This window comes from Syngnathus leptorhynchus, chromosome 3 (assembly GCF_054491065.1).
Source record: "Syngnathus leptorhynchus isolate UIUO chromosome 3, UIUO_Slep, whole genome shotgun sequence".
In the NCBI taxonomy this organism is placed as follows: Eukaryota; Metazoa; Chordata; class Actinopteri; order Syngnathiformes; family Syngnathidae; genus Syngnathus; species Syngnathus leptorhynchus.
The window spans coordinates 5,293,875-5,582,232 of record NC_141197.1 but is presented as its reverse complement, the minus strand read 5'-3'; the positions used below and the strand labels follow the sequence as shown (position 1 = coordinate 5,582,232).

At 44.0% G+C, this 288,358-nt stretch overlaps 6 protein-coding genes, 2 long non-coding RNA genes and 1 pseudogene across 17 annotated transcripts in view; 3 read left to right on the top strand and 6 right to left on the bottom strand.

The window, feature by feature from the left end:
* The window catches only part of shcbp1 (SHC SH2-domain binding protein 1), a 53,170-nt gene extending 44,406 nt beyond the window's left edge, over positions 1-8,764 (bottom strand). Inside the window, exons 1-3 of one of the 4 annotated variants that reach the window (XM_085908282.1) lie at positions 8,616-8,764; positions 8,373-8,542; positions 4,683-4,913 (exon numbers count right to left, since the gene is read on the bottom strand). In XM_085908282.1, the coding sequence (XP_085764408.1) occupies positions 4,683-4,913; positions 8,373-8,535 (394 nt within the window). In that variant the 5' untranslated portion in view covers positions 8,536-8,542; positions 8,616-8,764. Of the gene's footprint in view, positions 1-4,682; positions 4,914-8,372 lie in introns of all 4 variants that reach the window. The other 3 variants (XM_085908281.1, XM_085908280.1, XM_085908283.1) reach the window with 3 other exon arrangements.
* A 15,128-nt stretch (positions 8,765-23,892) lies between these two features.
* LOC147058914 (uncharacterized) lies at positions 23,893-25,596 on the bottom strand (annotated as a pseudogene).
* Positions 25,597-26,486: 890 nt separating this feature from the next.
* On the top strand, positions 26,487-71,859 carry fgf19 (fibroblast growth factor 19). 3 transcript variants are annotated; one of them, XM_085908284.1, is made up of 4 exons: positions 26,487-27,081; positions 58,012-58,121; positions 58,222-58,325; positions 68,667-71,859. In XM_085908284.1, exons 1-4 carry the CDS (start codon positions 26,975-26,977, stop codon positions 69,294-69,296), a joined length of 951 nt encoding a protein of 316 aa, XP_085764410.1. In that variant the 5' UTR covers positions 26,487-26,974; the 3' UTR covers positions 69,297-71,859. The 3 variants fall into 3 exon arrangements, 1 of the variants encoding a protein (XP_085764410.1); XR_015065730.1 differs by lacking the exon at positions 26,487-27,081 and adding an exon at positions 50,800-50,894; XR_015065731.1 differs by lacking the exon at positions 26,487-27,081 and adding an exon at positions 50,817-50,898.
* A 1,261-nt stretch (positions 71,860-73,120) lies between these two features.
* Positions 73,121-101,248, bottom strand: LOC147058911 (apoptosis regulator BAX). 2 transcript variants are annotated; one of them, XR_015065732.1, is made up of 9 exons: positions 100,709-101,248; positions 95,702-95,750; positions 87,842-88,003; positions 86,339-86,471; positions 85,659-85,763; positions 78,474-79,504; positions 75,963-76,277; positions 75,381-75,495; positions 73,121-74,442 (listed from the first exon to the last, which is right to left on the bottom strand). XR_015065732.1 is itself a non-coding variant. In XM_085908285.1 (6 exons), exons 1-6 carry the CDS (start codon positions 100,773-100,775, stop codon positions 79,406-79,408), a joined length of 615 nt encoding a protein of 204 aa, XP_085764411.1. In that variant the 5' UTR covers positions 100,776-101,248; the 3' UTR covers positions 77,917-79,405. The 2 variants fall into 2 exon arrangements, 1 of the variants encoding a protein (XP_085764411.1); XM_085908285.1 differs by lacking the exons at positions 73,121-74,442; positions 75,381-75,495; positions 75,963-76,277 and having other exon boundaries at positions 77,917-79,504.
* LOC147058912 (uncharacterized) lies at positions 90,434-93,509 on the top strand. The gene is made up of 3 exons (XR_015065733.1): positions 90,434-90,691; positions 92,172-92,289; positions 92,449-93,509. It is a non-coding gene; the product is annotated as an uncharacterized LOC147058912 (long non-coding RNA).
* A 3,428-nt stretch (positions 101,249-104,676) lies between the features above and the next one.
* ano1a (anoctamin 1, calcium activated chloride channel a) lies at positions 104,677-244,832 on the top strand. Of its 4 annotated transcripts, XM_085906812.1 has the most exons (28): positions 104,703-104,777; positions 112,011-112,104; positions 112,210-112,281; positions 123,172-123,299; positions 131,352-131,699; positions 133,475-133,573; positions 148,394-148,545; positions 148,770-148,824; positions 155,243-155,294; positions 158,477-158,532; positions 158,697-158,735; positions 159,465-159,529; positions 161,351-161,485; positions 168,665-168,825; positions 187,926-188,011; positions 188,697-188,708; positions 190,947-191,018; positions 193,868-193,942; positions 196,030-196,231; positions 196,391-196,502; positions 196,899-196,956; positions 197,090-197,190; positions 216,127-216,269; positions 216,721-216,873; positions 226,663-226,715; positions 230,698-230,882; positions 231,008-231,113; positions 241,512-244,832. In XM_085906812.1, exons 4-28 carry the CDS (start codon positions 123,213-123,215, stop codon positions 241,752-241,754), a joined length of 2,850 nt encoding a protein of 949 aa, XP_085762938.1. In that variant the 5' UTR covers positions 104,703-104,777; positions 112,011-112,104; positions 112,210-112,281; positions 123,172-123,212; the 3' UTR covers positions 241,755-244,832. The 4 variants fall into 4 exon arrangements, with proteins under 4 accessions (XP_085762937.1, XP_085762938.1, XP_085762939.1 ...); XM_085906813.1 differs by lacking the exon at positions 112,011-112,104; XM_085906811.1 differs by lacking the exons at positions 112,011-112,104; positions 112,210-112,281 and having other exon boundaries at positions 104,677-104,777.
* LOC147058910 (uncharacterized) lies at positions 151,044-151,638 on the bottom strand. The gene is made up of 2 exons (XR_015065593.1): positions 151,514-151,638; positions 151,044-151,324 (listed from the first exon to the last, which is right to left on the bottom strand). It is a non-coding gene; the product is annotated as an uncharacterized LOC147058910 (long non-coding RNA).
* Positions 237,387-238,304, bottom strand: LOC147058909 (uncharacterized). The gene has a single exon (XM_085907129.1). It carries the CDS (start codon positions 238,302-238,304, stop codon positions 237,546-237,548), a length of 759 nt encoding a protein of 252 aa, XP_085763255.1. The 3' UTR covers positions 237,387-237,545.
* Positions 243,617-262,386, bottom strand: LOC147058907 (low choriolytic enzyme-like). Its single transcript, XM_085906814.1, has 9 exons — positions 262,121-262,386; positions 261,964-262,046; positions 261,062-261,092; positions 260,916-260,981; positions 259,730-259,882; positions 258,759-258,876; positions 256,547-256,725; positions 256,324-256,405; positions 243,617-255,556 (listed from the first exon to the last, which is right to left on the bottom strand). Exons 2-9 carry the CDS (start codon positions 262,021-262,023, stop codon positions 255,424-255,426), a joined length of 822 nt encoding a protein of 273 aa, XP_085762940.1. The 5' UTR covers positions 262,024-262,046; positions 262,121-262,386; the 3' UTR covers positions 243,617-255,423.
* Between the last annotated feature and the right edge of the window lie 25,972 nt (positions 262,387-288,358).

Genomic DNA, 288,358 nt, shown 5'->3' with positions numbered 1-288,358 from the left:
CACAATAAAGTACAACAATACAATGCAACATGTTTGGTGCCTTAAAAACACCAATCTCATAAGAGTGTATTCCGTAGTTAATATTTATCTCTCTTTTCACAACACATTCGTGAGAAAATGACTGTGAGGTTAACTTTTTTGTTTGTTGTGCTGAATAAAAAGTAAAATATTGAAACAATGTTTTTCGTCTTAATTTTCTTGCATTTTTTTGTTTCAACGGTCAGTAAGATGAACCTAAAATGCATACCGTATTTTTTGGACTATAAGTCGCTCTGGAGTATAAGTCGCACCAGCCATAAAATGCACAATAAAGTGAAAAAAAACATATATAAGTCACATCGGAGTATAAGTCGCACTTTTGGGGCAAATGTATTTGTCAAAATCCAACACCAAGAACAGACATGAACCAGCAACAGGCTGTACGATACGGTATGTTAACGTGACATATACACAAACGAGGAGCTGAGAACGGGCCTGACGTAACATTCAGAGTTATTCAAATAAGTATTACTTAAATAACACGTTTATCAAACCATCTGTGTGACTCCAATTCATTAAATCAATCGATCGTCCTTTATGTAAATAATGCTGCGTAGGCGCCGCATATGCGCCGCGCCACTGACGTCGGACTCGTTGTAAGTTGCATTTCTAATTATTCCACAGACCCATATAACGATATATAAAGTATATTTCAAATAACTATCATATTACAACAACACTATCAAACCATCTGTGTCACTCCAAATCATTAAATCCATGGATCAAATTCCTCGTTCTTTATGTCAACAACGCCGTGCGTGCGCTGCAGAGATCTAGCATATAACTATATTGTAGCGTTAACAAAGTACCAGGAAAGACGTGGGTTTATATAACAATATTATCAAACCATCTGTGTCACTCCAAATCATTAAATCCATCGATCAAATTCCTAGTCCTTTATGTCAACAATGCCGCACGTGCGCCGCACAGATCTAGTATATAACTATATTGTAGCGTTAAAGTACCAGGAAAGATGTGTGTTTGGTAAATGACTCTTTATTTAACAAAACAAGAGTTCAACGAGCCAACAACTACTGAACTGTAAAGATAAAAACATAGTTGCTACACGAAATAACATATATCAAATAACTATAACATAAATACGTTTTTCAAACCTTGTGTCACTCCAAATCATTAAATCCTTCAAACGTGGGGCCGTCCTTCATCTTCGTCATCCTGTGATCGAATCCTTTGTCCTTTATGTTAACAACCGCCGCGCCACTGACGTCACTTGCAGTTCAAATGACAGTAATCCCTTGCTACATCATGGTTTGTTTATCGCGGTTTCAAACTTCATTTATCCAAATACAATAATTTAGAGCAGATTCTTATTTGCAATGTCAACCTGGTATCTGACAAAACACAGGTTGATTAACTACAAAATCTATTGTGTTTCTTAAGGCAAATTTGATATACTGGTCAGTTACGTTCTTGTTCTGGAATGATGTTAGTTTGGACTTTCAGATTAAAGTCGCGGCTTTTCCCTAAACTTTCCCTGGCTCTACTGTGAGCCCTAGATTCCCAAACTCTTCCTCCCATCTCAAAGAGGAAATGAATGGAGGAAACTCATTTTGGCACGAGGAGTTGGTCTGTGCAAAGGGCTCTTGTAACCATGTCATATCGGTGGAATGCACCATAAATGCACCGGACTATAAATCACATTTTTTTTTTCATGGTTTGGCCTAGGGGTGCGACTTATAATCAGGAGCAACTTATATGTGAAATTATTAACCAGCTCAGTGGCCTAGTAGTAGAGTGTCCGCCCTGAGACTGGAAGGTTGTGGGTTCAAACCCCGGCCGGGTCATACCAAAGACTATAAAAATGGAACCCATTGCCTCCCTGCAAGGGTTGGAATTGGGGGGTTAGATCACCAAAAATGATTCCCGAGCGCGGCGCCGCTGCTGCTCACTGCTCCCCTCTCCCCCAGGGGATGGATCAAAAATCACATGGGGATGGGTTAAATGCAGAGGACAGAGCCCTTTGAGACTGCTTGTGATTTAGGGCTATATAAACTTGACTTGATTGATTGATTAACACATTATTACTCCGTAAGGAGACCAACATTACAAACCAAAACAGTCCAACCAATTGCGATCTTGTGGGTGGTAATTGGATAAGTAGAGGGCGCCTAGACCATCATACATATCCTCCGAGCGTGCTCCTTATCATGCAGCCTGAACAATGCTGACTTGCTGAATGTGAATCAGAACACCCTAGAATGGTTGGCTGTTTGGTGTGACAAGCTATGATGATGATGAACACATTACTTACTTACTAAGTACTTAGTACTACTTACTTACTTACTTACTATCAACAGATAGTTGATCTGTTATTTTCACTTTAAACCGCATGAAGGCGCACTAGGCCTGTGAAATAATTGGAGCTGCCACTGACATTGAGTCTGACCTTCCGGAATCAGCAGCGGCGTTGTTTATAAATGACACGAGGACGAAGATTTCGTTGGATTTAATGATTTGGACTGATGCAAATGGTTCAATAAAATAGTTTTTTATGTTATAATTATTTGACATATAGTTTTTATATAGTTGTATAGGCGTATAGAATAATGGGAACTGCAAGTGACAATGAGTCTGACCTCAGCGCCGCATGTATTTATTGCCAGTTAGCAATGGCGTTGTTTACAGAGGACAAAGATTTCGTTGGATTTAATGATTTGGAGTGACACAGATGGTTTGATAAACGTGTTATTTATGTTATAGTTATTTGAATAACAGTTCATATGTTACGTCAGGCACGTTCTCAGTTCCTCGTTTATGTAACGTTAGCATACCATATCGTTTTCCCCTTTGTTGCCTATTCAGGTCTGTTCTTGGTGTTGGATTTTGTGAAATAAAATCCACCCCAGAAATGAGATTTATACTCCAGTGAGACATGTTTTTTTCTTCTTTATTATGCATTTTATTGCTGGTGCGACTTGTACTCCAGAGCAATTTATAGTCCGGAAAATACAGTAATATGTTTACCTTTTCTGGGTCCGTACTATATGTAATCTGTGTAATCTATGAGATAAAAAATGGAACATTTATTCATTCCACAAACATTGCAAATGTCCCTGTTGTGTTCATGGTGGTGTTGTTTTTTTATGTTTCTTTGGGGTTTTATTTATTTATTTATTTATTTTATGTTGTGTTATGCTAGGACCTCTCGTAGCCCTGTCAGAAATCTGTATAGGCCCAGTTAAGTGTGTCCAATACTTTATTATAAAATATATTTATAATATTTTCTCAGCCACTGAATAAATAATAACATTTATAACTTAATGATTATTGACAGCTGAGGACCCCAAAAAAAATGCAAACAAATGCAGCCCCCTTTTCTCTTAACTAACTGAATACTTACTTGACTTAAAGACAACAAAAACACGCATTATATGCGCCATGAAACACGTTAATGCTCAGTAGTAAACATGGCACCTATTTGCCATGTAGGTAGTAATGGGCAAAATTACGCTATAGATTTGCTTCATTAATCAGATGGGAAAATGACACTATAGATTTGCTTCATTAATCAGTTGTGTTATTTTTTTTTGATAAATGAATTCTAGAATAAATGGATTTAAGAAGCAATGGTGTACTTTCAGCCCAATCAAGATGCGTAACAAAAAAAATGTGATTAAGTTTAATGGGGATATATGGAGCTGAAACAGGAAGACTTTGATGAAACATTTAATAATATACGTTTAACTTGTAGGTCTACGAAATGTGATTAGGTTCAATGGGAATATATGGAGCTGAAACAGGTAGACTTTGATGAACATTTATATTTTAACATTAAAGTCATTATGGCATTGAGTTTAAAAAATGGGGGAAGATGTGCACAATAGGCCCCTATGATGCGGCACAAGCGTTTCAAGATTCAAGAAGTTTATTGGCCAGGTTTGGGGCATGCCAAACAAGGAATTTGACTCCGGTAGATCTCAGCCTCTGTCCAACATTTAGGTGACTAACGACATTCAGGACGTGCAAAAATTGACAATTATTCTCAAACATCCCTCTGATCTTAAACTCCCAGGAGGGCAAGGTAAAACTCAAAACTCCTACTAGGGGAAATGAGAAACCTTGAGAAGAGACCACAGATGGGAGGATCCCTCTTCCAGGATGACCAGGCTGCAATGGATGCAGAGAGGACACAGTACACATAATATAGACAATTCATAGATAAAGCGTCGAGAGCAGGATATTATTGCACAGCAATTTGTACTTATTGTCAAGTCAATAACTTTGGTGTGGGGTAGACTAACTAATGAGTTTAATTAAAAAAAAAAACATGTTTAGACAGCATTTTCCTCCTTTGCAATACCTTTACTTTTATACTTTTAAATAGTTTTAAAACAATTGCGTTTATACATTTACTTAAGTAGAAAGCTGGAATTAATACTTAAACTCCTACTAGAGTATATTTGAATCCCACTATCTATATTTCTATTTGAGTAATGAACATGAAGCTTTTTGACATCGCTACCAATGAGGCAACAGCTTTCTACGTTGTTTTCCACCCAGTTTGAAAACCAGTTTGCTCGTCCCCAAAATTTTACCATAGCACACGCATGCACGACTGCAAGATCTGCTAGTAGCTGACGTCACACTGAGCTTGTAACTAAAATAGCTATTCACATTCTTACCTAGTATGAAGTCCTGGTAGGCTTTGAACCTTTCATAAAACAGGAGATGGTCTGTTTTGAATGTGTCTGGTAAAGTTGAGTTGATTCCTCCATTGTGCTCAGATCTCTGAAGCTGGGTTCCTGTCTTAGCGTTAAAGTTGTCTGTGCCACTGTCGTCGTCATCATCATCATCATCTTCATCCCCATCATCACTTGCATCATCGTGAGCTTTCCCTTCATTTTGGAAAAGAGCTGCCGCATTTAAAATAGAATGGAATATAGTCGCTCTCGGTCTCTCTAACGATCTCTCTATCTATAATGGGGTGACCAGACGTCTTCGTTTTCCCGGACATGACCTACTTTTGAGCCCTACAAAAAATGTCCGTGGGGAATTTCAAAATCGTCTGGGATTTTGTTGTACTGCCTCCGTGAGTCGTCACCTTATCGTGGTGGAGGGGTTTGCGTGCCCCTATGATCCTAGGAGCCATGTTGTCTGGGGCTTCGTGCCCCTGGTAGGGTCACCCATGGCAGAAGGGTCCTAGGTGAGGGGCCAGACAAAGCACGGCTCAGAAGACCCCTTATGACGAGTAAAATATATGGACCTAGTTTTCCCTCGCCCGGACGCGGGTCACCGGTGCCCCTCTCTGGAGCCAGGCCTGGAGGTGGGGCTCGAAGGCGAGCGCCTGGTGGCCGGGCCTTCGCCCATGGGGTCCGGTCGGGCATAGCCCGAAAAGAAAACGTGGGTCCCCCTTCCCATGGGTTCACCACCTGTAGGAGGGGCCAAAGGGGTCAGGTGCAAAGTGAGCTGGGCGGTGGCCAAAGATGGGGACCTTGGCAGTCCGATCCCCGGCTGCAGAGGCTGGCTCTAGGGACATGGAATGTCACGTCTCTGGCTGGAAAGGAGCCCGAGCTGGTGTGTGAAGCAGAAAAGTTCAAGAGTTTGGTCCGCATTTCCGGCAGGAAGTCGGATTCGTTCCCAGTGAGGGTTGGACTCCGCCAAGGCTGCCCTTTGTCACCGATTCTGTTCATAATTTTTCTAGACAGAATTTCTAGGGGCAGCCGAGGCGTTGAGAGTGTCCGGTTTGGGGACCTCAGCATCGCGTCACTGCTTTTTGCAGATGACGTGGTGCTGCTGGCTTCTTCAGGCCGTGATCTCCAGCTCTCACTGGTGCGGTTCGCAGCCGAGTGTGAAGCGGTCGGGATGAGGGTCAGCACCTCCAAATCCGAGTCCATGGTCCTCGGTCGGAAAAGGGTGGAATGCCCTCTCTGGATCGGGGATGAGATCCTGCCCCAAGTGGAGGAGTTCAAGTATCTTGGGGTCTTGGTCACGAGTGAAGGCAGGATGGAGCGCGAGATCGACAGGCGGATCGGTGCAGCGTCGGCAGTAATGCGGACTCTGTTCCGGTCCGTTGTGGTGAAGAGAGAGCTGAGCCAAATGGCAAAGCTCTCGATTTACCGGTCAATCTACGCTCCTACCCTCACCTATGGTCACGAGCTATGGGTCGTGACCGAAAGAATGAGGTCCAGGATACAAGCGGCCGAAATGAGTTTCCTCCGCAGGGTGTCTGGGCTCTCCCTTAGACATAGGGTGAGAAGCTCGGTCATCCGGGAGAGACTCGGAGTAGAGCCGCTGCTCCTCCACGTTGAGAGGAGCCAGATGAGGTGGCTCGGGCATCTCATCAGGATGCCTCCTGGACACCTCCCTGGGGAGGTGTTCTGGGCATGTCCCACCGGGAGGAGACCCCGGGGACGACCCAGGACGCGCTGGAGAGACTATGTCTCTCAGATGGCCTGGGAACGCCTTGGGATCCCCCGGGATAAGCTGGATGAAGTGGCTGGGGAGAGGGAGGTCTGGGAGTCCCTCCTAAAGCTGCTGCCCCCGCGACCCGACCCCGGATAAGCGGAAGAAGATGGATGGATGCCTCAAACAAAATACATGTACAGTCCATTGTCAATAGAATTGCCACTCAGTTCCATTACACTCAATTCCAGGTTTTTCTGTATCGTTGATTTTGTTTTTTTGTCTTTTTTTTTGGGGGGGGGGTCATTTGTGTAATAACATATGATGGTTTCTGTATAGTGAGGGGGGGGGGGGCAAGGTTTTGCAAGGAGGGCCAGATTTGATAAAGTGAAGGGGCACATTTTTTTAACTCCAGAAATTTCATGCAAATACACACTGTTATGAAACAAATTTTGTTGTCCTAATTGTCTTTATTTTTTAAATGACAAAATAACCAAATATAACCCACTCAGACAGAGGTGAACAACTTAAAAACACAAATTCTGCCTTTTCATATCTGAAGAGTCAGATAACATTGAACAAACTGTATGAAATACCTTAAATTTACAAGAGCCTAAAATAATTTTTGCCTCATGAACGTTTTAAATAGAAGTTATGTTATGCAAAGTTGTCTGTTATTATTAAAACTTAAAACAAGTGAATTTTGCTCTTGTCATTTACAATATTTTTCAGAAAGTAATAGTTTGTGCCACGTCTACAGGTTCATAACATCAACAGTATTAACATGGCCACTTCAAAATATTTAATATTAAGTCATATTTACTTTTGATTTACTTTTGACTCATGGCCCCACGTGATGAATTGCTGTTGTGATGCCAGTTCAATTTGGAGCTGCTTCACTAAATCAGCGCGGTCACTCCCTGTTAGCTTGTCGTATGTGTTAGCATGTCTAGTCTGATGGTGCCTCTTTAGGTTGAAATCCTTAAACAATGCAACCATCTCTTTACAAATTAGACAAACACAATTGCCTTGATTTTCAGTGAAGAAGTAACGTAATTCCCATTTCTCTAGAACGCGATGGCCCTCAATGTCAACTTTCCACGTTTCCTTTGCAGTCGCCATGGCAGAAATGAGCGGAGAGGGGTGGTGCTGCCACCTTTACAGTTTCAAGATTCATGATTTTATTTAAATTCAGTTTGACAGTCCAAGGGGGCCATAAATAATACATTATAAGACCGAAGCTGCGGGCCGTATGAAATCTGACCGAGGGTCGAATCTGGCCCGCGGACCGGACATTGGACAAACCTGCTATTTAGCAATTGCATTTATTGGCCCGAATAACACAAAACAACATATATACACTAACAAAAACATATTTATACTAACACTAACTAGTTTGATAGTGGTACACTAAGTAAAAAAAAAGACTAAAGAAATACGGCCATCAGTGCAGCATTTGAAGAAGAAGAGAGGGCTCCTCTTCAGTCCTCCTCTTCCGGGGTGCGTCGGCACCTTATTTGCCACAAACACGTAAGTGCCTGCATTGCACGTCAAGCACTCAGTTTCATAAGGATCACGCCCCTGGCGAAAGCACTGGAATTTTTTTTAATCAACTCCTCCGTGAACGTGCATTTTCGTTTTGGCATTGCTTGTTTACACTCGGTGAACACTGGACAGCCCACCTTTCTTCGTAGCAAAGTGACTAGATTTGAGGATTTATTTGCGAACTATACAGAAAACCTGGAATTGAGTGAAATCGAACGGAGTGGCAATTCTATTGAATATATACTATCCATGTATAATGTTTGAGGTAGTCCAACAAAATCCCGGACGGTTTTGAAATTCCCTCGGACATATTTTTTAGGGCTCGAAAGTAGGACATGTCCTGTAAAATGAGGACGTCTGGTCACCCTAATAATAGCATTATTGCAGGTTGCCAAATAAAATGAAGCTTAAGATGTTGCACAGACCTTGAGTTATATGCTCCATATTGCGTTCAGCTTCAGGACTCGCTGGGTTACTTTCTTCACAGGCTTCATCTCTGACAGTCGAGTGTCCAACGACGGTGTTTTCCTTCTGACTTCCATTCAAAATTCTTCCAGCCGATCGATCGTCATATATTTCTTGCGCCATTGAGATTCTGCAGTACATGAAAGAAATGTTATACAAATAGGATTGTTGCGCTTGTGAAAGCGACCAGCGCCCACACCGACCAACTTTCAAAATTTTCCCGGTTTGTAGTCAACGAGAACTTGTCAATTTGGGTTCACCAGCAGCTGTTCTTTTGTGTCATTACCGCCACCTATTGAACTGGAATGCAAATTACGACTTTGAAATGAACGACTTTCTTGGGTCCGATTTATGTTGAATAAACTCATGAAAGAACATCAGACACAAAGGCATAGGTTTGGTCTAAGCTTTGGTAGAGACATTACAACTTACTTCCCCCAACCGAAAACTAGATCATGATCATGCATCACATGTACACAACCAGACACTCATACTCGGCAGAACAGTTCAAGAACACTTTAATTATTGCTTTTCCAAACTATACGTTATTACGTAATTATATATATATATATATATATATATATATATATATATATATATATATATATATATATATATATATATATATATATTTGAGCACTGCTCAAAAAAATTAAAGGAACAGTTTTCTTATCAGGGTATGGCATGAATTCAATTACACTTTTCTGATAAGGTTTTGGTCAGGCACGTGGCAGAGGGGGTTGTTAATCACTTTCAGCTGCATTAGTGTTGATGGAATTAACAACAGGTACACTAGAGGGGCAATAACGAGATGGTCCCCAAAACAGGAAAACAGGACTGGTTTTGCAGGTGGAGGCCATTTCAAGCTCCTCCCTCTTGATCTTTTTTAACTGTTTTTCCACAAGTGTTGACTTTGGCAAGAGTCATTATCACAACTAGAAGCATGAGGCGATTTCTTAACCCTCCTGAAGTTGCGCAGATTGTCCAACTCCTCCAGGATGACACATCCATGCATGCTGTTGCAAGAAGATTTGATGTGTCTCCCAGTACAATCTCCAGAGCATGGAGGAGATTCCAGGAGACAGGCAGTTACTCTAGGAGAGCTGCACAGGGCCGTAGACAGTCCTCATCCCATCAGCAGGACCGATATCCGCTGCTTTGTGCAAGGAGAAACAGGTTGAGCACTGCCCGAGCCCTACAGAATGACCTTCAGCAGGCTACTGGTGTGAATGATTTTGCCCAAACAGTCAGAAACAGACTTCACGAGGGTGACCTGAGGGCATAACGTCCTGTAGTGTGCCCTATGCTCACTACTCAGCACCGTGGCGCTCGATTGGCATTTGCCATAGAACACCAGAATTGACAAGTCCGCCACTGGCGCCCTGTGCTTTTCACAGATGAGAGCAGGTTTACCCTGAGCACCTGTGATAGACGTGAAAGAGTCTGGAGAAGCCAAAGAGAGCGCTATGCTGCCTGCAACATCATTCAGTATGACCGGTTCGGTGGTGGGTCAGTGATGGTCTGGGGAGGCATTTCCATGGAGGGACGAACAGACCTCTTACTAGAGAACGGCAGTCGTCTCATTAGGAGCATGCCGCGACGTTGTCAAGCATGCATACAAGCATGTGGGGGCAACACGAGATATTAAAAATAGTTTTGAATTGCAGAAATTGATTTTAGGCAAAATGGACAAGCCTGCCACATCATTTTTTCACTTTGATTTTTGGGGTGTCTATATATTGAGCCCTCTGTAGGCTGAAAACCTTTATTTCCATCAAAATATGTGGCATTCTTTTGTTCCTGAGACATTATACTGTTCATATCAGTATAGACCAACTTTTTTTTTTACCACTGAAATCTGACGTGTTTACAAAGTGTTCCTTTAATTGTTTTGAGCAGTATGTATATATATATATATATATATATATATATATATGACCGGTATATATATATATATATGATATATATATCATCATCATCATCTTCCGCTTATCCGGGGTCGGGTCGCGGGGGCAGCAGCTTTAGGAGGGACTCCCAGACCTCCCTCTCCCCAGCCACTTCCTTCAGCTCATCCCGGGGAATCCCAAGGCGTTCCCAGGCCAGCCGAGAGACGTAGTCTCTACAGCACGTCCTGGGTTGTCCCCGGGGCCTCCTACCGGTGGGACATGCCCGGAACACCTCCCCGGGGAGGCGTCTAGGAGGCATCCTGATGAGATGCCCGAGCTACCTCATCTGGCTCCTCTCAACGTGGAGGAGCAGCGGCTCTACTCTGAGTCTCTCCCGGATGACCGAGCTTCTCACCCTATCTCTAAGGGAGAGCCCGGACATCCTGCGGAGGAAACTCATTTCAGCCGCTTGTATCCTGGACCTCGTTCTTTCGGTCACGACCCATAGCTCGTGACCATCGGTGAGGGAAGGAGCGTAGATCGACCGGTAAATCGAGAGCTTTGCCATTTGGCTCAGCTCTCTCTTCACCACGACGGACCGGTACAGAGTCCGCATTACTGCCGACGCTGCACCGATCCGCCTGTCGATCTCACGCTCCATCCTGCCCTCACTCGTGAACAAGACCCCAAGATACTTGAACTCCTCCACTTGGGGCAGGATCTCATCCCCGATCCGGAGAGGGCATTCCACCCTTTTCCGACCGAGGACCATGGACTCGGATTTGGAGGTGCTGACCCTCATCCTGACCGCTTCACACTCGGCTGCGTACCGCTCCAGTGAGAGCTGGAGATCACGGACTGAAGAAGCCAACAGCACCACGTCATCTGCAAAAAGCAGTGACGCGATGCTGAGGTCCCCAAACCGGACCCCCTCAACGCCTCGGCTGCGCCTAGAAATTCTGTCCATAAAAATTATGAACAGAATCGGTGACAAAGGGCAGCCTTGGCGGAGTCCAACCCTCACTGGGAACGAATCCGACTTACTGCTGGAAATGCGGACCAAACTCTGGCATCGGTGATACAGGGACCGAACCGCCCTTATCAGTTGGCTCAGCACACCGTACTCCCGAAGCACCCTCCACAGAACCTCCCGAGGGACACGGTCGAACGCCTTCTCCAAATCCACAAAGCACATGTGGACTGGTTGGGCGAAGTCCCATGCACCCTCAAGGATCCTGCCGAGGGTGTAGAGCTGGTCCACTGTTCCACGGCCAGGACGAAAGCCACACTGCTCCTCCTGAATCCGAGGTTCGACCTCCCGACGGATCCTCCTCTCCAGCACCCCTGAATAGACCTTACCAGGGAGGCTGAGGAGTGTGATTCCCCTGTAATTGGAACACACCCTCCGGTCCCCCTTCTTAAAGAGGGGAACCACCACCCCAGTCTGCCAATCCAGAGGCACCGTCCCCGATGTCCACGTAATGTTGTAGAGGCGTGTCAGCCAAGACAGCCCCACAACATCCAGAGCCTTTAAGAACTCCGGGCGGATCTCATCCACCCCCGGGACCTTGCCACCAAGGAGTTTTTTAACTACCTCAGTGACTTCGACCTCCGAAATTGGAGAGTCCGCCTCAGAGTCCCCAGGCCCTGCTTCCACAAAGGAAGGCGTGTCGGTGGAATTGAGGAGGTCTTCGAAGTATTCCCCCCACCGACTCACGAAATCCCGAGTCGAGGTCAGCAGCACACCATCTCCACTGTAAACAGTGTTGACCGTGCACTGCTTCCCCCTCCTGAGACGCCGGATGGTGGACCAGAATTTCCTCGAAGTCGTCCGGAAGTCATTCTCCATGGCTTCGCCAAACTCCTCCCACGCCCGAGTTTTTGCCTCAGCAACCGCCGAAGCCGCGTTCCGCTTGGCCATCTGGTACCTGTCAGCTGCCTCCGGAGTCCCGCAGGCCAAAAAGGCCCTATAGGACTCCTTCTTCAGCTTGACGGCATCCCTTACCGCCGGTGTCCACCAGCGGGTTCGGGGATTGCCGCCACGACAGGCACCAACAACCTTACGGCCACAGCTCCGGTCGGCTGCCTCAACAATGGAGGCGCGGAACAAGGTTCACTCGGACTCAATGTCCCCCGCCTCTCCCGGGACGTGGGAAAAGCTCTGCCGGAGGTGGGAGTTGAAGCTCTTCCTGACAGGGGATTCTGCCAGACGTTCCCAGCAGACCCTCACAGAGTGTTTGGGTCTGCCCGGTCGGACCGGCATCTTCCCCCACCATCAGAGCCAACCCACCACCAGGTGGTGATCAGTTGACAGTTCCGCCCCTCTCTTTACCCGAGTGTCCAAAACATGCGGCCGCAAATCGATGACACGACTACAAGGTCGATCAACGAACTGCGGCCTAGGGTGTCCTGGTGCCAAGTGCACACATGGACACCCTTATGCTTGAACATGGTGTTCATTATAGAAAAGCCGTGTCGAGCACAGAAGTCCAATATTAGAACACCGCTCGGGTTCAGATCGGGTGGGCCGTTCCTCCCAATCACGCCCTTCCAGGTCTCACTGTCATTGCCCACGTGAGCATTGAAGTCACCCAGTAGAACGATGGAGTCCACAGAAGGAGCGCTCTCCAGCACTTCCTCCAGGGACTCTAAGAAGGGTGGGTACTCTGAGCTGCCGTTCGGTGCATAGACACAAACAACAGTCAGGACCCGTCCCCCCACCCGAAGGCGGAGGGAGGCTACCCTCTCGCTCACCAATGTGCAGGCGCCCAGCCGGGGGGCAATAAATTTGCCAACACCTGCTCAACGCCTCTCACCGTGGGCAACTCCAGAGTGGAAGAGAGTCCAGCCCCTCTCGAGAGGGCTTGTACCAGAGCCCAAACTATGTGTGGAGGCAAGTCCGACTATGTCTAGTCGGAACCTTTCTGCCTCACACACCAGCTCGGGCTCCTTTCCAGCCAGAGAGGTGACATTCCATGTCCCTAGAGCCAGCCTCTGCAGCCGGGGATCGGACCGCCAAGGTCCCCATCTTTGGCCGCCGCCCAGCTCACTTTGCACCCGACCCCTTTGGCCCCTCCTACAGGTGGTGAACCCATGGGAAAGGGGACCCACGTTTTCTTTTCGGGCGATGCCCGACCAGACCCCATGAGCGAAGGCCCGGCCACCAGGCGCTCGCCTTCGAGCCCCACCTCCAGGCATGGCTCCAGAGAGGGGCCCCGGTGACCCGCGTCCGGGCAAGGGAAAACGAAATCCATATATCTTTTTCATCATAAGGGGTCTTCTGAGCCGTGCTTTGTCTGGCCCCTCACCTAGGACCCTTTTGCCATGGGTGACCCTACCAGGGGCATGAAGCCCCAGACAACATGGCTCCTAGGATCATAAGGGCACGCAAACCCCTCCACCACGATAAGGTGACGACTCACGGAGGGGTATAAATATACATAAATATATATATATATATATATATATATATATATATATATATATATATATATATATATATATATATATATATATATCATGTACCGCTGTAATCTTAAAATGCTTTGTCTGCATGTTTAAATCTCTATAAGGCCTAATGCCTTCTACAGATGCGTTGTCACTGTCAGCACCAACATAGACTTCTGTCTCCGCGTGAGGCTACCTGATCGGCACTATTAAATGTAACTAAATAACTCTGTTACAGCCAATGAAATAGCGGCATCTGTCGTCATCGTCATAGCTCCGAATAAATCTCAGAACCTCTCATCAAAACAACTATAAATCCATCCATCTTCTTCTGCTTATCAGGGGTCGGGTCGCGGGGGCAGCAGCTTTAGGAGGGACTCCCAGATGAGATGCCCGAGCCACCTCATCTCACTACTCTCAATGTGAAGGAGCAGCGGCTCTACTCCGAATCTCTCCCGGATGACCGAGCTTCTCACCTTATCTCTAAGGGAGAGCCCGGACACCCTGCGGAGGAAACTCATTTCGGCCGCTTGTATCCTGGATCTCATTCTTTTGGTCACGACCCATAGCTCGTGACCATAGGTGAGGGTAGGAGCATAGATCGACTGGTAAATTGAGAGCTTTGCCTTTGTTGGGAAAATGTTATACATTATCATTAGATTCCATGGGTTTTATGGAAGATGTTCGCTGTATGGCAGTTTGACCTTGTGTCCAGGGAGTTTCCAACCGATATAGAATGTTAAGAGAACAATGGTGTTTTTCATGGTACAGGATGCATATGGCTGGAGCCATGAGTCGTTAAGCAAGAACATCCTGGGTTTGAACAATGACATCATTGAGAGGTCTATACTGCTCGCCTTAAGTAATAACATTCTTGGTTTTCTGCAGTGATGAGCTGAACTGACTGCTGTGAACAATGAGAAGCTATACATTTGTGTAAACTCCACCTATTATATTTACTCAATAAAAAGCAGCCAGCCTGTAGAAGGGTGCGGTTTTCGAGCAACACTTGCTGTGTGTTTGATTCTGGTCCTTTTGCAAAAGCTGGTGGCCATTGAAGACAAGTCTCTGCTTCTGTGAAATTCTTTGTTAATGTTGAAGACCCAACAGCCTTTTGGCTCAGCTCTCTCTTCACCACGATGGACCGGTACAGAGTCCGCATTACTGCCGACGCTGTACCGATCCGCCTGTCGATCTCGCGCTACATCCTGCCCTCACTCATGAACAAGACCCCAAGATACTTGAACTCCTCCACTTGGGGCAGGATCTCATCCCCGATCTGCTCCTTCTGAGGACTCCATCGTACTGCTGAGTGACTTCAATGCTCACGTGAGCAATGACAGTGAGACCTGGAGGAGCATGATTGGGACGAACGCTCCCCCCCAATCAGAATCCGAGTGTTCTATTATTGGACCAAATGGATTGTCCATAATGAACACCATGTTCAAACATAAGGGTGTCCATGGGTGAAATTGGCACTAGGCTGCAGTTTGATGATCGACTTTGTAGTCCTGTCGTCGGATTTGCGGCCACATGTTTTGGACACTCAGGTGCCAAGAGGGGTGGAGCTGTCAACGGATTTCCACCTAATGGTGAGTTGGCTCAGATGATGGGGGAAGATGCCGTAGACACCAGCAGTAAGAGATGCCATCAAGCTAAAGAAGGAGTCCTATCATGCCTTTTTGTTCTGTAGTACTCCATAGGGAGCCGATAGGTACCGGATGGCCAAGTGGAACGCGGCTTCGGCATTTGTTGAGGCAAAAACACAGGTATGGGAGACGTTTGGCCAGTGCATGGAGAATGACTTCCGGACGGCTTTGTGAAAATTCTGGTCCATCTGATGTTTCAGGAGGGAGAAACAGTGCACCATTAACATTGTGTGCAGTGGGGACCGGGTGCTGCTGACTCGGTACATCGTGAGTCGGTCGGGAGATACTTCAAAGACCTCCTCAATTCCCACCACACGCCTTTCATGGTGGAAGCAGAGCCTGGGAACTCTGAGGTGGGCTCTCCAATCTCTGGGGTTGAAGTCACCAAGATAGTTTCACAGCTTGGTGGCAAGGCCCTGCGGATGGATGAGATCCGCACAGAATTTTTAAAGGCTCTGGATGTTGTGGGGCTGTCCTGGCTGACACGCCTCTACAGCATCGCATAGACATCTGGGAGAGTGCCTCTGGATTGGCAGACTGGGGTGGTGGTCTCCCTTTTTAAGAAAGGTCACGTCTTTTTTTTTTTTTTTTTTTTACCCAATTCACGCTTTGAATCGAGGCTTCATTTGGCACACCCACCTTTGATCAATCAAGACTCTGAAGCCTCACTTCATTTGGCCCATCACTGAAAAAGAAAGGCTTTCGTCGACACAATAGATATATTATGGGTTGCGGGTTGACTGGCTGTAATAAAAGAAGCTTTGACTACTCCAGGAGTGTCTAAAATCTTTGGAAGGAGGGCCAGATTTGATATAGTGAAGGGGCCCGGGGGCCAATATTTTTTTTCGGACGTTTTTTTAACTACAGAGATTTCATGCAAATACACACTGTTATGAAACAAATTCCATTGTGCCAATTGTCTTCATGTTTTAAATGACAAAATAATCAAATATAAGCCACTCAGACAGATGTGAACAACTCTAAAAACACAAATTCTACCTTTCATTCATATCTGAAGGGTCAGATAACATTGAACAAACTGTATGAAATACCTTAAATTTACAAGAGTTAAAACTTATTTTTGCCTCATGAACATTTCAAATAGGAGTTATAAGTAATGCAAAGTTGTCTGTTATTATTAAAACTTAAAACAAGTGAATTTTGCTCTTGTCATTGACAATATTTTTCAGAAAGTAATAGTTTGTGTCACGTCGACAGGTTCATAACATCAACAGTATTAACATGGGCACTTCGTAATATTTAATATTAAGTAATATTTACTTTTGATTTACTTTTGACTCACAGCCCCACGTGATGAACCGCTGTTGTGATGCCAGTTCAGCTTGGAGCTGCTTCACTTTATCAGCGCAGTTATTCCCTGTTAGCTTGTCGTATGTGATAGCATGTTTAGTCTGAGGCAACCGTCTCTTAACAAATTAGACAAACACAATTGCCTTGAATTTCAGTGAAGAAGTAATGTACCGTAATTTTCGGACTATAAGTCGCTCCGGAGTATAAGTCGCACCAGCCATAAAATGCACAATAAAGTGAAAAAAAACATATATAAGTTACACCGGAGTATAAATCGCACTTTTGGGGCAGATTCATTTGTCACAATCCAACACCAAGAACAGACATGAACCAGCAACAACAGGCTAAACGATACGGTATGCTAAAGTGACATATACACAAACGAGGAGCTGAGACCGGGCCTAACGTAACTTTCAGAGTTATTCAAATAAGTATTACATAAATAACACGTTTATCAAACCATCTGTGTTATTCCAATTCATTAAATCCATCGATCGTCCTTTATGTGAACAACGCTGCGTATGTGCCGCTGACGTCGGACTCGTTGTAAGTTGCATTTCTAATTATTCCACAGACCCATATAGCGATATATAAAGTATATTTCAAATAACAACAATATTATCAAACCATCTGTGTCACTCCTAAATTAAAATCCATCGATCAAATTCCTTGTCCTTTATGTCAACAACGCCACGCGTGCGCCGCACAGATCTAGTATATAACTATATTGTAGCGTTAACAAAGTACCAGGAAAGACGTGGGTTTGGTAAACGGCTCTTTATTTAACTAGAGTTCAACAAGCCAACAACTACTGAACTGTAACGATAAAAACATATACAAGTTGCTACATGAAATAAAATATATCAAATAACTATCACATAAATACGTTTTTCAAACCTTGTGTCACTCCAAATCATTAAATCCTTCAAACGTGGGGCCCTTCGTCATCTTCGTCATCCCGTGATCGAATCCTTTGTCCTTTAAGTAAACAACCGCCGCGCGGTGCCGGTGACGTCAATTGCAGTTTAAATGACAGTAATCCCTTGATACATTGCGGTTCGTTTATCGCGGTTTCACTACATCGTGGATTTTAGAATTTTGAAAATTTGTGAAAAAAAATCACATATTAGTCGCTGCTGAGTATAAATCCCCCCCGTGTGTGTGTATCGTACACAGGGCATGTGATGCGTCAGTGCAGTAGTGTTGGAGTAGTAGTGCCTGTAGTTTGTGCATGCTGTATGCTGCTTCTGCTTGCCACTTTTCTGCTTTCAGCTACCGCCACCGGCTAGCCCTCTGTTTCCGGGGGTGAAAAGAGGAGCCGAGTGCGTAAGCTTCCTCCGCCGGTACATAGCCTCTCCATTGCCAAGACTTGCACACGCCTCCTCGTGGCCACACACGGTAACTGGCACCTTGCGGTCCCAGGCTAAATTGTGCAGGATCTCGGAGCAGCAGTGGGCCCCAGAGATGTGGCATGTAGGCCCACCGGTATGTGGACACGCCCTACTGCCCATCAGCCACTGTCCCTGCTGTGGGTAAACAGCCCCAGCTTTGGGTAAATAGTGAAGACCTCAACGGCGGACCAGGCGGAGGATGATGGCTGACCTAAGGGGAGGCGTCACAACGGCTGGGAAGGCGGATGAAGGCTACAGCAGAAAAGGGTCACCAGTCGTCTTGGTCTCCTTGCCACTGGACTCTGACCCCAATCTGTCAAAGACAGTGTGGTGACTGTCTGTGCACCAGTCTCCCCACGTTAAACAAAGTCACGCACAGGCGTCTTTTTCAGGGAATCCATTTTACATCCCAGATTAAAGTCCTGTGGCGACCAGTGAGTGGCAACGGGGGCAGGATTGTGAAGTCTGGAAGCCCCTAGTCACAAGCTGGCACATCAGGCGGTGGATGTTAGATGATCGTTGGGCTCTTGGACCGAGGCAGAAAGAGCTCTTGGGTAGCTGCATCCACGACTGAGCAGCCCTTTTTAGGATCCACTCTGCTCACCCCTGGCGGGGAAGGGGCTAGAAAAGGTGCCCTAAACATAGCCTGCCTCAAACCTCCCGACTGGATTACCGCGTTCAGAGGGATCACCAACATGCGGTCAAAAACACAGAAACATGAATTTTGGAGCATGGAATGTGCGCACACTAATGGACAGTGTAACCAGAGACAGGCCGGAGAGGAGAACTGCCATCATTGCCATGGAACTGAGAAGATGCCGGATTGACATAGCTGCTCTTTCAGAAACCCGATGTGCAGAGGAAGGTCATCTGAAGGAAGAAAAGGGTGGATACACTTTCTTCTGGAAAGGAAAGGCCACAGATGAGCCTAGGATCCATGGGGTTGGCTTTGCCATCAAGAACCAACTGATCAGTCATCTCTCTGAACTCCCGGTGGGAATCAGTGAGCGCCTGATGACCCTCCGTCTGGTGCTGGCTAACAACCAGACGGCAACAGTTCTTAGTGCTTATGCACCTACCCTCGTTTCCGATGAGGAAGAAAAAGAGGCCTTCTATGCCTGTCTGGATGAGGTATTGTCAAAAATCCCCAAGGAGGACAAAATTATTATATTGGGAGATTTCAATGCCAGAGTGGGTCGTGACCACCACCTCTGGAAGGGCACCATTGGAAAGGAAGGCATTGGAAACATCAACTCCAACGGGGTTTTGCTTCTTAGCAAATGTGCTCAATACGACCTTACCATCACCAATACCATCTTTCGCCAGAAGAACAAACTCAAGGGCTCATGGAGACACCCTCGCTCTAAACAATGGCATCTTATTGACTATGTCATTGTCAGAGCCAGGGATCAGCGCGACGTGAGCATCACAAAAGCCATGATAGATTCAGAGGCCTGCTGGACAGATCACCGCCTGATACGATCCACAATGTCCATCAGACTCAAGAGGAAGAGGAGACTGCAAAAGAAGTTGAGCCGGCCGAGACTAAATCTTGAGACCCTGAACAAAACTTCCGCCCTGCAGCTGTTTCAGACCTCTCTTGGAGAAAGCCTAAATCAGGAATACCCTGACGACATTGAAGAACACTGGAGCCTGCTCATGTCTTCCATCCTTGATACCTGCAGTGCCACTCTCGGGCACAAGTCCAGAAAGCATCAGGACTGGTTTGATGAGAATGACACAGAGATAGAACAGCTCATCTCCAAGAAAAGGGAAGCCTTTCGTGTCTGGCAAAATGACATCACCTGCAAAGCAAAGAGACAGGCTCACTCCAGAGCTAAGGATGACGTCCAGAGCCGGGTCAGACAGATTAAAAACACCTGGTGGACTGAAAGGGCACTGGAAATCCAGAGTTTGGCAGACTCTGGTGACACCAGAGGCTTTTTCAGCGCTACTAAGGCTGTCTACGGGCCAAGCCATCGCAGCCAAAACCCCCTACGCTCTAAAGACGGGCAGGAGCTGTTGAAGGGCAATGAGTCCATAAACAACCGGTGGAGAGAGCACTTTCAGGAACTCCTCAACCGTGACAGCACAATTCAGTCAGATCTTCTCAGTCATATCCCTCAGAGTCCCATCAGGGAAGACATGGGTGAACCTCCCACATTAGCAGAGGTCCAAGACGCCATCAGGAGCCTGAAGAACAACAAGGCCTCTGGGCCAGATGGGATCCCAGCCGAGGTCCTAAAGGAAGGTGGACCAGAGCTCCAGCGCCACCTCCATTCCCTCTTTTTGAAGGTCTGGGAAAAAGAAGTACTCCCCTCGGAGCACAGGGACACTTTGATAGTGCCCATTTTCAAGAAAGGGGACAAAGCGGATTGTGGGAACTATAGGGGCATCTCGCTCCTTTCAACAGTTGGCAACGTACTTGCTCGTGTTCTTGCCAATCGCCTACTGCCATTGTCTGAGGAAGTTCTCCCAGAATCGCAGCGCGGTTTTCGCCCATCTAGAGGCACTGCAGACATGATCTTTACAGCACGCCAACTCCAGGAGAAATGCCGTGAACATAAACAGCCTTTGTTCATGGCTTTTATAGACCTGACAAAGGCCTTTGACACCATGGATCGCCAGGCCCTCTGGAGCATCCTTCTGAGGTATGGTTGCCCAGATAAATACGTCAGAATACTGCGATTATTACATGACGGAATGACAGCCACAGTGCTCAACAACAGCTCTTTGACCGAGCCTTTCACTGTAGAGACAGGGGTCAAACAGGGATGCATCATTGCACCCACCCTGTTCTCTATCTTCATTGGCACCATACTCCATCTCATTGACAAAGAACTACCACACGGAATCCCAATTTGGTACAGAACTGATGGCAGGCTCTTCAACCTTAACAGGTTCAAAGCCAAAACCAAGATCAGAACCACCACGGTCATGGAGCTCCAGTATGCAGATGATAATGCCATTGTAGCACACTCTGCAGAAGACCTCTAGGGCATCCTGAACTCCTTTGCTAAGGCATACAGAGCCCTGGGTCTGACCGTGCACACCGAGAAGACCCAGGTGCTACATCAACCCCCACCCAACCAGCCATCTACTTTGCCCATCATAAATGTGGACAACACTGCACTTGAATATGTCCACCACTTCCCCTACCTCGGCAGCCTTCTCTCCTCCAAGGCGGACATTGACTCTGAGGTCAACCATCGCCTGAGCTATGCCAGTGGAGCGTATGCCAGACTCCGGAAAAGAGTCTTTGAAGACAGAGACCTCCGGGTTGACACCAAGCTCCTGGTTTACAAAGCTGTGGTTCTCGCCACCTTACTTTATGGGGCAGAATCATGGACAACCTACAGCAGGCACCTAAGAGCTCTTGAGCAACACCACCAGAGAACCTTGAGGAAAATACTCAGGATCAAATGGGAGGACAGACGCACAAACATCAGCATTCTGGAGGAAGCCAGGATACCGAGCATCACCACCTTAATAATGCAGCACCAACTCCGATGGACAGGACATCTCATCCGCATGGCTGACACCCGCCTCCCCAAACAGATGTTATACTCCCAGCTGGAGAAAGGTCCGCGAGCCCCGGGTGGGCAAAAGAAACGTTTCAAGGACAACCTCAAGACCAATCTCAAGAAATTCCAAATAACATCTCAGGACTGGGAGCGCATCGCCTTGAACAGGAACCTCTGGAGGGCAGCGGTGCAAGAAGGTGCAGCACATCACGAAAAGGAACTCCGCCGTGTCGCAGAAACCAAACGACAACTTCGTAAGGAAAGACAAAAACAGGCTCCAGCACACCCACAACCCATCACCACTTTCTCCTGCCCATACTGCACAAAAATATGTGGATCCCGGATCGGGCTCTACGCCCACCTGCGGACCCACAAGTAGACAACCCTGAGAAGAAGACTGTCATACTCGTCTCGAGTGACCGCCGATGATGATGATGATAAGTCCCCCCCACCCAAACTATAAAAAAACGCGACTTATAGTCCAAAAATTACGGTAATTCCCATTTCTCTTGAAAGTGACGGCCCTCAATGTCAACTTTCCTCGTTTGCTTTGCAGTCCCCATGGCAGAAAAGAGCGGGGAGGGGTGGTGCTGCTACCTTTTGGTAATAGGAGTTACAGTTTCATGTTTCATGCTTTTTTTTTTAATTCAGTTTGACAGTGCAGACGGGCCATAAACAATACATTATAAGACCGAAGCTGCAGGCCATATGAAATCTGACCGGGGGCCGAATTTTGGACATGCTGGACTACTCGTACTGGACTACTCGTACTGGAGAAGCCTACTCCTGTTTTTAAAGTTCTTTGCATATTCTGCCATGGATAGAAACCAAAACCGCAGAAGAATTTGTGTGTGTCTGTTCTCCCTAGGTCGCCACTTTTTCGTGGTGGAGAACCTTGTGTGTTTCAATGAACCTGCCGTGTGGTGACTGCAGGCACATCAGTCTCCCCACGTTTAAAGATATCACATACAACCCGTCCTCCTGAAAGGGAATCCATCCTACTCTACATTCTGGATCACATGTCGTGTGGTGACCAGGAAGTGGGGACTGTTAGGGTTTATGAACTATCTTGATCGTATGATTATGTTGGGATGTACACTAGAATGATGAACTTTGTTTTGACCCTCTGAAGTGGTTGGCCGTTTGCTGAGGTGGCCACCACACATGTAAATTGTCACCCCCACCTTGACCACCACACATGTAAATTGTCACCCCCACCTTGGCCACTCTCACCCCCACCCTTCTTCTCTCAATAAATAGCCTCTTGCATGACTCCAACGGCAGACTTTGTTCGGACATTGCTGTATCTACAGTAACGAACAAATTCTCCACTTGCAAGTGTTCAAAGGGCATACTGTCTCCCGTGTGGTTCTTGCAAAATAAGTTAGAGTCGGAACATCCCTAACAGGGACGGTGTACAGGGCAGTGTAGTCTGGGCGCTCCTATCCACAACCTAGCACACAGGCGTTAGGCATTCAGTCGCTAAGGTCTTGGAATGAGGCGGAAAGAGCTTTTCGGCAGCTGCACCCATGACTGAGCAGCCCTTTTCAGGATCCACTCTGCTCACCTCAGTAGGGGAGGGGGTTAGAAAAGGTACCATACAAATAGCCTGCCTCAAAACTCCTGTCTGGAATACTGCATCCAAAGGGATCACCACCACGCGGTTAAGAAAAATAAACTGAAAACGGTATGGTTTAACCTGTACAACTTCAGGATGGCCTGGTTGTCTCCATCTCCAAGAAGGGAGAAAAGGCAGACTGTGGAAACTACCATAGTATTTCTCTCCTGTCCACCACAGGGAAAGCCCTAGCTCTGGCCAACAGACTCACCCCCCCCCCCCCCCTCTAGCAAGTCAAGTCGTCAGGTCAAATTTATTTATATAGCCCTAAATCACAGGCAAGTCTCAAAGGGCTTCACATCTACAAAAAAATTGACAATTATTCTCAAACATCCCCTGATCTTAAACTCCCAGGAGGGCATGGAAAAACTACAAAAAACACTACTGGGGGGAAAATGAGAAACCTTGAGAAAGGACCACAGATGGGAGGAGCCCAAAGAAAAAGTGGACATCCAGTTCAAGAGCTGCAGAAGATGCCCTTGATTGTCTTGGCAGTGTCTTTGAGGGGGGTAATCCACTGCAGATCACTCATCCTGATTGGTCCGCAAGAAATCCAGACAGCCGTTGTCAGTCTGCCTGTCACCTAACCACCTACCCACCTGAAATAATTCTTTAAATAGTTTGGCTGGAAGCTGGTTGAGTAAACATGTTGTTTGTTTAGCCGCACTAACCAATTGTGTAAGCCTTTCAAGGGACACGCTTTTAAAATTTGAGAGGATTATTGGATGATCGTCAGCGCCGGTAATCGGCGGTTTCGACTGAGCGATTGGAACATTGGATCTCTTCCATAATGGAAATTTCATGAACTCGTCGGCCGAGATAATTAGCAAGGTCTGCAGAAGCTGGATAACAATCCTGATCACTTGAATCAGGTGTGTTGCAGCAGGGAGACCTATAAAACATGCAGGACACCGGCCCTCGAGGACCGGAATTGCCTACCCCTGCTGTATAGCTTGCGTAAAACCAAACGTATCAATTAAAGTCTGAAACGCCAAAGTAAGTGGCTCTGACGGTAAATTCATGTGGATATTGAAATCCCCCATAATTATTATATGATCCGCATTTCTCACTAGATCAGCCACAAATTCTGAAAGTTCATCCAGGAAACCGGAGTAAGCCACGGGTGGACGGTAAATAACATCAAGATAATGTGACAGTAGAGCTGTGGATCGGACAATGAGAACTTCAAATGATGTAAATATGTTAATCGAACGAGGCCTAACTCTAAGATCGGAATTAGAGATGAGGGTGACACCCCCACCCATTTTACGAGGATGCGCCACATGCGAGCTCACAAAATTTGGAGGCAAGGCCTTATTAAGCGGCAGCAGTTTATTCGTTTTAACCAGGTCTCGCAAAGACCAAAAATGTTTAGATTATGTTCTGTGATGAGGTCATTAACGAGTTCTGCTTTTGTATGAAGTGACCTAATATTCATAACACCGAGTTTGAGTCTAATCGGTAGATCAGGGTTCGTATCTATTGGAGGATTTTTAAACGAAATATGAGTAAGATTGTGTTGTCTAGGTCTGACATTACCTCTAAAATATTTATTACCGCGGCGGGAAGATACGACCATAGGAATTTAATAGTTAATATTCGGCAAACGTGTAATATTATCTGGAACAGGCACCGTTCCATCACCGAGACCGGTCAGGGTGGAGTGATTGGATTTGTTTATTACCTCAGTAGAAAATGTGTCAATATATACTGTGGCACTATTCAAACTGTGACGCTCTAGTCTACACAAGGAGCTATGTGCATGCTGGGAATCTAGCCTAGCGCTAGTTAACTTTAATTTAACAGACTCCAAACCCATCCTAACAGGTGGCCTAGTCACTTGTGACCCGGCCTGCTCTAAAGTGACCTGTCATGAATGGCTCAAACAGTAATTTATATTCCTTGAAAGAGTGAAGGCGCCTTCACGGTTAGGATGAAGGCCGTCCTTCCTCAGCAGGTCGGGGCAGCCCCAGAAGGAGGACCAGTTATCCATAAAATACAGTCCCTGCTTCTTACAGAAACCATCCATCCACGATTAAGGGAGACTAATCTACTAAACCTCTCATCAGTGCCTCTCCCAGGCAGGGAGCCAGAGACAAATACTCGATGCAGACTCATCTTTCTGGCGAGATCACAAGTACTCGCTACGTTTTTTCTTTGAGGTCTCTGATTGCCTCATCCTAACATCAACGTGTATCACTATATCCGAGTAGCTACTGTTAGTGATGTGAATTTCAGTTCTTTTAGGTGAACTGAATCTTTAGAATCAGTTCACTCAAAAGATTTGTTCAAACGAATCGTTCAACGAATCGTCCCATTGACACCCCCGCCCACACACACACAGACTAATCCGTTTTTTTTTTTTTTTTTTTTACAACATTCCATACACATCAAACGATACAACTACACCCCCCCACCACCGAATAGAAAACACTCTAGCCCCTGCAGACATTTTCTTGGCCCTCGGTGTCACTAAAAGACTAGAGTTTTGCGAACGAAGGTTACGAGACGGAACATAAGGAACAACTAAGTTGACGAGATATGAAGGCGCTAAGCCATGCAATGATTTATAGGTTAATAGAAGAACCTTGAAGTCACATCTTAAATGGACCGGGAGCCAGTGTAAGTTGGCTAATATTGGGGTAATGTGATCAAATTTTCTTGTCCGAGATTGTCCAGCATTTTGTACTAATGATAGCCGTTTTAAAGGCTGTTGCCACTATCCCAGAGGAGACAGACAAATTAATTATATTTAAAACGGACAGTCCTAAGATTTGAAATAATTCTTGAAATAGTTTGGCTGGAAGCAGGTCGAGTAAACATGTTGTTTTTTTAGCTGCACTAACTAATTGTGTAAGCCTTTCGAGGGACACGCTTTTAAAATTTGAGAGGGTTATTGCATGATCGTCAGCACCGTTAATCGGCGGTCCCGACAGCGATCGGAATGGTCATCTTGATCTCATCCCTAATGGATTCAATCTTTCGAGCAAAGTATTTCATGAACTCGTCAGCCTAGTGAAAGGAGCTATCAGGGTCGGCTGGCGTAGTTTTAGCTTTGCCACTGTATCAAATAGGTATTTGGGATTGTTTTTATTGAGATTAATGACCTGCGAAAAATAACGAGTTTTTGCTAAGATAAGCACATCTTTATATTTCAGGAGGCTGTCGCGCCATGCCTGATGGAAAACCTCAAGTTTGGTTAAATGCCATTTGCGCTCATGCTTTCTACTTAATTGCCTAAGCGAACGTTCACTCTCGTTCACTGAAAAGATTCGTTCTTTTGAACGAATCGTTCACTCACGAGCCAACACTAGCCACTGTTGTTGGACTTACGCTGTTGACTAGACCTATTGCGAGGCAGCTCCCTAAGATTAGCTTCCATGTCAGGTGCTCTGCCTCCAGGGATACACATTACCGTGGCTGGATTTTTAACCGTGATGTTTCGGGTAATGGAGTCACCTATGACCTAGACCGAGATGGCTTGGGACGGCTATGCGTTTTACCTATGCTCATACAATGCTCATCGCAGTTAGCAAGCCGCTCGGGGCTAATGCTAACTGGGTTAGCGGGCTGACTACAGCCCGCATCTGTGTCCGCCACATCTACGGTTATCGTACTATTCGGCTCTAGCTGGCGGACACGTCCCTCTAGCAGTGACAACCTCTCTAAGTGAAGGGTGCAGTTGAGGCCCAAAGCTGCACAAACCTCTTGATCCGCAGCCATACTTACGTGTCCAATGATCGACTGTAGACAGAAGACAAACAGCCACGAAGCCTCCGCCGAAAGCCGAACAGTGACGTGGTCGAAATGGCAGGGATTGACGGTCCGCGACTTTCAACAAAGGTAAACTCCCTAAAGTGGAGTAAAAAACGTAAAAAGCGAGGAAAAATTCTCTCAAAAATGAAAGATCAGCACTCGAATCTTCAAAAGTGTCTTTTGTGACGTTAACATTGCAGCGCCGACGGCGCATGCGGTTCCGAAGCTCCGCAGGCTGAAAGCTCACTGGGCTTTTTTAGACGCGGAGCATATCATCATCTCAATTTCAGGCAGAGATCATACTAGTCGTCCAATGAGTACCACACCAAATTCTTGTCAGTGCAAGCGCGGTTTGCCATGTACAGCCCATTCAGGTTCGACCTGTAACAATCTCACCATATTTAAATACTCAAAGTCAGACTGAGAGAATTTTATCAGTCCGTGGTCTCCAGTGTCTTGTTCTTCGCCGGGGCCTGCTGGGGAGGAAACATCTGTCCCAGGGACGGTACCAGGCTTAACAAGCAGTGAAGAAGGCCAGCTCTGTGGTGGGGACCGGGTTGGACAGCCTGGAGATGGTGGTCGAACAGAGGATGGGGAAAAAAACTGGCGGCCATGTTGGCCAATCCCTCCCATCTGCACATCGAGCTGACGGGGATGAGGAGCAAATTCAGCAACAGATTTGTCCTCCCCCGTCAGAGCACAAAGAGATTCGGACAGTCGTTTATTCCAGCTGTACTCCGACTCTACAATCAGCCCCGCAGGCGCGGGGAGACCTGCAGCTAGAGACTTGGGACTTTTTATCTGCACGATGCACTTTAGTAAACTACCAGCTTGCACTGCATGTTATTGGGCCAGCGGTGTGTTGTATTTATTGCATTGTGAACTCTGGTTTTTCTGTTTGTCTTCCTCATTTTTAAATGTCATGAGCTGTTTGACAACTGATTTTCCCCAGAAGGGACAATAAAGGTTTCAATCAATCAATCAGTCTTGGCGGCACCCTTCCTCCACCTCCCGATATATGACGGACGATGAGAAAGCATTCTTCCTGAGTCTCAAAGTGGTTTTCCACCCAAACAGAGGCGCCACAGACATGACTTTAATTGCTCGTCAACTCCAAAAAATGCCGGGAACAAAATCTATCAGATTATATACTATACATGGCCTTTATAGACCTGACCAAAGCCTTTGAATTAGTGAACCGTCAGGTTCTGGCAAAGATTGGCTGCTCGGAGAAATACATCCGGGTACTGAGACTGCTGCATGACAATATGTCCACTACAGTCCTCAGTGGCAGTGGAGATGAAACTGAAACTTTCGGTGTTGACACAGGAGTCAAGCATGGATGATGAACAGTTCTCCATCTTTATTGCCGCTATCCTCCATCTCACGGGCAGACATGTTCCCCAGGGAGCCCAACTTATGCATAGAACTGACGTGTAACTTAACATCAACTGATTTAGGGCCAAAGGTCGAACCACCACCATATCCATCATGGAGCTGCAGTATAGGGATGACAACGCCCTTGTAGCCCTCTTAGAAGAGGACTTACAATGCACTCTGGTTGCCTTTGCGAAAGCATACAAACAGTTTGGTCTAGCCATCAACATAAAATAGACTCAAATCCTCCATCAGCCACCACCAAACAGTACTCCTGTCCCGCCCCCAAACATCTCCATTGACAACACCAGACTGGAAAACTGTGACCACTTCCAAGATCTGGGCAGCCTTCTATCATCAAAATCCAACATTCATGAAGAGATACACCACCGCCTCAGCTGTGCCAGTGGGGCTTTTTCAAGGCTAAGGAAAAGAGTCTTTGATAACCGTGACCCTCTGGCAAAGACCAAAATCCTGGTCTACAAAGCTGTAATGCTACCCGCTTTTCTGTATGGGTCAGTTGCCTGGACCACACACAGCAGGCATTTAAAAACTTTTGAAGCATATCACCAAAGATGCCTAAAAAAAATCCTCAGGATCAGTTGGGAGGATCAACGCACCAACACCAGTGTCTTGGAGGAGGCTGACATCCTCACAATCACTGCCACCATCGCTCAATACCAGCTCAGATAGACTGATGCTGTCTGCATGCCTGATCTTCGACTTCCAAAATAAGTTCTCTACTCCCAGCTTGTTGAAGGAAAACGTGCCCCAGGAGGCCAGAAGATGAGGTCTAAGGACAACATTAAAACAAACATCAAAAGGTTTCACATAGACCTTAAGACCTGGGAAGACATGGCAAAAGATAGGTTGACATGGAGAAACCTTGTCCATGAGGGTGCTGCACTTTATAATGATGACCTCCACCATACTGCAGAAGACAAGCACAGACTCAGAAAGGAGAGAACATCCATCAAATAGGCCCAACCCAAACCCACTACCACCATCACAGTCACCTGTCCACACTGCACAAGAACAATCGGGTCCAGGATCGGCCTTCATGCCTATCTGAAGACCCACAAGGGCCAAGACAGGGGACAGTCATACTCACTCGCGGTGACCGCCGATGATGATGGTGTATGTGTGTGTGTGCGCATCTTCTTCAACGGTAGTGATCAAAACCCCGAAGAATGTGTGTGTGTGCTTGCGTGTGTGTGTGTGCGTGCTTGCGTGTGTGTGTGTGTGTGTGTGCGTGCTTGCGTGTGTGTGTGTGTGTGTGTGTGTGTGTGTGTGTGCGTGCTTGCGCGTGTGTGTTTGTGTGTCTGTTTAGAAGTGAAAACTGTAGCCAAGAGAAAAATATGGATTTGAACCTTGACCATGAGTACCAGTGCTTAGAATATTTGACAGATTAAAAAAAAAAAAGTAGATTGCTTTAGGGACGAATAAAACCATCGCAAGTTCGAATTGAACTTTTTAAATATATTGTATGCAGCCCAAGACAAGTATAAACAGTAACATTAGTCATTTAAAAATCATGGCTCAAGCTGTATTTGGTTTATGCCATTATTTGTTTTTCATTACTGTTTAACTTGTATGTAAATGCTCGGTAGTGCATCGGAAGCACAGGCCAGAATGCGATAACAACAGAAAGAAGTCTGTTGTTTTTGTTAGTGTGGAGTGACCCAGTGTTTTTAAAAGTGTGTGCAATTTTTAGACGTTACCCTATACACAAATAAAACCTGGCAGAACGTATTTAGTGAAAATGTATGTAACCATTATTATTAAAACTGATCAACAATAGAGCACGCACAGTGCTTACCAAATTAATGAAACCACTACCCAATGTAAAGTTTATACTACCGCTGCCTTAAAAAATAATAAGAATAAGAATAATAAAGCATATTTCATGGTTCTGTCATGGTTAATACACCAGTTAATACTGAGTATTTTTAAAAAATCATTTATATTTATTATTCATAAAATCAGGTTATGCATGGTGGGTGTATCAGAATCTTAGACTGGGGAATCGCCACACTTTGAAAATTAATCAAATTGACTTACGCCAATGGGAGAATATGCACTATTGAGAATGGAGAACCTAAAACTGGTCAATGGCGTCACTGCCTTGCTCAGGGACTTTAAGCGTCGTGCTGAAGGACCTTAGCTTCTCTCTAACAACTTGTAAATCAGGGGTCAAGTCAAGTCAAGTCAAGTTTATTTGTATAGCCCTAAATCACAAGCAGTCTCAAAGGGCTTCACATAGACAATCAATTGACAATAATTCTCAAAGCATCCCCTGATCTTAGGCTCCCAAAAGGGCAAGGAAAAACTCAAAAAACCCCTACAAGGGGAAAAATGAGAAACCTTGAGAAGGGACCACAGATGGAAGGATCCCCCTTTCAGGATCACCAGGCTGCAATGGATGCAAAGAGGGCACATAAAATACATCATATGGAAACCAAAAAGTGGATGCCCAGGCCAAAGCCAAGAGCTGTCGGAGGTGCCTTCGATTGTCCTGGCAGTGTCCTCCAGGAGGGTATTCCACTGCAGTTCCCTCATGGTGAATTGGTCCACGAGAATCTAGATAGCCATCGTCAGCATGGGTGTCACCTAACCACCTCCCCAGCCGGGGAGGGGTGGGGGAGTGGGGTCGGGGAGAGGTTAAAGGCCACATCATAGAAATACGTCTTTAAACGTGTCTTAAATGTTTCTACTGAGGTAGCAGTTCTAATATCCATTGGCAGGGCATTCCAGAGCTCTGGAGCCCGAATGGAAAATGCTCTAGCCCCTGCAGACATTTTCTTGGCCCTCTGTGTCACTAAAAAACTAGCGTTTTGCGAACGAAGGTTACGAGACGGAACATAAGGAACAACTAAGTCGACGAGATATGAAGGCGCTAAGCCATGCAATGATTTATAGGTTAACAAAAGAACTTTGAAGTCACATCTTAAATGGACCGGGAGTCAATGTAAATTGGCTAATATTGGGGTAATGTGATCAAATTTTCTTGTCCGTGAGAGCAGCCTCGCAGCAGCATTTTGCACTAACTGTAGACTTTTGATGCTGGACTTGGGAAGACCAGAGAATAATGCATTACAGTAGTCCAGGCGCGACGTGATAAATGCATGTATAATAATTTCGGCATCACTGGTCGAGAGGATTGGGCGAATCTTAGCAATATTACGAAGGTGAAAAAATGCTATTCTGGTTATATTTTTAATATGCTGTTGAAAGGAGAGCGTTTGGTCAAATATTACCCCGAGATTAGTTACAGTATCACTCTGAGTGATAATACGGCTATCCAGAGTTATAGCGGTTTCCTTAAATAAATGTTGATAACGAGCTGGACCAATTATCAACATCTCAGTTTTATCTGGGTTCAGACGAAGGAAGTTGAGAGACATCCATTGCTTGATCTCTGCAAGGCATGCCTCAAGATTACAACAGTCCCGCGGATCTGTCATTGATAATGGCATATATAATTGGGTGTCATCCGCATAACATTGAAAACTAACATTATATTTACGTATTATGTCCCCAAGCGGAGTCATATAAATATTAAATAGAAGTGGTCCTAGCACCGATCCCTGTGGGACACTGTTAGAGATGTTCCGACTCTAACTTACTGTGCAAGAACAACACAGGAGACAGTATGCCCTTTGAACACTTGCACGTGGAGAATCTGTTCGTCATTGTAGTTACAACAATGTCCGAACAAATTCTGCAAGTGGAGAAATTGTTCGATGCTGTTGACACAGCACTGTTCGAATAAAGTCTGCCGCTGCACCCATGCAAGAGAGTATTTATTGAGAAAAGAAGGGTGGGGGTGACAATTTACATGTGTGGTGGCCAAGGTGGGGGTTGAAACACCTGGCCTCTGATCACATCATAGCGGGGGATGTTTTACAATGTTGAGTAGACAAAACAACTTTGATTGCGTCTTCTACAATTGGTCAATCAGTGCAAAGGATCTTAGCACTTTGTTCTGCTCCTTTGTTAAGACAGGACAAGCTTAGGTCAATCACCACTGATTACATTCCAACATAATATGATCACCCTAATCTAGGTCAATCACCACTGATTACATTCCAACATAATATGATCACCCTAATCTATTCAACCCTAACATATCCCTCCTGTTTATCATATGATGTTGTCAGGAAAAACAATTTAAAAAACAAAAAAAAACAAAACAACAAAAACACAGAAACAGCGTATCATTGCAATCTACGTAGATCAATTTTAGTGTGTGAGTGAAAAACCTGCGGCAAGATGTTATAATGCAGGAAAAGTCTCACACGGTCCCTCTGCCTTAGGCGACCAGAATGTTACCAATAACAACAGTCAAGACAAAAATTGCTCGTGATTGTTCAGCCGTCGGGGGCTTGGCACGCCCACTGTTGGAGGGTGAGCACAATTCTCACCCCCTCTGCAGCACTGCTTCGTCGGGGGAGAACCTGGAAGTGTCTGCCGTGTGGTTGTCGTCTTCAGTGGCCAGGGTAGACTACCTGGCCACCAAGGGGGAAGAGGATTATTCTGCCTCTATTTGAATTGGGGGCGGGGACGCTGGTGATGGTGGATATGCTTCCTTGCTGGAACCGTCGTGTTGCAGTCATCAAGTCCAGAACCATCCCCAGACAGGATCATGAGAGTCAAAGGTCACAACAGTCCTGCGTCGACGTGCAGAAGAGTTGGACGTGCAGAAGAGTTGCGTGCTGTCGTCAGCTGGTGATGTTGTATCCTGTAGGTGTGGTCTGTCACCCACACTGGTGCAGACACTTGTCCAGTTGGCGGGCAGCATCGGACAACCACTTGAAATGGCTCTCTCATCCTGACACTTAGCAGTGACATCCAAAGCTCCCATCCAGTGTCCTCCTGGAGAGCAGTCGTCGTTGATGCATTTGTGGGTCTTGTTTCCTTGGATGTAACATGTATAGTTCACTTCAGCTGGTCTCTCTGTGTAGGCCACTTGCGGCAACGTTCGTCCTTTAACAGTTGCGTTGACATTAATCCAAAAGAGTTTGATCACAGGTTCTTTTCTGTGAGTCCAATAAAATCCATGTGCATGATTTGGAATGGGTAAGATGGTTTTGGAAATGAGCCTCTCTTAGGTCTCATGTTTCCTTGTGGATTATGTTTTACACAAACAGGACATGCTTTACAAAAAAAATTAAGTAAGCATCTGAACCAAAGGTAGTGAATTGACCATGAATTGACCTCATCCCTCCTGTCGACGCATGGCAAGGCCCATGTGTTGCAATTGCTGCTGCCTTAAAAAGTGATTTTGGTAAAACAGGTTTGTCATTGATGCGGTGGATATTATCTGTATCCACCAAGTGTTTCCGCACCCTGTTGTCTAATTCAGGTGGGGAACCATTGGGGAGCGCATATTTTAGCTGTTGCTGATAAGCACTCTCAGCTGCATCATTGAATGGGATGCCATTATGCACCCTAAATTCTTTTTCAAATGTTAATGGAATGGCAGCCTCATCACTTTTTATCTTTCCATTTTTTGGTCTTTTGAATTTGTTCACATCGCTCGTGAAGTTTTCAACCACACTCTAGCACATTGCAATTCTCCCTCTTATCTTTCCTTTCTCAGTCCTTTTGTCTTCCCAGCTACACTCTCCTCCAAAACATCAACCACTATTTTCCACATTTCAACTTCCCTTCTACTCCATACTTTTTCTTCCACTTTGGCATGTATCGCATACAATTAAGAAATCTACTCGCCATGTACTTCTCATCACCTTCAAGAGTTAGAGATTTACCGTTTTTTGTTTCCTATCTTAACTTGGTTTTTTTCGATTTTTCCAATTTTTATTCAATTTTTTGTTTTACTTTTTTGAGGATCCTCAATGCAGGATTAAATTGACCGTTCAACAACAATTGCCTCTTAGTCAAATTATCCTACCAGTCACACTCTCAACCACACAACTTTCATGCAAACAGCTCGGAAAAACAGGCAAAAAAAAAGAATCTACGCCCTTCTTCAATTAAGAAAAAGAAGCTCTGTCTTTTTTTTTTTTTTTTTTTTTTTTAACCTGTTCCTTCCACTGGGACTCTAACCCAAGCTGTTCTTTGGCTCGGAAAAACGTACAAAGAAAAATCTACGCTCTTCTTTGAATCACAAAAAAGAAGCTCTGTGTTCCTTAGCACGTTCCTTCCACTGGGACTCTAACCCAAGCCAGATCCCGCAGCTTGGAAGAACAGACAAAGAAGAATCTACGCACCTCTTCAATGAATGAAAAGGAAGCTCTGTTTTTCTTAGTCTGTTCCTTCCACTGGGACTTTAACCCAAGCTGTTCTTTGCCTGGACAAACCAAACCGTAAACTTCATAGCTCGGACAAACCAAAAGCCGTATATCTTGTGCACCATTAATTTTTTACGCGTATCTCATAGCTCGGACAAACCAAAGCCGTATATCTTGTGCACCTTTACGCGTTTACACTTAGGGCTTTAACTTACTTGTTCCCTGGTTCGTTGCACTGTCGGATTCCGTCAATCCACTGCTGTTCGACGAAGGCAGACCTTAGATGCTGGCCCAGCGAAGAATTTACTTGCCAGGTCTTTTCTTTACCAGGTCCTCCTAATGGACGCTGGCTTGTCGACAATGCAGCACGTCGTCCTCCGTCGATCAGCAGTGGGTATGTTGGATCCGGGTCACGGCACCAAAATGTTAGAGATGTTCCGACTCTAACTTACTGTGCAAGAACAACAGAGGAGACAGTATGCCCTTTGAACACTTGCACGTGGAGAATCTGTTCGTCATTGTAGTTACAACAATGTCCGAACAAATTCTGCAAGTGGAGAAATTGTTCGATGCTGTTGACACAGCACTGTTCGAATAAAGTCTGCCGCTGCACCCATGCAAGAGAGTATTTATTGAGAAAAGAAGGGTGGGGGTGACAATTTACATGTGTGGTGGCCAAGGTGGGTGTTAGGGATGTTCTAACTCTAACTTAATCTGCAAGAACCACACGGAGAGACAGTATGCCTTTTGAACACTTGCAAGTGGAGAATCTGTTCGGTACTGTAGATACAGCAATGTCCGAACAAAGTCTGCCGTTGAAGTCATGCAAGAGAGTCTTTATTGAGAGAAGAAGGGTGGGGGTGAGAGTCAGCCAAGGTGGGGGTGACATTTGACATGTGTAGTGGGCACCTCAACAAATGATTAACCACTTGGGAGGGTCCCAGTCTATCTCTCCACGAGGCCGTGGACATAAATTCTAGTGGAGCAAAACAAGGACGCCTCCACACCACCTGGAGAGCTTCAACAACTGAATGGTTCAACTGTTCAGAATCACGGGAAGGTAAAAGGTTCAAACAAAGTTCATCATTCTAGTCTACATCCCAACATAATCATACGATCAAGATAGTTTATAAACCCTAACATATCCCTCCTGTTTATCATATGATTATGTTCACCCCGATCAATAAAACATAAGTAGGAAAATATAATGAAGAAAAATCAATGTCATCACATTTGACATGTCTGATATGTTGTATTTGCACTTGTGCTATGGTAGAAGACAAAAATCTTGATACAACAGACTTCAAACACGGGATAACACAAGTTGTAAATAAGCACATCAACACAAGCACAAAAAGCACAGGAGCCACAAATTTCAACAGCAGTTGCCACCAGTTGCCAGAGAATAGCCACGAAAGGAAATCCCATTGGTGTGGGACTTTGTCTTTTGACATGGCCTGCTGTAAGTTCTTCAGTGAATTCATGGCGTCGTTGATGTGCGTGTCATTTTCCCCTGGTATGTATGTGCAACAGGAGGTCCCAATAATGTGGCACACACCACCTTGCGCTGCAGTCATCAAGTCCAGAACCATCCTGTTTTGTAAGACCATTAGCCTAATAGCCTCAATCTCTCTGTTTTGACCATCATTGACCTGCAGCGAGAGATTCACAAACGATTGGAAACGATAGTTCAGTGTCTCGATGTAGAGTGCTTGTTTTCCAACTCCGATCCAAGGAAAAAGCGCATGAACAACTTTGTCTCCGACGGACCATATTTTATGATCATCTGGCACGTTCGCACCCCAGACAGGGTCATGAGGGTCAAAGGTTGCAACAGCCCTGCGTCGACGTCCAGAAGAGTTGTGTGCTGTCGTCAGCTGATGGTGTTTTATCCTGTAAGTGTGGTCTGTCACCCACACTGGAGCACACACTCCTGTCCAGTTGGCGGGCAGCATCGGATAAACCTTGTGACCACAAAGCCACCAGCCATTCTGTATGAAGTAGGTCCCGTTAGATGGCGCAGCCATATCGGTGGGAGATCCCTCACCACTTGAAATGGCTCTCTTATCCTGACACTCAGCGGTGATGTCCAAAGCTCCCATCCAGTTTCCTCCTGGAGAGCAGTCGTCGTTGATGCATTTGTGGGTCTCATTTCCTTGGATGTAACATGTGTAGTTCACTCCAGCTGGTCTCTCTGTGTAGGCCACTTGCGGCAATGTTCGTCCTTTAACAGTCACATTGAGATTTGTCCAGAAAAGCTGATCACAGGTACCGTCTGCAAGTCCAGGGCGGAAAGGGTCGGCATCCCTGACTGTGACAGCACGGTGTTGATATCCAATTCCTCCTATGGATGCCATACATTTTGCTTCAGTGACATTCATTGCTCTCGCCTCCAAGTGAACTTGCGTGGAGGAAGGAGGGAGTTTGGAACACACATAGCATCCCTCCTGTGTGTGTGCTCTCACACTGAACTTCACATATCGGTACCAAGCGTTGGTTTCGTATGGGTTTCTGGGGTCCCATGACCAGTCCTCGAAATTCTCATCATGTGACCATCTTCTTCCACGAATGACACTGTCCATTGGTCCATTCAGATGAGCCCACAAACCATAGCACACTCCAACCACAGCGCAGCATAGAATCCACCTGGCATATGGAATTCCGTTGCTACTAGGATGGCAGAGACACCGGGACATCTCCTCGCCTAGCGGAGTGGGGATCGCTGAATTCTTCACCGACGTTGAGACGTTCCACCCTAAACGATGAAACTCCTTTGAAGTCGGCCTTCCCCACCACTCCGAATGAGGGGTCCAGCACTCTCTGCAACTTGCAGTGGCTGAGGTGAATCCAGCTGGGCCGTTCAGCAATCTTTACTGCAGTGGGGGTAGTCAGCAAGACTTGGAATGGTCCCTCCCACCGCGGGCTGGCCCAGTTCTTTCTTTTGATGACCTTGATGTAGACCCAGTCTCCTGGCTTAATGAGGTTATCAACCTGTGGGGAGAGAAGACCAGGCGGCAGTAAATTTGCATTTAACACATCTTTCATTTTGAGTGTTCTGATCATGTAATCTGCCAAGGTCTGTTCTTCATCTGCTTTTTGCAAATCTGCAGGGAACACAGGTAGTCTATATGGTCTCCCATGTGTAATTTCAAAAGGCGTTAGCCCTTCTGAATTGGGGGTGATTCTCATATAGAGTTTCACCAAGTCTAGGCACTCTGGCCAGGCTCTGCCTGTTGATTCCATGCATTTTTTTAACCTGCTTTTGATAGTAGCGTTTGCTCGTTCAACCAGGCCTGCACTGGATGGGTGCCAAGCACAGTGGTTTTTTAACGTTATCCCAAGGTGTACAGCCATGTTTTGTACAACTTGGTTCACAAAGTGTGGACCATTGTCACTGTAAATGATCTGTGGGATGCCATGAACCGGTATGACGGTTTTGCAAATGGCTTTTGCCACTGTTAAGGCATCTGCTCGTTTAGATGGAACTATTTCAACCCATTTGGAAAATGCATCAATCATCACTAGGCAGTATTTGTGAGGTCCACTTTGTGTGAGTTCAATAAAATCCATGTGCATGATTTGGAATGGGTAAGACGGTTTTGGAAAGGAGCCTCTCTTAGGTCTCATGTTTCCTTGTGGATTATGTTTCACACAAACAGGACATGCTTTACAAAAATTTTTTAAGTAAGCATCTAAACCAAAGGTAGTGAATTGTTGATGTATGATGGACCTCATCCCTCCTGTCGACACGTGGCAAGGCCCATGTGTCGCAATTGCTGCTGCCTTAAAAAGTGATTTTGGTAAAACAGGTTTGTCATTGATGCGGTGGATATTATCTGTATCCACAACTGCACCTTTTGTCGCCCACATTCGTTTTTCCACCATTGGAGCATTGCCCTGCATGTCTGTCAGTATAGTTTTATCTATGAGTTGGGTGTCCTCTGAATCTATTAAAAAAATTTCATGGCCATGTTTCCCTGCTGCTGCTTCTTTAGCGATTTTGTCTGCAAATCTGTTTCCATTTGAGACTTCATCTGTGCCTGTGGTGTGAGCAACACATTTACACACAGCAAGTTTAGCAGGTAAACGGATGGCCTGCAACAAGTCTTTCAACAAGGAGGCATGGGTAACCGGCTTACCGGTTGATGTTGTCATCCCCCTGCGCTCCCATTGTTTTGCAAAATAGAACAGAGTAGAAAACGCATACTGACTGTCTGTGTATACAGTGACTTCCTTATCTCTTGCTAATTGACAAGCTCTTGTCAGTGCAATCAGCTCAGCAGCTTGCGCTGACCGATTGCATGGAAGCTTCTCTGCTTCAATAATCCGGTTTGGCAACTTCACAATTGCATAACCACTTTGATTGTTCCCTTTAGGATCCTTTGAACATGATCCATCCACAAACCACTTTTCCCCTTTATCAAGTGGAGTGTCACTTAAATCTTGTCTAGGTAGCTGTAGATGTTCTGTAGCATCTAAACAATTATGTGGGGTTCCATCCTCTGGCAACGGGATCAATGTTGCTGGATTTAGGACTGTGCACCTTTTTATCATAATATGCGGTTGTGACAGAAGTGTAGCAGTGTAGGATAGGTGTCTGGCGGGTGACAAAAAGTTCATTTTGCTTTGCAGTAGCAACACATCTACAGCATGTGGAACCAACAAGTCCATTTTGTGGAAAAGGACCACATCTGCGGATAGTGTCACTGCAAGCGCTGCTGCGCATACTGCTTGGACACAGTCTGGTAACGATTGAGCCACTGGATCCAATTTTTTTGAATAAAATGCAATTGGTCTTAGTTTACCGCCATGACTCTGCAGCAACACTGAGGTCATAAAACCATTCCTGCAGTCTACCGTTTGCACAAACGTTTTATTGTAGTCTGGTAAGATAAGGGTTGTAGTTTCCATCAAAGCCTGTTTCAGTACTACAAAAGCATCCTCCGCTACTGGTGTCCATATTATTTTTTCTGTCATTGCCATGGGGACTCCATGCACAATATTCAGCAATGGTTGCGTCTTTTCTGCATAATGTGGGATCCATGCTCTGCAGTAATTGCAGAGCCCCAAAAATGACATCATTTGTTTTTTTGTCTCAGGTTTTGGTGCATCTGCAAGGATTTGTTTTCTGGTTTTTTGTATCTGTCTTCCAGCAGCTGACAACGTGTGACCTAAATAGTTCACCTCCTGTTTGACCCATTGTAGTTTATTTTTGCTTACTTTATTCCCTGCTTTACAGAGATAGTGTAACAAAGCTAAGGAGTCTTCCTTGCAAGCAGCTTCAGTTTCAGAGGCTATCAAGAGATCATCTACATAAACTAGAAGTTGGCTTTTGTTTGAAATTTGAAAATCAGCCAAACATGCCATGATAGCTTGAGTGAAAATAGTTGGACTATCAGCAAATCCCTGCGGCAATCTGGTGTACGTATAACTTTGTCCTTTAAAGGTAAACGCAAACCAAAACTGTGAGTCTGGGTGGATTGGCACTGAGAAAAATGCATTGCTAAGATCAATCACTGTAAAAAACTTCTGGTTAGGTTTCAAAGTGTTCAGAAGTGTGTGCGGGTCAGGCACATTAGGTGCTCTTGTTTGTATTGCCTCATTTACTGCTCGTAAATCTTGTATCATTCGCCAATCAATCTTGTTGGCCTTTCGGACTGGAAAAATAGGAGTGTTGCAAGGAGAATCTGAGCACTTCCTAATAATCCCTCCTGACAAAAGATCATTTATGACAGGGGCAATCCCATTCATTGCCTCCTGTTTTAAAGGATATTGCTTAACTCTTGGACGCCACTCTGATCTTGGTTTGATCTGTACTGGGGGAATGGACTTTAAAAGTCCTACATCAGATGGGCCCTTTGTCCATAGCTCTTCAGGAAGCTCAGCCAATTCCCTCTCCTCCATCTCAGTCAAACAAACATTAACTAGTCAGGGAAGCGCATAAGCGCATGCCCTTCCATGAGCCACTTCACACACTGTTTGCTTCCACATGTCACAACTGGTACTGTAGCTCCACCCATCACCTTTGTCCTCATAATCAGTGATAGATTCGGCAAGTTTAATTCGGCAACCCACATCTGCCCATGTTATACTGTGAGGTTTAAACAATGAAATGTGGGGTACAGCCGACAACTTGTATTTGTCTTTCTGAGGAGCGGGCAGGAGCACAGCAGCAGCTGCAAATGACCTGCGATCAGTGTACAGAGCAGTGATTGTTAAGGTTACTTCTGTGTCACTGAGAAAACTTTCAATATATTCATCTTGTGGATCAGTGAGAATATTCATGGTGACATGTAATTGATTACAAGACATTTCTGATTCAGGTCGTGACAATTGCTTTCGGGCTTCACTCAGTAAACTGTTTGGTAGCTTGGGATTCTGTTCAACAGAGATGTCATACGAACAGCAAATTTGTTCACCTGCTTGTGCAGCGTATAAATCAACATCTCTCACTCTACATGCTCGCATGCCATCCTTTACTGGAATTATTGCAATTCCCAATCTAGTCATCAGATCTCGACCCAGCAGGTTTATGGGGCATTTTGGGGATAGGACAATCGAGACTGAAGCCATGTTTCCAGTTTCATCATCCCTTACTTCAACTGGGTTGGAGATACTCTCCTTGTGTACCTGCCCATCAGCAGATTTCACCCAAATAGTATTTTGGGAGGCCTTTAGATTAGGGACTTTAGTTTTTATTACGGTTTTACAAGCCCCGGTATCACACAAAAACTCTACATCACTTCCTCCAACATTTAAGGTAACATGTGGTTTTTCTTTTAATGTACTCAAAATGTCCCATGCTGTATGGACATCTACTATTTCTTCCTCTGTAGGATCACAAGAGGTCGAAGGGGAGGAATCTAGTCATGCTGAGAATTTGGCTTTACCTCTGCCCCTTCCTCCACCCTTTGATTGGTCTTGTTTTGCATATCGACACACTCTCGCAAAGTGTCCTCGTTTCCCACAGTTCCAACAGTTGTCAGAATCTGATGGGGGTTTTGAATTGTATGGTGGCCTACGACCCTGTTGACCTCTTCCTCTGCCCCGTTGGGAGCCTCGGAAGAAGACTGTTTTATCTTCATCTAGGTCCTCATCATCATCGTCGAGATGAAATACATCAGAACTTTTGCCTTTTTTGATCACTTTTTCAGCATGTCTGGCCCACTGCATGGTTGTTGTAACGCTAGCAGTGTCCACTTCCACCATGTGTTTCCTCACCCAATTGCCAATATCAGGACGGAAACTAGTGAGGAGTGCATTTTTAAACTGTTGCTGATAAGCACTCTCAGCTGCATCATTAAATGGGATGCCACTATGCACCCTAAATTCTTTTTCAAATCTCAAGCGAAAATCATCAGTATCTTCCCCAGGCTTCTGTTTTATTCCTGCTAAATGACCATAATTCGCTCGTCTTTGAAATATATTTTGCACTCTTTGCACAAGATCATTCCATTGTGCTGCATACTCCCCTCTCAATTGATTTCCCTCAACAGGATAGGGGAAAGGTCCTTGGTTATTTCTACCTGTATAATTTCCTCTAACCTTGGCCCAGTCTTTTCCCAAAGAAGACATTGCAGCTTCTCCTGCCTCATGCCCATTCAGTCTATAGGAATGTATGATTCCAGCCATGTCTTCTGCCCATTTATCTGGGTCTTCTGCAACAGGGGTAACCCCTTCAACTGCTTTTCTTGCCTCTTCCAAAGTCCATGGCCGAAAAACATATGTATGTAGAGGGTAGCCTTCCCCTACAATAGGGTTTGGCACCTGTATCATTGGGCACACATCAACATTGTCTAAAGTTTGAGAAAATCTAGCAGCATTGGTCATAGTTCTTGTTTGCACAGGACTTCTAATTACGTGACCCTGACCTTTTTTGCTATTGTATGGGGGAGGGTGCAGGTCTGTTAAACTTGGATACAAGTTTTTCACAGGAGCGGAAAGCTCTTCTTGCTCCTCTGCTTGAGCTGCGGCTGAGACAGCGCGCCTGGGCACTGTAGCCTCATTGTCTTCCGGCCTGACAAACATACTTGCGGCCTCATCACTTTTCACCTTTATATTTTTTGTCTTTTGAATTTGTTCTCTTCTCTCTTGTGAAGCTTTCAACCACACTCTAGCACATTGCAATTCTCCCTCTTTTCTTTCCTTTCTCAGTCCTTTTGTCTTCCTAGCCACACTCTCCTCCAAAGCATCAACCACTATTTTCCACACTTCAACTTTCAACTTCCCTTCTACTCCATACTTTTTCTTCCACTTTGGCATGTATTGCATACAATTAAGAAATCTACTCGCCATGTACTTCTCATCTCCTTCAAGAGCTAGAGATTTACCGTTTTTATTTCCCATCTTAACTTGGTATTTTTAGATTTTTCCAATTTTTATTTATTTATTTATTTATTTATTTATTTTTTAATTTATCCTACCATTCACACTCTCAACCACACAACTTTCATGCAAACAGCTTGGAAAAACAGACCAAAAAAAAAGAATCTACGCCCTTCTTCAATTAAGAAAAAGAAGCTCTGACCTTTCTTAGCCTGTCCCTTCCCCTGGGGCTAAAACCCCAGCTGTTTCTTAGCCTGGACAAACCAAACCGTAAACTTCATAGCTCGGACAAACCAAACCGTAAACTTCATAGCTCGGACGAACCAAAGCCGTATATCTTGTGCACCTTTAATTTTTTACGCGTTTACAATGTTAGGGCTTTAACTTACTTGTCCCCTGGTTCGTTGCACTGCCGGATCCCGTCAATCCGCCGCTGTCAGACGAAGGCAGACCTAAGATGCTGGCCCAGCGAAGAATTCACTCCCCAGGACTTTCTTAACCAGGTCCACCTAATAGACGCTGGCCCGTCGACGGAAAGCAGCACGTCGTCCTCAGTCGGTCAGCAACGGGTATGTGGGATCCGGGTCACGGCACCAAAATGTTAGGGATGTTCTAACTCTAACTTAATCTGCAAGAACCACACGGAGAGACAGTATGCCTTTTGAACACTTGCAAGTGGAGAATCTGTTCGGTACTGTAGATACAGCAATGTCCGAACAAAGTCTGCCGTTGAAGTCATGCAAGAGAGTCTTTATTGAGAGAAGAAGGGTGGGGGTGAGAGTCAGCCAAGGTGGGGGTGACATTTGACATGTGTAGTGGGCACCTCAACAAATGATTAACCACTTGGGAGGGTCCCAGTCTATCTCTCCACGAGGCCGTGGACATAAATTCTAGTGGAGCAAAACAAGGACGCCTCCACACCACCTGGAGAGCTTCAACAACTGAATGGTTCAACTGTTCAGAATCACGGGAAGGTAAAAGGTTCAAACAAAGTTCATCATTCTAGTCTACATCCCAACATAATCATACGATCAAGATAGTTTATAAACCCTAACAGTGGGGGTTGAAACACCTGGCCTCTGATCACATCATAGCGGCGGATGTTTTACAATGTTGAGTAGACAAAACAACTTTGATTGCGTCTTCTACAATTGGTCAATCAGTGCAAAGGATCTTAGCACTTTGTTCTGCTCCTTTGTTAAGACAGGACAAGCTTAGGTCAATCACCACTGATTACATTCCAACATAATATGATCACCCTAATCTAGGTCAATCACCACTGATTACATTCCAACATAATATGATCACCCTAATCTATTCAACCCTAACAGACACCACACGTAACTTTATAGAGCTCAGAGGACGCATTGCCATGGACCACTCGGTGCGTCCTGTCTGATAGATACGAACGAAACCAGTCTAGTGCTGACCCCGAAATACCAACACAACCTTTAAGACGCTCTAACAAAATATTGAAGTCAACAGTGTCAAAGGCAGCACTAAGATCTAGTAGTAACAATACCGACGAAGTATTTGAATCCATAGCTAAGAGGAGATCATTAGTCACTTTAGCAAGTGCTGTCTCAGTGGAATGATTAGCTTTAAACCCAGACTGAAAAGATTCATATCGATTATTAGCGACCATGTAATCAACAAGCTGCTGCGCTACTACTTTTTCAAGCAGTTTTGCTATGAATGGGAGATTTGAAACTGGCCTATAGTTACCGAGACAGTCCGGGTCAAGATTTGGTCGCTTAAGTAGCGGTTTAATGATAGCGGTTTTAAAGGCTGTAGGCACTATCCCAGAGGAGATAGACAGATTAATTATATTTAGAACGGACGGTCCTAAGATTTGAAATAATTCTTTAAGTAGTTTGGTTGGAAGCGGGTCAAGTAAACATGTTGTTTGTTTAGCCGCACTAACTAATTGTGTAAGCCTTTCGAGGGACACGCATTCAAAATTTGAAAAGGTTATCGCATGATCATCGGCGCCGGTAATCGGCGGTCCTGACTGAGTGATCGGAATGGTCATCTTGATCTCATCCCTAATGGAGTCAATCTTCCGAGCAAAAAATTTCATGAACTCGTCAGCCGAGTGAAAGGAGCTATCGGGGGTTGGCTGGCGTAGTGTTAGCTTTGCCACCGTATCAAATAGGTATTTAGGATTGTTCTTATTGAGATTAATGACCTGCGAAAAATAACGAGTTTTAGCTAAGATAAGCGCATCTTTATATTTCAGGAGGCTGTCGCGCCATGCCTGATGGAAAACCTCAAGTCTGGTTAAACGCCATTTGCGCTCATGCTTTCTACTTAATTGTTTAAGCGAACGTGTTTCATCTGTGAACCACGGAGTAGGCAGTCTACGGCGAGTTTTTAGACGTAGCGGCGCCACCGAGTCAATGGCATTTAACAATGTAGCATTGAATTCATTCGTAAGATTATCAATAGAGCCGGCATATGAGGGCAATACGGCAGTTGCTGGTCGCAGTAGCTCAGATAGCGCAGTCGCAGTCATGGAGTTAACATTACGGCTGCTGTAATTCTGATTGCTATCTTGTCTTTGACTAAGAACTAAAATTTCTAATTTTATTAAGTAGTGATCAGACAAAACAGTAGTGTATGGCAGTACTGTTATATTAGAGGTTGCCAGTCCTCGGGATAATACCAAATCTAAGGTATTACCATTCTTATGCGTTGCTACCTGTACGGCTTGCGTGAAACCAAACGTATCAATAAGAGTCTGAAACGCCGAAGTAAGTGGCTCAGACGGTATATTCATGTTAAAATCGCCCATGATTATTATATTATCCGCGTTTGTCACTAGATCAGCCACGAATTCTGAAAATTCATCCAGGAAGCTAGCGTAAGCCCCAGGTGGACGGTAAATAACAGCAAGATAAAATGACGGTAAAGCGGTAGATCGGACAGTGAGAACTTCAAACGTTTTAAATATGATAGTCGAACGAGGCGTAAATCTAAGATCGGAATTCGAGATGAGGGCAACACCCCCACCCTTTTTTCGAGGACGCGCCACATGCGAGCTCACAAAATTTGGAGGCGAGGCCTCATTAAGCGGTAGCAGGTCATTAGGTCTCAACCAGGTCTCGCAAAGACCAAATATATTTAGATTATGTTCCGTGATGAGGTCATTAACGAGAACTGCTTTCGTATGAAGCGATCTAATATTCATAAAACCAAGTTTAAGTGTAATCGGTTGGTCAGGGGACGCAATTGTCAGAGGATTTTTGAACGAAATGAAAGTAAGATTGTGTTCTCTAGGCCTGACATCACCTCTCAATTGTTTATTCGCGCGGCGGGACGACACGACCGTAGGAATTTGATAGTAAACATTTGGTACACACGTAATATTATCTGAAACAGGCACCATATCACCAGCTATACCGGTCGGGGTGGAGCGTTTGGATTCGTCTGCCACCTCAGTAGAAAGTGTGTTCAGGTGTACTGTAGCACTATTCAAACTGTGACGCCCTAGTCTACACAAGGAGCTATGTGCATACTGGAAGTCTAGCCTAGCGCTAGTTAACTTGAACTTAACTGCTGCCGGGCGAGTTGGGTTCGGCGCTAGCCTGGTCCGGACACCTCCGCGCTTTCCCCTCTTCTGCCTCCTCGCACACCGCTTCCGACGCTGCCTGGCCGGGGAAGGAGTAGCAGACGAGTCCGGCGATGATTCAGACCGAAGCAGTCCCAGCGACTTTAACGTCCCTGTATCAAAGCCCGAAACGCCGCAAAACTCGCTTTCGCCGATGTCGAGCAGAACCTGCCTGCTGTACTTGTAGCGCAACATGGTACGATCAGACAAACAAGAAAACATAAAACTGTCAGACAAACACTCATTAAATGAACAAAACACCGATTGGTTGGGACAGAGAGAAGCCGCTGCGTGTGCACGTGCCGCCATCTTGGATTCACTCATAAGGCCATTAGACCTTGAATATATTTTCTTTCCCCCTTTCTTAAATCACAACATTTGTATGTCGTTAAATTATCCTTGGTCGTTACAAAGGCCGCTCAAAATCTATTTAGCAGGCGAGCCGGCAGCAATGAAAGTCCAATGTTGCGGCGCTTGAGTACGACGCTCTGCAGATGATTTGGTTAAAGGTTACCCATTGTACCCTCGCTCCTCAGCTCATTTGGCACGGTGCCCGCAGGCACCAGTTCGCCCGTGAGGACCGCATGAGTCGCCAGCAGGACTGTTCTAGCTCAAATAGCGGCACTTGTCGGTGAGCTACATCTATTTATTTTACAGTCAAACCTCGGTTTCCGAACGTCCCGGTTCTTGAATAAATCGGAATTTGAACAAAAAATTCAAAATTGTTTTGCTTCGGTTGTTGAACAAAATTCGGAGGTCGAACCTCGCGAGATGAGCCGGGAAGACCCGAGAAAACCCGACCGCGCGGCCCGGATGCCGACTGACTCCTTAGTAATTCTTTTTTCGTTACTTTGAGGATTGTATTAACCCCTAATCATGCCTCCAAAGAAAGCAAAGCAGTAAAGCCATTCTAAAACACAAAGACGCTCTTAAAGCAATGCGACAGTGAGCGCCCAGCGCGCTGCGGTTGCACGATCTGACCAAATTAAGCTCCCTGCGCACTGAAGTCCACTTAAATTTTGGAAAGTACATAAGGACTTAAGCTCCAGTTGTGAGCCTACATCGCCAGCTTGGGCGGTACAGAGAATGCATCTCCCAGGGGTTGGGACCGGAGATATGCAGTAGATGGCCGTGCTCTCCTATGTGCTCCTCACTCTAACTTCTTTGCAAGAACCACATGTGAGACAGTTTGGCCATTTTACGCTTGTAAGCGGATATAGCCATGAGCACCCTGTGTAGTACAGAGGTGCTAGAAAGCAGTCTGACATACGCCTCTTGCAACCGGATATTTATTGAGGGAAAACAAGGTGGGGGTGAGAGTGAACAGGTTTCATGAACCCACGGCAGCTAGTCAATCACAGCAGGGGGTCTTAGCACTTTGTTTTACGTTGTTGTGGTAACAGAAGAAGCTTGATTGTTTCCTCTGCAGCTGGGTAATCATTATAGTCTACATTCCAACATAATCATGTGTTCAAAATAATTTGTCAACCTACCATGCCCTATGTGCTCCACGACGCATTGCTGGTAATCGCCTTTCAGCTTGTTGACTTCAGAAGTAGTCCATCCGCGCTCTCTGCCGAATCCAGACTTCACATGCTGGGTGGACAGAGCCCTGTCAGTAAGAGATCCCAGGTCTGCGACTTCCAGAATATCTTGTGGCATGCTTGCAAGATAGTGACTTGTGGTGGTGGAAGCGTCCTACTTCCCTCCATGATAAGCACTAGCTTGTATCATGCCATGATGATGATGCCATCATGTACATCTACCATTTGATGGTACCACAGCGTGAATAATTCCTAATAGTAGTGGGTTTCGGTCGGTCAGTCGGTTTGTTGTAATATTTTTTTATAATTCACAGACTGGCATCAAGCCAGCTGGAAGCCGGAGGAAATTGCCGCTCTGACCGTCCAGTTGACCTTAGGGAGCTATTTTCCGCATTCAAAACACTCCCAACATGTTGTGAATGAGAAATACACACACTTTTATAAATATTTACAGTGTTTTTTTAAAATGTTTTTTGTAAATACATGAAAAAGGGGAGAGGGGAAAAAACTAATTATATTGTTTTATTATAGTCATTTTCCTTTTAATTTCAATAGTTTTGTATCATTTTGAACCAAAATCGCAGAATTTTTATAGTTATTTTAAAACCGAAGACGATTCGCTCGCCAACTTCCTGCCTTGCCTCCTCTGAGGATTGTGTAATCACACGGCTATATGCTGACAGGCTATGCAGTTAGACTGAACTATTGTCTGTCTCTATGTTTCTGTTTAAGTGTTCAAACACTGTGGCTATATTAACTAATTTCCGTAGTTAAGCTGATGTATAAAATATCTAGTGTTTTTTGTCATCTGTCTGTAACGTCGTGTTTCTTTAGATGAACAAAGCGGCTTTGAAAAGAGACCTTACGGAGGAAACAAAAAAAAAAGTTCTCCAGCCTTATGGCAGGGGGTGCTAGTAATCCCGGGATGCTTCATGCGCCCCCCTGTAGAATAAGTGATCTCCAGTTCAAATTTACAGTGAACAACTGAGGCAGTCGTCCATTTATTTCGTTTTACACTCGTTTTTCTTCTTTCATTTTTACATTTCGTTTTACAATGGAGGATTACATATCTAAACGATTTTCAACTATGGATTTTCGGTTGAGGCAGGAGGTCATCAGGAAGGAAGACCAACTCCGAAGTTAAAAGGTTTGATTCGGACATCGAGACTTCGGAGCATGTCTTTTCAAACGGAACTGTATGCACGATCGAAAACAAATTTTGGATTCCATGTGCTTTGTTGAGTGGTTTTATGTGTGAAGACTGATGATATGGGATTTCAATTATAATTAAATAATGAATAAGCTACTCTAGAGCAGCGTTCCCCAACCATTTTTGTAACACAGGTGTCGGACAAATTTTATCGGGGGTGGACGTCAGTGCTTCCCCAGTCATGAACCTCACCGCATGTCACTGGTCATACATGTTGTATGTGCTTTGTGCCACAGGTCGAATGATTCGCCGTCATCTGACGAGTACTGTACTTTCCGGCGCACCTAAAAACCTAAAATTTTCTCAAAAGCCGACAGTGCGCCTTATCGTCCGGTGCGCCTTATATATATGGATCAATTTTTGAATTTGTTGATCCATACTGGTTGTACACAGTGCTCTGCCAAAATTTTCAGTATGTTTTAGTACAACTAGTAAATCACAAGGTCGCATCGCTTACCAGCATTATGGCAACCGTGGTCAGGGGTCGTCACTTAATAGCTGTTGTACCCGTGAGGCTATTTTGTGTAAAAATAGGCTGCTCTCTTAATGTTTCGAGTAAATTTACTGATCGATATGGAAGGGAAACATAGGTAAGCAGTACCAAGGTGTTAGATCGAACTTTAGTCAGTTCTGATCATTTTTTAAGCCCTTGTTTGAGAAACGCAATTGTTTACACTTTGCTGAGGCTCATGGGAGTCTGTCTGCAAGCTGAGGCTCATGGGAGTTTGCGGGTGGCTAATGCTATAGTGATAGCTGCTATACGCACGAGGCTATTTCATGTCAAAATGGGCTGCTCTGTTAATGTTTCGAGTAGATTTACGGATCGATACGGAACGGAATCAAGCAGTACCAAGGTGTTAGATCGAACTTCAGTCACTTCTGATCATTTTTAAGCCCTCGTTTGAGAAACGCGTTTGTTGACAGTTTGCGGGTGGCTAATGCTATAGTGATAGCTGCTATACGCACGAGGCTATTTCATGTCAAAATCGGCTGCTCTGTTAATGTTTCAAGTAAATTTATGGATCGATATGGAAGGGAAACATAGGTAAGCAGGACCAAGGTGTTAGATCAAACTTCAGTCAGTTCTGATCATTTTATAGGATAGTTTGAGAAACACGATTGTTTACAGAGGTTATTGGCTAGTGGATGCATATCGCAACCCTAGTCAACCGCAGTTTGTTGCAGTATAGCTTCTATTTTATGCGCCTTCAAATCCGGTGCGCCTTATATATGGACAAAGTTTTAAAATGGGCCGTTCATTGAAGGTGCACCTTATAATCTGGTGCGCCTTTTGGTCCGGAAAATACGGTATTCTGATGTGGGATACAGTGTAGTGTTGGCTCGTGAGTGAACAATTCGTTCAAAAGAATGATTCTTTTCAGTGAACGAGAGTGAACAAATCACTTCCGAAAGTGATTCGTTCTTTTTTCAGTTCATATGACTTCAACCAGTAGGTGTCGGTAATGCCCATTGAAGCTGGTGCCACCTCGTCGCAAAACGAAACGAAGAAGAAAATGACTTAACTTCCCGTTCACAAAAGAGTCGTGAATTGCATTTCCCGTTCACCAACAAAGGAATCTGTGAGTGAGTGATTTGCATTTATAGTTCATTGTGAGAACGGATCAGTGAGGGAACAAATTCTTACTTTCCTGTTCGCGAACGAATCAATGGCTGAACTGCCTTCCCGTGCATCAACGGATCAGTCAGTGAACGTGTTGCGTCTCCAAGCGTTAACTATGTAAGCAAGAATGTAGATTTACGATTTAATTATAGTAGGTTTTAAAAACCGTGTATGCATATATATGCCTAAATATTGTTATCCAATATAGCGAGTGCAGTTTCACATTAGATTGCTGTTTTGAGTTGTACTTTTATTATTATTATTATTATTATTATTATTATTATATCAAACATTTATGTGATAACTTGTCTGATGTTTTATTCCTTGTTTTTATCTTCGCCAATCAAAACATAAAAATCTGACATTTGGTTAACTGCTTTATATGACAAAGTGTATATGTGTTTTACGTTGTTATACGAGTTGGTGCCCCGCAAAATAACAAATGTCGGCATAACGGGGTTTTTTTTCAACCTTTTATTCAAACACAAACACATTAGGTATATTACCACCATCAACTACAAGCCAACAAATACAAAATTAAAACATCAATGTCGGCATAACGTGTGTCGGCTGGCAATGGCATAGCAGCAATGCTGTCTGTCACTCACTCACTCACTCACTCACTCACTCACTCACTCACTCACTCACTCACTCACTCACTCACTCACTCACTCACTCATGAAGACCAATCAGCAGCGCCAGCGAGCGTTAGATGGAGGAGGGACTTTACAAGTCATTGACGTAACTTCCCGTTCACGAACGAGTCGTGAATTGCATTTCCCGTTCACCAAGGAACGAATCTGTGAGTGAACAAATCAGTGAGAGTGATTCGCATTTGCTGTTCATCGTGAGAACGGATTAGGGAGGGAACGAATCCTGACTTTCCCGTTCACAAAAAAGTCAATGGGTGAACTGCCTTTTTGTTCATCAACGGATCAGTCAGTGAACGTGTTTCGACTCCTATGTCCTCGAACTATGTCAAAAGTCAAAGTCTGCTTTAGTGTCAATTTCTTCACGTTAAGACACACAAAGAGATCAAAATTACGTTTCCCACCGTCCCACGGTGACTAGACACAGTACACAACACATACAAGCAAATATCACAAAGAGTAAAGACGAATAGACAAGAGTAGTAAACCAGAATGTAGATTTACGATTTACTCATAGTAGGTTTTAGATAACGTGTATGCACTTATATGCCTAAATATTGTTATCCAATATATCGACTGCAGTTTCACATTTGATCTGTGCGGCGCACACGCGGTGTTGTTGACGTAAAGGACGAGGAATTTGATCGATGGATTTAATGATTTAATGATTTCTGCTTGTGATTTAGGGCTATACAAATAATCTTGACTTGACTTGACTTGATTTGGAGTGAGACACGGATGGTTTGATAATATTGTTGTAATATGATAGTTATTTGAAATATACTTTATATATTATTATATGGGTCTGTGGAATAATTAGAAATGCAATTTACAACGAATCCGACATCAGGGGCGCGGCGCATATGCGGCGCATACGCGGCATTGTTTACATAAAGGACGATCGATGGGTTTAATGAATTGGAGTGACACAGATGGTTTGATAAACGTGTTATTTATGTCATACTTACTTGAATAATTCTGAATGTTACGTCAGGCCCGTTCTCAGCTCCTCGTTTGTGTATACGTCATGTTAGCATACCGTATTGTTTAGCTTGTTGTTGCTGGTTCATGTCTGTTCTTGGTGTTGGATTTTGACAAATAAATGTGCCCCAAAAGTACGACTTATACTCCGGTGCGCCTTTATATGTTTTTTTACTTTATTGTGCATTTTATGGCTGGTGCGATTTATACTCCGGAGCGATTTATAATCCGAAAATTACGGTATTATTACAAATAATAATTCGGGGGGGGGGGGGGGGGGGTAGTTGTATTGTTTGAGGTGTACGGGATGTTGTTAAAAAAAAAAGATCAGTCTGTGTGTGTGGGGGTCGGAGGGACAATGATTCGTTGAACGATTCGTTTGAACGAATCTTTCGAGTGAACTGAGTCTAAAAATTCAGTTCACCTAAAAGAACTGGAATTCACATCACTAATACTAATACTCTGCCCGGAAGAAGGCCCAGCAGAGGCTGTACTTTCTGAGACAGCTCAGGAAGTTCAACTTGCCACAGGAGCTGCTGGAGACCTTCTATACTGCCATCATCCAGTCGATCCTCTGCACCTCCATTATTGTCTGGTTTGGATCGGCCACCAAACAAGGTTCCCAGCAGCATTCATACCACAGAGTGGGTATATAAAGACAAAGATGACATGAGCGCAACTCAATAGGCTCCTATAAAAGGCTGCCACACGCAACGGCGCCACAAATAAAGCCAATAAGTGCGAAAGGTTAAAGCAAAGCAACAAGACAAGAACAAAGGGCAGCAGGCCAGCTGGTGAGAGGCCTAAATATTGTAAATGGTCCCGCCAACCAGCCCCCCCTCAATACCATAAGAACACCCCAAAAACACAAAAAAAGCCTTCTCGGGGTCCATAAACAGGTGTAAGGGCAGTCAAGTTCAACGGTGCCCAATGGACCGTGGTCGTGAATTGTTAAGACATCACAAAACAGGCAAACGTGTGAGCAGCGTCCTGGGCAGATGGTCACTAAGGGGCAGGCACGGTGAAGGTCATTGATTCGGACGAGCACGAGGGAGCGGACCTCTCACAGGGGTCGCGGCTGCGAGTCGAAGGTGCGGGAGCCGGACCCGGTCAGATGAGCAGGATGGTTGTCATTGAGTCACGCCGGTCCCGACCAATGTGCGCAGCCATCCCGGTTTCCATGGAAATAAATATACGATCCAAACCGATCTGCGCACGCCTAGGTGCGGTAGAAGGCACCGGCATTGCCGAATGGACAAATAGAAAGATAGGAGAAAAGAAGGAAATAAAATGGAAAACAGAGAACACTGCTGAGAGGCTGCCACTCACAACAGCACCATACCTAAATAAATAATGGCGGCGCTTGGAAATGCGCAAGGAATGTTGGTGTTTGTTATATACAAAGTCAAGACCTTTACCATAGCGAGTCTAATTTGAATATATTAGTTTCTCTGCGGTGTTTTGATATTACTTTTCGTCTCTACGGAGAAAAAGGCAATGTGTACAGAAAGTCCATGCATCAAGCATGCAATTTGCTGGAGATACACAAGCAGAACAAAACAATCATGGCGGAGCTAGGAAATTTCCCTGCATCGTTCCAACTTAAGTACGTGTTGCTGAAGTAAAACATGCACCAATAAAGCCACAGTTTTGGAGGGAGGAGAAAAATGTCACTGCTTTATTCCTGTGGTGAGTCATATGAATTTAATGTGTTGTATTGACGTGGAAATTAACAGTGTGAATGACATCAATTTTCGTCACAATGACCATGCCTCAGCAAGTTATTAATTGTCCTGTAAACAGGTTATTCCGAATGTTTCAGAAATTGAAATTTTTATCTTAACCCGACCATTGACTGCATGTGAAGGTATTGTATTGTAAAAACACAGAGTCCAACTTTGTTTAGAGTGTTGCCATACCAGTGTTAGAATTCAAGCCATCTGTGGCTATTTCCAGCACACTTTACCTTGTTCTGCACCGGTGATTCTTTTTTATATTTCAACCATTTTTTTTTTCTATTTTTCAAGTTTTTGTAAAACATCTTGCCAAAAGGTGATGGAATCATGCCACCTGCCATCCTCAACCATTGTTAATACAATAACAAAAGGTTTAGGGGCAGGGGCGTCAAACACTCTAAGTACACAACTCAGTCCAACTTGTCTGACCCCAAGATAAGCTGTACCTTTATTGCAGACAAGCTGTACCTTTTCCAGTCTCTTGTCCAGTGAAGCCAAAAGGCCAGGCTCATCAGGGATGGAGCGCAAACTGGTGGTGTTGTTATTATTGCCAATGTTTTATGTGTTCTGTTGTATTGTTGTATCTTCTCTAAAGTAAATTTGGCAAACATAATTTGAGTAATGCTAAAAGGTGGAACTATTTTATGCATACTAGTTAGTTTTTTAATGCAACCCACGCAGGTTCTTAGACGCAATGAAAAAGTTTGATATATGGCTTTGAATCAATTTCTGACTGGCTTTGTACAATTTCCATGTTGAGCTTTAAATGAAGGCACACTGACAGGTTTGTCACTCACCAAGATCTCACTTCGGGAAAATGACTACCGTAATATTCGGACTATAAGTCGCTCCGGAGTATAAGTCGCAACAGCCATAAAATGCACAATAAAGTAAAAAAATATATAAAAGTCGCACCGGAGTATAAGTCGCAGTTTTGGGGCAAATTTATTTGTCAAAATCCAACAACAAGAACAGACATGAACCAGCAACAACAGGCTAAACGATACGGTATGCTAACGTGACATACACACAAACGAGGAGCTGAGAACGGGCCTGACGTAACATTCAGAGTTATTCAAATAAGTATTACATAAATAACACGTTTATCAAACCAGATGTGTCACTCCAATTCATTAAATCCATCGATCGTTCTTGATGTAAACAATGCCCCATATGCGCCGCATATGCGCCGCGCCCACTGACATCGGACTCGTTGTAAATTGCATTTCTAATTATTCCACAGACCCATATAACGATAAAGTATATTTCAAATAACTATCATATTACAACAATATAATCAAACATCCGTGTCTCACTCCAAATCATTAAATCCATCGATCAAATTCCTAACTATGTTGTAGCCTTAACAAAGTACCAGGAAAGACGTGGGTTTATATAACAACATTATCAAACCATCTGTGTCACTCCAAATCATTAAATCCATCGATCAAATTCCTCGTCCTTTATATCAACAACGCCGCGCGTGCGCCGCAGAGATTTAGTATATAACTATAATGTAGAGTTAACAAAGTACCAGGAAAGACATGGGTTTATATAACAACAATATTATCAAACCATCTGTGTCACTCCAAATCATTAAATCTATCCATCAAATTCCTCGTCCTTTGTCAACAAAGCCGCACAAATCTAGTATATAACTATATTGTAGCGTTAACAAAGTACCAGGAAAGACGTGGGTTTATATAACAACAATATTATCAAACCATCTGTGTCACTCCAAATCATTAAATCCATCGATCAAATTCCTCGTCGTTTTATGTCAACAACGCCGCGTGTGCGCTGCACAGTTCTAGTATATAACTATATTGTAGCGTTAAAAAAGTACCAGGAAAGACGTGGGTTTGGTAAACGGCTCTTTATTTAACAAGAGTTCAAAGAGCCAACAACTACTGAACTGTAACGATAAAAACATATACAAGTTTGCCAACACGAAATAAAATATATCAAATAACTATCACATAAATAGGTTTTTCAAACCTTGTGTCACTCCAAATCATTAAATCCTTCAAACGTGGAGCCCTTCGTCATCTTCATCATCCCGTGATCGAATCCTTTGTCCTTTATGTAAACAACCGCCGCACGGTGCCGGTGACGTCACTTGCAGTTTAAATGACAGTAATCCCTTACTACATCGCGGATTTTTGAATTTTGAAAATTTGTGAAAGAATTCACATACAAGTCGCTCTTGAGTATAAGTCGCCCCCCCCAAACTATGGAAAAAAAACGCAACTTGTAGTCCGAAAATTACGGTACTTTATTGAATATACCACTGAGATATTTTCATGCTTTATTTTTTGTATCGTTTAATTACTGTGACATGAAAAGATCACATTTGACATTTTCTAAAATTCCTTCACACTTGGTCTTTAAGTATAGCTCAGTCATCAGGCTCGGGTAATTAACACATTTCTTTCTATAATACAACACCTACACGCTGAACCGTTGGAAACAGTCTCTCACCTGGTCGTGAACGCAAAGTTGCGTCACTGACTCGTTTGTGAACGGGAAATGACGTCACTGATTCGTAAAGTCCCTCCTCCATCTGTCACTCGCTGTTGATTAGTTGTTCGCAAAGATTCACGAATGAGTGACAGACAGCATTGCCGCTATGCCGACTTTGATGTTTTAATTTTGGATTTGTTTGCTTGTAGTTGATGGTGTTAGTGTATCGAATGTGTTAGTGTTTGAATAAAAGGTTGAAAAAAAACGTTATGCCGACATTTGTTAATTTTGGGGACAGCAACTTATATAACAACATAAAACGCGTATACATATTGTCATACAAAGCATTTAACCAAATGTCTGATTTTTATTTTTTGTTTGGCAAATATAAAAACAAGGAATAAAACACCAGACAAGTTATGACATAAATGTTTATTAAAATAATAATAATAAAAAACAATAATAAATTAAAGTATATCTCAAACCAGCAATCTAATGTGAAACTGCAGTCGATCTATTGGATAACTATATTTAGGCATATATATGCATACACGTTATTTAAAACCTACTATGAGTAAATCATAAATCTACATTCTTGTTTACTACTTATTACTTATTCATCGCTCTTGTCTATTCGTCTTTACTCTTTGTGCTATTTGCTTGTATGTGTTGTGTAATGTGTCTAGTCACCGTGGGACGGTGGGAAACGTAATTTTGATCTCTGTGTGTCTTAACATGTGAAGAAATCGACAATAAAGCAGACCTTGACTTTGATTAATGCTAAACAATTAAACACTCAGTATGTTGTAATCACTTACAGCACTACAGAGCTGAGTTCAGCAACCTGAAATGAATTAATATTTATTTATTTTTCTCTGTGTTTTGATTAATTGAGGAATTCAGTTCATGTCTTATTTCATTATTATAGTAGTTGGGCTTCTCTGAGGCCAATGAAAACAACAATTTAGTTGGACGTTGTGAAGGGGTGTGTTGGAATATTTCCTGGAACTGGATTTGGGGGAGAAGGTTATCAGTAACTGATAAGAACCGCATTTAAAAGGCTAGCTAGGAAATAGAGTGCTTTATACTGTCAAACAAGAATAATAGCAAAAGCGGAATAGGACCAGGGATCTTTAAGAATCATGCTTCTGGTACATAAATTTAATATATTAGTTGTTCATGTATTTGCTGTGGTAGCATTTGTTTATATACCACTTTCAAACCTGGAATCCCACTCACACAACAGCTGGAGCGAGACAGTTCGCTTTAGGCACCTGTATGCTGCCAGGGCAGGAGTACATCTTGTGATTCATGAAGATGGACAAATTCTCGGTTCTGCAGATCAAACTCTGTACAGTAAGTAATGTAATGATGAGTACATGACTTGACAGGGCAAAATGCAGTGTTTGCCAATAATATTGCTGTTTGTGCTGTATTTATCGAATGTGAATAAAAGGCCTGATGGAGATGCGCCCTGTGGGTCCAGGCTGTATTGTCATCAGAGGCATTGAAACGGCTCAGTTTCTTTGCATGGATGTTGATGGAAGGTTGTACTCATCAGTAAGTAATCCTGTGTGTTTCAAAATGCTTCTAGATGAGATCAAAAACTTCCTAAATTGTATCACATGCGAGGTACATGCAGCACTTTGGATAAATATTTTGTATCTATCCTCGGAACACAATTAATGGTATAATTTAAATGACATTCCAATTTTGTTTTGAGTGTTGTTTATAACAATTTGATCCATGCAGGCTATGTGGGTTGAGTTTTTTTTCAAATGGCTTTATGGGGTATTTATTTGCTTTTTATCTTCTCTTTCTATTGATTAACATTCAAGACAAAATCAAGGTAAAACATTCTGAAACTGAGCAAAAATTACAAATGTCCAGCCACAATATTTCACATTATATTACATTATTACGAGTGTCAAAACCAAAAAAGAAAAATAGAGTTTTTAACAGATGTTATGGAAAGTACTCCAGCCTCGTTACATGTTGTGTACTTAATCAAAATGGAGAAAGTGGCTCCCAAATCTGCCTCACAATTGTAATCCTACCTTTGGCTTTTGCATGTATCCTGCATGTTTGCAGGTTCTGCCCCGGCTTGCTTTTTTTCAGATAGTCTGTCTTGCTAGAATGCCTAAACTGTCTATATGTTTGAATGTGAATGGTCGTCTGTCTATATTTACACTACAATCGACTGCTGTCAAGTACAGGTTGTACCGCACCTCTCACTCAAAGTAAGTCAGCTCAGATAAACCTCAGCCAAACCATTAGCCGAACGAGGACAAGTGGTACTGAAAATAGATGGAAGTCAAAGGGGTCCATGTAAACAATCCATCCATCCATCCATCCATCCATCCATCCATCCATCCATCCATCCATCCATCCATCCATCCATCCATCCATCCATCCATCCATCCATCCATCCATCCATCCATCCATCCATCCATCCATCCATTTTCTGAACCGCTTTGTCCCCACGGGGGTCGCGGGCGTGCTGGAGCCTATCCCAGCCGTCATCGGGCAGTAGGCGGGGTACACCCTGATCCGGTTGCCAGCCAATCGCAGGGCACACAGAGACGAACAAGCATCCGCACTCGCACTCATACCTAGGGACAATTTAGAGTCTTCAATCGGCCTACCAAGCATGTTTTTGGGATGTGGGAAGAAACCGGAGTGCCCGGAGAAAACCCACGCGGACACGGGGAGAACATGCAAACTCCACACAGGGAGGGCCGGAGGTCGAATCAAACCCGCACCCTCCTAACTGTGAGGAGGACGTGCTACTCAGTGCGCCACCAAGCCGCCCCATGTAAACAAGTATACTGGAATTCAAGTATATTGGATTATCTACTTTTAAGACAGACAATCAAACGGCAGATGATATTTATCTCGCATTCTAAGGAATGTTTATTGAAGATGGTTAATTTCTCTTAGGTGTGAATGTGAGCGTGAATGGTTGTTTGTTTATATATGCCCTGTGATAAATCAGTCTCAGGTGCAGTCTCATTTGGAGTCAACTGCATCTTTACATTGCTAAGGCGGTACACTAAGCAGCATTGCTCTAAAAATGTCAACATTTAGAGAATCAAACATTCAATGTGATCAAAAAGTACAGGTCGGGATTTACAAATTGGGATTGCAGAGAACAAATGTGCTCTGAGTGACTGCTGCGCACCATTTACCTTTCTTTGCATCTCGCAAAAGTGTCAACTTCTGTATTCAGACAACACAAGATGTCTACTCATTCATTTCAAAAAGGCATTTGGTTCATCAACCTTTGTCCAGTTTGGTAAAGGATAGGATATGTTTACAGAGCAAAAAACATGAATGAAAAGTGCCAGCTAAAACAACCTTGGCCTCTGAATAGAGAGATGCAGCCAAGATAAACAGATGTCGAAGAACTGAAAGAACAGCACTATTTATATGACTATTTATTACTGATTCTTTGTGTTTCTTCTTTGTATCTTTGTTTGTTCAACTTTGTCCATTGACATTTGTCATTTATTGTACTGTATTGTTGCACACACTTTGACACAAACACATATAAATACAAACACTGCCATAGAAACAACAATTTGCATACAACAAGAACCCCTAAAGGTTACATACTATGCAGCTCACACTGGTAGCCTGGAATGTTTGTGGGATTGGCTCCCAGACAAAAAAAAAAATGAAGGTCCTGAACTATATCGATAAACTACAGGCTGATGTTTCTCAATTACAAGACACTCATCTTTCACAGCCAAAGAAGGATAGTTTAAAAACAAATGAATCTACTCTTTCCTTTTCTTCATCTTATAACTAAAGGCAAAGACGTGTATGCATCCTGATTAATAAAAAGGTACAGTTTGTTCTCAATACAACAATTTCAGACTCTGAAGGACGTTATGTAATCATAAATGTTTAAATTGACCACAAACCACTTACAATTGGCAACCTTTGTGGCCTAAACCCCGATGACCCCCTTGTTTTTAAGAACTTTTGCTTCCATATCTAATCTCACTAACTGCCCTGTAATCATTGGAGGGGACTTTAAGACAGTAATCAGCCCGTCATTGGATAGATCAATAAATCAAGAATCACCAGAAAAATAATAAACCCGTTCATGAGTGATTTTGGTCTTGGCGATGGTTGGAGGCAACAACACCTCATCACCAGAGAATATACATTTTACTCACCTTTCCATCGGTCTTACTTTTTTGGTCAGTAATTAAATAATACCAAATATCGTAGACACAAAACCTCCCAATAACCATTAGTGACTGCTTCCCACTAACGCTTATGTATATGGACGCTTCCTAACCTTTAACACATCTCTTTTAAAAGATCCGGAATTCTATAGTTATCTGAAAAAAAGGAGTGGACATCCTTCCTAGAAAGAAATGACTCTGCAGAGTCATCAGCATCATTAGTTTGGGAAACAGAAAAGGCAATAGTAAGAGGTAAGGTTATTTCATTTTCTACCCATAAACACAAGAAGGAAAAATAAATTTAAGATTATTTAGAGAGAAAAAAAATAAATGGAAATAATCTATGCCAACAACACATCAGAAGCCACTCTTAAATAATCTAGACAATATAAACCCCAACTACACCAAATTATGAACAAAAAAACCCAGTTCCTAATCTGTAGACTCATGGTTTTAGCGATTTGTTTGACCCACATGCAGAAACCAACTCGGGAGTCCCAGATCGATGTGGCGTCTTTATTGAAGGAGTGAGGTAGCAATAGCGTTGGAGGGTCCGAGCCAGTGGTATGGAATTGGAACTGTGATGGTGGAGCATGAGCAGTTTGGTCTGAACGGAGTGGAGCCGGTCGGAGGTCCGTGGAGGGGGATCCTAGAGCAGAGACTCAGGAGAAGCAGCGTAGATGAGTAGGATTGACTTGATAATTGCTAGAGGCACAGCCGTAGAGGAGATCACATAAGCCAGGGGTCGGCAACCTGCGGCTCCGGAGCCGCATGTGGCTCTTTAGCACGGCCCTAGTGGGTCCTTGGAGTTCTTGCAAAAATGCGTGAAAATAATAAGGTTCTTTTTGTTGTTGGTGGTTTTTTAAATATGGTTTTTAGATGGTTATCATGACACAATAATTCTAATGCTTTAAAAATGAATGTAGTTGTAAATATACTAAAAATACAGAATTTAAGAATGACGCCAAATAGCAAAATTGCGTCATAGCCTGCGACACAGCACAGATGAGTTGTAAACAAACAGGTGTGTGAGTGATGGGCCATGGATTCAAAAGGCAAAAAGAGAAAGATTGCTGATGAGAACAGAGGCTTTAAGAAAGAATGGACTGAACTTTCTGCTTTCATTGCCAATGCTGAACCATTTCCTGCATGTTTGATTTGCAATGAGAAGTTGTCGACTAACAAGAAGAGGAATTTGGAGCAACATTTTCAGCTAAAGCATGCTAAATTTGCTGCCGATCACCCTGTTGTAACTGAGAGGAAAGGTGTAATTTGAAGAATGAAAAAACAGTTTCAATAAGTGGATTGCATCTCCAAACTCTACTACTGCTGCAGGTTTAGTTGCAGCCTGGGAGATAATAAAGCGCAAAAAACCATTCACCGATGGCGAGTTCATGACGGATTCAATCATTAAAATATCAGACTGCCTATTTTCGGACTTCAAAAACAAAACCGATCATTCAGAAAATTAAAGACATGCCTCTCCGCACAAACAATATCACCGATCAGCAGATCAAGGACATCAATTCAGCTCCAGCTTTCTCAATTGCCTGTGATGGATGAGTCGTGTGACATGACCGATATAGAACAGACAGCTCTGCTATGCAGGTACGTTAACTCTAATGGCCCGCAAGAAGAAATGATCAAATTGATACCACTATTTTCTTGACATTATTTTAATGGTAGGAATACAACTTATGTATTGACAGTCTATGTTGCATTATAAAAGGCTTTTAGATTTTTGCGGCTTCAGACAGGTATGTTTTTTGGTTTTTTTTTTTTTTTGGAGGGGGGGCCAATATAGCTCTTTGAACATTTTGGGTTGTCGAACCCTGACATAGGCAGACACTCAGGCGACAAGCTGCTGGCAGCACGTTCCTTAAAAGCCTTCCCCTAATGAGCCTGATCAGCCACACCTGTGGGTCATCCGCCTCTCTGCTCACGGCTGCTCCCTGTGAATAAGAGAGAAAACCTCCCGGACCCTGACACTTCCATCATGGCAACATCCATCCATCCATCCATCTTCTTCTGCTTATCCGGGGTCGGGTCGCGGGGGCAGCAGCTTTAGGAGGGACTCCCAGACTTCCCTCTCCCCAGCCACCTCATCCAGCTCATCCCGGGGGATCTCAAGGCGTTCCCAGGCCAGCCGAGAGACATAGTCTCTCCAGCGCGTCCTGGGTCGTCCCCGGGGTCTCCTACCGGTGGGACATGCCCGGAACACCTCCCCAGGGAGGCGTCCAGGAGGCATCCTGATGAGATGCCCGAGCCACCTCATCTGGCTCCTCTCAATGTGGAGGAGCAGCGGCTGTACCCCCAGTCTCTCCCGGGTGACCGAACTTCTCACCCTATCTCTATGGGAGAGCCCAGACACCCTGCGGAGGAAACTCATTTCGGCCGCTTGTATCCTGGATCTCGTTCTTTCGGTCACGACCCATAGCTTGTGACCGTAGGTGAGGGTAGGAGCGTAGATTGACCGGTAAATCGAGAGCTTTGCCATTTGGCTCAGCTCTCTCTTCACCACGACAGACTGGTACAGAGTTTGCATTACTGCAGACACTGCACCGATCCGCCTGTCGATTTTGCGCTCCATCCTGCCCTCACTCGTGAACAAGACCCCAAGATACTTGAACTCCTCCACTTGGGGCAGGATCTCATTCCTGATCCGGAGAGGGCATTCCACCCTTTTCCGACCGAGGTCCATGGACTCGGATTTGGAGGTGCTGACCCTCATCCCGTCCACGGGGTCCCCTGCCGGTGGGACATGCCTGGAACACCTCCCCAGGGAGGCGTCCAGGAGGCATCCTGGTGAGATGTCCGAGCCACCTCATCTGGCTCCTCTCAACATGGAGGAGCAGCGACTCTACTCCGAGTGTCTCCCGGATGACCGAGCTTCTCACCCTATCTCTAGGAGAGAGCCCGGAAATCCTGCGGAGGAAACTCATTTCGGCTGCTTGTATCCGGGATCTTGTTCTTTCAGTCACGACCCATAGCTCGTGACCATCGGTGAGGGGAGGAACGTAGATCGACCGGTAAATTGAGAGTTTTGACTTTAACTCAGCTCTTTCTTCACCACGACGGACCGGTATAGAGTGCGCATCAAAGCTGACGCTGCACCGATCCACCTGTCGATCTCACGCTCCATCCTGCCCTCGCTCGTGAACAAGACCCCAAGATACTTGAACTCCTCCACTTGGGGCAGGATATCATCCCCGATCCGGAGAGGGCATTCCACCCTATTCCGACTGAGTACCATGGACTCAGATTTGGAGGTGCTGATCCTCATCCCGACCACCACACTCGGCTGCGAACCGCTCCAGTGAGAACTGGAGATCATGGCCCGAAGAAGCCAACATCACCACGTCATCTGCAAAAAACAGTGACGCGATGCTGAGGTCCCCAAACCGGACCCCCTCAACACCTCGGCTGCGCCTAGAAATTCTGTACATAAAAATTATGAACAGAATTGGTGACAAAGGGCAGCCTTGGCGGAGTCCAACCCTCACTGGGAACGAATCCGGAAATGCGGACCGAAACTCTGGCATCGATGATACAGGGACCGAACCGCCCTTATCAGTTGGCTCGGCACCCCGTACTCCCGAAGCACCCTCCACAGAACCTCCCGAGGGACACGGTCGAACGCCTTCTCCAAGTCCACAAAACACATGTGGACTGGTTGGGCAAACTCCCATGCACCCTTGAGGATCCTGCCGAGGGTATAGATCTGGTCCACTGTTTCACTGCCAGGGCAAAAGCCACACTGCTACTCCTGAATCCGAGGCTCGACCTCCCGACGGATCCACCTCTCCAGCACCCCTGAATAGACCTTACCAGGGAGGCTGAGGAGTGTGATTCTATGTAATTGGAACACACCCTCCGGTCCCCCTTCTTAAAGAGGGGAACCACCACCCCAGTCTGCCAATCCAGAGGCACCATCCCGGATGTCCACGCAATGCTGTGGAGGCGTGTCAGCCATGACAGCCCCACAACATCCAGAGCCTTTAAGAACTCCGGGCGGATCTCATCCAACCCCGGGGCCCTGCCACCGAGGAGTATTTTAACTACTTCAGTGACTTAAGACCTCCGAGATTGGAGAGTCCGCCTCAGAGTCTCCAGGCCCTGCTTCCACAATGGAAGGCATGTCGGTTGAATTGAGGTCTTCAAAGTATTCCCCCCACCGACTCACGACGTCCCGAGTCGAGGTCAGCAGCACACCATCTCCACTGTAAAAGGTGTTGACCGTGCACTGCTTCCCCCTACTGAGACGCCGGATGGTGGACCAAAATTTCCTTGAAGCCGTCCGGAAGTCATTCCCCATGGCCTCGCCAAACTCCTCCCACGCCCGGGTTTTTGCCTCAGCAACCGCCGAAGCCGCGTTCCGCTTGGCCATCCGGTACTCGTCAGCTGCCTCCGGAGTCCCGCAGGCCAAAACAGCCCGATAGGACTCCTTCTTCAGCTTGACAGCATACCTTACCGCCGGTGTCCACCAGCGGGTACGGGGATTGCCGCCACGACAGGCACCAACAACCTTACGGCCACAGCTCCGGTCGGCTGTCTCAACAATAGAGGCGTGGAACATGGTCCACTCGGACTCAATGTCCCCCGCCTCCCCCGGGACGTGGGAAAAGCTCTGCCGGAGGTGGGAATTGAAGCTCTTCCTGACAGGGGATTCTGCCAGACGTTCCCAGCAGACCCTCACAGAGCGTTTGGGTCTGCCAGGTCGGACCGGCATCTTCCCCCACCATTGGAGCCAACCCACCACCAGGTGGTGATCAGTTGACAGCTCCGCCCCTCTCTTCATCCGAGTGTCCAAAACATGCGGCTGCAAATCCGATGACACGACTACAAAGTCAATCAACGAACTGCGGCCTAGGGTGTCCTGGTGCCAAGTGCACACATAGATACCCTTATGCTTGAACATGGTGTTCATTATAAAAAATTTGTGTCGACCACAGAAGTCCAACAATAGAACACTGCTCGGGTTCAGATCGGGGGGGCCGTTCCTCCCAATCACGCCCTTCCAGGTCTCACTGTCATTGCCCACGTGAGCATTGAAGTCACCCAGTAGAACGATGGAGTCCAGAGAAGGAGCGCTCTCCAGCACTTCCTCCAGGGACTTCAAAAAGGGTGGGTACTTTGAGCTGCCGTTCGGTGCATAGACACAAACAACAGTCAAGACCCGTCCCCCCACCCGAAGGCAGAGGGAGGCTACCCTCTTGCTCACCGGGGAAAACCCCAATGTGCAGGCGCCCTAGCCGGGGGGCAATAAGTATGCCAACACCTGCTCGACACCTCTCATCGTGGACAACTCCAGAGTGGAAGAGAGTCCAGCCCCTCTCGAGAGGGCTTGTACCAGAGTCCAAACTATGTGTGGAGGCAAGTCTGACTATGTCTAATCGGAACTTTTCATGGCAACAATTCTGGTAAATATCTGGTCAATCAAATTAAAAGAAATAAAGAGAAATCAACTATTGTCACCAGTAAGGACTCAACAAGGAAGCCAACTAATGTACCAAAATAAATAAACAAAATTTTCCAAAATTATTACAGCAAATTATACTTAATAGATCCTAATCCAGACAACATAATGCAATTCTTAAATAATCATCTCCCTGGTCTTAACAAAGAACAAATTGCCACTCTTGACATGCCAATAATCGAAAAAGAACAACATTCAGCCCTCCACAAAATGCCCAACAATAAAGCACCTGGTAGAGATGGCTTTCCTGTGGAGTTTTATGAACACTTCTGGTCCACACTGTCTGTTATCCGTGCAAGTAATAACAGAAATAAAACAAACATCAAAGTTTCCAATGCATATGAATACAGACCTGAATTCACTTCTCCCTAAACCTAATAAAGATGCAACCCTTTTGTCGAATGATCACCCAATTATCAATGCCGATGTAAATATTTTAAGCAATATTAGCATATAGACTAGAAAACATAATATCCCATATAATACATCAAGACCAGACAGGATTCATCAAAGACATTCATCTGGCAACACCCGCCGTCTATTTAATCATATCCACCTCACATCACTACAAAAAAAAAAAAAAGACTCAAGTGGAGAATGGAGATAGTCTGGTCAATTTCAATGACCCAGTTTAGGAGTTTCATAGCTTATGATACAGTGGGGAACTGCCTGTTCCTGCCACAAGGAGATCTGCTCCTGGTGCGCCGACAAGAATGCAACTCCCTTTAATTTATGTATTATTCAACATTCCACAATATTGTTTATGTATTTCGGTATCAGGATTTGACGACGGTCTTTAAGAATTTCATAACATTTGCACACATCAGCAGTTCAGGCACCACCCTGTATTGTAGACATAATACAAGAGATAGCTGTTAACTGATAGCAAGTGTTCAAATATCAACAGTCCTCTGCCCCCAAGATTATTTTGTCTTCGCTTCAAAATAGAATTTTTGTAGAGTGCATGTGCCATTTGTTTTCATAGTCATAGATGGAGAAAAACCCAACAACAAAAAACTGATTTGGACTGTCTCAAATGTCAAAATACCGTAATTTTCGGACTATAAGTCGCACCAGCCATAAAATGCACAATCAAGTGAAAAAAAACATATATGAGTTGCACCGGAGTATAAGTCGCACTTTTGGGGCAAATTTATTTGTCAAAATCCAACACCAAAAACAGACATGAACCAGCAACAACAGGCTAAACGATACGGTATGCTAACGTGACATATACACAAACGAGGAGCTGAGAACGGGCCTGACGTAACATTCAGAGTTATTCAAGTAAGTATGACATAAATAACACGTTTATCAAACCATCTGTGTCACTCCAATTCATGAAATCCATCAATCGTGCTTTATGTAAACAATGCCGCGTATGCGCCGCATATGCTGACGTCGGACCCGTTGTAAGTTGCATTCCTAATTATTTCACAGAATCAGAGAGTTGTCTTCAATGGCCACCAGCTTTTGCAAAAGGACGGGAATCAAACACACAGCAAGTGTTGCTCGAAAACCGCACCCTTCTACAGGCTGGCTGCTTTTTATTGAGTAAATACAATGGGTGGAGTTTACACAAATGTATAGCTTCTCTATGTTCACAGCAGTCAGTTAAGCTCATGATTGCAGAAAACCAAGGATGTTCTTACTTAAGGCGAGCGGTTTAGACCTCTCAACGATGTCATTGTTCAAACCCAGGATGTTCTTGCTTAACGACTCATGGCTCCAGCCATATGCATCCTGTACCATGAAAAACACCATTGTTCTCTTAACATTCTATATCGGTTGGAAACTCCCTGGACACAAGGTCAAACTGCCATACAGCAAACATCTTCCATTAAACCCGTGGAATCTAATGATAATGTATAACATTTTTCCCACTACCGGTCTTTCTTGGCATTCTCAACTTTGAGAAATCCAATTTCTTCCAACTTGGTTTCTAATCTAATAAATGGAATCTCCATTTCCATCATACTCTTCTTAATGTTTTTAATCTCCCTTCCAGTCTCTTGAAGCGTGTTCAGAGTTTTCTGCTGATTTTTTTCCCCAGAGTTCTAAAATGATTTTTGATTTCTTTCAAAACATCAGACATTCCCTGATCCTTTTTTGGCCCCATTGCTCAAAAATTAATAAAAAAGAAAATCTTTCTTCTGCTCCTCCCATGTACAAGTAAAGCTATTTTATGTTAAGTAATTTGTATTTTGCATGTCTGTGTGTTTGTACCAGATGGCCAAGCGGAACGCGGCTTCGGCGGTTGCTGAGGCAAAAACCCGGGCGTGGGAGGAGTTTGGCGAGGCCATGGAGAATGACTTCCGGACGGCTTCGAGGAAATTCTGGTCCACCATCCGGCGTCTCAGGAGGGGGAAGCAGTGCACAGTAAACACTGTTTACAGTGAAGATGGTATGCTGCTGACCTCGACTCGGGATGTCGTGAGTCGGTGGGAAGAATACTTCGAAGACCTCCTCAATTCCACCAACACGCCTTCCATTGTGGAAGCAGGGCCTGGAGACTCTGAGGCGGACTCTCCAATCTCTGGGGTCGAAGTCACTGAGGTAGTTAAAAAACTCCTCGGTAGCAGGGCCCCAGGGGTGGATGAGATCCGCCCGGAGTTCTTAAAGGCTCTGGATGTTGTGGGGCTGTCATGGCTGACACGCCTCTACAGCATTGCGTGGACATCGGGGACGGTGCCTCTGGATTGGCAGACTGGGGTGGTGGTTCCCCTCTTTAAGAAAGGGGACCGGAGGGTGTGTTCCAATTACAGGGGAATCACACTCCTCACCCTTCCTGGTAAGGTCTATTCAGGGGTGCTGGAGAGGAGGGTCCGTCGGAAGGTCGAACCTCGGATTCAGGACTAGTAGTGTGGCTTTTGTCCTGGCCGTGAAACAGTGGACCAGATCTATACCCTCGGCAGGATCCTCGAGGGTGCATGGGAGTTCGCCCAACCAGTCCACATGTGTTTTGTGGACTTGGAGAAGGCGTTCGACCGTGTCCCTCGGGAGGTTCTGTGGAGGGTGTTTTGGCAGTACGGGGTGCCAACCCAACTGATAAGGGCGGTTCGGTCCCTGTATCACCGATGCCAGAGTTTGGTCCGCATTTCCGGCAGTAAGTCGGATTCGTTCCCAGTGAGGGTTGGACTCCGCCAAGGCTGCCCTTTGTCACCGATTCTGTTAATAATTTTTATGGACAGAATTTGTAGGTGCAGCCGAGGCGTTGAGGGGGTTCGGTTTGGGGACCTCAGCATCGCATCTCTGCTTTTTGCAGATGACGTGCTGCTATTGGCTTCTTCAGGCCGTGATCTCCAGCTCTCACTGGAGCGTTTTGCAGTCGAGTGTGAAGCGGTCGGGATGAGGGTCAGTGCCTCCAAATCCGAGTCCATGGTCCTCGGTCGAAAAAGGATGGAATGCCCTCTCTGGATCGGGGATGAGATCCTGCCCCAAGTGGAGGAGTTCAAGTATCTTGGGGTCTTGTTCACGAGTGAGGGCAGGATGGAGCGCGAGATCGACAGGCGGATCGGTGCAGCGTCTGCAGTTATGCGGACTCTGTACCGGTCCGTTGTGGTGAAGAGAAGCTGAGCCAAAAGGCAAAGCTCTCGATTTACCGGTCGATCTATGCTCCTATCCTCACCTATGGTCACGAGCTATGGGTCGTGACCGAAAAAACGAGATCCAGGATACAAGCGGCCGAAATGAGTTTCCTCCGCAGGGTGTCCGGGTTCTCCCTTAGAGATAGGGTGAGAAGCTCGGTCATCCGGGAGAGACTCGGAGTAGAGCCGCTGCTCCTCCACGTTGAGAGGAGCCAGATGAGGTGGCTCGGGCATCTCATCAGGATGTCTCCTGGACGCCTCCCTGGGGAGGTGTTCCGGGCATGTCCCACCGGTAGGAGACTCCGTGGACGACCCAGGACGCGCTGGAGAGACTATGTCTCTCGGCTGGCCTGGGAACGCCTTGGGATCCCCGGGATGAGCTGGATGAAGTGGCTGGGGAGAGGGGAAGTCTGGGAATCCCTCCTAAAGCTGCTGCCCCCGCAACCTAACCTCGGATAAGCGGAAGAAGATGGATGGATGGATGGATGGATGGATGGATGGATGGATGGATGGATGGATGGATGGATGGATGGATGGATGGATGTTTGTATGCCGCTATGTCTCACTTTTTGACATAACCTTGAGAACAAAAAAATGCGTCTTACCCTCACGGTTGCCTGAACTGAACTTATGACTATATTTAGGATATACCATTCTTACTAGTATCATTAAAAAATATAAATAATGTATGTATTATACATTGTACTCTTATTGCTATTGTTATCATTACCGAGAACGACACCATATTGTAAAGTGTACCGTCCCTCCCCATGCTTTCTTCTCTCCCTCTCTTCATTGTCATTTATTCTGCTATTGTTGGTTATTATTTGTTTAATTTATTTTTATATATTTGTGTACTTACTTATCTTTTACCTTATGCTTGCAATAAAATTCCAACACACGCTCACACCACACCCACACCACACATTCATATCACCCCCCAACCCTTACCCATTCTGTCCCATGACTTCCTGTTTTCTTTTGTCTGTGTTTTTTGTATGTAAGCATGCACGCATGTACGCATGTACGTATGTATGTATGTACGTATGTATGTATGTATGTATGTATGTATGTATGTATGTATGTACGTACGTATGTATTTACAGTGTGTACAGTATGTATGTATTTATGTATGTATGTGTGTGTGTGTGTGTTATACATGTCAACTGATTTGTGATATTTTTATAATTTTTTGCTGTAAAACAAGTTTTATTATTTTGTTTATTTTGTGCAGATGGATCTAGTATTGCGTGATGGCACAGTGAGAATTGGTAGTATGTTATTTTTTGGGCTAAAAGTCCTCTGGATCCTCTGAGATTCTCGCTTATAACACATTAACAAATCCTCGTGAGATGCATGCCATTGATTTGCTTTTTTTGTGATGACATTGTATGATTTGTCGGTTTATTACCTTAATTGGTACTTTAAGACAAATTAAGCTCATAAAAATCTGAACGTAGCTAAAAGTTTTGACCTTACATTGCTAATATAAAGTACAAGATCTAAATACAAGTGACAAGAAGTCATTAATTTATGCGCCGGTCACTTCTTGATTACATTATTTGAAAAACATTGTTGTGGTCAAGGAAGACAAAATCAGAAAAAGCAATCCTGGAGACGAGTTAAATCTGTTTATGGCCGTTTACGTGCATCTGTGGATGTTTTTAAAAAGCGACTTGAGACTTAGCTTTTTGAGTAAACATTCTAGCTTGTATTTGATTGTCTTAATATATTTTATTTTAGAATCATCTATTTTTTTTTTTCATGTGAAGCACTTTGTAAACTTGGTCTGTGAAAAGTGCTATATAAATAAAGTTTACTGATTACTTACGTTACAGCACATCTACAGCAGAGATGACTGCACTTTCAGGGAGCAAATCATGCCAGATGGATACAGCATCTACATCTCTGTCAGACATGGAGAACTTCTTAGCTTGGGGAATCATCGGCGACGTCTACAAGGCAGAGACAGTGGTGTTCCATCTTTGGCTCAGTTCCTGCCGCGAATTAGTACTATTGTTCAGGCATCAACTCCAACACTGCAGTCCTTTTATCACCCAAGTCAGGATGCATCACAAACAGCTAAATCACTTGACACAGTCGAATCATTTGGTATTCTTGCACGGATCATTCATAGCCCGAGCTTTCATAAACGTTGAGAAGGCAGCCGTGACGGCAATAAACAAAGATCACCTGTTCAATCCCTGGTATACCCAGGCTTGTCCATAGGGAGTGGTAGCCATGATATTCAGCTCATAGTCAGATCAGTGAGGTTCAATCTGACCACAGAGCATCACGTTACTAAAACTATTCTGCGATAAGCAAAAGATGAGGACAATGGTCTGTTGCCAGCTGAGTTGAAAAATCATTCCTTGGCAGATTATTTCCAACTGCTGTCTGTCCCATTTGCTCAATTTAGAGTTAAACTCTCAAGATTGTGTTCGCTTCATTTTTTTTTTTAAATCACTAGTAAAATCTCATTGGTCAGTGTGCAACAGCATTGCATCACCCTACTCAAATATTTGCTCGAGATCAGTGATTCCCAACTACTGTACAGTGGAACATTGGTGTGTCATGAAAAGAGATAAACTAAAACCAAAAGTCAAACTCCACTTTGTGGAAATTCACCTATCATGGTGGATAATGGAACATGTCACTCGTGAGGAAACACTGTATACACTGCAAAATTTGGTTAAACCACAAATTGATGTGCGTTACTCCCTGACATAAGTATTTTGGCCTAGTTTACTGTTGCTTCCCCTCCATTTCTTTTCTTAATGCCATGAAATTTTTCAAACTTTTGATAAAATATAAGAATAAACATAGAGAGAGAGCGAGAGTAAAAGAAAAGAGGAAATATAAGGAAACACACTCAAAGAAATAGGAAGCAAGGCAGGGATGTGGGAGAAGCGAACTGGATTCTGACTATTTTTAGAATATGCCATTCTTACTAATATAATAAAAAAATATTATTGATATAAAAGGTGGTATACATTATACTCTTATAGATATTGTTATCATTACAGAGGACGACACCATATTGTAACGTCGTTCCCCATACTTTCTTCTCTCCATCTCTTCATTGTCATTTATGCTGCTATTGTTGAAGGTTATTATCTGTTTAATTAATTTTTATGTGTGTGTACTTACTTATCTTTTACCTTAAGCTTGCAATTAAACTCCAGCACACACTTACACTACACCCACATGGCAGCTATTCGGAATGGTGAGGTGGAAACGGAGAGTGTGTAGGATAAGGAGAGACAGAAAGGAAAGGATCCACTGTCTAAAAAGAATGACATTTTATTGTGAAACTGGGTGGAGAGGCAAATGACGAGGGTGCTACAGAGGTGATGACAGGCCAGTAAAGAAAAACTATAAACGCTCGACATGTGTTAACAATGACAAAACAATAACACAATGTTAAAACAGAAGAAATACACTATGCGGCTCAGACCATACCCAGGCGATCCATTTTATGATAGATGCTCCCTGTGCCCAGTAAAAATTCTCCTCAAATATGAAGGTAGAACCGCATCAGATGATCACGCCAAGTCTAATAAAACATCAAAATCGAACCCAGCCAAGAGCAGCAAGCAGCAGAGGCACAGACAAGCACAAGAAAAGCACACGCCACACTCTAAGGACATTACATTGCTACATTTGGTTAATCTTACGAACTGTGAATAGTTACGTTACATGTTTTTATTCCACATAAGCAAACAGAACATAATTGTTTATTGCACCTCCCCCCAATACTGCCCCAGGTGCCCACAACAAAAAACTGTTGAAAATGAACCAAAATAATAAAGACCTGCTATTACTAAATAAAGCAAATAACTAAATAAATAACTTGTAAGTGTCATTTTTACTAATTAGAGCTAAACACTTGCAGCGTCGAAAAGTGACTTTTATCTTGGGTTGGATGTGCGAAGGGCGCCATTGTTTACAAACAAAAAGGTGGTCAAAAATTGGTCAAAATTTACAGGATTTTTGTCAGACCCAGGTGGCAACCTGAAATACTGGTGACATATACAGATAATCCAAGAGAAAACAAAGAGCTGTATGAACAAATGACAAATTATGATGAGAATCAGAGAATCATGGTAAATAATAATACAAATATTTAATTGAATATTAATCAATAATAATTCAAAAAACGAGTACACAAGAATAATAACAATCATAATCATGTGTCACGACTCGTCCCCGGTTGTATTATTATGTGTAGGTTGTCAGCCGACGCTGCACCGATCCGCCTGTCAATCTCACGCTCCATCCCACCCTTTTCCGACTGAGAACCATGGACTCAGATTTGGAGGTGCTGATCCTCATCCCGGACGCTTCACATTCGGCTGCGAACCGCTCCAGTGAGAGCTGGACATCACGGCTTGAAGAACCCAACAGTATCACGTTGTCTGCAAAAAGCAGACATGCAATGCTGAGGTCCCCAAACCGGACACCCTCAACACCTCGGCTGCGCCTAGAAATTCTGTCCATAAAGATTATGAACGCTATCTCTTTAAAATTGTTAGTCAAGGTTGTTTTAATGCAATGCATTTTACTTGATTAACATATGCAATGTGTTTTACTTTTAGTTTTAGCTTTTCAGATTTCCTCACAGTACGGACTTCTAAGACTCGTTCTTGAATGGAAACCCACCAGATGCTGCTCATCTTACTCTGGTAAGGTTTAACTTATTCATGACCTTGCACCGATTTTATTTCCACAGGTATGAAAGCTCCTTTAAGTTGGTTTTGGTATGACTGACAAGATGTCGTTTGCCAATGTCTGTATTCTAATAAACCATCAACATGGAGAGGAAAGTTTAAAATGGACTCCATTTCACTTTTCAAGCATGGAAATTACTAATTTACAACATATGCGATATTTGTCACCAACTGTCACGTTTTAATGTAAGTCAGTCGTCATACTCACAAAGCACCACATATCCTATTGGTCGATATACATGGGTGTCCGCCGTTTTCCTTATGTTTGTCATAACCAGTGGAGCAAAACCTGATTGGTTGAACGTTGGATGAATAAAGGCGGGGATCAATTGCTTCTCCCTGGATGCTTAGATGTTGCATCTGAATTTTCTGCAGCTGAATTTTTTTTGCAGGCATATTTTTTTTAGACGAATGTTTGCAGCTGAATTGTTTGCAGGTGAATTTTTTTAAGCTGATTTTTTTTTTACATGTTGAATTTCGATGCAAAAAAATTCTGTGTTAGGAATTCCGATGGTAAAAAAAATCAGTCTTACAAATTCAGATTCAAAATCTCATGGCACATTTCTTACACTTGTCCATAAACCTTTTCCCAAGCAGATCACAGTGGAGTGAGCAGTGGCTCTTACCAGGTTATGTTCTTCCTTTAAAGCATGGTGTCGAGCTCCAGGCCTCGGGGAGCGCATTCCTACACGTTTTCCAAGTTTCCCTCATTAAACACACCTGATTCAATTAATCAGGCTCCTGAAGAATGTGAGGATGAATGAGAATGAAAATGCCATTTATTTGTCATTATCCATACTATAATGAGATTGGAGCTGCCCAACAGTGCAAAATAAAACAATAAAGATAGACGTTAAACTATATATATATATATATATATATATATATATATATATATATATATATATATATATATATATATATATATATATGTATATATATATGTATATATATATATACACACACACACACACACACACACACACACACACACATGACAAATGCACAGTTATGGTTATATGATAGATGTTAAATTACTGTGATTTCCGGACTATAAGGCGTACCTAAAAACCTAAAATTTTCTCAAAAGCCGACAGTAATTGATCAATTGATGAACTTGTTGATCCATACTGGTTGTACACAGTGCTCTGCCGAAATCTTTCAGTACGTTTTAGTACAATTAGTAATTTCAAGGTCACATCGCTTACCAGCATCACGGCAACCGTGGTCGGGGGGGGGTCACTGAATAGCTGTTGTACCCCTGAGACTATTTCAGCCGAGAGAGGGCAGCCGACGATCTTCTGTGCTGCCTTGACAATCCTCTGCAGTCTCTTCCTGTCAGCAGCGGTGGAGCTGCCAAACCATACTGTGATGCAGTATGTCAGCAAACTCTCAATGGATGAGCAGTAGAAGGTCAGCAGCAGGTTGGAGTTGATGTTGTGCTTCCTGAGAACTCAGGAAGTGTAGCCGCTGCTGAGCCTTCTTGGTGATGGAGGTGATGTTCTCTGACCAGGAGGTGTTGTCTGAGATGAGGACACAGAGATACTTGAAGGTGTGGACCCTTTCCACACGTACGGCGTTGATGTGTATGTCAGTGTTATACTTCCTGAAGTCCATGATCATTTCTCCGGTTTTGTTGGTGTTCAAGGCAAGGTTTTGATTATTTCAATCAGATGTGTTTAACGAGGGAAACTTGGAAAACATGTAGGAATGCGGCCCCCGAGGACTGGAGTTTGACACCCCTGCGCTTCTGTTTTACTCTAATGCTATGAAAACGAGGGCCTCATAGACACACAATGATATGAAAGTGAAATACATCATCTCAAGTTTACCACTTTACTGTGTCTGTCGTTTCCATAGATCGAAGGAACTGAACTATAAACGTAACTTAAGTGTTTCGGTGAATCCTTCTCTATACTGACAAATGATTTTTGAAACATTTGTCCTTGAGCAAGCGAGACTTTGCCCTCAGATGTGGGAACACTGCTTGAAAAATGAAATTTAACCAGGGACTGCTTTGAGGTTCTGATGCTGGGGTTAGTGCAATGAGTTGTGTGGCTTGATGCATCCAACAACGGAACATTTTGATCTCTCCACTTTGGCATCCTTGAGTTGTTTGGACTACAAAAGTCTCCAAGTAATAAAGATAGCGGATTTGCGAAACCGTTTGTCCACACCCATTACCTTAGTTGGTTATCTCACCTCAAAGGATGTGGATGTAATATGTGTGGCCCGAATATAAGACGACCCCCTCTTTTTCAAGACTCAAGTTCGAAAAAAGACTTTTCGAACACCAAATTCTATTTTTATACAGAAAATAATTCCAGTAAAATGCAATCACATTTGTCAATGAATGGCTTCAAGTCTTTGAAATGTAAATAAACCTATCGACTGTGATAAAACAAAATTGCAATAACTGCATTACCTATCAAAGTGAAGTCTTAACTAACTCTAGTCTTGAAACAAATCTGAATAAGGAAAAGCATTGCAATAAAATAATGCACACTGTGACCGCTATTGTTGAGGAACCTGAGGACTGTATAGGGGGTTGGCTCGGATGGTTATGCTCTTTTCGCCCCCGGGTGTCGGTCAGAACACAGGAGGGAAGACGTGGTTCCGTTTTGATTGCTTTACTGAATTATTGGCAAATAATAATAATAAATAACCATAAATGAAATACTCTCGGCAACACACGATGCATAAGTCATCGATCGAGCGAGACAACAAAATACATTTGCTGGCAACCGTTAGTCGCCGTGTCGCTGCGTAACGGCTACTCGTACGATGCGAGGCACACTTGGAGGAGCGCGCCGGAGCTGTCAATCAAAAGACGCGCACACGAAGCAAACCGCGATCGGACAAACGGCACAACAGTGGACAGTAGTATTGTTTATTTATGTAAATGTATTATTTATATAAAGGCTGGTCCGCAAAAATATTTCTGACGCATAACCGGTCCGTGGCGCAAAAAAGGTTGGGGACCACTGCTCTACAGCATGTCTGGTTGAGTAATATCTGATTTCTTGACCAACACAAGAAATCTAGTCATTCAAGACATGTTGGTGTCAAGTTATTTCTAATGAGTGCCGGTCCAGCTTGATGGACAGAAAAGGTTCAGGACATGAGGCCAACTCAGATTTTCCAAGTTTTATTCAAATTTCAATTTGTGTAATTTGCTTTCAGCTACAGCAGAGCAGCAGTAGCAGGTTGAAAACCTTGAAAAAGTTTCAGGGAAAAAAAATGGGAATTTTTCAACTAACTTTTTAAGTAAGGATGGGTTTAACCCAAGGTGCTCTATCTGAAGTAGAAATTGCCGTATCACGAAAAACTAATTTTCTTTGCTTTTACTTTTTAACTCAGATGTAGAAAGGTTTTGAAACAACCTTGGCATTTCTAAACACTTATTTGAATGTATTGAAAATCAAACATAACTCACCAACAACATCCCTGCACTTCTCCCTCTGTACTGAATGAGTGTGCACACACCTGTTTTTATCTTGCCTGCCACCACGCCTGCTCTAATTGGGCCAATTTTGGCAATTTCATGGGAATATTGTGAACCAACTCTTATGTTGGAGCTCCTTCTTATGCCAAATAAACTTAAGAATGGAAATGACTAAAGTGAAAGAGGTGATGAAAAGATCTTTTTTAGCTTTTCCGCCTTTGGCAAAACAGTTAGGGTGCCCCCATGTTCAACACCAACCAAAAATCATTTTCACCTCTGTTTTTCTGGAAATTGGCTGTTCTTATCACCAAGCTTCGACTCCACCGCAAAAGACATGATGGGGGACCAGGTGATAGGATATCTTTTCCTTCCGCTTGGTCTCACTTCAACTACATTTCGCTGAAAAAAAGTCAGAAGCCAGAGCTATGGTAGACAATTAATGATTGAAACAACAACAGTAATGACAGCGAAAAAACGTGTGGGCCTCATATTGAACTTTGATGTCAATCAAATGGCCTCCAGGCTGCAAGTTGGAGACTACTCCTCTGGAGCAAATACAATATTAAAGTGATGATTTAGGTGTCTGAATGACATTTACTTGTATTAACAAAAACACAAATCCAGTGAATATTTATTTATCTTTAAGGGACAAGGTGGAGAAAAGAAATACGTGTCACACTTAATATGAACAAAGTAATAATAAGTAAAAATACAGAAAAACTGACTTCATTTTGCATATGAAAAACCATTAAAATGCTGAGTCAGTGTCTACCATACCTATTATAGTTAAAACTGTCCAATCTGTAAAAATTAGCAATTATAAACGACATATTGGTAACCAAAAAATAAGACCCACTGAAACATTGACAACACACTTGTGACATAATCAGTAGTCATTAGATTCGTAATCTGTTGAAACCCATTATTGCCATCTGACTGAGAAATTGCAGCAGCAAATCGTAACTCCAGACAATTAAGCAGTTGGTGACGGCTGCGAAGACAAAATGATCATAGGACAGTCTACATCCATTTCTATTGAGAATAACCTGAGAGATACATCTTCAGTGGTTTTAGTCATTGGCCTAACCCTTTCTTTGGATCATCAATGACAGTAATTAATGGCCTAAAAAACATTTCTGATAAACAAATGAAAATGTTGGTTGCAACTAGTGCCTAACTGGAGCATTGAAGATTGTCAGCTGTTTGTCAGCGTGTCCGTTTATAATAAACAATGGTTGCCACTAAAATTACTGATGCCACTAAGGTAACTGTCCTCCAGTGAGACCATCCACGGATTACACCTTCCTAAAATAAAAGACAGAAAAAAAGATTAATTTCTAAATCAGGGCAGCAACATATTCATGAATACTACAGGTGTTAATGTACCGTATTTTCCGGACTATAAGTCGCGTTTTTTTTCATAGTTTAGGGGGGAGGCGACTTATACTTAGGAGCGACTTATATGTGAAATTATTCACAAATGTTTACTTGATCATGAACACATTACTTACTTACTAGTATAGTTGATCACTTCACGTTATTTTCACTTTAAACCATATGAGGGCGCACTGTGGAAACTCCTGGGAGTTTAAGATCAGGGGATGTTTGACAATATTTGTCAATTTTCGCACGTCCTTCGTGTTGTTAGTCACTTAAATGTTGAACAGAGGCTGAGGTGTACCGAAGTTAAATTCCTTGTTTGGCATTGGCAACATGGCCAATAAAATTTCTTGAATCTTGAATAATTGGAGCCTCACTGACAATGAGTTCCATTCACTGACTTCCGGAGTCAGGATATTTAATGATTTGGAGTGACACAGATGGTTCGATAAACTTGTTATTTATGTTGTAGTTATTTGACATATAGTTTATTTAGAGTAGCAATGTGTATGTTGTTAGACTTCAGTAGTTTCCGATTGTCTAGCGAGGCTTTGAAGGCAGCAGGGGGGGGGGGGGAGAGCGATCCAGGGCGCTTGCTTGAAGCACACATATATATGTTGAGCTCTTGTTTTGTGAAATAAAAAGCCGATTACCAAACCCACATCTTGCCTGGTACTTTGGTAACGCTACAATATAGTTATATACGTAGATCTGTGGAATAATTGGACCCGCAACTGACGATGAGGCTGACGTCAGCGGCGCACGTAGGTTCGGCGTCAAAAGCTTTTTTTTTTTTTAAATTGACACAGAGGATGAATATTCTGATGGATTTAATGATTTTGAGTGACACGGATGGTTCGTTAAAATTGCTGTTTGTATTACATTATTTGATATATCTAGTCTGACGTCAGCGGCGCACGTAGTTCCGGCGTCAACAGCTGTGTGATTTTTTTTTTTTTTAAGTGACACAAGACGAAGATTCTACTGGATTTAATGATTTGGAGTGACAGAGATGGTTCGCTAAAATAGTTGTTTATATTAGATTTATGATATATTTGATATATCTAGTCTGACATCAGCGGCCCACCTCGTTCCGGAGTCAACAGCTGTTTTTCTTTTATTTATTTGTGACACGGCGAAGATTCCGATGGATTTAATGATTTGGAGTGACACGGATGGTTCAATAAAATTGTTGTTTATTATTGTTATTTGATATATAGTTTTTATATTTTTATATGGGCCTATGGAATAGTTTGAACTGCAACTGCCGACGGGTCCGACGTCAGCGGCGCGCCACATACAGAAAGGTTGATTACAGAAAGGACGACGAATTAAATCGATGGATTTAATGATTTGGAGTGACACAGATGGTTTGATAAACGTGTTATTTATATTATAGTTATTTGAATAACTGTTAATGTTACGTCAGGCCCGTTCTCACCTCCTCGTTTGTGTTTATGTCACGTTAGCATACCATATCGTTTAGCCCAGGGGTCCCCAACCCACGGTCCGTGGACCGGTACCGGTCCGTCGGTCACTTGGTACCGGGCCGCCAAGCCGCACAGAAAAAAAAAAAAAAAATTATATATATATATATATATATATATATATATATATATATATATATATATATATATATATATATATATAGCTGAACACATTTCTGTCCCTTCTCATTAAACTCGGCAAAGTCCGATGCTGTGCAGGGATGTTCCAGCAGGGGGCATATGACTCCTCATATGTTGCATGGTCTGTGGTTCAGTGCCACAGTCACACTCAGCGTTCTGATCATCCAGAAGTCCCCATTTGGCAAGAGTGACTTTTGCACATCCAACACTAGATCTTAGTCTATTTAGGCATTTCCACGTTGCATAGTTGGTGTCTGCTCCTGGGGGCAGTGCCTCACTTGCTTTAAGCTCCATTGTAGTTTCTGGTGGAAGTTTGTCAAGTCTTTCTTCCCACCGAGTGACTCTTTCAAAGTCAAAAGTCAAAAAGTCAAAGTCCGCTTTATTGTCAATTTCTTCACATGTTAAAACACACAAAGAGATCGAAATTACGTTTCCCACCGTCCCACGGTGACTAGACACAGTACACAACACTTACAATCAAATAGCACAAAGAGTAAAAACGAACAGACAAGAGCAACGAATAAGTAATAAGCAAATAACCCCAAAAAATAAACAATAAATGAATAGACAAATAAGAGCAGCAAAATGGAGCAAGCGTGCTAATAGCAGACAGCCAGATCATAGCGCAAAAGAACAGGACGTAATGCAGCCGAGGTTGGAGGGGGGAGGGAATTCAGGATCCTGACAGCTTGGCGTACAAAGCTGTTTTTGAGTCTGGTGGTGCGGGAGCGCAGGCATCTGTACCTCTTCCCAGGGGGCAGAAGTCCAAACAAAGAGTGAGCGGGGTGACTCACATCACACAAATCGCGGCCGCCTTGCGGGTGAGATGGGAGGCGTAAACGTCCTTCAGAGAGGGGAGTGGAGCCCCGATGATTTGACTTGCAGTGTTCACTATGCGCTGCAGGGCCTTTATGTTGTACTCAGAGCAGCCACCACCCCACACAGCGATACAACTGGAGAGTACGCTCTCAACGGTGCCACGGTAGAATGTGGTCATGATGGCGGGAGGAGCACTTCCTCGCCTGAGTTTCCGCAGAAAGTACAGGCGGCGCTGAGCTTTCTTCACCAGCGACGCAGCGTTGGTGGTCCAGGAGAGGTCCTCACTGATGTGCACCCCCAGGAATCTGGTGCTGCTCACTCTCTCCACCACAGCACCGTCGGCGGTCAGTGGCAGGTGGTGGGTGTGACCCTTCCGGAAGTCAATGATAATATCCTTGGTCTTGTTGACGTTCAGCAGAAGGTTGTTGTCCCTGCACCACGCAGCCGAAAGGTCGACCTCTGATCTGTAGTGAGTCTCGTCGCCACCGGTGATCAGACCCACCACAGTCGTGTCGTCTGCATATTTCAGCACGCGGTTGCTGCTGTAGGTCGCAGTGCAGTCATGCGTCAGCAGGGTGAAGAGCAGCTGACTGAGCACGCAGCCTTGAGGGGCCCCCGTGCTTAGCGTGATGCTGCCGGAGACATTGTCGCCCACACGTACTACACACGTACACACGTAGCCAGTTGCAAGGCCCAGCTTGTCGAGTTTGCAAATGAGACGCTGTGGAACAATGGTGTTGAATGCAGAACTGAAGTCCACAAACAGCAATCTCACATACGAGTCCCTGTTCTCCAGGTGGGTGAGGGCAGAGTGGAGGGCAGAGCAGATGGCATCCTCAGAGGACCGATTGGGTCGGAAGGCAAACTGGAAGGGGTCAACGGTGGGGGGAAGAACAGATCTGACGAGTGCCAAGACAAGCCGCTCAAAGCACTTCATGACTATGGGGGTCAGTGCCACAGGGCGATAGTCATTGAAGCAGGAAGGAGCACGATTTTTCAGCACAGGTATGATGGTGGCAGCCCTGAAGCATGACGGGATGATGGCCTGGTGCAAGGAAATGTTAAAGATGTCCGTGAAGACATTCATCAGCTCCTCAGCGCAGTTTTTCAGCGCCCGTCCCGGGATGTTGTCCGGGCCCGCCGCCTTACGGGTGTTGATAGCAGCAAGCGTCCTCCTCACGCTGCTCGTCCGGAGGGGCAGGGGTCTTCAGCGGCCAAGTGTCGTTCTGAGCGTCGAAGCGAGCAAAGAAGCGGTTCAGTTCGTTGAGCAGAGGGGCGTCGCCCTCACAGCTCTGTGTTGCGGGCTTGTAGTCCGTGATGGTCTATATGCCTCGCCACAGGCCCCGAGCATCCCTGCTATCTTTGAAGTGGGCAGTAACCTTGGAAGAGAACGCCTTTTTCACATCCTTGATGCCCCGGGACAGCTTCGCCCTTGCTGATCTCACGCCCGCTTCATCCCCAGCCCTGTAGGCTTTGTCTCTGGCCCTCAGCAGCCCGAGGACAGCCCCTGTCAGCCCTGGCTTCCAGTTAGCCCGAGTGACGACGTACTTAGTAAGGGTCACATCAACAATGCACTTTGCGATGTACGAGGTCACAGAGTCAGCATACTCCTCAATGTCTGTCCGATTGTTGCAAGTGGCCGCCTGCTTAAACATTTCCCAGTCCGTAGTGCCAAAGCAGTCTTGAAGAGCATCAGAGGCCCCCTCAGGCCACACTCTAACTCGTTTGCGAATCGGCCTGGAAGTTCTCACTCTCTGTCTGTACGCAGGCGTAAGCAGAACGGTGACGTGGTCAGAAAGTCCGATGTGGGGGAGGGTTAGGGTTAGCCTAACCCTGGCCTTGAAACCTCCTTTATGTGCAGTGTAGACCAGGTCCAGGAAGCTGTCACCACGAGTTGGAAAATTAACATGCTGGTGAAGCTTTGGAAAGACAGACTTCAGGTCAGCATGATTAAAATCACCAGCGAAGATGATGAAACCGTCAGGGTGCGCCTATGCTCGGTTTTCCAGAAAACTTTTCCTGGACTTAAGGCGACTTTTGGCTGGTACATGGCCGAAGAGAGGATGTCTTTGGTCAGTGGACTGTTGTTGCCGCTCTTCCTTGCTTGCTGCTTGTCTACGCATATCTGGTGAGGCTATTCCTGCCAGGACGTACAGGCTCTGTAGGCGTTGGTTTTAGACAGCCAGTGATAAGACGGCAGGTAGCATTTAGGACGGGGTCCAGCTTCTTGGCATGGGCAGCTCGCGCCCATACTGGGCAGGCATACTCCGCAGCTGAGAAGCAGAGAGCAAGTGCAGTTGTCTTGAGAGTCTATGGATTAGCACCCCATGTTGTGCCAGTGAGCTTGCGAACAATGTTGTTCCTCGCAGCTACTTTGCACTTAGTCTTCTCAATGTGGGTCTTAAAGGAGAGGCATCTATCCAGGGTTACCCCTAGGTAGACTGGGTGCTCACAGTGTTCAACGGGGGTTCCTGACCAGCTGACCTTCAGTTGGCACTTAGCTTCACGATTTTGCAGGTGGAAGGCACACACTTGTGTCTTAGATGGGTTTGCATGTAGGTGGTTTTCTTCATAGTAGGGTGTTAGCTCTGTCAGAGCTTTGGAGAGTCTGTCTTCCACGATTTCGAAATCAGTGGCTTGTGCACCTATGCCAAGATCGTCTGCATAGATGAAGCGGCGTATGTCTGCACTTTTTGGTTGGTCGTTGGTGTAGATTTTGAAGAGAAGTGGTGCAAGCACACTTCCCTGTGGGAAGCCATTCTTGAATCTTCGCCACCTGCTTTTCTTTTCTCCAAGTTCAACAAAAAAAGCGCCTGTTTTCAAGCATGCTTTCAATCAGCTCTGAGACGGATGTCTCCTGTGGTCTCCAGGATCTTGCTGAGGAGACATCTGTGGTTGACTGTATCATAGGCAGCTGAGAGGTCGACAAACACCACACCAGTTACCATCTCTTCCTCATAATCATCTTTGATGTACTGGGTGAGGTTGAGTACTTGGCTAGTTGTCGACTTGCCAGGATGGAAACTTGCTTGTTCAGGGATGAGGTGTTCGTCAACAAAGGAGCCTATTCTGTTTAGGATTAGATGTTCGAAGAGCTTGTAGGTGTGACTCAGAAGTGAGATTGGTCTAAAGTTCTTGGGAACGGATGGGTCTTTCCCAGGTTTCAGCAGTGCTATAATGTGGGCCTTCTTCCAGATGTTGGGGAGCTTGTGTGTTGGCCATGTCTTGGCCTTGTAACCAAATGCTGTTCCTGTTGCGATGTTATCCAGTCCAATGTTTTTTATGCCAGTCACATCATTTTTTTTCAGCGTATTTATATATTTATTATAAATTTATTATTTATTTATTTACATTTATTCTTTATTCATATAAAGACCGGTCCGCAAAAATATTTCTGACGCGTAACTGGTCTGTGGTGCAAAAAAGGTTGGGGACCACTGGTTTAGCCTGTTGTTGCTGGTTCATGTCTGTTCTTGGTGTTGGATTTTGTCAAATAAATCTCCCCCAAAATGCGACTTGAACTCCGGTGCGACTTATATATGTTTTTTTCCTCTTTATTGTGCATTTTATGGCTGATGCAACTTATACTCCGGAGCGACTTTTAGTCCGAAAAATACGGTAAGTATACTCACCCAGCCTCCCTGCTGAACAAGCCAATAGTAGAGTTTCTCTCTGATAACCTGGAGTACCCAGCTGATTATAAGTCTGATGTTCTCCAGATGATTTGTGGTCAGTGCCTTTGAAATGAAACACATTTAAACATAATTAATATATAATAAATAATTAATAGAATTAATAGAAACACATATGTACACACAAACGTATCATATTTATATTTATATTATTCATACATTATTTTCTGTGTCATTTATACTACATATTAATCTAGTATTTACATACAAATTATTATTTAATGTTCTAATGATAACATATGGTTTCATATACACTTATTGATACGCAACCCATGTGTGTATGTTAAAAAAAGTGTGATACTACTTCGTGGATTTTCACATATCGCGGGTGGTATTGGAACCCATTATCCGCAATAAACGAGGAATTACTGTATACTGTTTCTACTTCGCGGATCTTTGTTTATTGCGGGTGGTTCTGGAACACATCTCTCACAATTAACGAAGAATCAGTGTACTTCAAATATGACAACCGACACAAATTTAAGATTACAAAAAGTAAACCCTTTAATACAGAGTACAAGTACAAGTTAAATATGATGAAAATGCATAGATTTGGCTTTCACTTTTAACACCCACTGTGTGACAAGCAGCATTCATGCAGCATATCACTGGCTTGTTACCTTGTAAATGAGTCTGTATGCTAGATGGAAGAGAGCCACAACTCGACCCCAGTTGATGCCATCAGCAAAGATGTTCCTGGCCACTTTCATGAAAATATCCCGAGCACAGTTTCCTTGAACCTGGTTGATTAGTCTGAAAATGAGACAGAAAAAAAATTAAAGACTTGCAATAAAAGCAACGGTCAACAATTTTGAATATCTTTTATTTTACTTCCAACATCATACTCAAGAGGTCCAGATCCACAAATAAGTTTAAATAAACCCCCACTTCTTGCATTGTTTTTTTAATAATACCGTAAAGTGAATCCCATGAGTACCACTTGTGGTCCATACATTAAGTAAAGTATATTTGCATTTAATTTTTTCATTTATTTTTATTTTTACAAACATGAATTTATTTAATCTATTCATTGAACCTTTGTGCAATGCAGTTTTAATTGAATCACTATTTAAGTGCTATATTTAAACACCAGGTATTGTATGTTAAACTGCATAATGTTACATTAGCTTACAATAATATCAAATACATTTTTAAGGAATAAAAGCTGTGCCTCTCTTTTAATGAAGACTTAGGTCTAATACAGCATGAGTGTTAATGTTGATCATTATGATGGTATTTGGAGAGCCAATTAATTTTGGAGGTGGTACATGGTTCAAAATACAGAAGAACCGTCCGTCCGTCCACCCAAAAGTCCGTCCGCCCGTCCATCATCCATCCATCCATCCATCCATCCATCCATCCATCCATCCATCCATCCATAAAATATTTTTCTTGTACTCTAAATTATTTAGGTACTATTTTCAGAAGGCTATGCTTTATTTCTGTTCTTTGTTTTAAATGTCTTTACTTCTTTTATTTTTAAATGCTTTTAAATGTTGTACTTGTGTTGATGTACTGTATAAATAAAGTTGCCTTGCCTATAATTCCAAATGTATTTAAAAAATAATAATTCAGTAAAATTACAATTTTGAATTTTCAAAACAAATAAAAGATTAACTTAAATTGTTTTAATGTACAAATATCGTTGACAAAGCTAGTTATGGGAAAATGAAGCTTCAAATTTGATTCATGGACCTATTTTTTTCACTCCTCGAGAAGCCACTCTATTCAACTGTGGGCTGAGTTGCGATTTCTTAAACCACTTTATTAAACAATCAGTTCCATCTCGAGGTGTCAAAAAAAATACATGAACTGGTTCTTGAAGAAAATTTGAGCTTTTATTTTCCCTTCATTACACAGGGCTGGGAAAGAGCTAGTGGTGGGGTTGGATGAACATGAAGGGGCAGAAGGCAGGACAGGATGAACATCGCAGCTAGTAGAGATGAAAGAAATGGACAGCTTGTTAGTTGAAGGAACTAGCTTTCTATATATGATTTGCATTTAAGAGACAGAATCAATTACAACTGTGTCTTAACAGAACAATTAAATAAAACCTTTGAGAAACATTGAACATGTGACCACATTAAATGAAGCAGGAACCAGTTATTCTGTTTAAAGCATACCGTTGGAGCTCTGCATTTTGGTTCAATTCATCAGCAATCTTAAGTAGTTGTTCCACAACTTCTTTGATTTGTGGATCCTGTTGTTCATTTGAACGTCCACCCAAATCCTCAGAAGTAACTTGTCGGCAGGGGTCTTCTGTATTTATTCTCTCAATCACATACCTGTCATTAACAAAATATGAATAGTAAAAAGGTTAATCAATTGAATAGACAAATACTTGATCAATAGAACTATTTCACAGTTACAAAAAATCCAGACTTGCATGGGTCTGCTAAAAATCTCCTTTACAAATTCCCCCAAAAACTGTAAAAAAAGAGACATTACATTTTTTATTTTATGATACAATAATTTTTGGGCTTTTCACTGACCTTCCATGTTACAATCACAAAACTTGTATTATACACTGCTCAAAAAAATTAAAGGAACACTTTGAAAACACACCAGATTTCAATGGTGAAAAAAAAAGTTGGATATCTATACTGATATGGACAGTTTAATGTCTCAGGAACAAAAGGATGCCACATCTTTTGATGGAAATAAAAGTTTTCAGCCTACAGAGGGCTCAGTATATAGACACCCCAAAAATCTAAGTGAAAAAATGATGTGGCAGGCTCGTCCATTTTGCCTAAATTCAATTTCTGCAATTCAAAACTCTTTTCAATATCTTGTGTAGCCCCCACATGCTTGTATGCATGCTTGACAATGTCGCGGCATGCTCTTAATGAGACGACGGATGGTGTCTTGTGGAATGTCCTCCCAGATCTGTCTAAGGGCATCAGTGAGCTCCTGCAAAGTCTAACGAGCAACCTGGCGGTGTCTGATGGACCGAAACATTATGTCCCAAAGGTGTTCTATCGGGTTTAGATCAGGTGATCGTGAGGGCCATTCAATTGTGTCAATTCCTTCATCCTCCAGATACTGTCTGCATACTCTTGCCACATGAGGCCGGGAATGTCGTGGATCAGGAGGAACCCAGGATCAAGGAACTACACGGTGCCAGACCCCCCCGGCCTCTTTGACGGCCACGTCTGGCCCATGTACTTGAAACACAAGAACATCATGGATGTTCATGGATGTTCTGTTCAAAAAAAGAGACATGGAACACAATAGGCTGGTTAAACCTTTTTTTTTTTTTTTAAATCTACTGCACCACCGTAGGGTCTGACCATGGGTGCAAGGATTTCATCCCGATATCTAGTGGCAGTCGGACTGCCGTTCTCTAGCCTGTAGAGGTCTGTTCGTCCCTTCATGGAAATGCCTCCCCGGACTGCTCACTGCATCACTGACCCACCACCGAACCGGTCATGCTGAATGATTTTGCAGGCAGCATAGCGCTCTCCTTGGCTTCTCCAGACCCTTTCACGTCTATCACAGATGCTCAGGGTAAACCTGCTCTCATCTGTGAAAAGCACAGGGCGCCAGTGGCGGACTTGCCAATTCTGGTGTTCTATGGCAAATGCCAATCGAGCTCCACGGTGCTGAGTAGTGAGCATAGGGCACACTACAGGACTTCGTGCCCTGAGGCCACCCTCGTGTAGTCTGTTTCTGACTGTTTGGGCAAAAACATTCACACCAGTAGCCTGCTGAAGGTCATTCTGTAGGGCTCGAGCAGTGCTCAACCTGTTCCTCCTTGCACAAAGCAGCGGATATTGGTCCTGCTGATGGGATGAGGACTGTCTATGGCCCTGTGCAGCTCTCCTAGAGTAACTCTCATGGAATCTCCTCCATGCTCTGGAGATTGTACTGGGAGACACATCAAATCTTCTTGGAACAGCACGCATGGATGTGTCCTCCTGGAGGAGTTGGACAATCTGCACAACCTCAGGAGGGTTAAGAAATCGCCTCATGCATTCAGTCGTGATAATGACTCTTGCTAAAGCCAACACTTGTGGAAAAACAGTTAAAAAAGATCAAGAGGGAGCAGCTTGAAATGGCCTCCACCTGCAAAACCAGTCCTGTTTTGGGGACCATCTCGTTGTTGCCCCTCTAGTGTACCTGTTGTTAATTCCATCAACACTAATGCAGCTGAAAGTGATTAACAACCCCCTCTGCCACTTGCCTTACCAAAACCTTATCAGAAAAGTGTAATTGAATTCATGCCATGCCCTGATAAAAAAAAACTGTTCCTTTAATTTTTTTGAGCAGTGTATTAAACATGAATAAACGAAACCTGGCCAGAGGGAAATTGCAGACATATGAAGAACCGTTTTGGCCCAAATATAAGACGATGTTTTTTGCATTGAAATAAGCCTGAAAAGTGGGGGTCGTCTTATATTCGGGGTCTCGACATTATACCCACTTTCACTTGTGCGCAGCAGTAAGCGGTAACTACTGTCCGCTGTTGTGCCGTTTGTCCGATCGCGGTTTACTTCGCGTGCGCGCCGATTGATTGACATCTCCGGCGCGCTCATAATCGACTGAGTATGTTGCTGTGATCGTGTGCGTCTTTGACACAAAGTGAGTATATACATTTCCTTGTTACTACTGTCCACTGTTCTGCCCTTTGTCCGATCGCGGTTTGCTTCATGTGCGCGCCGTTTGATTGACAGCTCCGGCGCGCTCCTCTAAGTGTGCCTCGCATCGTACGAGTAGCCGTTACGCAGCGGCACGGCGATTAACGGTGGCCAGCAAATGTATTTTGTTGTCTCGCTCGATTACTTATGTTTGATGTGTTGCTGAGAATATTTCATTTATGGTTATTTATTATTATTTTTTGCCAATAATTCAGTAAAGCAATCAAAACGGAACCACGTCCACCCTCCTGTGTTCTGACCGACACCCGGGGGCGAAAAGAGCATAACCATCCGAGCCAACCCCCTATACAGTCCTCAGGTTCCCCAACAATAGCGGTAGCAGTTTGCATTACTTTATTGCAATGTTTCTCCTTATTGAGATTTGTTTCAAGACTAGAGTTACAGTTAAGACTTGACTTTGATAGTTAATGCAGTTATTGCAATTTTGTTGTTTTATCATAGTAGATAGGTTTATTTAGATTTGAAAAACCTGAAGCCATTCATTTACAAATGTGATTGCACTTTAGTTTACATATTTAAACGTTCAGATATTAAGATGTGATTAGCAGTTTTTGCATGATTTCAATGAGGTAAAATATCATGCTTTTTCTCTCAAATACATAGTTATAATCATTTATTCCAGATGTACGGTAATTATTGTCTGTATAAAAATTTAATTTGGTGTTCAAAAAGTCTTTTTTCAAACTTGAGTCTTGAAAAAGAGGGGCTCGTCTTATAATCGGGGTCGTCTTATATTTGGGCCAATACGGTAAATAATAGAAAAAAATACGTTTAAAAAAAAGGATCTCTATTGCAAGTCGTGTTCAACAAATAAAAAGGCATAATACCTTGTCACTAGGATCCCAGAGTGCATCATTACATCGTGCAATACATTTTATTTATGAAGTTTTAACCATGTTAATCTGTTTGTTTACTGTCATATTTAACGCCCACGTGTGTCGCTGTTTTTTTTTTTTTTTAGGCAAACCGTGACTTTTTTTTATTCCAATTTAATGCAAATAATTATCAACCTCAGGTCTATGCACAAGCATTTCAAATTTGTCCCATTGAGTGACCTATAGGCTGCAGCAGTACATCGTTTCCTAACTGCACTGCTAATAATGAGCAAATTACTCAACATCTCCCCAATCCTTTCACGTTTCATTTTCTACCGCTCACCTCAAGTATTGACTGTTCCCATCAAGTTGTGCACAGAAACTGAATGACAAGGTGAAATTCCAGGGAAGGGGGCACACAGGGGACAATTCACCTGTGAGGATAAGTGGTGATGATAAGGGGACATCCACTGTATTGTGCAACATTATTAGTGGGCTAAAGACAAACACACCCCAATTTCTTCCCCAAAACATACATGTATTATAATATAAATGGAGGCCTTAAATTCCTGCACATTTTCTGAATTGTGTCAAATGGGCGATACAAAGCTATAACGTTACCCCCAGGTTACATGACATTGGTTTAGTCACTTTTGAGCGAATGACAGTTTTGGGGGATGGGAAAACTATCGACTATTGTTCTTGTCAAGTGCCAAATAAATGAGATGAACAGAAAAGGGTCAAAGCCATCATTCTTAATTTTTCTAAATTATTGCTGTTCTCTGCCAATTTTATGTATTGTCTATACACTGATAACTGTAATGTTCAGAATTGTCCTATTGTCTTTGTGCACTTTAAAAAGTGTTTCCTGTTGCGATTGCAATAGTGCGACTTGTGCAATTGAGAAATGCAATTTTCACTTTCTCACATTCTATTACAAAACATCTGTGTGAAATGAAATTTGATTTTTTTTTCCCTAGGAGCCAAGTAGTCTGGGGCTTCTGTGGGGAGTACTTTGGTATGGGATGCCAAACCCACTGATAAGAGTGGTTCGATCCCTGTATCATCAATGCCAGAGTTTGGTCCGCATTTCCGGCAGTAAGTCTGATTCGTTTCCAGTGAGGGTTGCGCTCCGCCAAGGCTGCCCTTTGTCACAGATTCTGTTCATAACTTTTATGGACAGAATTTCTAGGCATAGCCAAGGCGTTGAGGGTGTCCGGTTTGGTGACCTCAGCATTGGATCTCTGATTTTTGCAGATGATGTTGGCTTCTTCAAGCTGTGATCTCCAGCTCTCACTGGAGAGCTTTGCAGACAAGTGTGGAATGGTCATGATGAAAGTCAGCACCTCCAAATCTGAGACCATGGTCTTCAGTTGGAAAAGGGTGGAATGCCTTCTTCGGGTCAGAGCCCAGGGCGTAATTTAGTGTAGAACCACCACTACTTGCGGCGTCCATACGCAACGCATCTGTTCCACAGTCAGTGTGAATTAGACGTTAGGTCAAACATTATTTCTGTGTTCAATAATGTTTATTTACGTTTAATAGTGTTTAAAAATGTTGGTATTGATTATTGTAAAATGTATTCCAATTCTGAACAGGATAAGTGGTGTTGAGAATGGACGGACAGATATTGTAAAATTTTGGTCTTGTGTATTTTATATGAAAAAAATACAAATTGACATTGGTGTGAAATCTGTTCGCTTTGCAAAGATGAAAAGGGTCCATTTACATGCCTTGTAATTATCTTTTCAAATCACAGATGGCGAGGCTTTTCACCAAATGAAGCCATAACACTCGCAAAGAGCAGTGAACAGGACAATTAACAATGCAGTACAATGGCTGACTAAAGACTGCGCCTAGAAATTGTCATCTCAGATTACCGGAAAGATGACCAGAAATTGTAGAATATAGGCATTATTGTTGTCCGGCGCGTTGCTTTAGATCTAATTAGCAACCAGGGTTGGTTGTGAAATGAAAATATGCGTTAATATATGGATATATGGTTGGTCAAGTTTAGTTCACATTTGAGCTTTAAAGCTGACATATCACATTTATAAATTCTTTCGTTTTATGTGATACTTTCAGTTGTGGTCTATATAAAGTGGAACAGCAATGCTTTTGTCTGAATTTCTCGTTTTGATAGCATCACAGGTCTCTCTTTTATACTAGTCCTGAGGTGAGGCTCAAACCAAGCCATTCTAGGAGCGGTCTCTTTAAATGCAAATGAGATACTTCACACCCCACTCTTTCGAGGCCGCAAGATGTGCGCCTCCCTTTTCGGTCAGACATATTTGTAGATTTTTAGCTGAGGTAGCGTTTACTTGCGGCACAAACTTTTTGATTGCGTAAAAGATGTCAATGGCAGAAAACCTGTCCATACAACCATATATAACACTTAACAAAATAAATCCCCTCACAATATTTAAGAACACGTGTTGTAAACAATCACTGCCGTCAAGGTGACCAGTAAGCTAATGCTAGCGTTAGTGAGACACTAACAAATGCATTCAACACATTATTATGCTGTGGTGGAGAGAGTAAACAGCACCAGATTCCTGGGGGTGCACATCAGTGAGGACCTCTCCTGGACCACCAACACAGCGTCGCTGGCGAAGAAAGCTCAGCGCCGCCTGTACTTTCTGGGGAACCTCAGGCGAGCAAGTGCTCCTCCCGCCATCATGACCACATTCTACCGTGGCACCACTGAGAGCATCCTCTCCAGTTGTATTGCTGTGTGGGGTGGTAGCTGCACTGAATACAACATGAAGGCCCTGCAGCGCATAGTGAACACAACTAGCAAGATCATTGGTGCTTCACTCCCCTCCCTGAAGGACATTTACACCTCCCATCTCACCCGCAAGGCGACCGCGATTGTGTGTGATGTGAGTCACCCCGGTCACTCTTTCTTTGACCTTCTGCCCTCTGGGAAGAGGTACAGAAGCCTGCGCTCCCGCACCACCAGACTCACCAACAGGTTCATACTCCAGGCTGTCAGGATACTGAACTCTCTACCCCCTCCACCCTCGGCTGCATAACGTCCTGTACTTTTGGGCTATATTCTGGCTGTCTGCTGTATGCACGCTCGCTCCATTTTGCTCCTCTTATTTATCTATTTATTTAGGTTATTTGCTTATTACTTATTCATCGCTCTTATCTATTCGTTTCTACTCTTTGTGCTATTTGCTTGTATATATTGTGTAATGTGTTTTGTCACCGTGGGATGGTGGGAAACGTAATTTCGATCTCTTTGTGTGTCTTAACGTGAAGAAATTGACAATAAAGCAGACTTTGACCTTGACTTTTGTGTTCCCTAAGAATAATGCAGCACCTTCGATGCAATCCATTTGATACACTACTTAAAATACACCCACAAGAAGTGAAAACATAGAGCTCACAGCTCTGAAATCAGCAGAAAGACTGACGCTAGTGCTATCAAAACGAGTGCATCAGACACGTAATAATATGAATAATATGAAAGTTTATTACTTTTGTCATCTCAAGCTTACCGCTTTACTGTGTCCGTCGTTTCCATAGATTGAAGGAATTGAACCACCAATTAAACAAAGTCTTTCGGCGAATCCTCTATACTGACAAAGGATTTCTGAAACACTCGTCCTTGAACAAGCAGGATTTTGCCCACAGATGTAGGAACACTGCTTGAAAAATTAAATTCAACCAGGCACTTCTTTGAGGTTCTGATGCTGGGGGATGGTGCAATGAGTTGTGTGGATTTTAAAAAAAATGAATTTTGGACTACAAAAGTCCCTCAGAGGAATAAAGATTGCGGATTTGCGAAACCGTTTGGCAACACACATTACCTTGTTTGGTAGTCCCGCCCCAACGGATGTGATGTAATAGAAAACGAAGAAAACTGAACCAAGTAAAAAAATAGCCCCCAAATAGATCATTTAAGTATCTCTGCAGCACCTGGAGGGATACATAATAAAATATGAAATGAATATAAAAGGGCGGCTCAGTGGCGCACTGGGTAGCACGTCCGCCTCACATTTAGGAGGGTGTGGGTTTGATTCCACCTCCGGCCCTCCCTGTGTGGAGTTTCCATGTTCTCCCCGTGTCCACATGGGTTTTCTCCGGGCACATGCTTGGTAGGCCGATTGGAGACTCTAAATTGTCCCTAGGTATGAGTGCAGATGGTTGTTCGTCTCTGTGTGGCATGTGATTGGCTGGCAACCGGTTCAGCGTGTCCCCCGCCTGCTGCCCAATGACGGCTGGGATAAACCCGCGACCCCCGTGAGTGCTAAGCGGTTCAGAAAATGGATGGATGGATGGATGAAGATAAAAGCAAAAAAGTAGATTTTCCATATGTCGGGCCACTGTGCTCCTAGAAAAAATGAAGCCCTGTACAATGATTATAATTGCTGCTTGATACGAATTCTAAAACCTTTTGCCAGTGCAAAATAAAATTAAACATACAATGTGTGAGAGAAAATCAAATCAACAAGACAAGCATTTATTATAAAGCAATGAAAAGGGTTTTGTTAAAACTTACCCTCTGAGGACAATTGCGCCCTGCTCTAGGATGGGATCATCAATGACATCTGTTAAAGATTACAGACACACCTTCAGTTTAACTACCCACAAAAGATGTGAACATATGGGTCTTACATCAACAAAACCTTCAGTTTAACTACCCCCAAAAGATGTGAACATATGGGTCTTACGTCAACAGTTGTGGGAGTAATGTGTTACTTTTGGAACAATATTTTACATTTCGGCATTAATGATGGAATAAAACAAGTTACTCAACATGTTTCTGTAGTTATTACAGTAAATGAGTCCTGTAATGCAGGGGTCCCCAACCTCCGGGCTGGTACAGGTCTGTGGATCATTTGGTACCGGGCCGCACACAAAAGAGTGAATAACTTGCATTATTTCTGTTTTATTTACCCGAATCTGAACGATCTTTTATTTTGAAAAATGGACTGGATTCTCTCCGACACCTCAGTGATGTGAACATAACATTACTCATGTTATGTTGTGGCTGCGATGTTATGAGGATGCTGCAAGTGAAGTTGCATAGTGGATTCACGTTTATTATTATATTATACTGTGGTGTCCGCATGCAGAATTCCCCCATGGAACTAAGGATTGAGGGGTGAGTTGAGAACGTGGCGTTTATGTAGTAACGCACTTCCGTTGTAATTCTTCCTATTCAACGTTTTAAGAATATGTTCAGTAGTCTTTTGCAACACACCTCCTGCGTCTCCTTTACTTTGACACCATAATACCGTTGTTTCTGCACAGGAAAAAAACCCATTGCTCACATGTAGCATTATTAAAAATGAAATAGAAATATTTAAATACACATTTTAAACATTGTGAATACATTTTAAAGATGACCACTTTGAAGGAACAGGAATGACTGAATTCAACCCTTTGTTTTAACCTATTATATTTATGAATTTAAGTATTTATCAGGGCTACACCTGTAATAGATTTTCTCTACCTTTTCTCTTTTCTCTAAAATCAGCCATGGAGAGGCTAATCCCTTTTGATATGTTCAAGTAGCCATAAGATGAGATATTGTCTTCCTTTCGTGACAACATCAACCAAGACATGGAGGGGAGGGGTGTGTGTGTCCCTTTTTAAAAGTGGGTGTTTTTAAAGGCATTCGTTGGTTCATTATTTGTCCAAAATAAATGGAAAAAATATATATAACTTTTTCATTTTCCTGATAAAAAACAAAAACGGGGCAAGTTCGTGAAAACCATCCTCGGTTTGCTCTCCCTCTAAAATTAACTCGGCACCACCGTTTCTAAGTGTTGAAATTTAAACAGAGTTACCACAGTTATCGCACAAAGGCAGTGTTCTGCGATTGCACTGACCCGCAGCATGCTGATATTGCTTTTTTTGTTTTGTTTATAAAGCTATATATATATATATATATATATATATATATATATACACACACATACACACACACACACACACACACACACACACACACACACACACACACACACACACACACACACACACACACACACTGCTCAAAGAAATGAAAGGAACAGTTTTTTAATCAGGCTATGGCATGAATTCAATTCCACTTTTCTGATAAGGTTTTGGTCAGGCACGTGGCAGAGGGGGTTGTTAATCACTTTCAGCTGCATTGGTGTTGATGGAATTAACGACAGGTACACTAGAGGGGCAACAACGAGATGGTCCCCAAAACAGGACTGGTTTTGCAGGGGGAGGCCATTTCAAGCTCCTCCCTCTTGATCTTTTTTAACTGTTTTTCCACAAGTGTTGGCTTTAGCAAGAGTCATTATCACGACTGGAAGCATGAGGCGATTTCTTAACCCTCCTGAAGTTGCGCAGATTGTCCAACTCCTCCAGGATGACACATCCATGCGTGCTGTTGCAAGAAGATTTGATGTGTCTCCCAGTACAATCTCCAGAGCATGGAGGAGATTCCAGGAGACAGGCGGTTACTCTAGGAGAGCTGCACAGGGCCGTAGACGGTCCTCATCCCATCAGCAGGACCAATATCTGCTGCTTTGTGCAAGGAGGAACAGGTTGAGCACTGCCCGAGCCCTACAGAATGACCTTCAGCAGGCTACTGGTGTGACTGTTTTTGCCCAAACAGTCAGAAACAGACTTCACGAGGGTGGCCTCAGGGCACGACGTCCTGTAGTGTGCCCTATGCTCACTACTCAGCACCGTGGAGCTCGATTGGCATTTGCCATAGAACACCAGAATTGGCAAGTCCGCCACTGGCGCCCTGTGCTTTTCACAGATGAGAGCAGGTTTACCCTGATCACCTGTGATAGACGTGAAAGGGTCTGGAGAAGCCAAGGAGAGCGCTATGCTGCCTGCAAAATCATTCAGCAAGACCGGTTCGGTGGTGGGTCAGTGATGGTCCGGGGAGGCATTTCCATGGAGGGACGAACAGACCTCTACAGGCTAGAAAACGGCAGTCTGACTGCCATTAGATATCGGGATGAAATCCTTGCACCCATGGTCAGACTCTACGCTGGTGCAGTAGGTCCTGGGTTCCTCCTGATCCACGACATTCCCGGCCTCATGTGGCAAGAGTATGCAGACAGTATCTGGAGGATGAAGGAATTGACACAATTGAATGGCCCTCACGATCACCTGATTTAAACCCGATAGAACCTTTGGGACATAATGTTTCGGTCCATCAGACGCTGCCAGGTTGCTCGTTAGACTTTGCAGGAGCTCACTGATGCCCTTAGACAGATTTGGGAGGACATCCCACAAGACACCATCCGTCGTCTCATTAGGAGCATGCCGCGACGTTGTCAAGCAAGCATACCAGCATGTGGGGTCTACACAAGATATTGAAGAGTTTTGAATTGCAGAAATTGAATTTAGGCAAAATGGACGAGCCTGCCACATCATTTTTTCTCTTTGATTTTTGGGGTGTCATTTTACTGAGCCCTCTGTAGGCTGAAAACATCAATTTCCATCAAAAGATGTGGCATCCTTTTGTTCCTGAGACATTAAACTGTCCATATCAGTATAGATATGCAACTTTTTTTTTTTTTTCACCATTGAAATCTAATGTGTTTTCAAAGGTAGTGTAGGTGAGGCGCCAGACAAAGCACGGCTCAGAAGACCCCTTATGATGAAAAAGAAATATGGATGTCGTTTTCCCTCGCCCGGACGCGGGTCACCGGGGCCCATCTCTGGAGCCAGGCCTGGAGGTGGGGCTCGAAGGCGAGCGCCTGGTGGCCGGGCCTTCGCTCACGGGGTCCGGTCGGGCATAGCCCGAAAAGAAGACGTGGGTCCCCCTTCCAATGGGCTCACCACCTATAGGAGGGGCCAAAGGGGTCGGGTGCATAGTGAGCTGGGCGGCGGCCAAAGGCGGGGACCTTGGCGGTCCGATCCCCGGCTGCAGAGGCTGGCTCTAGGGACATGGAATGTCACCTCTCTGGCTGGAAAGGAGCCCGAGCTGGTGTGTGAGGCAGAAAGGTTCCGACTAGACCAGGGGTGTCAAACTCATTTTGGTCTGGGGGCCGCATACAGCTTAATCTGATCTCGAGGGGGCCAGAACAGTAAACCCATTGCAAAATTACATAGATACATACATCTTTGTATTAGTGCAAAGGAGAAGAAGTAAATGATAAAATTGTTATATTAAATGAATTGTCCTTTTACTAAATATATAATGAACAACTTAAGAGTTTTTAGGAAAATTATGTGCAATTTCAACAACACTTTTACTCAGTTTAACATTTATTTAAGTGGATTATGCATGAAAACTGATCACAGTGATTGTACAATGTTGCAAAACGCCCAACCAGTCCACATGTGCTTTGTGGACTTGGAGAAGGCGTTCGACCGTGTTCCTCGGGAGGTTCTCTGGAGGGTGCTTCGGGAGTACGGGGTGCCGAGCCAACTGATAAGGGCGGTTTGGTCCCTGTATCACCGATGCCAGAGTATGGTCCGCATTTCCGGCAGTAAGTCGGATTCGTTCCCAGTGAGGGTTGGACTCAGTCCGTGATCTCCAGCTCTCACTGGAGCGGTTCGCAGCCGAGTCGGGATGAGGGTCAGACCTGCGTGAAGCTGGCCCCCCCACACGCAAAATTTATGGAAAATAGTCTGTTTCGTTTGTGCTTCGTTTGTGCTGGTTTGTGCAGCAAAAAAAAACAAACGAAACAGACTATTTTCCTTACATTTTGCGTGTGTGTGTGTGTGTGTGTGGGGGGGGGGGGGGGGGGGGGGGGGGGGGGGGGGGGGGGGGGGGGGGCAGCTTCACGCAGGTGTTAGATCACCAAATGATTCCCGAGCGCGGCGCCGCTACTGCTCACTGCTCCCCTCTCCCCCAGGGGATGGATCAAAATCACATGGGGATGGGTTAAATGCAGAGGACAAATTTCACAACACCCAGATGTGTGTGTGACGATGATCATTAGGACTTTGGGGGATTTTAACTTTATGTAGGTATTACTCAAAACATCTTCGCATATTCATACAAATGTCAGACGTTTCTCGATCACTCTCTCCCACTCCGAGGCTTTTGGTGACGTCTAGGTCGGTAGTGTGCGGATGAGCGTTTATACTTTAGACACATCGCATACATACATATCCGATTTACCTTCACATACGAAAGAGCCCAGATCGTATTTGAAGAAAAAAATTGGAACCGTACTGTTCACAGTGCATGAAAAAATCCAATACGTATTGCACATGGTCCAAAAAATATTAGCGGTAAAGAATCTATTTTTAACAATCATAAAGCAGCCACATTCCATAAATATATATTGTCCTTTGCTGTTGCGGACGTGATTACTAAAAAAAAATTACTCGGAGCTTCTTTATTTCATGACCCTTGCCCGCAAGTTTGCAGTGTAGCGAACAAAGCTCACCTATGGCCTGTAAAACTTTACAAACTAATTTGGCATTTGTCAAACAAGCTTTAAACAATTTGCACACTGCTTTTCAAACTTGGAAAATGCGACTGTCGGTAAAATATTCTCGTTAAAACTACCATTTCAACTAACCCATCTGTTGAGGTTAACACTACGCATACCTTCCCCACCCGCGGCACCAAGAAGTTGTTCTTCGTCGTTGTTCTCCTTTCCTTGGTTGTCAGACATATTCCAAGATTCTTATTGGCTCGTGGGCACGCAACTCGTGTGTGTGTGTATATATCTATATATATCTCTATCTTGCTCTCTCTCTATGTATATATATATACATATATATATTTGAGAGAATAATTTAAATATCTAACGCAAGGTATACGTTGATAAAACGAACAGAATGTCTCGTCGTGACGTGTCAGTTACGTCAAAGATTTGTAGAACGAGGAAGTGAAAGGACGCAAAGGTAGCCTTCTGCAGTAACCGACAGTCTCTAGTTGACGTACACAGGAGGCAAGTTTTTTTCCCCGACTGAAAAGGCATAAATAGTGCATTACTGCCTCCCCCTGACGTAAGAGTATCATAACAGTTCTATTTTATATCTTCCTACACAGTGCAGTTAAGAACTGTAGCTCCCGTAAACTGAATTATATGAATTATATCATACCATTCAATACAACTTTATTTATATGGACACATTTTACTGAAGATGTAGCGTTAGGTTAAAAAAAACAATTTTACATATAAGAAAATAAAGAAAATAATAACAATGCGACAACAAAGAGAGTGAAAACAATGAATGAAAACACAAATTAATGATACCAATAGTAACACACATAGAGTACAACAAATATTAGAAAACAAGATAACGTCAGTCTCATGTTGGGTTGAAAGCCAAAGAATATAACTTGAAAATATAAAAGAAAACAGAGAGAATGACTAAAAGTTTAAATCCTTGGTCAATCAAGGATCTAACTATATGCTGAAATTTATTCTAAAAATCTGTAAGCATCTCAATACTAGTGGGCTATACCCAAATTATTCACTTTATATCAATTCATTTGGCAAATAACAACAGACTTATATTAGATAATGCGAGTTATAAAAGAATATAATAAACGGAGTTTACAAACAATACACTTTGAATCTCCGATTGAAGTATTTAGTTCTGTGGATAAAAGCTTTTTTAGACAAACCAGATTCTTCATGGTTCGAGGACACCACACTTTTTCAGCTTGCAAGCTAGTTATAAAATGACCAAGTCAAAATGATCTACCTACAATAAATATGCAAAACACATTTATTTCTCTATTATTATTATTTAAGTTATTATTATGACTGTTTAGTATTATGTATTCTTTTACTTTACTTTCCCCCTTTCAGGATAAGTATTTTTTTAATTGAATTTGAACTTCATCTACAATACATATTGTTGTGTCTTGCATAACTGCATGAACTCACATTGCACAATACAACTCATATTGGACATTGTTTGCCCTTACCTTACTCTGATGACTTGCACTGAATGGCATCCAAGGCAGCATAGTCCAGACAGTAGCTACTGATAGCCAACTTCAAGCATGCTTCCAGATAATGTTCAGTCATGATAGAATGGTATTTAGATTTAATAATCTTCATGTAGGAAAAGGCTGATTCGCACAAATAAGTGGAACTGAATAATGCAGTCAGGGAGGTGGCACATTTGTATTCCCCCTCTCAGAATTGTCCATAAGCCCTGAACTTTTTATACCTTTTGTTGTATTCAGTTTAAATTAATTGGAGGCTAGCTATGCAGCAAGGTAAATGAACAAATTAGCGCAGATTAATGAGCATGTGTAAGGTGTCAAACCTCCAAGCTGTCCGGATCCTAAATTCCCTCTCCCCTCCACCCTCTGCAACATGACGTCCTGTTCTTTTGCGCTATGATCTGGCTGTCTGCTATTAGCGCGCTTGATCCATTTTGCTACTCTTATTTGTCTATTTATTTATTTACTGTTTATTTATTTGGGTTATTTGCTTATTACTTATTCGTTGCTCTTGTCTGTTCGTTTTTACTCTTTGTGCTATTTGATGTGAGTGTTGTGTACTGTGTCTAGTCACCGTGGGACGGTGGGAAACGTAATTTTGATCTCTTTGTGTGCCTTGACGTGAAGAAATTGACAATAAAGCGAACTTTGACTTTAACTTTGAAAACCTCAGATGTCAGATTGGCTGCCCTGTATGTTAGTCAAAAGACAAATGTCATAGTGCAGACGGATCCCCTACTTTTTAATGTCATGCGATCTACCCACACTTCCTTCGCGATCGACAAATAGATCTCAGTCGACGTATTGGGCACACCTGCACTATACTGTACCAGGTATCCAACCAAACTGCTTTAACACAGATCTGATGTTGCATTTAAAAAATAAACTCCTCTAGATTCTTCAATTTAAACAATTACGTTTGATTTTAAAAATTCGTAATAAATCCAACTTTTGTTATCCCAAAATCCAGTTTACTTCTAGGGCACAGTAGACCACCACCCTAGACATCTAACCAAAGTACTCTCACACAAACTTGGTGTATTTAAAAAAAAAAATCTTCTCTGAATTGTGTGATTACAACCTTTACATCTGATTTTAAAAATTTAACTTTTGTTATCCCTCAACTAGACCAGGACTTCAGTGCTCTGCTGCTTGCATGCTCATCAACACGGTACTCATTCCTATGACCACATCGCCACAGTTCTCCAGAAGCTCCACTGGCTCCTTGTACCGCAACGCATCCATTTTAAAGCCCTCCTCCTCACCCACAAAGCCCTGTACAACCAGGCTCCTTGATGATTCTCCAACCTGCTCCATCACTAGACTCCTTCGCTAACATCTCTGTCTCCACCTCTCAGAACCGAGCACCGGACCTGGGCTGACAGAGCCTTCTACATATCTGCTACATAATGTATTGCTTAAATATACTACATCTCTTAGTGTTAATATTTAAAAGTATGTAATTCCTCTTTTTGGCTGTAGTTTGTAGAAGTCTAATTGTAAAGTTTCGTCAAGTCTCATGCAAAGCGCTTAAATAAAATTAATTATTTTTATGGTTTCCCTTTTTATTGTGGTATACAAGTGTATTTTTTAAAAAAAGAATAAATGTGCTCTGCACACACAACAGAAACACTTTGCTTCAAACTACCCCTAATAATTCAATAGAAAAACTTCCTTTCTAATTGGCTCATGAATTTTGTTGAAGTTTTGGGTGTGGTTGGTAAAATGACACTGAGGGCTTAGCTTTTTTCAGAAGAACAATGGACAGGATTGGTTAAACTCATTCAAATGCAGGACTCATTCCCGTCATACCAAAGCCAGGTGTTACTTTCAGAAATGGAAAACCTTGGATTCACCAACATGACACCCAAGAGAGAAATATTTTGCAAACAGTACGCCCTGTTTTTGCCCCTGCATGAGAAGGCACACATACCAAACATTGGTGCTGTGCTCTGAGTCACTGGTGATGAAGGCTAGCTGGCGGTATCATTCAGGTTGGTTGACTTTGCCTCCACTCACTTACCCTGTACTCGTCATGTTACTGTCACTATAATGTCATACACATTATGAAAATTGATATTATAAAATGGATATAAAATGCGTATACACTCTAGTATGCTTTAAAAATGAATAAAACATGGTCAATGTCCTCCTCTGCTCTATTGATTGATTATTATTATATCCATCCAGAGAGAGAGAGAGAGAGAGAGAGAGAGAGAGAGAGAGAGAGAGAGAGAGAGAGAGAGAGAGAGAGAGAAAGATACCTGATTTTTGAATTTCAGTGGGTCAGTGGGGTTTATGTTGCTTGGAAAAGGACAATACTTGCAACAGGTTCCAACACGCCTGTCAAGGAATGTCTACCTCACTCGGGATGCTAGATTTCTGTAAAGTTGGAACAATCTTTTTATAATATAAACTTGTATACTTTTGCCAAAGAACAACAACTTTTACTTAAATGCCTCTCATATTTTTATAATGTAGGCACTTGTGTAGTTTAGAATGGGTTTCAGTGTAGTTCTATACTTCTGGCCAATCAGCTACTCCCAGACAATGTGATGTACATATGTGGGAGGAGAAACTTTACCTGGGGAGATGACAAACACTTCCTCCTCCACCCTGTCTATTTCAGGTGAGAGGGGACTGTGACAGACAATAACTGCAAATATTCTGTTAAACTTTCCATCGAGGAATCTCTTTTGGTGGTGAGAAGGTAAAGTCTGCGTGTACTGTTGTTTTCTGTGGAAGCCAAATTTCTGTTTTCTTCACGTGTAAGCCTTGGATCATAGATCATAAGTTAATTTCCTGTATGTTTTTACAAAATGTGATAATTTCATTTACAAATGAATGAATAAATAATATTTAAAATCAAATCTAACAGGAAAAGCGTAGGCCATATCTCGACTAGATGTCTCTGCTGAGGATTAAAATTTAATGTAGCCACAACAGAAGGGAGAATTCACACATGCGCTCTCTCTATACCATCGCATTTCTTAGTCCTAAAACTATAGTGTTGTTACATTTACTATAATGTTACATTTTGGGTGTTGAAGTTGATTCCATTTAACCACAAGCGTTGTCAATTGCCCATTGCTTGGTTATGATACCTTCACATTGTCCACTCGCCCTGCTACTTATTCACTCACAACGTTAAGATGCTTTTTCTGGATGTGTAGTCGACGTGAAAGCTTTTACATTTGGATGTCGGAAACACCCCCGCACTTGCTGGTGCGGTGTGGTGAGGGTTTCTTCGCTCCTTTATTTCTTTTTGCAAGTGGGCGGTACCGGCTGGACTGTTGAAGCGTCAGCAAATAGGCACTTCAGCATTCCATCAAATACGAAATAATATTGTTCATAAAACAGGATTCTTAATTGATGTTTCCAACGACAAAATAGGTGGATTTCAGACACCCCAAATCATATCTTCTGGAGGGTTTGGTTTTGTATTTGACAGTATTCCTGTATTTATTTACTTAAAAATAATATTCATGCTCCCCCCCCCCCCCAACACATGAATGAATTAATGAATTAATTACAAAGCTTCAAGTAGTGTTACTATTCTACTTTGTGGATGGGCAAATTCTGTCACGATGGGAATTGTTTTTCTCATATTCTTTTCATTGCTACGTTTCCCGATGTTGTTATTATTATTATTATTATTATTATTATTATTATTATTATTATTATTATTATTATTATTATCACCATTATTTTTCAACGTTAGTTGTTTGGCAGTCTTTTATTGTGATTGGTGGACCCCATCATGTGTGTCCAAGCAACAACGCAGCCGGTTACAAACCTGTGGGCACACACAAATTACACACGACAGTTGGGGAATAGATCTAGATAGATAGGTCTTTACAGTAAAGCTAAGAAGCTGATATGCGTAATGGAAGGCCATATGGTTGGGGGTTTAATTTTCCAAGAAACGGAGGATACTGGTAAGAGCGCCTTTTTTTTTTTTTTGCCTCGTTTAAGATTTGTGCGTGTGCCGTCACACGCGTTTGTGTTTATACGCGTGTACATGTGATTTGTTAGCTTTAGGTATCTCATTATAGTTCCATCTATCTTGAGGACTCATCAACATTGAGTTCCTAAATTCCATCTATCTTGAGGACTCATTAACATTGAGTTACTAATACTGAACACATGCTCCTATCAACCGGTGCCCTGCATGCATTATGCCTTACAAATATATACATTTATTTAGGGTAACACTATTGTGTTTGACAAAATCCAGATGCCCTGGAAACGTTTGTGATAAAATATGAAGCCAACCTTTATTCATTTGAGAGTGCGGGTCAATGTTTAATTTGATCTGCAGTGGGATCACGCGCGCACATACGCACTCGCACATTTACAGGAACAATTGTAGGTCTAGTATCAACACTTTCGGTGATTAGTTTCGGTGAGGAAGGTGGATTCTGTTATGGGTGCAGAGCTACCTGATCTAACGTCTGCAGCAGTCCATCAAGGACAACCCCGTCCACCCACTTTACAGCACCGTCAGCGAGCGGAGGAGTAGCTTCAGTGACAGGCTGTTGACACCATCTTGGTCCACGGAAAGGCAGAAGGGATCATTTCTCCCCCATGCTGTGAGACTTTTTAACTCGACGCGGGGGATAGGAGTACGTTCACGGTCATGATCTTGGGTTGGCCAATGAATAATGTCTGTCTAATCCAATATTACTTTGAGTTCTTTGTATTGTATTTAACACACAAAATTCAATCACATGATCCTTCGGTTTATACTCAACGTGTAAATGAAGTGGGCAACAATTACAGGTTTGATGGCAATTTGAATACATAAAGCAATGAGCTCCTCAGCCCCATTTTGCTCCAGTCCACCCACTGCCAGTTCCTCATTTTATACATTGCCCCAGGACCTGTACACATTTTGTGGAAGCTGAAAACATTTCAGTTGTTACCACCATTTCAGCCTATTCAACAAACATGTCAAAAGCAGCCAGATAGATAAACAAAAAAAAGCTGACTTTTCTTCCCCTTATAACACCCTTGTATAATACAAGTTTATTCATACCGCCCTGAGACAGCTTCAAAGACCCACAGTAGACAAAGATTAAAAACATCCTGTGAGCTAAACTCCAGAATAGACAAGACTAATTTAGGAAAAAAAGCATAAACCTTGATAGTTAAAGTCTCAATGATTGTCACACACATCTGGGTGGGGTGAAATTTGTCCTCTGCATTTAACCCATCCCTGTGGGATTTTGATCCATCCCCTGGGGGAGAGGGGAGCAGTGAGCAGCAGTGGTGCCGCGCTCGGGAATCATTTTGTGATCAAACCCACCAATTCCAACCCTTAATGCTGGGAGGCAATGGGTCCCATTTTTATAGTCTTTGGTATGACCCGGCCGGGTTTTGAACCCACAACCTTCCAGTCTCAGGGCGGACACTAGGCCACTGAGTTGGGACCAGAGGTGGAAGAAACCTTCTTCCATGATGACCAAGCTACAATAGATGCTGAGCTGGTGACATTTATTACATGATGCTATACAGTGGTAGCGAACACAGCATAAGAGTCCATTCAATCAGATGAAGTACCAGTATTGATTCTTCATAGCAACTCCTTCGGGAAAGTTGTCCACCCCAGATCTTGTTTTGTTAAGTCGGTGCAGGATTCATACGTCTACAGCCTCAGATTTGGTCATCCCGCTTCGTGTGAGAGAGTGGGGTGGAGAGAAAAAATGCAGCACTAAAATAGCAACCAGCATGTAGTTAACTAAATGCTAAAGTGTAAAAGTAAGTATTAAGTAAATATTTAAATATTTCGAATGTGGTTGCTGCTCTAATTCACTCGACGGATCATTTCAGAGTAGTGGAGTCGGCATAGAAAATGGTTTTCAACCTTATTGTTTTATTTTTTATTTTTGTAGTCTCCAAAAAACCTGTTGCGTGTTGCAAACATAGGTTTTGGATGGATGTTGGCAAGATGGAAATACGCTCAGCTAAGTAATGCAATATTTTATGAGTAAGTAACAAAACCTTTCACTCAGCAAGTGTATGGGGACATGTGCAAGTTGGCCAGTATCAGAACAATACAATAAAACCTTCTTCTCCTTGTCTTGATGCAGCATTTTGTACTAGCTGCTGGATTTTTATCCCAGAGATGGGAAGACCGGGGAGCAGTGCTTACGGTGGCCGTGGTGAGATGTATACAAATGCTGAACGATAATCTCCGCTTCATTAGTGTATAGCATTGGTTGAATTGTAGTGAGATTGCATACATTAAAAAAAAAAAAACAGTCTTAGTAATATTCTTTAGCGAGCTCAGAATTTGTCTGTCTGCGCCTCCATCAAATCAACCAAACCTGCATTACACCAAATGAACTACACCTTGACCTTGCTTTTAGCTAATCGTTAATTTTGCCTACTTTTGATTACCAAATTGCCAGAAGCGCCAGTGTAGGTGCAATATAACAGGCTCAAATGCCTATCAAGGCCTAGTGCAGTCTATCATATTCACAAACATGCCCCAGCACGAACATTAAGCAACACAAGCCGCCAAACACGATAAACTAGACCAGCCCCGCATTTTAACCCCAACTGTCTGTCTACAAAAATAGGCCACATTAACTTAATTAATTGTTAAGTATTATTCAAATGTAAACTGGTTCCATGCAAATTTATAATGTGTACTTAATCACACATCATATTCAAAAACTCATCCATTATTGAACCTCATGACTCTATCAGTCATTCAGATTTGTTTTCTTCATAGAGCATTTGTCAACTACATCTCCTACCCATTGCACACTACTGAGTAAATTCCCTTTGCCATCGACAAATATACAAAATTATTTAGGGCTTTTGACTGTAGGAATGAGACACTGCTACCTTTCTCATTAAGAAAATGTTGGGAAAGGAAAAAGTAAAGCAATACTTTTTGTTTAGCAAATTTCATCTTGAAATGTTTTGGGCGGGCTCAGTGACGCACTGGGTAGCACACCCGCCTCACAGAGGAGGGTGTGTGTTCGATTTCACCGCCGGCCCTTCCTGTGTGGAGTTTTTCAATGTTCTCCCCGTGCCCGGGTGGATTTTCTCCGGGCACTTCCTCCCACATCTGAAAAAACATGCTTGGTAGGCCGATTGAGCACTCCAAATTGCCCCTAGGTGTGAGTGTGGATGGTTGTTCGTCTCTGTGTACTTTGCGATTGGCTGGCAACCGGTTCAGGGTGTCCCTCGCCCACTGCCCGATGACCGCTGGGATAGGTTCCAGCATACCCGCGACCCTCAAGCGGAACAGAAAATGGATGGATTTTAGGTGTTGTATTTTCTGCCTACTCACATAAAATATCAAAATGAATTCAGAAAGCTAGATAAAGTTAAAAAACGTTTACACTGGTGGCTATGCTGCCACTTAGTTCTGTTTTGTTTATCAGAAGGATATGGGTAGGGCTGTGCAGATTGATCCAAGTATCCAAGAATTGATACTACTGTGAGTATTGATATTGCATCAATATCAACCAGCTAGTATCAATCCTTCTATTTCTATGATTTCAGTTATTTTCAAATAATTATTGTATACAGTGACGGATATTGTTGCGTTTTGCTTTGTTTAAACTTTTCTATCCACCAGCAAGCTGTTTATTATTAAAGCACAACATAAAATATATTGTCTGAGTGAAAATAGCTTGACGTTAACTGCAAGTAAAGTACTTGCAAGCAGAGTACACAATTTTTCCTTATTTTCTCTTTCATTACCAGTAGAAAGCCAGCGGAAAGAAAACCATAACAACTGTAAATAAGGTTACACTGTTTCACTTATTTAATGAATCAAATTAAAACAAGCAAGAACAAGGTGTCTGGACTAAAGGAATTTAAGGGTGTATTCAGACCTGACAATTTGGTTCACTTTAAAAGGACTAGGGTTTGATACTAACGCTGGTCCGGACCTTTTATGCAAGTATGAAAACACATAAACGAATTCTGGTGGGGATTGAAGAACCGGACCGAGACCCACTTTTTAAAGTGGTCTTGGTTCGCTTCCAAACAATCTCAGGTGCGGTTCACTTCAGGTATGAATACAAACAGCGTAGATTCGAACCAACAGCACAAATATGCAGAGCAGGACTCGCATGTGTTCCTCCATTTTTGGGTCTGTGCTCTGTGTGGCGCTCTGGTCATTGCTGTCCAATGGGTGCACAGACTCACCAACAGCTTCATACTCCAGACTGTTAGGATCCTGAACTCTCTCCCCCCTCCACCCTCGGCTGCATAATGTCCTGTATTCTTGCCACTAATATTCTGACTGTCTGCTGTCTGCACACTTGCTCCATTTTTGCTCCTCTTATTTATTTATTTGTTTATTTATTATTTATTCATCACTCTTATTATTCATTGTTTGTGCCTTCTTGTTTTTACTTTTTGTGCTGTTTACTTGTATGTGTATTGTGTAATATGTTTTGTCACTGTGGGATAGTGGGAAACATAATTTCAATCTATTTGTGTGTCTTGACATGTGGAGAAATTGACAATAAAGCAGACTTTGACTTTTGACTTTGAGATCGTCACGAGTGTGGATACATTTACAAAATATACTTCACTTACAAAATGTACAGTCTGAATAGGAACCGCACCAAACGAAAAAAAGTGCGCTTTTGGTCCGGACCAAACAAGCGGACTAAAGGACTTTTCTGGTCTAAGAAAAGCAGAGACGAAGAAGATGCAGATTACGTACTACTTGTATTGTAAATTAAAACAAGAATCCAGGTATGCTTCCATTGAAGACAGTATGGGGCAGTTAAGAACTCAACAAGAACGTTTAATTTGAACAAAATGCGTTATTTAGTAAAACAAGCAATTAAAAAAACAAAAACAAACTAAAAGTACTTGGTATCAGTATCAACTATACTGCCAATTTTTACTTGGTATCGATTGATATCAAAATTTCAGGTATATTGCACAGCTCTCGATTTGTGGCCCCTGTGAAGTAAAATCACTTTTTCAGGATTTTAGACTGCGTGATTGGGCTTCGCAGTCCGCGCAGTCCATGCACTGGTTGGCACGTCCGCCTCATAGTTCAGAGGGTACGCGTTCTATTCCACCTCCGGCCCTCCCTGTGTGGAGTTTGCATGGGTGGGCTTTCTCTGGGTACTCCGGTTTCCTCCCACATCCCAAAAAACATGAATGGTAGGCCGATTGAGCACTCCAAATCGCCCGTAAGGTGTGAGTGCGGATAGTTCTTTGTCTCAGTGTGCCCTGTGATTGGCTGGCAACCGGTTCAGGGTGTCCCCCGCCTCCTGCCCGATGACTGCTGGGATAGGCTGGGAAAAGCTATTGGGCTCGCTTGGATGTGTTCATTCCGCACTAACTGAAGACTAGTGGTAAAATTGCCTTGCCTCATACCATTTACAATTTATGGCTACACTAATGTCCGCAATATTGAGAATAGCCAAACCTCCAATAATTTGATTGAGCATATTAATGTTGAACATATCTGTCAAAGAAGCAGGTGTGTGTTCCGTATACAGTGGTACTGACATGAATAATACAACATTTGCAAAATAAAAAAATATATCTATCCTTCTGTCTGTCTTTCCGCCTGAATATATAGTAAAACATGCATACAGGTATTCTTTGTTATATACATCCATCCATCCATTTTCTGAACCGCTTTGTCTCCACGAGGGTCGCGGGCGTGCTGGAGCCTATCCCAGCCGTCATCGGGCAGTAGGCGGGGGACACCCTGAACTGGTTGCCAGCCAATCGCAGGGCACACATAGACGAATGATCATCCGCAATAATAACAATAATAACTATTGGGCCACTAATAGTTTTATGAAGTGACATTGACATGTTGACTATTGACGATTTCTTTGTCACAACATAACAAAGGTTGCTGCTTTAATTTACTCGACAGATCGTTTCAGAGTAATGGAGTTGGAACAGAAAATGGTTTTCAACCTTTGTTTTATTTTTGTAGTCTCCAAAAACCTGTTGCGCGTTGCAAACATAGGTTTTGGATGGATGTCGGCAAGATGGAAACGTGCTCAGCTAAGTAATGCAATATTTTACGAGTAAGTAAAAACCTTTAAGTCACTAAGCAAGTGTATTGGGACGTGTGCAAGTTGGCCAGTATCAGAACAATACAATAAAACTTTCTTTTTCTTGTCTTGATGCAGCATTTTGTACTAGCTGCAGGATTTTTATCCCAGAGATGTGAAGACCGGGGAGCAGTGCTTACGGTAGCTGAGGTGAGGTGTATACAAATGCTGAACGATAATTTCCGCTTCATTTGTGGATAGAATTGGTTGTATTTTAGTGAGATTGCACACATAAAAAAAAAAAAAAAACAGTCTTAATATCTTTAGCGAGCTCAGAATTTGTCTGCCTGCGCCTCCATCAAATCAACTAAAACAGCATTACACCAAATGAACTACTGTTGGCAGAGTAGCCATACAGCAGCAGGTACTTGTGAGAAACCCAATTGCACCAAACTCAGTGGAATCAGATAAAGAATGACGAGGAGGATGATCAACTCTATTTGCACACCACTCACTGCAACTACTGCGGCAACAAGTGGTAGGAACCTACTGCACAGCATACAAGAAGGCTTTTTATTAAACATGCCCACTAATCAACACAGGTGTCTTCACTTAGACAGTCAACAGTTTCTGTCATTATAACAAGAAAGTAATAAATACATTGAATCAACATTTAAACAAAACATAATACACACCATATACTAATTGAGAGCATATCTCAACACCCCCACTTGCTCTCGCATTATGAACCCACATTTTTAGTTAGACCCAAACATAACCTCAGCAAATTCTGACAACTTGAATTTTGTTGCAGGCTTGGTCATTACATCGGCAACCATATGTTCAGTTGGACAGTACTGTAAGGACAGTTTACCATTAATATCAACAAGTTTGCATCGCTGTCTTTTAACAGGATCCTGCCTTGATTGTCTTCAAAAACTACTAATAAAACTATGTACATGCTTATCAATACCATCTAGCAGTTGTGTGAGGTATAAACACTCTTGGATAGTTGCAGCCAGAGCAATATACTCTGCCTTACAAGTAGACAGTGCTACAGTTGGGTGTCTTTTTGTCTTCCATGACACTAAAGTCAAAGTCTGCTTTATTGTCAATTTCTTCACGTCAACACATACAAAGAGATCAAAATTGCGTTTCCGACTATCCCACGGTGACAAGACATATTACATAATTATATGATATAGAGTTACACAATAACCTTTTGTACTACGTTGATGTACATAACTAGCCCAGATTGCATCACTGTAGGCTTGTATACCCAGGTTTTCATTACTCTTTCGGTAGCATAACTTCTTTTCACTGGTACCCCTTAAATATCTTAGCACATCTTTAACTGTACAAAAATGTTCAACAGTAGGTTAAAATACTGCGCCAGTTTACTTACAATAAAAATCATATCAGGTATTGTACATACAGTTAAATAAATAAGAGTACCCACTGCTTCCTTGCCCTCTGGCAAATTGGTCAAGGTATTTTGTTGTTTACTTTAAGTGAATGCATTTCCTCATCCATGGCTTTAACCCACTCTTTGGCTTTATCTGAGGCTATAGTTTCTGCAATTGACACAGGTATGTTACACATGACACGATAACAATAATCAATGTTACTCTGGACTTGATCAGTCTCTTCATCATCAGACACATTTAGACACCCTGCAATCTGTGTATCTGTCTGGCTTCCTTCTCACTCTGGAAGGGTAACGCCTGCCTTCAGGTTCACATTTGATCATCTCTTTCTGGTTGTGGTTGTTGGTGGCTGACTTCAGGTTTTTGTTCTCTTAACACAAGATTTGGACTTCTTACTTTGGTTTCTACAGGGTCATCATCCTCAGATGTGACATTCGTTTGTGTATGTTGTTCTACACCTGATTTTGCCACAAACTTTACCAATCTGTGCTTTTGCCTTTTCTTACTGACAGGAAAATATACAATGTATGCAGGACTGGTTTTATCATACCCAATAAAAACACGTTTTTCGCACCTTGGATCAAGTTTTCTCTTGTCTTGTTTATAGGCATAACACTCTGAACCAAACCTCTGCATTCTAGACAAATTGGTCTTTTTCCTGTCAACATCTGGATGGCTGTCTGCCCTGTTCCTTTGTTAACACACCTGTTCCTAATCACAGCAGCAGTTTGGACTGCATAGGTCCACAGTTGTTTTGGCAAACCACTATCAATAAGCATACAGCCCTGCCATATCAAAAAGTGTTCGCCAATTGCATTCAGCTGTACCATTTTGATGAGGAGAGTATGGTGGTGATGTCTGATGTTTAATCACATTTTTAGTGAGCAAAGTCTGGTAATTTTTTCTTGTAAATTCAGTACCATTGTCAGATCGGATACATTTTACTTTGCCATATGGGGCTACATCTGCCAGAAACCTTTCTGTAGCTTGAACAGTGTCACTGTTCTTTAAGAAATACACAAACACAGTACTGGAAAACTCATCAATAAATGAAACTGCATATCTGTAACCCTCTCTAGACTCTGGCTGGATTGGCCCTGCCAAATCTGTGTGAACTAGCTCTACAGGGATCTTAGCCCTCACATCAGGATCTTTGTTTCTGGTTTGGAAAAACTTCCCTTTAGTACACACTTCACAATGTTGAGGTTTGTTCATCGACCCCTTAATTTTCATGCCATCAACATTTTGTAACTTCTGAATGTCATTATATTTGGAGTGCCCCATATCTCATGCCACGTCTGAATATCATGACACGGTTTACATTGGTCATCACAATCATCGTTATCATCATCATCATTTACTGTGTGTAAATAATATAGTCTATCATGTACGTGAATGGGGAATTTGGTACCGTCTTGGTAGATGAGAACGTTCTTCTCCTCCTTGAAGACCACAGTGGCTCCACTGGCAGTAGCTGTTTTCACAGATAGAATGTCTTGCGGGTAAGATGGGATGTAAAGCGCCTGCCTCAGCGTTGGGTTCAGGTGTCTACCTCTCCTGTCAATCAGGCAGACCTCTGCATCGCTTCGGCGCTCCACGACACCCTTGCACTGCATGCCTTCCGCTAGCTCCACGCAGTGTGTCTTGGCCTGGAACCCGTCATCAAACCGCTTGAACTTTGCCTGGTCTGTGACGATATGCGAGGTAGCCCCACAGTCCGGCCTCTCACGTCAACTCCGGTGTGTGCTGCTTTTGCAATGGCTGCACCACAGTTTACGTCGCAGGCATGTGTCCCTTCAGGCCGCACTTGAAGCACACCACCTCCGCGGCGCCCCTCTTGGCACCCCGGTCACCTGGTCTGTCAGGTCTCACGCTCCTCTGCCGCACGTTCATCACGTTGTCATCTGCTTCAGCCCGCATCTTCTCTGTATCCTCGTAACTGCGCAGCTTTGTCTTGAATTCAGAAAATTGCATCGTCTCATCACATTGTGTGACATAGATTGCAAATGGTTTAAAAGACTCTGGCAGACCTTTCAAAACCATTGCAACCAATTGTCCATCACTTAATGTCTCACCGGCGTTTCTTAGCGCTGTGATTGCGGTCTCTGCCCGGATCACATACTCGGTCACACTTTCACTCTCAAACTTCTGCAGTGATGTCAGTTCTGTGTAGAGACTTATGATGTGTGGCTAGCCTTTGCCTTGATAGTACTTTCTCAGGATCTTTAAGGCCCCTCGTGCGTCATCGCCTGCATCGCGCATTACCAGCGACAAACCTTTACCATCCAAAAACTTAATGAGTTCTGCATACGCTTCCACATTCTGTCTTGCGTCTTCCCGTAGTTCATCTTCTTCCTCTTCTTCCTCGGTTGTGGGCTCAGTTAAGATAACGTCTTTGAAACCCTGCAATCGCAGGTGGCCCAAAAACTTTGCCTCCCATAATTCGTAATTCTTTTCATCCCCGTCAAACAGTAACCGCGACCAGCGACTACCAAGACTGTTCCTCTCTGCAGCCCGTCCGCTCATGGTGCTCACAGCATGCTATCATCACCAGTACATCGGTGGGAACATGCGGCGTTGGGTTTACCTGGGCCCATAACCTGTTGGCAGAGTAGCCATACAGCAGCAGGTACTTGTGAGAAACCCAATTGCACCGAACTCAGTGGAATAAGATAAAGAAAGACAAGGAGAACGATCAACTCTGTTTGCACACCACTCACTGCAACTACTGCGGCGACAGCTGGTAGGAACCTACTGCGCAGCATGCAGAAAGATTTTTTATTAAATACGCCCACGAATCAACAGAATCAACACAGGTGTCTTCACTTAGACCAGTAGTTCCCAAACTTTTGCAGGCTGGCGCTTCCTTGGCTCCCCAGTGAATTCGTAGCGCCCCCCCCCCCAACACACAGACACATATGGAAACAAACACCTCTTTCTTGATATTTGGTATGCTGCAATTTGAAAAGAGAAAGGTTAAACACAAATGTGTATTTCACAAATAAAACCCAATTTAGCAAACCAATTTATTTTTTAGCAGTTTTAACTGTATCAGCAACATAGAATGGTAAAGACCTAAACAATCCACCAGTAATATTTTTGTCTCACACTTAATATTAATGGGATGGATGTGCTTGGTGCAGGGACACAAGCTTCTCAACATCAGGCTGGAACTCACTAAGAAGAAGTTGTAGATCCCGGCGGTCAGTCATTTTCAGTCGGTTTCTTTGCTTGGAAAGAAGCAAGGCGACTGCACTGAAGCCCCGTTCTACTAAATATGATGTTGGGAAGGCAATAAAGTACATCTTGACCTTGTTCTACAGCACTTGATAGCAGTCAGAGATTTTTTTTTGTAACCAAAAATCTTGATATGACTTTTTGAACTTTGGCCTTAGCTCAATGTCTTTTGCTTTTGTAGTCTATGCTGTCGGATCTGACTGGGCCAGAGCAGCGTGCGGTAACCGGACTCTGATGTGTCGTCCACTGACTCGTCCTGCTGCACGTGTTGTGTACAAACCGTCAAACAAACGTTCGAACTTCTGACTTCGACTTCAGACTGCCGCCCCCCTACCGCCCCCTTCTTCCTCACCGCCCCCCCAGATCTTTCCACCGCCCCCAGGGGGGCGGTACCGCCCACTTTGGGAACCAAAGACTTAGACAGTCAACAGTTTCTGTCATTTTAACAAGAAAAATAAATACAATGGATCAACATTTAAACAACTTTGCTTTTAGCTAATCCATAATTTTGCCTACTTTTGATTACCAAATTGCCAGAAGCGCCAGTGTAGGTGCAATACAACATGATCAAATGCCTATCAAGGCCTAGTGCAGTCTACCAAATTCACAAACATGCCCCAGCATGAACATTAAGCAACATAAGCTGCCAAACACGGTAAATTTTTAAATTTAATTAAACATTTACTTAATTAATTATTAAATAATATTAAAATATAAAACTGGTTCCATGCAAATGTATTATGTGTACTTAATCACACAACAAATGAATAAACTCATCCAATATTGATCTAAAAACCTCATGACTCAAGTAGCCCGGTGGCAATGCAAATGCCCTGGTTTGTTGTAAACATAGCAACTGTCCCACACGGGGTACACTGGAACGTTAATGGGTTAAGTGACGAAAAGAAATTGCCGGACACCTGTTTCAAAGCGCAACAACCACACTTAAATGTTTTTGATGGTAACCAGACCCATCCATCCATTTTCTTTGTCCCCACGGGGGTCGCGGGCGTGCTGGAGCTTATCCCAGCCGTCATCGGGCAGTAGGCGGGAGCACATCCTGAACCGGTTGCCAGCCAATCGCAGGGCACACAGAGACGCACAATCATCCTCACTCGCACTCATACCTAGTTTCATTTAGAGTCTTCAATCGGCCTACCAAGCATGTTTTTGGGATGTGGGAGGAAACCGGAGTGCCCGGAGAAAACCCACGTGGACACGGGGAGAACATGCAAACTCCACACAGGGAGGGCCGGAGGTGGAATCTAACCCGCACCCTCCTAACTGTTAGCCGGACGTGCTACCCAGTGCGCCACCGAGCCGCCCTAACCAGAACCATTGTCCGTCTTAAGCTGCCAGTGCTTAATTTTGTACATTCCTGGACGATCTGTGGAGTTTGTGGTGGTTGAAAAGGCAGTTACGAAAAGGGTGAAAGCATCGTTGCATTAAAGGTACAAACCTCTGTATGAGGCAATAATGGCAAGCTTGTGATGTGTTGGAGAAATTTGATCATGATGCAAATATCTCTGGCGTGGGGCAGAATCCTAGCATCGCCAAAACTATCACATTTTTTTCAAGTTAAAAAAGGCATGTTTGTTACAACATTAAAGGAGCTGTATCAAGCTATTTTTAAATTTCAATATTATATGATATTTCAACTGGGATGTCACCCTCCGCAACACTGAACAAATGAGACTTTCACACAATGAAAGACCTATGTGAGGTCTGGCCAGTAGTACAGAAAAATGTCACGATCCGTCTCCGTTCGTTTCCTTGTTTTAATGTTGTCAAAGTTTTGGTTGTGCTCGCCCCTCTCCTCCTGTGCCCTAATCAGTGTGATCACCCTCACCTGCCTCTCGTTAGCGGTCTTGTTAAAAGTTAAAGTCCCAATGATCGTCACACACACATCTGGGTGTGGTGAAATTTGTCCTCTACATTTAACCCATCCCTGTGGGATTTTGACCCATCCCCTGGGTGAGAGGGGAGCAGTGAGCAGCAGTGGTGCCGCGCTCGGGAATCATTTGGTGATCTAACCCCCCAATTCCAACCCTTAATACTGGGAGGCAATGGGTCCCATTTTTATAGTCTTTGGTATGACCCGGCCGGGATTTGAATCCACAACCTTCCTGTCTCAGGGCGGACACTCTACCATTTAGAGTATACTTAGTATTTAAGTCCTGTCTGCCCCCACTCCCCTGTCGGATGGTTGGGTCATGTCTTCTTGTTTCTTGTTTCTCTAGTTGCTTGTCTGTTCTCGTGTTGTTTCGTCTTTCTGTTCAGTTATTCTCCTCCCTAGTCGAGCCTCTAGTCCAGGGGTAGGCAATTCCGGTCCTCGAGGGCGGGTATCCTGCATGTTTTCTGTGTCACCCTGTTGCAACACACCTGATTCAAATGATCAAGATTGTTATCCAGCTTCTGCAGACCTAGCTAATTATCTGACCGTCTCGTCCCCAGCAGTTCCACTATGTGTCGGTTGTTTTGGTTTCTGTCTGTGTGCTCGCCCCTCCCCTCCTATGTGCCCATGATCAGGTTGATTATTCCCACCTGCCTCTTGTTACCTGTTGTGTACCGTAATTTTCGGACTATAAGTCGCTCCGGAGTATATGTCGCACCAGCCATAAAATGCACAATAAAGTGTAAAAAAACATATATAAGTCGCACCAGAGTGTCACACTTTTGGGGCAAATTTATTTGTCAAAATCCAACACCAAAAACAGATATGAACCAGCAACAACAGGCTAAACGATACGGTATGCTAACATGACATATACACAAACAAGGAGCTGAGAACGGGCCTGACGTAACATTCAGCGTTATTCAAGTAAGTATTACATAAATAACATGTTTATCAAACCATCTGTGTCACTCCAATTCAGTAAATCCATCGATCATCCTTTAAGTTAACAATGCCGCGTATGCGCCGCATATACTCACGTCGGACCCGTTGTAAGTTATTCCACCGACCCATATAAGGATATACGTATAAAGTACATATATTTGAAATAACTATCATATTAAAACAATATCATCAAACCATCTGTGTCACTCCAAATCATTAAATCCATCGATCAAATTCCTCGTTCTTTATGTCAACAACGCCGCGCGTGCGCTGCAGAGATCTAGTATATAACTATATTGTAGCATTAACAAAGTACCAAGAAAGACGTGGGTTTGGTAAATGGCTCTTTATTTAACAAAACAAGAGTTCAACGAGCCAACAACTACTGAACTTCCAGCCACGGAGGTGAAGGAAAGCTCCGTAGAGTATGACCGGGCGTGCGTAAAAGCCATGTCCGAGCCCCATCCACTGTCCCCGGACAGCCACCCGGCCGAGCGCCGGCCCCCGACTTCCAGCCACGGAGGTGAAAGAGAGCTCCCGTCGAGAAGGACCAGGCGTGTGTGAAAGCTATAATAGTTTTTCAAACCTTCTGTGTCACTCCAAATCATTAAATCTTTCAAACTCTTCGTCCTCCGTGTCACTTACAAACAAAGCCGCTAATGATGCCGGTAGTACGTGGGGCCCTTCGTCATCTTCGTCATCTCATGATCGAATCCTTTGCCCTTTATGTAAACAACCGCCGCGCGGCACGCGCGACGTCACTTGCAGTTCAAATGACAGTAATCCCTTGCTACATCGCGGTTCGTTTATCGCGGTTTCTCCACATCGCGGATTTTTGAATTTTGAAAATTTGTGAAAAAATCACATAAGTCGCCCCCCCACCCAAACTATGACAAAAACCGCGACTTATAGTCCAAAAATTACAGTATATAAATCCTGTCTGCCCCTCACCCCTCGTCGGATCATTGTTGTCTGTTGTCTTGATGTGTTTTCGGTTCCTGTTTGTCTGTTCCCCCTCATCTTCACTTCCAACTCCCCTTTTCCTCAATAAACCCTGGTCCAAGCTGCATTTGGTCGCCCTGCTCCATTCCGATCCGTGACACCCTGTGGGCCGGATGTGACCCGCAGGCTGTAGTTTGCCCATGTCTAATCTGGCCTCTCTGCTCTCAGCCCGCAGAATGCTTTCGAAGGCTGGAAATCCCTTGTTTCCAAGGGCACCAGACATTGTTCCTTTCGGCTTATTTTACAGGTGTCTGATCGTTTGCACTGAAAAGCCAGTGTGAGATCCATAGCTTATGACACAGTGACTGTTACTGCCACTAGGATATCTGCTCCCAGTGCGCACTCAAGACTGCAACTCCCTCTCATTTATGTAATATATGCTTAACAATTCCACATGGTTGTTTATGTATTTCAGTATCAGCATTTGACAACAGTGTTGAAGAGCTTTATACTAACATTTGAACACATCAGCAGCACAGGCACCCACCTGTATTGTAGACATAATACAAGAGATTTTTGTTCCAATATTTGACACCAGCCACTAGTAGCGAGTAGCTGCTGCTTATTTGTTTGTGTTCAAATATCAACAATTTTCCAAGCTCAAGGTTATTTTGTTTCAGTCTGAATAGATTTTTTGTGTGTGTCCCCAGTTTGGCTTTTGATTTTTCTTCTTTAATACAGAACCTCTGTAGGGCGGTTGTGCCATTTGTTTTCATAGTCACAGATACAAAAAGGCTGATTTCGACTGTCACAAATTCACAAAAATTTTGAATCACCATTGACATACTCAGTAGTGTTTTGAAAACAATGTTTTCAATATAGATTTCGACTCCACCACCTCTTTTGTTGCTTCTGTGTCTGTGATCTTATTTATATCCATCAAGGTGGAAAATCGTTGACTCTGTATTTTCTTTGATCCACGTTTTTGATATTGCAGTGACGTTGAGAGGTTTGTCCAATGTCTAAATATTGTCCTGTATTTTTTAAACTTGGCATTTACCTCCTGTTAAATTGATCTTCCAAGTAGTATCCACATTTGTCTTTATTTGCGTATCCACTGGTTTGGTGTTTTCTGGGGATGATCCATTCGGCTTTATGTACATTTTACAGTGCTTTGCATTTTTCCTTGCTTTTTCAGTTGGTGAGCTCCCCATGCAATTTTGATGTTTTACTTGTTAATATTTTTGTTGATGTAAAAATTTGATCCTCTTAGATTCTTTTCCTGTTTCAGTAGAGCCTTGTCCAGCGCTGTTTATCGTTGTAAGGAAAGCCACCACTTGCTGCTCCGTCCGTCCGTCCGTCCGTCCGTCCGTCCGTCCGTCCGTCCGTCCATCCATCCATCCATCCATCCATCCATCCATCCATCCATCCATCCATCCATTTTCTACTGCTTATACGGGGTCGGGTCACGGGGGTAGCAGCTTTAATAGGGATGCCCAGACTTCTCTCTCCCCAGCCACTTTGTCCAGCTCATCCTGGGGGATCCCAAGGTGTTCCCAGGCCAGCCGAAAGACATAGTCTCTCAAGCGCGTCCTGGGTCGTCCCTGGGTTCTCCTGCCGGTAGGACATGCCCGGAACACCTCCCTGGGGAGGGGTCCAGGAGGCATCCCGATGAGATGCCTGAGCCACTTAACCTGGCTCCTCTCAACGTGGAGGAGCAGCGGCTCGACTCCGAGTCCCTCCTGGATGCCCGAGCTTCTCACCCTATCGCTAAGGGAGACCCTGAACAATCTGCGGAGGAAACTCATTTTGGCCGCTTGTATCCGGGATCTTGTTATTTAGGTCACAACTCATAGCTTGTGACCATAGGTAGGAGCGTAGATCGACCGGTAAATCAAGAGCTTCGCCTTTTGGCTCAGCTCTCTCTTCGCCACGACAGACCCGTACAGAATCTGCAGCACAGCACATGCTGCACCGATGGTCTTGCGCTCCATCCTGCCCTCTCATCCCCAATCCAGAGAGGGCATTCCACCACCTGCCACTAAAAAGGAGTGTAGGAGAACAGAAAGGCAGGCCGGACAGAGGCTCACACACAGTGGGCAGTGAACAGAAGTCCACTCGGACCAGGAACAGATACATGAAATGCGTACTGACTGTGAGCCTACAAATTAGACCAAGGGGAATGCACGACGGGACAGGAACAGCAGGCTCAGAAACAGACGGCCATTAATAGTAGACTGAGAGAAACTCGCGGGCAGGGTTGAAATACAACATTTAAGAAGAAAGAGCAGGTCATTACGGTGATGACAGGGGTGTGGCTGAGGGAAAATTGCCGGCTGAGTGGCATGTGGCACGGGCATGTGACAATTTTATGTTAGATAATTTTTGTTTTGCATGTCTGAGTGTCTGTATGCCGTTAATCTCTCAGTTTACACCAATAACCTTGAAAGCAGAACAAAAGCGTCTTACTCTTTTGGCTGCCTGAACTTGGAATAAACTGAAATGGTTAATTTCACTATTTTTGGAACACAGTGACTTTATATTCTTCTCTCTGTACCTTTCTCTCGGCAGCCTGAACTTGAAAAAAATGAAATGGTTCATTTCACTATTTTTGGAACACATAGTGATTCTCAATTCTTGTCTTTGTGCCCACAGGTTCTCCCACACTGAGGACCAAAGGTGAGGAGCTCTGCAATATGCGAAGGAGTGAGAATTATTCACCAGTTCCTAGGGAGAAGAACCTTGAAATGGACAACACCAAGACATGGAATGACAACTCCATAGTAAGAAACGGCATCTGTCTTTTTATGCAAATAGGAAACTACACAGTGGTGTTTAGAATGGTGACTAATGTACAGTAAGTGGTCGTCAGTTTATGGGAACTATATAAAGTGGATTAAATTAAAAAAAACGTCAGTTGCAAAAAATGTCTTTCTTCCCATTTGATAGTCATCAAAAAGCAACACTAGTAAGTGGTCGTCAGTTTATGGGAACTATATAAAGTGGATTATATTTAAAAAAAACGTCAGTTGCAAAAAAATGTCTTTCTTTCCACTTGATAGTCATCAAAAAGCAACACTAGACTACAATAAAACAGTAGACCAAGGGTGGCGTGCAGAGTTCTGGAAAACTATACAAGGATAAAGTTGATGAGCCACTCAATTAAGAAAGGAATGTGGAGACTAGACTGATGACACAAGTGCGTATTTGTGAGTAACAATGATTAGGTTATAGAGGAGTACTCTGGATTAACTTGAGAATGCAATTTCTAGAGAAATCACGTATGAAGGCTGAGAGGCTGAATGAAAACTTGTAGAATAATTGATTTTGAATAATGTAGAATGATATTGAATGACATAATTACCGTAATTTACTATAAATCGCTCGGAGTATAAGTCGCACCAGTCATAAAATGCACAATAAAGTGAAAAAAAAACCCACAAGTCGCACCGGAGTATAAGTCGCACTTTTGGGGCATATTTATTTGTCAAAATCCAACACCAAGAACAGACATGAACGAGCAACAACAGGCTAAACGATAGGTATGCTAACGTGACATAAAAACAAATGAAGAGCTGAGAACGGGCCTGAGATAACATTCAGTTATTCTCATAACTATTACATAAATAACACGTTTATAAAACCATCTGTGTTGCTCCAATTCATTAAATCAATCAATCGTCCTTTATGTAAACAATGCCGCGTACGCGGGCCGTCAGACTCGTCGTGATTTGCATTTCTAATTATTCCACAGACCCATGTAACGATATATAAAGTATATTTCGAATAACTATCATATTACTACAATATTATCAAACCATCTGTGTCACTCCAAATTATTAAATCCATCGATCAAATTTCTCGTCCTTTGTCAACAAAGCCGCGCGTGCGCCCTGACGTCAGCCTCGTCGTTATTTCACAGATCTAGTATATAACTATATTGTAGCGTTAACAAAGTACAAGCAAAGACGTGGGTTTGGTAAACGGCTCTTTATTTAAAAAAACAAGAGTTCAACGAGGCAACATTCACTGAACTTCCAGCCACGGAGGTGGAAGAGAGCTCCATAAATAGGATCGGGCGTGCGTAAAAGCCATGTCCGAGCCCCATCCATCGTCCCCGGACAGCCACCCGGCCGAGCGCCGGCCCCCAACTTCCATCCACGGAGGTGAAAGAGAGCTCCCGTTGAGAAGGACCGGGCGTGCGTAAAAGCCATAATAGTTTTTCAAAACTTTTGTGTCACTCCAAATCATTAAAACATTCAAACTCTTTGTCTTCCGTGTCACTTACAAACAAAGCCGCTAATGATGCCGGTAGTACGTGGGGCCCTTCGTCATCTTCGTCATCCCGTGATCGAATCTTTGTCCTTTATGTAAACAACTGCCGCGCCACTGACGTCACCTGAAATTCAAATTCCAGCAATTCCTTGCTACATCGCGGTTCGTTTCTCGCGGGTTCCCTTTTTTTTTTTTTTGAATTTTGAAAATTTGTGAAAAAAAATTCACATAAGTCGCTCCTCAGTAAAAGTCGTCCCCCCCACCCAAACTAAGAAAAAAAACACGATTTATAGTCTAAAAATTACGGTATATACCAATACAATTCCGTATTTTCCGGACTATAAGTCACAGTTTTATCATAGTTTGACTGGGGGGTGCAACTTAAAATCAGGAGCAACTTATATGTGAACTTATTAACATATTATTACTTGATCATTAACACATTACTTACTATAGTATAGTTGATCACTCTACATGTTATTTTCACTTAAAACCCCATGAGGGCGCACTAGGCCTGTGGAATAATTGGAGCCGCAACTGACATTAAGCCTGACCTCAGCGCCGCATGTACTTCCGGAGTCAGCAGCAGTGTTTATAAGTGACAGAGGACGACAATTTCGATAGATTTAATGATTTGGAGTGATGCGGATGGTTCGATAAAATTGTTATTTATGTTATAGTTATTTGATATATAGTTTATATATAGTGTGGGCTTGGTGGCGCACTGGTTAGCACGTCCGCCTCACAGTTAGTAGGGTGTGGGTTCGATTCCACCTCCGACCCTCCCTGTGTGGAGTTTGCATGTTCTCCCCGAGCCTGCGTGGGTATCCTCTGGGCACTCCAGGTTTCTTCCCACATCCCAAAAACATGTTTGATAGGCCGATTGAGCACTCCCCTAGGTGTGAGTGCGAGTGCAGATGGTTGTTCGTCTCTGTGTGCCCTGCAATTGGCTGGCAACCGGTTTAGGGTGTACCCCGCCTACTGCCCGATGACCGCTGGGATAGGCTCCAGCACGCCCGTGACTCCCATGAGGACAATGCGGTACAGAAAATGGATGGATATATAGTTATATAGGCCTATCGAATAATTGGAAATGCAACCGATGATGAATCTGACCTCAGCGCCGCATGTGCTTCTGGAGTCAGCAATGGCGTTGTTTACAGAGGACAAAGCTTTTGATAGATTTAATGATTTGGAGTGACATGGATGGTTTGTTATTTATGTTATAATTATTTGAATAACTGTTAATGTCTCAGTTCCTCGTTTGTTTATGTAACATTAGCAAACCATATCGTTTAGCCTGTTGTTGCCTATTTATGTTTGTTTTTGGTGTTGGATTTTGTCAAATAAAGTTCACCCAAAAATGTGACTTGTACTCCGGAGCAATTTATATTCCGGAAAATACGGTAATTGAGCAGAACATATGGAGGTGAAATGTCTTGAATCAGTCAAATATATTTTGAAAAACAGAGAGAAAAACATTAATCTTGATTTCCTGCTTTTCTTTTGGAATCATGAAAAATAAACTAGCGATAAAAAAAGATGAATACTTTGAAGATGGAATAATTTGAATCTGTAAAAAATGTCAAAATATGAGAAAAACGTAATAAATTCTAATATTTGTTTTTCATTTTAAAATGTTGAAAATATGTGCGAAATAAATAAATAAGGAAGCAAGGAAACATACAATCAGAGTTGCAAGCAGCTATAAAGGGCCCTAACAGCCCTGGCAATGTTCGGGTACTTGCACGTTGCGATACTGGTCCATTGGAAGTGAAATTATTTTCAAAATGATGTACATTAAATTAAAGGATACACACTTTCATGAAATCTCTCTTGGCAGTCCATCGATTACAATGATGACATTTCTCCAGGTTAAAAGTGTGGACAGTATTGGGGTGTTTTGTGGCGGTGCATAGCCATGTGGCTGTGCAGGCCGATGCGTGATCCGCAGGTCTTGCCACGTGAGGGACAGGGGTATATGGTACTGGAGGGTGTTGGGCCTGAGGCACGCTGATGCCTCTGTGCACGGCGTTATATCCTCCTCTCTGTGGCCTGCTCCTGAAGGTGAGTAATACACCAGGGTATTACCAGGGGCAGGTGGAACTCCAGGTGTGGCGAACAGCAGCCAGGGACTTGAGTGCTGTAGGTGTAATGTCACACTTCTTCAGGAGCGCTTTTTCTGCAGCTCTCTGACCACCCAAAAGCTGGCCATAGAGGATCTGACTAGGTAGGCGATGGGTAGGCATACGGATCACATGACCTACCCAACTTAGATGTTTCTGCGCAAGGAGTATGGCAATGCTGAGTGTGTCGGTCCGGTCGAAGATCTCAACATAGGGCACCCTGTCTTCCCAAGACACACCCAGGATCCTTTGCAGGCAGTGAATGTGGAAGGCCTCTAGGGTTCGTATGTGCCTCTGGTAGGGTGTCCAGGTTTCCGAGCCATATAGCAGTGTAGACAGACATACTGCCTTATACACAGCTGCTTTGGTGGAGATACTAAGACTCCTATTCTGGAAGACCCTGGAGCTGAGCCTGCCAAAGGCAGCGGAGGCCAGGCTGATGCGGACCTGAATGTCATTGTCAATGTTGCAGGAGGGGGACTGAATACTGCCTAGGTATGTGAAGTGTGGGACGACGGCAAGGGGATGACCATCGAGGGTGACAGTGGATGCGCAGGTTTGGGGGGTGGATTCTTGCACAATTATCTGTGTTTTTTCAATATTAATTTGAAGACCAATGGCGCTGTACAAGGAGGCGACCACATTTAGCGCACGCTGTACGGACTGTGGTGAGTGAATGAGGAGAGCACAGTCGTCTGCATACTGTAGCTCCAGGATGTGTTGGGTGGTGGTTTTGGTGTGGGCTTGGAGGCGCTGTGTCAAAGGCCTTGGACAGATCAATGAAAGCTAGGTACAGGTCTTTGCCGTGTTCTCTGCATTTCTCCTGTACCTGTCTAGCAACAAAAATCATTTCAACAGTGCCTCGCTCACGCCTGAACCCGCACTGGGATTCAGGCAGAATGTTTTCACTGACATGGGATGCGAGGCGGTGTAGCATGATCCGTGCTAGCACCTTCCCAGCCACTGATAAGAGGGAAATGCCTCTGCTGTTCCCACAGTCTGCTTTGTCACCTTTGCGCTTAAAAATTGTTATGATGTTGGCATCCTTCCATTCTTGCGGCATGATTTCAGATGGCCAGATGGTGGTGATCAGCTGGTGTAGTCTGCGCTTGAGGAGGTATCCGCCATGCTTCAGAATTTATGCCGGGATTCCATCAAGGCCCGGGCTCTTGTTACTTTTCAGGCCGGCGATGGCTTTCCGTACCTCAGCGAAGCAGGCGGGAGTCCAGATCAATGACAAGTGGCAGGTAGGGGAGGTCAGCAAGCATGTCCATGCGGGTTGGGTATGAGGTGTTCAGCAGGGTGTTGAAATGCTCAGCCCATCTGTCAAGGATCTGTTGTTTGTCCTTGTACAGGATGGTACCATCTGCTGATCTGACCGGGGCTATGTTCTTTCTCTGTGGGCCATAGATAGACTTGATGGCATCGTAGAAAGCATGGGAGTTGTTAGTATCCGCGTGATGCTGTATCTCGCTGGCTTTCTTGACCCACCAATTGTTCTCCATCGCTCTGAGGGTGCGCTGGGTTTCAGCCCGGATGTCGTTGTAGCTGGCTTTCAGCGAGCTGGATTGGGGGTTGGAAAGGTGAGCTGCAAGGGCCTTGTGTTTTGCCTGAAGTAGGTTGTGGATACCAGGTGCACTGTTGTCAAACCAGTCTTGATGTCTCCGTCTTGTGTACCCTATGGATTTTACTGCCGCCTGGTGAATGGCAGTGCGAAGGGTGCTCCAGGTAAAGCTGATGTTGACATCAGTTGGTGTTTCAGGGCTCTTAGACAGGTGTAGAGCAATCTGTTCCCTGAGCAGGTTGACTGAGTGCGTGGACTTCAGTGCATCACAGTTAAGCCGCCTGCAGGGTGGTGTTTTCCTGAGAGGAGGACGGAGTTACAGGATGAGTTTGGCTCTGATTAGACGGTGATTTGTCCAGCAGTCAGCTCCACGCATGGCTCTGGTGACTCGCATCTCCTTCCTGTCAGTTTGGCGGACAATGATGTAATCCAGGAGATGCCAGTGTTTGGAGCAAGGATGTTGCCAGGAGGTCTTGAACTTGTTCTTCAGCTGGAACAAGGTGTTTGTGATCACCAGTCGATACTCAGAGCAAAATGTGAGGAGGCGGAGACCATTCGCATTGAGCTTACCGACACCGTGCTGCCCAAGCACATCCTTCCATAAAACACCATCAGACCCCACTCTCGCGTTCAAATCGCCGAGTAGAATGAGCTTGTCGGTGGGAGCTGTTTTATTCATGGCGGTGTGCAGGGAGGCGTAGAAGAGTTCCTTGCACTCAGGGTCAGCATACAGTGTTGGATATGCACTGATGAGGGTGGCATAACGGTTGTTTGTGAGTGAAATCCGCCAGGTCATCAGTCTTTCACTGATGCCGACTGGAGATTCAGGGATCCTCTGAAGTAGACTTGATTGCACAGCAAAACCTACACCGTGGAGACGGTGGAAGCCTTCCTGAAGCCCCTTCCAGAAGAAGGTGTAGCCTTCTCCCACCTCTGTTATAGAGTCCTCTCCATGGAACCAGGTTTCGCTGAGAGCTGCAATATCGTTGTATCTCTGCAGCTTATGGGCAACCAGCGCTGTTCTTCGTCGGGGGCGACAAGAGTCATCACGCGCATCCAAAAGTGTGCGGACGTTCCAGGTTGCAATGATGAGATTGACGTGGGTTTTCTTATTCTTATAATTTCGACCGCATAGAGGGATGACCCGGCAACTGCGGCAGGCTGCCCGGGTTAAACAGAACAGACCATTTTTAGGCCACCTTTTTCTAGGCCCTTCCCTATTCAGGGTGAGCATGAAAGAGGTGCTCAGTCGCATGAGAGGCTGGCGGAGAGGAGCGCTGTTCCATCCCGCTCCTCGGTGACCACGTCTCACACCGCCTAACGTGCAGGGTTGGGCTAGATACTTCCAGTCACATCCTGACCTGTACCTACCCCCCTTCCCCATTGCCGCAGGACTTTGGGGGCGCGGGGGGGTTGAAGTGGAGGGTGGGGTATCTGGAGCGAGCCTGCGCAAAGGAATAGATTATAGTGAGGGAAGTGGCGCGCAGTCTCTACCCTCACTGCCTTGGCTCCTCCCTACATATTCCAGTGGCATGCAGTGCACGACGACCTTCTGTAGAGGGGAGTTGCAGAAGACTGCCAGAAACACCTCTATTGGTGACTGCCTAATGCGGGTTTTCTCTACAGTTTTATCGTTAGGGGTTGACTCCCGTAGCCATAGCACATGAGAACACCCATTAGGCATTGGGGTTTTCGGTTTTACATTGGAGTGGCCTTCTCCTAGATGGGTTGCCTTGCATGGCTCTGAGCCCCATCTGCCCGTGCTATTTGCCCATAGCTGGGGCAGTGGTTGAGAAGTGCCAGGGCGTGTCCACACACCAGTGGACTTGCACGCCTTCTCTCTGGGGCCCACTGCTGCTCCGAGATCTCCTGCAGTTTCGCCTGGGACTGCAAGGTACCCAGTAACCGTGTGCGGCCGCGGGGAGGCACTGCAGGAGTCTTGACAGTGGAGAGGCTATGTACCAGCAGGAGGAGGCTTACGCACTCTGCTCCTCTATTCACCCCTGTCAGGGGGCTAGCCGGTGGCAGTAGCTAAAAGCAGAAGGTAACAAGCAGAAAGCAACATGCAACATGCACTAGCTATAGGCACTACTACCCCAGTACTACTGCACTGACGCTTCACACACGCCCTGTGTGCAATACACACACACACACTTTCATTTCATGAAATATGACTTCAATAAAAGGCCAAAAGCAAGGCAAAGTATGTATGTCTCTATTTTTTGATAGATCTTGATAAAATGTTCAACAAGGGCTGTTCAAAATTTGTAGAGGGCGCAACTAATCAATTTTTGGTAAACTCAAAAAGTAATGATTATTTTTACAAGTCTGATGTGTGTGTTTCAAGACAAACTGATAAAACTGCAAGGACTTCTTTAATATTTGACCACTATATAAGTGTAAACATAGGGCCAATTTGAATGAAATTTCAAAATGGTTGACTTCCTGATAATGGCAAATGGCTACAAGAGATGCTTTTGTGGGTCTTGGTCTGATATGCATACCACCAAATGTTTACAGCTCTCGGTAAAACATACATCCAGGGCTGTTTCAGTAAAATTTTTTAAAGGGTCATACTGAGCCTTTTTTTTTTTTTTTTTAATGATACACTAAACTGATAAATAATTGACGATTTTGCCTGCCCTGGTTTGGATGGAAAGTTTCATAAGTTTTCGTGTACCGTTAGACCCTAAAACTTACATTTGTTTTCTTGGGGAGCTCTGCATGCTGATGGCATCAAACGTTTGCGAAAAGGCCTAAACACTCTTTCAAGCAAATATGAAGTAGAGCTAACCCACCAGGAGAAAACATCCAAGAATAAAACATTTATTTCCTGTATAATTAAAGTTCTCTCTCTTTCTTTCCCTTAGCCAATGAAAAATCTTAATGCTGAAGACAGAGCACCATTGTGCCCTCAGTTAGGCCCTTACTTTGCTGATGGCCAACGGCGCGTGGACTATGTGCTTGCTTACCACATCCAGAAACCTGGCAATATTTGTCGAAAATCACCCAAGTTCAGAGACGACAACTTTATTCGCCGGCTTCAACGTAGTTTGAGCATAAGAAGCAGTCGTGCACCTTTACAGCCCAAAGAAGACCCAGAGATTCCTCCTCAAGACCAACAAACTGACTATCATGAAGATGACAAGCGATTCAGACGAGAAGAGTTTGAAGAAAATCTCATAGAGTCTGGGTTGGAATTGGAAAAGACTGATGAGGTAAGGAAATCTTGTTTGAATGAGGTGCCAATTTGCGTATTAAAATAAATTAAAGGGACACTAAACAGGAGTTATATTATAGGTCTGTATTAAAAAAATGTCAATACAGTGGTGCTCTACTTACCAACACCCATACTTATGAATTTTTCGAGATACGAACCAGAGCCTTGCGATTTTTTTTGCATCTTCTTACAAACCAAACTTCAACTTCCAAACGGGTGCCCCAAACCCCCCCCCCCCCCCCCCCCCACACACCTATCTTCCTTGCTCGGCCATTTTGTTCGTCTTGGCGCGTTGGCAGTGTAAAAAAAACAGTAGTGAATTCGAGTATGTCTCCCAAGACTATCGATATAAAACTCAAAATCATAAAGAAGCACAGCAAAGGCATGCGTATCGTCAAGCTCGCGAGGGAGTATGGCCAGTGTGTGTACGTAGGTACCCCGTGAAAATTGGTACGCCCTGCTATGAAGTGCGCATGAATCGATGCATGCAGATTGAGTAAAAGGCGGAAGCTGTTGCCGTGCAGCAGACAGTACCAGCTTGTTTCCAATAAAAACAGGAAGAACACACATTTCTATCTTTAGAAGCTAGGTTCCTTTTGTTTTATTTTTTTAAGTTTCACTCGCGTTCAGTACGAGGTGCGTTTGATTCACACAGTCAGAAAACTCACTAATTACACCAAATAGTAATGACGAGTACGGGAGCACATTGTAGGGAGTACGTGAAAACCAGGGACTGCGGTCAGTCGAGGCAAGGGAGGCCGTGCCTTCTCTGCCATCATGAAAAGGGGAAAAAACAAATTCAATTGTTTTTATTAGAAAGTCATTTTCCTTTTAATTTCAGTAGTTTTGTATCATTTTGAACCAAAATCATTGAAGTTTTGTAGTTATATTAAAAGCGAACATGAGTCGCTCGGAGGAGGCAACTTCCTGCCTTGCCTCCTCTGAGGATTGCGTACACATGGCTGCTTATAGTGACAGGCTATGCAGTTAGACTGAACTGCTGTCTGTCTCTATGTCGCTGTTTAAGTGTTCAAACACTGTGGCCATATTAACTAATTTCCGTAGTTAAGCTGATGTATATAATGTCTAGTGTTTTTTGTCATCTGTCTGTAATGTCGTGTTTCTTTAGATGAACAAAACGACTTTGAAAAGAGACACAACGGAGGCAATGAAAAAAAAGTTCTCCAGCCTTATGGCAGGGAGCGCTAGTGATCCCGGGATGCTTCATGCGCCCACCTGTAGAATAAATAATAAATAAACACCCCAGAAAAACAAGGAAATAGATGTGGGATTTAATATCTACCATATGTGATTTATGAAATAAAAATAGAATTGAAAAATTAAAAGAAGACAGTAATAATGATATAGGACAGGGGTGTCAAATTCATTTTTTTGCTGGCCGCATTGTAGTCATAGCTTCTTTCGGAGGGTCATTATGACTGTCAACCCAAATAAATGTATGAACACCTCATATTATATACAGTAAAAGCTACAAAACAAACTGACAAATAACTCGTTTTCAAATCAGATGAGTAAAAACTGGTCAAATATTAAAAAATAAAGATATTATTAAAAGTGAAGACAATTTGCAATTCTCTTAATGACACACAAATTTGATGCACAATTTGTCTTCGCGAGCCACAAGAAATGATGTGGCGGGCTGTACCTGGCCCCCGGGCCTTGAGTTTGACACTTGTGATATAGCACAATAACATATGTCTGTCATATAACTGTCACTGGTTTATGCCTTTATGTCTTTGAAAATCTAAACAGTGTAAGATACCTGGAATTGGCTTTCTGAAGATCCATGCCCCATGGAATGTCCTATGTCGAGAGGCTGAGTTCATGAAGCTCAAGATGCCAACAAACAAGGTACACAAAGTTCATACTTCAGTGCTAAATGAAATGCTTATTTACATTGTGAGAAAAGCCACTGTTTGGTCTATTTCGAAGTCAAGTCAAATTTACACACACACACACACACACACACACACACACACACACACACACACACACACACACACACACACACACACACACACACACACACACACACACACACACACACACACACACACATATATATATCACGCTTAATCACAAAGGGCTTCACATGCTTACAGTTGACAAATATTAATGACATCCCCCAATCTTAAGGAGGGCAAGGAAAAACAAAAAACACTGGGTAAAAATAAGAAGGGACCGCAGAGGGGAGGATCTCCCTTCTTGGACTTCTGGGTTCAGGAAAAGGGTTACAGCGCTGGACTTCATTCTATCTGCCAAGGCTCACACTGGTGTACGAGCTGAGTGAGAAAAGCAGTGTCTAACTTCTATGGTACTCATGTTTATATGTGCGAGTCAAGGTCACGACTCCAAAAACAGTGTGGTGCCCCTCCCCGTGCCGGCCGTCCGCCGTGCTCCTCCAGTCACCGAGGCAATAGCTTTCTATCAACATGCACCTCTCCTTCAGATATCTGGCAGTTATCTTGGCCGGTCCTTGTAAACATGCAACTAAAGGACCCAATTCTACATTCATGAAACTGATTTGCTTGTGTTCTTTAGCCTTCCAAAGATCATGCTGTCCTGCCCTATTCAACCATTCAGAATGTTTACTGCTAATGTTGCCTAAAGTTCAGAATATATGCACACAAAATATTAGTTCATGCTTATAAATGTCAAAAAATATATTCAAGATTCAAGATTTAAGAAGAATTTATTCGTCATGTTTGAGCGTGCCAAACAAGGAATTTGACTTCGTTACATCACAGTCTCTGTTCAACATTTAGGTGACTAACAACACTCAGGACATGTGAAAATGACAAATGACAATACAATGACAATATTCTCAGCCATCCCCTGGTCTTATGGTGCCCTTAATATACTGCAGGCAGTAGAATTTGACCACCATTAATTAAATAACTAATTAATTTATTAATTTAAGGTTTTTCATCTGATGTAGAAAGAATACAGATACATTATTTCCCTAAAGTATGACGGTAATAAATTCTACTGTTTTACGTTTTACTCATTTAGTTGTGGTCAATATAAAGTGGAACAACGATGCTTTTGTCTGAATTCCTCATTTTGATATCATCACAGGTCCCTCTTTTCTACTTGTTCTGGAGCAAGCCGTTTTGGTGCGGTCTCTTTAAAGTCAAATAAGATACTTCGCCCTATGATCCTAAGAGCCATGTTGTCTGGGGCTTCATGCCCCTGGTAGGGTCACCCATGGCAGAAGGGTCCTAGGTGAGGGGCCAGACAAAGCACGGCTCAGAAGACCCCTTATGACGAATAAAATATATGGACGTAGTTTTCCCTCACCCGGACGCGGGTCACCGGGGCCCATCTCTGGAGCCAGGCCTGGAGGTGGGGCTCGAAGGCGAGCGCCTGGTGGCCAGACCTTCGCCCATGGGGTCCGGTCGGGCATAGCCCGAAAAGAAAACGTGGGTCCCCCTTCCAATGGGCTCACCACCTAGAGGAGGGGCCAAAGGGGTCGGGTGCATAGTGAGCTGGGCGGCGGCCAAAGGCGGGGACCTTGGCGGTCCGATCCCCGGCTGCAGAGGCTGGCTCTGTGGACATGGAATGTCACCTCTCTGGGTGGAAAGGAGCCCGAGCTGGTGTGTGAGGCAAAAATGTTCAGACTAGACATAGTCGGACTTGCCTCCACACATAGTTTGGGCTCTGGTACAAGCCCTCTTGAGAGGGGCTGGACTCTCTTCCACTCTGGAGTTGCCCACGGTGAGAGGCGTCAAGCAGGTGTTGGCATACTTATTGCCCCCCGGCTGGGCGCCTGCACATTGGGGTTCACCCCGGTGAGCAAGAGGGTAGCCTCCCTCCGCCTTCAGGTGGGAGGACGGGTCCTCTGTTGTTTGCGTCTATGCACCGAACGGCAGCTCAGAGTACCCACACTTCTTAGAGTCCCTGGAGGAAGTGCTGGAGAGCGCTCCTTCTGGGGACTCCATCGTTCTACTAGGTGACTTCAATGCTCACGTGGGCAATGACAGTGAGACCTGGAAGGGCGTGATTGGGAGGAGCGCCCCCCCCCCCCGATCTGAACCCGAGCGGTGTTCAGTTATTGGACTTCGGTGCTCGACACGTATTTTCTATAATGAACACCATGTTCAAGCATAAGGGTGTCCGTGTGTGCACTTGGCACCAGGACACCCTAGGCCGCAGTTCGTTGATCGACTTTATAGTCGTGTCATCGGATTTGCGGCCGCATGTTTTGGACACTCGGGTGAAGAGAGGGGCGGAGCTGTCAACTGATCACCACCTGGTGGTGGGTTGGCTCCGATGGTGGGGGAAGATACCGGTCCGACCTGGCAGACCCAAAAGCTCTGTGAGGGTCTGCTGGGAACGTCTGGCAGAATCCCCTGTCAGGAAGAGCTTCAACTCCCACCTCCGGCAGAGCTATTTCCATGTCCCGGGGGAGGCGGGGGACATTGAGTCCAAGTGGACCATGTTCCGCGCCTCCATTGTTGAGGCAGCCGACCGGAGCTGTGGCCGTAAGGTTGTTGGTGCCTGTTGTGGCGGCAATCACCGAACCCGCTGGTGGACACCGGCGGTAAGGGATGCCGTCAAGCTGAAGAAGGAGTCCTATCGGGCCGTTTGGCCTGCGGGACTCCGGAGGCAGCTGACAGGTACCGGATGGGCAAGCAGAACGCGGCTTCAGCGGTTGCTGAGGCAAAAACCCGGGCGTGGGAGGAGTTTGGTGAGGCCATGGAGAATGACTTCCGGACGGCTTCGAGGAAATTCTGGTCCACCATCCGGCGTCTCAGGAGGGGGAAGCAGTGCACGGTCAACACTGTTTACAGTGGAGATGATGTGCTGCTGACCTTGACTCGGGATGTCGTGAGTCGATGGAGGGAATACTTCGAAGACCTCCTCAATTCCACCGACACGCCTTCCATTGTAGAAGCAGGGCCTGAAGACTCTGAGGCGTACTCTCCAATCTCGGAGGTCGAAGTCACTGAGGTAGTTAAAAAACTCCTCGGTGGCAAGGCCCCGGGGGTGGATGAGATCCGCCCGGAGTTCTTAAAGGCTCTGGATGTTGTGGGGCTGTCATGGCTGACACGCCTCTACAGCATTGCGTGGACATCGGGGACGGTGCCTCTGGATTGGCAGACTGGGGTGGTGGTTCCCCTCTTTAAGAAAGGGGACCGGAGGGTGTGTTCCAATTACAAGGGAATCACACTCCTCAGCCTTCCTGGTAAGGTCTATTCAGGGGTGCTGGAGAGGTGGGTCCGTCGGGAGGTCGAACCTCGGATTCAGGACTAGTAGTGTGGCTTTCGTCCTGGCCGTGGAACAGTGGACCAGCTCTACACCCTCGGCAGGATCCTCGAGGGTGCATGGGAGTTTGCCCAACCAGTCCACATGTGTTTTGTGGACTTGGAGAAGGCGTTCGACCGTGTCCCTTGGGAGGTTCTGTGGAGGGTGCTTTGGGAGTACGGGGTGCCGAGCCAACTGATAAGGGCGGTTCGGTCCCTGTATCACCGATGCCAGAGTTTGGTCCGCATTTCCGGCAGTAAGTCGGATTCGTTCCCAGTGAGGGTTGGACTCCGCCAAGGCTGCCCTCTGTCACCGATTCTGTTCATAATTTTTATGGACAGAATTTCTAGGCGCAGCCGAGGCGTTGAGGGGGTCCGGTTTGGGGACCTCAGCATCGTGTCACTGCTTTTTGCAGATGATGTGGTGCTGTTGGCTTCTTCAGGCCGTGATCTCCAGCTCTCACTGAAGCGGTTCGCAGCCGAGTGTGAAGCGGTCGGGATGTCAGCACCTCCAAATCCGAGTCCATGGTCGTCGGTCGGAAAAGGGTGGAATGCCCTCTCCGGATCGGGGATGAGATCCTGCCCCAAGTGGAGGAGTTCAAGTATCTTGGGGTCTTGTTCACGAGTGAGGGTAGGATGGAGCGCGAGATCGTTAGGCGGATCGGTGCAGCGTCGGCAGTAATGCGGACTCTGTATCGGTCCGTCGTGGTGAAGAAAGAGCTGAGCCAAATGGCAAAGCTCTCGATTTACCGGTCGATCTACGCTCCTACCCTCACCTATGGTCACGAGCTATGGGTCGTGACCGAAAGAACGAGATCCAGAATACAAGCGGCCGAAATGAGTTTCCTCCGCAAGGTGTCTGGGCTCTCCCTTAGAGATAGGGTGAGCAGCTCGGTCATCCGGGAGAGACTCGGAGTAGAGCCGCTGCTCCTCCACGTTGAGAGGAGCCAGATGAGGTGGCTCGGACATCTCATCAGGATGCCTCCTGGACGCCTCCCTGGGGAGGTGTTCCGGGCATGTCCCACCGGTAGGAGACCCCGGGGACGACCCAGGACGCGCTGGAGAGACTATGTCTCTCGGCTGGCCTGGGAACGCCTTGGGATCCCCCGGGATGAGCTGGATGAAGTGGCTGGGGAGAGGGAGGTCTGGGAGTCCCTCCTAAAGCAGCTGCCCCCGCGACCCGACCCCGGATAAGCGGAAGAAGATGGTTGGATGGATGGATGGATGGATGGATGGATGGATGGATAAGATACTTCGCACCCCCCAGGCCGCAAGATTTGCGTTTCCCTTTCCGGTCGACATATTTGTAGTTTTTTTTAGCCGAGGTAGCCTTTACTTGCGCTGAAAACTTTTTGATAAATTAAAAGATATCAACGGCAAAAGACTTGTCCATACAACCATTTATAACACGTCATAAAATAAATCCCCTCACAATATTTATGAACGTCTTGTAACCAAGCACTGCCGTCATGCTACGAAGTAAGCTAATGCTAGCACTAGTGTTAGCGAGAAGCTAACGAATACATTTAACACATTGTGTGTTCCCCTTTGTGTTCCCCAAGAATAAAACATCACCTTCAATGCAATTCATCTGATACAACTACTCAAAATACACCCAGAAGAAATGAAAACAGAGAGCACAGCTCTAAAATCAGAAGACTGACACTAATGCTATGAAAATGAGTGCATCATAGATCTGCAATATATGAAAGTGAAATACAGTTTATTTTTGTGTCATCTCAAGTTTACCACTTTACTGTGTCCGTCGTTTCTATAGATTGAAGGATGTGGCAGTAACACAGCAGCAACACGGAAGTAACACAGCACTAATAGGGCTGGATAAAAACACATACCGGTAAAAGTCACTGAGATGCGGCAGCAACACAGTAGCACAGCACTAACAAGGCTGGTTAAAAAAAAATACCAGTAAAAGTCCCTGAGAGTCCTCTTCATCTTCCTCCTGTGCACTGAAACCATCAAAGTCTTCCTCCTCAGTGTCGGATTGGAATAACGTCAGATATACTTCACCACACACTTTCTCAGTCTCTTTCAATGTTGCTTTTATGCATTTCTTCTAGCATTTTCTATGATGAGGGTCTGTTCATGAAAATTTTATTCATGCACAAACTTCTAAGTTACATTAAACTATAGTTCCAGAGTAGATGTGACTGGGCAATAAAGAAAGAAAAGGGTGACACAACAAGATGTCATCAACAATAGCCGTGCCCCCTAGTGACCAGAAGAAAGCTCTAAAGTGCATGTATGAGCAGCTGTAGTTCCTACGTTGAGCCAAACCGACTGCCTTTAACTTAAAAGCGACATCATATACATTTCTTTTGTCCCCCATAATGAGGGTTCGCGTATATAAGCTTCCTTTCTTCAGTAATGTCCGTCTTGATCTCGTTCTGTTTCTTCTTTGTGTCAGTTATATGGCACTATTTGCCTGACAGATAGACATGCGATCAACACACCACTCTTCTCCCCAGTGACCGTGTCCCATATCCCTCCGCCCAGCAAAGCGGTGCCGCACAACAGCGGTCCACAGCCTTTTTCCAAGTGTATGTGTATTAGTCATCACAAAAATCACGAAAAATCCGTAGATATGCCGCACCAGACGGAAAGCTGCAGGGTTCAAAGCTTGTGCAAAAAGTAGCGGCTTATAGTCCAGGAATACTGACTTCGTGCTCCAAGCTGTCCGGATCCTGAATTCCCTCCACCCTCTGCTACATGACGTCCTGTTCTTTTGCGCTATGATCTGGCTGTCTGCTATTAGCGCGCTTGCTCCATTTTGCTGCTCTTATTTGTCTATTTATTTATTTATTGTTTATTTATTTGGGTTATTTGCTTATTACTTATTTGTTGCTCTTGTCTGTTCGTTTTTACTCTTTTTGCTATTTGATGTGAGTGTTGTGTACTGTGTCTTGTCACCGTGGGACGGTGGGAAACGTAATTTCGATATCTTTGTGTGCCTTGACGTGAAGAAATTGACAATAAAGCGGACTTTGACTTTACGGTACTTGATTAGAGAAAACATTTTGAATTTATTTACCAAAATCAGAACAGCCGCATGTCAACTCAAGTTCCAGGAATAGCTGCTGTGACAAACTGGGCATGGTTGTTTAGTTTGCTCGGGCGGTATGGGGAATGCTCCCAGATGAGTGAACGGAAGAAAACATCACTTTGTGGGTGGTTTTTATTTATGAGAACTCAACATTTTAACATGGCTAAAAGCTCCAAAAAGATAATTTAGTATTGTATGGCCTCTTTGATTCCATAAACAATTCTGGGCAAAACATTGAAAGTAACATTGTGTGTGTGTTTGTGTGTGTATGTGAAGCCCTTTGAGACTTGTTCGTGATTTAGGGCTATATAAATTAACTTGAATTGACTTAAACTTGACTTGTGTGTGTATGCATATATATATATATATATATATATATATATATATATATATATATATATATACCGTATTGGCCCGAATACAAGGCGACCCCGATTATGAGACGACCCCCTCTTTTTGAAGACTCAAGTTTGAAAAAAAGACTTTTTGACTCAAGTTTGAAAAAAGACTTTTTGAACACCAAATTTAATTTTTCTTCAGAAAATAATTACAGTACATCTGAAACAAATGATTATAACTATATATTCGAGAGATAAAGCATGGCTGACAGGGTCTGTCCTCGGGGCTGCTGAGGGCCAGAGACAAAGCCTACAGGGCTGGGGATGAAGCGGGCTAGAGCAGGGGTGTCAAACTCATTTTGGTCTGGGGGCCGCATACAGCTTAATCTGATCTCGAGGGGGCCAGAACAGTAAACCCATTGCAAAATTACATAGAAGTAACAATAAGTCCACTTTTTTCTTTGTATTAGTGCAAAGGAGAAGAAGTAAATGATAAAATTGTTATATTAAATGAATTGTCCTTTTACTAAATATATTATGAACAACTTAAGAGTTTTTAGGAAAATTATGTGCAATTTCAACAACACTTTTACTCAGTTTAACATTTATTTAAGTGGATTATGCATGAAAACTGATCACAGTGATTGTACAATGTTGCAAAACATTTAGTCACAGTTTTGTGGAACTTACTCCTCTGTGACAGTCAAAGTCTCGTCAACTCCACGAATGAATATGGCCAGTTGAGCGACGTCTGTAATATCAGTACTCTCATCAATTGCAACAGAAAATGCCAGAAATGACTCCACTTTGCGTTTCAGTTGGCTGTCCAAATCTGTCGATAGTTCCGAAATCCTGTCTGCCACGGTATTTCTCGTCAAGCTAATATTGGCAAAAGCTTGTCTCTTCTCAGGACACACAATTTCGGCAGCCTTCAGCATGCGGTTTTTGACGAACTCCCCCTCGCAGTACGGCTTTGATGCTAATGCTATTTGGCTAGCAATTAGATAGCTGGCTTTCACCGCAGCATCACTGGCCTCTCGGCTCCGGGTGAAAACAGATTGCTGTTTCTTCAGACTCACCAACATTTCATTTACCTTCTGTTTTCTTATTTCTCCGTGCAAGCGGTTGTATTTCTCACCATGCTGAGTTTCATAGTGGCGCCGAATATTGTATTCCTTAAGCACCGAAACTTGCTGCATGCACACCAAGCACACAGGTTTCCCATTCACCTCCGTGAACATATAGGAAGAGGTTCATTTTTCCAGAAAAATCCGACACTCTGTGTCCACTTTTCTCTTTTTTGACAGTGACATTTCGCTGATGAGGGTGCCAGCGTCAACAGAAAAAGCGGGTAAAGGGATAGAACCAATCAGTGCTTCACTCTGCTGTTAGTTCCGCCGCAGCGCCCTAGCGGACAATATAGGAACTACAGATTCGAAAGAAAATGAAGTTCATTCTTTTTTTTCTAATGATGCAGATTTATCCCCCGGGCCAGACTGAACCCCTTGGCGTGCCGGTTCCGGCCCGCGGGCCGTACGTTTGACACCCCTGAGCTAGAGCGAACCTGTCCTGGGGCATCAAGGAAGAAAAAAAGGCATTCTCTTCCAAGATTGCCACCCACTTCAAAGACAGCAGGGATGCTCGGAGCCTGTGGCAAGGCATTCAGACCACCACGGACTACAAGCCCGCGCCGCAGAGCTGTGAGGGTGACGTCCCTCTGCTTAACGAACTGAACCGCTTCTTTGCTCGCTTCGACGCTCAGAACAGCACTTGCCCGCTGAAGACCCCTCCCCCTCCGAATGAGCAGCCCCTGTGCCTCTCTGCCGTTAGCGTGAGGAGGACACTTGCCGCTATCAACGCCCGTAAGGCGGCGGGCCCGGACAACAGCCCGGGTCAAGCGCTGAAGGACTGCCCTGAGAAGCTGATGGATGTCTTCACGGACATCTTTAACATTTCCCTGCAGCAGGCCATCGTCCCGTCATGTTTCAAGGCTGCTACCATCATACCGGTGCCAAAAAATCCTGCTCCTTCCTGCTTCAATGATTACCGCCCTGTGGCACTGACCCCCGTCGTCATGAAGTGCTTTGAGCGGCTTGTCATGTTCTCAGATCTGTTCTTCCTCCCACCATAGACCCCTTTCAGTTTGCGTACCGAGCCAATCGGTCCTCTGAGGATGCCATCTGCTCTCCCCTCCACTCTGCCCTCACCCGCCTGGAGAACAGAGACTCGTATGTGAGATTGCTGTTTGTGGACTTCAGTTCTGCGTTCAACACCATTGTTCCACAGCATCTCATCTGCAAACTCGACAAGCTGGGCCTCAGTACCTACCTTTGCAACTGGCTACTGGACTTCCTCTGTCAGAGGCCTCAGGTAGTACGTGTTGGCGACAATGTCTTCGGCAGCTTCACACTGAGCACGGGGGCCCCTCAAGGCTGCGTGCTCAGTCCGCTGCTCTTCACCCTACTGACACATGACTGCAGTGCAACCTACAGCAGCAACAGCGTGCTGAAATATGCCGACGACACGACTGTGGTGGGTCTCATCACCAGGGGCGACGAGACTCAATACAGGTCGGAGGTCAACCTTCTGGCCACGTGGTGCAGGGACAACAACCTCCTGCTTAACGTCAGCAAGACCGAGGAGATTGTTGTTGACTTCCGGAAGGGTCACACCCAACACCTGCCGCTGACCATTGACGGTGCTGTGGTGGAGAGAGTGAGCAGCACCAGATTCCTGGGGGTGCACATCAGTGAGGACCTCTCCTGGACCACCAACGCTGCGTTGCTGGCGAACAAAGCTCAGCGCCGCCTGTACTTTCTGCGGAAACTCAGGCGAGCAAGTGCTCCTCCTGCCGTCATGACCACATTCTACCGTGGCACCATTGAGAGCGTCCTCTCCAGTTGTATCGCTGTGTGGGGTGGTAGCTGCACTGAATACAACATGAAGGCCCTGCAGCGCATAGTGAACATAACTAGCAAGATCATTGGCGCTTCACTCCCCTCCCTGAAGGACATTTACACCTCCTGTCTCACCCGCAAGGCGACCGCGATTGGGTGTGATGTGAGTCACCCCGCTTACTCTTTGTTTGATCTTCTGCCCTCTGGGAAGAGGTAGAGATGCCTGTGCTCCCGCACCACCAGACTCGCCAAGAGCTTCGTACTCCAAGCTGTCAGGATCCTTAATTCTCCCCCCCCTCCGCCCTCGGCTACATCATGTCCTGTTCTTTTGCGCTTTATTCTGGCTGTCTGCTGTATGCACGCTTGCTCCATTTTGCTCCTCTTATTTATCTATTTATTTATTTATTTATTTATTTATTTATTGTTTATTTATTTGGGTTATTATTACTTATTCATCGCTCTTGTCTATTCGTTTTTACTCTTTGTGCTATTTGCTTGTATGTGTTGTGTAGCGTGTCTAGTCACCGTGGGACGGTGGGAAACGTAATTTCAATCTCTTTGTGTCTTAACGTGAAGAAATTGACAATAAAGCTGACTTTGACTTTGATTTGCTTGTATGTGTTGTGTAATGTCACCGTATATGGAAGACAGCCATATCGAGAATCCAGTTCAACCCAGCGGCGCCTGGAAAGTGGACTTTAAACCGATGATGATGATGATTTGTGTGTCTTAACACGTGAAGAAATTGACAATAAAGCAGACTTATATTTTGCCTCATTCAAATCATGCAAAAACTGTCTATCACATCTTAATATCTAAACATTTACATATGTAAACGAAAGTGCAATCACATTTGTAAATGAATGGCTTCTGGTTTTTGAAATGTAAATAAACCAATCTACTGTGATAAAACAACAAAATTGCAATAACTGCATGAACCATCAAACTGAAGTCTAACTGTAACTGTAGTCTTGAAACGAATCTGAATAAGGAAAAACATCGCAATAAAACAATGCAAACTGCTACCGCTATTGTTGGGGAACCTGAGGACTGTATAGGGGGTTGGCTCGGATGGTTATGCTCCTTTCGCCCCCGGGTGTCGGTCAGAACACAGGAGGGAAGACCTGGTTCAGTTTTGATTGCTTTACTGAAATATTGGCAAAAAATAATAAGAAATAACCACAAATGAAATTCTCTCTGCAACACACCAAACATAAGTTGTTCGAGATGTTCCCACTCTAACTTATTTTGCAAGAACCACACAAGAGACAGTATGCCCTTTAAGCACTTGCAAGTGGAGAATTTGTTCGTTACTGTACGTAGGTACAGCAATGTTCGAACAAAGTCTGCCGTTAGTCTCTTACAAGAGCATATTTGTTGAGAACAAGTAGGGTTGGGGTGACATTGGACATGGTCACCTCAGCAACTGGTTAATCAGTGCGGAGGGTCCCAGCTCATTGTTTTACAAGGTTGTGGAAACAGAAACTAGTGGAGCATTTTAGATGACTAACTAAGCAAGAATGTTTCCACACCATTTGGAAAGTTTCAACAACTAAATGGTTACTAAACTTTTCAGAGTCAAGGAAAGGTAAAGGGTTTAACAAAGTGAATAATTCTAGTCTACATTCCAACATAATCATACGATCAAGATAATTTGTAAACCCTAACGTAAGTTATCGATCGAGACAACAAAATACATTTGCTGGTAACCGTTAGTCGCCGAGCCGCTGCGTAATGGCTACTCGTACGATGTGAGGCAAATCACTTAACTGGTTCTTTTAGCACAAACAAGATATTTTAGGTTGCATTACCTGACCTGCGGAAGTACAAGCCGAAACAGGTCAGGTAATGCAACTGAAGGCGAAAGTACAAGCCGAAACATGTCAGGTAATGCAACCTACAATTTCCTATTTGTGATAAAAGAACCAGTGAAGTGATAGACAAGTGAAAACAAATTGAACTTAGTACAACTAACTGATGTGAGGCAAACCTATAGGAGCGTGCCGGAGGTGTCAATCAAAAGGCGTGCACACGAAGCAAACCGCGATCGGACAAATGGCACAACATTTGACAGTAGTAACAATGAAATGTACACTGCTCAAAAAAATTAAAGGAACAGTTTTTTATCAGGGTATGGCATGAATTCAATTACACTTTTCTGATAAGGTTTTGGTCAGGCACGTGGCAGAGGGGGTTGTTAATCATTTACAGCTGCATTGGTGTTGATGGAATTAACAACAGATACACTAGAGGGGCAACAACGAGATGGTCCCCAAAACAGGACTGGTTTTGCAGGTGGAGGCCATTTCAAGCCCCTCCCTCTTGATCTTTTTTAACTGTTTTTTCACAAGTGTTGGCTTTAGCAAGAGTCATTATCATGACTGGAAGCCTGAGGTGATTTCTTAACCCTCCTGAAGTTGCGCAGACTGTCCAACTCCTCCAGGAGGACACATCCATGCGTGCTGTTGCAAGATTTGATGTGTCTCCCAGTACTATCTCCAGAGCATGGAGGAGATTCCAGGAGACAGGCAGTTACTCTAGGAGAGCTGCACAGGGCCGTAGACGGTCCTCATCCCATCAGCAGGACTGATATCCGCTGCTTTGTGCAAGGAGGAACCGGTTGAGCACTGCCCGAGCCCTACAGAATGACCTTCAGCAGGCTACTGGTGTGAATGTTTTTGCCCAAACCGTCAGAAACAGACCTCACGAGGGTGGCCTCATGGCACAACGTGCTGTAGTGTGCCCTATGCTCACTACTCAGCACCGTGGAGCTTGATTGGCATTTGCCATAGAACACCAGAATTGGCAAGTCCGCCACTGCCGCCCTGTGCTTTTCACAGATGAAAGCAGGTTTACCCTGACCACCTGTGATAGACGTGAAAGGGTCTGGAGAAGCCAAGGAGAGCGCTATGCTGCCTGCAACATCATTCAGCATGACCGGTTTGGTGGTGTGTCAGTGATGGTCTGGGGAGGCATTTCCATGGAGGGACGAACAGACCTCTACAGGCTAGAGAACGGCAGTCTGACTGCCATTAGGTGTCGGGATAAAATCCTTGCACCCATGGTCAGACGCTGGTGCAGTAGGTCCTGGGTTCCTCCTGATCCACGACATTCCCGGCCTCATGTGGCAAGAGTATGCAGCCAGTATCTGGAGGATGAAGGAATTGACACAATTGAATGGCCCAGACGATCACCTGATCTAAACCCGATAGAACACCTTTGGGACATAATGTTTCGGTCCATCAGACGCCGCCAGGTTGCTCGTTAGACTTTGCAGGAGCTCACTAATGCCCTTAGACAGATCTGGGAGGACATCCCACAAGACGCCATCCGTCGTCTCATTAGGAGCATGCCGCGACGTTGTCAAGCATGCATGCAAGCATGTGGGGGCTACACAAGATATTGAAAAGAGTTTTGAATTGCAGAAATTGAATTTAGGCAAAATGGATGAGCCTGTCACATCATTTTTTCACTTTGATTTTTGGGGTGTCTATAGACTGAGCCTTCTGTAGGCTGAAAACTTTTATTTCCATCAAAAGATGTGGCATCCTTTTGTTCCTGAGACATTAAACTGTCCATATCAATAAAGATATCCAACTTTTTTTTCACCATTGAAATCTGATGTGTTTTCACAGTGTTCCTTTAATTTTTATGAGCAGTGTATAACATACTCAGTCGAGCTGTCAAACGCCGCGCACACAAAGCAAACCGCGATTGGACAAACGGCACAACAGTGGACAGTAGTAACAATGAAATGTATATACTCATTTTCTTTCAAAAACGCACACGATCACAGCAACATACTCAGTCAATACCAGCAACCTTTAACTTACCGCTGCGCACAAGTGAAAGTGGGTATAATGTCGAGACCCCGAATGTAAGACGACCCCCACTTTTTCAGTCTTATTTCAATGCAAAAAACATCGTCTTATATTCGTGCCAATATATATATATATATATATATATATATATATATATATATATATATATATATATATATATATATATATATATATATATATATATTGTATTGCACAAAGGTTATTTGTGTTTACCTCACCACCAAAGAAGGGATGCTGAACTTTGTCTTTTTCAAAAAAAAAAAATCCCTCCGCGGGGAAATGAGGGAGCAAAAGTCACAGGTGGACTAAAAGCCGGAGGAAGGGAATGTCGCCCCCTGGAACCCAAAAGGTGCGTTTGGCCACCAAAGGAAAATGACATTCATTTTTATTAGTTGTTCAAATAAACGTTTTAAGTGGTTGCATCAGATGGACAGATCATTTGTATTAAGCATTTAAATAACAAAGGGATAATGTATTGGCACGAATATAAGACGATATATATATATATATATATATATATATATATATATATATATATATATATATATATATGTAGGTAGGTAGGTAGGTAGGTAGGTAGGTAGGTACGTACGTACGTATGTATGTATGTATGGAGGTACGTAGTAGGTAGGTAGGTAGGTAGGTAGGTAGGTAGGTAGATATATGTACATACTGCAAAGGTAAAGGTGCAAAGCCCAAATAAATTACTAAAACAATGACAAAAAAACAATCTCATGAGTTTTTTCATTGAGAGCACTCCAACTTCTAAAATATCTGAATGCTCTCATAGTATGATACCTTATTAGTGCCGTTTGAAAAGAAAAGGCGAGTGGATCTGCTCGTCATGTGACTGAGTTTACATCAACTGAAGTCTCATTGTGGTTTGTTCTCACTCCTCTCAGCACACAGCACATTTTAATGACGCATGCGCTGTGCGACTGATTGTGGCTGGGATTCCTAATATTCTTTCCCCGCGTAGGCCTTGTTTAAAGTGTGTTTAGCTAGGTTTTAGTTTGAAGTCTAAGAGAAAATACCTGGCAACCTTGAACAAACATACTTGAATCTGGCATCTTTCAAAACCGTTTATTGGCCCCACAATGAGCGCGTTCACAGAAACGTTCACAAAGCAAAAATGCGCTACATTCAGTTCACGTTCGTCCAAAATATGAACAGGTTCATGAACTTTCATTCTTTGAAGGCACTGGTCACATTAAATGAAATATAAATAAACACAACCAATTTTCAGTTCAAATTAACACTATTTCACTCGTCTTGTGCCCCTTTTAGGTTTTTGAAGTTAAACAAGGAAGTAATATTGTGGAAAAGATCCGACTGTTCATTCACAAAGTCACATCTCCATTGCACCCAAAAGTGGACACCAACAAGCCAAAAAGTGTGAAATCACTTTTACACCCTTTTTCCAGAGAGAAGGCACACCTGTGAGTAAAATCTTCACCTGACTTAAAACACTGGTCGTTTCCATAATAACTTTGTGTCAAACATCTCTAATACAGCCAACAATAGCTGTGTCATCTGCAAACTTCTACATATATATATATATATATATATATATATATATATATATATATATATATATATATATATTCTATCATGCATATAAAAAGTGTCTAACATAAGTTTTGTTATGGGGTTTCGTCTCTAGATTCGATCTGTCTGACAGAGATAGTTTCTTTGACAGCAAGACAAGGAGTTCAATTGTAAGTATAAATGATGAATGAATGAATCTTTATTTTGTACATGATTTAAAGAATAAAAAACAAACAATATACATCACTGTTCAAAACAGAGTAGGAAGAAGCCTAAGCTTATCATGTCCTACCCCTATCCATCACTTACCGTACTTTCCAGACTTTAAGCCGCACCTAAAAACCTAAAATTTTCTCAAAAGCCGACAGTGCACCTTATTGTCCGGTGCGCCTTATATATGGATCAATTTATGAATTTGTTAATCCATACTGGTTGTACACAGTGTACTGCCAAAATATTTCAGTACGTTTTAGTACGACTAGTAAATTACAAGGTCGCATAACGGCAACTGTGGTCAGGGGCCGTCACTGAATCGCTGTTGTACCCATGAAGCTATTTCATTTCAAAATAGGCTGCTCTGTTAATGTTTTGAGTAAATTTATGGAGTTTGTGTTAGATCGAACTTTAGTCATTTCCGATCATTTTATCGGTGCTCATTTGAGAAACGCGATTGTTTACACTTTGCCGAGGCTCATGAGAGTTTACGGGTGGCTAATGCTATAATGATGGCTTCTATACGCACGAGGCTATTTCATCTCAAATTAGGCTGCTCTGTTCATGTTTCTAATAAATTTACGGATCGATATGGAAGGGAAACACAGGTAAGCAGTACCAATGTGTTCGATCGAACTTTAGTCAGTTCCGATCATTTTATAGGAGCTCGTTTGAGAAATGCGATTGTTTACACTTTGCTGTGGCTCATGGGAGTCTGCAAGTTGAGGCTCATGGGAGTTTGCGGGTGGCTAAGGCTATAGTGATAGCTGCTATACGCACGAGGCTATTTCACGTCAAAATAGGCTGCTCTGTAAATGTTTCGAGTAAATTTACGGATCGATATGGAAGGGAAAGATAGGTAAGCATTACCAATGCGTTAGATCGAACTTTAGTACCTGCGTGAAGCTGGCCCAATAGTCTGTTTTGTTTGTGCTTCGTTTGTGCTGGTTTGTGCCGTAAACATTTTCGTTTGTGCAGCAACGACTTTCGAGTTATAGAAGATTATTTTATAGGTCATCCAGAGTTCACCCAGCCCCCCATCTGCTCAAAATGAACCCAAAATGGCACCGTTCGTTTGTGCTTCGTTTGTGCTGCAAAAGGTTTTGTTTGTGCTGCTCCGGTTTCGTAGATATTAGACATTTATTTTATAGCGTTGATGTCACCTAGCCACCCATTTTCCTCCAAATGGACCCAAAATGGTACAGTTCGTTTGTGCTTCGTTTGTGCTGTAATTTTCGTTTGTGCAGCAACAATTTTCGAGTTATAAAAGACTATTTTATAGGTCATCCAGAGTTCACCCAGCCCACCATCTGCTCAAAATGAACCCAAAATGGTACCGTTTGTTTGTGCTGGTTTGTGCTGCAAAAAGTTTCGTTCGTGCTGCTGTGGTTTCGTAGGTATTAGACATTTATTTTATAGCGATGACGTCACGTAGCCCCGCTCCCCTATTTACTTCCAAATGGACCCAAAATAGTACCGTTCTTGTGCTTCGTTTGTGCTGCAAAAAGTTTCGTTTGTCGTCACTCAGCCCCCATTTAACTCCAAATGGACCCAAAATGGTACCAATTGTTTGTGCCGCATATAAATTTGTTTGCGCTCAGTGAATCATTCAATTAGTCATTTATTTAATATTAATTTATTTTCTGTCTCCATACATCATTAATTAACCATTTGTTTTGTGATTATTATCCAACTAATGACCATGCAAAGTGACCTCTGCAGGCCGGTAAGACATGTGGCAACAGGGTGGCAAAAAATAACGACACGTAACTTTTTCAAGCGACAAATGCACAACTATCTCCGAAGATTTAATAACAGTGAGTGACAGAAAGTGTTTTTTCTGGGAAATGACCATCGACCAATGTAAGTAAATGTGTAAAAAAAATAATAATAATAATAAAAAAACAACAACGAGTTCATACAATATAAAATTACAAACACCACATTTCATTTCAGCTTCATATTCCCTTTGACAAGTGGATGGAATTTATTCCGGAAAAGGCTGAATACAAAGATAAGAACTGTCGAACCCAAAAAAGAGAATATACAATTTGGAAGCCTGGCACCTGGACCCACATCATAAATGAACAAATCTGGAAAACAGTCAAAATTCCTTGCACATTTGTTTTTAAAAGAGCCAAGGTCTATCCATTGGTCTCAAATAAGTGTATCAAAATCAGAGGATACTGCAAGGAGTGTCATGGCCTTCTCAACATTAATTGTGGCGGAGAGCCAGAAATTAACAGGCCAATAATATTGAACTGTTTCATTAAGAACAGTGATGACTCCCTACACACTGGTAGCTCAAAGTGGTTTCTATGTGGACAGTTGCGTGTGCAGGTAGCCAAGGAACTTTGTGAGGGCAGGATGGAACCACATGTATGGCAGGCATCACAGGCAAATAAACTGATTGACTTCGAAGACTCTGAGCCAAGCCACCAGCCAAATTAGGCCACCCTGCGCAAGGTAAAGCAAGAGAAAAATGATTTGGCATTAGGTGACAAAAATCCCATTTTCTCATTGCAGATGTTGAAATACAGTGCACCTCACAGTGACAGCATCAAAGACATTGGACTTGACAAGTTTTTCTGTCACTATTGGAGTCAAACACAAATGCATGTGTACAAGAGCTTAAAGAAATCTCACCCAATATTATGTGTTGATGCAACTGGCTCAATAGTTAAAAAACTGATGAGACCGAATGGCATGTCTAGCTACATCTTCCTGTATCAGGGCATTATGACAGGGCATACCAGCTCCAGTCTCCCAGTCGTGTAGATGCTGTCAGAGAAGCATGCATGATGTTAATGCTATCCTCCTGGTGAAAACCATCACAACACATGGTGTGAACCCACAGGTATACTCACAGAGGGCAGAACTGCTGGGGGAAATATTCAAACCTGTCCTCCTGATCTCTGGTGCTCTCCAAATTGATGCACAATGCCACATCTCCACTGTAATTGAGAGCGCAATGAGGAATATCCCAAGTGTTTATTTTATAAAACAATGCTCCTCACAGTACTCCAGTTTAAGCCAACAAGTAACAAGGCAAGTTTCACTTGTTTGTGCAAACATTGCGGTCCTGCAGACCTGTGGCATGGCTTATCTTTAGACTGCTGCTGAAGAGGGACTCAGCCTTCCTGACTCTCTCTGCCTCAGGCCAATCGAAAATTTCACATACATGTATTAATTGTTGCATTAATTAATGTTTTGGAACAGACATAGACTCACCAGGTATTTAGGTTGTGGTGAACCTTTTTCACGTCAGATGTAATTGAAAAAAATGATCATATAGGCTTATTGATAAGGAAATTAATCAATGAGCACGATAAAAACATAATTACAGAAATATCCTCGTAGTAAAAGCAATTTCCCGCAGTAAAAGTTTTCTGTAAACTAAAAAGAAAAAAAAAAGGCGAAAAACATATTTACCTTGTATTCGTTCTGCATCAGGAGCATTTCTGGAGCTTGAAATTCGCAACGAAATACGGTGACGTCATCGCTATAAATTCAATGTGTAATATTTGAAAAACCGTGGCAGCACAAACAAAACTTTTTAAAGCTAAAGTCCCAATGATCATCGTCACACACACATCTGGGTGTGGTGAAATTTGTCCTCTGCATTTAACCCATCCCCATGTGATTTTGATCCATCCCCTGGGGGAGAGGGGATCAGTGAGCAGCAGCGGTGCCGCGCTCGGGAATCATTTAGTGATCTAACCCCCCAATTCCAACCCTTAATGCTGAGTGCCAAGCAGGGAGGCAATGGGTTCCATTTTTATGGTCTTTGGTATGACCCGGCCGGGGTTTGAACCCGTAACCTTCCAGTCTCAGGGCGGACACTCTACTACTAGGCCACTGAGCTGGTTTTTGCAGCACAAACCAGCACAAATGAAGCACAAAGGAACGGTACCATTTTGGGTCCATTTGGAGGAAAATGGGGGCTGGGTGAACTCTGGATGACGTTTTAAAATAATCTTTTATAACTCAAAAATTGTTAAATTTTCTCAAAAAAACTAAAATAAATGTCTAATATCTACGTAACCGGCGCAGCACAAACGAAAATTTTTGCAGCACAAACCAGCACAAACAAAGCACAAACAAATGGTACCATTTTGGGTTCATTTTGAGCATATGGGTGAACTCTGGATGACGTTTTAAAATAATCTTTTATAACTCAAAAATTGTTGCTACACAAACGAAAATTTTTACAGCACAAACCAGCACATACGAAGCACAAATGAAACAGACTATTTTCCTTAAATTTTGCGTGGGGTGGGGGGGTTCTGATCATTTTATAGGTTCTCGTTTGAGAAACGCGATTGTTTACACTTTGCTGAGGCTCATGGGAGTCTGCGAGCTGAGGCTCATGGGAGTTTGCGGGTGGCTAATGCTATAGTGATAGCTGCTATACGCACGAGGCTATTTCATGTCAAAATAGGCTGCTATGTTAATGTTTCGAGTAAATTTACAGATCGATATGGAAGGGAAGCATAGGTAAGCAGTACTAATGTGTTAGATCGAACTTTAGTCCGTTCCGATCATTTTATAGGAGATAGTTTGAGAAACGCGATTGTTTACAAGGGCTCATTGGTTATTGGCTAGTGGATGCATACCGCAACCCTAGTCAACCTCAGTTTGTTGCAATATAGCTTCTATTTTATGCGCCTTATAATTTGGTGTGCGTTATATATGGACAAAGTTTTAATATGGGCCATTCATTGAAGGTGCGCTTTATAATCCGGTGCACCTCATAGTCTGGAAAATTTGGTAGTTCCAAGTGAGAACATTAAAATACAAAAGAACAAGAGAAAAACAAAAAAAACAATTTATAATCCAGAGGTTTGACACCAACATTTTCCTCTTTTGGGTAATTAGCAAATATCATTCCTTTATACATTTTTTTAAATCGAACTATATTTCTGCTTTCCTTCATTTTATCTTCTAGCCCATTCCATACAGTTACTCCATAGGACAGGGGTGTCCAAACTTTTTGAAAGGAGGGCCAGATTTGATAAAGTGAAGGGGCCCGGGGGCCAGTAGTTTTTTCGGACATTTTTTTAACTACAATTACATCCAAATAAACACTGTTATAAAACAAATTTCATTCTCCCAATTGTCTTTATTTTTTAAATGACAAAATAACCAAATATAAGCCACTCAGGCAGAGGTGAACAACTCTAAAAACACAAATTCTGCCTTTCATTCATATCTGAAGAGTCTGATAACATTGAACAAACTGTATGAAATACCTTAAATTTACATGAGTTTAAAATTATTTTCGCCTCATGAACATTTTAAACAGGAGTTATAAGTAATACATAAAATACGATAACATTGAACAAACTGTATGAAATACCTTAAATTTACATGAGTTTAAAATTATTTTCGCCTCATGAACATTTCACACAGGGTTCACGCAGCCGGTTCGCACGTATCCTTTTTACAACGGGTTTATTTCCGCATTTGACTTGCGCATGCTCCGCATAGCAGGACAGCTGGAGTCATGTTCTCGCTGTGAAATCACGCCGGGTCGCGCGAGATTACATTTCTGCGGCATAAATATAAAATAGCTTTGGTACGTGTGTATTAAACCGCTGGTAAACAATGGCGGCGGGCCACATACTAAAGATTTTATCACAGAGGCTGCGGGCCTGATGAAATTTGACCACGGGCCGAAATTGGCCCGCGGGCCGGACTTTGGACATGCCTGCCATAGGATGATATGCACCTGCTCTTGAGATTGGTGCGAGCATACCCCTTATCAAAATTACCTTTTCCTCTCAAATTATATCCCTTATCTTTTTCAATAAATCATTTTTTAATGTTCCCTGGGAGTTTTTGAGTCTTTGCTCGATACATTATCTGTGTCAGTCTAAATTTGAATAAGTCCGTTAGCTTTAAAGCGTTTGATTTTAAAAACAAATTATTTGTATGATCTCGGAATCCAATCTTGTGTACAATTCTCATAGCTTCTTTCTGAAGTATAATTAATGGTTTTAAAGTGCTTATGTATGCATTTCCCCATATCTCCACACAGTAAGTCAAATATGGTAAGACAAGACAACAATACAGAATATACAACATTCTCTGCTCCAGAATATGCTTTGCATTCCACAGTACTGCAATACTCCTTGCTACTTTGGTTCTAACATATCTTGTATGAGGTTCCAACTGAATTTATTGTCTAATATTACTCCTAAAAATTTGATCTCAGAAACTTGTTCAATATTGACATTATCTATTGTTACTTGAACATGTGTATTTATTTTACGGTTTCCAAATACCTTAAGTAAGTATGATTATGATTAACTTCAAGGAGTGCAATATGAAGAGATGTATAATGTGTAATGTGTTTATTTCCTGTTTTACCAGGTGTATGAATTGCTCAAAAGGACAAGATGTACCAGGGCCTTGTACTCATTGGGTAATAATTTTTCACATTACCGTCATTCTTCAGGACAGTTTTTTTTTCACGTTATTGTGTCATTTTGTATTATTTATGCCATGTAAATATCTGCTGCTCTTATTTGTTCACCTGACAAAAAAGACCCTCAGAAAGTCTTACTGATAAGGTGGTGTGTTGACCAATTATAAAATATAACACAAAAAGAGCATGCAGTCAGTGAAAACAAGGGTATTCCAGCTAGGAGGTTGCCTTAAAACATTAAACAAATTTTGAATTGAGGAATTATGGCACCAAACTTGCCCGCACGCCAGCAGAAGGCAGGAAGTGCCCACATAATTGCAGTACGTACACTTGTACCTTGTTATAAAAAGAAGTTGGTATAATAGAAAGAGTTTTAAAAACATATTTACTGTATTGTACCTTCTTATAAAAAAGGTTGGTATAATAATAGAGTTCTAAAAACATATTTACAGTATCGTACCGTGTTATAATTTTTTTATAATAATAAGAGCTCTAAACACATTTACAGTATATACACTTGTAGATTGTTATAAAAAAGATGATATCTTCATAAAAAATGTTACTTACAGTATGTATACTTTAGCTACATCTACGCATATGTAGATGTCTGTGTGCATGACACGTATCATATTTATACTTATATTATTTATACATTATTTTCTGTATGTCATTCATACTATTAATATAGTATTACATGTTTGAAACTATTCTTAAATGTTCTAATGATAACATATGCACTTATATGGTGTAATATACATTTATTGATACACATAAAATTTACATATGTTAAAAATGAGAGGTTGATACTACTTCGCAGATTTTCACATATCGCGGGTGGTCTTGGAACCAATTATCCGCACAGAGACGTAATATACAGGAGTAATCTGTAGACCCGATAAACTAATCACAGAACATTATGTTTTACGTAGATTGGGGTGATAAACCAATCAGAGGACTGTACATAACACATACCTCTGGCGCCATTGATAAATAAATACTATCGTTTGTGGAAAGAAAACAGCATTAGGACCCTCTAAAATGGCATAGACAACGAGACATGCTTACGAGGCGCAATTAGAGCTTTCTGGAAAGCCAGGATCATTGCAGAAGAGCAACGTGACAACGACGGGAACGAACTTGGCATGTTTAATGGTGAACTTGCCCAACTGTTTAATTTGGATACAGAAGATGAGGACTTGCGTATGAATATCGATTAACAACAATGTGAGTACAGTACATGGTTAAACAGTCGAACAAAGAACTCACTGTCTAGCTCCCGTGACGTTTTTTTGTTTGTTTACCGTAAGTCATGGCATGCATGCGCCCTATGTGTGAATTAAATACAAAATAGACTCCGCAATTGAGTCTGCGCCTTTTAACCCAAAGCGCCTTATGGTGCAGAAAATACGGTACTTTGTCACCATTCATCACAATTTCATTTCATCCACTGAACACATGACTCGCTGATTGGGCAATGGGATGAATCAATTTTGCTTATCTAGTCCCACCCCAATTTCAACCAGCAATTTACATCATGCACCTCCATGATTACACATTCTATATGTTTCTTTTGCTATCACAAAAAGCACAACTGTGACTGAGTTGTATACAGCAACAACATCGTGGTTCATATATTTTTTTGTGTCATAAAATCAATATGTGGCCCGCTCGCATGTCGTGGGGACCTGCGCGCCCCGGAGCGAGCCACAGAAATGAAACGCGAACGAACGGGAACGCACACATGAGCGAGCGCTCATGATCGAGTGCAAGCGAGTTCTTCCCTGTCCCTTCCCAGTTTATGAGCACACAGGTGTCTGTTTGCAAGATAATCAATGATACAGACACTTCCTCATTCAAATGTTGGCACACCAAGGTCTAAAGCGACGCTAAGGTCAGATCAGATCCGACTCTGCGCAGGAAAAGGCAAAATAACCCATGGACTACTGGTGAAACCTCTGTCTACTTGCTACTAACACTACTGCGTGTACGCGCCGCCGACTCACAGTGATCTCAAACAACAAAATGACTGTGGAATATTATTTTGTGATTATGAAGTATTTTTTTTGTCACGAATCGGAATGAGCAGGGCGACCAAATGCAGCTTGGACCAGGGTTTAGTGAAGGGAAAAGGTAGTTGGAAGAGAGACTAACAGAACTGGCAACTAACATAACTTAACGGCTTAACAAATATCAACGGGACTGACCGACAGGGCTGGCAAACAAAATCAGAACTAACAGAGACGTGAGACAAGAAATAATCCGACAAGCGTGTGACACGCAGACAGGACTTAAATATGCGACAGGTAACAAGAGGCAGGTGACTGTGATTAGTACATAGATTGTGAGTAGACACAGTAAGGGAGGGGCGAGTACACAGACAGAAATAATGACAACCTACACATAATAAAACAACCGGGGACGAGTCGTGACAGTACCCCCCACCCCCACAAGGGACGGCCCCCGACGTCCCAAAAAACCAAACCCCAACTCAAGTAGCTTCAAAACGTATTTTGACAAGCTGGTGATCTCTAGGTAAAGCTCAAGCGTGGGATTGCAGTCTTCCACCCACGGTATCACTATCAACCCCTTGTCCTTCCTCAACTCTTAATACCTTCATGTTTAAATGAAACAACAGTGCTATGATGCTGCTCAAGTTGCTACTAACTATACAATATTGCAAAGCAGAATAAAATAAGGTATATTGCATCTTACTCTAACTGTGATTAACATGTCTCATTCTCATTACCTAACGATGAGCATGGGCTTCCCTAGTTAGCAATTTAAAATATTCAAATTGTGTGTTGCTGTGCTTCAGAACAAGTCTTCATCTAATCGCTGACTTTTTAAATTATTAATTTACTATGTTAGGTCAATTTGACTTTGGCACCATCTTCTGGTGAAATTTGGAACGGAAATGGAGGTTTACTGGTTCAACCAACAAATTCCCCTTTACCAATTTAACAATAGTTAATTTTGAAGAACTAATTTTAAGTAACCCCTACTCAGGCCCCCTTCTTCAGGTCTTCCATGTCAAGCTTTGAAATTTGGAATTTCATCTTAGCCAATTCGTCTGGGCCAAATCCAATACACACTCACGCACCATCTTTTACCATCCTATCCACCATGTAACTCGACAATGGGTATCCTGAGTGTTATGTTTATGATATTGATTTTCACAGGGTTCACCAGTCTGCTTGCCAATGGTGTTTATACAGCTGGTTATCCGCCTCATGATGTGAGTATCAACATCAATGCCCAAATAAGGCTTGAGAACATTTAAAGGACAATAATGAAGGCTCCATGAGCTGCATAATTTTGCAACTATTTTATGTGATATTTGCAGCCTCAAACAAAAAAAGTGCTTAAGATATTGAATTTACCAGTGTTTAAATGTTACAGGGGGAGATAGGAGTCAATGCCAAACCCAGTGACAGAAAGGTAACCAAAACTGACTCATGTAAATAATTTTAATCAGTCTAATTACTTGACACATGTTATTAGTTCAAATAAATATTAAAAACAGACAATGTAAGGAATATTTGCAAATTTGAGCTTGTTTCACCACTCAATCTTTTCCGTAGATGTGCATACATACAAAGGACCTTGCTTTGGTAGACTGACACCCGTGCGCTCGGTGTAACTTAATTTTAGTGCCAGCGCATGTTTGGTCTAACGTGTTAACGGGGTTCTGGTTCTCATCGACACAAATGTCTGTCACCTGCTCCCTCTTGTTATCCCATGTATTTAAACCCTGCCCGTGTGTTTCTCCCTGTGGGTGTCTCCTGTTGCTTTCCGTCCGTGTCCGTGCCTAGTGTTCCTGTCCTGCTCGTCCATTTCCCCCGGTCTTGTGTGGAGGCTCACAGTCAGAATCTGTTCCGTGTCCTAGTGGACTTCGGTTTCCTGTCTGCTGTCTGTGGGTCCGTCTGTGTCTTTCCCCTTCCTTCCCTTCAAAAAACCCTGGTCCATATAGTCAGGTGCATCTTATAGTCCAGAAATTATCATATATTTCTCAATAGTCAGTAGGTTTAAAAGACTGAATTTAATAACCATTGGTCAGCAGGTATTGTAAAATTGCTCAAGTGACTGTATCAATTGTCAAGTTAATTTAGTGCATAATTATGTTTATGTTTAATAGTTGGAATGGTCACTGACTGTTTCTCTTCACAGACACTATATGAGGAATGGGCCAGCTATAGTGTCTTCTACAAATACCAGCCGATTGGACTAATTAGGTGAGATTCATTGTGCGGTTAAAATAAGGTAGAAATCATCTGGTAAACAGTTTGCACCTAAAATCTTTACAGGTACATCAGATTAAAGATGCCAGTGTGCATTTGCTTTCTCATTTTTGTATTCTCGTGGTTATTTTTTCCCCAGAATGGAGTAGTGCTAGACACGACTCAAGTAGCATTACAAACCATTGTTCTTTGAATTCAAAACTGCAAAAGATGAGAATAAAGTCTGAATATTTTCCAAAAACAAACAAACAAACAAACAAACAAACAAACAAACAAACAAACAAAAAAGGCCTCATTTTCTAATTTGTTGCACAAATACAAAATCGAGGAAACAAACATTTTACAATGGTCAGTGGAATTCAAAACTTTGTGTTTCGTGTCTATCCTTTGAAAACAGAAATAAGTCTGTCTGAAAATCAATATTAGTTTCTAACTTAAATCAGAGTTTACTATTGCAATGTCAAAGTTTGTACAGTAGAGTGTTGAAAAGCGAAGCTGTCAAGTGCCGTAGCAATTTGTCTAATCTTGTCTAAACTAGACATAAAACCTTGAAAAACACAGACCATACAGTACAGCAAAAGCTTGGAGCACAGCCTTACGCGGTCCATATGCGGTGCTTGACACGTCCGACATTTAAAAGACAAATGCACCTAAATCTCTATTTTACTTGATTTGATCTTACCCGACTTTCTGTCAAAGGCTCTTTGGTCACGGACCCCAATTTTGTTTTGTCATAAATACATTTTCAAGTACTATTTTAAATGCACGACATAAGGACCGTACAAAGCTAAATGAGTGGCGCGCAAATCTTACCACGAATGATTCGATTTCTGTGACAAATTTAAAGGCTTTAGATAATAAGAAGTCAGGCTGTTTGATCTTTATGACTGCTTTAATACAGTGTTACGGATAGCTAGGATTGTTTTTGATTCGGAAAGGAGGAAACTCACGCAAGCACCCATCCACAGAGTCACTCAGAAGTCAAAGACCATGGCCGGACACAGTAGTAGATAAAGTGGCTGCTCTTTTCTCTCTCCCATCCAATTCACATAGTATCAAAATGATGCCTGATAATGTCATTTGCGTATTGCTTCTTTTTTAATACAATGTCAAAAGACTTCGATGTGTGTGGAGCAAACATTATCAGTTCAGCTGCTCAACAACATGTCTGACATAAATTAACGCAACATAGGACCTCTTCGGCTGCCTAACAAAAAAGGCTTTCCAAAAAAAAAACCAAGACTTATACAACACGCTTTTGGTATTAACGCGATTCCCAAATTCTGGACGCCAAAGCGTGTAAAATCGGGATTTTGTTGTAATGAACTCTACATAAATTAAATTTACCACAATAACACTATTTAAGTACGAAACGCACTTACCCATGGTAGAAGAGCCAAATTCCCGGAAATAATGTCCTAAAAGTGAATCAATGTGAACTAAAGGATGGCTATTTTTTACAAACACCGTAGCTCTCTTTTTACACGGTTGTTATTGTGTGAAATCAACTCTTCAGCGCGAACCCCTGTGGTCTTGTGAGTGCATTTTTCAGACCACAGTTGAGCGTGACAATAATTTAGAACCTGCTAAACAACAACTCCAACTAACGTCAGATTCCAAAGCTTTGTTCGAGATCAGAGGCAAAGATTTCCCGAGATTTCGCGTTGAATTTGTCGAGTACCGAGGCGGTTCTACTGTATTATAATACACACCATTAGTAAATTATTATTTTGTCATTTGTTAATTATTATTATACTTAATATTATTATTATTGTTATTATTATTATTATACTGAATATTATTTTTTGCCCTCAGGAAATATTTTGGTGAGAAGGTTGGACTGTACTTTGCCTGGCTTGGAGTCTACACACAGATGTTAATCCCTGCTGCCATTGTTGGAGTAATTGTATTCCTCTATGGCTGTGCCACTATTGATGATAATATACCAAGGTAAAGTGGTGATTCGATTTGTAACAATATTTATGCACAACTAAAATTTTAACCTTACACGGCCCTGATAAAACAGTGTATGATACATTTACTGAACTTGAAAAAAACAACAAATTATCCTCCAATTCTTCCTCCTTCCAACTCTGCTACGTTATAATTTTAGAAATTGCATTTTATTTAAAAAGATATTCATTTATTTAACAATTGGTTTTCTTTTCTTTGTTCAAGACAATAAGAAAATTAAAACAATTTTGCATTTATCTGACTAATCATGGCGTGCTCTGCCACCTTCTATAGAGGTTGTCAGCTCAGCGCCGTGTGATGTGTCTTCTTTCTATCAGCTGATTACTTTATGTACGCAACAAAGACACCCAGAAACTTGAAGTACAAAAAACGTTTTTTGAAAAAAAGCGCCCAAATAGCCTTACCTTTTGAGAAAAAAAAGAGAAACACGTGAAAAAGGTGCCTATGCTTTGATCAGCTGCATGTCCAGATCCTTTTGATTTTTCTTGCTCTCTCCCATTTTCTTCCCTTTTCCTTCTCCTCTGTGAATTCTTGGCTCATTCAGTCAGTGACTCATACACAATTAGTAATTGACACTTATGTGCTGGTTCTATCAAGTGAATGTGAGAACGGCTCCCAATACACATCTTCACTTTTGACGATAGGCTATTAAGTCTCAATTTTTGCTGTTGAGTATTTACTATTGAAGATCAAAACATTGAATTTGACACTAAAATATCAATAAGAAACCACTTATTTTGAAGCCTTTCACACATACATACCTCTGGCTCTCTGAGTCTGAGTCACCCATGTGGACGCTGTAGGTATGTGCGGCTATGTGTCATCGAGCCACATCCAACGGTGTATGACACACATACAGTTTTGTGTGGAACTGCAGTGTTATGGTCATCACAGAGACGTGGCTACACCCACTAATCCGCGGTCGAGCTAGTAGGATGCCCGCTATATCGGCAAGACAGACTCGGGTAAGGGCAGAGGCGAAGGGCTCTATGTTTACGTGAACTGCGAGTGGTGCTGTAGCAGCATGATCGTTGACTCACTATTCTCCTGATTTGGAAATTCTGGCAGTCTCGGGCAGCCCTATTTATTTTCCATTGGAGTTCATGGTAATCATTGTTTATATCATACCTGATGCTAACGTTAGCACAGCCCTGACCATCTTGCTAGCCTGTATTAATAAACAGCTGCTGGCTCACCCGGATAGCATCTGTATTGTTGCTGGGGACTTTAATCAGGCGTGTTTAAACACTGTGGTCCCAAAGTGTTATCATTACTTGAAGTGTGCCACCAGCTGGAGAAAAAACTTTGGACCATGTTTATTCAAACATAAAACGTGCATACAGAGTCACTCCCCTCCCCATCTTGCTGGCTCAGACCATCTTTACCTGGCCCTCGCTCCTACAAAGCTACACCGAAAAGGAATTAATACCTGGCCCTAACCAACCAACCAACCAACCAACCAACCAACCAACCAACCAACCAACCAGCCAGCCAGCCAGCCAGCCAGCCAGCCAGCCAGCCAGCCAGCCAGCCAGCCAATCAATCAATCAATCAATCAATCAATCAATCAATCAATCAATCAATCAATCAATCAATCAATCAATCAATCAATCAATCACAGGCCAGCACTCCACCCTACCTTAAATCTTCCATCATCATCCCAGTACCAAAGGAGCCAGTAGTGGAGAGCATGAATGACTGCAGGTCGGTTGTACTTATACCAGTGGTCATGAAATGCTTTGAAAGCCTGGTTTCTCAGCACATCAGAGTCTGTCTGCCTCCCACTATGGACACTCACCAGTTCACGTACAGGCCAAATTGCTCAACAGAGGATGCCATCAACACAGCACTCCACAATGAATCTAACCCCCGGGCTGGGGACCAGTACCGGTATCAGTACCAAGCTCCTCTGCTTCACTGGCAGAGGAAGAGGGCAAGGGTAGATCTCTCACTGAGGGCGCAGTCTTAAGGTAGAGGGTGCAGCACACAGGCAGACGTCGACCAGGCCATCACATGCATCTAACACATGTAGCAGTGCTGGCCGGAAACCCGACGAGGCACTGCATCCAACACAAAGCTGGCTGGAAAAGCCGAGTCGAGCTGGTCCTGACTAAGGTGTGTAGCTATCCTGACGGCTAGGGCCAGGGTCAGAATGCAATCTTGAGGAGCGGATAGAGCAGAGGACGGGCCGGGGGGCTAGTTCGGATGGTCCTGAATGTAGCATGCAGCCCTGAAGCCTCAGATAGCCTGACTCAGGGGGTGCATGCTGAGGCATGGGTGGAAGGTTCAGGGCAGCGTTGAGTGGATGGGCAGGAACGCATGCTGCATTTTGAGCCTGACTGAATGTCATCCTGTGAGCGGACGCTCATGGCGGAGCAGGCGGCCGTGCCTTGAGCGCATTCAATGGAGAAAATGCACAACCGTTCCTTGCGAAGGTTCGCTACAGCCATCCGTGAATGGCAAAGATTTATCTATGTGCTTCACATCGTGGTGGGCTGACATCAGGTCGGGGTCACCAATGCGGCAGAAGTGAGGAACACATCTTTATTACATGACTGTGCCAACAACTATGGCTAGAGACAAGTCATCAAAGCAACAAAGAGAACATGACATTACAAAGGACATGCATATCACCCTTAACTGCTGACCTGCTGGGTGAGAGGCCTGGTACTGAAGTCTGCCACAATGTGAACATAACATTACTCATGTTATGTTGTTGGCACAATGTTATGAGGAGGCTGCGCATAGTGGATTCACGTTTATCATTTTATTATATTATATTATACTGTGGTGTTTGCATAAAGCATTCACCTATGGAACTAAGGGTTTAAGGGTGTGTTGTGAACGTGGTGTTTATGTGGGAACGCACATCCATTATTCTTTCTATTCTTCATTTTACACGTATGTTCAGTAAAGCCTTTTGTGACACACCTGCTTCTCCTTTACTTCGGCTCCACAATATCATTGCTTTTATGCCGGTCGTATCATTTTATTTTGTCGTACTTATCCACCACATATTAAAAGCTGGCGTAGGTACCACATCTTCTTGGTGTTCAGATCACTTTTGAGGACATGACACTGTATGATCAGCTGGAACGACAATAGGCTGATGTTTAAGATTGTGGTTGGTTGATCTGTTTTGCGGAACTGGGATTGTAGTTCAAACATGGACGATTTTTGCGAAGAAAATTTCTAAAAACAATGTGCAGTCCGTGATTATTTCATTTATTGATACTTTCGACATTTGATTTGATTAGTTTTGATCTTGAATGACTTTAAGAAGTTTCCCTCGCAAAAATCATGACGTCATCTAACACCGGCCCGTGAAAATATTGTCTGAAAATAAAACAATCCGTGGTGCTTAAGATGTTGGGGTCCACTGATCAGGAGCATAGGGGGAGTTATGTAAGGATGCTCTTCCTCAACTTCAGCTCAGCTTCCAACCACATCATCCCAAAGATCCTGGTCCAGAAACTCACTCACCTGATCATCTCCTCCCCCATCTGCCAGTGGATAAACTTTCATACAGACCGTCCACAGTCCATGAAATTAGGACCCCTCCTCTTCGCCACTGTCCCACTTAGTACCGACTCCCCTCAAGGCTGTGTATTGAACCCTCTCTCCTATGCACCCTATATACTCACAACTGCTCGCCGACCCATCCCTCGAACTCCATCGTAAAGTTTGCGGATGATATCACTATGGTTGGGCTCATCTCAGGAGGAAAAGAGTCTGATTACAGGAATTAGGTCAACCGACTGACAGTGTGGTGGACAGCAAACAACCTGCCACTGAACACCACAAAAACAAAAGAAATAATTCTAGACTTCAGAAAGGGCAGTGCTTTCCCAGCCCCGCTTTACATCAATGGGGACTGTGAGGGGTCAGCTTCATAAGGTTCCTGGGAGTACAGATCTACAATAGCCTCTCCTTGTCTGCCAACACTACAGTCGTGGTAAAGAAAGCACAGCAGCGACTCCACTTCCTGAGGGTGCTAAGGAGGAATGATAATAATAATAATAATAATAGATTGGTTTTATATAGCGCTATTCTAGGTACTCAAAGCCGCTTTACATAGAAAGTTTCATGCATAATCGTGCGCGCACACACACACACACACACACACACACACACACACACACACACACACACACACGATGAATTAGGTGTCATATGCAGTTGAAGAGGTGGGTCTTGAGATGACATTTGAAGCAGTGCAGAGAGATATTGTTGAGGGATCGTGTGTTGAAGAGGGCGATTTTCAGGGGCTTTTGTTTTGAAGCCGTTGGGGAGGTGGTTGGGATTGTCAGGAGGTTGAAAAGGTGTACAGAAGACGAGTTCTGATGACGTAGGGAGAAAGTGTGGAAGCCGGTGTGTGAGCTGCAGTCAGCCCATAGTGTTGGAATACAGTCTTTGGTGTTTAAAGTCCAGAAGAATTTTCGGCGAGATCCGCAATGGATGTAGGGTGGTTGGCGTAGAAGGGCCAAAGTGCGTTGACCAGCTCGCCGAAAGGAGGAAGTGTGGGAACGAGCCAGCGAAGCTCGGCCGGCATGTAATGGAGAACCATGACAGAGGCTGAGAAGTGGGAGATCGCAGAGATGAGTGGAGGCATTTGCTGCAGCCGAAAGCCAGATGGTGAAGAAGGGTGAGTGCCGGGTCCAGCCCCGGGAGTATGCAGCCGCAGAAGCGCCGGCAATGCGGGGCCGCCAAGGCGCCCATCCGCGTCCAGGTAGCGTCGATGGCTCCCATGCCGAGCCCCACGACACTGGCAAAGTCCAGCCAGCACACGCAGATCAAACAGGGGTTTCTGAAGCTGTACCCTAGGTGGGTGAAGGTCGGAGCAGCGAGCTGCGGCAGCCAAGGTGCGCCAGCGTCCTCACGCATGCTCCAATCAGGAAGTATAATCTGGAGGAAAATCTGCTGGTGTTGTTCTACAGAGCCACCATCGAGAGCATCCTCGCATACAACATCACATCATGGCACAAAGGGTGCTCAGCAGCAGACATAAAAGGGCTGCAAAGAGTGATAGACATGGCCCAGCGAATGACTGGCTGCTCTGTCTCCAGCCTAAATGACATTGCCAGCTCCTGCTACCTCAGCAGAGCAGCCAGCATCATCAAAGATTAATCCCGCCCCAGGAACCACCTGTTTGACTCACTACCCTTAGGTCGACAGTATAAGTCACACAAACCCCGGACAAATTGGTCCAGGGATAGCTTCTTCCCCAGAGCCATCACGGTACTGAACAGAACTCTGAAATACAAAGTCAAATGACTGTTGTAAGATCAAATGTGCAATATTTTCCAGTACAATACAAACATGTGCAATATTGTTGAGTTAAGTTAAAGTCCCAATGATCGTCACACACACATCTGGGCGTGGTGAAATTTGTCCTCTGCATTTAACCCATCCCGGTGTGATTTTGATCCATCCCCTGAGGGAGAGGGGAGCAGTGAGCGCAGCACAGGAATCATTTTAGTGATCTAACCCCCCAATTCCAACCCTTAATGCTGAGTGTCATGCAGGGAGGGAATGGGTCCCATTTTTATAGTCTTTGGTATGACCCGGCCGGAGTTTGAACCTTCCAGTCTCAGGGCAGACATTCTACCACTAGGCCACTGAGCTGTGTCATATCAATGTGAAACAATCTTCTAGTGCAATAACTAAACGTGCAATTATTTTCCAGATTGTAAAACCCTTGCTCACACAGATATTTTTTTCTTATTTATACTGTTGAGATATTTACTGCACCATACGATTTTACATTACGTCTATTTGTTTGTTTAGAGCTGTCATTTTTATGCATTATGTAAATTATAATGACAATACAGGCGATTCTTAAAAGAAATTTAGTGACCAATATAGCCAACATTCTTTTTAATAACAGTTATATGACTTCCATCCATGGAGTCTGTCAGCTTCTTAAGTTCTGTTAATGATTAACTTTTTGTGATTAAAGTTTGTGCAGCAACAACCAGTATTGTTATCCTTCAGTGTGGTGGGATCGCAACAGTGAACCATCAGTTTTTTTCAGATGGTTGGCATGAGAGGTTTTTGGCTCAGTTTTTACGCTGGTTGCACTTCCTGACGCAACTCTCTGCCCTTGAGCCCCTTTATGGCTGCCCTATGGATACATCCAGTTTCCTGACCGTGAATTGAACCCAGACTGCGGTGGTGAAAGTGGCGCATCCTAACCACTAGACCATCAGGGAATTGTTATCCTTCAGCATAAATCTCCCATTTAGGAAGAGCCCCAAGTTCTCAATAGAGTTTAGTTCAGGTAAAGAAGGGGCCATGTCTTTATTCTTTTGTAGCAGTATTAAACACATGCAGCTGTCTTTTCAAACACGTCTTAATTCCAAAACTTCCAACAGGATACTGAACATGAAACACCACATGAAAGACAAAAGCACTTATATCATGCAATTATAAGTACAGACACACCCCAACCGTATGCCTGCTGGATGAGAGGCCTGCTCCAGTGTCCGGCCACAGTATCATCTTTAAGGGCTTTACTGGTGGGCCACACAGTGGAGTACTTTGATGCATGTGATGGAGTATTGTCCTGCATAAATATCATGGTGTTTTTGAAAGATGCAGACTTTTTGCTTTTAGAGTGTCTTCTAAAAGTAAGTTAATTTTAATTCATTTTTGTTTTAACTTTAGAGTTAAGCTTATCTTTAATAATACCAGCCCATACCAAGCCTGTGTGGTTTTTCTCCAGGTACTCTGGTTTCCTCCCACATTCCAATAAAATGCATTGTAGCTTAATTAAACACTCCTGATTGACCTCAAGTGTGTTTCAGCAGGTTCAAATATACCTTTCAATAGATTTTAAGTTTCTTTCCTATTGGTATTAATGAAAACTTTCCTTATTGTGCCTTTGTCTGAACAAACATAGTTGTTATATAAGTAAAATTACTTATTAAAATAGTAAGGGTAAATTAGTTATTTACCAGTCAAACAATTGTCTTGAAATGTCCAATATTTTGATCATTTTCCAAACATTTGACCATTCCACGCAAAAAAAGAAATTGGTATTGCTCCCTATACTGCAAACAAACTGTATACACAACATGTGAAAGTCCTACATGCATAATTATTTGGAAAACACTGTACCAAAGGACTGGTTTGTTCTCTCTTGTCCCCCTATAGTATGGAGGTTTGTGACCCAAGGAACAACATCACAATGTGCCCACTTTGTGATCGTGCTTGTACCTACTGGAAACTCACGACAGCATGTGGTACTGCCAGAGCCAGCCACCTCTTCGACAACGCAGCAACTGTCTTTTTCGCCATTTTCATGGCTCTGTGGGGTAAATACAATGAATGTTAACTCTATTATTAGTATGCATTGTCAATGTTTTATGACCGCACAGCTTTCTCCACTTGTAAAGTAGGGCTTGGCTCGGGGACGTGGCTTCACTCAATTTATTTCATCAGGTGAAAAACCTTCAAAGCATGAAATTACAAACAATAATAAATGATTAGTCTTAGATCATAAAATCATGCACTTTAACACAAAATAATATTTTTAATACTAATTACTTCATGTAAGATTTTTCCCCAAATTAAATCATTCTTCATTTTATTTTTACTTTAACTTCATCCACACGCAAAACACCAAAATCACAAATAAATCCATAGTCCCATTGTTGATTGCGATCACCATGCGTTGTGCAAGAGTCTTTCTAGAGTCTTGCCTCTCCCTGTGCAGTGTGTCACTGGCAGCATCTGTGCTCAGAATGTCCTTAGTACTCGGCATGTGGAGGTTGGGGCGAGGAGGTGTCCGTCTGATTGTCAAAATGAAATTTGACCCGGCACTTCTTTGAGGTTCTGATGTTGGGGGACGGTGCAATGATTTCTGTGGATTGATGCGTCCAACAACAAACATTTTGATCTCTCCACTTCGGAGTTGTTTGGACTACAAAAGTCGGCGCAAGTGATAAACATGGCGGATTTGTGAAACTGTTTGTCCACACTGCTCTCCTTGTGTGGTTTGTCCCGCCCCAATGGATGTGATATAATAGATAAAAACGCGTAATAGAAAACGGATAAAACTGAACAGAGTAAAAAATAACCCCCCAAACTGATCCTAAAAGTATCTCTGCAGCACCTGGAGGGATGTATTGCACTTTTCTACACCCCTGGAGACTCCAACTACACAAGAAAATTATTTTAAAACCAAAAAAAGTCGATTTTCTACGAAATGTGTCCTTTAAAACAGTGGTCACCAACTTTTTTTGCGCCAGGGACCGGTTACGTGTCAGAAATATTTTCGCGGACCGGCCTTTATATAAATAAACAATACATTTATATAAATAAATAATACATTTATAATAAATATATAAATACAATGAAATAAAATGATACGACTGGCATAAAAACAAGTCTAAACGACATAAAAATAAAACTCACCATTATGTAGAATTAGTGGGAGCCCTGAGCTTGTTTCTCAGAAACGATCCCATCTAGGCGTAATCGGAGACAATGACACCCGAAGTGGTTAAGGCAGGGGACGGCAACCCAAAATGTTCAAAGAGCCATATTGGCCCAAAAAAAAAAAAACCCAACATACCGTATTCGAATAACTATTACATAAATAACATGTTTATCAAACCATCTGTCACGCCAATTCATTAAATTCATCGATCGTCCTTTATGTAAACAATGCCGCGTATGCGCCGCTGACGTCAGACTCGTCGTGAGTTGCAGTTGTAATTATTCCACAGACCCATATAACGAGATATAAAGTATATATCAAATAACTATCATATAAACAACAATGTTATCAAACCATCTGTGTCACTCCAAATCATTAAATCCATCGATCAAATTCCTTGTCCTTTGTCAACAACGCCGCGCGTGCGCCGCTGACGTCAGCCTCTTCGTTATTCCACAGATCTAGTATATAACTATATAGTAGCATTAACAAAGTACCAGGAAAGACGTGGGTTTTGTAAAAGGCTCTTTATTTCACAAAAGACTTCAACGAGCCAACAACTACTGAACTGTAACGATAAAAACGTATACATGTTGCTACACAAAATAAAATATATCAAATAACTATAACATAAACACGTTTTTCAAACATTCTGTGTCACTCCAAATCAATAAATCCTTCAAACTCTTCGTTCTCCGTGTCACTTACAAACAAAGCCTGTCATGGATGCAATGGAGCAGGGCGACCAAATGCAGCTTGGACCAGGGTTTATTGAAGAACTCAAAAGACAAACTATAGATGCTTGACTAGGGACGTGAATAACTGAACAGAAAAACTAGAACAGAACAGACTGCAAACTAGAAACAAGGAGACGAGAGACAAGGACGAGAGACAAGAGACGAGAGACAAGAACAATCCGACAGGCAGTGACACACAGACAGGACTTAATTACAAGACAGTTAACAAGAGGCAGGTGATGGCTATTACACTGATCAGAGCACAGGAGGGGAGCGGCGAACACACAGACACGCGAACCAAAACTATGACATTAAAACAAGGAAACGAACTGTGACAGACCATGACAAAAGCCGCTAATGATGCCGGTAGTACGTGGGGGCCTTCGTTATCTTCGTCATCCCGTGATCGAATCCTTTGTCCTGTATGCGCCGCTGATGTCACTTGCAGTTCAAATTACAGTAATCCCTTGCTACACCGCAATCCGTTTATCGCGGTTTCACTACATCACGGATTTTAGAATTTTGAAAATTTGTGAAAAAAATCACATATAAGTCGCTCCTGGGTTTATACCCCCCCCCCCCAAACTATGAAAAAAAACCGCGACTTATAGTCCGAAAAATACGGTACCTGTCTGAAGCCGCAAAAATTTAAGAGCCTTTTATAAGGCAACAGACTGTTAATACATAAGCTGTATGCATGCCTACTATTAAAATAATTAAGGAGGCTACAAATACAAAATGAACATTCACGATAAAATGTTTATTTTCCCTGCAGCGCATCCTAGAGGGAATTACGCACCCCGTGACCACTGATGTATAATAGACCTATTGCTACCTCAAGTTTAGCCGAGATTCCATTAAAATATTAATGTCTTATGTTTTGTTGCCACCCATTAGAGTTAACGTACCTGCATCGCTGCATAACAGAGCTGTCACACGACTCGTCACGGGCCATTGAGAAAACTGGAGCTGAATTGATGCCCTTGATTTGCTGATATTGTTTGCCGTTTTAATGACCCTTTCCTTCACTATTTTTGCGTCGAGAGGCATGTCTTTAATTTTCTGAATGATCTCGGTTTTGTTTTTGAAGTCTGAAAATAGGCACTCTGGTAGTTTAATGAATGAATCCTTCATGTACTCACCATCGGCGAATGGTTTATTATCTCCCGGGCTGCAACAAAACTTGCAGCAGTAGTCGAGTTTGGAGATGATATTCATCATTACACTACTGATGCACATCATTACATCATTACTGAATCAAAAAGCGCTGTCTCCAAGATGAAGAAATATTGCAACTCTGACATAGTAGATTAAAGAAGGAGAAAAAAGTTTGCTCAAGCCAGTTTGGAGAACTGACTTGAGCAAACTCCACTTCTTGAAACCGTTTTTTCGGTCCTCAAATTTCTCCACCAACACTGCAATTGCACCTTTCCTTTCAGTTCCAACTGGGTGATCGGCACCCTTGCTTGCTTGGTCTCCATGTGCCGAAGCAATTATAAAGGCTTCATTGCCTCATTAGTTAGCCCGTCGCCACATATTAGTGGGCTTGGCGCGTCAGAGTCACCTGTGGCGATAAATCCATATTTTAAGTAGGACACCAGAAATGTTCTTTTAAATGCAGCTTTCCTTTTCTTAGAAGTTGTAGCCTCTTCTCCCGTCTCCTCAATGGGCTTTTTTTCCTTTCTGAAGCAGCTTTCCAAACAGCTCTGTTTCTTGCTCATTTTTGCTTGCTTCGCAGGCTCGACTGAGGTGACATGTCACGTGACCGAGGCGAGCGTCTTGACCTAAACAGACGGATGTAATTGGGAGCGAATCGCCAATCTTTTTAGATTTTTCAAAATAAATTCTTAATAATTTTTGCTAGCTTTGCGGGCTTGACTGGGGAAACATGTCACGTGACCGGGACAAGTGTCTTGACCTGAATTAATTGATCGTCAAAAAAAATCTCTATATATTTTTTTCCTCTGCGGCATGGCGGCCCGGTACCAAGTGACCCACGGACCCGTACCGGTCTGCGGCCCGGTCGTTGGAGACCACTGCTTTAAAGGTTATGTTATTTGTATGTAGAGCTTTACAAAAATAGTCAAGAGTTACAAAAAAGTTTTTATTCGCCATGTTTGAGTGTGCCAAACAAGGAATTTGACTTCGGTACATCAGAGCCTCTGTTCAACATTTAGGTGACTAACAACACTCGGGACATGAAAAGTGACAATTCACAAAAGGTGTGGAGAGCAGGATGTTAATGCACAGCAATGACTCTGAGACTCTAAGAGTGGTGTGAGTTCATCTGAGCAACAGCCTGGGGTAAGAAGCTGTCTCTGTGTCTGCTGGTTTTGGCGTACAGAGTTCTATAACGCTGTCTCCTTCAAACAGACTGCAACCTGGGTGAGAAGGGTCTGTAGAGATGTTACTTGCACGTTTCCTGGTCCTGGACAGGTACAAGTCTTGGATAGATGGGAGGTTGATTCCAATGATCTTTTCTGCAGTCCTGATTGTCCATTGCAATCTGTGCTTGTCTTGTTTGGAGGCTGATCCAAACAGTGATGGAAGTGTAGAAGGTCTTCAGCAGCTCCCGCAGCAGGTTGAACTTCTTGAGCTGTCTCAGGAAGTACAGCCTCTGCTGGGCCTTCTTCCGGACAGAGTCTATGTGGCCGGTCCATTTCAGGTCCCGAGAGATTGTGGTTCCCCAGGAACTTGAAGGTGTCTGTGGAGAAAATAGTGTGGATAGTGAGGGGTGAAATTGGTGAAGGGTCTCGCCTGAAGTCCACTGTCATCTCCACGGTCTTGAGCGGGTTCAGCTCCAGGTGGTTTTGGCTGCACCAGTGGACCAGACGCTCCACCTCCTGTCTGTACACAGTCTCATCACCGTCCCGGATCAGTCCCATGAGAGTGGTGTTGTCTGCATACTTCAGGAGCTTCACAGGAGAGTCACCTGAGGAGAAATCGTTGGTGTAGAGAGAGAAGAGCAGTGGGGAGAGGACGCACCCCTGAGGGGCGCCAGTATTTGTGATCCGGGTGTCAGATGTGATGCTCCTCAGCCTCACACGCTGTCTCCTGTTGGTCAGGAAGCTGGTGATCCACTGACAGGTGGAGGCAGGCACCGCGAGCTGGATGAGCTTCTGTTAAAGGATGTCAGGAGCGATGGTGTTGACCGCCAAGCTGAAGTCCACAAACAGGATCCTGGCGTACGTTCCTGGGGTGTCCAGGTGGTGCAGGATGTATTGCAGTCCCATGTTGACCGCATCATCCACCGACCCGTCAGGCAAACTGTTTGCCCGGTAGGCAAACTGGAGGGGTCAAGCAGGGGGCCCGTGACATCCTTCAGGTGGTTCACCACTAACCTCTCAGATGTCAGAGTGACAGGTCTATAGTCATTCAAACCTGAGATGGCGGGCTTCTTGGCTACTGGAACGATGGTGGAGCTCTTGAAGCACGAGGGCACCTCACACAGCTCCAGGGAATGGTTGAAGATCCGTGCAAAGGTAGGTGCCAGCTGCTCAGCACATACTTTCAAGCAGGAAGGTGACACACCGTCTGGGCCCGGTGCCTTCCTGATCTTTTGTCTCCGGAATATCTGGCGCACTTCCTCCTCGCGGATCTGGAGTGCGGGCCTCTGCAGGAGAGAGAGTAGGTGACAGCGGTGATGGCGGTGTGGACAGAGCGGTTGTGGGGGGGAGGTGAGTGTGAAGATTGGGCTCCAGGAGGTCCTGTTGTTTGGGAGGGCCGATCAAACCTGCAGTAGAACCTGTTTAGCTGGTTAGCAAGCCTTGGGCTCTCCACAGGACGAGGGATTTGTTTCTCGAAGCCTGTGATGCTCTGCAGACCTTTCCACACTGTTGAGGGATCAGGATTGGCAGAGAGGTGTCTCTCCAGGCTCTCTCCGTAACACCTCCTGGCTTTCCTGACTTCTCGGTTCAGTGTGTTTCTGGTCTGCTTGAACAGATCCCGGTCGCCGCTCCTGTAGGCCTCCTCCTTGACTTTGCGCAGCCTCCTGAGGTTCGGTGTAAACCAAGGTTTGTCGTTGTTGTACATGCAGAAGGTCTTAGTCTGCACACACAAGTCCTCACAAAAACTGATGTATGATGTGACAGTGTCAGGGAGATCATGCAGGTCTGAAGTTGCGGCTTAAAAAACTCCCCAATCGGTGCAGTCAAAGCAGGCTCAAGCTTGCCTTGACTCCACTGTCCATTTCCGCACAGTCCTCACCACAGGCTTAGAAGTTTTTAGTTTCTGCCTGTAGGCCAGAATCAGATGAACTAGACAGTGGTCCGAGAGTCCTAAAGCTGCACGAGCCACAGAGTGGTAGGCATCCTTAATTACGGTGTAGCAATGGTCCAGTGTTTGGGCCCTTCTGGTGTGACACGTTATGTGCTGTCTATATCTGGGGAGTTCGTGTGCTAGGTTTGCCCTGTTAAGATCACCCAGAACAATGATGAGTGAATTTGGAAGACGTTTCTCCATGTTTGTCACCTGGTCAGCCAGCATCTGCGTGGCTTCACTTGCACGTGCGTGTGGTAGAATGTAAACAGCCGCCATGACGATCAAGGAGAACTCCCGTGGTGAATAGAACGGCCGGCAGTTTATGAAAAGTGTTTCTCGGAGAGGGCTGCAAGACTCTTTCAACACCGTGACATCAGTACACCAACGTTCATTGATGTAGAAACAGAGACCACCTCCCTTTGATTGTCCGTAGAGCTCCGCGATGCGATCTGCACGCATTAGCCAAAACCCAGCTTACTCCACGGCGAGGTGGGGGGTGCGTCCGCTGAGCCACGTTTCCAGAAATCACAGCGCGGCGGATCTGCTGAAGTCCGTGTTCCTTGCAGCAGTTCGTCCATCTTGTTCTCAAGGGAGTGGACATTCACCAGATGAATTGATGGTAGGGTAGAACGGAACCCTCTCCACGTCGTCGTCGTGCTAGCTTGTATAGCACCGCCGTTCCGGCAAAAATCTCCAACAAACAGTCTGAATCAGAGAGAACAGGAGAGAAAATACCAGAAGAAGACTGTCCGATGTTTAACAGCGCTTTTCTGGTAAAAGGGGACAGCAGAGGACACAGAAAACATAAAATAAGAAAGAAACAGAGAGCGACTCACCGAGGCGGCCATCCGCGGCGCCATCATGACGTCTTTGTCATCATTCTATACATGTTATAATTGCTGATGACAGCTCTATTGATACAGTATCATGTTAATTAAGTAATTACCTGTAGATCAACACTTAAATCCTACAACTCCTGTAAATGGGTTTTAATACTTGAAGATCAAAAAAATTGGACAATTTCTTGATTAGACACTACAAATACAGCAATCCCTCCTTTATCGCAGATAATTGGTTCAAAAAAACACCCGCGATAAGTGAAATCCGCGAAATATGGTCACCCTCTCCTCTGTACGTTTTTTGTCTGTCAATAAATGTATATGAAATCATTTAAGTGCATATTTTATTATTAGAACATTAAAAAATTATTTCAAACATGTAAATAATACATTAATAGTATAAATAACACAGAAGATTTTGTATAAATACCAAAAATATAAACGTGTGTGCGTGTAACATGTTGACATGAAGTACTGGGCAGGCTAACGAGAAAGATGCTAATTCGCGATCGTGCTAACACGCCAAAACGGACCTCTAAAGGAATGTAAACGAACATTTGGAGCAATTCTACATTGTCCTAAAGCAGGGGTGTCAAACTCAATTTTTTTCACGGGCCGCATTGTAGTCATAGCTTCTTTCGGAGGGCCATTATGACTGTCAACCCAAATAAATGTATGAACACCTCATATTATATACAGTAAAACCTACAAAATAAACTGACAAATAACTTGTTTTCAAATCAGACGAGTAAAATCTGGTCAAATATATATATAAAAAAAAGATACCATCATCACCTTCATCTTCTTCCGCTTATCTGGGGTCGGGTCGCGGGGGCAGCAGCTTTAGGAGGGACTCCCAGACCTCCCTCTCTCCAGCCACTTCCTCCAGCTCATCCCGGGGGATCCCAAGGCGTTCCCAGGCCAGCCGAGAGACGTAGTCTCTCCAGCGCGTCCTGGGTCGACCCCGGGGTCTCCTACCGGTGGGACATGCCCGGAACACCTCCCCAGGGAGGCGTCCAGGAGGCATCCTGAGGAGATGCCCGAGCCACCTCATCTGGCTCCTCTCAACGTGGAGGAGCAGCGGCTCTACTCCGAGTCTCTCCCGGATGACCGAGCTTCTCACCCTATCTCTAAGGGAGAGCCCGGACACCCTACGGAGGAAACTCATTTCAGCCGCTTGTGTCCTGGATCTCGTTCTTTCGGTCACGACCCATAGCTCGTGACCATAGGTGAGGGTAGGAGCGTAGATCGACCGGTAAATCGAGAGCTTTGCCTTTTGGCTCAGCTCTCTCTTCACCACGACGGACCGGTACAGAGTCCGCATTACTGCCGACGCTGCACCGATTCGCCTGTCGATCTCGCGCTCCATCCTGCCCTCACTCGTGAACAAGACCCCAAGATACTTGAACTCCTCCACTTGGGGCAGGATCTCATCCCCGATCCGGAGAGGGCATTCCACCCTTTTCCGACCGAGGACCATGGACTCGGATTTGGAGGTGCTGACCCTCATCCCGACCGCTTCACACTCGGCTGCGAACCGCTCCAGTGAGAGCTGGAGATCACGGACTGAAGAAGCCAACAGCAAAAAGCAGAGACGCGATGCTGAGGTCCCCAAACCGGACACCTCAACGCCTCGGCTGCGCCTAGAAATTCTGTCCATAAAAATTATGAACAGAATCGGTGACAAAGGGCAGCCTTGGCGGAGTCCAACCCTCACTGGAAACGAATCCGACTTACTGCCGGAAATGCGGACCAAACTCTGGCATCGGTGATACAGGGACCGAACCGCCCTTATCAGTTGGCTCGGCTCCCCGTACTCCCGAAGCACCCCCCAGAGAACTTCCCGAGGGACACGGTCGAACGCCTTCTCCAAGTCCACAAAACACATGTGGACTGGTTGGGCGAACTCCCATGCACCCTCGAGGATCCTGCCGAGGGTGTAGAGCTGGTCCACTGTTCCACGGCCAGGACGAAAGCCACACTGCTCCTCCTGAATCCGAGGTTCGACCTCCCGACGGATCCTCCTCTCCAGCACCCCTGAATAGACCTTACCAGGGAGGCTGAGGAGTGTGATTCCCCTGTAATTGGAACACACCCTCCGGTCCCCCTTCTTAAAGAGGGGAACCACCACCCCAGTCTGCCAATCCAGAGGCACCGTCCCCGATGTCCACGCAATGCTGTAGAGGCGTGTCAGCCATGACAGCCCCACAACATCCAGAGCCTTTAAGAACTCCGGGCGGATCTCATCCACCCCCGGGGCCTTGCCACCAAGGAGTTTTTTGACTACCTCAGTGACTTCGACCTCCGAGATTGGAGAGTCCGCCTCAGAGTCCCCAGGCCCTGCTTCCACAATGGAAGGCGTGTCGGTGGAATTGAGGAGGTCTTCGAAGTATTCCCCCCACCGACTCACGACATCCCGAGTCGAGGTCAGCAGCACACCATCTCCACTGTAAACAGTGTTGACCGTGCACTGCTTCCCCCTCCTGAAACGCCGGATGGTGGACCAGAATTTCCTCGAAGCCGTCCGGAAGTCATTCTCCATGGCCTCGCCAAACTCCTCCCACGCCCGAATTTTTGCCTCAGCAACCGCCGAAGCCGCGTTCCGCTTGGCCATCCGGTACCAGTCAGCTGCCTCCGGAGTCCCGCAGGCCAAAAAGGCCCTACAGGACTCCTTCTTCAGCTTGATGGCATCCCTTACCGCCGGTGTCCACCACCGGGTTCGGGGATTGCCGCCACGACAGGCACCAACAACCTTACGGCCACAGCTCCGGTCGGCTGCCTCAACAATGGAGGCGCGGAACAAGGTCCACTCGGACTCAATGTCCCCCGCCTCCCCCGGGACGTGGAAAAAGCTCTGCCGGAGGTGGGAGTTGAAGCTCTTCCTGACAGGGGATTCTGACAGACGTTCCCAGCAGACCCTCACAGAGCGTTTGGGCCTGCCAGGTCGGACCGGCATCTTCCCCCACCATCGGAGCCAACCCACCACCAGGTGGTGATCAGTTGACAGCTCCGCCCCTCTCTTCACCCGAGTGTCCAAAACATGCGGCCGCAAATCCGATGACACGACTACAAGGTCGATCAACGAACTGCGGCCTAGGGTGTCCTGGTGCCGTTCCTCCCAATCACGCCCTTCCAGGTCTCACTGTCATTGCCCACGTGAGCATTGAAGTCACCCAGTAGAACGATGGAGTCCCCAGAAGGAGCGCTCTCCAGCACTTCCTCCAGGGACTCTAAGAAGGGTGGGTACTCTGAGCTGCCGTTCGGTGCATAGACACAGACAACAGTCAGGACCCGTCCCCCCACCCGAAGGCGGAGGGAGGCTACCCTCTCGCTCACCGGGGTGAACCCCAATGTGCAGGCGCCCAGCCGGGGGGCAATAAGTATGCCAACACCTGCTCGACGCCTCTCACCGTGGGCAACTCCAGAGTGGAAGAGAGTCCAGCCCCTCTCGAGAGGACTTGTACCAGAGCCCAAACTATGTGTGGAGGCAAGTCCGACTATATCTAGTCGGAACCTTTCTGCCTCACACACCAACTCGGGCTCCTTTCCAGCCAGAGAGGTGACATTCCATGTCCCTAGAGCCAGTTTCTGCAGCCGGGGATCGGACCGCCAAGGTCCCCGCCTTTGGCCGCCGCCCAGCTCACTATGCACCCGACCCCTTTGGCCCCTCCTATAGGTGGTGAGCCCATTGGAAGGGGGACCCACGTTTTCTTTTCGGGCTATGCCCGACCGGACCCCATGAGCGAAGGCCCGGCCACCAGGCGCTCGCCTTCGACCCCCACCTCCAGGCCTGGCTCCAGAGAGGGGCCCCGGTGACCCGCGTCCGGGCAAGGGAAAACGACGTCCATTTATTGTAATCATCATCAGGGGTCTTCTGAGCCGTGCTTTGTCTGGCCCCTCACCTAGGACCCTTCTGCCATGGGTGACCCTACCAGGGGCATGAAGCCCCAGACAACATGGCTCCTAGGATCATAGGGGCACGCAAACCCCTCCACCACGATAAGGTGACGACTCACGGAGGGGTAAAAAAAATATATTATTCAAAATGAACACAATTTGCAATTCTAGTAATGACACGTATTTTATGCACAGTTTGTCTTCGCGGGCCACATAAAATGATGTGGCAGGCCGTAGCTGGCCCCCGGGCCTTGGGTTTGACACCTGTGTCCTAAAGGTTAGACACATGTGATTGTTCATTTCTTTTGTTAGGAGACCCACTTACCTCGTCAATGACTGCTGTACCACTTTAACCGACAAGTACTCGAACGTGAAACAGGAAGTCGAATCGCCTGAAAACGGCCTTCGAAATAAAGCACCCTACCTCAAATCAAAGCACGGCTGAATAAGATAAATAACACGGATAATTCTTAACACATGCTGTAAATATTGTAGCAACTTGTGTGTATAGTTACTGTTCGGTAGTCCGATTCCCTCGGGAGGCCGTGAAGGCAGTAAGGGGAAGGGAGCGAGCGCGTGTGTTAGGGGGACTTGACTCCCGGGTCTCTGGGCGCAAATGTTGAGAACTGTTTTGGTGTCGAATAAAAAGCCAGTTACGAGCCACGACTTGCCTGATACATTGAAACACCACATTGGTGTCAGAAGTGAAAGTGAAATAAAGTGACGGTATGGCATCGCGTAAGGTCTGTGGGGGTGGTCGGCCGCGAGTGAAGGAGGCAGTGGTGGACGGCAGTTACGATGACGCGTTGGGCCATGAGATGGACCCCGAGGTGTTGGAGCACATTGAGCTCTTGAGGAAGACCGCCAGGAAGCCCGGCATTGCGGGCTTGGCTCGTTAAACACTGAGAGGGATGCAGGGACGAAGAACGGCGGCAGCCTCCATGTGACCGCCATCATATCAAGAGACTAAGATACGCCGGTAAGGAGGACTGGAAGGCTTTCCATGCCCAATTTGAACTCTTGGCACGGGCTTCTGGCTAGTCGAAGAAGAATAAAGCACTACAGTTGGCCATGTGTCTCATGGAGGAGGCCCTGTCCTCCTTGTTCCTGCTTAGCCCAGCCGAGAGGGACGACTATGGGGCTTTGGTTGGGCAATGCAGCCAGCCCAATGTCCTGCGCTCAGAGTTGTCAAACAGGCAAAGACAAGCTGGTGAACCCCACCGTGTACTGGCTAATGACATTGAAACATTGTCGAGGCGTGCATACGCCCATGTGCCGGCTGATGTGCAGAGTGAACTGGCCAGGGACCAGTTTATCTGGGCCATTACACCAAGAGAACTGTGGATCAAAACCCAACTGGCACACCCATGCACTCTCCAGGAAGTGCTAGAGCTGGCTGTGGAAAGAGAGGTCATAGGGGACACTGCACGGAGTGACCATGTCAAAGGCAGCCATGTGGTGCATTCTGCTGCACAGGTGAACCTGAGCCCAGAGAAACCGGCATGGGTGGATGAGTTAACCAAACCTATCCGCACAAGCACACTGCAGACACCTCGCAGCAGTACCTGTTCTCGACGGTGCCCTCAAGTGTGCCCGGTGTGTGGCCAATGTGGCCACATTAGCGTTCAGTGCCCCAAAAAGGTTGGTGGTCAGGGAAACGGCCCGGGGTCTGTCTAGAGTGGACGCCACAGACCCGTGAGCCTGTATCCCATATTGGCTTGTTTCCTAGTGGTGGAGTCCAATTGCACAGACGGGGAAGCGTGGCTCCACGTCCCCCAGAAGCAGATATCCCCATTACCCTGGCAGATGCTCTTTGCATAGCCCTTGTTGACACCTGCTCTACTGCAACGCTATTAAGACCTGAGGTGTTACCAGCAGGAGCACAGTTGGAACCTGCTGATGTTCAACCTGCGAACAGTGACTGGCGAACTCACCTCAATGCTTGGAAAAGGGGTGGTGACTTTACATGTGTGGGGAATGTGCATGAGCTTTCGGGTGTGGGTGGCAGCGGTAAGCGATCCCTGCATCATTGGATTGGACTTGCTGCGAGCAGCCCGTTGCGTGTTGGACTTGGGAAGGAACACCTTGACCTTTCCAGGAGGTCCTACTGTTGAAATGGTGCACCCCCCACAGTTCCCAATCCCACATCTGCTGACGTCAAGAGTAGCAGTGACAGAGCCTGACCCCACCTCGCTGCTCCTAGTTCCTTCCACAGCCACATAGGATTTTCTTGGCCACCTCGGTTGCCCGACCTGGGGCCCCGTGGCAGATGATGCAGGCAGAGAGTCGGCGGTGAGGGAGGTGTGGAAGCGCAGCTGTGATGGCTTAAAACTGGAGCAACAGGAGGAGCTGTGGCTTCTACTGCGGGAATTCAAGGACATTTTTGCACTCAGTGAAGGGGAGGTGGGCCTGACACACCTTGTGCAACACAACATTGATACTGGGGATGCACGACCTATCAAAACACGACCCCGCCGTCTTCAGCTGGCACATCAGGAGGACACTGACAGGGCAATCAATGAGATGCTGAAGGCTGGCATCATCGAGACATCTGATAGCCCATGGGCCTCAGGGGTTGTCATGGTTGACAAGAAAAAGTCAGTGAAGAAGACATTCTGCGTGGATTATCGACCCCTGAACAATGTGACAAAGAAAGACTCCTACCCTCTGCCCCGCATTTATGAGACCCTGGACCTGGTATCTGGTTCATCCTGGTTCTCCTCGCTGGACCTGCGCAGTGGATGTTGGCAGGAGCCTCTCGCCTCCGAGGCACGGCCCAAAACAGCTTTCTGTACCGGAAGAGGTTTGTGGCAGTTCCGAGTCCTCTGTTTTGGTCTGTGCAACACACCCGCTACTTTCAAGGGGCTTATGGAAAAGGTGCTGGCTAACATTTCCCGACAGGAATGTTTGGTCTATCTGGATGACATTCTTGTCCATGGAAACTCTTTTAAAGCGGCTTTGGGGGACCTGCGCCAGGTACGACAAAGAATTTCCACTGCTGGCCTGAGGTTGCATCCTGACAAGTGTTGCTTCATGAGGAGAGAGTTGGAGTTCCTGGGGCACAAGGGGGGAGGGGAAGGCATTAGGACTCTGGAGGAGAAGGTGCAGGCCGGCCTGGTCCCAACAACATGTGTAAAATGAAGAGCTTTCATAGATTAGCGTCCTATTACTGGCGGTTTGTACGGGGCTTCTCGTCCATAGCCGCGCCTCTTTTCCACATGCAGCGCAAGGACACTAAGTTTGAGTGGATGGTGGAGTGCGCACAGGCCTTCAGCTCCTTGAAAGAAGCATTGACAGAGTCTTGCATTCTTGTTCCCCCCAATCCTACACTGCCATTCCTCCTGGACACAGACGGCAGCAATGTTGGGATGGGGGCAGTCTTGAGTCAAGTGGGGGCAGAGGGAGAAAAAGTTGTGGCATACTTCAGCCAAACCTTCAACAAGTCAAGCGACGCTATTGTGTCACACGTAGGGAACTGATGGCTATCGTGAGGGCTATAAGCCACTTTCGATATTATCTGGCGGGTTTACCCTTCACGGTACGCACTGACCATGCTGCACTCCAGTGGCTATTGTCTTTTAAGGAACTCAAAGGACAGATTGCACGCTGGCTTGAAGAACTAGCACCGTATACCTTCCGAGTGGAGCACATACCAACGCAAACGCTATGTCTCGACGCCCTTGTGCACTTGCTGGGTGCCGCTTCTGTGAGCGAATAGAAGGCAGAGCAAGAGCTGTGCGGTGAGAAGCAGGATTTTATGCATGGTCGCGGCGAACATGTTTGCAGAGAGATGCAAGTTGTGGATGCACCCGAATGGAGGAAATGGCAGTATATGGATCTGCAACCCCTTATGCAGTGGGTGGAGCGGGGCCAAACGCCAAAGTGGGAAGAGGTCGCTGGGCACTCGCCTGCCACGAAAGGACTATACGCAAAGATGGAGACGCTTCAGGTGAGAGATGCAGTACTCCAGAAAGCTCATTGAATGCTTTAATAGGACCTCCCCACTACTGGGGAAGAAAGGTGGCAGGTGGTTGTCCCCAAGGCTCTGAGAGAGGCTGTGTTGAAAGCCTGTCATGGGTCTCCAGGAGCAGGGCACTTTGGCGTCTCTAAACCCTCCGCCGACTCCGGCAATGTTTTTATTGGGGTCGGCTCAGGAGAGGTGTTGAGGACTTTTGCCGCCGCTGTGACAACTGCACTGCGTACAAGTGACCCCTGGAACAGTCTTGTGCGCGTCTACAACAGTTGACAGTCGGCGCACCAATGGAAAGAGTTGATGTCCCCGCACCGATGAAGGTAATCATTTTGTCCTATCTGCAATGGACTACTTCACAAAATGGCCAGAAGCATATGCCATTGCCGATCAAGAGGCTGAGACTGTTGCAGATGCTCTCGTGGAAGGCATGCCAGGTTTGGGGCAGCCAAGGTCATTCACAGCGACCAGGGAAGAAACTTTGAGTCAGCTGTGTTCGCCACAATGTGTGAAAGAATGGACATGGAAAAAACGTGCACTACACCTCCTCAACCTCAAAATGATGGACTCATTGAATGCTTTAATAGGACCGTGGCAAAGCAACTTGCAATCCTCACAGCGGAGCACCAACGAGATTGGGAAAAGCACCTCCCTCTAGTCTTGTGGGCTTACAGGTCTGCTGTGCAGGATTCTACCTTGTGCACATCAGCCCTGCTCATCCTGGGTCGAGAACTGCAGACGCCGGTAGAAATGGCATTTGGCAGACTTCCAGATACTCCGGCCGTGCCGCCAGAACCGGAATATGCCAGAAGGCTCAAGGACCGGTTGGAGTCAGCCCACACTTTTGCTCGAGATCAACTGTAGAAAGCTGGCCTTAGACAGAAAATGAATTACAATATGCGGGCCAGAGGAAGTGACTTCATGGCTGGAGAGCTGGTGTGGGTGTACAGTCTAAGAAGGAAAAAGAGCAGGTGCCCTAAATTAGACACACCACTGGATGGGACCGTGTGAGGTGCTAGAAAGACTAGGGTAGGTGGTATACAGGCTACAGCTGCCCCCTAGTGGCAGGTGGGTGGCTCTTCATAGGGACCGCCTAGCGATGCTCGTCTGCAGTGGCACACGGGATCCTGGACTCAGGCCCGGCGCGGCACAAATCTCACATCCCCAAGACAGACCACTGTTCCCCTCTTTCCCGCGAACAGGCTGTTGTTCCTGGGGACTCATCGCCTGGTTCCACAGAGGCTGTTCTGAGGCGGCCAACCTCAGACCGCCCTCAGCGACAGAGAAGGCCACCGGGTCACCTCGCTGACTTTGTTTGTGACACCTCGGGACAAGGTTTTTGAGATAGAGGGGAGCAGTGTAACAACTTGAGTGTATAGTTACTGTTCGGTAGTCCAAATAGCTTTGATTATTATATATTTCTTTATAACAAAGTACAGGTGTACATACTGTTAATGTTTTTAGAACTCTTTTGTTATTATAACAATTTTTCTTTCACAAAGTACGACACTGTAAATATATTTTTAGAACTCTTATTATTACAACATTTTTTTTTTATTGCACTGCAATTGTGTGGGCACTCCCTGCCTTCTGTTGGCGCGTGGGGGAACTTTCGTGCCATAAATCCTCAATTTAGAAGTTTCATTTTGAATTTACCGTAATGTTGTGTGATGCCAGTTCAGCTTGGAGCTGCTTCACTTTATCAGCGCAGTTATTCCCTGTTAGCTTGTCGTATGTGTTAGCATGTTTAGTCTGAGGCAACCGTCTCTTTACAAATTAGACAAACACAATTGCCTTGAATTTCAGTGAAGAAGTAATGTACCGTAATTTTCGGACTATAAGTCGCTCCGGAGTATAAGTTGCACCAGCCATAAAATGCACAATAAAGTGAAAAAAAAACATATAAGTCGCACCGAAGTATAAGTCGCACTTTTGGGGCAAATTTATTTGTCAAAATCCAAGACCAAAAACAGTCATGAACCAGCAACAACAGGCTAAACTATACGGTATGCTAACGTGACATATACACAAACGAGGAGCTGAGAATGGCCCTGACGTAACATTCAGAGTTATTCAAGTATGACATAAATAACACGTTTATCAAACCATCTGTGTCACTCCAGTTCATTAAATCCATTGATCATGCTTTATGTAAACAATGCCGCGTATGCGCCACATATGCTCACGTCGGACCCGTTGTTGCATTTCTAATTATTCCACAGACCCATATAACGATATATAAAGTATATTCAAATAACTATCATATTAAAACAATATTATCAAACCATCTGTGTCACTCCAAATCATCAAATCCATCGATCGAATTCCTCATTCTTTATGTCAACAACGCCGCACGTGCGCTGCAGAGATCCATAGAATAGGAGCGTGCGTGCGTAAAAGCCATGTCCGAGCCCCATCCACCGTGCCCGGACAGCCACCCGGCCGAGCGCCGGCCCCCGACTTCCATCCACGGAGGTGAAAGAGAGCTCCCGTCGAGAAGGATCGGGCGTGCGTAAAAGCCATAATAGTTTTTCAAACCTTCTGTGTCACTCCAAATCATTAAATCCTTCAAACTCTTCGTCCTCCGTGTCACTTACAAACAAAGCCGCTAATGATGCCGGTAGTACGTGGTGCCCTTCGCCATCTTCGTCATCCCGTGATCGAATCCTTTGCCCTTTATGTAAACAACCGCCGCGCGGCATGGGTGACGTCACTTGCAGTTCAAATGACAGTAATCCCTTGCTACATCGCGGTTAGTTTATCGCGGTTTCACTACATCGCGGATTTTGGAATTTTGAAAATTTGTGAAAAAAATCACATGTAAGTCGCTCCTGAGTATAAGTCGCCCCCCACCCAAACTATGACAAAAACCGCAACTTATAGTCCGAAAATTATGGTACTTTTATTTATTTTTTTTAGTTTGGGAAAAAAATCTGCGATGTAATGAAACCGTGATAAACAAACCGCGATGTAACGAGGTATTTCTGTACATAATTGTAGCTTGGTCGAGTCATAAGGCGGCCTGACAGTCATGGGCCACTCTGAGGTGAAGATTATAAATTGCACTTATCAGAGACTATGATTTCAAGATGAATTTCTAGCATACCCCATTTACATGGTTCTAACATGTTGCCGTCTGTCTTAAAGTTAGGGGCCTCCAAACATGAATATAAAACCTGAATATAAAAATACAAAAACAAACTGACTTGATCAAGACAAAAAATAAAAGAAGAGTAAACTTGTTTTTGGCAGCTTCAGCGGCATGAGGTTGCCGTAATTCAGTTTAGCCAGCAGAGGACGCCAACGCTTTACCCATTTAGCGCTACTACATGACGTTTCATTTCGTTGTTGTTGTTGTTGTTGTTGTTGTTGTTGTGCTGTTCCTCCTTGGGAATCCCCAGAGCTTCCCAAGATAACCAGAAGTCAGACGCTGAATATCAATTCTTTATTTGCAACCTACTTTGCCCTCAACCCTAGTTCCTATATTTTAATGGTAGCATGACCCACCCACCAGAATTTTTGTTCCAAGACACCAACAAACGACTGGCGGGACAAATGTTTGGAGAAGCAAAACGTTCCCTCTTCTATGTTGTCATTTAATGTCCCCCTATGAGTCTAAAATATTACCACCATCAAACGAGGACAGACTTGATGAATTGACAATTAACACACTGTGTTCAAAATTATTTTGCTCATAAGACTAAAAGTCGTCTGACCAATGTGCGGGCAGCGTGGGATCGATTCCTGGTGTACATGTGGGTGTGACTGTTTGCCTGTATACGCCCTACAACTGGCTGGCCACCAGTTCAGCGTGTCGTTTGCCCTTCGCCCGATGTCAGTTGCAATTCAGCACCACCCCACCCCACAACCCACAAAAGGTTAAGCCGTGTTGAAAAGGGATGGATGAGCACTTTTTCAGTCGTTACAATTACAATGCAAGGTGGTGATTAATGTGATTCAGAATTAATTGAATAAACATGAGGTTTATTGATTCTCTTGTGTTGTGTTGCCGTGCTTGTCTACTTTATTCATGTTTGTCAATACTAACCTATGTGTTTGTAAAATACTTTGTAACTGCATGTTTTTAAAAGTGCTATTGAAATATAACCCTACTACCTATTAATGACATACGTAAGTATGCCATTAAGGTCATCAGTAACAAGTCTACAAGACTTTCAACTTATTAGGTTTGAGTTAAACATCTGCAGTTATGCAACCCTTATACTTTATTGTGAGTTTTACATTTAGCTGTGTATGCTTTATTATATAGCCGTTCTCTTCATGGAGCACTGGAAGAGGCGACAGATGCGACTTAATTATGTCTGGGACCTGACAGGCTATGGAGAGGAAGAGGAGGTGAGCTGTTGCCCAGAATTTTAAAAATCTGTTTGGGTTTAGATTCTTTTTGCACCAATTATGTATCATTTACAGTCATGTGACAAAAAAGGATTCCATAAAATATCGGGATTATTAGTTCATTAACATAATTTTGTGAACAGTAAAAATCTATGAAGAAATTTGTTTTTAATTGGTTCTCATAGCATAATTGTAACAACGAGACAATGTAGCCTTCACATGCCTCGACAACAGTTACAGCAAGGGGTACTTGTTTTGTATGTTGGTTATGAGACACTTAAACAAACATGGTGAAATAGTAAAATGAAATTATAAGATGATGCAAAATTATAAAGGTGTTAAGTAGAATATACATTGTGTATATAATTTGGGAAATGAACAAGTTATATTCATAGCACTCATTGTAAGAAAGCACGAAAAACAGTGTAATGCCTAATTTATTAATTCAAGACTACTTAGTATTCATACTATGAGTAGAAATGTAGCGTTTAAAATCAATGTAGAACACCAAAAAACTTTTTTCAGAGAAAGATAGAATATCACAAAATGTTGCCTACTACAGCAATATTTTTTGCCACATCTGTATTTCTAAAACAGTTGATGAATGTAATGTATGAATTATTGTATAATCATACAAACAATGGCTGACATGTTGTGCCTTTTCTGTTTATGGTGTACTTTACAGGAGGAACATAAGGTTTGACTTGCTTTACCTTTTACCACTATTAACACTTTTTAGTAGTCAGTCATCATTGCAAGTTTAACTACTTTTGTGATCTCTGTTATCTGCTTGCTTTCTGACAATGCTTCCCAACCTTCTTTTAACTTCTTTATTGGAGTATTATTTTCAAATTTTGGATTTCTTATCCCTGCAGTTTTTGCTTTTCACTTTCTGCTTTCCATTTGTTACTGCAGACTGCTACGTGGGTGCATGGCTGCATGTAAACCAGTGGTTCTTAACCTTGTTGGAGGTACCAAACCCCACCAGTTTCATATGCGCATTCACCGAACCCCTCTTTAGTAAAAAAAAAAAAAAAAAAAATTTAAATTCAAGACAGATTTTTTTTACTGGTGCACAAAATGAGCCATGCATGAACATCACTTTGTTCAAAGAACTAAACCAGGGGTCCCCAAACTATGGCCCGCAGGTCGTATACGGCCCCCCTCCACATTAGACCCGGCCCCCTGAACGATACCAGAGAAGGAAAAAAATCCTAAACAATATCAGACACGGAAAAAAAATGCTACTACAACCTCACTTTACCCCAGCACGTTTTTACCCTTATGGCCACCCATACCCCAGTCATAGAACGTGAAAGAACGGAATAATGGCAAAAAAAGTTTGGTAAGAGGAAAAATTGATTTCAAATGCAAGGTATTTAACCCACAGTGGACAGACGATTTTTTTTTTTTATTCAATTCAAAGAAAAGGCTGCTTGTCTCGTCTGTCAAGAGACGGTGGCGGTATTCAAAGAATAGAACCTGCGCCGACATTATGAATCCGTCACAAAGACAAGAACGCTAGCTTGTTAGGTTAAATGGGAGCAGAAAAAATCTCAAAACTAAAAACTGGACTGTTAGTTCAGCCGACTAAATTTGTACGGCAAACAGCCGAACCAAGCATCAGTTCGGGCCAGTTTCCATGTTGCTCAGCTGATATCAAGCTGCGGTAAGCCTTTCACCGAAGGAGAGTTTGTCAAGAAATGTTTAAATGTGTTCGCGGAGGTCTGTCCCGAGAAGAAAGATGTCTTTAATGTTGTGAGTCTGTCGGCAAGTGCGATTACCAGACGCGTTGAAGAAATTGGGGGTAATGTGTATGCCCAGCTGCAGCAGAAGACTTAACGTTTTGAATTTTTTTCATTAGCACTGGATGAGAGCACGAATGTGCAGGACACCGCGGAGCTTCTTGTTTTTTTATTTTTTTTTATTCTCATTTTCTGAGCGAAGTTGATGAGAGAGAGCCTACAGTGGTGTCTACTGGGCTAGCCTATGGAGCCTACAAAACTGGATTATAAGAAAAGAACTTTGAGAAACATTTGAGATTCTGCTCTGACAAATGAAGTTGATCTTTTACCTAGGATTGTGCACGGCATAACTTTCTTTCTGTTAAGAGCCCAGAGAGGGTTATTTGATTCTTTATCGAGTTCATAAATAGTGTTATTGGTATATATATTTTCTTCTTTACTTTATTCTGTGAAGAAACCAGAGAGGGTTTTTTGATCTCAGAAAGGGTTATTAATATTTGGATATGTGTGGTGTGCTGTAGTGTCAGCATGTTTTCTGGAAAACAGTAAATAATTACATTTAGGGACCCCTGCGATTGTCACACTTTTTCTGTTAGAAACTAACCCGGCCCCCCATCAGAGAAGGGAAAGGGTATGTGGCCCTCACTGGAAAAAGTTTGGTGACCCCTGAACTAAACCAACACAATGTCTACCCTCACAACAAATTACAAACTAGGAAATCAGTGTGACTTCTGCGTCATCACAAATTTACACGACATACGGGTGTGTTTGGACCTGCGCAGTGGAGGCTCTGCCAAACCCCTGAGACCGACCCACTGAACCCCTAGGGTTCGATCGAACCCAGGTTACGAACCACTGATGTAGACATTATGTAAACATGGAATATTATGTCAATTTTATTTTGCTTTCAGCGGATACATTTCAGTAAAAGCTGGCATTAGTCCTGTGAAGTATAACTATGTTAGTGATGTTGTAAATGTAGGGAAATCTTGATGAGTAAAGGGTGTGGTTGTGTGTGTGTGTGTGTGTGTGTGTGTGTTTGTGTTTGTGTGTGTATATATATTTATATAATATATTTTATATATATATTATATAAATATATATATAACCGCGCGGCGGTTGTTTACATATATATATATCTCACACAGCCTTCGAAGTTAACGAACATGATTAACTGATTTCTTTTCCAGGACCACAACCGAGCCGAGTATGAGCTCCGTGTCATGCAAAAAGCAAAGAGACAGGAAAATTCAATGGCTAAGGTAGAGTAAATGTGAATAAATGTTCCATTTCCATCAATCTATAACAGCTTAAATGCTATAATATCAAAGATGTCCTGGGACGTCATTTGTAGTCTACTAATGTGTAATGCTTATTCTATTTAGGGTCATAAGCTAGGCCTATCCCAGATAACTTTGAGCGAGAGGCAGGATTCATGCTGCACTGGCCACCAATCAATCGTAGGGCTCATGGAGAGAAACAACTCTCACATAATAGATGCACATCTATGGGCACAGTAAAGACTCAGTAAAGCCTCGGGAGATTCAAACCCAAAACCTTTTGACTGTGAATCAGACTTGATAAACACAACCCCATGAAAACTATATGCGCAAAATCATTGATACTCCCTCTCCTATTGAAAGAAAAACCCACAGTGGTAACAAAAATAACTTGTAAATCACAAAATGTTTAAATATGGCAATTTAAACTCTTGGCTTTTAAAAACTGTGTCGTTTCTTGAATTGTTTTTATGCCTATGTGCGGCGACCTTGAGTGTCATGAAAGGCGCCTTATGAATAAAATGTTTATTATTATTATTATACGGAATTACCCAAAGCAAGTAAAACATGATTGTACCCCTAGAAAAGATGGAAAATAATTTGAGCATAGAGAGATATTCAACTGAGGTGTGCCCTCTAATTAGCATAATGTACTTTACTGTACTGTACTGTAGCAAACTTGTAAAGGGTAACAGGCACCGTGATGTCATTTTCAGTTGACAGCAAAAAAAAAAAGTAAGATGGCTCAATTAATACGCGGGGAATTTTTGGGGACAATTAAATGAATTAGAAAGCCTTGTTGGGATTAGTGGGGATGCATAGTACAGTTGTAAAGTAAATTTATTTATTTATTACTTTGGGGTTTTGTGTCCACTGTGGGTTTGTGGGATAGATACCAACCATTTTCTCCACGGTTATGTATACAATGTGCTTTATCAACTTAAAGAAAGCAGATTTGACTGATAAAGAAAAGTTAATAATAGTTATTTCCACAAATAAAATAAGTGAAGAAAAAAAATAACCTTGAGGATCTTCAGATGAGACATAGATTGCATAGAGAATCAGGAGGTGAGCCAGTATTTTCGGTAGTTTCAAGTACCGTAATTTTTGGACTATAAATCGCATTTTTTTCTTAATTTGGGTGGGGGGGGCGACTTATACTCACTCAGGAGCGACTTTTATGTGATTCTTTTCACAAATTTTCAAAATTCAAAAATCTGCGATGTAGTGATACCGCGATAAACAAACCGGGATGTAGCAAGGGATTACTGTCATTTGAACTGCAAGTGACGTCACCCGTGCCGCGCGGCGGTTGTTTACTTAAAAGAAAAAAGGATTCGATCACGTGATGACGAAGATGACGAAGGGCCCCATGTACTACCGGCATCATTAGCGGCTTTGTTTGTAAGTGACACGGAGGATGAAGAGTTTGAAGGATTTAATGATTTGGAGTGACACAGAAGGTTTGAAAAACTATTATGGCTTTTACGTACGATCCTTCTCGACGGGAGCTCTCTTTCACCTCCGTGGATGGAAGTCGGGGCCCGGCGCTCGGCCGGGTGGCTGTCCGGGCACGGTGGATGGGGCTCGGACATGGCTTTTACGCACGCACGCTCCTATTCTATGGAGCTCTCCTCCACCTCCGTGGATGGAAGTCGGGGGCCGGCGCTCAGCCGGGTAGCTGTCCGGGGACGGTGGATGGGGCTCGGACATGGCTTTTACGCACGCCCGGTCCTATTTATGGAGCTCTCTTCAACCTCCGTGGCTGGAAGTTCAGTAGTTGTTGGCTCGTTGAACTCTTGTTTTGTTAAATAAAGAGCCGTTTACCAAACCTACGTCTTTCCTGGTATTTTGTTAACGCTACAATATCGTTATATACTGGATCTCTACAGCGCACGCGCGGCATTGTTGACATAAAGAACGAGGAATTTGATCGATGGATTTAATGATTTGGAGTGACAGATGGTTTGATAAACGTGTTATTTATGTAATACTTACTTGAATAACTCTGAGTGTTACGTCAGGCCCGTTTTCAGCTCCTCGTTTGTGTAGATGTCACGTTAGCATACCGTATCGTTTAGCCTGTTGTTGCTGGTTCATGTTTGTTTTTGGATTTTGACAAATAAATTTGCCCCAAAAGTGCGACTTATACTCCGGTGCGACTTATATATGGGTTTTTTTCCACTTTATTGTGCATTTTATGGCTGGTGCGACGAGTCCAAAAATTACGGTAATAAAATAATGTCATTATTTTACTACATTATTTTAATTACGATTTTCGTTACAAGTGCAAGTCCATCTGTGTGCATGGGTGGAGTTGTCTTTGTTTTGGTATTTGACTAGACTTTATGCCAAAAGAATAGGGCATAGCGGGTTATTTGTGCCTGTGTGCACTGCTGGGTGGTATTTACATATTCCTAAAATAATAATGATAATTCAATCAGTGGATTGATTTCTTCAATGATTCAGAGGGAGTCCCGCACGATGATGCCACATTTGTTTAAAATTGTAATTAGGTCGTGTGTGCTTGTGCGCGTGTGTAAAAAATATTGGAAATTTAGCATTTACTCTCTGTTTTTGAAGAAAATTGTGCCACAGTCCCCTGACCCATTTCTCAGTTGGCTATACTTTACTTGAGTTGGCTCTACATGGTTGCTTGAGGCTGAGGAGACACATAGTGATGTGTATGTGCATTTTTGTATGTTTGAGAACTGTGTGTATAAAATCATACACAGCATTTATTTTAGACATATTTTCAACATTTCAGTAATCCAGTCAGATCCAGTGTTTTTATGTTTCTGTGTTTTTACGTATGTATGTTTTTATGTTAGGATGAGAAAGTGAAGCTGACATGTACTGACAGACTGCCAGCTTACTTGACTACTATAGCCACGATGGCTTTCATGGTGAGTAACGCATCTCTTTCAATTAGACTCTTTAACAGCCTTATTTAAAGAAAGATTTTAACACTATCCCATACCATTAAGCCGCGCAAAAGGGCAAAAAAACAAACTTTTTAATGTGCAGCTAATTCATAGCAAATATTGCTCTGCTTAAAAGAGTTAGATTACTTGTTTGCAAGCCCCAAATGCCTGCATTAACCTTGACTATCGCTCGTCAAGGAGCACCACAGCAAATTATTTACAAGGTCAGAGACGAAAAACCTGGTCAGCTCTGTCTTTTTGCAACACTGACAATTGTGTCTCGTTGTGGTAGTAGCACATTGGGATACTCGCATTGGCAGGCATATTGAAATTTGATTTTTTTTCACGATAGAATAAACAACAAAGAAATATTTTGCCAGGCCTGATGTTTTTGCAAAGTTTAATGACTTTTTGCACACGTTTACAACCTCAGGTTTTCTCCTTTGTCCCCAAAATGAAATTATAAGGTTTTATTTGCCCGGTGAGGGATTTGGTTCCAGAGATATTGCCAATTTCTATGTCTTTATGATCTGGTTTGACAGGCTAACACAATATGTTTTTGGCAGGCTGATGTGTGTGCAGCTTTCAATTAGGGTTTGCCATGTTTAGACCTTCAAAATCATATGTTTCTAATAAATTACAGCCTTAGGTGTTACCTTTGGGATGAAAATTATATTGACATTTTTTTAGGGAGGTGCAAATGTCCAACCATTGCATAGTGGGCTGTCCTGTTAAATTGTCCATCCAGTGAGTTAGGGCATGGGGGTCGGTAAATATTGTTTCGTCAGTCAGAATAAACTTTTCGAAGTAACATTTACGGCCGTGGAGAGTTTACTTTACTCAAATATTTACTCAATTCTCATGTAAGCATTCTGTTGAAATATGCTTCCTGGCGTTTTCAGACGATTGCGCTCGATGCTTTACTTTACAGGGGTCTATAGACCTCTGGACGTCACCTTACTATTCCTAATTACGCCACATTGGCTGTAAAGTAGCGCTGGCATACCAAAGACTACAAGAGCGTAGCGATAAGCAGTGTTTATCCGTGTACATTCTGTCCAAGTGAATTCACATCTCACTTGGTGGATGAGGTACGCAAGCTGGACAGAATATTGGATATCATTGATCTATCAAGCAGCAAGAGTGCTTTTTTCAACCATGGCGACAGTAGATAGGCAGACAGTTTGTCAGTACACTGCTTTCAACAATTTTCCCTCTCACTATGCAAGTGATGGCTTGCAATCATACAAAGACTTGGCATGTTACAAACTTAAAGGTGTGTGTACTTAAAATTGCATGGTATAATTTTTGAGACAAGTATAATGTTACTGCCAGGATCAGCGAGATACACTCGAAGCTAGCTGTGTTCTAGCTGTCTGGTGGGAAGCATCACATGCAGCCGCTTGTTTAGTTGGCAAAACTCTGGCTGATTAGACACCCCCTTCTCCCCTTGAACGCCACCGTAACTGCAACTATGAGAAGAATCCCACTTAGAGTCCTGTTCTTGGCCCTTTTCATGGCTGCTATCCATTTATGTATGACATATTTGTTGTCGTTTTGGTGGTCTGTAGAGTGGTCATACCTTTTTTCTGCTGTTGCACAGTGATCTTTCTCAAAGTGTGGTATTTGCGTTCACTCAAAGGAGTGACACGTCCTCTATACTGCCAATGCAACTACTACAATTGGCTCCGTGGGCCTCAAAATTCACATTTTTACTTATGTCAACTCCCACATCATCAAGACAACTGGTGAGCCTATTCTATTGGGTATACCTACAGTCTCCAGTATAATTCATACATTTTTGAAGAAAAATGCTTAATTCACTTTTGTTGTTTCACTGCAAGTTGCTGTGAAAAGCGTTTTAGGACTATTTGAAGGAAAGAGGTGAGAATCCTGGGAATTGTTTAAAATTGTGAAACAAATGCATTATCTGTCTCCTTGAAAATGTAAACACTTTATAACTATATATTATGAATCGATCAAGAAAAGCAGTGATATGATACATCAGTCCTTTACTGGTTACTGTTGTGAGATGTGAAACTTCATGTTCTCTTTCTCTTTACTTGTAGATCACAGTGACATTTGTTATTGTCTTTGGGATTGTTCTCTACCGGATTAGCATTAACGCAGCTTTACAAATTAGTAACTACCCTGGAGCACGGTACAATGTCCGAGCCATCGTCAAAACAACGGCTGCCATCATCAGCCTCATCGTCATCATCATCTTAGATGAAATCTATGGTGCTATCGCACGCTGGCTCACTAAACTTGGTAAGAAAAATAATCACTCAAAAAACAGACCAGGGGTGATGAGAGCAAAATATTCGTCTCTAATGGAAATGTGTCTGTGATGCATAATTCTCATAGAGCCATATTTGGTTAATTTTAGTATTCAATAGCATTAAATGCTTTTTTCCCAACCTTTTGCAGAAGTTCCAAAAACAGCTAAGAGCTTTGAAGAACGGCTTATCTTCAAGACGTTTGTCTTGAAGTTTGCAAATGCCTTCACGCCAATTGTTTATTTGGCTTTTTTTAGGGGGAGGTAAGAAAACACCCACAAGATTTTCATGTTTGCATTTATTTATTATTATCAAATCTATTCATTAATTTGTACTGTCACAACTTACACTGTCACTGTATTTGTGGGTTTTCATTAAACCTTATTGAAATGTTTTGTGCAGTTTTGCTATATTTGGCATCTATTGCAGTGAATAAAATTGGATTTCAAATGAGATAAGGGCTCAGACAAGAGGCACCCAAAAGCACATGATGCAAAGTTCCCAAAAGCACATCGGATGCAGTTTCTCAAAATCAAATTGTTGCAAATAAGGTCTTACTATATTTAGTGTTTGTGCGAGGGTTCTTGTGCGTGCGTGCGTATGTGTGTGCACCCATTTATGTTAAGTGTATGTATATAAAATATTTGTTTGCTCCATAGACTTGTTGGGCGGCCAGGAAACTACCTATATGTTGTTGGGTCATACAGAATGGAAGAGGTAACAATTGTGTTTTGAATTAAAATGTATTTCATATATTTTAAGATAACAGATTAGATTTAATATTTTAAAACCGGATGAACCTTGATTATTTGGATCCAAACACGCAGCACTTTGCATCCTCTTTTTCCAGTGTGCTGAGGCAGGCTGCCTAATGGAATTATGCATCCAGTTATGTATCACCATGCTTGGGAAGCAGTTCATCCAAAACAATCTATTTGAGATTGGTGTACCGTAAGTGATAAACATCATAGACCTAGTTGACTTTAGCCTGGCAAGCCAGACCCACAAAGAAAGTACAGATCTGGTGAGGACACCATTCATCGGCGCTCGGCTCAGCTCAAAATGAACCGATAAATCAAATTCGTTTACTCGTTTACCCTATTCTTCATACACGGTCATTCTTTCGGCAGAAGTACATCCTCATAACTTTCAAAATGACACACGAGAGAGATGATTGTTTGTTTAATTCAGCATTAAAATCACTAATTTAAAGTTAATTCTCAATTAATCTTCTGGTTCTTCTATTCCGAACAATGTTTTGTGGTTTCTATTTACCTAGCATGTCCTTTCACCATCACAGTGCCACGAGATAGTGTGTGACATGTCTATCACCTGATCTTCTAAGACATCACCCACCTGGCAATTTGCCAGGCTTGTTACGCCTTATGTGTCACCAGACACATGGGAGACCCACTGTCAGCCATCATGTGCAATTTTTTCATAGAAGATCTGGAACAAAAAGCACTTAAAACACAGGTGTCAAACACAAGGTCCGGGGGCCAGATACAGCCCGCCACATCATTTTATGTGGCCCGCGAAGACAAATTGTGCATCAAATTCGTGTGTCATTACAAGAATTGCAAATTGTTTTCACTTTTAATAATATCTGTTTATGAAATATTTGACCAGTTTTTACTCGTCTGATTTGAAAACGAGTTATTTGTCAGTTTGTTTTGTAGCTTATACTGTATATAATATGGAGTGCTCATACATTTATTTGGGTTGACAGTCATAATGGCCCTCCGAAAGAAGCTATGACTACAATACGGCCCGCGAAAGAAAATGAGTTTGACACCCCTGACTTAGAACAACCCCATCATTATGGAAACATTACGTCGAAGACACTTTGGAAGAGGCCTAAACAAGATGCACACAGAAACTCACAGACGACTTGAAAACCATAGACACCACTGGCAGTATTTAATTTATACATGAAGAGGATACAAAAGATCTATAGCCTTTCTGGTGATTTAGCTCATGGACAACAGGGGCATCAAAATAAAAGTACACAGGAATCAGAATCAGCTTTATTGACCAAGTTCGGCATGCCAAACAGGGAATTTGACTCTGTACGACATTTAAGTGACTGACAACATTGAGGCAACTAACAACATTTAAGTGCCGAGAGCAGGATGTTATTGAACAGTGATCTCTCTGTAAGTGGTGTGAGTGGTGTGAGTTCATCAGAGCGACAGCCTGAGGGAAGAAGCTGTGTCTGTGTCTGCTGATTTTGGCGTACAGTGCTCTGTAACGCCGTCCAAAGGGGAGTAGTTTGAACAGACTGTGACCTGGGTAAGAAGGGTCTGCAGAGATGTTACTCCCACGTTTCCTGGTCCTGGACAGGTACAAGTCTTGGATAGATGGCAAGTTGGTACCGATTATCTTTTCCGCAGACCTGATTGTCCGTTGCAGTCTGTGCTTGTCTTGTTTGGTGGCCAATCCAAACAAAACAGTGATGGAGGTGCAGAGGTTAGACTGGATGATGGCAGTGTAGAAGGTCTTCAGCAACTCCTGAGGGAGAGTACGCACCCCTGTGAGGCGCCAGTGCTGGTGGTCCGGGTGTCGGATGTGATGGTCCCCAGCCTCACATGCTGTCTCCTGTTGGTCAAGTAGCTGGTGATCCACTGACAGGTGGAGCAGACACAGCGAGCTAGATGAGCTTCTGATGGAGGATGTTGGAAGCGATGGTGTTGAACGTCAGGCTGAAGTTCACAAACAGGATCCTGGCGTACGTCCCTGGGTGGCGCAGGATGTAGTGCAAGATGTAGTGCAGCAGTAGGCAAACTGCAAGGGGTCGATCAGGGGGCCCGTGATGTTCTTCAGGTGGCTCAACACTAGCCTCTCAAAGGATCTCATGACCACAGATGTAACGGTGACAGATCTGTAATCATTCAGTCATGTGATGGCGGGCTTCTTGGCCACCAGTATGATGATGGAGCTTTTGAAGCACGAGGGCACCTCACACAGCCCCAGGGAATGGTTGAGGATCCGTGCAAAGGGGGGTGCCAGCTGTTCAGCACAGACTTTCAGGCAGGAGGGGGACACCGTCTAGGCCTGGTGCCTTCCTGACCTTCTATGTCCAGAACAGCTAACACACCGCCTCCTCGCGGAGCTGAAGTGCGGGCACGGCTTCTGAAAGAGAGAGAGTAGATGATAACGGCCATGGAGGTGTGACCAGGGGGGTTGTGGGGGAAGTTGTGGAAGTTGATTGTGATCCAGGAGGTCCCGTTGTGTGGCAGGAGCGTTCAAACCTGCAGTAAAACCTGTTTAGCTGGTTTGCAAGCCTTGGGCTCGCCACAGGACGGGGGGTTTGTCTTTTGAAGCCCGTGATGCTCTGCAGGCCTTTCCATACTGATGGGGGATCAGGATTGGCAGAGACGTGTCTCTCCAAACTCTGCCCATAGCTCCTCTTAGCTTTCCTGATCGCTCGGATCAGTGTGTTCCTGGCCTGCCTGAACAGGTCACGGTCCCCACTCCTGTAGGCACAGCATCCTGAGGTTTGGTGTAAACCACGGTTTGTTTTTGTTGTACATGCAGAAGGTCTTAGTCTGCACACAGAAGTCCTCACAAAAGCTGATGAATGATGTCACAGTATCGGTGAGTTCATGCAGGTCTGAAGTTGCAACTTCAAAACCACCCCAATCGGTGCAGTTAAAGCAGGCTTGGAGGTCCTGCTTTGACTCCGCTGTCCATTTCCGCACAGTCCTCACCACAGGCTTAGAAGTTTTCTGCCTGTAGGTAGGGTCCAAGAGTCCTGAAGCTGCACAGGGCACAGAGCGGTATGCATCCTTTAGTACGGAGTAGCAGGGGTCCAGTGTCTGTGTCCCTCTGGTGGGACACGTTATGTGCTGTCTGTATTTAGGGAGTTCATGTAAGAGGTTATAATCACCCACACACCGACCAATATCTCCTCTGGACTTCTGAACAGCCCAAGATCCATAAACTCAGTCGTCAGAACATTGCATAAGCACAACAATAATCACAGACCCGGAAGACAGACTACAGGAGTAGAAAAACATAAACACTGAAAAATGCCAGTACCCACAATGGCTAATAACCAAAGGAGCATGACAGATCAAATACAAGAAAAACACAACACAAGGGAGGAAGAAAAATCATCAAATAAACAAGAACACTTAAGAATCATAATGCATCCATACATAAGAGGAGTCTCTGATTGTATCCAAAGAACAATGGAAAGATACGTTACACTCGTAAAACCACACGACACTCCATCAAATGCCGTTTCATCCCAAGGATGGGATACACCCATAAAACAAACGCGTACATGAAATACCATGCCAATCTTGTAATAAATTGGATAGACGGGGAGGGCTTTATTCCAAGGAAGGAACACAAACAGGAGTGCGAGGAGACAGCAACAAGATCCATCCATCCATCTTCTTCCGCTTATCCGGGGACGGGTCGCGGGGTCAGCAGCTTTAAGACTTCCAGACTTCCCTCTCCCCAGCCACTTCATCCAGGTCATCCCGGGGGATCACAAGGCATTCCCAAGCCAGCCAAGAGACAAAGTCTCTCCAGCGCATCCTGGGTCGTCCCCGGGGTCTCCTACCGGTGGGACATGCCCGGAACACCTCCCCAGGGAGGCATCCAGGAGGCATCCTGATGAGATGCCCGAGCCACCTCATCTGGCTCCTCTCAAAGTGGAGGAGCAGCGGCTCTACTCCGAGTCTCTCCCGGATGATCGAGCTCCTCACCCTATCTCTAAGCCCGGACACCCTGCGAAAGAAACGCATTTCGGCCGCTTGTATCCTGAATCCCGTTCTTTCGGTCACGACCCATAGCTTGTGACCATAGGTGAGGGTAGGAGCATAGATCGACCGGTAAATCGAGATCTTTGCGTTTTGGCTCAGCTCTCTCTTTACCACGATGAACTGGTACAGAATCCGCATTACTGCCGACGCTGCACCGATCCGCCTGTCGATCTCGTGCTCCATCCTGCCCTCACTCGTGAACAAGACCCCAAGATACTTGAACTCCTCCACTTGGGGCAGGATCTCATCCCCGATCCGCCCGAGGACCATGGACTCAGATTTAGAGGTGCTGACCCTCATCTCGACCGTTTCACACTCGGCTGCAAACCGCTCCAGTGAGAGCTGGAGATCGCGGCCTGAAGCAGCCAACAGCACCACGTCATCTGCAAAAAGCAGAGACACGATACTGAGATCCCCAAACCGGACCCCCTCAATGCCTCGGCTGCGCCTAGAAATTCTGTCCATAAAAATTATGAACAGAATCGGTGACAAAGGGCAGCCTTGGCGGAGTCCAACCCTCACTGGGAACGAATCCGACTTACTGCCGGAAATGCGGACAAAACTCTGGCATCGGTGATACAAGGACCGAACCGCCCTTATCAGTTGGCTCGGCACCCCGTACTCCGGAAGCACCCTCCACAAAATCTCCCGAATCTGTCAACAAGATAAGAGCAATAAGAGAAAAGGTACAAAACAGGAACACTACAGCTATCACCAGCCACTGCAAAAGAGAATACCACATAATAGACGGGGAAAAGGCCAGAGTCATCCGCATTGAGGACCACAAGATTAGGGGGGCCATTTAGATCTGGAAATGGGGCCCGAGAACCATCAACAGGGATGAGGAAGCATACACCTGATTTTAGAGAGACCTGGACCAACATCCTGGAGGGGGTGAACGGACAGCAGAGGGTGAAACCCACCTGTCAAATCTGATTTTATTAGAAGATCAGCTGATGAAGACACGTCACACACATCTCGTGACACTCTGATGGTGAAAGAATTCTGCTGAAACATGTCAGGTAAATAGAAACCACAAAATGTTTGAGATCAAAGAACCAGAAGATAAGATTTAACTAATCTGAATCACATCATTGAAATCCCAGCATTTGACAGCATATTTATTTCCCAAAAAGATTTGCCTTTTTCTATTTGCTGATTAGTTCCTTCAAACTTTGTTTATTCAGGTTTGCCCCACCACAGAAATGCGCTTGATGTAACTACCTACCAGACCAAATCACTGGTGCAGCATTGGGTCTGGCTTGCTAGGCTAAGACGATTGGGTGTATGATTTAGAATTTTGTTTAGTGATTTTGCTGTCCATCTTTCTCCTTGGACTGTTGTGCACATTCGCACTCGTTTTCCTAATCACTCGTGTTACCCAATATGCTCCCTCCAACCCATTGTGTTTTGTCCAGGTGTTCCTTGTTGTCTCGTTCGTTTGTTTTTATTTACAGTAATCCCTCGCTACATAGCGGTTCATTTATCGCGCCTTCAGTACATCGCAGCATCCCCCCCAAAAACATCTAAACAAAAATTCTAAATTGAGGAATTATGGCACGAAAGTTGCCCACACGCCAGCAGAAGGAAAGGACTGCCCACACAATTGCAGTGCGTACACTTGTACCTTGTTATAAAAAAGTTTTTATTAACAATGCGTTCTAAAAACATATTTACAGTGTTATTATTGTACCTTGTTATAAAACAATTTTTATAATAAGAGTTCTAAACACATATTTACAGTATGTAAACTTGTACCTTGTTATAAAAAAGGTGTTATAATAATAAGAGTTCTAGAAACATATTTACAGTAGGTATACCTTAGCTACATCTACATATGTTAAGCGCACACACACACACACACACACACACACACACACACACACACACACACACACACACACACACACACACACACACACACACACACACACACACACACACACATACACCATTATTATTATATTATTTATCATATACATTATTTTCTGTATGTCATTTATACTGTTCATACAGTATTTTCATGTTTGAAACTATCACTTAATGTTCTAATGATAACATGCACTTATATGGTTTAATATGCATTTATTGATACACAAAAAATGTCTGTATGTTAAAAATGAGAGGGTTACACTACGAAGCGGATTTTCACCTATCGCGGGTCGTCTTGTAACCAATTACCCGCGATATACGAGGGATTACTGTAGTTGTACTTTTTAGTCCTTGTTGAGACATTGTGTGTCCCATTGTGTTTTGTTTATCAATGCATGTTCCCACCCATCTAAGCCATTTTCAGAATTTTTATTTTGTAACTCTGGCCCTTCTGCTTTTGGAACTCATGTCAGTATTTTGTTTTGCCTTTTTGTTTCCCTTTTATTCAACTACCCCTTACTGCATTCCTGGTTTGCTGCACTTGGGTCCTCAATCCTGCTGCAAACGTGGCAATAAACTTTCATTCGTTTTCATACTTTCTCATGGCCATCGCATGGCAACCAAAGTGATCTCTGCCTTTTTCAGAAAACATCATCAATCTGCTGACATAATTTATTTCGTACACAGAACCAGACACATTTATTGCAAACTTAACGACGCTATTTTAATCATGTCTTTTAGCATTTATTTCAGTCTAGAACATGACACCAGGCCAATATTACATGTGATGTGGAAGAATGCTTTCTATTATGGGCCTGTATGACAGAAGGGCATATCTATAAAGTTCTTATGAACCAAAAGTGTAATAATGTTACCATTAATAATAGAAAGACTTTGGTCACTGAAGTACCTTGAAAATGCTAAAAGTCCAAATGAATTTTAAAAATATAGAAAGTTTACAGATGCAAATCAGCATTGCTTTATATTTTTTTTATCATGTATAGAAATTATTATAAAAATCAAGCAAAATAAGCTTTTACTACCGTAATTTTCGGACTATAATTCGCTCTGGAGTATAAGTCGCACCATCCATAAAATACACAATAAAGTGAAAAAAAACATATAAGTTGCATCGGAGTATAAGTCGCAGTTTTGGGGCAAATTTATTTGTCAAAATCCAACACCAAAAACAGACAGGAACCAGCAACAACAGGCTAAACGATACAGTATGCTAATGTGACATATACACAAACAAGGAGCTGAGAACGGGCCTGACGTAACATTCAGAGTTATTCAAGTAAGTATTACATAAATAACACGTTTATCAAACCATCTGTGTCACTCCAATTCATTAAATCCATCGATCTTGCTTTATGTAAACAATGCCGCGTATGCGCCGCGCTGCTTACGTCGGACTCGTCGTGAGTTGCATTTCTAATTATATAATATAACGATATATAAAGTATATTTAAAATAACCATCATATTAAAACAATTTTATCAAACCATCTGTGTCATCCATCCATCCATCCATCCATCCATCCATCCATCTTCTTACGCTTATCCGGGGTTGGGTCACGGGGCAGCAGCTTTAGGAGGGACTCCCAGACCTCCCTCTCCCCAGCCACTTCATCCAGCTCATCCCGGTTGATCCCAAGGCGTTCCCAGGCCAGCCGAGAAACATAGTCTCTCCAGCGCGTCCTGGGTCGTCCCCAGGGTCTCCTACCGGTGGGACATGCCCGGAACACCTCCCCAGGGAGGCGTCCTGATGAGATGCTCGAGCCACCTCATCTGGCTCCTCTCAACGTGGAGGAGCAGCGGCTCTACTCCGAGTCTCTCCCGGATGACCGAGCTTCTCACTCTATCTCTGAGGGAGAGCCCGGACACCCTGCGGAGGAAACTCATTTCGGCCGCTTGTATCATGGATCTCGTTCTTTTGGTCACGACCCATAGCTCGTGACCATAGGTGAGGGCAGGAGCGTAGATTGCCCGGTAAATCGAGCGCTTTGCCATTTGGCTCAGCTCTCTCTTCACCACGACGGACTGGTACAGAGTCCGCATTACTGCCGACGCTGCACCGATCCGCCTGTCGATCTCGCGCTCCATCCTGCCCTCACTTGTGAACAAGACCCCAAGATACTTGAACTCCTCCACTTGGGGCAGGATCTCATCCCCGATCCGGAGAGGGCATTCCACCCTTTTCCGACCGAGGACCATGGACTCGGATTTGGAGGTGCTGACCTTCACCTGCGTGAAGCTGGCCCCCCCACACACGCAAAATTTAAGGAAAATAATCTGTTTCGTTTGTGCTTCGTTTGTGCTGGTTTGTGCAGCAAAAATTTTCGAGTTATAAAAGATTATTTTATAGGTCATCCAGAGTTCACCCAGCCCCCCCTTTTCCTCCAAATGGACCCAAAATGGTACCGTTCGTTTGTGCTTCGTTTGTGCTGGTTTGTGGAGCAAAAATTTTCGCTTGTGCTGGTCCGGTTTCGTAGATATTAAACATTTATTTTTATCGCGATGACGTCACCCAGCCCCCCTTTTCCTCCAAATGGACCCAAAATGGGACCGTTCGTTTGTGCTTCGTTTGTGCAGCAAAAATTTTCATTTGTGCTGCTCAGGTTTCGTAGATATTAGACCTTTATTTTTATCGCGATGATGTCACCCAGCCCCCCCTTTTCCTCCAAATGGACCCAAAATGGTACCGTTCGTTTGTCTTGGTTTGTGCAGCAAAAATTTTCGTTTGTGCTGCTTGTTTTTTTTAGTTATTACACATTTAATTTATAGCCATTTCGTCACCGTATGTCGTCGCGAATGTCAATCTCTTGGAATGCTCCTGATGCAAGACGAATACAAGGTAAATATGTTCATAGCCTTTTTTTTTCCTTTTTAGCTTACAGAAAACTTTCACTGCGAGAAATGGCTTTTAGTGCTTTTAGTACTTTTAGTGTTATCGTGCTCATTGATTAATTTCCTTGTTATCAATAAGCCTATATGATAATTTATTAAAATTACATCTGACGTGAAAAAGGTTCACCGCAACCTAAATTACCTGGTGAGTCTATTTCTGTTCCAAAACATTAATTAATGCAACAATTAATACATGTATGTGAATTTGATGACAGCGAGAAAAAGAAACTTGAAAACGTGAAAAAATAACTTTATTTTTCAAAGGGAACCTTATCAACACTTTTTTTTTTTTCAACAAATCCAACAATGCATCACCGCACTGTGTAGAACACAGCATGTGGGAAAATCTTAGTATTTACTGATGCTGCTTTCACTCCACTTCCCAGGTCATTATAGATCTCCCAGGCATATGCAGTCCTCCTGCAGTATGCCACATAATGCCCAAGAGAATCCTGGGTCGGTCCTGGCTTGGCTCAGAGTCTCCGAAGTCCATCAGTTTATTTGCCTGTGATGCTCGCCATACATGTGGTTCCATCCTGCCCTCACAAAGTTCCTTGGCTACCTGCTCACGCAACTGTCCAGATAGAAACCGCTTTGAGCTACCAGTGTGAAGGGAGTCAACACTGTTCTTAATGTTCTTGAAATCTTGAAACAGTTCAACATTATTGGGCTGTTAATTTCTGTCTCTCCGCCCGAATTAATGTTGAGAAGGCCATGGCACTCCTTGCAGTATCCCCTGATTTCAATATAATTATTTGAGACCGATGGATAGACCTTGGCTCTTTTAAAAACATATGTACAAGGAATTTTGACTGTTTCCATTTATGATGTGGGTCCAGGTACCAGGCTTCAAAATGGTATATTCTCTTTTTTGGGTTTGACAGTTCTTATCTTTGTATTCAGCCTTTTTCGGAATAAATTCCATCCACTTGTCAAAAGGAATATGAAGCTGAAATGACAGTTCAGGACCTGATTCCGAGCTTGCTTCACAGCTAGTTTCAGGATCAGGTTCATCATGACTGAATCCCAGAGCTGACCAGATATTGTGTCTGTTTGTTTTTACAAAGGTGTGCAGGGCTGGCCTGCAGATATCACTTTGCATGGTAATTAATTGGATCATACATGTGTAAGAATTGAGGAGTTATCAGGATGTAAAAAACAAGTGAAAAATTGTTAGAATAAAATACATGACAGGGGGTTAACGAAGATGCATGATTTTAATAATGAAAAATTGCAATGGCACAAACAAATGGTTAATCAACGATCTGTGGAGCAAGGATTTGACATCTCTCGAAAATAAATTCATATTTAATAAATGGCAAATTGAATTATTCACTGAGCGCAAACAAACATTTTTGGGGCACAAACAATCTGGGTCCATTCGTCTTGCATCAGAAGCATTCCAGAGATTGACATTGTTGACATTCGCGACGAAATACGGTGACGTCATCGCTATAAATGAAATGTGTCATAACTGAAAAACCATAGCATGGGGGGCTGGGTGACGTCATCGCGCTAAAATAATATCTACGAAACCGGAGCAGCACAAACGAAACTTTTTCCTGCACAAACCAGCACAAACGAAGCACAAACGAACTGTACCATTTTGGGTCCATTTGGAGAAAAAGGGGGGGCTGGGTGAACTCTGGATGACCTATAAAAGAATCTTTTATAACTCGAAAATCGTTGCTGCACAAACAAAAATTTTTGCTGCACAAACCAGCACAAACGAAGCACAAACAAAACAGACTATTTTCCTTAAATTTTGCGTGTGTGGGGGGGCCAGCTTCATGCAGGTCTGACCCTCATCCTGACCGCCGCACACTCGGCTGCGAACCGCTCCAGTGAGAGCTGGAGATCACGGACTGAAGAAGCCAACAGCACCACGTCATCTGCAAAAAGCAGTGACGCGATGCTGAGGTCCCCAAACCGGACCCCCTCAACGCCTCGGCTGCGCCTAGAAATTCTGTCCATAAAAATTATGAACAGAATTGGTGTCAAAGGGCACCCTTGGCGGAGTCCAACCCTCACTGAGAACAAATCCGACTTACAGCCGGAGGTGCGGACCAAACTCTGGCATCGGTGATACAGGGACCGAACCGCCCTTGTTGGCTCGGCACCCTGTACTCCCGAAGCACCCTCCAGAGAACCTCCCGAGGGACACGGTCGAACGCCTTCTCCAAGTCCACAAAACACATGTGGACTGGTTGGGCGAACTCCCATGCACCCTCGAGGATCCTGCCAAGGGTGTAGAGCTGGTCCCCTGTTCCACGGCCAGGACGAAAGCCACACTGCTCCTCCTGAATCTGAGGTTCGACCTCCCGACGGATCCTCCTCTCCAGCACCCCTGAATAGACCTTACCAGGGAGGCTGAGGAGTGTGATTCCCCTGTAATTGGAACACACCCTCCGGTCCCCCTTCTTAAAGAGGGGAACCACCACCCCAGTCTGCCAATCCAGAGGCACCGTCCCCGATGTCCACGCAATGCTGTAGAGGCGTGTCAGCCATGACAGCCCCACAACATCCAGAGCCTTTAAGAACTCCGGGTGGATCTCATCCACCCCCGGGGCCTTGCCACCGAGCAGTCTTTTAACTACCTCAGTGTCTTCGACATCCGAGATTGGAGTCCGCCTCAGAGTCCTCAGGCCCTGCTTCCACAGTGGAAGGCGTGTCGGTGGAATTGAGGAGGTCTTCGAAGTATTCCCCCCACCGACTCACGACATCCCGAGTCGAGGTCAGCAGCACACCATCTCCACTGTAAACAGTGTTGACCGTGCACTGCTTCCCCCTCCTGAGACGCCGGACAGTGGACCAGAATTTCCTCAAAGCCGTCCGGAAGTCATTCTCCATGGCCTCGCCAAACTCCTCCCACACCCGGGTTTTTGCCTCAGCAACCGCCGAAGCCGCGTTCCGCTTGGCCATCCGGTACCTGTCAGCTGCCTCCGGAGTCCCGCAGGCCAAAACGGCCCTATAGGACTCCTTCTTCAGCTTGACAGCATCCCTTACCGCCGGTGTCCACCAGCGGGTTCGGGGATTGCCGCCACGACAGGCACCAACAACCTTACGGCCACAGCTCCGGTCGGCTGCCTCAACAATGGAGGCGCGGAACATGGTCCACTCGGACTCAATGTCCCCCGCCTCACCCGGGACGTGGGAAAAGCTCTGCTGGAGGTGGGAGTTGAAGCTCTTCCTGACAGGGCATTCTGCCAGATGTTCCCAGCAGACCCTCACAGAGCGTCGGACCGGCATCTTCCCCCACCATCGGAGCCAACCCACCAATCAGGTGGTGATCAGTTGACAGCTCCGCCCCTCTCCTTACCCGAGTGTCCAAAACATGCGGCCGCAAATCCGATGACACGACTACAAGGTCGATCAACGAACTGCGGCCTAGGGTGTCCTGGTGCCAAGTGCACACATGGACACTCTTATGCTTGAACATGGTGTTCATTATAGAAAATCCATGTCGAGCACAGAAGTCCAACATTAGAACACCACTCGGGTTCAGATCGGGGGGGGCGTTCCTCCCAATCACGCCCTTCCAGGTCTCACTGTCATTGCCCACGTGAGCATTGAAGTCACCCAGTAGAACGATGAAGTCCCCAGGAGGAGCGCTCTCCAGCTCTTCCTCCAGGGACTCTAAGAAGGGTGGGTACTCTGAGCTGCCGTTCGGTGCATAGACACAAACAACAGTCAGGACCCGTCCCCCCACCCGGAGACGGAGGGAGGCTACCCTCTCGCTCACCGGGGTGAACCCCAATGTGCAGGCGCCCAGCCGGGGGGCAATAAGTATGCCAACATCTGCTCAACGCCTCTCACTGTGGGCAACTCCAGTGTGGAAGAGAGTCCAGCCCCTCTCGAGAGGGCTTGTACCAGAGCCCAAACTATGTGTGGAGGCAAGTCCGACTATGTCAAATCGGAACCTTTCTGCCTCACACACCAGCTCGGGCCCCTTTCCAGCCAGAGAGGTGACATTCCATGTCCCCAGAGCCAGCCTCTTCAGCCAGGGATCAGACCGCCAAGGTCCCCGCCTTTGGCCGCCGCCCAGCTCACTATGCACCTGACGCCTTTGGCCCCTCCTATAGGTGATGAGCCCATTGGAAGGGGGACCCACATTTTCTTTTCGGGCTATACCCCATGAGCGAAGGCCCGGCCACCAGGCGCTCGGCTTCGAGCCCCACCTCCGGGCCTGGCTCCAGAGAGGGGCCCCGGTGACCAGCGCATCTGTGTCACTCCAAATCCATCGATCAAATTCCTCGTTTTTTATGTCAACAACGCCGCACGTGCGCTGCAGAGATCTAGTATATAACTATATTGTAGCGTTAACAAAGTACCAGGAAAGACGTGGGTTTGGTAAACGGCTCTTTATTTAACAAAACAAGAGTTCAACGAGCCAACAACTACTGAACTTCCAGCCACGGAGATGAAAGAAAGCTCCGTAGAGTATGACCGGGCGTGCGTAAAAGCCATGTCCGAGCCCCATCCACCGTCCCCGGACAGCCACCCGGCCGAGCGCTGGCCCCCGACTTCCATTCACGGAGGTGAAAGAGAGCTCCCGTCGAGAAGGACCGGGCGTGCGTAAAAGCCATAATAGATTTTCAAACCTTCTGTGTCACTCCAAATTATTAAGTCAAGTTTATTTGTATAGCCCTAAATCACAAGCAGTCTCAAAGGGCTTCACATAGACAAACAATTGACAATTATTCTCAAAGCATCCCCTGATCTTGAGCTCCCAAAAGGGCAAGGAAAAACTCATAAAAACCCTACCAGGGGAAAAATGAGAAACCTTGAAAAGGGACCACAGATGGAAGGATCCCCCTTTCAGGATCACCAGGCTGCAATTAAATCCTTCAAACTCTTCGTCCTCCGTGTCACTTATAAAAAAAAAAAGCCGCTAATGATGCCGGTAGTACGTGGGGCCCTTTGTCATCTTCGTCGTCCCGTGATCAAATTCTTTGCCCTTTATGTAAACAATCGCCGCGCAGCACGGGTGATGTCACTTGCAGTTCAAATGACAGTAATCCCTTGCTACATCGCGGTTCGTTTATCGTGGTTTCACTACATCGCGGATTTTTGAATTTTGAAAATTTGTGAAAAAATCACAAGTCGCTCCTGAGTATAAGTCGCCCCCCTCCACCCAAACTATGACAAAAAACGCGATTTATAGTCCCAAAATTACGGTATATGTGAAATACAAATTTGCAAGTCAATTATACTCGAGTTTATCAAGTTTTAATATATGCTTTTATTAGTATGTGATAGTTTAAAAATATGTTTGCAACTTATTTCAAATTGAATCCTTCATACTTTCTGTTAAAGCTGTGCGATACCCGTAATCAATCGATACCAAGTACTTGTTCCCGTATCGTCAATACAAATACCAAGTACTTAGTTTTAAATTAGTTGTCCTTTTGAATTCCATGTCTTTTACAAATTAAACGTTCTCGTTGATTTCTTAATCGTGCCATAGTATCTTCATCGGAAACATACCTGGATTGTTGTTTTAGTTGAAACGTACACAGTAATAGTAGTAATTTGCATATTCATTGTCTGCCTCACTTAAATTCCTTTCGTCCATACACCTTCTCCAAGCTTGTTTTTATTTGATTTGTTCTATCAGGTGGTCAGAACCAACCATAGCAATGGTAAATAAGGCTCCAATGCTGCTCTCATTGGAAGACGAGAGTTCAGTAAGCCGGGGTCAGAAGAGACTCGTCTGAGCTCTAACTGCCTTTAAGAAATGAATTCCGAAGGAATCAATTTCATCTTTTTAGGACGCCAATCCCTCTAAAGTCATCCCGAGGCTCGTGCTGAGTGACGAGACGCGGTGTCAGAATGTGTCAACGGCTCTCTCTGCCTGTAGATCAATTGCACTTGTAAAATCTCGCATAAATGAAGCTGTCTTTGTTAAGACCGTGAGGAACTATTGAGTGAGTTAACTATTTCGAACCAGAACTGACAATTCCTAATGTCAAATATAAAAACTGTCTTCACTTTAAAATGAACTGAACGGTTTACAGTATGACTATGGAAGAGAAACAAAAGAGATTTAGAGCTCTAAACATCAAAATAATCATTAATTGAAATTAAATGATTATAAAGTAGAAATGTAATGAATAATTAAGAAAAAGTATTACAATTCTCAATTGTTAGAACAAACAGTAATTCCACTCACCAATCTCAATAAGGCAAAATTATTCAGTATCAAAGTTCTCTCGATTGTAAAACTCAAAAAGAGGGAAACGAGACAAAAGGTATAAAATGGTAATTGGTGGAATAAGTCGAGGGATCAATTCGCCTTGTTCCAAAAATCTGAATTTTATTTAAAAAGATAGGTCGGCTTGAGGAGAAAGCCAACGCCCTAATATGGCGTTTCCCTCTTGCTGCCACAGGAGCGGCATCCCCTCGCCTATCTCGAAGCTTAAACTTTGACAAAGTCATATTTGAAGACGCTAGAAATACATCTTAGTCTAAACGGCGTTCTTTGCTCGCGGGCAGCATGAAGTGACAAAACACTGACGAGGAAGAGCCCTGCTCTGTGTCAGGACGACCTTTTTATACCCCGTTCTGCACATGGGTCCTATGCCAGCTAGGTCACGTACCGGTGCTTTCCCATTAGGTCCTATACCTACGTTTTTCCATGACTGATTCTAAAATAGACTGCAGCGCCATCATCATCAGCCTCGAGGTGACCTCCGGGTCAGGCTCATGCGTCATCGCAGTCTACCAGCCTGGTCATCCTGGAAGAGGGATCCTCCCATCTGTGGTCTCTTAAGGTTTCTCATTTCCCCCAGTAGGAGTTTTTCCTTGCCCTCCTGGGAGTTTAAGATCAGGGGATGTTTGAGAATAATTGTCAATTTTCGCACATGTCCTGAACAGTCACCTAAATGTTGAACAGAGGCTGAGATCTACCGGAGTCAAATTCCTTGTTTGGCATGCCCAAACATGGCCAATAAACTTCTTGAATCTTGAAATAGTATCACTACTAACCCTTGTTGTCTTTGCTCAGTTTAATACATTCATGTGTAAAATGGAACATCAATGTTAAATACATGTTAAATATTGATTAAACATTGCAACAACAATAAAACATGTTTTCACAATAGTCAACTTAACACAGTCATAAACGATTATGGGTACTTCTAACTTTAACATATATGTAATGATATTGCTCAAACTGTTACAGATTATGTTATGGCGAAGCAAAGTACCAAAAATAGTAATCCAAAATTGTGTGTTGCTATGTGTAATTCAGAACAGGTCATCTTCCTCAAGTCACTAACAATTTAACTTTGTTAGTGACTAGAGGAATCTCTAGTTCCCATCAGATCACCCCTATGTCAAGCTTTATCACCATCTGGTGAAATTTGGAACTACTGAACGAAAACTAAAACTAAACTTGGAACTAAAAAGATAAACCCTCGGCCCACTGATAACATGGTGTAGAGGGCGCCCAGACCATCGAGCATATCCTCCAAGAATGTGAATCAGAACACCCTAGAATGGTAGGCTGTTTGGTGTGACAAGCTTTGATGATGATGAGCAGCAATGGCGTCTGAGGCGGACCTTTTGGGCCGGTAGGCAAACTGCAGGGGGTCCAGGTAGTCTGGTATGCTGCTCTGGATGTGGGCCAGCACCCTTCTCTCAAAGCACTTCATGAGTATTGGGGTGAGTGCTACTGGCCTGTAGTCATTCAGGCAGGTGGATAGGCTTTTTTGGGGAAGGGGACGATGGTTGTAGATTTGAAACAGGTGGGGATGATGCTCCTGCTGAGGAAAAGGTTGAAGATGGAGGTGAGAACATCTGTCAGCTCGTCGGCGCATGCTCTGAGGGCCCGCCCAGGGATGTTCTCTGGTCCTGCTGCTTTGCGGGGATTGATCTTCCTTTGACAACAGCTAGCTGGTAGAAAAGCTCAAACAAAGAATAATTTTACTCTTAACCTGAAATGTCTGTCTATTTACGCAATAATTATTTGAAAATAATTGAAATCCTAGAAACAAATGTAAATGATCGATACTCGAGGTTTGGTATCAATGGAGTACTGATACTCACATTACTATTGGTTCTATCAATACTTGAATCGGTCTGCATTTAATCATCTAAATAGGATTTCAAATACAGAAGATGTGTTACAAATAGCCGCTGATCGTGTATGCATACGCGCCAGACTTGTGTGCGAGAAGCAAGGGATTGGTTCCCACTCAGTGACGGTGTGGATTACGGGACAGCTGCAAGACGACCATTGAAGCCATTCACGGCCTGATGTCTCAAGTCATTAAGGACAAACTCTTCAATCAAATCAACATGCTACTGGCTGGCGTCCAGTTCAGGGTTTAATCCACCTTTTGCCCACAGTAAACTGTGACCCTTGTGAGGATAAACAGTTCAGATGATAAATGAATGAATGTTGAATATTGGTAGGAAACTAAAGCAGACTTGTACGTATGCACTTGTACTTGTATGAATGCACGTACGCCTCACTGTTCAGAGGTGCAATGTTCAATTCCGACTCTGGCCTTCCTATGTGGAGTTTGCAAGTTCTCCCTGTGCCTGCATGGGTTCCTTTTGGGTGCTCCACCTTCCTCCGACATTCAAAAAACACAGATTTGGTCAATCTTGGTAAAATAATCCTTACTTTGAGTTAATTGCCCCTTGAAAAAAAAAAGAGTCATTATGTCTGTGAGGCAGCTGTTTCCCCTCCATTTCTGAAAAAGATTGATTGGTGCAGCACATACATGGAGGCATGGCCGTGTGAGTGAAGAACAGGTGAAAGTGTCTGCAGTTTTAAATTACACCATTGAACATCGAGGCACAGAGGCAAAATGCAGATCGTAATTAGTGGAGCTCAGAGGCTGAGGGTGGAGTTCCAACTTCCCACTAACCCTCCACCTCAGTATTAGGCTGAACAAGTGCCTGTGTTCCATATGCTTCAGGAACACATGGCAAGAATCTGGGCACAGTCAACTATAACCAGGTTGAAAGATGGTGATGACCTCGAGCAGTACTGCATCACCTTTGAGCGTCTACCAATGGCCAAAGATGGATTGGGCAATGAAGTTGATTCCGTATTTCACTGGAAAGGCCCGTGTAGCCTGTGAAGCAATGGCCTATGAAGAGTCCTGTAACTACAGAATGTGAAGGAAGCTATTTAAGCAAAATACAACGTCAATTAAATTATGTATGGTCAGCAGTTCCCTGAGCCTAATATTGAGCTCGGAGAGGCGCCAAGGGAATTCAACAATTGTCTTAAAAATTAAAACCAGAAATGGATGCAGCCAGAGAATAAGTCAAAAGAGCAAGTAGGTCAAGTGTTCATTTTAGAGCAGTTCTTCCGTTCACTGTCACAGGAGCTGAGGGTCTGGGTTAAACAGCGCAACCCAACCTCTGGACATGAAACAGCAGAGTTTTTGGAGAACTTCCTTTTCGTGAAATGAGGATCAAAGACCTTTCACTAAGACCCCCACTCCAAGGGCAGCGCATCACTAGGCAGGTCTGTGGTCTAGGTCAGGTGGGAGGGGCAACTAAGCCTAAAGAGGAAAATGTCACCGTTAACCATATTAAACCTTCCACCATTGGCATGTTGGACAGGTAGGGTCATCATATTCTGCAGAAGAACATGACGGATCTTCTAAGATGGTTTATAAAACGCAACCGACCATATCACGTACACACGACGCATCGGAACTGGTGAGCTGGTCTGTCCCGATGGTACCTCATTGCCAGGATACATTCAAGATGTATGGAGCAAGTGCCATGCCTTGTGCCTTGGGGTGCATAGAAGACGTGGAGGACGTATACATTTTTCATTCCTCATCGTCTGACCCTCACGGTACTGCAAGTGTACCCGAAAGCTTAGAAAATAGGGTCTGGTTCCCTCAGCAACAAGGACATTCTGGCCCTCTTAAAAAGATGAAGGCCGACAACAGAGGGCAGAGAATTAATGACCACACTTTGTCTGGTAATGCCTGAATTGAAAAAAATATATATCTACAACAGTGTGAGGCGGGCATGGACGAGGACAATTAAACTGTGCCTTCTGAGATCACATCTCAGGAAACTGAGCTGCACCTCGCATGGGAAAGTCCTCTGTGGAAATTGAAAGAAAACATCTGTGTTGGGGTCTGGTGACCATCCTGTATTGGCTGTTAAAAACACAGAGACATTGCAACTATTTTATTTTACCAATTACACATTTAAAATAAATGCAATAATATTTGAATAAACAGTTTTTACTCATCTATAATTTCAAATCATAATTCATAAGGTTGTTGTGTAGCCAATAGCTAATACTAGATGCTTTTGTTTAATTTCATGCTTTCATTGTTTTTCTGTAGCAAACTGAAAAAACTGCTACGTAAGAAAAAGTCTGAGATGGACCCAAAGCAACAAGAAGAGCTGACCAAGACCTTGCAGCAACACGAGAAGGACCATTTCCTCCTTCCTTTTGTTGGTCTTAGCCCAGAGTACATGGAAATGAGTAAGTTGATTTTTAATGTTGTTTTGGTTGCACAACAAAACATTGTAATAGGGTCACCAAAGGATTTAAAGTAAAGTTAAAAGAAAAAATAATCTAACCAGTATAGGTTTTGCCATTTCACTATGTATCATGTGTCAAAGATCGTATTAGTTTCTCGAGAAACCGATGCCTGACAACTGTTTTACATGATTCCAGCAGGGGTGCCCAAACTTGGTCCTAGACGGCGCTGTCCTGCCTGTTTCAGGAAGCATCGTTATCAAGCTTCTTCAGAACCTGCTGGTGAACTGATCATTTGAATCAAAAGTGTTGCAGTCTGGAGTCATGGAAAACAGGCAGAACAGCGGCCCTCTTGGACCAGAGTTGGACATACCTGAGCTACAGTAATGAATATTCTTATGTTTATAAAACTTTTCTGTAATTTGACAACAAAGATTGTTTTGTGTTTCTGTAGTTATCCAGTTTGGGATGGTGACTCTTTTTGTGGCCTCATTTCCTCTGGCCCCACTCTTCGCTCTTCTGAATAATGTCATTGAGATACGTCTGGATGCCAAAAAGTTTGTTATGGAACTCCAAAGGCCGATTGCAGTCAGAGCCAAAGACATCGGTGGGTGTTCTTCCCAAGACAGTAACATTAATAAACACGAAAAGGTAGAAAAACACAAGGCCTTATTCATCAGAAAATGTTTCATCTTTTTAAAATGTTTTTAAATGGCATTCACACCTGTGTTTATGAACCTAAATGAAAATGCATCTCAGCTGATTCTACCTAATCCAATGAAGGTTTGAGTGGTGGTATGGTGCAGGACTATGATTGCGTATTCCTAAAATGAAGACACAGTAATTGTATGACCGGTGTATGGTGGTCGACTGGTGAGCACGTCCGCATTACATTCCAGCCTTCTTGTGCATGTTTTCCCCGTGTTTTCTCTGTTTCCTCTGGATATTCTGATTTCCTCCCACATTCAGGTGTCCTTGGGCAAGACACCTCCCACACCTTGCCTCCAGTGCCACTCACACTGGTGTATGCCTGGATATGAATGATTTGAGGGGCCGTAGGCACACACTGGCAGCCTTGGTTCTGTCAACCTGCCCCAGAGCCGGTTCAGACCTCCAAGGGGCCCTACGCAAAAATATGTCAAGCTCCCCCCAAAGAAAGACCACAATCAAAATTTGACTCACTATAATTTTTTTTTTTTTTTTATTAAAAACATTAACAATTACTCAGTTATATAAACAGTTGCTCTACCAACTGGATTCCTTGGCGGATCAGTAACAGCATCTACACAAGTGTAAAAATACAAAAGGTTAGTACAGACATGGATCAAGGAGAGGACTCGGATGCAGTGTGACCAAAAAAAAAAAGGAATTTATTCTAACAGGTTGGAGTCAGCAAAAAAACAAAAGTGCCTCCAAAGAGGGAAAACGAGGTGGCAAAAAACAAAAAATTAAATACACAGAGCTTAGGCATGATGACAAAGGTTTCTTCATTAACTAGGTTCTCAAAAAGGTCTCTTTAACTGACATGATCGCTGGTGCTCTGGACGGGACAAGACGCACTGGCACAAAACAAGGGGAAGACTGACTAAATACACACAGAAGGATAAGGGCACAGGTGCAGACAATTAGGATTAAGGACACAGGTGCACACAATTAGGATCAGGGAAGACAAGCAGACTGACGCACAGAGGAAGCACCCACAAACTGAAACGAGAGGAGAGTTATTTATCAAAATAAAACAGAAAGTGACAATATGACAAAAAAGACAAGACAACAATGACCCACAAAACATAACGGCATGACATAACTCTCCCCCCCCCCCCACTCGGGCCGGATCCCAGATGGACCAGAAGCATCAGGATGAGCCGCATAAAAATCACTAAACAGTTCAGGGCCCAAGGAAAAACTCTGGTCCATAACCCTCCGAGTCCACCAGGAATTGCCAGGCCCAACCCCTCCTGCGCACCGCCAATAGCTTCTTGACTGTGTAGGCCTGCCCCACCTCCACCGTTCGAGGAGCCGGAGGCGGCACGGGGTCTGGTACCATCCCACTATCCTTGGCTGGTTTGACCTTCCTGATATGAAAGGTGGGGTGAACAGAAAGGGATCTGGGGAGGTGAAGACGCACAGCGGCTGGGTTGACGACCTTGGAGATCGGAAACGGACCAACAAAATGGGGTGCCAACTTTCTGGATTCCACCTGGAGGGGAAGGTCTTTTGTAGACAGCCAGACTCGTTGGCCCTGCCAGTAGGACAGGTGCCGGTCGCCGCCTGCGGTCGGCCATCCTCTTGACCCTGTCCCCTTGGCGGATCAGAGTGGCCCGTGCCGCCGACCAAATGCGACGACAGCGTCGCACCAAGGCGCGTGCGAAGGGAACGGACACCTCCTGCTCATTGTCAGGGAAGACCGGGGACTGGTAACCAAACACGCACATGAAGGGAGACATCCCGGTAGCAGTGGTAGGCAGGGAATTGTGGGCGTACTCCACCCACGTGAGATTCTTGCTCCATGATGAGGGGTTTTGGGCCACCAGGCAACAGAGACCGGTTTCCAGCTGCTGATTTATGTGCTCCGTCAGGCCGTTCGCCTCCGGGAGATAAACCCGAAGTGAGGCTCACAGTAGCCCCAATGAGTTTGCAAAACTCCTTACCAAACCTAGATATAAATTGGGGACCCCTATCAGAAACGATATCCCGTGGGAATCTGAATTTTTTAAATCTTATTCATCATGACCTCCGCCGTTCGCTTGGCCGAAGGTAACTTGGGCAGGGCGATGAAATGAGCCATCTTGGAAAATCTGTCTACCATGGTTAAAATAGTCGTTTTACCCTCAGACGTAGGAAGCCCTGTGACAAAGTCCATTGAGATCTCGGCCCACGGTCGAGAAGGAATGGGGAGGGGATGCAGCAGACCCACGGTCACCGTGGGAGTTCTTGTTCCTAGCACAGACGGAGCAGGCTCCAATGTATTCCCTAACATCTGCCTCCATCGATGGTTACCAGAATCGCTGCCAAACCACATACAGGGTTCTTCGCACGCCTGGATGACAGGCGAGCCGTGAGGTGTGTTCCCAGTGGACAACCTGGGGGCGCAGCCTTGTGGGAACCAATAGTCTGTTCCCTGGACATCCCCTAGGGGGTGGTTTGTTGCCATTGGCTTGCTTCACCAGGTCTTCTATAAGCCAGGTAACTGCTCCCACCACACAATGAGATGGGAGAATGGGTTCTGGTTCCGTGGCCACAGGATCCGGACTGAACATGCGTGATAGTGCGTTGGGTTTGGTGTTTTTGCCCCCTGGTCTTTGAGACAAAGTGAAATTGAATCGATTAAAAAACAGGGACCAACGAGCCTGGCGTGAATTCAGTCTTTTAGCCTTCTTGATGTACTGTAGATTTTTGTGATCAGTCCAAACCACGAAAGGTTGCTGTGCTCCCTCCAGCTAGTGTCTCCATTATTCCAGAGCCAGTTTGACCGTCAACAACTCCCGATCCCCCACATCGTAGTTCCGCTCTGCGGACGTCAGCCGTCGGAACAGGAACGCGCACGGATGGAGCTTGTTGTCGGTCTGGCCCCGATTCCCTGGTTGGAGGCGTCAACCACCACGAACTGGCGGGATGGGTCGGGTAGCGTGAGGATGGGAGCGGAGCTGAAGCGCCTTTTCAGCCCCTGGAAGGCCGCCTCCACTTTCGCCATCCAACAAAACGGAACCTTAGGAGATGTTAGAGCATGCAGTGGCGCCGCTGTGGCGCTGAAGCCTCTGACGAACCACCTATAAAAGTTAGCAAAGCCGAGGAATTGCTGCACTTTTTTGCGGCTATCGGGTGTAGGCCATTTAGTCACCACGCTTACTTTGTCCATCTGCACTTTGCCCGGGGCTATGATGAAGCCAAGAAATAAAATACAGTATTGGCGTGGAACTCACTCTTTTCGGCTTTGACATAAAGTTGGTGATCAAGGAGGTATTGCAATACCATCTTAACATGAGATTTATGAGTCTCCAACTCCGGTGAATAGATAAGAATGTCGTCCAAATATACATAAAACGATCCAAAAAGTATCTCAGTACATAATTAATCATGGCCTGGAATACAGCGGGTACATTGGTGAGGCCAAACGGCATCACTAAGTATTCAAAGTGTCCTCTGGGATATTCATCCCCCTCCCGGATGCGCACTAGGTGGTACGCGTTGCGCAAATCTAGCTTGGTGAACATCCGAGTTTGTTGCAGTTGATCAAATACGGTTGTCATGAGTGGAAGGGGGTACCGGTTCTTAATCGTGATTTGATTGAGTCGACTATAGTCTGTGCAGGGGCGTAGGGTACTGTCTTTCTTGCCCACAAAAAAGAATCCGGCCCCTGCAGCGGACGATGACGGTCTAATTAAACCTGTTTTAAGAGACACGTCAATATAATCAGTCAGGGCCTGTTTTTCGGGTGCCGAAAGGAACAAAGGCGTCCCTTGGGTATAATAGAGCCGGGCAGGAGCTCAATAGTGCAATCGTACGGACGGTGGGGGCGGTAGAAAGGTAGCCTTCACTTTACTGAATACCTCTGCAAGTTGGTGATAGCACTCGGGTACTCCGGTCAGACCTGGGGTTTCTGGGTCTTGGGCGGAGGAAGTAGAAACAGGGTCAGGACCACATTTAGAGTCAATTGGGGAGTTCGATTCGAGACATGAAACTTGACAAAGGGGTCCCCATCCCCTTATCTCTCCGGATTCTCAGTCTATGGTTGGGTTGTGACGTTTTAGCCATGGATATCTGAGGATAAGAGGGTTAATAGGGGACGGTTACGACATGCAATCTTAATTTCTCATGATGGTTGCCAAAAGACAGAGAGATGGGTTCGGTTACGTGAGTAATATCAAAAAGCGCTTTTCCATTGAGCGCCTTGGCTTTCACTGTTGTGTCTAAAAGTTCAGTCTTGACCCCTAATCTTCGAGCAAATGACCAGTCGACCAAACTCTCATCTGCCCCGGAGTCTATTAGCACCCCAAGTTCAGTATCTTTTCCTAAGCAAGTAATTGTGCCGATGGGTAGGCCCCAAACCTTCTGATTGGTGGCAGAAAAAGTACTCACCATCAGGCCTTTCCTCACCGGGCAGGAGGGGAGGATATGTCCTTGTGCACCGCAATAATAGCATCTACCCTCCTGGCGTTGGCGCTGCCTTTCCTCCTCGGTCAACGTAGCTCTGCCCAACTGCATGGGTTCAATCCCAGGGGACAGCGGAGCCAGGTTCGGCGTGAGATGGTACGCCTCGAGGGGCGAAGACCCGGCCACTGATGTGGGGGAGAACACGGGTGTGTTCCTGCATGCGAGCTGCTTCTTCCATTCCTGTAGTCGATTGTCCGTGCAAATAGCTAGGGCGATGAGAGCGTCGAGGTCGGTGGGGAGGTCGAGGGGGCTGAGTTGATCTTGGATGGGACCCGAAAGGCCCCTAAGAAAGATGTCATACAGGGCCGTAGGGTTCCACCCACATTCCGCGGCCAGAGTGTGGAAGCGGATCGCGTAGTCCCCGACAGACTCCCGACCCTGGGTCAGTCGACATAGCTCCCGAGACTTCTCTCGGTCTGAGGAGATTGGATCAAACACCATACGCAGGGCCTCGATGAAGGCGAGGAGGGAATGACACGTGGCAGAATCCCTAGCCCATTCGGCGGTCGCCCATGTGCAGGCCCTTCCCATTAGGTAGGAGACCATAAAGGGCACCCGGGAGCCTTCCGTGGGGAATTCGCCTGGGGACTGCTCAAACTGCATTTTTCACTCGGTGATGAAGGCTTTACTCAGCCCGGATTCCCCGAAGTAGCGTTCCGGAGGAGCCAGTCTGGCGCCCACGGCAGTTGGGGCACCCAAGGCAATGGGAGCGATTGCAGGACAGGCCGCAGGGGAGGCAGCTGGTGGACTGGGCGTCGCCGCTGATCCCGTGGTCAGAAGCGAGAGAACTTTCTGCATCTGCTTGCTCAGCAGTCCCACCTAGGCGGCCACCACCCCTCAGAATTCTTCCTGGCTCTTTGCGAGCCCTGGGACACCAAGACCCAGAGCCTCCACTTGCTCTGAGTGTTGGGCGAGCCGCGACGCCTGGGAGAGTACTGCGGCCGTCAGCTGCTCCGACTTTGCCGAGTCCATGACTGGCCAGTGCGTACTGTCAGACTTGAATCAAGGAGAGGACTCGGATGCAGAGTGACAACAACAAAAAAAGGAATTTATTCTCACAGGCTGGAGTCAACAAAAAAAACAAAAGCGCCTCCAAAGACGGAAAACGAGGTGGCAAAAAACAAAAACTGAAATACACAGAGCTTAGGCTTGACGACAAAGGTTTCTTCATTAACTAGGTTCTCAAAAAGACGTCATCGCTGGTGCTCTGGACGGGACAAGACGCACTGGCACAAGACAAGGGGAAGACTCTGACTAAATACACACAAAAGGGTAAGGGCACAGGTGCAGACAATTAGGATCAGGGAAGACAAGCAGACTGACACACAGAGGAAGGACCCATGAGGAGAGTTACTTAGCAACAAACAAGAGGAGAGTTACTTATCAAAATAATACAGGAAGTGACAATACGACAAAAAAGACAAGACAACAATGACCCACAAAACATGACACAAACTACGGCCCGCAGGCCACATCTGGCCTACAGGGCCGTTTAATCCGGCCCACCAAACCTGAATAAATTGTATTATTTAAACATTCTTTTGTCATTTTCCCTGCAATGACTGCGTTTCCCCAGTTAATGGGGAAACGCCCGCCTGCACGTTTACTCCCGGAAGCTGTGTCAGAAAGCTCAGTGCACACTCACAAGTGCGTGTACGTACTCAGTAGTATGGACCCGGCGCACTCCGCGCTCTATTTCTATCAGTGCCGAATTTCGAGTGTGGGCTATGACTTCAGCATTCTCGTAATTCGCGCGCTGAGCTTTTAGATACAGTTTTACGGTAAAGCCACCCACAAACCTTCCCCTGGAATCCTTCCATTAAAATGAGTGGGCCGAGGAAAAGAAAGACGGACACTGAGTGTCAAGTGTTTAAAAAAAGAGTGGACAATTTGGCTCGACCGACGTGTATGAGCAGACGTTCAACCACGTGAACATTAACAAAGCCCCGTCACAGATCTCGGTTAACGGACATCTCGGCTCTATCCTAAGAATTGCCACAACAAATTTTACTCCAGACTATGATGCACTCGGAAAAAATGGGAGACCAACAACACTGTTCCCACTGAAAATGAAGGAGAGTTTCTCTAATTTGTTGTAAAAAAAAATTGCTTTTTGAAAATAATTTGCACAAATAGCAGTGATTGAAACTAGCAGGCATTCACAATTTCAAACAAAGCAGAATGCTCAAGGACATTGATGCACCACCCGTTTGCAACTAATCTTAACTTTTAAAGAGTTTAAGGCCAACTTTAAGGAAGTGTTTCCTGTTTCCTCACCTCTCAGGTGTTTGTGAGTTAAAGCTCTCCTCTGATTTCAGATATCCGTCACCATGTTGCCATTTTGATTTCTTTATTACTTTATTTAGATGTATTCTTTCACTCAATAGCCAAGATGATGTATTTGGTCAGAATGTTTGCTGTTTTATGCGATTTTGCCTCATAAGATAAACATCTTTCATAATTCTGGCCTGCAGCCGCTGAAGTGATGCAAACTGTTGTAGGTCTGCATACTCTTGCCACATGAGGCCGGGAATGTCGTGGATCGGGAGGAACACAGGACCTACTGCACCTCCGTAGGGTCTGACCATGGGTGCAAGGATTTCCTCCCGATACCTAATGGCAGTCAGACTGCCATTCTCTATCCTTTAGAGGTCTGTTCGTCCCTCCATGGAAATGCCTCCCTAGACCATCACTGACCCACCAAACCGGTCATACCGAATGATGTTGCAGGCAGCATAGCGCTCTCCTTGGCTTCTTCAGACCCTTTCACGTCTATCACAGGTGCTCAGGGTAAACCTGCTCTCATCTGTGAAAATCACAGGGCCAGAAAAATCCGAGTGGCGGATTTGCCAATTCTGGGCTCCACGGTGCTGAGTAGTGAGCATAGGGCACACTAGAAGACGTCGTGCCCTGAGGCCACCCTCGTGAAGTCTGTTTCTGACTGTTTGGGGAAAACCATTCACACCAGTAGTCTGCTGAAGGTCATTCTGTAGGGCTCGGGCAGTGCTCAACCTGTTCCTCCTTGCACAAAGCAGCGGATATCAGTCCTGCTGATGGGATGAGGACCGTCTACGGCCCTGTGCAGCTCTCCTAGAGTAACTGCCTGTCTCCTGGAATCTCCTCCATGCTCTGGAGATTGTACTGGGAGACACATCAAATCTTCTTGCAACAGCACGCATGGATGTGTCATCCTGGAGGAGTTGGACAATCTGCGCAACTTCAAGAGGGTTAAGAAATCGCTTCATGCTTCCAGACGTGATAATGACTCTTGCTAAAGCCAACACTTGTGGAAAAACAGTTAAAAAAGATCAAGAGGGAGGAGCTTGAAATGGCCTCCACCTGCAAAACCAATCCTGTTTTGGGGACCATCTCGTTGTTGCCCCTCTAGTGTACCTGTTGTTAATTCCATCGACACCAATGCAGCTGAAAGTGATTAACAACCTCCTCTGCCACGTGCCTGACCAAAACCTTATCAGAAAAGTGGAATTGAATTCATGCCGTACTGTTCCTTTAATTTTATTGATATATATATGATATATATATATATATATATATATATATAATGTGTAATATGTCTTGTCACCGTGGGATAGTAGGAAACGCAATTTCGATATCTTTGTATGTCTTGACATGTAAAGAAATTGACAATAAAGCAGACTTTGACCAACAATGGAGGCATGGAACATGGTCCACTCGGACTCCATATCCCCCGCCCCTGACAGGGGATTCTGCCAGACGTTCCCAGCAGACCCTCACAGTACGTTTCGGTCTGCCAGGTCGGACTTTCTTTCTGCATCATTGGAGCCAACCCACCCAGGTGGTGATCAGTTTATAGCTCCGTCCCTCTCTTCACCCAAGTGTCTAAAACATGCGGCTGCAAATCCGATGACACGACTACAAAGTCGATCATCGAGGGGGCATGGGAGTTCGCTCAACCAGTCCACGTGTTTTGTGGACTTGGAGGAGGTGTTCAACCATGTGCCTCGGGAAGTTCTGTGGATGGTGCTTCGGGAGTACGGGGTGCCGAGCCAACTGATAAGGGCGGTTCGGTCCCTGTATCACCTATGTCAGAGTTTGTTCCGCATTTCCGGCAGTAAGTCACATTCATTCCCATTGAGGGTTGGACTCTGCCAAGGCTGCCCTTTGTCACATTCTGTTCATAACTTTTATGGCCAGAATTTCTAGGCGCAGCCAAGGCGTTGAGGGTGTCCGGTTTGGTGACCTCAGCATTGCATCTCTGATTTTTGCAGACGATGTTGGCTTCTTCAAGATGTGATCTCCAGAGTTCAAGTATCTTGGGGTCTTGTTCACGAGTGAGGGCAGGATGGAGCGCGAGATCGGTGCAGCGTCGGCAGTAATGCGGACTCTGTACTGGTCCGTCGTGGTGAAGAGAAAGCTGAGCCAAAAGGCACAGCTCTCGATTTACCGGTCGATCTATGCTCCTACCCTCACCTATGGTCACGAGCTATGGGTCGTGACCGAAAGAACGAGATCCAGGAAACAAGCGGCCGAAATGAGTTTCCTCCGCATGGTGTCCGGGCTCTCCCTTAGAGATAAGGTGAGAAGCTCGGTCATCCGGGAGAGACTTGGAGTAGAGCCGCTGCTCCTCCACGTTGAGAGGAGCCAGATGAGGTGGCTCGGGCATCTCATCAGGATGCCTCCTGGACGCCTCCCTGGGGAGGTGTTCCAGGCATGTCCCACCGGTAGGAGAGCCTGTGGACGACCCAAGACACGCTGGAGAGACTATGTCTCTCAGCTGGCCTGGGAACGTCTTGGGATCCCTCGGGATGAGCTGGATGAAGTGGCTGGGGAGAGGGAAGTCTTGGAGTCCCACCTAAAGCTGTTGTCCCCGCGACCCGACCTTGGATAAGCGGAAGAAGATGGATGGATGGATGGATGGATGGATGGATGGATGGATGGATGGATGGATGGATGGATGGATGGATGGATGGATGGATGGATGTTCTTGTGGTGTGAACCAAAAAGTCATGTGATTAGCCTTTATGCACTTACAACGGAGTAATATACCGATTTGCCACCTTTAAAAGAACGATATTCTTTGATGGTTCCACCTACCATGGAGCTGGCAACTGCAGCTTTTGCTCTCTCGCACTCTCTCGCACTGTCTCTCTCTCTCTCTCTTTCTCTCTCTGTCTCACACTCACTCACTGAAACCGCAATAGCATCCTCATAACAATACCAGATAATTTCCTGAATGAATGTTGTTGTCTTATGTTTGCAGGTATCTGGTATAACCTATTAAGGGGTCTCAGCAAGGTGGCTGTCATCGTAAATGTGAGTTTTCAAGTCAGTCAACAAATGTCCTTGCAAGTCATGGTACACTTGTAATATACACACTCCAATACACAATCGGATCATGCCCATTCCAATCAAGTTTTTACTCTGGATGAGAGGTGTCGATTGGTAATCCAATCAGTACGTATGAAAACACATCCCAAATTGTTGGAACGAATAGTCTTTATCGCACGTGTTTGTGACAACAGTAGTCATTATGCCCTTTTCTGTTGTTGACGGAAGCTAGTAGAAACAGAGCGAGCGAAAGACATGGCAGGTTCAAGAGTTGCCTTCCTGAAGGATACATTGCAGCCCCACTTAGAATTGTTAACTCAGCATAACAGCTCATACTGGAAAAAAACGCAAACGTTTAAACTCAAAATGGACGCAGTGATCTTTTCATGACACAAAAGTTGCTACGGATTTCTTCTTCTCCTACTATTTCCGAGATATTTTGTCAACCTGTGCATGTCAGAATGAGTTCTGTCCCAAAAGTGTGATGGATTGAAAAAATGTCCATGTAAAAGTAGCCAGTGACTGACTGAGAAGGTCCGCCGGTACCGCCCAGGTTACTGACAATTTTAGTGATGGCAAAACACACTTCCGGTGATGCTTAGTCCGTCTTTTTTTTTTTTCCGTCATTCATTAGCAATGCAGAGTTAAGTCAAGTCAAGTTTATTTGTATAGCCCTAAATCACAAGCAGTCTCAAAGGGCTTCACAGAGACAATCAATTGACAATAATTCTCAAAGCATCCCCTGATCTTAGGCTCCCAAAAGGGCAAGGAAAAAGTCAAAAACCCCTACCAGGGGAAAAATGAGAAACCTTGAGAAGGGACCACAGATGGAAGGATCCCCCTTTCAGGATCACCAGGCTCCAATGGGTGCAAAGAGGGCACATAAAATACATAATATAGAAATCAAAAAGTGGATGTCCAGGCCAAAGCCAAGAGCTGTCGGAGGTGCCTTCGATTGTCCTGGCAGTGTCCTCCAGGAGGGTATTCCACTGCAGTTCCCTCATGCTGAATTGGTCCACGAGAATCTAGATAGCCATTGTCAGCTTGGGTGTCACCTAACCACCTCCCCAGCCGGGGAGGGGTGGGGGGAGTGGGGTCGGGGAGAGGTTAATTAAAGGCCACATCATAGAAATACGTCTTTAAACGTGTCTTAAATGTTTCTACTGAGGTAGCAGTTCTAATATCCATTGGCAGGGCATTCCAGAGCTCTGGAGCCCGAATGGAAAATGCTCTAGCCCCTGCAGACATTTTCTTGGCCCTCGGTGTCACTAAAAAACTAGCGTTTTGCGAACGAAGGTTACGAGACAGAACATAAGGAACAACTAAGTCGACGAGATATGAAGGCGCTAAGCCATGCAATGATTTATAGGTTAATAGAAGAACCTTGAAGTCACATCTTAAATGGACCGGGAGCCAATGTAAATTGGCTAATATTGGGGTAATGTGATCAAATTTTCTTGTCCGTGAGAGCAGCCTTGCAGCAGCATTTTGTACTAACTGTAGACTTTTGATGCTGGATTTGGGAAGACCAGAGAATAATGCATTACCGTAGTCCAGGCGCGACGTGATAAATGCATGTATAATAATTTCGGCATCACCGGTCGAGAGGATTGGGCGAATCTTAGCAATATTACGAAGGTGAAAAAATGCTATTCTGGTTATATTTTTAATATGCTTTTGAAAGGAGAGCGTTTGGTCAAATATTAAGACCGAGATTAGTTACAGTATCACTCTGAGTGATAGTACGGCTATCTAGAGTTATAGCGGTTTCCTTAAATAAATGTTGATAACGAGCTGGACCAATTATCAACATCTCAGTTTTATCTGGGTTCAGACGAAGGAAGTTGAGAGACATCCATTGCTTGATCTCTGCAAGGCATGCCTCAAGATTACAACAGTCCCGCGGATCTGTCATTGATAATGGCATATATAATTGGGTGTCATCCGCATAACATTGAAAACTAATATTATATTTACGTATTATGTTCCCAAGCGGAGTCATAAATATTAAATAGAATTGGTCCTAGTACCGATCCCTGTGGGACACCACACGTAACTTTATAGAGCTCAGAGGACGCATTGCCATGGACCACTCGGTGCGTCCTGTCTGATAGATACGAATGAAACCAGTCTAGTGCTGACCCCGAAATACCAACACAACCTTTAAGACGCTCTAATAAAATATTGAAGTCAACAGTGTCGAAGGCAGCCTTAAGATCGAGTAGTAACAATACCGATGAAGTGTTTGAATCCATAGCTATGAGGAGATCATTAGTCACTTTAGCAAGTGCTGTCTCAGTGGAATGATTAGCTCTAAACCCAGACTGAAAAGATTCATATCGATTATTAGCGATCATGTAATCAATAAGCTGCTGCGCTACTACTTTTTCAAGCAGTTTTGCTATGAATGGGAGATTTGAAACTGGCCTATAGTTACTGAGACAGTCCGGGTCAAGATTTGGTCGCTTAAGTAGCGGTTTAATGATAGCGGTTTTAAAGGCTGTAGGCACTATCCCAGAGGAGATAGACAGATTAATTATATTTAGAACGGACGGTCCTAAGATTTGAAATCATTCTTTAAGTAGTTTGGTTGGAAGCGGGTCAAGTAAACATGTTGTTTGTTTAGCCGCACTAACTAATTGTGTAAGCCTTTCGAGGGACACGCTTTTAAAATTTGAAAGGGTTATCGCATGATCATCGGCGCCGGTAATCGGCGGTCCCGACTGAGTGATCGGAATGGTCATCTTGATCTCATCCCTAATGGATTCAATTTTCCGAGCAAAAAATTTCATGAACTCGTCAGCCGAGTGAAAGGAGCTATCGGGGGTTGGCTGGCGTAGTGTTAGCTTTGCCACCGTATCAAATAGGTATTTAGGATTGTTCTTATTGAGATTAATGACCTGCAAAAATCATCTTTATATTTCAGGAGGCTGTCACGCCATGCGTGATGGAAAACCTCAAGTTTGGTTAAACGCCATTTGCGCTCATGCTTTCTACTTAATTGTTTAAGCGAACGTGTTTCATCTGTGAACCACGGAGTAGGCAGTCTACGGCGAGTTTTTAGACGTAGCGGCGCCACCGAGTCAATGGCATTTAACAATGTAGCATTGAATTCATTTGTAAGATTATCAATAGAGCTGGTATATGAGGGCAATACGGCAGTTGCTGGTCGCAGTAGCTCAGATAGCGCAGTCGCAGTCATGGAGTTAATATTACGGGTGCTGTAATTCTGATTGCTCTCTTGTCTTTGACTAAGAACTAAAATTTCAAATTTTATTAAGTAGTGATCAGACAAAACAGTAGTGTATGGCGGTACTGTTATATTAGAGGTTGCCAGTCCTCGGGATAATACCAAATCTAAGGTATTACCATTCTTATGCGTTGCTACCTGTACGGCTTGCGTAAAACCAAACGTATCAATAAGAGTCTGAAACGCCAAAGTAAGTGGCTCTGACGGTAAATTCATGTGGACGTTAAAATCGCCCATGATTATTATATTATCCGCGTTTGTCACTAGATCAGCCACGAATTCTGAAAATTCATCCAGGAAGCTAGCGTAAGCCCCAGGTGGACGGTAAATAACAGCAAGATAAAATGACGGTAAAGCGGTAGATCGGACAGTGAGAACTTCCAATGTTTTAAATATGTTAATCGAACGAGGCGTAAATCTAAGATCGGAATTTGAGATGAGGGCAACACCCCCACCCTTTTTTCGAGGACGCGCCACATGCGAGCTCACAAAATTTGGAGGCGAGGCCTCATTAAGCGGTAGCAGTTCATTAGGTTTCAACCAGGTCTGCAAAAACCAAATATATTTAGATTATGTTCCGTGATGAGGTCATTAACGAGAACTGCTTTTGTATGAAGCATCAGTGACGGATTGACAGACCTTCCATGAGTACTGGCAGGATGCCCACCTCTGCTCATTTGTTGAACACAGTAGTAACCCATAGATTTTGCTTCCCAGGCCTTTGTGATCTCCTTCACATCTGACTTCATCCCACGGCTTGTGTACCAATACATGTACAGTCCTGATGGCACCCTGCACGGCTTTGTCAATCACTCTCTGTCTTACTTCAACGTGAGTGACTTTGCGCCAGGCACAGACCCTGTGAAGCCATTGATCCTAGGATATAAAGTAGAAATATGCAGGTAAGGTTATATTTTACAGCTAGCTAGTTATGCATTATACTCATAATGTCTATACCATAAGTAAAAATGCGACCTCCTGATCATTTTAAAATGTTTTTTTTTTTTCTTTTTAATGTCTGAATTAGGTATAAAGACTACAGGGAGCCTCCCTGGTCCAGCACACCATATGATTTCTCCAAGGAGTTTTGGGCAGTTCTTGCTGTTCGCCTGGCTTTTGTTGTGGTCTTTCAGGTTTGTAACAACTAATACTCATCGAAGATAAAGAAATTTTGTGCATCATGGATACAGAATTCATGCGACCCAAATTTTATCAAATTGTTCTCAAAATCACGATAAAAATGCTAATTTCAAAGCCACTCATGATTCAAAATTCATTTTTCTTCATCCTATTCGGCAATGTATCTTAACATTAAAAATGCCAATATCAATGGCAAACCGTTTTAGCCAAATGAGTGTCAAAACGTTGACATACCCTGTACGCTGCCATTTCTTACCTTTTTACTTAATCATGTGTTCCGTGCTGTAACATGTTTCTGACCTTGCTTTTAGCTGGAATATCAGGACAGTCCTGATTGATTCTCTGCTTAAAAGGTTAAAACTTTTAGGGTTTGTTTGCTGGTGTTTAATGACAAAGTTACCAGAAAAGGTAAAAATGAGTTTGCGAATGCTATTGTCCCAAAAGATAAATCATAAGTTTACAAAGCAAGTGTATCTAGTTTGAACACAAAACGAGAACAAGAACTGAGAGCACAGAGAGCACAATACTCGTCTGGTTCTTAGAGTGAGCTGCACTGTTAAGTCCCAGGCGCAGCAGATAAGCAGAACTTTTATCAGTCACAATTGAGGGAAAACACAAACTCCACCCAAATCGGCCACTACAGGTTAATTAAAGGCCATATCATAAAAATGTGTCTTTAAATGTGTCTTAAATAGTTCTACTGAGGTAGCAGTTCTAATACCAATTGGTAGGGCATTCCAAAGCTCTGGAGGCCGAATAGAAAATGCTCTAGACCAGGGGTGGGCAAACGTCTTGACTTGCGGGCCGAATTGGGTTCTAAATTTTGACCGGGGGGCCGAACCGGAGCAGATGGATGTAGTGCTTGTGTGAAGTAATAGAAATGACATGTAGAGGTTATTGCAAAGAAGGTTTTTACTTTTAGTAGGTAGTAAAGCATGGATATTCAAAATAAACTTTTTGAAAACAAATGCAATTATTAACAGCATTAAAAAATATTTCACCAAAAAACTACTATCAGTGATTCTTATTCTCACTGTTATTATGAATAATAGTTTCCATCACTTCAGCACCTGCAGGTCAGATTTATGAAATATGTTCATCTGAGGCAAAATCACATCAAACGGCAAACATTCTGACCAAATACATCATCTTGAAGAATCAGTGAAAGAATACATCTAAAAGTAATAGAGAAATCAATAGTGTTGTTCGTCTCCCTTTGTTGCTTGTGCATCATGTTCTGGAGTAAAATTTGTTGCAGTAATTCTTAGGATAGAGCCGAGTTGTTGGTCCATTAACCTAGATCTGTGACGAGCTTTGTTGTCGTTCATGTGGCTGAACGTCTGCTCACACACGTAGGTCGAGCCAAATTGTCCACTCTTTTTTAACATTCGTCACTCAGTGTCCACCTTTCTTTTCCTCGGGCCACTCATTTTGATGGAAGGATTTCAGGGGAAGGTTTGTGGGTGGCATTAGCGGATGACTATCTGAAAGCTCAGCGCGCAAATTACAAGAATGCTGACGTCACAGCCCACACTCGAAATTCAGCACTAATGGAAATAGAGCGTGGAATGCGCCGGGTCCGTACTATTTAGTACGTACACGCACTTCCGGGAGTAAATGCGCGGGCGGGCGCTTCCCCATCTACTGGGGAAAATATCGTAATTTTCGGACTATAAGTCGCGGTTTTTTTTCACAGTTTTTCGTCTTATACTCAGGAACGACTTATGTGATTTTTTTTCACAAATTTTCAAAATTCAAAAATACGCGATGTAGTGAAACCGCAATAAACGAACCGCGATGTTACAAGGGATTACTATCATTTAAACTGCAAGTTACGTCACCAGCACCGCGCGGCGGTTGTTTACATAAAGGACAAAGGATTCGATCACGGGATGACGAAGATGACAAAGGGCCCCACGTTTGAAGGATTTAATGATTTGGAGCACAAGGTTTGAAAAACGTATTTATGATATAGTTATTTGATATATTTTATTTTTTGTAGCAACTTGTATATGTTTTTATCGTTACAGTTCAGTAGTTGTTGGCTCGTTGAACTCTTGTTTTGTTAAATAAAGAGCCATTTACCAAACCCACGTCTTTCCTGGTACTTTGTTAATGCTACAATATAGTTATATACTAGATCTGTGCAGGACGAGGAATTTCATCGATGGATTTAATGATTAGGAGTGACACAGATGGTTTGATAATATTGTTGTAATATGATAATTATTTGAAATATACTTTATATATCGTTATATGGGTCTGTGGAATAATTAGAAATGCAATTTACAATGGGTCCGACGTCAGCATATGCGGCGCATATGCGGCATTGTTTACATAAAGCACGATCGATGGATTTAATGAATTGGAGTGACACAGATGGTTTGATAAACGTGTTATTTATGTAATACTTACTTGAATAACTCTGATTGTTACGTCAGGCCCGTTCTCAGCTCCTCGTTTGTGTATATGTCACGTTAGCATACCGTATCGTTTAGCCTGTTGTTGCTGGTTCCTGTCTGTTTTTGGTGTTGGATTTTGATGAATAAATTTGCCCCAGAAGTGCGACTTATACTCCGGAGTGACTTATATGGTTTTTTTTTCATTTTATTGTGCATTTTATGGCTGGTCATTTTATGCCTGTCATGAATGGCTCAAACAATAATCTATGTTCCTTGAAAGAGTGAAGGCGCCTTCATGGTTTGTTTGTTTGTTTGTTTGTTTGTTTGTTTGTTTGTTTGTTTGTTTTCACATACAAAAACATTTAAAATGTACATAGATTAAATAAATGTGATGGAGAATGTCTAAAAAAATCTTTCAGGGGCTTCCAAAGTGGCATTCTCCAGAAATATGAGTACATTTAAGGTAAAATTTCAATGGATAGAGCAATATGCATGTCATACAGATGAGAGAAAAGGAAACAATAACAGGGATAAGGCATACAACATACAATAGGGTAAAAACACACCAAAACGATAGGTTCGTTTAGCATACTGTCGGACGAGCCCTCAATCTGGCAGTGTGTTCGAGGAGGGTAATCCGCTGCACTTTCCTCATCCTGAATTTGGTCCACGAGAATCTAGATACGTAGCCGCTGTCAGCTTGGGTGTCACCGAACCACCTCCCCAGCCAGGGAGGGGTGGGGGAAGTGGGGTTGGGGAGAGGGAGCAAAAACAAACTCCAGCCAAATAGGCCACTACAGGTTAATTAAAGGCCATATCATAGAAATGTGTCTTTAAACGTGTCTTAAATGTTTCTACTGAGGTAGCAGTTCTAATATCCATTGGTAGAACATTCCAGAGCTCTGAAGCCCGAATAGAAAATGCTCTAGACCCTGCAGACATTTTCTTGGCCCCCTGTGTCACTAAAAGACTAGCGTTTTGTGAACGAAGGTTACGAGACGGAACATAAGGAACAACTAGGTCGACGAGATATGAAGACGCTAAGCCATGCTATGATTTATAGGTTAATAGAAGAACCTTGAAGTCACATCTTAAATGGACCGGGAGCCAGTGTAAGTTGGCAATATTGGGGCAATGTGATCAAATTTTCTTGTCCGTGAGAGCAGTCTTGCAGCAGCATTTTGTACTAACTGTAGACTTTTGATGCTGGACTTGGGAAGACCAGAGAATAATGCATTACAGTAGTCCAGGCGCGACATGATAAACGGATGTATAATAATTTCCGCATCACCGGTCGAGAGGATTGGGCGAATCTTAGCAATATTACGAAGGTGAAAAAATGCAATTCTGGTTATATTCTTAATGTGCTTTTGAAAGCAGAGCGTTTGGTCAAATATTACCCTGAGATTAGTTACAATATCACTCTGAGTGATAGTACGGTTATCTATAGTTATAGTGGTTTCCTTAAATAAATGTTGATAACGAGCTGGACCAATTATCAACATCTCAGTTTTATCTGGGTTAAGACGAAGGAAGTTGAGAGACATCCATTGCTTAATCTCCGCGAGGCACGCCTCAAGATTACAACAGTCCCGCGGATCTGTCATTGATAACGGCATATATAATTGGGTGTCATCCGCGTAACATTGAAAACTAATATTATATTTACGTATTATGTCCCCAAGCGGAATCATGTAAATATTAAATAGAATTGGTCCTAGTACCAATCCCTGTGGGACACCACACGTAACCTTATAGAGCTCAGAGGACGTATTGCCATGGACCACTCGGTGTGTCCTGTCTGATAGATATGAGTGAAACTAGCATAGTGCTGACCCTGAAATACCAACACAACCTTTAAGACGCTCTAATAAAATCTCAAAGGATCTACAGTGTCGAAGGCAGCCCTAAGATCGAGTAGTAACAATACCGATGAAGTGTTTGAATCCATAGCTATGAGGAGATCATTAGTCACTTTAGCAAGTGCTGTCTCAGTGGAATGATTAGCTCTAAAACTAGACTGAAAAGATTCAAATCGATTATTAGCGACCATGTAATCAATAAGCTGCTGCGCTACTACTTTTTCAAGACGTTTTGCTATGAATGGGAGATTTGAAACTGGCCTATAATTACAGAGACAGTCCGGGTCAAGATTTGGTCGCTTAAGTAGCGGTTTAATGATAGCAGTTTTAAAGGCTGTTGGCACTATCCCAGAGGAGACAGACAGATTAATTATATTTAAGACGGACGGTCCTAAGATTTGAAATAATTCTTTAAATAGTTTGGCTGGAAGCGGGTCGAGTAAACATGTTGTTTGTTTAGCTGCGCTAACTAATCGTGTAAGCCTTTCGAGGGACACGCTTTTCAAATTTGAAGGGGCTATTGCATGATCGTCAGCGCCAGTAATCGGCGACTGAGTGATCGGAATGGTCATCTTGATCTCATCCCTAATGGATTCAATCTTTCGAGCGAAGAATTTCATGAACTCGGCAGCTGAGTGAAAGGAGCTATCGGGGGTCGGCTGGCGTAGTGTTAGCTTTGCCACTGTATCAAATAGGTATTTAGGATTGTTTTTATTGAGATTAATGACTTGCGAAAAATAACGGGTTTTTCCTAAGATAAGCACATGTTTATATTTCAGGAGGCTGTCGTCGCCATGCCTGATGGAAAACCTCAGGTTTGGTTAAACGCCATTTGCGTTCATGCTTTCTACATAATTGCTTAAGCGTACGTGTTTCATCCGTGAACCACGGAGTAGGCAATCTACGGCGAGTTTTCAGACGTAGCGGTGCCACAGAGTCAATGGCATTTAACAGTGTAGCATTGAATTAATTTGTAAGATTATCAATAGAGCCGGTATATGGGGGGAATACGGCAGTTGCTGGTAGCAGTTGCTCAGATAGCGCAGTTGCAGTCATGAAGTTAATATTACGACTGCTGTAATTCGGATTGCTCTCTTGTCTTTGACTAAGAACTAAAATTTCAAATTTTATTAAGTAATGATCAGACAAATCAGTAGTGTATGGCAGTGCTGTTATATTTAAGGTTGCCAGTCCTCGGGATAATACCAGATCTAAAGTATTTCCATTTTTATGCTGCCTGTACGGCTTGCGTAAAACCAAGCGTATCAGTTAGTCTGAAATGCCGAAGTAAGTGGCTCTGACGGTAAATTCATGTGGATATTAAAATCGCCCATGATTGTTATATCATCCGCATTTGTCACTAGATCAGCCATGAATTCTGAAAATTCATCCAGGAAGCCAGAGTAAGACCCGGTGGACGGTAAATAACAGCAAGATAAAATGACGGTAAAGCGGTGGATCGGACAGTGAGAACTTCAAATGTTTTAAATACGTTAATCGAACGAGGCGTAAATCTAAGATTGGAATCTGAGATGAGGGCAACATCCCCACCCTTTTTTCAAAGACGCGCCACATGTGATCTCACAAAATTTGGAGGCGAGGCCTCATTAAGCGGTAGCAATTTATTAGGTTTTAACCCGGTCTCGCAAATACCAAATACATTTAGATTATGTTCCGTGATGAGGTCATTAATGAGAACTGCTTTCCTATGAAGCGATGTAATATTCATAAAACAGAGTTTAAGTGTAATCGGTCGATCAGGGTTCGTATCCATAGAAGGATTTTTAAGCGAAATGAAAGTAAGATTGTGTTCTCTAGGCCTGACATCACCTCTCAATTGTTTATTAGCGCGGTGGGATGATACGACCGTAGGAATTTGATAGTAAATATTTGGTACACATGTAATATTATCTGAAAGAGGCACCGTATCATGAACTATACCGGTCAGGGTGGAGCGATTGGATTTGTCTACTACCTCAGTAGAAAGTGTGTTCACATGTACTGTAGCACTATTCAAACTGTGACGCTCTAGTCTACACAAGAAGGTATGTGCATGCTGGAAGTCTAGCCTAGCGCTAGTTAACTTTAACTTAACTGACTTCAAACCCATCCTGACAGATGGTCTAATCACCTGTGCCCCGGCCTGTTCTAAAGTGACCTGTCATGAGTGGCTCAAACAGTAATCTATATTCCTAGAAAGAGTGAAGGCGCCTTCACGGTTAGGATGAAGGCCGTCCTTCCTCAGCAGGTCGGGGCAGCCCCAGAAGGAGGACCAGTTTTCTATAATATACAGTCCCTGCTTTTTACAGAACCCAGCCATCCATCGATTAAGGGAGACTAATCTACTAAACCTCTCATCAGAGCCTCTCCCAGGCAGAGGGCCAGAGACAAATACTTGATGCCAACTCATCTTTCTGGCGAGATCACAAGTCCTCGCTATGTTTTTCTTTGTGATCTCAGATTGCCTCATCCTAACATCATTGGCGCCGACGTGTATCACTATGTCCGAGTTGCTAGTGTTGTTGGAACTACGCTGTTGACTAGTCCTATTGCGAGTCAGCTCCCTAAGATTAGCTTCTATGTCGGGTGCTCTGCCCCCAGGAATACACATTACAGTGGCTGGATTTTTAAGCGTGATATTTCGGGTGATGGTGTCACCTATGACCAAGGTGCGAGGACCAGTAGACCGAGATGACTTTGGACGGCTCTTACCTGGCTCATCGCGATTAGCAAGCCGCTTGGGGCTAATGCTAACGGGGCTAGCGGGCTGACTACAGTCCGCGACAGTGTCCGCCACATCTACTGTTATCGCACTATTCTGCTCTAACTGGCGGACACGTCCCTCTAGCACGGACAACCTCTCTAACAGAAGGGTGCAGTTGGTGCACAAAGCCGTATAAACCTCTTGATCCGCAGCCATACTTACGTGTCCGATGATCGACGGTAGACAAACGGCCACCAAACAATAGCAACCCGGAAGAGGGCAGCAATTTGCTCAGTTCTGATCATTTCATAGGATAGTTTGAGAAACGTGATTGTTTACAGAGGGCTCATGGGTTATTGGCTAGTGGATGCATACTGCAACCCGAGTTAACCTCAGTTTGTTGCAATATAGCTTCTATTTTATGCGCCTTAAAATCCAGTGCGCCTTATATATGGACAAAGTTTTAAAATGGGCCATTCATTGAAGGTGTGCCTGATAATCCAGTTCGCCTTTTAGTCCGGAAAATACGGTAGTCATGATATGAGATTTCCAGGACAATGATCCATCAATAATAATGCCAAGGAATCGTGTAGAACACACGTTAGTTATAGGGATGTTATCAATATATATTGCTGGTGATTTGTTAAATATATGAGATTTGAGACCAAAACATATGAATTTTTTTTTTGTTTAATATGAAGTGATAATTTGTTGCACCGAAACCAAATTGACAGTTCAATGGCTTGGGACGACTGCGTCTTAACTGGCTCATCACGGTTAGCAAGCCGCTTAGGGCTAATGCTAACTGGGCTAGCAGGCTGACTACAGTCCGCATCTGTGTCCGCCACATCTACTGTTATCGCAATATTCTGCTCGAGCTGTTGGACACGTCCCTCTTTCAGGGACAACCTCTCTAAGAGAAGGGAGTAGTTGGTGCACAAAGCCGAACAAACCTCTTGATCCGCAGCCATAGTTATGTGTTAGATGATCGACGGTAGACAAACAGCCACGAATCCTCCGCTGAAAGTGATGTGGTCGAATTTTAGAAGTTGTACTGCTCTCAATGACGTTCCTCTTATCCATCCATCCAGCCATCCATTTTCTGAACCGCTTAGTCCCCACGGGGGTCGCGGGTGTGCTGGAGCCTATCCCAGCCGTCATCGGGCAGTAGGCGGGGGACACCCTGAATCGGTTGCCAGCCAATCGCAGGGCACACAGAGACAAACAACCATTTGCACTCTCACTCATACCGAGGGACAATCAAGAGTCTTCAATTGGCCTACCAAGCATGTTTTTGGAATGTGGGAGGAAACCGGAGTGCCTGGAGAAAACCCACGCGGACACGGGGAGAACATGCAAAGTCCACACAGGGAGGGCCGGAGGTGGACTCGAACCCGCACCCTCCTAACTGTGAGGCGGACGTGCTACCCAGTGCTCCACCGAGCCGCCCCAATATAAAACAATCGAAAGAAAATTTAGATGTCCATATTCAAAGTGAAGTCCAGAAGGTGCTCTCAGTTGTCATGGCAGTCTCTGCGACGGTGGTAATCCGCCTTAGATCCCTCATCCCAATTGGGTGACATGTAATCCAGGCAGCGATTTTCATTTTGGGTGTCACCCCCCGTTCCAGGATGACCAGGCTGCGATGGATGCAGAGAGGGCAACATTGAACACAAAATTGGGAAGAAAAAAAAAAGAAAATATCGATGTCCATTTTTAAAGTGAAGAAGTGCAGGAAGGTGCCCCCAATTGTCATGACAGTGTCTGCGAGGGTGGTAATCCGCCTCAGATCCCTCGTCCCAATTGGTCGACATGGAATCCAGACAGCCATTTTCAGTTCGGGTGTCACCTGACGCCCCCAAGACTCACAAAGACTTTGTTTCTTTGATGGTTCAGTTCCTTCAATCTATGGAAACAATGGACACAGTAAAGCGGTAAGCTAGAGCTGACACAAAAATAATCAACTTTATTTCCATCCAGCCATCTTATACTGCTTATCCGAGGTCGGGTTGCGGGGGCAGCAGCTTTAGGAAGGACACTCAGACTTCCTTCTCCCCAGCCACTTTGTCGAGCTCATCCCGAGAAATCGTTCCCAGGCCAGCCGGGAGACATAGTCTCACCGGCGTGTCTTGGGCCGTCCCCGGGGTCTCCTGCAGGTGGGACATACCCAGAACACCTCCCCAGGGAGGTGTCCAGGAGGCATCCTAATGCGATGCCTGAGCCACCTCATCTGGCTCCTCGCAACGTGGAGGAGCAGCGGCTCGATTCAGTCCCTCACAGATGACCAAGCTTCTCACCCTATCTCTAAGGTAGAGCCCGGACACCCTGCGGAGATAACTCATTTCGGCCACTTGTTCTTGATCTTGTTCTTTCGGTCACGACCCATAGCTCGTGACCATAGGTGAGAGGGTAGGAGCGTATATCGACCTCGCAACCAAGTAATGTCCTCGACATCCTGTATTTTTGTTTTCGGGGAATGAAATCTGGCCTAAATGACAGGAGGCCGCAACTCCTCAAACGCAGCTCTGCATATTAGCATTTTTTTAACCTTTCCTCATGAGGGGTCAACGATCCCACCGCTCTATTAATGAACTTATGGACAGTGAAGGAAGGCCTCCTGACAAGAGACAAAATTGTCTGCAGCCACGTATTGGAGGAAAGGACATTTTTTGAGAAAAAGAACATTTGACAGGGTCTAGCTGATTTCAATATGTATTGACATGGTTTTTTTTTCCTTACTGTGAATTAAAATTTTGTATTTATGGTAATATCCACATTTCCCTATTTTTATAGCTACCACAGCCAATCCTCCTACTGTAGACCAGTTGCAGCTATTCTCAAATACAACAATCATGTCACAGGAGGACTAAATTGATCAATTACCAAAAACTAAGTAAATTAATCACTCTTTTTCATATTAATCTAAGTGTATATCACACACTGCAACGAGGCACAGATAGTCACGTAGGCAGGTAGGTGATAGGTAGGTACTTTATTGAAAACATTAACAATAAACTAAGTTAAAACTTCATTGATCATTGACTAATTAATCTAAAACTGTATAAACTGCATGTTATATAAATACCTGGGTTTCTCATTGAAATGATTGCGTTTTTTTTTATTTGCATGCATTTGTGTTAATGTACTAGCTGACCATCCTAGAAAAGAGGCAGCCATCCGCAGCTATATGTGGTTAATCACAGGGTTTATTCTCCCTTTAATGAAGAAAGTCATCATTTAGAAACCACATTTTATATTTGGTTGAATTGTCTTTGTGAGATATTAAAATCAAAATAAACCACTTATATATAAAGAGCATTATATTCCTTTGTTGTTTCAATAGACCTATACGACAATATTTACCTTCCTCTTTACCTCTCACGTTTCTAATCTTTGCTCATTTTCTGCCTTCCGCCTTTTCAGAATGTGGTGATGCTCATGAGTGACTTTATCAGTTGGTTGATCCCAGACATACCCAAGGACATCAGCCTCAAGATCCACAAAGAAAAGGTCCTCATGGTTGAACTCTTCATGAAAGAAGAATATGGAAGAAGGCTTGGTGTCTCTGACAGTCACAGCCGTAACAGTTGTCCTTCCCCGTCCTCTTCAAATCAGAGCACACAACAACCACGATCCCGGACTGCGCCAAACACAAACTTGTGTTAAACTATTAGCTGTAAGATTCAGAAAAATGAACATGTAAACGTAATGCAGGGTTTTCCTTAATTTCCCATGCAGAGGATAAAATATATTTTAAATTAAACAAAGGTTTTAGGGTAGCTTGAAGATAAATTACATGTTAAAATTACCGTATCTTTCGGACTAAAAGTCGCTCCGGAATATAGGTCGCATTAGCCATAAAATGCACAATAACGTGGAAAAAAAGCCAAATATAAGTCTCTCCGGAGTATAAGTCGCACTTTTGGGGGAAATTTATTTGACAAAATCCAACACCAAGAACAGACATGAACAAGCAACAACAGGCTAAACGATAGGTATGCTAACGTGACATAAACACAAACAAAGAGCTGAGAACGGGCCTGACGTAACATTCAGAGTTATTCTAATAACTATTACATAAATAACACGTTTATAAAACCATCTGTGCCACTCCAATTCATTAAATCCATCGATCGTCCTTTATGCCAACAATGCCGGCCGGGTGCGCGCCGCTGACGGCGCTTGCACTTCAAAATATTCCACAGGCCCAGATAACGATACAAAATTATATATCAAATAACTATTGTATAAGAAATAATATTATCAAACCATCTGTGTCACTGCAAATCATTAAATCCATCGATCAAATTCCTCATCCTTCATCAACACAAAAGAACAAGCAAAGACGTGGGTTTGGTAAACGCCCCTTTATTTAACAAAACAAGAGTTCAACGAGCTAACTACTGAACTGTAACAACAAAAACATGTACAAGTTGCTACACAAAATAAAATATATCAAATAACTATAACAAATAGTTCACCGCCACACGGCTCCAAACACCGACGTGGACTTCCAGGCGTGTGGCGGCGTGGACTTCCATCCCTGGAGGTGGCATTTCCAGCCACGGAGGTGGAAGAGAGCTCCATAGAATAGGACCGACAGCACGTGCGTAAAAGCCATGTCCGAGCCCCATCCACCGTCCCCGGGGGCTGAGCGCCAGCCCCCGACTTCCATCCACAGAGGTGAAGGAGAGCTCCGTATAGTAGGACCGGGCGTGCGTAAAAGCCATAATAGTTTTTCAAACCTTCCGTGTCACTCCAAATCATTAAATCATTCAAACTCTTCGTCCTCCTTGTCAATTACTAACAAAGCCGCTAATGATGCCGGTAGTACGTGGGGCCCTTCGTCATCTTCGTCATCCCGTGATCGAATCTTTGTCCTTTATGTAAACAACTGCCGCGTCGCTGACGTCACTTAAAATTCATGTTACAGCAATCCCTTGCTACATCGCGGTTTGTTTATCACGGTTTCCCCTTTTTTTTTCTTTTGAATTTTTAAAATTTGTGAAAATTTTCACATATAAGTCGCTCCTCAATATAAGTCGGGCGACCCACCCAAACTAAGAAAAAAACACGATACTTATAGTCCGAAAAATACGGTATATAAATGGAAATTGTGCACTACGTATGAAGCCTTAAACTCTTTTCAACCTCTATAGCTATAAAATGGTATGCAATTAGATGAAAGTAGCTTTGCGATTCTGCATTCAGGGTTTTAAGATTATCAATGTCATTGCTGTGGAAAGTTTTGATATTTTTTCTTTGTTTTGTATTGTTTTTCCAACATAATTCCAATGTTAAAACAATTTATTTTGAATTTTTTTTGTCTCAGTTCATCATTACATTGTTTGGTATTCAATTTTTTATGAGGATTTTATAATGAAGCAGCATGTTGGAGAGGTCAGGCCTTTGCCTGCTCTGTGTTTGCTGGCACAAATTGTCTCCAGGTGCTCTAACTTTATTTAACAGTGCAAGAAATTGCACGTTAGGTTAACTGAAGACAAACTGCTATATGTCCATTGGAGATAATATACTTTGTGTGTGTGTGTGTGTGTGTGTGTGTGTGTGTGTGTGTGTGTGTGTGTGTGTGTGTGTGTGTGTGTGTGTGTGTGTGTGTGTGTGTGTGTGTGTGTGTGTGTGTGTGTGTGTGTGTGTGTGTGTGGCAAAATAAGTGCATTCAAAACTTAACATTTAATGCAAATATTCATTTGAATCCAATTTATGCGTGCCCTTCCTTGGAAAGACACTCCCAGCCCCAGACTCCTTAAAGCTAAGAGACCTGGCTATGCCCATCTTTTCACTTGCTCACTTTTCACTAGCTTTTTAAGTCCCCATTGTACTAACGAGCAAACAACTGCGAGATTTGCGTGTGTTGGATTTGTATCAGGTTTGTTCAAGATTTCAAATGGTCGCCAAACGGTCGCCAGACAGTCGATTGTACTTTTCTTGTTTCGAGGGAATTTTCAACATGTTCAGAACGTTTGGTGAATGATTCACAGGGATTATCCCACAATATTGTCATATTTATGAATGAAATCCAACAAAATCTGCGGACCGCTCAGTATGTTTGCCTGCTTCTCGACAGGAGAATTTCACATTGCATTGTGACCAACTATACAATCTGGGGCAGTCATTGCACCTTTTAGTGTTGCGCAATTGAGATAAATGGTCCTCGCAGCAAACGCTGGATGGGTTAACTTGTAGGGAGAGAGTTGCCGAAGCCATAGATACACAACAGCTAGTGTTTATGTTTGACTCCAATCATTAGAATTCATTGAATTGATCTCGATGCCGTTATATGTACCTGATCAACCATGGTGATCAGATCGGCATTGGGGGCCTGCGCCTGTTGATTATTTTTTACCCAGGGCAACTCCATCAAATTAGAATTGCAAGATACTGGGGTTTTCTGTATACCCGTTATTCACATTGTAATACTGAGAATAAATGTACTATAATATTGACAGTAATATTGATAGTTGTAATTTGATATTGTCCCTCAATAAATAAGAGTCAGGATGTGTTCTTGTTTTTTTATTAATTCAATTTTCTCATTCAATTGTAATCAAGGATTGAACATTTGTACATTTCTAATACAGAGATTAACAACTAACTGTACTGTAATAATGAGATGTTCGTTTTTTCTTAAAAAATGTACTCAGGACAGATCTCTATCAAAAAAAGCATAAAGTATTTACATATTTCCCATGCTAGCAAATAAAATGCTATCTGTCAGTCTGTCTATTTATGTGTGTGTGTCTGTCTGACTGGCTAGGGGAGGGAACTATGGTCCAATGGCAGCTATATTCTGTCTGTTTCAAATGTCTCCCTGCTGCAACACAGCTCATTCAAATGATTGTTTCACCTTTATTCAGAGCTTACTGATGATTTTTCTGTTTGGTTGGTGGAGTAGGGAGAGACAGGCAGGATAGGTAGGCAAATGGGAGGAGACAGGAAGCATGTAGGAGGTGCACGCTATCACCTCGCTCCCGTTAACCTACTGAAGAGGGAGCAATGGCAATGTGGACATGTTCTATTAGGGTGGACAATCTCTGTACAATATGATGCTCATATATGTACAATTCTTTTATCATTTCATGCAAATATAACTGCTCAATCAGAACACGAATACAACACACACACACACACTGGGGGGTGTCGCCCCTCACACTCAGGTACGAACTGGTCATGTGACAAGTTCCCGCCCCAGGTATGAAATGGTCATTTGACAAGTTCCCGCCCCAGGTATGAAATGGTCATGTGACAAGTTCCCGCCTTTCCGGACAGTATAAAACAAGCTGACCTGGAGACAGAAGTTGTTGTTTCATCTGCTGCCGTGCCTTGTGTATTGGCCGCCATTAAACAACCCAAGATCTTGCCAATAAAGAACCAACTCCAAACTCCACACCTTTGCTTTCCTGGCTCAACAACGGACATCCCGCACAACACGCAACACTACCTACAAACTTTTAAACAACTATATGACTCCAGATCGTATCTAAAAAAAAGAAAAAATCACAAGGCGGTTATACGGACAGTTTTGCCGGAAGGCTAAACATCAGCATGCCTCCAAAGCCGAAAACCAAAGCTGAAGATCTACCTGTCGAGGCTGCCGGCACCTTAACGCTAGCCTCAATAGCCAGCCTTCTGGAGGAAAACCGGCGAGCTATCACCGCCGAATTTCGGGCTTTCATGGAAAAGATCGAAAACAAACTGGATTGCCTCCACGCCATAGCAGACAACCACTCGACAAAGATCTGGAAGAGAACGCAAACTTCCAGGACACTCGGATACAAGCGCTGGAAGCCACCTGTACTAAGCTAACCAAGACCTGTGCTAAGCTAGCCGAGACCAACACCAAGCTTGTAGCAAAATCCATATCAATGGAGACTTTCAGCAGACGGAACAATATTAAAATCGTGGGCTTGCCGGAATCAGTGGAGAACTCCGACCCACTCTTCTTCCCCAAGTTGCTGAAAGAGCTCTTCGGTGAGATTCTGGATGACCCCCCGGAATGCGACCGCTGTCACCGAGCCCAGAGACCCAAACCACCACCAGGTGAGCCGCCCAGACCAGTATTGATCCGGCTACATCACTTCCAAACTAAAGACAAGTTAATCAGGGCTGCTCGGATCAAAAGAGGGAAGCTCCGGTATCAACACCACCCTATTGTCATCTATGAGGATTACCCGAAAGAAATACTGGAGGAACGCAAAGTCTACAGCAAAGTGATGTCCCCCCCCCCCCCTTTTTTTCCTTCTTCTATACTTTGAACATTTACAAACATTATAAACAATCAGGGAATACCCGACGTTTTCTACCTTAGTTGTTTATCTATCGATTCATCTTGTAAACATTGTTAGGTTGTGGGTTTGAAATTTCACTATAATGCAGAGAGACGTGGACAAATCTCTCTCAATGTTATTTTATGTATTTTTGCTCATGCTTGTATGTGTTTATGTATATGTTTTTGTGTGTTCCCTAAAACCTACAGTTCTACTCTATTAATATGAGCTTTGATGATTTTTATTTTGAAGGAGATAATGTGAATCAATGTATCAGTGATAAAGTAACTTGTATGAACTACACTCCTGAACAATTAAAAGGCCTAATTGGTAACATTAAATTTTCAACCTTGCATCTAAATATAAGGATCTTAAACAAACACTATGATGAACTAGTATCCCTGCTCTCTGACATAGGCAGTTCTTTTAATATAATTGGCTGCACTGAAATCTGGCTTAATGAGAAGTCATACATAGATGCCTTAAATATAGAGGGATATACACTACATTTTAAGAACAGATTAGATGGAGGCGTATGTTTGTATATCCATTCTAGTTTGCATTTGAAGGTTCGTGATGATCATGTCATAAATGATAACACTATTGACTCCCTCTTTGTAGAGGTTACTATGGGTAAAAACAGGAAACTTGTAGTAGGAGTGATATACTGCCCACCAGATTCCACTCTATCTACCTTTAATTCAAACCTGGATGAGCTGCTAATGCTTATTAATACCACAAATAATGACTGTATCCTTCTCGGAGATTACAATATCGATATCTCCAGAGATGACACAGCTAAAAATGACTTCATTAATACTCTTCTTTCATCAGCCTTTTTTCCCTACCATTACATTACCCACATGAGTAACCCACTCCTCCAGAACTATCATTGACAACATCATCACAAACATTCAAAATAACAAACTTGACTCTGGTGTGCTCCTCTCTGATATCTTTGACCACCTCCCTATAGTAATGTTTCTTAATCTTGCACTCAAGTGTCCTACACTACAACATATAGCGCAAACTAGAGTCATAAACGAGAGTACACTACAGCAATGTTCATCTGTGCAATGATCCAAACACGGCATATGACAGCCTGATCCTGACAATCAGTGATGCAATATGAAAAACCATCCCTGTTAAGAATGTCACATGCAGCAAGAGGGAAACTAAACCCTGGGTAACCCAAGAGCTTTCTAATACCATTAAGCACAAAAATAAACTATACAAAAGATATTTAAGACAGACAACAATTGAAAATAAAAATAAATATACCGCCTACAAAAATAAACTTACACATTTATTAAGGATAAGTAAAGCCAACTATTATAGCAAACTCCTGCAAGATGCGCAGGGTGACTCAAGAAAAATCTTGGCACATATTAAACAATGTCCTAAACAGACGCCATAAACAAACTACACTCCCCGACTCCTTCACTAACAACAACAATGACCTCGCTAATGAATTCAATGACTATTTTATATCTATAGGTGAGAATTTATCAAGTAAGATCAGTCAACTACAGGGAGCTTTGTATCAACATTACATGACAGGTAATTACCCAACTTCTTTGTTCCTGAAACCAACAGACAAATATGAAATTCTCAACATCATAAAGTCTATGAAGACCTCCAACTCAGCTAGTGAGGATAAGATCAACAGCAGAATTTTAAAATCTATAGCAAATGTAATTGCTGACCCACTTGCCCACTGTCTCAACCTCTCCCTACTCACAGGCATTCTTCCCGAAAGAACAAACATTGCAAAAATCATCCCTACATACAAATCTGGTGACAAAAATGATAAGACCAATTACCGGCCCATAGCCATACTACCCACCCTTTCCATAACATTAGAGAGGATCGTCTACAGCAGATTAATCAATTACTTCAACAAACTAAACATATGAACATCATCCCAATACGGTTTCAGGAAGAAACACACTACCTGTATGGCTATCTTGGATCGACTTGAAAAAGTTAACGACACCTTAGAACAAGGGGACTATGGTATTGGTGTATTTCTGGACCTATCTAAGGCCTTTGACACCATTGATCGGAACATACTTGTCGATAAATTGAAGCATTATGAGATCTGTGGCTTAGCTCTTAACTGGTTCAAAAGTTATCTTACTCAGAGACAACAATATGTCAGCATTAATAACACCAAGTCGCCACAGAAATGCATCAAGTGTGGGGTCCCACAATGCTCTATTCTTGGCCCGTTGCTCTTCATCATCTATATAAACGACTTAATTCCTCTAAAACTCTCCATAAAATAATATTTGCAGATGATACAAACCTGTTTATATCACACAATAATATTTATGAACTTCACGACCTTCTTAACAAGGAATTACAGAATGTGAACTCTTGGCTTAAAATAAATAAACTTTCCCTCAACATTGGGAAAACCATTCATTCATTCATTTTCTGAACCGCTTAATCGCCACGGGGGTCGCGGGCGTGCTGGAGCCTATCCCAGACGTCATCGGGCAGTAGGCGGGGACACCCTGAACTGGTTGCCAACCAATCGCAGGGCACACAGAGACGAACAACCATTCGCACTCGCACTCACACCTAGGGAAAATTTGGAGTGCTCAATCGGCCTATCAAGCATGTTTTTGGGATGTGGGAGGAAACCGGAGTGCCCGGAGAAAACCCACGCGGACACGGGTAGAACATGCAAACTCCACACAGGGAGGGCCGGAGGTGGAATCGAACCCGCACCCTCCTAACTGTGAGGCGGACGTGCTACCCACTGCTCCACTGAGCTGCCTTGGTGAGGAGTCATCCCTCTTTATTCCGGATTTGTGTGTTGTTCTGTCTGAACTTCGCAGATAGTTTCCTGGTGGTCATGTAGAGTTCCTTGAGATTGTTTTGTGCTGCTGCTACCTGTGCTTCTTTACATAGTGCCTCAATGTAGTTTTTCTTGTCCCGTTTGGCACTTTTCCCAAGTTCCTTGTTTGCTTCCTCATAGTCCTTATGGGCTGCGGCCTTTCTCGCGCGTGTCTTGCATTTGTTTAGTGTGTCCTTTTTGGCCCTCCTTTCTTCTATTTTTTTCCAGGTTACTGTTGACAGCCAAGGTTTATGGTTTGTTGTCCTTTTCCCTAAAACATCCAGACAGGTCTCCTTCCATACACTTTTCAGGCTGTTCCAGTCCTCCTTCACTGGTTGTTCTTGCAGGGCTTAAAACCTGTTCTGAAGGGTGGTTTTATACAGCTCAGTTGTTCCAATGTCTTGGAAGAGCTGAATGTTGTACTTTGTTCTGTTCCCAGAAGGGGTATTGCGGCGCTTTAGCTTGAATTGGAGTTTTGCAGCCAGTAGGTGGTGGTCTGATCCAGCGTCTGCCCCCCTCTTTACTCACACATCCAGGAGAGACCGTCTGAACTTCCGGTTGATGCATATGTGGTCAATCTGGTTTTCGGTAGTGTGTTCGGGAGATATCCAGGTGGCTTTATGAATGTGTTTATGGGGGAATATGGTGCCTCCTATGACCAGCTTGGTGTCAGCACATATGTCTGAAAATCTTTCCCCATTTTCGTTCATGGTGCCAAGTCCATGTCTTCCAATGGCCAGTTTGTATCCATTGTTGTTGTTTCCCACCTTGGCATTCATGTCGCCCATGAGTAAGGTTAGGTCTTTTTCTTTCCTGGACTGGAGTAGATGAGTAGACGTGGTGGCTGTGGCTCAGGCAGTAGAGTGGGTCATCTAGTAACCGGAGGGTTGGCGGTTCGAATCCCAGCTCTGTCACAGTCACATGTCGTTGTGGCCTTGGGCAAGGCACTTCACACACCTTGCCTCCAGGTTGCCATTGTAAATGAAAATAAATTCTCAATTTGCTTACCTGGTAAAACATTGCATTTAAAAAAAAGAAAAAAAAAGATAGTTGGTTATAGAAATGATCCTTCATTTCCTCCTCTGCACTGTTGGTAGGTGCATAGCACTGTATGATTTGAAGGCTGATTTTTTTTTATGGGTGGTTTGGAATCTTGCAGTGATAATTCTTGAGCTGATGGGCTCCCAACTGATGAGGGCCTGTTGTGCTTCTCTGGAGAGCATGAGTGCCACTCCTTCTGTGTGTGGTGCTGCTTCCTCTGCATGTCCAGAGTAGAGAATGTACTTGCCACTGGCTAGTTTGACTTCATCTATCTGGGTCCATCTGGTTTCGCACAGGCCAAGAATGGAAACCTTGTATCTTCTCATCTCTCCAGCAATGACTATTGTTTTCCCTGCTGCGAACATGGTCCTGATGTTCCAGGTTGCTATGTTCGTCGCTTTCCTAGGAGTTAGCAGATTCCACTGCACCCTCTCCAAATGGTTTTCAGCATGCGGCTTCATTTCTTCTTCAGCTTGTATGCTTGAAGAGTCTACATCTCCTAGGTTGTGGGGTTTCTATTTTTTCATCAATGTTTCTGTAATCGGTTTTAAATCCACTACACGGGTGATTGGGCCATGAGCTTTACCATTGCCCTATTTGCCAGCTTGACCTGTTACCACCTCTCATGACGGGGACGCTAGGGTTGGATTTTGAGAGGTAAGCACCACTCCACCTAGTTTATTATTCCTGTTTTTGTAAAAATCCCCACCTTTATCTTCAGTAATCCAAGTTTCTGATATTGTGGTGATGTTAAAAGTCAATGGGTAATTCTGTATTTAATTTAATATGGCATATAAATTCCTGCGATTGAAATTACCGTAATTTTCGGACTATAAATCGCGGTTTTTGTCATAGTTTGGGTGGGGGCCGACATATACTCAGGAGCAACTTATATGTGATTTTTTTCACAAATTTTCAAAATTCAAAAATCCGCAATGGAGTGAAACCTCGATAAACGAACCGCGATGTAGCAAGGGATTACTGTCATTTGAACTGCAAGTGACGTCACCCGTGCCACGCGGCGGTTGTTTACATAAAGGGCAAAGGATTCGATCACGGGATGACGAAGATGATGAAGGGCCCCACATAGTACCGGCATCATTAGCGGCTTTGTTTGTAAGTGACACGGAGGACGAAGAGTTTGAAGGATTTAATGATTTGGAGTGACACAGAAGGTTTGAAAAACTATTATGGCTTTTACGAACGCCCGTTCCTTCTCGACGGGAGCTCTCTTTCACCTCCGTGGATGGAAGTCGGGGGCCGACACTCGGCCGGGTGGCTGTCCGGGGACGGTGGATGGGGCTCGGACATGGCTTTTACGCACGCCCTGTCATACTTGAACTCTTGTTTTGTTAAATAAAGAGCCGTTTACCAAACCCACGTCTGGTTTGATAATATGGTCTGATGGTTGATAATTTTGTTTTAATATGATAGTTATTTGAAATATACTTTATATGTCGTTATATGGGTCTGTGGAATAATTAGAAATGCAACTTACAACGTGAGCATATGCGGCGCATACGCGGCATTGTTTACATAAAGCACGATCGATGGATTTGATGAATTGGAGTGACACAGATGCTTTGCTAAAGGTCTTATTTATGTAATACTTACTTGAATAACTCTGAATGTTACGTCAGGCCCGTTCTCAGCTCCTCGTTTGTGTATATGTCACGGTATCATACCGTATCATTAGTGTGAAGGCGAAGGCCACAAGAATTTCACTTGTGGAATAACAAGAATTGTTATTCTACTTTATTAGTGTGAAGGCGAAGGCCTTCACACTATTGTTATTCTACTTTATTTTTCTTATTATTATTATTAGTGTGAAGGCGAAGGCCTTCACACTATTGTTATTCTTTCTACTTTATTTTTCTTCTTTCTTATTATTATTATTAAACAATTTATTCCTCCCACTTTTTTGACACCTAACTACTCCCACATGCTTTAACCGATTCACCCCATTCCAACTTTCACACGTTCCAAAAATTCACGGCATGATTGCTAGTATTTTATTTGTTCATAACATTTACCGTTTTTGCATAATTAGCAAATTTGTGCCTTAAAATCCCCCATTCATTCTTAATGGCGCATTAGACACGAGCGACGTTCAGGAGTGAGTTCAAATTTTGACATCTGACAACTTTTTTCATGATTTCTTTCCTTAACTCGTTTATTTAACTCTTTTATTTTTTATTTATTTATTTTCCATTCATTCATTTAGTTATTCATTTAATTTTAAGTTAAAAACATCATTTTACCGTTTTAACGGCATTTACCGTTTTTATTTCTTGTTTAATATCATCATACCACCGCAGCAACACTAAGCCGCTGTTTAGCTCAGTAAGAAGACAATGATCCTAAGAACACGAGCCACGTCCGCGAGCGAGTTCGAGTCCCGGCTGGCCATAATTTTTTTATTCATTAATTTTTCATTCATTCAATTTTAACACATTTTAATAATTATTTTCATCATTCATTTAGTTTTTCATTTAATTTTAAGTTAAAAACATCATTTTACCGTTTTAACGGCATGTACCATTTTTATTTCTCGTTTAATAGCATCATTCCACCAGAGCAGCTCTAAGTCGCTGTTTAGCTCAGTAAGAAGAGACTGAAATTTGGGGCACGAGCGCTGTTCCTGTGCGAGTTCAAATCCCGCTTGACCAATATTTTTTTTTCATTCATTCAATTTTAACACATCACTTTAATAATTATTTTCATCATCATCATTAATTTCCCATTTTTATTTTATTTAATCATCATCAATTTACCATTTTTATGTCATTTAATCATCATTTCGAGTCCCACAATAGTGTGAAGTGCCTTCGCCTTCACACGCAATTTCTCCAGAAATTGCCAATTCTAGTTATTATCCTACTTTATTCCTCCCACTTTTTTGACACCTAACTACTCCCACATGCTTTAACCGATTCACCCCATTCCAACTTTCACACGTTCCAAAAATTCACGGCATGATTGCTAGTATTTTATTTGTTCATAACATTCACCGTTTTTGCATAATTAGCAAATTTGTGCCTTAAAATCCCCCATTCATTCTTAATGGCGCATTAGACACGAGCGACGTTCAAGTTCGAATTTTGACATCTGACAACTTTTTTCATGATTTCTTTCCTTAACTCATTTATTTAACTCTTTTATTTTTTATTTATTTATTTTCCATTCATTCATTTAGTTATTCATTTAATTTTAAGTTAAAAACATAATTTTACCGTTTTAACGGAATTTACCATTTTTATTTCTTGTTTAATACCATCATTCCACCGCACGAACACTAAGTCGCTGTTTAGCTCAGTAAGAATACAATGACGTATGGAACACAAGCCACTTCCGCGAGGGAGTTCGATCCCGGTTGGTGATAATTTTTTTATTCATTAATTTTTCATTCATTCAATTTTAACACATTTTAATAATTATTTTCATCATTCATTTAGTTATTCATTTAATTTTAAGTTAAAAACATAATTTTACCGTTTTAACGGCATGTACAATTTTTATTTCTCGTTTAATAGCATCATCCCACCAGAATAGCACTAAGTCGCTGTTTAGCTCAGTAAGAGGACAATGGCGCTCTGAACACGAGCCACTTCCACGAGGGCGTTCGAATCCCGCTTGGCCATAATTTTTTTATTCATTAATTTTTCATTCATTCAATTTTAAGACATTTTAATAATTATTTTCATCATCATCATTAATTTATTATTTTTATTTTATTTAATCATCATTATTAATTTACCATTTTTATTTCATTTAATCATTATTTCGAGTCCCACAATAGTGTGAAGTGCCTTCGCCTTCACACGCAATTTCTCCAGAAATTGCCAATTCTAGTTTTTCTTATTATTATTATCCTACTTTATTCCTCCCACTTTTTTGACACTTAACTACTCCCACATGCTTTAACCGATTCACCCCATTCCAACTTTCACACGTTCCAAAAATTCACGGCATGACTGCTAGTATTTCATTTGTTCATAACATTTACCGTTTTTGCATAATTAGCAAATTTGTGCCTTAAAATCCCCCATTCATTCTTAATGGCGCATTAGACACGAGCGACGTTCAGGAGTGAGTTCAAATTTTGACATCTGACAACTTTTTTCATGATTTCTTTCCTTAACTCGTTTATTTAACTCTTTTATTTTTTATTTGGTTATTTTCCATTCATTCATTTAGTTATTCATTTAATTTTAAGTTAAAAACATCATTTTACCGTTTTGGCATTTACCATTTATTTCTTGTTTAATATCATCATTCCACCTCAGCAACACTAAGCCGCTGTTTAGCTCAGTAAGAAGAGACTGGAAATTGGAGCACGAGCGCTGTTCCCGTGCGAGTTCGAATCCTGCTTGACCAATATTTTTTTTTCATTCATTCAATTTTAACACATCACTTTAATAATTATTTTCATCATCATCATTAATTTACCATTTTTATTTTATTTAATCATCATCAATTTACCATTTTTATGTCATTTAATCATCATTTCGAGTCCCACAATAGTGTGAAGTGCCTTCGCCTTCACACGCAATTTCTCCAGAAATTGCCAATTCTAGTTTAGCCTATTGTTGCTGGTTAATGTCTGTTTTTGGTGTTGGATTTTGACAAATAAATTTGCCCCAAAAGTGCGACTTCTACTCCGGTGCGACTTATATATGTTTTTTTTTCACTTTATTGTGCATTTTATGGCTGGTGCGATTTATATGCCGGAGCGACTTATAGTCTGAAAATTACGGTAATTTGAGCAAAATTTTATTTTTTTCATTCTGGTAGTTCTTTAGACTAATTTGTCCTCAAGACGTAGATCTCAAAAAGGTTGCGACCCCTGTTCCAGATCAACATAATGAAAGATTTTGGTCAGGCACATTATTGCTGTATCCAAGTCAGAGGCAGAGAAATTTTATTGCACTGTTGAATAAATCCATTTATTGTTAATGATGCAGTATTTTACATAGCAATTAAAGAGCATAGGGTGCATCTTAGTCCAAGAGGTGAGTATATAGCAATCATTGACACTGCCTTTGGTTTTCACAACGACAAGGAATTTATAAGCATGTGATAGAAGAGATAAGCAGGATATAAGCAAAGATTGTATGATAGTAAATCAAGCAAGGTGATGACTTCCTGGGTTTGTTTTAAGGTACTACACACCGCAGCCATAAAGAAGATTCACCCGACGAATGTCAATGGGGCTCATTCTGTCTGCCCTACCTATGGCTACATTATTGTTAGGGATAGGGATTATTGTCGGTTGTCTGTTCCTGGAGAAGGCAAACCTGTAACAAGCACAAACAATTTGTTATTAATATTTGCCCAGCTTTTACAAACACAGAGAAATTAGATCATATTCATGTTTGGTCATCTATATGGCTGATTGTCATTCTGTTTGGCAGGCGGTTGTCTTCACGCATCATTTTGTCTCTGTACTACTGAGATCTGTTATTAATATTTGCCCAGTTTTTACAAACACAGAGAAGTTATATGATATTCATGTTTGGTCATCTATATGGCTGATTGTTATTCTGTTTGGCGTGGCGGTTGTCTTCACGCATCATTTTGTCTCTGTACTAGTGAGATGTTTATTAATACTCTGTTTAATGACCATCCATCCACCCATCCATCCATCCCCACAGGGGTCACGGGCGAGCTGGAGCCTATCCCAGCAGTCATCGGGCAGTAGGCGGGGGACACCCTGAAATGGTTGCCAGCCAATCGCAGGGCACATAGAGATGAACAACCATTCACACTCGCACTCACACCTAGGGGCAATTTGGGGGGCTCAATCGGCCTACCAAGCATGATTTTGTGATGTGGGAGGAGACCAGAATGCCCAAAGAAAACCCATGCGGGCACGGGGAGATAATGCAAACATCACACAGGGAGGGCTGAAGGTGGAATCAAACCTGCACCCTCCTATCTGTGAAGCGGACGTGCTAACCAGTGCAACACCATGCCGCCCACTCTGTTTAATGCTATATTTTAAACCTGAATACTGATGTGATTTATTACCATATCTGTATAATGGTCCTTTGTTGTGCATTACCTTCCATAGTGCATGACAGAGTTGTAATCATAGGGAGTGCCAAGATTTCTTGTATTAAGCTTTCTGAAATTGCTCTCCATTCCTGCAGGACATTTTTGCATGTTAATGGTTATTATTATTGTTATTCATGTATATATAATTATTGTTATTATAATTGTTATTATCTTACCTTATCTGTAAAGGAACAAAAATATGGAAAAATATGAGGGTTTAACAATCTCACCAGGAATGACATTCTGGAAGAGGATCCTAACATGCTGGTCCCTGTCAGATCGAGTCTGTTCATGATTGAATCCCAGGGCATGAAGCAATTCGTGTTGAATGACCTGTCGGAAAACACAGCCCCGGCGACTCAAAGACACTACTTGACCACGACCACGACGTCCAACAAATGAATAACATCTGCAAGAGAGCAAAAGTTAATTCAAAAATAATAATACATTCTCCAGTGTTGACAAGACAAAGTGTAGTGGTCAAAGTTGCAGAATTCAGATCCGCAGAGCAAAAACCTGCCAAAGTTTAGAGTCAGCCACAAGTGCTTCTTCTCAACTGGCAGGTAAACAAGATTGGAAAACCTGTGCAGGTGATTAAGTACAATTCTCAGCTGTTTTCTACATTATGAATTGCTTTTGACTTGTTGATCACATTGTACAATAACGATTCTGTTTTTAATTTTCTCACACTGCAAAACATTTTGGAATGAGTTCATCATGTCTTTACATGCATGAGATGTCAAACATATTTTATACACGTTTTTCAACAATGAGAAATGTGTGAAGCAATAAATCAAACAATGATTAACCAGTTATTTAATAATCTATTGCAAAAGAAGATATTCATTGTCATGTAGATGTGAACCTGTGGCCCAAATGCTAAGTGTCAGGTGTAAGAAGAAAGGACTTTAATTTTGACGAGGGCTGACATCTGCTGGTCGATTGCTCGAATGGTTTGTAGGCTAGCGATTGTACGATTGTTCTTATTGCTCAAGCAATCGCTGATGTTCGTTTGACAGGAAGAAAATGACTTGAAACCATTACTATGGGGCATATGTAGGCTGTACAATTAATTACAAATCAAAACAATGACAGTGTAATTAAATATATCGGATGTATTTTTTCTAATTAAATATTTTTCATTTATTCTCTTCTGCTTAGCCGAGGTCAGATGGCAGATTCAGATTCAGCGACTTAAGCAACTCTCCCTAGCCACTATGTCCAGCTCATCATCATTAACATTACATTGCTTCCCCCTCCTGAGATGCCAGATGGTGGTCCATAATTTCTCCTAATCACGCCCTTCCAGTTCTCACTGTCATTGCCCATGTGATGACTGAAAACCCCCATAAGAACGATGGTGTCCCCGGGTTTAGCACTCACCACCACACCCTACAAGAACTCCAAAAAGGGTGGGTATTCTCGTTCAGGGTCACAAACAACAAAACCTGTTCCCCCACCTAAAGGTGGAGGGAGGCTATCATCTCGTCTGTTAAGGTTGATAGATTATTTTGATCGTATGATTATGTTGGAATGTAGACTATAATGATGAACTAAACTTGTCCTGCTCTCACAATGCAGTAAAATAAAGTGGTTGCATCATCTGCTTGATTGACCAGCTGCAGAGGAAGCAATCAAAGTTGGTCTGTTTCCCCTAACGTCGTAAAACACCCCCTGCTCTGATTTGACCAGAATCCCGGGGTTCACCAAACCTGTACACTCTCACGCCCACCCGGTTTTCTCTCAATATATGCTCTCTTGCAAGAATCCAAAGTCAGACTTCGTTCGAACATCGCTGTATGCACAGTGACGAACGTTTTCTCCACTTGCAAGTGCTTAAAGGGCAGACTGTCTCCCATGTGGTTCTTGCAAATAAGTTAGAGTGAGCACCACTCTAACATCGTCCACTGAGGTAAACTCCAGTTTACAGGCGGCAAGCAGGGGGGCACATAAGTATGCCCACACCCGCTCGGTGCCTCTCACCATGGGCAACTCCGGAGTCGAAGAATGTCCAACCCCTCTCAAGAGGTCCCCAAAGTCCCCGCCTTTGGCCACCACCCAGCTCAGTCCGCACGCGACACATTTGGCCCTTCCCACAGGTGGTGAGCGCATGGAAAGGAAAACCTACGTTGCTTTTTCAGACTGTCCCTGGCCATGGGTGCAGTCCCGGCCACCAGGCACTTGCCAGCAATCCCCACTGCCAGGACTGTTTGCAGGCATGGCAAATCATGAACTAATATTTTTTTTCTCATCTGATCCCTCACCTACGAGCTATTTGTCATGGATGACCTGCAAAGGGCAGAAAGCCCCAGACAATTTAGCTCTTAGGTTCATGGGACACGCAAACCCTTCCACTACAGTAAGGTCATGGAGGGGATGAGAGTCAATATATCATAAAACATCCAGGAGACCAGGTTAGTGTGTGGATTGTGTTTTTCATACCCTGAGCGGGACTGGATGTCCAGAAAGTCCCTCTGTCCATTCAGTGGGGTGAAGCGAATGCAAGTGGATGCCGCAAATGATCGCAGACCATTAATTATAGTCTCTCTTTCTCCAGTAGCTTGTTAAAAAATAAAAAGATGCAACATTTTTATTTTAAACAACAGAGAAGATTAAAGGACTCAATGTCTATGAAAAGTTTTGGCAAGCAGGTGAGGAAAATGTGTTAATCTGTCATCAGCAGCTAATGTTAATGCATTCATTAAAAAAAATTCACTGACTCTTGCACTGCTTTTTCATGAGTAGCTAAACTGTATGCAAACCACAATAGTGGGAAAATTGAAGCTCAGGCTTCATATATTTTGTATTATTTTAGCTGGTGGGTCATGGCATATATCTAAATGTTTCTCTCATGACAATTTTTCAAGAGTAAGTGCATGTTTTTCCCTTAAAAAAGGTTCTACTGAAATCTATATCAGAGACAAGAAGAAATGTAAAAACTGTGATTAATTGTTTACACTTGAGATTAAAATTACAACATACATACATCATACATTTATGTCAAGTTGTTCAAATCTTCTTGTAAATAAAATAAAGTGATATTGTTGCAGGAAATTAACGCTAAAGGTTTTGTCATGTGGGTGTAAAAGTACAGATAGACACTTTGCACTGTATGCTACTATATTTATTTGGCAGTGCAACTTCTATCTGTGATCGTCATTATTATAATGATCAAAACGTACTTTTATGGTGATAAGCGGCCTAATAGTGTCTTTTGCCATTTACAACACCGTCTTGGAAGAAGAAGAAAACAAAATGACAATTTGAAGTTTGTTTGGGTTTGGGTGACTACTACTGAGCAATGCTTCGTATGGTTCTTTTGCTACAATCTGTCGTGTAAAGAAAAATAGGACATTGCTTTTACCCACTTAATGAAAATGACATTCACTTTTGAAAGATAATTGATTACTTACAGTAATCTGTGGAAATTCTGTATGGCACATACACCAAACCATCCGTTGCTTTTGGCCACAGGCACCTGTTTCTTGTGCAAGGATCAGCATTCTGTAGTCCGGTTGGTATGGCTATGTCTCCAAACATCACAAGAGGTTCATTTTGGTTCTTGCCTAGAACATTTTATTTTTTGTTATTATAAGTCTCAATGTTTGCAATTTCACACTTGATGCTTTACAAATGTACACTAGACATAATTCACAATGATCATCTCACATCATGAAATACTATGCTTTCATTTTCAATGAGATATCCACTAAATGTTAATTAAGATGTGTATGGTGATAATTGCCAATTTGCTGCTGTTTGCTATTAGAGTCAATGACAAATATTTTTGGTTTTTTTTATTTATCATGCTCAGACTTCATGGGAATTATGTCATTCTCCTAAACCTGTTAATTGAACTCATGGTGCTGAAGTGGAAATGAAAACAGTTGGCAAGAATTGTCTTTCCCCTTCAGCTGCAACTGTCAGAAAATATAATTAAATAATATTTACTGGGTGAGCAAGATAGCCTAACAAAATTAGCCAAATTTGGGATTAAATATTAGCACCAGCATAGGGTGGATTGATGTGAAATCTAATTCACACAATTTCATACGTTTTCACATATGTATCTATGTGCAATCGACAGTGATAGTAGATAAGTCTGCTAGGATATGACAAATTACATGACAAATAAATCGATACTTAATTATTAAAAATATGATTTCACCGAAATTACTACCTACCACTGGATTAAATGTTGTAGAAACACATTAAATTAGTTTGGTAATTACAAATCTGTTTATTTAGGGCAGCTAAATAGACTGTATAGATTTTTTTTCGCATTTTTATTGTGCTTTAATGTACAAAGCCTCATGTTTACACACACCAACAGGAGCCTTGCTGCCATGTGAGCAAATTAGGACACCTCAACATGGTCACAGATGTTGAGGATTGAACCCAAATCTTTCAGGTTAGGAGAATGACTGATCTGATTGAGTTGCATTGTAGATCTTCCTCAGTGCGTTACCTTTTGTCTTGTTACTCATTACTACTCTTACAAATTCTGGATTTAAAAAATAAAGTAATGTAATATTGTTCTCTGAATAAAGCAATAAATCACGATCTTGCCTTTGATAAAAATGAGTGAGATTAACATACCAACATTAACATTTGCCCTTTCTATCAGCGTGGAAACACTGGAATCCTCATCTACAAGCGTGTTGCCTTTGAGAAAGAATTGTAAAAATCTGTTATTGTTAATTGTATGTATTTGTTTTATCTTATTGAAACCAGGTCTGACTTACCGGGGTGTCTGTTAATCTTTTCATGAGAGCCCTGAAATACAAACACACATTTAAATTAAACAACATTTTGGAGTAAATTGAATACTTTCTCAACTGTATTTTAGTTAAGGCCTGGATATCATTTCCAGGGAATGGTAGTGTTCATATGGGTATGTATGTGTCCATATGTAGGGTTTTGGCATATGATATTTCTTGTGCCTTTTCATCCCTGTGCACTGTGCTGCATTTTATATGTGAAACAGGATATATAAATGTGATTAGATTTGGTTATAATAGCACATCTCGATTAAACTGTGTACCATCAAGTAAATCGTATACAACACTTTTTTTTTCAAGGGGTGATTGTTGCAAGTAGTGTAATCTGAAACTCGTTTTAATTTTTGCAGAATAGTGGAGTGGACTTTATGCCTGGAATCTGCACTTATTTTACCACTCATGCTCAGCTCCGTCTTCCTGACACCTTGCGTATTCAGTGGCATACAAAGTAAATGTAAAGAAATGTTAAATGTTTAATTGTGATCCAATGTTTAATTCATTATTTTTTTCTGGTATTTAATCTACATCATTAGTAATGCATATAAAATCGAACTTCCGATATTAGACGTCTGCTCTCATATTTATCTGGTAGAAGTGCGTCTCTTCCTCTAACAACTCACAACATACATACATACTTGTAATTACAGCCTTAGGTGTATGATTGATAGCATGCTGCTTTGAAATGTAATCATTTTGTATTGTGAATTTGTGTTCACGTATTTACGGGTACAATTTCTTAATGATTCACATTAAAATCAGCATTGAGAGTGAATTCATTTGTCTAAATTCTGGTGATACTTGCCTGAAATTATAGAAGACAAAATATCATATAAATATTGTTTGATAAGAAAATTACCAGTCCTTACTTTTATGGTGAAACATTGGACAGAGAGGAAGAAACTCAGCGCTGCAACATGGAAGATCATGACTGCTTATAGAATAACCGACCCTGAAAGTACCAAGAGAAGTGTTTCACCTTATATATAGGTTAAGAACCTCATCCATATATGGCATGCTACTTACAAGAATGGTTAAGGAAGTGCAGATGACAGCTCCTTGAATTACAACACCATCTTCACGTTTAAACACTATCCAATTTAAAAGTCAGAAATGACAACAAATAATCTCTGACTTTTATCTAAAATTCATTCATAATATTAATTTTGCACTATTGTATGCCATTTGTGCAACTTGATAAATTGGATTTTACTTTCACATTTGTCGCGCCTTTCTAAGGTGTCCTCTTGTTCATCCAGCATCACATTTATGACAGATGGCATCCATGTATTCTGGATTTTGAAAAAAAACACAATACTGTACTCTGAATGAAGCAATAAATCACTATTGTGCCATTTGATTTAAAAAAAAAAAAAAAAAAACTGAGATCATCATACCAACATTGAGTTGCCCTTTCGAACAGTCTGGGAACATTCAAATCCAGCGAAAGACAAATTATAAACATGCATGTAGCACTATGTATTACAGTTTTTATCAATTATATGAACTTGCTTTCTTTCATTGAACACAAACCTTGGTGTGTTTTATTTCTTTGAATAGGGATTTTAACTGGTTTTGTCCAAGGGGACCTCCATTATAACCAAGAAGCAACTCGGGTATCACTGCTTTGGCAGAATATTATTTTATTTTGCACCGAAGGAGGACAGATTTATACAGGCTATTTTTTTGCATCTGTATTCCTATTTTGGGAATCTCAGCTACATTTGACATAATTTGGATAGGTAAATAATTCACAAAACTAGCCAGAAAATAAATCAAGTCAAAATAATAAATTCATTTTTAAGAATGTGAGTTATTTTCCATTTCCAATTTCGCGGACCACCTGCAATGCCACCCTGGGCTGCTAGGAAGCCGCGGACCACCGGTTGACAATCATTGTTCTAGAAAGAACCCTGAAATACAAATATTAACTAGGTTACATTTTCAAATTAAAGTATACACTTTCTCAACTTTTAGATACTTAGGCTAGATCCCAACACCACACTTTACATCTTGTGTTGTCCCCAAGACTTTTCCCAATTCTCCAAAAACATTAGGGGTAGCGTGACAGAAAGGGGCGTATGACCCTCCAACACAAAGACAGACCTCAATCCCCCGAGACAACAAGACTTCTAAATAGTCCTCCCCTTCGGCAACAGACACCAACAACATTGGCGAGCCAGAAAAAAGGGTCAATCATTTAACCATTCATCCATTTACCCATTCACCCCCTCGAATCCATCCATCCATCCATCCATTCTTCACCACTTGTCCTCACGAGCGTCGTGGATGTGCTGGAGCCTATCGGGCAGTAGGCAGTGGACAGCTTGAACTGGTTGCCAGCAAATTGCAACAACCATTCACACTTATACTCACGCCTACGGGGAATTTGGAGTGTTCAGTCAGCCTACCATACATGTTTTTGGGATGTGGGAGGAAACCAGAGTTCCCGAAGAAAACCCACAACCACAGAAAGAATATGCAAATTCCACACAGGAAGGCCGGGGCCGGAATCGAACTAACTACCTCTGCATTGTGAGGCGGTCGTGCTAACCTGTGTGTGTCATGTGTGATATTTATTGATTTATTGATTTTCTTTGTAATAACACCCGTGGTTGGCTTAGATGTTCCATACTTTGGTACAGTTAGTTGTTGATAAACACTTAGTATAGAACTATCTTAAAATAGTCTGCCTACAACACAGCCAGCACATGGCTCCAAATGATAACGTCGCAGGTCCAATACATTCCCAATTGAGGGATTTTTTTGTAATCCCTTGTCTGCCTTCGTATCTCCAAAGAAGAGTTTAGCGGAAGGGGCGAGACAAAGATTTAGGGTTAAAAGGAAGGAATGGGATTGGTCCTAAATCCTGGATAGCAGTATTCGGTAAGCTTTTATTTTGAACTGATTCCTATGACGGCGTGTTCTGTATCTTTGCCGCTTTCTTGAAATGTCTAAACATCTAAAATAGGCAGTTAATTGAAAATCATCAGTTTTTTGTTATCATTTAAGGTACTATAATTACTAAATAAGTAGTATGAGTATCAGAAACTGTAAGAGAGAAAAAGAACAAGCGAGGGTCCTATGGACTCAGTTCTGGTGTGCCATAAAAAGTCCTAGTCGGCTTCAGCGGATTGCTGGTCTAGCTCTGCTGGCCGCTGTGTTAGTGCATCAAATGGTTTCTCCGTGGCCTCATCTGTCACCTCGCTGCCTTCTGACACTGGTTTACGGGTCTGTGGCTCTGCTGCCTGGATTATGCCGCTCTACTGCACTCTGACCCGCCTCTGACATACAGCATGATGATCAGCAGAAACCGTTATCTGCCTGTTTATTCCATCCATCCATTTTCTGAACCGCTTAGTCCCCATGGGGGTCGCGGGCGTGCTGGAGCCTATCCCAGCCGTCATCGGGCAGTAGGCGGGGGACACCCTGAACTGGTTGCCAACCAATCGCAGGGCACACAGAGACGAACAACCATTCGCACTCGCACTCACACCTAGGGACAATTTGGAGTGCTCAATCGGCCTATCAAGCATGTTTTTGGGGATGTGGGAGGAAACCGGAGTGCCCGGAGAAAACCCACGCGGACACGGGGAGAACATGCAAACTCCACACAGGGAGGGCCGGAGGTGGAATCGAACCCGCACCCTCCTAACTGTGAGGCGGACGTGCTACCCACTGCTCCACCGAGCTGCCCCTTGTTTATTCCCTGCATCAAAAACTCAGCTTGCAAGTAACAGGTGGACATGAGAAATCAATGCAGTTAAAAGAAACGCAGTTCATCCAAATGCTGTGTGTAACCTCAGCAAAGGCAACGTTTTAGATACAACTCTCACTAGTTTGTGTCAGTGGACATAATATTGTGGGTGGTTGGTGATTGTTGCTATGGAATTAAGTGAACAGGCCAATTACACATCGATGACACATCATCAGTTCTATTGTCTTCCAACAAGGAAATACTATAGCGATTAATTAAAATTAAAATACAAAGTTTTGGACTGAAAATATCCCGGGACCTATGTCCCCAAAAGTAAAAATTTTCATCTGCACTCTTAAAATGTTAATCAAGGAAATCTGGATTTACTGCTGTGACCGTTGTTACGTAAGTAACAGTGGGTTTGTGAAATATTTCAAACTTCCTACCACAGACCAGCTTGTTCTAATGAATAGGAAGTATCCCGCTCCATTGCTTGTATGGCAACATCCCCTGAACTCAAAACCATTAATATTCACCGAACATTATGTCCAATCGTTGTGTACTGTAAATGTTGGGATTATTAGATGGTCGGCCTGACCAAGGGCCTAATAATTTACGAGTTGGAGTCATTGGGATGACTAGCTCTAGAGAATTCCTTTAACTCCCTTTCTTTCTTATCTCACTAACTATGAGCAGAGCTCACTTGCACCTCAAAAGTACTCTGTTTAGTTCAAAGGAACTACTTTCTCTTTTCATCAATTCTGTAGCTTTTATCTATAGATTGTTGTTGATCGAGACCGTTTGTCTTTAAGTATTACAGAAAAGACATATCTGTTGAAGTAGTTGCATATGTTATCCCATATTTACTCAATATTAGTATTGTGTGAAACCTAGCAATATAGTCGAGTTGCATTGTTCTACAGGAAAACAGCACTCAACACGCTTCGAGATATTTAATCAAGGACAAATCAGCCAACCGGCTGCCAACCGGCAGAGGAGTAACAGGACAGACTCTGCACTGCTGGAGTCACGAATTGGCCAAGGCCTTGCACCACATAATATTCGTTAGCTAATTAGCGTTGCCTACCTCTCCTCTACCTTTAGTGTAGCAACACCTTTGTAACCAGGGCAACCTAAAACATAAAAAAGAGCAGAACGCAGAGTAAGAACTCAGAATTATTGGAGCCTGTAACTGACCCTTCCCGTAATTCTCCTCACGAGTAAAACAAATACTGGTTGTCTTCTCCTCTTTGTTTCAGTGTGTGAATTAATATCTGATGGTATTTAGACCTGACAGTATACCTCTCTTTTTTCAAAGATTGTGGGTCAGCTGGTGCCAATCCCATCTGACAACCTTGAACTAGACTGTTTGCCACTTGCCAGTCAATCGCAGAGCATGTTTAGTCAAACGGCTACTCATTCACATCTGTGGACCATTTAGAGCAGGCTTGTGAAACTATTGCACAGGTTGCAAAACTCAAGACACAGCTTTTAGGTCGCAGGCTAACATTTTTGCTTACTATTGCATAAAAAAAGAGTTTGAATGTGTACCTATAATATGGTTGGTAACATACGTATGTTGTAGAACATATTGGCTTAGCGAAAATGTTGCTTTCATCTATGCTTCTTTGGGGATTTATGCTATATTAACAGGTTAAATAGAACTAGCACGTGTCAAAATAAAATTTTCTTTGACTAAAACTAGACTAAAATGTCATTAGTTATCATCAACTAAAGCTAAGGGCGTGCACTAGTTCAACTCTGACTGTTCGGAAATTCAGTGCATTGCTAAATTCTGCTGTTTTGAAATTCAGAGTCCACCAACAACAGTGCCAATGTGCTGGGTACATGATGCACCAGTGCTGGCTGTTTTAGGAAATGAATTGGAGTGGAGCACAGTATGCTTCTTCGAACACAACCACTCTTGTGCACAGGCGAATTTTGTAACTCGCCCTAAAATGCAGATGCTATTCAGGGGTGCTCGACAGGAGGCTCTATTAGAAGGTTGTTAGGTTACGGATTTTAGCTATTGCTCTGACTCCAAATTGCGATCAACACTTAACACAAGTTGCGATGTCCCAATCCACACACTGGCGCACCTAACAATTTTGCGAGTTCGTTCTGTCAAAGAGAAGACCAGTAGATCAATCAGACCAAATTTACCAATTCCTAACAAAGTGCATTAATACAGGCCTGGGTCCCGGGTCCCTCACACTAAAACCCGTGCGTTTTTGTGACCACCAAAAGACAACACATTCTTCTGGGTTGCCCAGTTTTAAAGAAACACAATATGAATATTAAAACATGCAAAACATTGTGTGATGATTGGTCGATGGCCATCTCCTCCCCGTCGAGGTGTTACCGCGATGGTCAGGCGTTGGGTTTTTCCCCGCGAAGCCCAACCACCTGGACGTGAAGTTGTTCTTTGTTCTCGTTTCTCACCGACCTTGAGGTGTTATCGTCCGGTGATCCCTTCGTCCGGGCCTGTTCCACAACACTTCGAAGAAAACAAGTTCATGCAGTTTGCCTGCACATTCTTCATCACCCACCAATCCACACAAGCACTCCAATACTAGATATTGATATTTATATTGATATGATTATAAGTTTAACACAACCGTAAAAAATATATTTGCAAGCTGCTGAAAGCACATTTCCCTTTAAGGTCAAATCTCAGATTAAATATGAGCAATGTAGTTTTTGTCTCAGCTGTGCAACAGTGGACCAGCTCTAAACCTTCGGAGGGTCCTCAAGGATGCATGGGAGTTTGCCCAACCAGTCTCCATTTGTTTTGTGGGATTGGAAAAGGCATTCGACCATGTCCCTTGGGGAGTTCTGTGGTGGGTGCTTCGGGAGTATGGGGTATTGAACCCAGTGATCAGGGCGGTTTGATCCCTGTATCACAAATGCCATAGTTTTGTCCGCATTGCCTGCAGTAAGTGGGATTTTTTTTCGTGGAGGTTTGGACTCCGCCAGGGCTGCCCTTTGTCACTGATACTTTTCCTAACCTTTATGGACAAAATTTCTGGGTGCAGCCGAGACGCTGAGAGGTCTGATTGGGTGGCCTCAGTATTAAAGCTCTGCTTTTTGCAGGATATTTGGTACTGTTTAGTTCTTCAAGCTGTGATCTCCAACTCTCACTGAAGCCATTCGTAGTCAAGTGTGTAGCGCTTAGGATGAAAATCAGCACTTCCTTGGTCCTTTGTTGGAAAAGGGTGGAATGCCCTCTACGGGTCGGTCATGAATTTCTGCTCCAAGTGGAGGGATTCAAGTATCTTGGGTTCTTCACGAGTGAGAGCAGGACGGAGTGGGAGCTTGACAGACGGATCAGAGCAGTGTCTGTGTGGGGTGAACTCTGTACTGGTCTGCCATCATATAGCAGGAGCTGACCCGAAAGGTCATGCTCTTGATTGTTTCGTCAACCTACGTTCCGACTCTCACCTATGGTCGCAGCTGTGGGTTGTGACCAAAAGAATGAGAGCCCAGATACAAGCGGCCGAAATGAGTTTCCTCCCCAGCGTGATAAAAGGGTGAAAAAGCGCAGTCATCTGGGAGAGACTCAGAGTCTAACCACTGCGAGTTTAAATAAGCCAGGTAAAGTGGCTCAGGCATCTGATTAGGATGTGTCCTGGATGACTACCGAGTGAGATGTTCTGGGCATGTCCCACCTGCAGGAGACTATATCTTCTGGCTGGCCTGGGAACACCTTGGGTTTCCTCCGGAAGAGCTGGAACAAGTCGCTGAGGAGAGGGTAGTTTGGGCTTCCCTGCTGAAGTTGTGTCTGTGACCCGACCCCGGATAAGCGGTCGAATGGGATTCTTTGTGAATAGTATCTGCTTGTCACATGGTAGAAGGGAGAACCCTGTTTTTCTCATCCTGTTTTCTAATTCTTATTACCGTATTGGCCCGAATATAAGACGACCCTGATTATAAGACGCCCCCCTCTTTTTCAAGACTCAAGTTTGAAAAGACTTTTTGAACAAAGAAAATTAAATTTTTATACAGAAAATTACAGTACATCTGAAACAAATGATTTTAACAATATATTCGAGAGAAAAAGCATGTTACTTTGCCTCATTCAAATCATGCAAAAAAAGTCTATCACATATTGATATCTGAACATTTAAATATGTAAACTAAAGTGCAATCATATTTGTAAATGAATGGCTTCTGGTTTCTGAAATGTAAATAAACCAATCTACTGTGATAAAACAACAAAATTGCAATAACTGCATTAACCATCAAAGTGAAGTCTAACTGTAACTGTAGCCTTGAAACAAATCTGAATAAGGAAAAACATTGCAATAATATAATGCAAACTGGTTTAAACATAAGAGTAGCTGAGATGTCATGTCAGACCATTACTCCTCACAAACATCCTCTGCCTCGCTGTGCTCAGTGTCACTGTCCTCACATTTTCGGTTATCTCTTCTCTTATTTTCTTTTTTCTTTCTTACCACTATTTGTTTATTTTTCTTCTTCGTGCTACCGCTACTTTTATTCTTCGTGACAGGAGTTCGCTTTGGTCTGGGGAGTTAAGTTCAGCATTCGCTTTAAAGGTATCTGTAGCCATCTAGCGTTGTGAATTGGTATAATGTCTAGACCCCGAATGTAAGGCGACCACCACTTTTTCAGTCTTATTTCAATGCAAAAAACACCGTCTTATATTCGGGCCAATACGGTATTTCAGCGGTAGGTTAGAAATTGTTTTAGTTTCATTTTGCAAATGGACTATAGGCTTTTTTGATTTTTTTTTGTGTTGGCATATTCCTCTGTCTGACATCAAAATAAAACTGCATAAACCTTGTAATTTAATATTACACACACTGGCCAACCTTGGGAGAGAAATTCTAGGTTATGTTTTGCTTACCCTCTACCAGGAACATAACATTTGTCTTTGGTGAGCTGGAGCTACTTTACCATCAATGTGGCTGCGTAAAGGGGAGCTAAATGCGGAACGGGGATTGTAGTTAAAGTGAACATAAGGCTTTGTACAGCTCTTTGGCAGCCACTGTAAGTTTTAGACACTGATATATGCACCAATTTAATCAAACCGGACAATGACTTTTTTCTGACCATGGACTGACGGACGGATGATGTAATTAATGAGGATGGTCCAACAGACGAAGGATTACATTATGATTTTTGTTCATTTTTGTCAGATAATTTTAACACAGCACCATGCTAAATGGACTGGCACTTTTATCTGCACCACATGGTGGCCAAAGCACTTTACAATGCCTCACATTCGCCCATTCACACACACATTCATACACCAATGAGAGGCAATGACAATCATTCTTTTGCAACAGCGTACAAGAATCCAGTTCTGCAAATGAGACATTTTTTTGCAATTAGTTTAGAGCCATGTAATTACTGTTTGCCACCCCCTCCCATACCCCCGGATGTACCGTAATTTTCGGACTATAAGTTGCTCTGGAGTATAAGTCGCACCAGTCATAAAATGCAGAATAAAGTGAAAAAAAAACATCTATAAGTCGCCCTGGAGTATAAGTCGCACTTTTGGGGCATATTTATTTGTCAAAATCCAATTCCAAGAACAGACATGAACGAGTAACAACAGGCTAAACGATAGGTATGCTCACGTGACATAAACATTAACGAAGAGCTGAGAACGGGCCTGACGTAACATTCAGAGTTATTCTTATAACTATTCTATAAATAACACGTTTATAAAACCATCTGTGTCACTCCAATTCATTAAATCAATCGATCGTCCTTTATGTAAACAATGCCGTGTACGTGCGCTGTCCGACTCGTCGTGATTTGGATTTTTAATTATTCCACAGACCCATATAACGATATATAAAGTACTGTAATTTTTGGACTATAAATCGCGGTTTTTGTCATAGTTTGGGTGGGGGGGCGACTTATACTCAGGAGCGACTTGTGTGATTTTTTTCACAAATTTTCAAAATTCAAAAATCTGCGATGTAGTGAACCCGCGATAAACGAACCGCGATGTAGCAAGGGATTACTGTCATTTGAACTGCAAGTGACGTCACCCGTGCCGCGCGGCAGTTGTTTACATAAAGGGCCCCATCCACCGTCTCCGGACAGCCACCTGACCGAGCGCCGGCCCCTGACTTCCATCCACGGAGGTGAAAGAGAGCTCTGTAGAGTAGGACCGGGCGTGCGTAAAAGCCATGTCCGAGCCCCATCCACCGTCCCCGGACATCCACCCGGCCGAGCGCTGGCCCCCGACTTCCATCCACGGAGGTGAAAGAGAGCTCCCGTCGAGAAGGACCGGGCGTGCGTAAAAGCCATAATAGTTTCTCAAACCTTCTGTGTCACTCCAAATCATTAAATCCTTCAAACTCTTCGTCCTCCGTGTCACTTACAAACAAAGCCGCTAATGATGCCGGTAGTATGTGGGGCCCTTCGTCATCCTCGTCATCCCGCGATCGAATCTTTGTCCTTTATGTAAACAACTGCCGCGCCAGTGAAGTCACTTGAAATTCAAATTACAGCAATTCCTTGCTACATGCGTTTATCAGGGTTCCCTTTTTTTTTTTTTTTTTTTAATTTTGAAAATTTGTGAAAAAAATTTGTTTAGAGCAGGGGTGTCCAAACTTTTTTTAGTGGAGGCCAAATACAGAAAAATAAACAAAGGTTTATTTAAACACCGGAGGTGACATATTGACGCATGAATACTGTGTGTATTTCTAACTCGCCTATAATGTGAAGAACATTGCACTCAGTGGGAGCAGTGATGGTCTCCTTTGGATTGAAGGATGGCTGACATGTCAGAAGAAAGTTTGGTGGTTGAGACACGAATAACTTCACAGAGATGGCTATCAGTAATTCTACTTCTCAGTCTACTTTTGTTCTGGTTTAACAGAGAAAATGTGTGTTTACATAGTATGTATATTGAGCTCAACAGGCTCATTATTCGTTTTGTGTGGCGTCTCATCAGAGGAAACTTGGCATTATCTAAACTGATAGAATTCAGGGAGGGAGAGAAGCTGTTGGTGAAAAAAACTGGACCGCGGGCCGCAGTTGGCCAGCGGGCCGTAGTTTGGACACCCCTGGTTCAGAGCCACGTAATTACAGTTTCCCACCCCCTCCCATCCCCCCACCCTAATTTCCAACTCACAGGGCTCTGGGTGGGAGTGGCATAAACCCTATTTTTTTTTAGGGGCCAGTTTATAGCTAGTACTCGGTAATGTTAAGTTACTATAAATATGTCATCTCCCTTTACACAGCCTGTTATTTGTCTATATAAAATGTGTCAGTAAACAGGGTGTCTGTCAGGAACAGAGACGGGGTGACCAAATGCAGCAAAAATCTTTCTTGAAACGGGGAAAGGGAAAGAGGAAATCTGGACTGAGCAGAAGAGCGCAGCGCGTAGTCGTGGTCGGGGCAAGCAGGTAGTCGAGGCAGGTGGCGATCAGAGCGTGGTCGGTCAGTTTGACGGAAGCAGTTGGCAACAGGGAAAAAGCATAGGCTGACAGGCACAAAGCACAAGTAGGAAATGGGTGGCATACAGGAGGTGGCATACAGGAACAGACTGACAAAGTGGTGACCGGTTGACAGGGTTTAAGTAGGGAGAGTAACTAGCAGGTGACAGGTGTGGGTGATTTCTTGATTAGGGGCGTGGTCAAGTGGCAGGTGCCGCAGGAATGTGACAGTGTCCTTCCCATGCAGAGAAGTTTAGGGGTGAGCTGGGACATTTCGGAAGATGTGTTCACCTTCCAAGTTGCTGATGCAGAGGGGTGCATCCACGAGGAGTCCGTCCACATTACATTTCATTTTTGTATTAGCTTTTCTTTTGTTTTCTGATATGTTTTCTGATAGCATTCAAGGGAGCTCACCAGAGTCATATGACTGGGATGCCCCTCTTCCTGAAGAAAAGTGGAGAAAATGGAAGCTGTGGAGGGATTCTCTGAAGGAGCTTAAGCAGCTCAAGATCCTGCGCCAATACACCTTCATCTCTCTCCACCAAGCATGCAGTAAGGAGCTGTGTGTATTCTGCAATGTTTCCATCATTGCTACATGTAGCTGCAGTCGCCTACATGAGGACGACAGATTTAAGCACCAAAGTGGAGGTTGGCTTCATATTCGGCAAAGCAAAGCTTGCTCCAGCCGAGAGAGACAGTCTATCCAGCACGTCATGGGTCGTCCGGTGGGACATGCCCGTAATACTTCCCCGGAGAGCCGTTTAGGAGACATGCTCATGAGAAACTCATCTGGTTCCTCTCAACATGAAGCAGCAGCGGCTCGACTCCGAGTCCCTCATGGATGACCGAGCTTCTCACCCTAACTCATTTCAGCCACTTGTATCTGGAATCTTGTTCTTTCGTTCACGACCCATAGCTCATGACAATAGGTTAGTGTATGAGCGTAGATCGACCGATAAATTGAGAGCTTTACCTTTTGGCTCAGCTCTCTCTTCACCACAACGGACCGGTACAGACTCCGCATCACAGTAGACGCTGCACCAATCCGCCTGTCGAGCTCACGCTCCATCCTGCCCTCACTCATGAACAAGATTTTAACTCCTCCACAGGAGCTCATTCCCGACCCAGAGAGGGTATTCCACCCTTTTTCTGACTGACGACCATGGTCTCAGATATGGAGGTGCTTTCATCCCGACCGCTTCACACTCGGCTGTGATTCGCTCCAGTGAGAGCTGGAGATCACGGCTTGAAAGCAGAGATGCAATGCTGAGGTCACCAAACCGGACACCCTCAGTCTGCCAATCCAGAGGCACTGTTCCCGATGTCCACGCAATGTTGTAGAGGCGTGTCAGCCAGGTCAGCCCCACAAGAGCCAGAGCCTTTAAGAACTCCAGGTGGCTCTCATCCACCAGGAGCTTTTTAACTACCTTGGTGACTTCGACCCCAGAGATTGGAGAGTCCACCTCAGAGTCTCCATGCCCTGCTTCCACAATGGAAGGCGTGTCTGTGGAAGTGAGGATGTCTTCGAAGTATTCCTCCCAATCACGCCCAATCAGGTCTCACTGTCAATGCGTACGTGAGCATTGAAGTCACCTAATAGAACGATGGAGTCCCCAAAAGGAGTGCTCTCGAGCACTTCTTCCAAGGACTCCAAAAAGGGTGGGTACTGCCGTTTGGTGCATTGACATAAAAAACAGTCAAGTCCCATCCCCCCCCACCCGAAGGCGGAGGGAGGCTACCCTCTCGCTCACGGGGGTGAACCCCAATGTGCAGGCGCCCAGCCGGGGGCAATAAGCGTCTGTAGCCAGGGATCGGACAGCAAAGGTCTTTGCCTTTGGCCACCGCCCAGCTCACTCTGCACTGGCCCCTCTCACAGGTGGTGAGCCCATGGGGACCCACGTTTTCTTTTCGGGCTGTGCCGAAAACTATTGTAAACTTTTTACAATAGCTGGGGTAACTATTTCGTCGCTTCATAACGAAAACAATGTCATTCTGTAAAAAGTGCCTATGGGTGAAGGCTCCGCCATCAGACGCTCACCTTCAAGCCCCAACTCCAGGCCTGACTCCAGAGGAGGACCCAGGTGACCCACGTATAATGCCGTTTTGTTTCGTTTTGTTTCGTTTCGCTTCATTTAGTTTTGTTTCATTTAATTTTAGTTCCGTTTTCGAATAACGTTATTTTGGTCTTACCACTGCCACATTTTCTGGAGTTCTGGCGGTGCAAGGTTGAGCGGTTGATTTTCGTTTCAATGCCGATCCACTGCCTTTGAAGTTAGTAACCCATAATAAGATCGTGTTTCGAACAGGTACGGGATCATGTCTACCAAGTCTGAAGGTTGTGTTGGAGTTACAGATTCGTTCTTGATAAACGTTTCAACAATGAAAGCGCGATGCTCTCGGGTCCAATTCATGTTCGCAACTGATACAAAACAAAATTACATTATTTGAAAACAAAACGAAAATGAAATGAAACGTAACAAATCAAAGAGCATTATATGTACTTTTTGAAAATAAAAAAAATATTTTGTTTCTTTAATTTATTTGCATTTTATTAAACCTACAAATGTTTCAGATCATTTTGCCGGACCCTGTATATGCCTATTCTCTCTTCTATCCTATCCCACTATGTTTCACGCCAACATTTCCTGCTACAAAACAGGAAGGGGGGTGCTCGGAAGTAGTCTCGCTCAAGGAGTAATTCAGTGTAGTACTGTCACTGGTGCCAGTGGCAGTTTAGGTAAACGTGTTTCGGGGTGTGTCATCTGGGCGTGCAGATGCGTGAATTAGAGTTGCCCCTGATGCATCTGATAACTTGGTGGCCCAAGAAATTGTTATTTTGGAGGGCACCAACTCATATAACAACGTAAAACACATATACATATTGTCATATAAAGCAGTGAACCAAATGTCAGAATTTTATGTTTTAATTGGCGAATATAAAAACAAGGAATAAAACACTCAACAAGTTTTAACTAAATGTTTATTAAAATAATAATAATTATTATAATAATAATACATTTTATTTGTATGGCGCCTTTCACGGCACTCAAGGTCGCCGAACACACATAAAATAGACACAATTAAAAGAAAAGAAGTCTAAAAGCAGAGACCTCTTGAGCAGAGCAATAAAATTAGACAAATGCCTGCCTAAACAGGTTTGTTTTGAGGTGAGATTTAAAAAGTTCGATTGAGTCAATGTTTCTGATGTCCGGGGGGAGGGAATTCCAGAGGCGAGGGGCAGAGCAACTGAAGGCTCTGGCCCCCATAGTTGACAGATGAAATGAGGGGACAGTGAGGGTGATACTGGAGGCAGACCTGAGAGACCGGGTAGGAATGTGTACATGAAGGAGGTCTGACAGGTATGGAGGAGCAAGGTTATGGATGGCCTTGAATGTGTGAAGGAGAATTTTATAATCAATGCGCTGTTTTATGGGGGAGTTTTTGAGGGAGACCAAAATGGATGGAGTTGCAGTAATCTAAGCGAGAGGTGACAAGTGAGTGGACTAAGATAGCAGCGCTGGATGAGGTGAGTGATGAGCGGAGGCGATTTATGTTACGGAGGTGAAAATAAGCGGAACGGATAGTGTTGTTTATGTGGGTGCTGAATGATAGGTTGCAATCAAGACACAGAGACTCTTTGTCTGAGGGGAAGGGGAAACCGAGGAGGTGTCAATGGTGAGAGTAAAACAGGGTTGTTTATTGAGAGAAGCTTTGGAACCAATGAGGACTACCTCAGTTTTGTGGCTGTTTAGTTTAAGGAAGTTTGAGGTGAACCAGGATTTTATTTCTTGAAGGCACGCACTGAGAGAGGAGGTTGTGAGGCTGAAAGGGGTTTTTGAAGACACGTAGAGCTGGGTGTCGTCCGCGTAACAGTGAAAATTAATGTTATGTTTACGGAAAATCTGACCAAGTGGGAGGAGATAAATGATAAATAGGAGGGGACCAAGGACAGAACCCTGGGGAACACTAGAGGACACGGGGGAGGGGTGAGATGTGAATGATTTTAACTGGAGTCAGTCCAATAGCAGCTAGTCTTCCTAAGAGGATGGAGTGAGAGATAGTGTCAAAAGCTGCACTTAAATCAAAAAGAATGAGTATAGATAGGAGACCAGAGTCGGCTGCAATCAGGAGATCATTAGTGATTTTAATAAGGACTGTTTCTGTACTGTGTCGAGGGCGAAAACCAGACTGGAACTGTTCGTATAGATTATTATTATTAGTGAGGTGGGTGTGGATCTGAGATGCAACCACTTTTTCAAGAATTTTGGACAGAAATGGCAGGTTGGAGATGGGACGGAAGTTACTGAGGATATTGGGGTCTAAACCTGTTTTTTTAATAATTGGAGTAACTGTAGCAGATTTGAGAGATAGAGGGACAGAACCAGAGGTGAGGGAAGAATTGATGATAGCAGTAATCAAGGGGAGCAGAGAGGGGAGGGAGGCTAAAACCAGAGGAGTAGGCAGGGGGTCAAGTTGACATGTAGATGGCTTTAAATTTCGAATGAGTTTGGATAGATCAGCAGCAGAGGGATGTTGGACGCAGGAAAGAGAGGTGGGGGTGGGATGAGGAAGGAAAGAAGATGAATAGCTAGACATGTGAGAGGTCAGTTGTTTGGTGGATAGTGGCTATTTTATTGTCAAAGAAGAACATCAGGGTGTTACAGTGACCGGTAGAGTAGAAGTGTGGGGGGAGGGAGTCACGTGGGCGGGTTGAATTATTATTTATGGAAAACAGGGCTCTGGTGTTCCCCGCACCAGCTGCAATTTTCTCCGCGAAATAGTGTGATTCTGCGGAGGAAATTGCAGCCTTATATTGCATTATGTGAGAATGGTACAACAGTTTATGAATCATGAGTCCAGTTTTGCGAGAAAGCCGCTCCAGCTGTCGTCCTTTGGCTTTCAATTGACGTAGATGAGTTGAGAACCAGGGTGCAGATTGGGGGAAAGAAAAAGTTCGGGTTTTGAGGGGGGCAAATGAGTTTAGCAGAGTTTGTAGTCCAGTGTCGTAAGCAGAAACAAGCTGATCCGGGGTATATGGAGCGGTGACGGTGGGGAGACTGCCAATGGCTGAGGTGAAATCTGCTAAATTAATATTTTTGATATTGCGGAAGGATATGGTACGTGATTGTTAATTGATAATAATAATAATAATAACAATAATAATAATAATAATGATAAAAGTACATCTCAAACCAGCAATCTAATGTGAAACTGCAGTCAATGTATTGGATAACAATATTTAGGCATATATATGCATACACGTTATTTAAAACCTACTATAAGTAAATCATAAATCTACATTCTGGCTTACATAGTTCACGCTGGGAGACGCAACACGTCCACTCACTGATCCGTTGATGCACGGGAAGGCAGTTCACCCATTGACTCGTTCGCAAACGAGAAAGTCAGGATTCCTTCCCTCACTGATCCGTTCTCAAGATGAACTGGAAATGCAAATCACTCACTCACTGATATATCTTATGTAAATGATTGAATTTTTTACATTACATGTTTTATATATTTCACACTTAATACGTAATTTATTGATTCGTGTGTTCAATAAATGATGACAAGTTCAGAAATGTTGTGGACCTACTTGTTATTATTGGACCGACATTTTAGCATGAAAATAAAACATAAAACTTCGACATATCAGCCCTAACAATCGGCCCAAAATATCGGCAACTCATAACTGTCATCAGTTGACCATGACCTCTAATTATTAGCATCAATATCAGTCGACCCTAGTCCCAAATATAATAAAGTTAAACAGTTGCCAGGTTCAGTTTTAACTCACATTGTGGTTAATGCTTGTAAGTCAATGAGGTGAGCAGGCAGCTTTAGTTTGGCAGTTCGTGATCTGCCCAAGTTGGGTGGTGCTTTTGTTTCCGCAACATTAGGTACGGCCACCCTGATATTGATGCAAATGAGGGACATAGCACAGATTGGCTTCCAGTTTGCGTACCGAGCCAAACGGTCCTCTGAGGATGCAATCTGCTCTGCCCTCCAGTCAACCCTCACCCACCTGGAAAAAAGAGACTCGTATGTGAGATTGCTGTTTGTGGACTTCAGTTCTGCATTCAACACCATTGTACCACAGCGACTCATCTGCAAACTCGACAAACTGGGTCTCACTACCTACCTCTGCAACTGGCTACTGGATTTCCTCTGTCATAGGACTCAGGTGGTACATGTTGGCGAAAATTTCTCAGGCAGCATCACGCTGAGCACAGGGGCCCCCCCAAGGCTGCGTGCTCAGTCCGCTGCTCTTCACCCTGCTGACGCATGACTGCACTGCAAACTACAGCAGCAACCGCGTGCTGAAATATGCCGACGACACAACTCTGGTGGGTCTCATCACCAAGGGCGATGAGACTCAATACAGGTCGGAGGTCGGAGATTTGAGATCTTAGAAGTGAAACGTGGTGCAGGGATAACAACCTCCTGCTGAACGTTAGCAAGACCAAGGAGATTGTTGTTGACTTCCGGAAGGATCACACCCAACACCTGCCACTGACCATCAACTGTGCTGTGGTGGAGAGAGTGAGCAGCACCAGATTCCTGGGGGTGCTAATCAGTGAAGACCTCTCCTGGACCACCAACACAGCATCACTGGCAAAGAAAGCCCAGCGCTGCCTGTACTTCCTGCGGAAACTCAGGCGAGCAGGTGCTCCACCTGCCATTATGACCACATTCTACCGTGGCACCATTGAGAGTGTCCTCTCCTGTTGTATCGCTGTGTGGGGTGGTAGCGGCACTGAATACAACATGAAGGCCCTGCAGCGCATAGTGAACATCATCATCATCATCATCATTATCATCGGCGGTCACTCGAGATGAGTATGACAGTCTTCTTCTCAGGGTTGTCTACTTGTGGGTCCGCAGGTGGGCGTAGAGGCCGATCCGGGTTCCACATATTTTTGTGCAGTATGGGCAGGAGAAAGTGGTGATGGGTTGTGGGTGTGCTGGAGCCTGTTTTTGTCTTTCCTTACGGAGTTGTCGTTTGGTTTCTGCGACACGGCGAAGTTCCTTTTCGTGATGTGCTGCACCTTCTTGCACCGCTGCCCTCCAGAGGTTCCTGTTCAAGGCGATGCGCTCCCAGTCCTGAGATGTTATTTGGAATTTCTTGAGATTGGTCTTGAGGTTGTCCTTGAAACGTTTCTTTTGCCCACCCGGGGCTCGCAGACCTCTCTCCAGCTGGGAGTATAACATCTGTTTGGGGAGGCGGGTGTCAGCCATGCGGATGAGATGTCCTGTCCATCGGAGTTGGTGCTGCATTATTAAGGTGGTGATGCTCGGGATCCTGGCTTCCTCCAGAATGCTGATGTTTGTGCGTCTGTCCTCCCATTTGATCCTGAGTATTTTCCTCAAGGTTCTCTGGTGGTGTTGCTCAAGAGCTCTTAGGTGCCTGCTGTAGGTTGTCCATGATTCTGCCCCATAAAGTAAGGTGGGGAGAACCACAGCTTTGTAAACCAGGAGCTTGGTGTCAACCCGGAGGTCTCTGTCTTCAAATACTCTTTTCCGGAATCTGGCATACACTCCACTGGCATAGCTCAGGCGATGGTTGACCTCAGAGTCAATGTCCGCCTTGGAGGAGAGAAGGCTGCCAAGGTAGGGGAAGTGGTGGACATATTCAAGTGCAGTGTTGTCCACATTTATGATGGGCAAAGTAGATGGCTGGTTGGGTGGGGGTTGATGTAGAACCTGGGTCTTCTTGGTGTGCACGGTCAGACCCAGGGCTCTGTATGCCTTAGCAAAGGAGTTCAGATGCCCTGGAGCTCTTCTGCAGAGTGTGCTGCAATGGCATTGTCATCTGCATACTGGAGCTCCATGACCGTGGTGGTTCTGATCTTGGTTTTGGCTTTGAACCTGTTAAGGTTGAAGAGCCTGCCATCAGTTCTGTACCAAATTGGGATTCCGTGTGGTAGTTCTTTGCCAATGAGATGGAGTATGGTGGCAATGAAGATAGAGAACAGGGTGGGTGCAATGATGCATCCCTGTTTGACCCCTGTCTCTACAGTGAAAGGCTCAGTCAAAGAGCTGTTGTTGAGCACCGTGGCTGTCATTCCGTCATGTAATAATCGCAGTATTCTGACGTATTTATCTGGGCAACCATACCTCAGAAGGATGCTCCAGAGGGCCTGGCAATCCACCGTGTCAAAGGCCTTTGTCAGGTCTATAAAAGCCATGAACAAAGGCTGTTTATGTTCACGGCATTTCTCCTGGAGTTAGCGTGCTGTAAAAATCATGCCTGCAGTGCCTCTAGATGGGCGAAAACCGCACTGCGATTCTGGGAGAACTTCCTCAGACAATGGCAGTAGGCGATTGGCAAGAACACGAGCAAGTACTTTGCCAACTGTTGAAAGGAGCGAGATGCCCCTATAGTTCCCACAATCCGCTTTGTCCCCTTTCTTGAAAATGGGCACTATCAGAGCGTCCCTGTGCTCCGAGGGGAGTACTTCTTTTTCCCAGACCTTCAAAAAGAGGGAATGGAGGTGGCGGTGGAGCTCTGGTCCACCTTCCTTTAGGACCTCGGCTGGGATCCCATCTGGCCCAGAGGCCTTGTTGTTCTTCAGGCTCCTGATGGCGTCTTGGACCTCTGCTAATGTGGGAGGTTCACCCATGTCTTCCCTGATGGGACTCTGAGGGATATGACTGAGAAGATCTGACTGAATTGTGCTGTCATGGTTGAGGAGTTCCTGAAAGTGCTCTCTCCACCGGTTGTTTATGGACTCATTGCCCTTCAACAGCTCCTGCCCGTCTTTAGAGCGTAGGGGGTTTTGGCCGCGATGGCTTGGCCCGTAGACAGCCTTAGTAGCGCTGAAAAAGCCTCTGGTGTCACCAGAGTCTGCCAAACTCTGGATTTCCAGTGCCCTTTCAGTCCACCAGGAGTTTTTAATCCGTCTCACCCGGCTCTGGACGTCAGCCTTGGCTCTGGAGTGAGTCTGTCTCTTTGCTTTGCAGGTGATGTCATTTTGCCAGACACGAAAGGTTTCCCTTTTCTTGGAGATGAGCTGTTCTATCTCTCTGTCATTCTCATCAAACCAGTCCTGATGCTTTCTGGACTTGTGCCCAAGAGTGGCACTGCAGGTATCAAGGATGGAAGACTTGAGCAGGCTCCAGTTTTCTTCAATGTCGTCAGGGTATTCCTGATTGAGGCTTTCTCCAAGAGAGGTCTGAAACAGCTGCAGGTCGGAAGTTTTGTTCAGGGTCTCAAGGTTTAGTCTCGGCCGGCTCAACTTCTTTTGCAGTCTCCTCTTCCTCTTGAGTCTGATGGACATTGTGGATCGTATCAGGCGGTGATCTGTCCAGCAGGCCTCTGAAACTATCATGGCTTTTGTGATGCTCACGTCGCGCTGATCCCTGGCTCTGACAATGACATAGTCAATAAGATGCCATTGTTTAGAGCGAGGGTGTCTCCATGAGCCCTTGAATTTGTTCTTCTGACGAAAGATGGTATTGGTGATGGTTAGGTCGTATTGAGCACATTTGCTAAGAAGCAAAACCCCGTTGGAGTTGATGTTTCCAATGCCTTCCTTTCCAATGGTGCCCTTCCAGAGGTGGTGGTCACGGCCCACTCTGGCATTGAAATCTCCCAATATAAAAATCTTGATTTTTGACAATACCTCATCCAGACAGGCATAGAAGGCCTCTTTTCCTTCCTCATCGGAAACGAGGGTAGGTGCATAAGCACTAAGAACTGTTGCCCTCTGGTTGTTGGCCAGCACCAGACGGAGGGTCATCAGGCGCTCACTGATTCCCACCGGGAGTTCAGAGAGATGACTGATCAGTTGGTTCTTGATGGCAAAGCCAACCCCATGGATCCTAGGCTCATCTGTGGCCTTTCCTTTCCAGAAGAAAGTGTATCCACCCTTTTCTTCCTTCAAATGACCTTCCTCTGCACATCGGGTTTCTGAAAGAGCAGCTATGTCAATCCGGCATCTTCTCAGTTGCATGGCAATGATGGCAGTTCTCCTCTCCGGCCTATCTCTGGTTACACTGTCCATTAGTGTGCGCACATTCCATCCTCCAAAATTCATGTTTCTGTGTTTTTGACCGCATATTGGTGATCCCTCTGAACGCGGTAATCCAGTCGGGAGGTTTGAGGCAGGCTATGTTTAGGGCACCTTTTCTAGCCCCTTCCCCGTCAGGGGTGAGCAGAGTGGATCCTAAAAAGGGCTGCTCAGTCGTGGATGCAGCTACCCAAGAGCTCTTTCTGCCTCGGTCCAAGAGCCCAACGATCATCTAACATCCACCGCCTGATGTGCCAGCTTGTGACTAGGGGCTTCCAGACTTCACGATCCTGGCCCCGTTGCCACTTACTGGTCGCCACAGGACTTTAATCTGGGATGTAAAATGGATTCCCTGAAAAAGACGCCTGTGTGTGACTTTGTTTAACGTGGGGAGACTGGTGCACAGACAGTCACCACACTGTCCTTGACAGATTGTGGTCAGAATCCAGTGGCAAGGAGACCAAGATGACTGGTGACCCTTTTCTGCTGCATTCTTCATCCGCCTTCCCAGCCGTTGTGACGCCTCCCCTTAGGTCAGCCATCATCCTCCGCCTGGTCCGCCGTTGAGGTCTTCACTATTTACCCAAAGCTGGGGCTGTTTACCCACAGCAGGGTCAGTGGCTGATGGGCAGTAGGGCGTGTCCACACACCGGTGGGCCTACATGCCACATCTCTGGGGCCCACTGCAGCTCCGAGATCCTGCACAACTTAGCCTGGGACCGCAAGGTGCCAGTTACCGTGTGTGGCCACGAGGAGGCGTGTGCAAGTCTTGGCAATGGAGAGGCTGTGTACCGGCGGAGGAGGCTTATGCACTCTTTTCCTCTTTTCACCCCCGGAAACAGAGGGCTAGCCGGTGGCGGTAGCTGAAAGCAGAAAAGTGGCAAGCAGAAGCAGCATACAGCATGCACAAACTAAAGGCACTACTACTCCAACACTACTGCACTGACGCATCACATGCCCTGTGTACGTACACACACACACGCATAGTGAACACAGCTGGTAGGACTATTGGTGCTTCACTCCCCTCCCTGAAGGACATTTACACCTCCCATCTCACCCGCGCCTTGCCGGTGCCTTGACCACGATTGTGTGTGATGTGAGTCACCCCGCTCACACTTTGTTGGATCTGCTGCCCTCTGGGAAGAGGTACAGAAGCCTCGATCGACCGGTAAATCGAGAGCTTTTTCATTTGGCTCAGCTCTCTCTTCACCACGACGGACCGGTACAGAGTCTGCATTACTGCCGACGCTGCACCGATCCGCCTGTCGATCTCGCGCTCCATCCTGCCCTCACTCGTGAACAAGACCCCAAGATACTTGAACTCCTCCACTTGGGGCAGGATCTCATCCCCGATCCGGAGAGGGCATTCCACCCTTTTCCGACCGAGGACCATGGACTCGGATTTGGAGGTGCTGACCCTCATCCCGACCGCTTCACACTCGGCTGCGAACCGCTCCAGTGAGAGCTGGAGATCACGGACTGAAGAAGCCAACAGCACCACGTCATCTGCAAAAAGCAGTGACGCGATGCTGAGGTCCCCAAACCGGACCCCCTCAACGCCTCAGCTGCGCCTAGAAATTCTGTCCATAAAAATTATGAACAGAATCGGTGACAAAGGGCAGCCTTGGCGGAGACCAACCCTCACTGGGAACGAATCCGACTTACTGCCGGAAATGCGGACCAAACTCTGGCATCGGTGATACAGGGACCAAACCGCCCTTATCAGTTGGCTCTGCACTCCGTACTCCCGAAGCACCCCCCAGAGAACCTCCCGAGGGACACGGTCGAACGCCTTCTCCAAGTCCACAAAACACATGTGGACTGGTTGGGCGAACTCCCATGCACCCTCGAGGATCCTGCCGAGGGTGTAGAGCTGGTCCACTGTTCCACGGCCAGGACGAAAGCCACACTGCTCCTACTGATTCCGAGGTTCGACCTCCCGACGGATCCTCCTCTCCAGCACCCCTGAATAGACCTTACCAGGGAGGCTGAGGAGTGTGATTCCCCTGTAATTGGAACACACCCTCCGGTCCCCCTTCTTAAAGAGGGGAACCACCACCCCAGTCTGCCAATCCAGAGGCACCGTCCCCGATGTCCACGCAATGCTGTAGAGGCGTGTCAGCCATGACAGCCCCACAACATCCAGGGCCTTTAAGAACTCCGGGCGGATCTCATCCACCCCCGGGGCCTTGCCACCGAGGAGTTTTTTAACTACCTCAGTGACTTCGACCTCCGAGATTGGAGAGTCCGCCTCAGAGTCCCCAGGCCCTGCTTCCACAATGGAAGGCGTGTCGGTGGAATTGAGGAGGTCTTCGAAGTATTCCCCCCACCGACTCACGACATCCCGAGTCGAGGTCAGCAGCACACCATCTCCACTGTAAACAGTGTTGACCGTGCACTGCTTCCCCCTCCTGAGACGCCGGATGGTGGACCAGAATTTCCTCGAAGCCGTCCGGAAGTCATTCTCCATGGCCTCGCCAAACTCCTCCCAAGCCCGAGTTTTTGCCTCAACAACCGCCGAAGCCGCGTTCCGCTTGGCCATCCGGTACCTGTCAGCTGCCTCCGGAGTCCCGCAGGCCAAAAAGGCTCTTTAGGACTCCTTCTTCAGCTTGACGGCATCCCTCACCGCCGGTGTCCACCACCGGGTTCGGGGATTGCCGCCACGACAGGCACCAACAACCTTACAGCCACAGCTCCGGTCGGCTGCCTCAACAATGGAGGCGCGGAACAAGGTCCACTCGGACTCAATGTCCCCCGCCTCCCCCGGGACGTGGAAAAAGCTCTGCCGGAGGTGGGAGTTGAAGCTCTTCCTGACAGGGGATTCTGGCAGACGTTCCCAGCAGACCCTCACAGAGCGTTTGGGCCTGCCAGGTCGGACCGGCATCTTCCCCCACCATCGGAGCCAACCCACCACCAGGTGGTGATCAGTTGACAGCTCCGCCCCTCTCTTCACCCGAGTGTCCAAAACATGTGGCCGCAAATCCGATGACACGACTACAAGGTCGATCAACAAACTGTGGCCTAGGGTGTCCTGGTGCCAAGTGCACACATGGACACCCTTATGCTTGAACATCGTGTTCATTATAGAAAAATCCGTGTCGAGCACAGAATTCCAATAATAGAACACCGCTCGGGTTCAGATCGGGGGGGCCGTTCCTCCCAATCATGCCCTTCCAGGTCTCACTGTCATTGCCCACGTGAGCATTGAAGTCACCCAGTAGAACGATGGAGTCCCCAGAAGGAGCGCTCTCCAGCACTTCCTCCAGGGACTCTAAGAAGGGTGGGTACTCTGAGCTGCCGTTCGGTGCATAGACACAAACAACAGTCAGGACCCGTCCCCCCACCCGAAGGCGGAGGGAGGCTACCCTCTCGCTCACCGGGGTGAACCCCAATGTGCAGGCGCCCAGCTGGGGGGCAATAAGTATGCCAACACCTGCTCGACGCCTCTCACCGTGGGCAACTCCAGAGTGGAAGAGAGTCCAGCCACTCTCGAGAGGACTTGTACCAGAGCCCAAACTATGTGTGGAGGCAAGTCCGACTATGTCTAGTCGGAACCTTTCTGCCTCACACACCAGCTCGGGCTCCTTTCCAGCCAGAGAGGTGACATTCCATGTCCCTAGACAGTTTCTGCAGCCGGGGATCGGACCGCCAAGGTCCCCGTCTTTGGCCGCCGCCCAGCTCACTATGCACCCGACCCCTTTGGCCCCTCCTATAGGTGGTGAGCCCATTGGAAGGGGGACCCACGTTTTCTTTTCGGGCTATGCCCGACCGGACCCCATGAGCGAAGGCCCGGGCACCAGGCGCTCGCCTTCGAGCCCCACCTCCAGGCCTGGCTCCAGAGAGGGGCCCCGGTGACCCGCGTCCGGGCGAGGGAAAACGACATCCATTTATTGTAATCATCATCAGGGGTCTTCTGAGCCGTGCTTTGTCTGGCCCCTCACCTAGGACCCTTCTGCCATGGGTGACCCTACCAGGGGCATGAAGCCCCAGACAACATGGCTCCTAGGATCATAGGGGCACGCAAACCCCTCCACCACGATAAGGTGACGACCCACGGAGGGGTGCTCCATTTTGAACTTTGCTCCATTTTTGCTCCTCTTATTTATGTATGTATGTATGTATGTATGTATGTATGTATGTATGTATGTATGTATGTATGTATGTATGTATGTATGTATGTATGTATGTATGTATGTATGTATGTATGTATTTATTTATTTATTTATTTATTTATTTATTTATTCATCGCTCTTGTTTATTCATTGTATGTGCCTTTTTCGATCTCTTTGTGTGTCTTGGCATGTAAAGGAATTGACAATAAAGCAGACTTTGACTTTGACATGAAAAGTCTACTTCCAACCCACAACAGTGCGTAAAGGTGTTTGAAGGTCCCCATTATGCCCGTTTGTGAGCTGTCCACGGTGTACACAGCTTCTCGTCCTAAGTAAGATAAGATAGCTGAGTGTTTTTTACTACTCATATTTGCACAACCCTCAGTGGTTAGAACAGGGTTGCAAGCGCTTGCTTTCAGATGACTTCTCTCTTTGTGGGCACAATTGCTTTGTGTACTTGCTTGACAAACAGCCTTGCACAGTCTTTCACAAACTGGACGTTTTCAGAAATACATGAATGTATATTGGCATTTCTATGCTCAGACACTGTATACCACATAATTTGCTTGGAATTAATAAGCTTGCTTAAATACAGATAAGATATATAATTTTATTACACTAAAATATTTTCATATTATGTTATACTTTTTTGTATTTTCTGCACTAGTATTCTTCTCTAATAATATATATATACATATATATGTATGTGTATATATATATATATATATATACATATATATATATGCATATATATATATATATATATATATATATATATATATATATATATATATATATATATATATATATAGGATCATATTTATTTGTTTTTTTGTTGTTGTACCGTATCGGCCCAAATATAAGACGACCCTGATTATGAGACGGCCCCGTTTTTCAAGACTCAAGTTGGAAAAAAGACTTTTTGAACACCAAATTAAATTTTTATAATAATAATAATAATAATTTATATATATATATACTCACAGTATATATATATATATATACTTTATATATAAATAAATGATTTTGTTTTTAATATAAAATATTCTCTCCCAATTACATCCGTCACTGTCTCTTGACACAAGACGCTCGTGCTCGTCTCGGTCACGTGACATGTCACCCCAGTCAAGCCCGCGAGGCAAGCAAAAATCAGTAAGAGACAGAGAAGTTTGGAAAGCTTCTTCGGAAAGGGAAAAAATCCCAATGAGGAGACTGAAGAAGAGGCTACCACCTCTAAGAAAAGGAAAGCTTCATTTAAAAGAACATATCTGGAGTCCTACTTAAAATAGGGATTTATCGCCACAGGTGACTCTGACGCACCAAGTGCACTCGGCACGAGCTAACGAGGCAATGAAGCTTTCAAAACTGCTTCGGCACATGGTGTGGTGCTAAAAAGGTTGGGGACCACTGCACTAAATGAAGTAGGCCAAGATACGGGCTTAGTAGATGCACCTCCCCCTTATTACACACTTACATACACACTTCACATGTCTTATAACAGTTATTGATGTTAATTTTGCTTCATTTTGTGCATATGGTTCTTTATTTACTTTTAACTTCCTATTTACATTCTTGTGGCCAATGAGATAAGCAAGCCACATTACAACAAGAGGGGAAAGGACTTTGGGCCACGTGTACTCCAACATCAAGCACGGGTACAGAGTCATGCCCCTCCCCCACCTCGGACAGTCCGACCATCTCTCCTTGCTACTCATCCCCGCATACACTCCTCTCAGACGCAGATCCAGGCCCACCACAAGGACTGTAACAACTTGGCCTGGAAATACACTCAGTCAACTCCAGGACTGCCTTCAAAACACGGACTGGGACCTATTTCACCACCAAGACCTGGCTATGTTCACGGAGACAGTTATGGACTACATCAAATTCTTCATGGGAACTGTATGTGTGGATAAAACCATTCGGGTCTTTCCCAACCAGAAACCCTGGATGACCAGCCAGGTTCGCTCACTACTCAGGGCCTGTGACTCTGCCTTCAGGTCAGGCGACAGAGCCCTTTA

Bases quoted from the DNA above. Each gene is read 5' to 3' on its own strand.
- fgf19 (XM_085908284.1), top strand. From the start codon at position 26,975: ATGATCGACTGTAGACAGAAGACAAACAGCCACGAAGCCTCCGCCGAA. The intron at 27,082-58,011 runs GTAAACTCCCTA...CTCACACAACAG, and splicing joins GTCCGCGACTTTCAACAAAG to CTGGAGCGAGACAGTTCGCT. The intron at 58,326-68,666 runs GTAAGTAATCCT...TGTTTGTACCAG, and splicing joins ATGGAAGGTTGTACTCATCA to ATGGCCAAGCGGAACGCGGC.
- LOC147058911 (XM_085908285.1), bottom strand. From the start codon at position 100,775: ATGTCTGACAACCAAGGAAAGGAGAACAACGACGAAGAACAACTTCTT. The intron at 86,472-87,841 runs GTATGCTTTAAA...TCTCATTTTCAG, and splicing joins CAAAATGCAGAGCTCCAACG to ACTAATCAACCAGGTTCAAG. The intron at 85,764-86,338 runs GTAACAAGCCAG...TTCATTTCAAAG, and splicing joins CATACAGACTCATTTACAAG to GCACTGACCACAAATCATCT.
- ano1a (XM_085906810.1), top strand. From the start codon at position 105,954: ATGGAAGGCCATATGGTTGGGGGTTTAATTTTCCAAGAAACGGAGGAT. The intron at 158,533-158,696 runs GTGAGTATCAAC...TAAATGTTACAG, and splicing joins CTGGTTATCCGCCTCATGAT to GGGGAGATAGGAGTCAATGC. The intron at 191,019-193,867 runs GTAGAGTAAATG...TTTTTATGTTAG, and splicing joins AGGAAAATTCAATGGCTAAG to GATGAGAAAGTGAAGCTGAC.
- LOC147058909 (XM_085907129.1), bottom strand. From the start codon at position 238,304: ATGGCTGCGGATCAAGAGGTTTATACGGCTTTGTGCACCAACTGCACC.
- LOC147058907 (XM_085906814.1), bottom strand. From the start codon at position 262,023: ATGATCTTCCATGTTGCAGCGCTGAGTTTCTTCCTCTCTGTCCAATGT. The intron at 258,877-259,729 runs GTAAGTAATCAA...TTTTTTAACAAG, and splicing joins CAGAATTTCCACAGATTACT to CTACTGGAGAAAGAGAGACT. The intron at 255,557-256,323 runs GTAATGCACAAC...TGCTTGTTACAG, and splicing joins TCTGTCATGCACTATGGAAG to GTTTGCCTTCTCCAGGAACA.